The 288,358-nt window shown below is 42.0% G+C and overlaps 1 protein-coding gene and 1 pseudogene across 1 annotated transcript; both read left to right on the top strand.

The window, feature by feature from the left end:
• The first annotated feature begins 29,729 nt into the window (after positions 1-29,729).
• LOC139367231 (cadherin-12-like) lies at positions 29,730-139,089 on the top strand. Its single transcript, XM_071105453.1, has 11 exons — positions 29,730-30,157; positions 69,567-69,861; positions 72,540-72,659; positions 80,006-80,173; positions 84,778-84,965; positions 104,948-105,201; positions 111,811-111,947; positions 115,916-116,037; positions 121,568-121,685; positions 123,087-123,338; positions 137,786-139,089. The coding sequence occupies exons 1-11, from the start codon at positions 29,912-29,914 to the stop codon at positions 138,322-138,324; spliced, it is 2,439 nt and encodes an 812-aa protein (XP_070961554.1). The 5' UTR covers positions 29,730-29,911; the 3' UTR covers positions 138,325-139,089.
• Positions 139,090-211,298: 72,209 nt separating this feature from the next.
• On the top strand, positions 211,299-213,130 carry LOC139366843 (piggyBac transposable element-derived protein 4-like; annotated as a pseudogene).
• The last annotated feature ends 75,228 nt before the right edge of the window (positions 213,131-288,358 follow it).

The raw sequence follows: 288,358 nt of genomic DNA on the forward strand, positions 1-288,358 counted from the left end.
AAGTGGAAATCACAAACTTCAGAAGCCTTTTTAATCCTCAAATACTGTAAAAGTTCAAAATGTCCTGCATTGCAGGAAAGTTCTCATTTGACAGGGTGATCAAATAGAAATTCTACATCTGTTTGAGTCAGACAGACAGACAGGGGGGACGCAATCAGCAGAGCAGATGATGCATGATTTAATTACTTGATCAGGGTAAGCAATGGAGCAAGTAGCGTTTTTACATTCAGTTGCTACTTATCAAAAGTGCAATTAGGCTACGGTCCCCAGAAAACAAGATAGATAAGACCCAGTGGCAGTGTAGATACCACATAAACCTCAGAGCACCTCATTTTAATTGCCCTTTTCTCTCTACATTTCTCTGACTCAGGGAAAAAAGTACAGAACAATTGAATTAGTGATGTGGTAGCAGGTATTTTGCAGCCCTCCGGGTCTCAAATGAATGGGAGGTGACAGGGCGACCATAATGAGTGCCCCTGGTTTTATGAACATGTAATAATTCATTGCTCCGATACAGACTGAAATAGAGTGGCAAAGCTGAAGCGACAACGTGCAGGGGGGAGATTATTGGTATCAGACCACCAGCACGTGTTAAAGCTTCACCTAATGGACAGGCAGGTTCAACTGGTGCATTATGGATGCATTTACGGAGGAACAGGAAGGGGAGATAGGGGAGAGCAACTCAGCTCTGTGTCACTCAGGACTCCACCTATGCAGGGCAAGATTGATGGCAGGAGCAGAAGGGAAGGCAGGAAAGATTAAGAATTTCACTGCCTCCAAACCATATCAGTGCATCCAGGTAGGCTGGAGCCATAACTGTATGGGAACACAGTGGTTTTTCTACTCCGCAGAGCAAAGCTAAGCGAACTGACAACTCAAAGAGGAAAGGAAATGAAAGGGAAGGGCTAAAGACTCTTTTTTTATGTATGTCCAGGTGGCAACTGCAGTATATCCACGACAGCTTACTTACACAAACTTTATATCACAACAAAAATAGATCTTGGCTGGATTTCGATAAGGCTACTTTTTTTTGCTAACCATAAAGTGCTAGCACCACCCAAAGCACAGTGCTACGCTAGCCATGAATCCTCAATTGATTTTCTCTGGAATTAGTTGTAACTGCTTTTAGTTCCCTCTATGTAATCTTAAAACGCCATCCAACACAACCCCACCACCGACCAGTATCCCAGTGGATCATATACAGTAATTGATACTCTGCCTTAAATACACCAAGTGTTTTTGAAACTGGGTCCATTTAGCTCAATTACTCCAGCCTAAGTGTTTCTAAAACTAGGGGACCTGCAGGGTGGTGCATGGGACCTGACTAGAAACCCTGGCATTTCTGATCATCATCTTACATCATGTTAGCCAACTCAATCGGCCTTATCGTTCTCATTCTAAATGTAATTCTTCAAAAAACACAGAGAATGGCGAGGGAGGAAAGCACATCTCAATTCTAGTGCACCATATCCTGTGCCATAGCATCATCCTGGTGGAAAAAAAGGAGAGTTTTGCATTTGCATTTAGATTACTGTGGTAATAGAACACAGTGGCAATGATTCTCGTTGTGAAGAATAATCTAATGTGCTTGTATTCCGAATAAAAATGTACAACTTAAACACTCAAGGAAAATTGGTATGAATTGCTGTGAAAACTGAATCATCATCATCAATCTATTAAACGCAGTTGATAATACATGCAGTTTCTGAGAAACCTGGCATTATAGCAAATAATTCCACAAACAAAACACATTAATAAGAGTTTATGATAATGGATTTGTGGTATGATACAGATAGCGAAGGAGGACAATTATGTCAACATGAGGGGAAAGGTACATGTGTATTACATATACAGTGCATTCGGAAAGAATGCCCCTTGACTTTTTCCCACATTGTGTTACGTTACAGCCTTTTTCTAAAATGTTTTAAATAAGAACAATTCCTCAACAATCTACACACAATACCCATGACGACAAAATGAAAATAGGTCTATAGAAATGTTTGCAATTATAAACATAGATCTTATTAACTTAAGTAGTCAGACTTTTTGCGATGAGACTCGAAATAGAGCTCAGTTGCATCCTGTTCCCATTGATCATCCTTGAGATGTTTCAATAACTTGGAGTCCACCAGTGGTATATTCAATCGATAGGACATGATTTGGAAAGGCACACACCTGTCTATATAAGGTCCCACATTGACAGTGAATGTCAGAGCAAAAACCAAGCCATGAGCAGAAAGTAATTGTCCATAGGGCTCCGAGACAGGATTGTGTCAAGGCACAGATCTGGGGAAGGGTACCAAAAAATGTTCTGCAGCGTTGAAGGTCTCCATCATTCTTAAATGGAAGTTTGGAACTAGCAAGACTCTTCCTAGAACTGGCTGCCTGGCCAAATTGAGCAATTGGTGGAGAAGGGCCTTGGTCAGGGAGGTGACCAAGAATCCAATGGTCACTCTGACAGAGCTCCAGAGTTCCTCTGTGGAGATGGGAGAACCTTCCAGAAGGACATCCATCTCTGCAACACTCCACCAATTAGGCCTTTATTGTGGAGTGGCCACACAGACTGAAGCTACTCAGTAAAAGGCACATGACAGCCAGCTTGGAGTTGGCCAAAAGGCACCTAAAGACTCTCAGACCATTAGAAACAAGATTCTCTGGTCTGATGAAACAAAGATTGAACTCTTTGGCCGGAATCCCAAGCGTGACGTATGGAGGACACCTGGCACCATCCCTACGGTGAAGCATGGTGGTGGCATCATCATGCTGTGGGAGAGAGACTAGTCAGGATCTAGGGAAAGATGAAAAGAGCAAAGTACAAAAAGATCCTTGGTGAAAACCTGCTCACGACTTCAGACTGTGGTGAAGGTTCACCTTCCAACAGGACAACGACCCTAAGTACACAGCCAAGACAACGCAGGATTTGCTTCGGGACAAGTCTCTGAATGTCCTTGAGTGGCCTAGCCAGAGCCCAGACTTGAACCCGATCGAACATCTCTGGAGAGACCTGAAAATAGCTGTGCAACAACACTCCCCATCTAACCTGACAGAGCTTAAGAGAAGAATGTGAGAAACTCCCCAAAGACATGTGTGCCAAGTTTGTATCACACTACCCAAGAATGCTTAATGCAGTAATCACTGCCAAAGGTGCTTATACAAATATTTTTTTACATTTTTTAGGCTAATCAGTTAAGATGTAATTCTTATTTACAGTGCCGGCCTACCGGGGAACATTGGGTTAACTGCCTTCTTCGGGGGAAGAACGACAGATCTTTACCTTTTCAGCTCAGGGATTTGATCCAACAACCTTTTGGTTACTGGCCCAATGCTCTTAACCGCTAGGCTACCTGCAGCTCCAAAAGACTAGAGGACCTGAGTAAAGGGTCTGAATTCTTACAGTTGAAGTTGGAAGTTTACATAAATCTTAGAGAAATACAATTCCTGATACTTCATCCTATAAACAATTACCTGCTTAGGTCAGTTAGGATCACCACTTTATTTTAAGAATGTAAAATGTCAGAATAATAGTAGAGATAATTATTTCTTTCAGCTTTTATTTCTTTAATCACATCCCCAGTGGGTCAAAAGTTTACATACACTCAATTAGTATTTGGTAGAATTGCCTTTAAATTATTTAACTTGGGTCAAACGCTTTGGGTAGCCTTCCACATGCTTCCCACAATAAGTTGGGTGAATTTTGGCCCATTCCTCCTAACAGAGCTGAGTCAGGTATGTTGGCCTCCTTGCTCGCACATTATTTTTCAGTTCTGCCCACAAATGTTCTATAGGATTGAGGTCAGGGCTTTGTGATGGCCACTCCAATACCTTGACTTTGTTGTCCTTAAGCCATTTTGACACAACTTTGGAAGTATGCTTGGGGTCGTTGTCCAATTGGAAGACCCATTTGCGACAATGCTTTAACTTCCTGACTGATGTCTTGAGATGTTGCTTCAATACATCCATATAATGTTCCCTCCTCATGATGCCATCTATTTGTGAAGTGCACCAGTCCCTCCTGCAGCAAAGCACCACCACAACATGATGCCGCCACCCCCGTGCTTCACGGTTGGGATGTTGTTCTTCGGCTTGCAAGCATCCCCTTTTTTCCTCCAAACGTTGTGATGGTCATTATGGCCAAACAGTTATATTTTTGTTTCATTAGACCAGAGGACATTTCTCTGAAAATTACAATATTTTTCCCCATGTGCAGTTGCAAACCGTAGTCTGGCTTTTTTATGGCTCTTCTGGAGCAGTTGCTTCTTCCTTGCTGAGCGGCCTTTCAGGTTATGTTGAATAAGGACTTGTTTTACTGTGGATATAGATACTTTTGAACCTGTTTCCTCCAGCACCTTCACAGGGGCTTTTGTTCTGTTATTGATTCGCACTTTTTGCACCAAAGTACGTTCACCTCTAGAAGACAACGCGTCTCCTTCCTGAGCGGTATGACAGCTGTGTGGTCCCATGGTGTTTAAACTTGTGTACTATTGTTTCTACAGATGAACATGGTACCTTCAGGCGTTTGGAAAATGCTCCCAAGGATGAACCAGACTTTTTTTATGAGGTCTTGACTGATTTATTTTAATTTTTCCATGATGTCAAGCAAAGAGGCACTGAATTTGAAGCTAGGCCTTGAAATACATCCACAGGTACACCTCCAATTGACTCAAATTATGTCAATTAGTCTGTCAGAAGCTTCTAAAGCCATGACATAATTTTCTGGAATTTTTCAAGCACAGTCAACTTAGTGTATGTACACTTCTGACCCACTGGAAATGTGATGCAGTGAATTAATCTGTCTGTAAACAATTGTTGGAAAAATTACTGCACAAAGTAGATGTCCTAACCGACTTGCCAAAACTATAGTTTGTTAACAAGACATTTGTGGAGTGGTTGAAAAACGGGTTTTAATGACTCCACCTGTATGCAAATGTGATTTAAAAATATATAAATTGGAAAACAATTCTAAGAATCTGATTTTGCTTTGTCATTATGGGGTATTTGTGTAAATTGAAGAGGGGAAAAAACGATTTAATAAATGTTTGAATAAGGCTGTAACCTAACCAAAACTTTGGAATAGTCAAGGGGTCTGAATACTTTCTGAAGGCACTGTATGTGATGAATCAAGCCAAAATTAACCTATGGCCTATGGTATATGGCCAATACAATACATTGCAGTCATTGTACCTACATGTATTCACTCGGAGAAGAAAACCTACCTCAAGCCTAAGTAATGATTTTCATATTATTTTTCTAAATTCTTGCGAATACCGATATAGTCTAATTTCTTCCCAGCCTTCCCTCTTCTCTAATCAGTGATAGCTAGTTCCTCAGCATGTGAGGTACTTCATTAACAACTGTACCATCCTCTACAAAGGCACACAATTTAAAAGAAAACAAATACATTTGGGATCTGTCCACCCCTTTCAGTGTTAAATTTTTTCATGCAGATAACAAACGAAAGGCATAATGATGGGCATAAAGAATTGGGGAGGAGAGGACTCTTCAGTGTTTACCTTTTTTCATGCTGTAAATCAAGTCAGAATAAACTCCCTGCCTGCTGGCATGGCCTTGAGTAACCACTAGGCACTAAGCGATTGAGTGAAAACTCTGTATGTGTCCCAAATGGCACCTTATTAATTTTATAAATAGGGTGCCATAGGGCTCTGGTCAAAAGTAGAGAGCGAGATAGAGCATAGGGTGTAATTTGGGATGTAGCCTCCGTCTGTGTTTGTGAGGTGGAGTGAATCTGGGCGATGGCGAATAATTTCTCAGCAGGAAGTGGAGGCAGACCTGTTGCGCAACAGAAAGTATGTAAATGGCAATGAATTAACTGTCAGATGCCATCAGCATTCAGTCAACTGTAGAGATGACGACATTGCCCCTACTTAAGCTTCAGAGGATAACAACACAGAGACGACAAAGACGTTAGCTCACTATTCATATTTTAGAATCTCTTAACTGATAAGGAATTAAGGCCTGGGTGACTATTCACCGGGAGTCATGTTAGGTAGAATTCAATCTACTTCATATACTGTACATAGACAGAGTCAGGCATCGTTGTGGGGAGACATTTTATTTATCTGATTACGGCATAAAGCAAGTGCAACAGAGAAGTTTCTATTGAATGATTTGAGGTTGCGATTGTGACACCACTTCCAACTCAGAAGGTTCATGCTAACAATGGAAAAACAGGTCTACATATTTAAATATTTATCAATAGACCCGTGTGAGTGCTTTTTACCCATTTAGCTGGTGAATAAGTCGAAAGGTAGTGGATCCTTGCTTATGTACATGTGAATATTTTTTTTCTTCATCCTGATTCTACCTTTGTTGATTTGAATAGCGAAACACCAAAAGCAATCATAGCAGGGGTCCTTTGTGGCCGCCATAATGGCAGGAATTGTGTATGGACCAGTGACTCCGCTCCTATTGTTGTGTCTCTTTCTCTTTCCCTCCCTGTTATATAATTAATTGCCATCTGCTACAGCGGGGTGTAAATCTGAACACAGACTGAATTGCTCACCCAAGCTTTATATGTTAACATTTGGCAATGTCTAATTAAGTGAAAAACTGGGATGTATTGGCTGGAAAATGGTTGCCGCCTGACAATGACAGTCATAATAGTTTGTGATTTGTCTGTCACACAGTGAAAATTAACTTATTAGATCAGGGTAATTAGTGCAAGACAACAGCTGTAATGGACAGAGCTGCTTAGACATGATTGAAGAGGGCCCATCTGATCTCAAGGCAATATATATTTAGGTAAAAAAGTAAGCTTGTTAAGAATTGGGAAAGCAGTCTTACTGTAGACTATGTAACTAAGACAACACCAAGCATCAACAGGAAGATACTCATTGAAAAGCATTATAACTTCTTCATCAATATGTATGAGAAGTATCCAGCCTACTTACCTGTCCTGTTCAGAAATAGCTCTAGCAATGGACTTATTATTTCCATACTAGATTAATCACAACATTCTAGTTAATTATCACGACTCAATTTAAGAACCAGATGATGCAGAAGGCGGATAGTACGAGTCTCAGAGTATATTATAGTACAAGGGGCAGGCAAAAGGTAAGTCAAGTCAGGCAAAGAGTTGTAATCCAAATCAGAGTCAGAAAGGTACAGGACGGCAGGTAGGATCAGGGTCAGGCAGAAAGATCAGAACTGGGAAGACTAAGAAAAACAAAAACTAGAGAAAAGGAAACACGGGAACATGCTGGGAGGACTTGATGGGACAAGACAAACAGGCAACAGGTGGTGCTGGCGTCCCTCCTGGGCTCATACCTGGTTGACCGGGGTGCTAGCGGCGGAACTCAGCGCTGAGGGCTGGGTCCAGGATGTTCCTAGCGGGGAACCAGCACCTTTCCTCCGGGCCATAACCCTCCCAGTCAACCAGGTACTGGAATCTCCTACCCCGAGGTCGAACACTCAGGAGGCGTCTCACAGTGTATGCCAGATGGCCGCTGATGAGGAGGGGGAGAGGGGTAGGCCTGGAAACAGGGCACAAAGGGCTGTGGGACAAGGGTTTAATTCAAGATACATGGATACCACAATACCATGGGTACATGAGGAGACTCCAGGAGCAGAAACAGCATAGACTCACTGTAGTTGCCTGACACTCACAGGGTACAGGGTAGCATAGAGGGGGTTACGAGAAGTGAGAGATTGAAAACTCCTCGTACAGCTCACCAGTGTACTAATGAGCCTGGTCTTTTAATGGGCAGGCAGATAATAAATATACCGTACCTCCACAATACAGACAGCTCTTGGTGTTTAGTCTGCTCAAGCGCTCAGCAAGAGTAAATCTAACCCTGCCCAGTTGCATGGGCTCTGGAGGAGATGAGTCTACAGCCCTCAGTGGTTTCGAAGAGAACTCGGGTGACATCGGAAATGTAGACTTCAGGGATTTCCGGGATTCCTCGGAGGCGAGGTGCAAATCAAGGACAACAGGGAACAGACTACCTCCCAGTAGTCGCCCATGGATCGGGATGGTCAAGGCTATGGGCAGCTCTCCCGGGCTTTAATCACCTCCGATAATCTGTGAAGGTTCCAGACACTCAGCCGCCAACGTGCAAAACTCCACTGTGTAGTCTGCCACACTGCGGGAGTCTTGATGTAGTTGGAGCAGCCTCTCTCCCGGACAACCAAACACTTTACTTACCTCCACCACAAACACCTCCAGACTGAGGCAAACGCTGTTGCTCTCACACCACTTTAGCCCAGGGGAGTGCCCTCCCGGACATCATCGTTATCAAATAAGCTATCTTTGAGCGGTCCGAGGGGAACAAAGGAGACTGCAGCTCGAAGATGAGGGAGCACTGGGAGAGAGAACCCAAATCAGGTTCCAGAATCTCCAGTCTAGCGCTCCGGAGTTTGTAAGCAAAGTTCTCGGGACACCGGGGTAGGGTTGCTGAGAGTCTGGGGGATTACTGTTGTGGCTTGCTGCCTATTTGGGAATCTGCGGAATTGTTCCAGCAATATATCGAACACATAGTGATGGCGTTCAGCCAGGGTATGGAGTCCCTCCAAAAGGCATTGCAGTAACTTCTCGTGCATTCCAATGGTTGCTCCTTGGAAGGAGACAGTATTGCAAAGCTGGGCAGAGTCTGCTGGGTCAGTCATGGCCAGTTCATACTATCACGGCTCAGGCTAATACCAAGATGCAGACACAGGAGGCGGATTGCACAAGTCTCAGAGTTTATTATAGTACAAGGGGCAGGCAAAATGTAAATCGGGGCAGGCAAAAGGTAAGTCAAGGCAGGAAAAAAGTCGTAATCCAAATCAGAGTCAGGCAGGTACAGGCAGCAGGCAATGAGTCGTAATCCAAATCAGAGGCAGGCAGGCTAGGACTAGGAAAAACAAACACTAGCACACAGGGAACATGCTGGTAGGAATTGACAAGACAAACTGGCAACAGACAAACAGAAAACGCAGGTATGAATACACAGGAGATAATGAGGACAAATGGGAGACAACTGGTGGAGACAAGCACAAGACAGGTGAAACAGATCAGGGTGTGACATGAATAAGATGCTTGTGTACTGTTATGAGCATGTGCCCTTCCTCTTCAACAGGTTCAAGGTACCCTTTACAAATTATACTTACCTCCACATAATACACCATAATAGCTTTGTTTAAAGCTCCTAAATAAAATGTCCTCATTATTTCCTTACCTAAGATATATATTCAAAATCATTCATTTTCATTCAGTGTTCATAACAACCTATGTGGATAAGTGTAGTTTTATTAATAAATATGTGCTCACAGAGTTAAGAAATATCAGTTGTGTTCTGGAGTGTGCCCTGAATTAACAAAGCATTACAGTTAAAACAATTATCATTAACTATGTGGAAGTTCTTCTAGGAAAGCTGAGGCCTTTACACAGCTTAATTAAGCATTTAAAATCACAGGGAAAAAATGATGCCATTGGACAGAATTAGATATGCCGCTGATGTATTAAAATGGTAAAGTTAATTTCATTCACATTGATAAACTGTTTCGATCAGGGACATTTATGTTAGGGTTTCCATCTGAATTCTCCCTGAAACACATTCATGCATGTAGCCTGAATTCCAAAACCTGTTTTGTGCAAACGTTACACTCCTTGTACTTGTCATTGCAAGACTAGATTTCTCAAGGCTAGCATGCATGCACACATATATAAACCTACTGTTGTATGTGTCATATTAATGAGTTGTAGTAACAGTGTGGAAGAACTTGACTGACGCAGGTAGGTGAAAAAGTAAGTACACCCAATGGAAAGTGGTCTTTTTGGTATATATTTGGAAAAATGGATACTTCAGGTAAATTTAAACCACATCCATTGATAAAAGGAACAACATTTAACAAATCACATACAAAAATGTAACTTCAAAAATCTTATGCAATCAAAATAAACAAAAATGCACTTTACTCATTCTGAAAAAGTTAGTACACCCCTACCTTTACCATCACATAAAATGGCTTAGAATCAGGTGCACCAAAACAGGTGCAAAATATTTGAAAATCATTAGTGAGTAACTTGGGAGGGTCCAACCTTTCATAAAGATAAAATACTTGGTTTGGTTTTTAACCATAACACACCATGCCAAGATCAAAAGACCAATCCAAGGCACTCAGAAGAAATATTATTGATGCCCATGAGTCTGGGAGGGGTTACAAATCCATTTCCAAGAATTCAAAGTACATCATTCCACTGTCCGAAGGATTATCCACAGTGGCTTGCAAAGGTATTCACCCCCCTTGGCATTTATTCCTATTTTGTCGTCTTACACCCTGAAAATGAAATAGATTTTTGGGGGGTTTGTATCATTTTATTTAAACAACATGACTACCACTTTGAAGATGCAAAAATATTTTTTATTGTGAAACAAACAGAGAAATTGAGGGTGCATAACTATTTACACCATCCAATGTCAATACTTTGTAGAGCAACCTTTTGCAGCAATTACACCTGCAAGTCTCTTGGGGTATGTCTCTATAAGCTTGGCACATCAGGCCACTGGGATTTTTGCCCATTCTCAAAGGCAAAACTTTTCCAGCTCCTTCAAGTTGGATGGGTTCCATCACTGGCTGTCATATCATCCAGTTAACGGGATTTCAGCCCTAAGAAGTCATCCCACAGATTCTCAATTGGATTGAGGTCTGGGCTTTGACTAGGCCATTTCAAGATATTTAAAAGTTTCCCCTGAAACCACTCGAGTGTTGCTTTAGTAGTATTCTTAGTGTCATTGTCCTGCTGAAGGTGAACCTCCTTCCCAGTCTCAAATCTCTGGAAGACTGAAACAGGTTTCCCTCAAGAATTACCCTGTATTTAGCATCAACCATCATTCCTTCAATTCTGAACAGTTTCCCAGTCCCTGCCAATGAAAAACATCATGGTGTTCTCGGGGTGATGAGAGGTTTGCGCCAGACATAGCGTTTTCCTTGATGGCCAAAAAACTACATTTTAGGCTCATCTGACCATAGTACCTTCTTCCAGATGTTTGGGTAGTCTCCCACTTGCCTTTTGGCGAACACCAAACGTTCTTTAAGCAATTTTTTTTTCTGGTCACTCTTCCGTAAAGCCCAGCTCTGTGGAGTACTTCAATCTCCTCTGATATTTTTCTATAACCCAACCCTGATCTGTACTTCTCCCCAACTTTGTCCCTGACCTGTTTGGAGAGCTCCTTGGACTTCATAGTGCCGATTAGAGGTGTTGTGGACTCTGGGGCCTTTCAGAACAGGTGTGTATGCATACAGTTGATGTCGGAAGTTTACATACACTTAGGTTGGAATCATTAAAAGTCGTTTTTAAACCACTCCACAAATTTCTTGTTCACAAACTATAGTTTTGGCAAGTCGGTTAGGGCATCTACTTCGTGCATGACACAAGTACTTTTCCAAAAATTGCTTACAGACAGATTATTCAACTTATAATTCAATGTATCACAATTCCAGTGTGCCAAAGGTTAACATACACTAAGTTGACTGCCTTTAAACAGCTTGGAAAATTCAGAAAAATTATGTCATGGCTTTAGAAACTTCTGATAGGCTAATTGACATCATTTGAGTCAATTGGAGGTGTACCTGTGGATGTATTTCAAGGCCTACCTTTAAGTCCTACCTTCAAATGCAGTACCTCGTTGCTTGACATCATGAGAAAATCTAAAGAAATCAGCCAAGACCTCAGAAAAAACATTGTAGACATCCACAAGTCTGGTTCTTCATTGGGAGCAATTTCCAAACACCTGAATGTACCACGTTCATCTGTACAAACAATAGTATGCAAGTATAAACACAATAGGACCATGCAGCCGTCATACCGCTCAGGAAGAAATCGCGTTCTGTCTCCTAGAGATGAACGTACTTTGGTGCGAAAAGTGCAAATCAATCCCAGAACAACAGCAAAGGAAGATGCTGGAGGAAACAGGTACAAAAGTATCTATATCCACAGTAAATCGCGTCCTATGTTGACATAACCTGAAAGGCTGCTCAGCAAGGAAGAATCCACTTCTCCAAAACCTCCAGAAAAAAGACAGACTACGGTTTGCAACTGCACATGGGGACAAAGATCGTACTTTTTGGAGAAATGTCCTCTGGTCTGATGAAACAAAAATATAACTGTTTGAACATAATGACCATTGTTATGTTTGAAGGAAAAGGGGGAGTCTTGCAAGCCGAAGAACACCATCCCAACCGTGAAGCAGGGGGGTGGCAGCATCATGTTGTGGGGGTGCTTTGCTGCAGGTGGGTCTGGTGCACTTCACAAAATAGATGACTTTATGAGGAAGGAAAATTATGTGGATATATTGAAGCAACACCTCAAGAGATCAGTTAAAGTTAAAGCTTGGTCGCAAATGGGTCTTCCAAATGGACAATGACCTCAAGCATACTTCCAAAGTTTTGGCAAAATGGCTTAAGGACAACAAAGTCAAGGTATTGGAGTAGCCATCAGAAAGTGCTGACCTCAATCCTATAGAAACTGTGTTGGCAGAACTGAAAAAGAATGTGCGAGCAAGGAGGCCTACAAACCTGACTCAGTTACACCAGCTCTGTCAGGAGTAATGGGCCAAAATTCATGTGGAAGGCTACTCTGAAACGTTTGACCAAAGTTAAACAATTTAAAGGCAATGCTACCAAATACTAATTGAGTGTATGTAAACTTCTGACCCACTGGGAATGTGATGAAAGACATGAAAGCTGAAATAACTCATTCTCCCAGGGAATGTTTACTAGGATTAAATGTCAGGAATTGTGAAAAACAGAGTTTAAATGTATTTGGCTAAGGTGTATGTAAACTTACGACTTCAACTGTATACTGAGATTGTGACAGATCATGTGACACTTAGATTGCACACAGGTCAACTTTATTTAACTAATTATGTGACTTCTGAAGGTAATTGGTTGCACAAGATCTTATTTAGGGGCTTCATTGCGAAGAGGATGAAAATATATGCACACACCACTTTTCCGTTTTTTTATATTTTTAAACAAGTTATTTTTTTCATTTCACATACTCTTTTTGTGTATGCCCATTTCATGAAATCCATATAAAATACAGGTTGTAATGAAACAAAATAGGAAAAACGCTAAAGGGGCTTTTGCAAGTCTCTGTACAAATGAAGACAATTCAAGACCGTTGGCAATCTACTTAGGACATGTCATCCGACCAAATTCAGGCCAAAAGCTGACCGATAGATGCTAATAGAAGTCTCTAAGTACCCCAGGTTGACATCAAGGGATCTACAGGGCAATCTTGCCACAATCTATGTCGAAGTGCATGCATGAGTCAGCTGTCAGAAAGAGACTTCACAAACTTGGCCTACATTGGAGGTCAGGAAGGAAGAAGCCTCTGCTCTCAAAAAATAATATCAAGACATGACTGACGTTTGCCAGACAACACCTGGGTAATGACCTAAACTATTGGAACAATGTGTTCTGGACAGATGAGTCAAAGGTGGAGTAATTTGACTGCAATGCAAGACGCCATGTTTGGCAAAAACGAAACACTGCCTTTGAGCAGTAGAACCTCATACCAAACGTAGAGCATGGAGGCTGTGGCATTAGGGTTTGGGGCTGCTTTGCTGCCTCAGTGTCTGGCCAACATGCCATCACTGAGTCAACATGAATTCCACGTAGTACCAGAGATTTCTTTAGTTGATTGTGAGGCCATCTGTCAAAAAGTTGAAGCTGAACCAAACATGGATCTTGCAACAGGACAATTATCCAAAATACAAAAGCAAAGTTACAACAAAATAACTCAAAAAGAAGAAATAGAGGGTTGTGGAATGGCAGAGTCAAAGCCCAGATCTCAATCCTGTCGAAATGCTCAATCCAGTCGATGTAAGAGACTAATAGGCAGTTACAAGAAACGGCTACATTAAGTTATTTCAGCCAAAGGGGCCAACACCAGCTATTGAAGCTATGGGTGTACTTATTTTTTCTTCACTATAGAATTGCATTTCCGTAGATAATTTGAGTGTCATTTGTTCAATTAGGTTACTTTTATCTGTCCAAAGATTTTTTTTAAAGACAACTTTCCAGGAGGTGTACTTGCTTTTTTACATGACTGCATGCCTCTTTGCAGCTTGCACTATTCCAAAGATTTGAAAATATGCTCACAAAGGAGAAAATGCAATGTTCCCAACAGGGTGTTTGAATTGAGTTGGCAAGAAATCAGGGAACTGATTCAGGCGATGTAACACTCTTTCATGTTATGAATGTTTTTTTGGTTAACCCTGTTTTTTCGACACAGCATTTTATTATTCTCTTGTTCCGTCTACCACAGGTGCATAAATATCTACTCTCAATGGTAGCTGTCTTATTAGAACACATTTCTTCTACCTTATCTCCCTCTACTCGCTGTGCATCCCCAACAGCTCAATTTAATGATGCATAACATCATATACCTCAACAAAAAACCAGAGACAACGAAAATTCAAGGGTGTAACCTTATAACTTCCCCTTTGTTAGCTAACTCAAAAAGCACTGAAACTAAGCAAGGAATTGTCTGTCAGTGCCTCTAGTGTAATAACTCAAACTATAAAGAGGTGGATAGTCATGTTTCTTTTCCTGTCAATCTGTCCTGTGCTTCACAGTAACTCATGTTCTGACAGCTTTCTCCATCCAAGGCCTTTTGTGTCCTGATAGATCTAGTTTGTGAAGTATCTAACAGGGGCTCTGACCCAAACATGGACCACATGTCACTTTTGAAGGATACAGGAAGCCCCATGATGTGATCAAGTACACTGCTTCATTTTCTATACACTGTATGTCATGGTAGCTTTTGGCATTAGAGAGGCTGGGAGAAGATAAATAATTCAGACCCTGTGAGCGTTTTGGTCTGTCATATTATTTTAATTGTAGAGGAGCTTTCATTTGGAGCTACAGCATATCTGTTGCATCATAGAAAGACCTCACAAAAGGGGAACCATGACTCAGTGTGTTGCTTCTTTTCGCCTCTGGCCATTTCTGTCTGTACAGTAAAGCTTTCCATACTGTCAGGGGGAAGAGTTCAGTTTCTCAGAGAGGCAACCTTCGTTCAGTAGGACATGCATCTCATACATTTTTGCTGATAATAATATTTTAGGTCATATGCCAGCACTGGGAGTTTGCATACTCAAATCCATGAGGGGTGAATTTGCATTAAAGCCTAAGCTAATTCTTCAAATGCAACCACGTTTTTTTCTTGTAGTGTTTGAGAGGCTGAAAAACACATCACTTGTCAATTGATCGAGATAGAGTCCACAGGAAAGCACAGAGATTTAGCAGGCCCAAGCAATAACTGACATGATTGGTATTTAATCCGGTCAAACCCTACAGCCCTAGCAGTTTAAGACCCATCCATAGACTCAGGCCCAAGCCTCCAGCATGCATTTCACCCGCTCCTCTCTTTATCCCTTTCCAAAGGTCTGGTAGTTCTTCAGCTCTGAACGCTTTCAGTAGTGGACTGTTACTCTTTCTCGTAGAAAAGTGGCCACCAGTGGAGTGTTTCAGGCAGCGTTACCATATGCACGGGGGTTGGGGTGAAAATACAGTCGCAGCTCCATGTGGTCCTGCATCTGCCTGTCTGCTACCTAGGACACCAATCGCATGCTCAGTTTCTCACTAACTGACGGCTTTCAGCTGCCTGAAGGGGCTTCAAGCTGAGTCATAGAAATGTATCTGTCTGCTGTTGGTTTCTGACTGAAATACAATGACATCACCCGTTTCAAACGCGCTCACAGATTAATGTCTGCATCTGTCACTAGACAGATATCAGAATAAAAGGTAGGTGAACAAGCTAACATGGCAGAAAACGTATACCCCAGGTCAAGGTTATTCTGTGATTCTCCATGTCTTCTGATAGCTGTTTTGTTACCCAGAAACAACACAACAGTTTGATAACCATTTGCTCTGGTAGCGTACTGTGTGAATCAATACCCAACAGACTCAGAAGAGGCATTTTTTCCATTTATATCCCCGTTCTGTAGACGGTGCATTTCTCTGAACATCAAAGAGCAATTATTACTTCAGTAGTTAAGCAATAAGAATAACTGGCCTCATGCACTATTAACAGCTTGTCTTTTAAGCTAGCGTCTCTCACTCACTGACTCTAAGTGCTTATTTAATATACTCTACGGTATTTTGAACTGCTTTTGTGAAAAAAGAATAGAAAAGGCTTTGATTTATCTTAATCAAATTAGAGGGACTGTAGAGCAACACACTGTCTTTGAACATTCGGACTTAGGGAGTGAATGTGCCTCTGAAATGCCAAAGCGCAGCAAATAACTCACTCAGCCTTCCTTATCTACTGGACCCCTGCAATGTGCAGACATGAGAGTCTGTAAAGAGTTGTTTTGTATTCATGAAGAGAAAGTTACCATGGGGTGGTACCCTACCATGATAGTCAAGCTGCTGCAGTGGGTGCTGCCCAGCTCTGGCTGTTTTGAGCAAATGTGATGGCTATGTTACAAATAGTACACTTTCCCCTATATAGTGCACTATTTTGGAGCAGAACCCTTTGAATTATGGTGAAAAAAAAGTGCACTATATTGAGAATAGGGAACCATTTAGAGGTTTACCCTGCTGGGACCCTGCCTTGCTACAGTCGATATCAGCAACTTTAGAGTCACCATCACTTATTCATAAGCTTTACTCCCTGATTATTTATTTAGCCTGGCACAGCGTTTGTTAGTCCCTTTATAACCTGTCTTTGACTACCTGTCCTTTACAGTCTTCTTTCCCTTTCCTCCGACACTGTTCTCCTCCTCCTCCTACTCTAGTCCCTTAGACTCCCAGGCATATTAAGGCCTGCTATGGTCTGGCCGACGTAAACACGTCTGCAAGTTTGGAGTTTACTATGAATCATCTCTGTGACTGCACTGGCTGCACGCTCTACTGATGTTAAAGGTGTTTTATCCTTCTGTGGGTCGTCTCTCTCAGTGCCTGTACATACATATTCAGTATGGATCGTGCCAGCCAGCCACAGTTTCACTCCAGTTCTTTTCCCTGTGCCTTGAGCATTATGCTGAGTTTGCCGAACCCTGAAACATCTGTTGTCATTACCAGATGAGTTTTCAGTGCAGACAAAGCCCCTAAATCAGCTGTAAAGCGGCATTGTGTTTCTTCAGCAAGATGATTATGTGGCGCTCAGACTGACACAAAATCTGTATAAACTGTCATACAGAGAGAGAGGGGAAGAGACTCAAGTAAGTGAACAGTAGAAGCATTGTTAAGTATTGTTGTCCATTATTTTACTCTAATTAGGGGAGGGGTGGTATGATTAGGGTAAAAAAATAAATATATATATAGATATTGGAAATGATGCAGACAATTACATTGACAGAACCCACAATATAACTGCAATATTAAAGCTAAGCCCCCCCCCCCCAAAAAAAAAATGAAAAGAAGCTTAACATGATATGATGGCTTATTAATTCTTCAGCTAGCCAAACATGCAGATGTTTGAATCAAAGCATCAATAAAATAATTTACTTTGGATTGACAACTGTTGGATTTTTAAATGTTGGTTTATCTTTCTCTACCCAATTATAACTGAATTAATATTCTTAATTACATAGCACAGACTAATCCACTACCACATTTGTTATACAAATATGACAGTGTGGATTGAGCTATGGTAGGTAGACCACCATATGGTGAGTCTAGACTCCGCAAAGCCTTTGACACCTGTCCCCGCCAAACTCTGTAATATAAATTTAGTGAAATATCAAGAAATCTGAATCATATATATTTTTTTTACTGTTGAATCTGGTCCAGATTTGTTCTTAACCTTATTAAAACAACTTGACTTATCTGCACCTCAGGATGATACTCCTGTCACCCAGCAACACACGTGGTGGTGACACAATTAAAATATCACCCTTCACATACAATGCTTTCGGAAAGTATTCAGAACCGTTGACTTTTTCTACATTTTGTTACATTTCAGCCTTATTCTAAAATGGATCAAATATATTTTTTCCTTATCAATCTACACTCCATAATGACAAAGCGAAAACAGGTTTTTAGAAAATGTGGCAAAAGTATTAAAAAACAAACAAATGCCCTATATACAGTGGGGAGAACAAGAATTTGATACACTGCCGATTTTACAGGGTTTCCTACCTACAGAGCAGGTCTGTCATTTTTATCATAGGTACACTTCAACTGTGAGAGACGGAATCTAAAACAACAATCCAGAAAATCACATTGTATGATTTTTAAGTAATTAATTTGCATTTCATTGCATGACATAAGTATTTGATAACCTACCAACCAGTAATAATTCCAGCTCTCACAGACCTATAAGTTTTTCTTTAAGAAGCCTCGTGTTCTCCACTCATTACCTGTATTAACTGCACCTGTTTGAACTCGTTACCTGTATAAAAGACACCTGTCCACACACTCAATCAAACAGACTCCAACCTCTCTGTCACGGTCGTCCTCCTCTTCGTCTGAAGAGGAGAGGCGAGAAGGATCAGAGGACCAATATGCGGCGTGGTAAGTGTCCACGGTAAAATCTTTAATAAAGAAAGACTGAACACTATACAAAAGAGTAACAAAAACAATAAACCAAATTCGACCGTGAAGCTACAAAATGAGACCTGTGCTGACACAAGCCACTAACATAGACAATCACCCACAAACAAACAGTGCAACCCAGGCTACCTAAGTATGATTCTCAATCAGAGACAACTAATGACACCTGCCTCTGATTGAGAACCATACTAGGCCGAAAACATAGAAATGCCCCAAAACATAGAAAAACAAACAGACTGCCCACCCAACTCACGCCCTGACCATACTAAATAAATACAATACAACGGAAATAAAGGTCAGAACGTGACAGTACCCCCCCCCAAAGGTGCGGACTCCGACCGCAAAACCTTGACCTATAGGGGAGGGTCTGGGTGGGCGTCTGTCCGCGGTGGCGGCTCTGGCGCGGGACGCGGACTCCACTTCATCATTGTCTTAGTCCGCCTTATTGTCCGCCTCCGTGGCTTTCTCACCATGACCACCCCTCTCAATGACCCCACTGGACAGAGGGGCTGCTCGGGACAGAGGGGCAGCTCGGGACATAGGGACAGCTGCTCGGGACAGAGGGACAGCTGCTCGGGACAGAGGGACAGCTGCTCGGGACAGAGGGGCAGATGCTCGGGACAGAGGGGCAGCTGCTCGGGACAGAGGGACAGCTGCTCGGGACAGAGGGGCAGCTGCTCGGGACAGAGGGGCGGCAGCAGCTCTGGGCAGAGGGGCTCCGGCAGCGGCGCCGGACAGGCGGGGGGCTCCGGCAGCGGCGCCGGAAAGGTGGGGGGGCTCCGGCAGCGGCGCCGTGCAGGCGGGGGGCTCCGGCAGCGGCGCCGGGCAGGCGGGGTGTTCCGGCAGCGGCGCCGGGCAGGCGGGGGGCTCCGGCAGAGGCGCCGGACAGGCGGGAGGCTCCGGCAGAGGCGCCGGACAGGCGGGAGGCTCCGGCAGAGGCGCCGGACAGGCGGGAGACTCCGGCAGAGGCGCCGGACAGGCGGGAGACTCCGGCAGATGCGCCGGACAGGCGGGAGACTCCGGCAGAGGCGCCGGACAGGCGGGAGACTCCGGCAGAGGCGCCGGACAGGCGGGAGACTCCGGCAGAGGCGCCGGACAGGCGGGAGACTCCGGCAGCGGCGCCGGACAGGCGAAAGACTCCGACAGCAGCGCCGGACAGACAGGACCACCTGCAGGGAGGAGACAGAGAGACAGCCTGGTGCGTGGAGCTGCCACAGGAACCACCAGGCTGGGAAGACCTTCAGGAGGCATGGGGTTAAGACCGGGCTGTGGGGGAGCACTGGAGCACTGGAGCTCTGGTGCGCAACCTTGGCACCACTTCCCCAGGCTGGATAACCACTCTAGCCCGGATCGTCCAGAGTGCAGGCACAGGTTGAACCGGGCTGTGGGTAAGCACGGGAGATCTAGTGCTTACTACACGCACCTCTCCCTTCGGCTCCATTCCCACATTCGCCCGGCACGAGCGGAGCGCGGGCAGAGGACGCACTGCACCCTCCCAGCGCCCCGGAGACACAGCACGCAGAGCCGGCGCAGGATACCCTGGGCCAAAACTGCGTACCGGCGACCAGACCCGCTGAGCAGGCACCATACGCCCTGGCTCGATGCCCGCACTTGCATGACACTCTCGGGGGGCTGTCCTATAGCGCACCGGGCTATGGACACGTACTGGCGACACCGTGCGCTTAACCGCATAACACGGTGCCTGCCCAGTATCTCGCTGCTTATAATAAGCACGAGGAGTGAGCGCAGGTCTGCTACCTGGCTTAGCTCCACCCCTCGTGTGCCTCCCCAAAAAAAACTTTTGGGGCTGTCTCTCGTACCTGCCGCACTGCCGTGGTGCCTCCTCATTTCGCCGCCGCTCAGCTTTCACTGCCTCCAGCTCTGCTTTGGGGCGGCGATATTCCCCAGCCTGTGCCCAGGGTCCCTCTCCGTTCAGTATCTCCTCCCATGTCTAGGAGTCCTGTGATACCGGCCGCTGTTGTTGCTGCTGCTGCTGCTGCTGTCGTCGCTGTTTTCTACCACGCCGCTTGGTCCTTGGTTGGTGGGTGATTCTGTCACGGTCGTCCTCCTCTTCGTCTGAAGAGGAGAGGCGAGAAGGATCAGAGGACCAATATGCGGCGTGGTAAGTGTCCATGGTAAAATCTTTAATAAAGAAAGACTGAACACTATACAAAAGAGTAACAAAAACAATAAACCAAATTCGACCGTGAAGCTACAAAATGAGACCTGTGCTGACACAAGCCACTAACATAGACAATCACCCACAAACAAACAGTGCAACCCAGGCTACCTAAGTATGATTCTCAATCAGAGACAACTAATGACACCTGCCTCTGATTGAGAACCATACTAGGCCGAAAACATAGAAATGCCCCAAAACATAAAAAAACAAACATAGACTGCCCACCCAACTCACGCCCTGACCATACTAAATGAATACAATACAACGGAAATAAAGGTCAGAACGTGACACTCTCCACAATGGCCAAGACCAGAGAGCTGTGTAAGGACATCAGGGATAAAATTGTAGACCTGCACAAGGCTGGGATGGGCTACAGGACAATAGGCAAGCAGCTTGGTGAGAAGGCAACAACTGTTGGCGCAATTATTAGAAAAAGGAAGAAGTTCAAGATGACAGTCCATCACCCTCGATCTGGGGTTCCATGCAAGATCTCACCCCGTGGGGCATCAATGATCATGAGGAAGGTGAGTGATCAGCCCAGAACTACACGGCAGGACCTGTTCAATGACCTGAAGAGAGCTGGGACCACAGTCTCAAAGAAAACCATTAGTAACACACTACGCCTTCATGGATTAAAATCCTGCAGCGCACCCAAGTTCCCCCTGCTCAAGCCAGCGCATGTCTAGGCTCATCTGAAGTTTGCCAATGACCACCTGGATGATCCAGAGGAGGAATGGGAGAAGGTCATGTGGACTGATGAGACAAAAATATAGCTTTTTGGTTTAAACTCCACTCGCTGTGTTTGGAGGAAGAAGAAGGATGAGTACAACCCCAAGAACACCATCCCAACCGTGAAGCATGGAGGTGGAAACATCATTCTTTGGGGATGCTTTTCTGCAAAGGGGACAGGACACCTGCACCGTATTGAGGGGAGGATGGATGGGGCCATGTATCGCGAGATCTTGGCCAACAACCTCCTTCCCTGGGAAAGAGCATTGAAGATGGGTCGTGGCTGGGTCTTCCAGCATGACAATGACCCGAAACACACAGCCAGGGCAACTAAGGAGTGGCTCCGTAAGAAGCATCTCAAGGTCCTGGAGTGGCCTAGCCAGTCTCCAGACCTGAACCCAATAGAAAATATTTGAAGGGAGCTGAAAGTCCGTATTGCCCAGCGACATCCGCGAAACCTGAAGGATCTGGAGAAGGTCTGTATGGAGGAGTGGGCCAAAATCCCTGCTGCAGTGTGTTGAAACCTGGTCAAGAACTACAGGAAATGTATGATCTCTGTAATTGCAAACAAAGGTTTCTGTACCAAATATTAAGTTCTGCTTTTCTGATGTATCACATACTTATGTTATGCAATAAAATGCAAATGAATTACTTAAAAATCATACAATGTAATTTTCTGGATTTTTGTTTTAGATTCCGTCGCTCACAGTTGAAGTTTACCTATGTTAAAAATTACAGACCTCTACATGCTTTGTAAGTAGGAAAACCTGCAAAATCGGCAGTGCATAAAATGTTATTCTCCCCACTGTACATAAATCAAATCAAATCAAATGTATTTATATAGCCCTTTGTACATCCGCTGATGTCTCAAAGTGCTGTACAGAAACCCAGCCTAAAACCCCAAACAGCAGCAATGCAGGTGTTGAAGCACGTTGGCTAGGAAAAACTCCCTAGAAAGGCCCAAATCTAGGAAGAAACCTAGAGAGGAACCAGGCTATGAGGGGTGGACAGTCCTCTTCTGGCTGTGCCAGGTGGTGATTATAACAGAACATGGCTAAGATGTTAAAATGTTCATAAATGACCAGCATGGTCAAATAATAGTCTGGGACAGGTAGCACGTCCGGTGGATACCATAGACGCAGGCAGAACAGTTGAAACTGGAGTAGCAGCACGGCCAGGTGGACTGGGGACAGCAAGGAGTCATCATGCCAGGTAGTCCTGAGGCATGTTCCTAGGGCTCAGGTCCTCCGAGAGAGAAAGAGAGAATTAGAGAGAGCATACTTAAATTCACACAGGACACCGGATAAGACAAGAGAAGTACTCCAGATATAACAAACTGAACCTAGCCCCCGACACATAAACTACTGCAGCATAAATACTGGGGCTGAGACAGGAGGGGTCAGGAGACACATAAGTATTCAGACCCTTTGCTATGAGCCTCGAAATTGAGCTCATGTGCATCCTGTTTCCATTGATCATCCTTGAGATGTTTCTACAATTTGATTGGAGTCCACCTGTGGTAAATTCAATTGATTGGACATGATTTGGAAAGACACACTCCTGTCTATATAAGGTCCCACAGTTGACAGCGCATATCAGAACAAAAACCAAGCCATGAGGTTGAAGGAATTGTCCGTGGAGCTCCGAGACAGGATTGTGTCAGGGCACAGATCTGGGGAAGGGTATCAAAACATTTCTGCAGCATTGAATACAGTGGCCTCCATCATTTTTAAATTGAATAAGTTTGGAACCATCAAGATTCTTCCTAAAGCTGGCCCGCCCGGTCAAACTGAGCAATCGGAAGAGAAAGGCCTTGGTCAGGGAGGTGACGAAGAACCCAATGGTCACTCTGATAGAGCTCCAGAGTTCCTCTGTGGAGAAGGGATATCCTTCCAGAAGGACAAGCATCTCTGTAGCACTCCACCAATCAGGCCTTTATGGTAGAGTGGCAAGACATAAGCCACTCCTCAGTAAAAGGCACATGACAGCCCGCTTGCAGTTTTCCAAAAGGCACCTAAAGGCTGAGAAACAAGATTCTCTGGTCTGATGAAACCAAGATTGAACCCTTTGGCCTGAATGTCAAGCATCACGTCTGGAGGAAACCTGGCACCAGACCTACGGTGAAGCATGTTGTTGGCAGCATCATGCTGTGGGGAAGTTTTTCAGAGGCATGGACTGGGAGACTAGTCAGGATCAAGGGAAAGATGAACTGAGCCAAGTACAGAGAGATCCTTGATGAAAACATACTCCAGAGCAGGACCTCCGATTGGGGCGAAGGTTCACCTTCCAACATGGACAATGACGCTAAGCACACAGCCAAGACAACACAGGCGTGGCTTCGGAACATGTCCTTGAGTGGCCCAGCCAGAGCCTAGACTTGAACCCGATCAAACATCTCTGTAATGACCTGAAAATAGCTGTGCAACAACACTCCCCATCTAACCTGCAGAGCTTGAGAGGATCTGCAGAGAAAAATGGAAGAATCTCCCCAAATGCAGGTGTGCCAAGTTTTTAGCGTCATACCCAAGAAGACTTGAGTCTGTCATCACTGCCAAAGGTGCTTTAACAAGGTACTGAGTAAAGGTTGTAAATACTTAAGTAAATGTTATATTTTAATAAATGTGCAAAACATTCTAAAAACCTGTTTTTGCTTTGTTATTATGGGTTATTGTGTGTATATTGAGGAAGATATTTTTTAAATCCATTTTAGTGGTCTGAATACTTTGCGAATGCACTGTATCTATCATAAAAATAAAATCTATGCTGTTTATCTGATTGTTATGTTCACGACGGCCTTCACAACTAGTAACTTTCCGAGGGAGTGTCTTATGGTTCCTAATCTGTGCCAGCAGCTCGGTGAGCCATATGTTCCTTGATTATGGGAGGCGATGTGTAAGAATGCTGTCAGCCGGCTGTGTGGTGTTATCTGAGGCAGACACAGTAGGTCAAGGCTCAGCACAGAGGGCCGACACATGGTAATGAACTTATCTTATTAAATTTGCATCAAATCAAATACCTTCCAGGAACTAACTGTGGAGCATAGACACAATTTTCAGGAATTATGGGAACAGTCATTTCCTATTAGGTCTTCGTGAAATGAGGAGTGACCTGTCTGATCAACGGACTGACCTCATGTCGAGATTGTTACTCCTGATTCTGCAAGGGGAACTTTTCAGATTACTTTAGTGACAGTAACAACTTAAATGAATCTGTGTGTATGGGGTTGTAACCTTGGTAGAATATCCTCCCTCTGACACCAGTGTTCCAAGTCTATTAAATTAATCAAAGACAATGGTGTCAATGAGGGCTGTGGTTATGAAATTAGAGCCTCAGTGCCTACGTTATTATGTCATTCATAACTACATTAGGAAGGGACAAAAGAGTGAGTGTGTGCCAGGTGTTGAATCATCCTAAACTAAGTTGTCTCCACTGTTGATGGACAATTCGTAGTATATTTCCTAGAGTTCTTACTCCTCTTACTTCTGGCGTATTAATTCTTAAAGAGACATTTTATTAAAATGTTTTTAAACAGGGAATCCCATTTAGACCAAGGCCTCTTTCAAGCAAGCCCTGCACACAATCGTATAAATTCACAATATTTACAATTCCAACTCAATAAAACAAACACTATTTACAATCAATTTAAGAAAAGTAAATTACAAAACAGGATCATGAAAATCTAACACATTCCTCAGTAAAAAAAAGTAATCAACCAGTCTGAACTGCCCTATCCGTACCAAAACCTCCATCCTCCAACCATTCCACAAGTAAGGTGCAAAAAAACTAAATGCAGATCTACCTAAATCAGTGGAGACCGAGGGGATCACCAGAGTTAACCATCCCTGTGATCGGGTCTGGTGACTCATATGACTGTAATTTAATTAACAATGAAGTAAGGTAATGGCAGAAGTTTGCACAAGAGGGCTTTATAAATTGAAAGAGAGCGGTGCATTTAACTACAAGCTTTAAGAGAGGGCCAGCCTACGGTCTGATACAGAATTCATTGATGTGTACTGAACCTATCACCCGTAATAATGCATAGTGTGCTATGATAAACTGCGCCCAATGGCTTCAATACAGTGGCGGCTGCATTAATACAGATGATATCACCATAGTCTAAAGCCGAACGAATGTCAACTGAATGATATGTTTTCTGCTAGTTAATTAAAAGCATGCCCTATTCCTATAAAGAAAGTCCATTTTGATTCTCAACTTCTTAACTACCACCTCACTAGGCTTTTGGAAGAATTGCTTTTCGTCAATCCAGATACCCAGATATGTACAAGTAGGGACACGATCAATGTGGGCACTGTCCAATGTATATAAGCATAAATCATCAGATACATTTTCAGCTTTTTTGGAAATAACATTTACTTATTTTTACCTGAATAAAGTACCATTTTCAGTTCAACAAAATCTTTCTGTAAATCAAAAAAGCCAGATTGTAGTTCGGAAAGAGCCTTCACATCAGTATCGTCTGCATACAAGTGGAGGTTACAAATTCTTACAGACAAACTAATATTGTTTACAAAGATATAAAAAAGTACAGGGCACAAATCGACCCTTGTGGGACACCTTTAGTAATATCAATGAAACCTTACTCAACACGATCAGAATATACACATTGTATCCTGTCTGTCAGGTAGTTTTCAAACCAAAAGCAGGCTGCCAGACCCAGGCCAATTTCAGACAGTCTATGAATTAATAATGAGTGGTCAACAGTGTTGAAAGCCTTCGACAGGTCTATGAAAAGGGCAGCACATTGCTTCCTTCTGTCCATGCATTTTACAATGTAATTTAACACAAAAGAAGCAGCAGAGAATATGCTGTGCCCAGACCTGAAATCATAATGACGAACACTTAGAAAACATTATGAAGCTAGAAAATATCTAAGCTAAATGTTTTTTAACAATGTCAAAATTGTCGCTGGGTAACACAGTTTAGAGATCGGGCAATAATTATTTATGTCCAAGGGGTCACCACCTTTGGAGAGGGAGCACATGGGCAATTCAGGTATATATTATATAAATGATTGCTCAATTTATGAACATTGAACATATTCAGGTGATTCCTTTGTACGGCTCTGTGATAGAATCCATTGTACATTCTAAATTTGTTCATTATTGGCAAAAGTTTGGTTAAAATGATTTGCCGATCTCTAATATATTTGGAAAGGAGCCTAAAAGGACAATAGTATTTTACTGGGTTTTGTTGAATCCAATATTTTAATTGCTTAACTGGATCAATGATTGGGCCTAATTAGCCCAAATGGTCTTCTATTCTTAACTGCCTGAGGCATTCAGGTGCTGTTGGAGTGGACTCAATTGGATAATGTAGAGCACTTATGCTGAAGTGTGTCAAGTTCAACGGGAATGTACTGTTTGTCTGTGAAGGGTTCTGAGCTAAAACAGGAATATATACAGTACTCTAGATTTTGACTTTGGCAGTTGTGAGTGGTTGAAGTGGTGTCATTGATACATTCTATCTGAATTCAAAAGAAAACATGGGTTGGCTATTCACCGTTATTTCAATAGACTATTGTACAAAAATGTTGAGATAACACAATGAAATTATACTATGCTACTACTAGCCCATGAATGGATCAACACTGTAAAGCATCTCTTAGTGTGGATGATATAAAAGCAGGGTTAGACTCTATTTCATGCATTAGTTGATGTGAATACCGGACTGTGATAATTGGAGAAAAAGGAGACAAACAGAAAAAAACTAACACACTGGCTTTCTCTGTTGACACTGGTTTGATATGTTTTTTGTTGTTGTGGTTGACACTGGTCTGAAATGCCACGGTTTACTAAGCTGTAGGATTTGCGTAACTGGCTGCAGGGAAGTCAGGCACAGGAGAGCAGAATTAGGTAGCAAACAGAGCCCTTTCTTACGGCGAACAGACACACGGCACTACGAACAATAAACTAAATACGGGTTGACATAACCCGGCGCAAACCAGTCTGACGTGCACATACACGTAACAACAAACAATTCCACACACAGACATGGGGGGGAACAGAGGGTTAAATACACGTCGAATAATGAGGGAATGTAAACCAGGTGTGCGTGACAACAAGACAAAACAAATGGAAAATGAAAAGTGGATCGGCGATGGCTAGAAGACCGGTGACGTCGACTGCCGAACGCAGCCCGAACAAGTAGAGGAACCGACTTTGGCGGAAGTCGTGACATAAGCCCGAATTCAATTGTACAAATCCTGTTAAGATCACAGAACAGCAAATAGCTAATCTGACGGACCTGTTTGGGACTAAGAGATCATTTTCGCTCCTAACCCTGTCCCTAACCTGCTATGTTAATTATCCTAACCTGCTGCGTAAGTTCTCCTAACCTGCTACGAAAAAGTTTAGCTGTATAGAAGTTGCGTTTTTTTACAGAATCTCATTTTGTTTGGTGTTTTTTAGGAATAAGGTTACAACTGCACCCTATTTCCAAGATGGTGCCCACAGGGCGCTGGTCAAATCACTGCACTATGTAGGGAATAGGGTGTCATTTGGATGCACAATACAAGATTGTATTCCATTGTGTAATTGGAACGATTGGGAATGCAGTGGGACAGGTAATGGCATCTATTCATCAAGCTGTTTTCATGTGGCACTCTGCTAAACCAAAAAGAGGCCTCCTCAACTAAATTGTGATCTCCCTTTTATAAAAAAAGAGGTGAAATCTACTTCTCGTTGTCACACTCTGACCATAGATTGCGTTGTTTGTTTCTATGTTTTGCTTGGTCAGGGTGTGATATGAGTGGGCATTCTATGTTGTATGTCTAGTTTGTCTGTTTCGATGTGTTTGGCCTGATATGGTTCTCAATCAGAGGCAGGTGTTAGTCGTTGTCTCTGATTGGGAACCATATTTAGGTAGCCTGTTTTGTATTGTGGGGTGTGGGTGATTGTTCCTGTGTTTGTGTTCACGTTACGGGACTATTTCGTCTTCGTTCATTTTGTTCGTTGTTAAAGTATTCTATTAAAATGAATAATCATCACGCTGCATTTTGGTCCTCCTCTCTTTCGCACGACGAAGAACGTTACACTCGTTTTATAAATTATGTCAATCTTTATTCCTTATGGTTGGTTTCAATTGAAGTTTAGAGCTTTGATGGATAGAGCATGAATATATTTGATTAAAAAAGGCATATATTCTCTATTCCATCAGAGGTACTAGCCACCTGCTACATAGCCTACAGTGTAGTGTGTTCAAACCAGAAAACATGATACAGTTGTACCTTGGCATGTTTCTTAACAGGCAATTATCAAGAGCTTTTGAGGCTTATCAGGAGGCAGCATGTATACAGTGATGCTTGCTGAAAAGCAAACTCCTGCTAGGCACTTTGTTATATAAAAAAATATCCTGGATAAAGTAGAAATGAGAGTAAAATAGAGACACATTCAGGCATGCAAGATCAAATTGAATCTCCTACAACCAGATAAGCACTTCACCACACTTGGAATTCTTAACCTTCACCAATAGCTCAAACGACATTTAAATGAAAATACACTGGAAACAGTAAAATACAGACATACAGTATCTAGCTCATATCAGGACAAACTCAATATTAAATATTCAATTGCACAGGAGCTGGATTATTTGTTCTTAATCTCCGGAGGTTTTCATTCTAAGGGGTGAAAACTGTCAAATTACAGTCTGCATCAAGAGGAGCAATCTTCTGTGGCAGCTGGTTGTCAAAGCTGAAGAGAACTCTGTTCTCTGGAGATATACCGTAGCTATGTGGCATGTGTTCCAAAAGGCACCCTGTTCCCTAAATTATGCACTACCTTTCATCAGACCCCTGTTCAAAAGTAGTGGACTATATATGCAGCATGAGAGTGGTTGAAGGGAAGAAAGAGATCTGGGCTTAAAGGGATCGTTTGGGACCATAGTGTTTTGTATGGGCAGTCCAGACACTGATTTGATAACTATCTCTATCCATCTCTATCCATCATGCATGTCATTGGAGATGCAATACAAGGTTGCCTCTGTAGATTAGTTGTTTTGATGTATTCTGGGGAATATGAATGTGAATTGTTATGACATGATTATAAGATCATCCATAGTCATTTATTTCCATACTCTGTGATACTCAAGGTGACATTTTGACAGTGCCAAAAATACAGAAATTACTATTTCAAAATGAGTTTCTCTCTTTTATACTCAAGCATTGTTTTCTGTGTTTTGTGTAAATGGAGTCCAGTGTTGTGTAAATGGGATCCACTGCCATTATCCAACAGGTGACTCATTGAAATATAGGATACAGAAAGGATGTTAACGTTTCTTTCTGATTTCTCTCTTCCAGGTGATGAGCTCCATTAATCGTTGAGCGTGACAGGCAAACTAACCAGTCCAGAGGCTCCTCATCTTGGCTGCATCCAGTCCAGTCTCCCCAACACGGATTCAACTCTCTGGTTCTTACAGTTGTTGATCTGGCTTTCCGTCTGTGGGACTTTACCTTGGAGACCTCAACCTCACAGACCGCCAATGCTTACAAGGAACTGCCTGCTGCTGTTCCTTTGGTTTGTCTTCGACAAAGGTTCCCTGTCTTTAGTGCGCCCGCCAGGTCCACCACTGAGCAGGAGCAGACTGGGAAAGGAGAATCCAAGGAGCCTGGCGGGCTCGATGAGGAATGGGGCATCTGGGTTTCAGAGAGTCAAGAGGGGATGGGTGTGGAACCAGTTCTTTGTGCTGGAGGAGTACATGGGGTCAGACCCACAGTATGTGGGCAAGGTAAGGATGTTATACATTGTGTTATTTATAACATGCGAGTGTTTCATAAATCATGTAGCTAGCAGCTCAGGAGGAATTGAACCAATGTTAAATGGAGGGAAAAGTAGAAATAGGATGAGAGGGAGGAAGAAGAGAAAGCAAAGAGAGGGAGGACTGGGAAACTGGTCAGAATTGAAGGAATGATGGATGCCGCTAAATACTGGGAAATTCTTGAGGGAAACCTGTTTCAGTCTTCCAGAGATTTGAGACTGGGATGGAGGTTCACCTTCCAACAGGACAATGAAAATAAGCATATTGCTAAAGCAACTCTCGATTGGTTTAAGGGGAAACATTTAAATGCCTTGGAATGGCCAAGTCAAAGCCCAGACCTCAATCCAATCCAATCTGTGGTATGACTTCTTAGGGCTGAAATCCCGTTAACGGGATGATATGACAACAGCCAGTGAAAGTGCAGGGCGCCAAATTCAAAACAACACAAATCTCATAATTAAAATTCCTCAAACATACATGTATCTTATACCAATTTAAAGGTTATCTTGTTGTCAATCTCACCACAGTGACAGATTTCAAATATGCTTTACAGCAAAAGCACCACAAACGATTATGTTAGGTCACCACCAAGCCACAGAAAAACACAGCGATTTTTCCAGCCAAAGATTTTCCAGCCAGAGTCACAAAAAGCACAAATAGAGAAAAAATGAATCACTAACCTTTGATGATCTTCATCAGATGACACTCATAGGACTTCATGTTACACAATACATGTATGTTTTGTTTGATAAAGTTAATATTTATATCAAAATCTGAGTTTACATTGGCGCATTACATTCACTAGTTCCAAAAACATTGATTCAACAGAAATACTAATCATAAATGCAGATGATAATACAAGTTATACACATGGAATTATAGATACACCTCTCCTTAATTCAACCGCTGTGTCATTAAAAAATGTTTTACGAAAAAGCAAGCCATGCAATAATCTGAGACGCCGCTCAGAAAAATAATAGAATTAGCCGCCATGTTGAAGTCAACAGAAACCAGAAATTACATGATAAATATTCCCTTACCTTTGATGATCTTCATCAGAATGCACTCCTAGGAATCCCAGGTCCACAACAAATGTTTGTTTTGTTCGATAATGTCTGTTATTTATGTCCAAATAACTCCCTTTGTTAGCGCGTTTCGTATACATATCCAAACGCTCGTTCTGGTCGAGCATTAAGTCAGACAAAAACTTCAAAACTTATATTACAGGTCGAAGAAACATTTCAAACTAAGTACAGAATCAATCATTAGGATGTTTTTATCATAAATCTTCAATACAGTTCCAACCGGAGAATTCCTTTGTGTCTTGAGGAGCAACGGAACTCAAGTGGATATCATGTGGAATGCGCGTGACCAGGAAATGGCTGACTGCCAGACACATGGCTCATTCTGCTCTTATTCGGTCCCACAACACAGTAGAAGCCTCGTTCAAATTTCTATAGACGGTTGACATCTAGTGCAAGCCCTAGGAAGTGCAACTTCATTCATATCTCAATGGGATTCCATTTGGAACTGTATTGAAAATCTACAAACCTCAGATTTCTCACTTCCTGTTTGGATTTCTTCTCAGGTTTTGGCCGGCTAAATGAGTTCTGTTATACTCACAGACATCATTCAAACAGTTTTAGAAACTTCAGAGTGTTTTCTATCTAATACTAATGATAATATGCATATATTAGCAACTGAGAATTAGGAGCAGGCCGTTTACTCTGGGCACCTTATTCATCCAAACTACTCAATACTGCCCCCCAGCCATAAGAAGTTAAAGATTGCTGTACAGCAGCGGAACCCATCCAACTTGAAGGGGCTGGAGCAGTTTAGAACGGGCAGAAATCCCAGTGGCTAGATGTGCCAAGCTTATAAAGACATAACCCAAGAGACTTGCAGCTGTAATTGCTGCATAAGGTGGCTCAACAAAGTATTGACTTTGGTGGGGTGAATAGTTATGCACGCTCAAGTGTTCAGTTTGTCTTATTTCTTGTTTGTTTCACAATACAAAATATTTAGCATCTTCTTCGTGGTAGACATGTTGTTTAAATCAAATGATACAAACCCCCAAAAAAGCTATTTTAACTCCAGATTGCTAGGCAGCAAAATAGGAAACATGCCAAAGGGGGTGAATACCTTCGCAAGCCACTGTATATACAAAGAGAACCAATACCGAATCAATGTGCAGTACTATGCGGTAATTGAGGTAGATACAGTGCCTTTGGAAAGTATTCAGACCCCTTGACATGTTCCACATTTTGTTAGGTTACAGCTGGGCCACTCAAGGACATTCAGGACTTGTCCCGAAGCCACTACTGCGTTGTCTTGGCTGTGTGCTTAGGTTCATTGTCCTGTTGGAAGGTGAACCTTTGTACAAGTCTGACGTCCTGAGTGCTCTGGAGCAGGTTTTCATTAAGGATCTCTCTGTACTGTGTTCCCTTCATCTTTCCCTCGATCCTGACTAGTGTCCCAGTTCCTGCCGCTGAAAAACATCCCCTTAGCATGATGCTGCCACCACCATGCTTCACTATAGGGATGTTGCCAGGTTTCCTTCAGACGTGACGCTAGACATTCAGGCCATAGAGTTCAATATTGGTTTCATCAGACCAGAGAATCTTGTTTCACATGGTCTGAGAGTCTTTAGGAGCCTTTTTGGCTAAGTCCAAGTGGGCTGTCATATACCTTTAATGAGAAGTGGCCTGATTGGTGGAGTGCTGCAGAGATGCTTGTCCTTCTGGAAGATTCTCACATCTCCACAGAGGAACTCTAGAGCTCTGTCAGAGTGACCATTGGGTTCTTGGTTACCTCCCTGACCAAGACCCATCTCCCCCGATTGCTCAGTTTGGCCGGGCAGCCAGCTCAAGGAAGAGTTCTTCAATTTAAGAATGATGGAGGCCACTGTGTTCTTGAGGACTTTCTATGCTGCAGACATATTTTGGTACCATTCCCCAAATCTATGTCTCAACACAATCCTGTCTCGGAGCTCTACGTACAATTATTTTGACGTCATGGCATAGTTTTTGCTCTGACAGGTGTATATTGAAAGGTGTTTGCCTTTCCAAGTCATGTCCAATCAATTGAATTTATCACAGGCAGTCTCAAATGAAGTTGTAGAATGGAACCAGGAAGCACCTGCTCTCAATTTTGAGTCTCATACCAAAGGGTCTGAATACTTATGAATATAAGTATTAAGTATAAGTATAATAAGTATAAATATGAACTTTATCAAACAAAACATGCATGTATTGTGTAACATGAAGTCCTATGAGTGTCATCTGATGAAGATAATTGAAGGTTAGTGATTATTTTAATCTTTATTTCTGGTTTTTCTGAATGTTATATTTTGCTGGAAAATGGCTGTGCTTATTGTGGTTTGGTGGAGACCTAACATAATCGTTTGTAGGGCTTTCGCTGAAAAGCCTATTTGAAATCAGACGCTTTGGTGGGATTAACAACGAAAATAGATTTAAAATTATATAAGACACGTATGTTTTAGGAATTGTAATTATGAAATTTCTGTGGTTTGAATTTTGGCGCCCTCTATTTTCACTGGTAGGTGTCATATCGATCCCGGTATCGGGATTGCAGCCATAACAGGTTAAACACACAGACATCATTCAACACTACTAATACTATTAATAATATGCATATGAGACAGAGTAAGAGGCAGTCCGTCTAGGCACGCTATTCATCCAAAAGTGAAAATGCTGCCCCTATCCCAAAAAGGTTTTAAACTCTGTTTCCCATGCTTGTTCAATGAACCATAAACAATTAATGAACACGCACCTGTGGATTGTTGTTAAGACACTAACAGGTCACAGTTATGAAAATCTAGGACACTAAAGAGGCCTTTCTACTGCCTCTGAAAAACACAAAAGGAAAGATGCCCAGGGTCCCTGCTCATCTGCGTGAACTTGCTGCAAGGAGGCATGAAGACTGCAGATGTGGCCAGGGCAATAATTGCAATGCCATACTGTGAGATACCTAAGACAGCGCTACAGGGAGACAGGACGGAGAGCTGATTGTCCTTGTAGAGGCAGACCACATGTAACAGCACTTACACAGGATTGGTACATCTGAACATCACACCTGTGGGACAGGTACAGAATGGCAACAACAACTGCTCGAGTTACACCAGGAATGCACAATCCCTCCATCAGTGCTCAGACTGTCCGCAATAGGCTGGACTGAGGGCTTGTAGGCCTGATGTAAGGCAGGTTTTCACCAGAAATCACCGGTAACGTCGCCTATGGGCACAAACCCACCATCGCTGGACCAGACAGGACAGGCAAATAGTGTTCTTCACTGACGCGTTACGGTTTTGGCTCACCAGGGGTGATGGTCGGATTCACGTTTATCGTCGAAGAAATGAGCGTTACACCGAGGCCTGTACTCTGGAGCGGGATTGATTTGGAGGTGGTGGGTCCATCATGGTCTGGGGCTGTGTGTCACAGCATCATCGGACTGAGCTTGTAGTCATTGCAGGCAATCTCAACGCTGTGCATTACAGGGAAGATATCCTCCTCCCTCATGTGGTACACTTCCTTCAGTCTCATCCTGACATGACCCTTCAGCATGACAATGCCACCACCCATACTGCTCATTCTGTGAGTGATTTCCTGCAAGACAGGAATGTCAGTGTTCAGCCATGGCCAGCGAAAAGGCCGGATCTCAATCACATTGAGCACTTCTGGGACTTGCTGGATTGGAGGGTGAGGGCTAGAGCCATTCCCCCGAGAATTTTTTATGAACTTGCAGGTGCCTTAGTGGAAGAGTGGGGTAACATCTCACAGCAAGAACGGACAAATCTGGTGCAGTCCATGAGGAGTCCATGAGGAGGTGCAGCCTATGCAGCTGGTGGCCACACCAAATGCTAACTGTTACTTTTGATTTTGACCCCAACCCACTTTGTTCAGGGACACATTATTACATTTCTGTTAGTCCCATGTTTGTGGAATTTGTTAAGTTTATGTTTCAGTTGTTGAATCTTGTTATGTTCATACAAATATTTACACATGTTAAGTTTGCGGAAAATACATGCTGTTGACAGTGAGATGATGTTTCATGGGGAGTTTATTTATGCGTTGATGTCTTTGTTTGTCCTCTCTCTGTTGAACAAATCAACCATTCTATGGGGACAGGGTTGTTGTAGTTCATGCTTCGGTGTAAGGCTTGGCTTGTCCACAAGAGGTCACAATGTCCTTCTTAGTTTTAGAGCTTCTCTGGTTGTGGAGTGTTCAAAGAAAACAGGCTAAGATGCACCATTGATTGTCTGAGATGGGATTTCTTCCTTCCCACCTTGTGTCTTTAGTCAAAGTTCTAGGACCACTTTTACATGCAAAGCTGCAGACTGAATGTTTCTGGTCTCGTAGAGGACGTTATCTTCTCACCTCATGTTGGTTTTCAGAGTTTCCAACCATTTTGTAAAGTTCAGCTTATGCTGTCTGCTGGTATCACCATTTCAAACATGTGGACTACTGTCTCACGTTTTCTGGTCTGATTGTAAATTTCGTTAGCAAGGCTTTTTATCCTCTGGTTAAAAGGGGCGTGCTATCATGCTGACACAATGTCTGTGCTCCCTTGGTGCATAGTTACTTACTAGCAAAACGTTTATATGAAGACTAAAATCACATTCCTATCTTCACCAAAATACTCTCATACTTAATCATATATTTTATTCAACATTTAGATGTAAACTTGTGTACACATTCCGAGTTGGTTATTTCGTTATACCATACTTAATGACATAACAAAATAATAAACAATATGACATGACCATTCATTAGATCCCCACTAACCATTCTTAACATTCGGATGTCAGAAATAATTCTACAATGTTTACTTTTTGGAGAAAAAGGTTTTGGCGGCACTCTCTATTCTGAAATACTGGAAGGTGATATCCCTTTGCATACAACAATATGTGGGACATGACCAAGCTGATCCAAGGCCTTAGATCCTCAGCAAAGAGAGAGTCATGACAGTGCATTTGGTATAATGGATAAAGTGACAATTATCATTTACAACATTAACAATGGCAATTTGATGTTATTTTAGTGGACAAAAAATGTGTTTTTCTTTCGAAAAAATGACATTTCTAAGTGACCTCAAACTTTTGAACGGTAGTGTAAGTGTTGACGGACAGCATGTAAACGGTCAGCGTGGTGGATGTGTTGTTACCTACCCTCACTACCTGTGTCGGCCCGAAACATTAATGTATTGAAAATCCCAATTTGTTTGCATCGTCAACTTACACACAGCTCTGACACACACACTTACCCCACCAGACATGCCACCAGGGGTCTTTTCTCAATAGAGGAGGATAGATTTATGGTCAAATTTGTCAAATGGAGGGCAAGGGAGAGCTTTATGTGTTTCTGTGTGTTGAGTAAAGGTGACAAGAGTTTTTTGCCACCATTTGCACAGGTGACATGCTGGTAAAAATGAAGTAGGAAAGATTTCAGTTTCCCTGCATTAAAATCACTGGCTACCAGGAGCACCGCCTCTGGATGTGCATTTTATTGTTAGCTTATGGCCCTATACAACGCGTTGAGTGTGGTCTTAGTGCCAGCATCGGTTTGTGGTGTTAAATAGACAGCTACAAAAAATATAGATGAAAACTCTCTTAGTCTTCTGTTAATCATGAGGTTTTTCAACTCAGGCGAGCAAAACTTTGAGACTACCTTAAAACTTGGGCAGGTGGGACGGTAGTGTCCCATCCTGTGAAATTGCAAAGTGCCAAATTCAAAATACAGAAATAGTCCAATTAAACATTCATAAAAATACATTGGTTTAAAGATGTAGTTCTTGTTAATCCAGCCGCTGTGTCAGATTTAAAAAAGGCTTTACAGCGTAAACTGTGATTATCTGAGGACAGCACCTCACTTACAAAAGCACACAAACATTTTACAACCAAGTAAAGGAATTACAAAAGTCAGAAATAGCGCTAAAATGAATCACTTACCTTTGATGATCTTCATATGGTTGCAGTCACAAGAGTCCCCGTTACAAGAGTCCCCGTTGTTTTGTTCGATAAAGTCCCTCTTTATGTCCCCAAAACTCTGTTTTGTTGGCACGTTTTGTTCAGTAATCCACTGGCTCAAAGGCGGTCATGACATGCAGACGAATACATCCTAATAGTACTGGTAAAGTTCGCTGAAACATGTCAAACGATGTTTATAATTAATCCTCAGGTTGTCTATTGTCTAAATAATCGATAATATTTCAACCGGACAATATCGTCTTCAAAAGAAAGGAAAAACAACGAACGGCGCACAATCGGTCACACGCTTAAACTAGCTCTGGTTCATTCTAGGGTCCACTGAAAGAATGATCTCATTCTTCCTCATTTTACAGAATCCCCACTAACCATTCTTAACATTCGGATGTCAGAAATAATTCTACAATGTTTACTTTTTGGAGAAAAAGGTTTTGGCGGCAAAAGTCTCTCTACACAAAGCACATTCTGATCTCAATACTAGAAGGTGAAAATATCCCTTTGCAGCTGACAATTTATGACCTGGTGTTAAGGTGTCCAAACCAGTGGGCTATCCTTCTCCGTGGCCAACTTCCCTCGCAAAGCTCTCCTCTCCTGGCTGGGTGTTTAGAGAGGGTGGGCCACAACTGGGAGGGGTAACTGAACTAAATGACTATCGCCCCATTGTACTCATTTCTGTCATCATGAAGTGCTTTGAGTGACTAGTCAGGATCACATATTTGCCTAAATCCACTCCAATTTGCTGATCCAAGGCCTTAGATCCTCAGCAAAGAGAGAGTCATGACAGTGCATTTGGTAAGGATAAAGTGACAAGGCAATGCACGCCTCCAACTCAATCATCAAGTTTGCAGATGACACTGCAGTGGTGGGCCTGATTACCAACAACAACGAGACGGTCTACAGGGAGGAGGTGAGGGTCAGGAAAATAACCCCTCACTCAACATCAACAAAACAAAGGAGATGATCGTGGACTACAGGAAACAGCAGAGGAAGCACCCCCCATCCACATCAGCAATTGCACCGCCCTCAACCGCAAGGATCTCCAGAGGGTAATCCGGTCTGCACAACGCTTCACCGGGGGCAAACTACCTGCCCTCCAGGACACCTACAGCACCCGATGTCACAAGAAGGCCAAAAAGATCATCAAGGACAACAACCACCTGAGCCACTGCCTGTTCACCCCACTATCATCCAGAAGGCGAGGTCAGTACAGGTGCATCATAGCCGGGACCGAGAGACTGTCAAACAGCTTCTATCTCAAGACCATGTTCAACAGCCATCACTAACATAAAGAGACTGCTGCCAACATACAGACTCAAATTGCTTGTTATATATTACTTCATAGTCATACTTCATATTACTTCATAGTCTGAATTAGAAGCACAAGCATTTCGCTACACTCGCATTAACATCTGCTAACCATGTGACCAATAAATTTGAATTGATTTGACCAGCTGTTGTTAACAAAGACACACAAACCTCCCCCTTAACCCCCTTAACCCAAAGCTGCTGTTTCAGTCTTAACAATGCATAGAAAAAAACTGCTAGATTCATACTATCCAGGTCCTTGTTCAGTCACAACTCCGAGAAACATAGGATATTACAGTTCTTCAGTTTGTTCTCTACTGATTGTACGTTCGTTAATAGAACTGAGTGTAGAGGTGATTTATTTAATTGTCAATGTAGTCTCATCAGGGAGTCTCGTTTGCCTCTCTTGTGCTGTCTCTTCCTCTTTCGAGTCCCGGGGATTAGGGCCTGGTCTGGGATGAGCAGTAGTGTTCTGATGTCCATAATCTGCTTTTGGTCATAGAAAATGATGGCAGAAATATTATGTGCATTTTTTTTTTAGATCAGCTTGAAAAAAAGTAATAGTGGAATTGGTCAAGAGCCCATAAGACAGCAGCTATCCATCTCTTCAGCTCTGTCAAAGTTCTCCATCCCTTGAAATCAGCCTGCTATTGCCAAATGACACTCTTTTAGTTAATGTCACTCGTATGGACTATGTCTCACCAGTTTGATATCATAATGGGTTGTGTTTGTGAAACATATCCATTCATGAGTGTCTTAGGATATGTCAGATGTACATTTCCATAGCAGCCACAAGCAGCATTCGTGTGGCGAATAGATCAATGTCCCAGCAGGAATTAATTTAAATGGTGGCATTTCTAAAGCTGTCAGAACATCATTGCTACGAGGGATCATGCTTACGCAAAAAAAGACAGAGGACAAGCACCTTATAGCCTTATAATACTGAATTGAAATAAGTCTGAACTGCACTGCAAGCCACTAACACATCACCTCCGCCAGGCTGTCTTTTCCCCTAACACAATATGTTTTTTTTTTTCCTTGCTTTGGGTTAAGACATCCTTAACTAAACTCAAAGGGATCCTACGGCTGAAGCTGTAATTTGGCACCCCTAGCTTAGGCAGGATAATAGTTATACTAGCTTATCTGCCCAGGTGCCACTTCAATCAGCCCTGGTGTGCAGCATTCTTTGTGGAAGTCTCCCAGACTAAAAATATCCAGGGTGCTGTCTGTCTGCTGCACTCCTAAATCACTTAATCCCAGGCCGCTGCACAGCTTCAAAAAATAATTGACTGATTATCTGCCATATGAAAGGCATTTGGAGATCAAGTCCCTGGACTTCGCTTAAGACAATCTTAAAGAGAGAAAAGCTGTTGCGACCAAAATACAGTGTCACAGGATGAGACCTAATGGATCATAGGGTACCTGGACAATGGACAATGGATGGGGCTGGGTGTCAGACAGCATTTAACGCAGGGATTTAGATCAAGCACAGTCTTGGTATACATATTGTAGCCGTATGGTTTTATTGTTTTACAGTTGTGTTTTCAATGCAGTAATTGACTAGAGTGGGCTGTAATGTTGTGTGGAATGAATGTCTATAATACATCAAGACTTTAATTACAGCAATACAATACAGAATGCAAACACACTTTACGTACTATGCATTACATAAAGTACAGTACATAGAGTTTACCAACAACCAACATGATATAGCTAACATCTTATGTCTGTTGGTTAGAGGACATAAATGTGGGGCATATTTTCAGTGATAGGCCTAGATCAGGGATGAGCTACTGGCGGCCCTCCTTTTGAAGGCCCTCAGATCAATGTACTGTTGCGAGTTTGAATAGTACAATGCACAAGGTGCAATTTTGACATTTGGTTGTGCATAAGCCATTTTTCTTGTTATGCCACTGAAAGTCAATTTGCCCATGTAAGCAAAACATTTTTTTTGTCTAGTGGCCAGTTTCCTAAACGGGCCCCCATTGATTTTGTTCTTTAGTCTCACTCAGATATCATATTAAAAATGGCTAACTTTGGCAAAATGTGTAGAATTAGCTTTAAAACTGCACCATTTTCTCTACGCCCCATGACAAAATGTGTAGAATTGCAGGAAATAGATGTGCGAACGCAGACTCGTGAACAACTGTGGCCCCTCATGATGAGTTGTGGCCCCACCCCTATCAAAGTGGTCCATCCCTGGCCTAGATGATTTCCAGGCCATAGAGACCATGGCATCTACAGAAAACATACACTATTATTAGGCTGGGAATCATAAGGGCTATCATTAGATTTTCCTCATTAGTAGAAGAGATTAAAGTAGCAGAGTTATTAGACAGTGAATAATTCAGTAGAGTGAGATCTGTTGACCAGGCCTGCTTCCCAAACGGCACCCTATTCCTTATGTAGTGTGCTACTTTTGACCAGGGCCAATGGTCCTTTGGTCAAATGTAGTGCACTAAATATGGAATAGGGTGGCATTTTGGACACAACCCAGGTCTCCTGTCTGCCTCTCACCCCTGTGTCTGTTAGTACAAGTAGCTAGACGAAGGGCATAAACAAGCTGTGGAGAAAAAAGCAGATCCTTGGGCAATGATTAGGAGTTTGTTGTGCTAAATCATCTCTTTAAAGGGACTTGTGGTTAGTCTCCTGCTGAGATAGAGATGATTGCATTTTGTGAGTATGCTCCATGGGTTAGATTGAGGAAGGACTCTTGTACATGTTCACTCCAAATTAAGTATGATGAATAGGTTTTGTGTTATCTTTCCCTGCTGAGAATCTCATATGACTTCAAACCATTTTTTGTCATGAATTCACAACTTGGGGAGGCCTCATGAGCAAAATTCAGAGGTGCAGTGATTCATTCCAAAGATCAAAATAAATTCACAGAAAGGGTTCTGCTTTCAAACTTACACTAGACGTTAATATTTAGTGGGAATATTCTGCGTGTAAACAGAGCATCTGTCAGAGCTGTAATATAATGGCTGGGATTTTGTCACTGGTTATTTGGACGAATCAGGATTTGGCGAAGGTGGTGCTTAAATTTAAAAACTGTGCTGAAGTAATTAGTTAGTGGAAGAAGGCAGGGAAGATGGAGGAAGAAGGTTAGCGATTTTCATCATGAATCTTGTTCTGGAGGCAGCTCTCCAGAGTAGTCGCTAGCTGGCACAGCCATAAAGTCATAAAATCTGATTTTAAACCTAACGTTAACCCTAACCTTGACCACACAGCTAACTGTAATGCCTAATGCTAACCCTATATTAAGACCAAATAACTAATTTAAGTTATGAATTTTTTTTTACATTGCAGCTGGTCTATCTAAGGGGAAATTGCTCAGTTCTGCCAGAGAACAAGACTAATGACATTAAACGTCAACCTGCATGGAGTTGAGGGGATGCTAAAAAGATTTTCAAGACTTCTTCAAGAACTGCCTAATCGTCTATTTTGTATTAATGAATGCAAACAAAGCAATGTTTGCTTTCTTTTGTGACACACAAAAGGAGGGAAAAGCTACTTTTACACTTTCAGTGTGTCAAAGGAATGAACACAATACAAGAACAATGACTTGCATGCATTCAACTTTACTAAGGCAAAAGTAAATATAATTTGTGGGCATTGCATAGTTTTACTTTGAGTACTAGTAAAACCCCAAATCCTAATTTCGGCCATGTTCCATTTCTCTCAAGATATTCAAAACAGTAAAACAACAATGGTTATGTATGCTGGTACACAATGCCCATGATGCCCTTCACACAGCACTTTATAGAGACAATCTGTTTTGCATGCACTACATTAAATGTGTCCAAATCATAAACCTTCCTTTAATGATTGCAGTATATTTTAAAGTGGCTTGCGTAAGTATTCACCCCCTTTGGCATTTTTCCTATTCAGGGGTTTGTATCATTTGATTTACACAACATGCCTACCACCTTGAAGGAGAAAAAGATTGTTTATTGTGAAACAAACAATAAATAAAACGATAAAACAGAAAGCTTAAGCATGCATAACTATTCACCGCCCCCAAGTCAATACATTGTAGAGAGGCCTGTGTCAGCATTTACAGCTGCAAGTCTCTTGGGGTATGTCTCTATAAGCTTGGCATATCTAGCCACTGGGATTTTAGCCTATTCTTCAAGACAAAACTGCCCAGCTCCTTCAAGTTGGATGGGTTCCGCTGCTGCTCAGCAATATTTAAGTCATACCACAGATTCTCAATTGGATTGAGGTCTTTGCTTTGACTCGGCCATTTCAAGACATTTAAATGTTTCCCCTTAAACCACTCAAGTGTTGCTTTAGCAGTATGCTGGAAGTGAACCTCCATCCCAGTCTCAAATCTCTGGAAGACTGAAACAGGTTTCAGTTTCCCTGTATTTAGTGCCATCTATCGTTACTTCAATTCTGACCAGTTTCCCAGTCCCTGCCAATGAAAAACATCCCAACAGCATGATGATGCAACCACCATTCTTCATTGTGGGGATGTTGTTCTCGGGGTGATGAGAGGTGTTGGGTTTGCACCAGACATAGCGTTTTCCTTGATGGCCAAAAAGCAACATTTTAATCTCATCTGACCAGAGTACCTTCTTCCATATGTTTTGGCAGTCTCCCACATGACTTTTGGAGAACACCAAGCATGTTTGCTCTTTTTTTTCTTGAAGCAATGGCTTTTTATATGGCCACTCTTCAGTAAAGCCCAGCTCTGTGGAGTGTCCGGCTTAAAGTGGTCCTATGGACAGATATTCCAATCTCCGCTGTGGAGCTTTGTAGCTCCTTCAGGGTTATCTTTGGTCTCTTTGTTGCCTCTCTGATTAATGCCCTCCTTGCCTGGTCTGTAAGTTTGGTGGGCCACCCTCTCTTGGCAGGTTTGTTGTGTTGCCATATTCTTTCCATTTTGTAATAATGTATTTAATGGTGCTCCGTGGGATGTTCAACATTTCTGATAGTTTTTTATAACTCAACCCTGATCTGTACTTCTCCACAACTTTGTCCATGATCTGTTTGGAGAGCTTCTTGGTCTTCATTGTGCTGCTTGCTTGGTGGTGTCCCTTCCTTAGTGGTGTTGCAGACACTGGGGCCTTTCAGAACAGGTATATATACTGAGATCAAGTGACAGATCATGTGACAATTATTTTGCACACAAGTGGACTTTATTCAACTAATTATGTAACTTCTGAAGGTAATTGGTTGTTCCAGATCTTATTTAGGGGCTTCATAGCAAAGGGTAGTGAATACATATGCACGCACCACTTTCACGATTTATTTATTGTTTAACAAGTTTTGTTATAGCCAGATCAACAGCAATAGCATACATAATAGTTTAATCTTTTTTTTTTTTCTGAGTATTTTTGTTTTTAATGTTTAATACACTTGTAAAAAACTCTAAAAACTTGTTTTCACTTCATCATTATGGGGTATTGTATGTATATTGATACATTTTTTTGATATAGTCCATTTTAGAAAAAGGCTGTAACGTAACAAAATGTGGAAAAAGTTCTGAATACTTTCCGAATGCACTGTAAATCACATTTAGATTATGGTAATTCATCTTAACAGAACATGCAGCAAAGTGCATCCTTCTTACCGAACTCTTATGCACACTTTGAAGATGTTAGAATAAATGTCCACATGTACTTTTCCTCAGCCAACAAGACGAGTAACGAACAACAAAATCATTAGTCTGTGTCAATCTACGATCCCCCATAGTAGAAAAGTGTACCTATTCTATTGGACAGCTTGTCAAGAAATAAATTGCCTATTTCAAACATACTATGGGACAGATGTGGTATGATAGATCGCATATTCATACAACAAGTAGGCCTAGGCTTCATAAAAAAAAGTTAAAAAGCAATGAGTCTGATGCCACAGATCAGAAGGTTTAGCTTCAAATGTTGATAAACTATTTCTTCACATTATAAACTCAGCAATGTGGCCATAGGTTATGAGCAAATGTTTGTTTCACAATACAATTAGCGTAAAACACTGTAGTCAAAGTGACAGAGATTAAAATATTCAAAATTTTAAAAGTCTAAAGATGCAACAACTATGGGTTGCTAATATGACTAGGATTGTGCCTTTGGCAACCGGACAATGAAAGAAAATGTAAAACCAATAGAACATGATATAAATAGGCTACTGGTTTCAATTAAATATGGAAGTCTATATAAAATATTTGGTCGGACTTTACCTAGGCTTCTTTGAAGCAAGGTTAAACATGCCTCATAATAGAAGGTAAAACGTTCTGGTTTCAAACAATGAATATATGTTTTAAAAATACAGTGGGGAGAACAAGTATTAAAATCCTGCAACGCACGCAAGGTCCCCCTGCTCAAGCCAGCGCATGTCCAGGCCCGTCTGAAGTTTGCCAATGACCATCTGGATGATCCAGAGGAGGAATGGGAAAAGGTCATGTTGTCTGATGAGACAAAAATAGAGCTTTTTGGTCTAAACTCCACTCGTCGTGTTTGGAGGAAGAAGGATGAGTACAACCCCAAGAACACCATCCCAACCGTGAAGCATGGAAGTGTAAACATCATATTTGGGGATGCTTTTCTGCAAAGTGGACAGGACGACTGCACCGTATTGAGGGGAGGATGGATGGGGCCATGTATCGCGAGATCTTGGCCAACAACCTCCTTCCCTCAGTAAGAGCATTGAAGATGGGTCGTGGCTGGATCTTCCAGCATGACAACGACCCGAAAAACACATTCAGGGCAACTAAGGAGTGGCTCCGTCAGAAGCATCTCAAGGTCCTGGAGTGGCCTAGCCAGTCTCCAGACATGAACCCAATATAAAATCTTTGGAGGGAGCTGAAAGTCCGTATTGCCCAGCGACAGTCCCAAAACCTGCAGGATCTGGAGGTCTGTATGGAGGAGTGGGCCAAAATCCCTGCTGCAGTGTGTGCAAACCTGGTCAAGAACTACAGGAAATGTATGATCTCTGTAATTGCAAACAAAGGTTTCTGTACCAAATATTACCTTCTGCTTTTCTGATGTATCAAATACTTATGTCATGCAATAAAATGCAAATGAATTACTTAAAAATCATACAATGTGATTTTCTGGATTTTTGTTTTATATTCCGTCTCTCACAGTTGAAGTGTACCTATGATACAAAATTACAGACCTCTACATGCTTTGTAAGTAGGAAAACCTGAAAAATCGGCAGTGTATCAAATACTTGTTCTCCCCACTGTACATACCACCTCAAGCTCAATGCAAAGTGATGTATGATGCGCTGATGAAGCCTGCCTTCCTTCCTGTGCATTTGAATAGCTTCAATTTGGCTACCATGAGAAATAGGCCTAAAAAAAGTATATATTTTTAATCTTGGACATCAAAACTATTTTTAACACACAATTGTATTTTGAATTGTTGCACAATGATTGGGTTTATAAAAGAGCTGTCTTACAGGTTTTCCGCTCAAAAGCCCTATAGCTGTATGCTGTGTTCTTGTGATCAGTAAGATACATAACGAATATATGCATGTCAATTTAATTCAACTCCATTCTGAAAATTAACCAATAGACTGATAAGCTTGACCTGTCAAATGTATTTCCATTGACTGCTATTTTCATCAATGAATAGGCTAAAAATAATTATTTCGCAAAATATACATTTTTTATTTTCCAGGACAATTGGCTGGTGCTAATATTATTTACCGTCTTCAAATGTGTTTATTTTTGCCAAATGCCGGCTATTAGGCTACCGGCATACATAAACCCTGTGCCAGACAAAAAAAACGGGAGGATTTCAATTCATCGGATATTTGAGAAATGTGTCTTATCCATTGACTGTAAAACCTGTGTTCTAGAGTAGCTCAGTTAGTAGAGCAGGTCACTTGTAACACCAGGGTTGTGGGTTTGATTCCCCTTTGTGGAACAGTACAAATGTAAATGTATGCACTTGCTACTCTAAGTTGTGAGTGCAACTGCAGGAATCAGTTGGAGTGCCAGTGTGTGTTACCTTCATATCATAGGCCTGCAGTATAATAGGCTAATAGCCACACCACAGTTAACCTTCACAAATGATTCTAAACTTCATGTAGGTAATATAAAAAGTAAGTTGAGCCATTGTTTATGGGGAAAATACTCGCAGGATATTGTATCACGGCAAACACAACATCACATTTGGCCAAAGAAAATTACTGAAAAATAATGCAACAAAACACTTGTGAACTGGTTTAAACCTTCACAAAAGTTTTGAACAGGCTCTATATACAATAACAGGCACTTATGTACAATAATGATCAAATAAATTATTATTATAAAAAATGGATCCTACCGGAATAGCGAGTTACACTGTAGCCTGCATTTTGTGTGGTATTAAAAAATATTCTGCTATTGTCTTCTATAATTTAATTGATGTATGAAATCTCTTTATAAAAGGCCCATTACTTTCCACACCCAACAAAATGTTTGCCATTTGTGGAAATCCTAAAACATGTCTGCTCAACTGTATGCTATGCAAATACCGATTTATAGGTGCATGCAATGCGTTACCAACTTAAAGCATCTTCCATCGGCTACACAGCAATGTACCCATTTATTACACGGAAATAAAAGCCCAGAAAGCCTTTGGGGATAATGAAGGACTTGCCCGCTCAACACTTAGATAATGTCCTACAATCCCAATGCTGAGCGATTGCTATCTGCAAGAAAAACTTCTACCAGTTGATGAGCCATAAATCAAGAACCCCTCCTTCCTCTCAATCACTAATAAACCCTCCTTGCTGAGCTCAGCAGCAGCATCCTGTCTCTCATCATGGCAGACCTCACATTAATAGCTATGAATGACTAACACAAAAGTTGTGGTTTTGGAGAGTTTCTGTGATGAACATAAAAAGTGTGTCACAGTATTTCCTTGACAACAGTTGACTAGGAAGTGTACACGACAGCTTGACCTTGGTAGAAGTACATAAATAACAACTGAAAACACTACAGTACACTACAGAACCAAAGCAGATATACAGTGTATTTGGATTATGATGTTGAGCGATTTATGCTATTTTCAATATTTGAAAAATGCAGCAATGTTTCTGTAACATCATAATGGAATATAGGATATAATTTATTACATTTTAAATGGAAGCAAAGAAAACATTTCTATCTCTCCCTTTCTCTCTTTCTCGATCTCGGTGTGCCCGTGTGTATGTGTCTGATGTGTGTGTGTGTTGCCACTTCTGTCACAGGAAATCACACACAGCCTTTGTTCAAGATCACATCCACCCCCTATACACCCAACCCACTTTGATATGGGTTTCATTGGACCCACATAAAGCTGAAATGGTTTACGGGCTTATGGTGTATTTACAAAGGCTGTGGCTCAGTGGGTCACCACTGTGCTGGTTGTCCTGAAAGAACCACACTGCAGACCCATGTCCTTTTCGTAGGAATGTCACGAGAGGGGGGCCAGTTGCTAAGGCTTTCTAAAGAACCATACACTGCCGTATACTAAACTAAATCATGAAAAACTCCCCATGGTAACACTTTTCACCTTTTTGTCAGTTTCTCAGAGATTTTTTATGGTAGTGTATTCAAAACTTGATACAAACGACCTACATCTGTCCTTTACAAATGTGTGTTTTTCTTATATATGTAAATCAAACTGCAAACGCATGGTGTTGTCTTAAATACGAGGAGTGAAGTGTTACAATGTACCCCATGGTCTGGGTTAGTTGTAACAATGCTTGGGGTGAATTGTAACAGAATTTTTAAAAAATGCATAATTATTGAATGCTTTCATTGAGATCATGAGAGCAACATTGCCATGTTTAACATTTTGTTTGGCAGAAATAACAAATAGTAAAATGTTTACTATTTTACCCTCCACTAAATGATATTTCTCAACCAAACAACAATTTGGCTAAACAAAACACCTACATTTTTGTGTTGTGTGTCTGTGAGTGTGCATGCGTGTGTGTCTGAATGTTGGACATGCTCAATTAATCAGTCACAGTTGTGACAGTGGTATGGCTGTCCTGTGGTGCAGGCTTGTGGACCCATAATTTGCATTCCCAGCACCACCCAGAACTTCTTGGACTTGGAATTGTTAAGTGCTCTATACACACAATGCAGAAGTGTTCCTCGTTGGAGGAATCTGAATCGTCTGTTTCAATGTGCTTTGTTTTGTCTTTTTTCTTAGGCAGAACACTTTTTGTTGATGTTTAGTGTGGTTTGTCTTGACTTGCTTCATTCCAGCAGTTTAAGGCAGGGCCATTTTTATTTTTGCGTTCTGAGAGCTTGACTGTTTATGCTCTTCTTCCAATGCCTGCTTGGTGGGTGTATCCGTCAAAATCACAGTCTTTCTCCTCTTCCTACTCTTTGTTGTAATTTCTTGGGCCCTGATTTTTAGGAAGGGGCGTGCATCAACTGGGTTGAAATCTGAAGAGTAATCAGGTGTTTCCATGTGGAGAGGTGGCCTGGAAGGCAGTTGGAGTTGGCCTGGGAGGCAGTCGGAGAGGCGGCCTGGGAGACAGCTGGGGAGGTGGGCTGGATAGCAGTGGGCACAGTGGTCATAACTCAGCTGCCCTCAAGAGATACTCTTACAACTTTGGCTCCTGCTCATACATGAAGTCCCTGTTTCCACTACGGTAGCCTACAGCTCTCTTGACCCCTTCTCCAGTAGCTTCTTTATCTCTTTGCAGAATCTGAACAGGGTCACATAGTACAGTGCCTTGCGAAAGTATTCGGCCCCCTTGAACTTTGCGACCTTTTGCCACATTTCAGGCTTCAAACATAAAGATATAAAACTGTATTTTTTTGTGAAGAATCAACAACAAGTGGGACACAATCTTGAAGTGGAACGACATTTATTGGATATTTCAATCTTTTTTAATAAATCAAAAACTGAAAAATTGGGTGTGCAAAATTATTCAGCCCCCTTAAGTTAATACTTTGTAGCGCGATGCTGCGATTACAGCTGTAAGTCGCTTGGGGTATGTCTCTATCAGTTTTGCACATCGAGAGACTGAAATTTTTTCCCATTCCTCCTTGCAAAACAGCTCGAGCTCAGTGAGGTTGGATGGAGAGCATTTGTGAACAGCAGTTTTCAGTTCTTTCCACAGATTCTCGATTGGATTCAGGTCTGGACTTTGACTTGGCCATTCTAACACCTGGATATGTTTATTTTTTAACCATTCCATTGTAGATTTTGCTTTATGTTTTGGATCATTGTCTTGTTGGAAGACAAATCTCCGTCCCAGTCTCAGGTCTTTTGCAGACTCCATCAGGTTTTCTTCCAGAATGGTCCTGTATTTGGCTCCATCCATCTTCCCATCAATTTAAACCATCTTCCCTGTCCCTGCTGAAGAAAAGCAGGCCCAAACCATGATGCTGCCACCACCATGTTTGACAGTGGGGATGGTGTGTTCAGCTGTGTTGCTTTTACGCCAAACATAACGTTTTGCATTGTTGCCAAAAAGTTCAATTTTGGTTTCATCTGACCAGAGCACCTTCTTCCACATGTTTGGTGTGTCTCGCAGGTGGCTTGTGGCAAACTTTAAACAATTTTTTATGGATATCTTTAAGAAATGGCTTTCTTCTTGCCACTCTTCCATAAAGGCCAGATTTGTGCAATATACGACTGATTGTTGTCCTATGGACAGTCTCCCACCTCAGCTGTAGATCTCTGCAGTTCATCCAAAGTGATCATGGGCCTCTTGGCTGCATCTCTGATCAGTCTTCTCCTTGTATGAGCTGAAAGTTTAGAGGGACGGCCAGGTCTTGGTAGATTTGCAGTGGTCTGATACTCCTTCCATTTCAATATTATCGCATGCACAGTGCTCCTTGGGATGTTTAAAGCTTGGGAAATCTTTTTGTATCCAAATCCGGCTTTAAACTTCTTCACAACAGTATCTCGGACCTGCCTGGTGTGTTCCTTGTTATTCATGATGCTCTCTGCGCTTTTAACGGACCTCTGAGACTATCACAGGGCAGGTGCATTTATACGGAGACTTGATTACACACAGGTGGATTGTATTTATCATCATTAGTCATTTAGGTCATCATTGGATCATTCAGAGATCCTCACTGAACTTCTGGAGAGAGTTTGCTGCACTGAAAGTAAAGGGGCTGAATAATTTTGCACGCCCAATTTCTCAGTTTTTGATTTGTTAAAAAAGTTTGAAATATCCAATAAATGTCGTTCCACTTCATGATTGTGTCCCACTTGTTGTTGATTCTTCACAAAAAAATACAGTTTTATATCTTTATGTTTGAAGCCTGAAATGTGGCAAAAGGTCGCAAAGTTCATTGGGGCCGAATACTTTCGCAAGGCACTGTATATGCCATGCAACTTTGCAATCGATCTGATTGACTTCCCCTGCTCTGCTACATCATTTGACGCTAAGTTCAAAGTGTGGAGAGGTACTCACCTGTCTGTCTTTCTTTTCCATGACCTATTCATACTGAAAAGAAAAGAAAACATGTACCAAAAACATTCAGCTTTACTCTGGGTGAGTTGTAACATTTTCTCACAGGTTGTTCCAACAAACCCTAACCCATGCAGCCATTAGCTATTTCAGCTAATGTCAATGTTACAAATTTAGCATTGCTAATTTGCATCAAATATCTCTGCACAGACTGGTTATAAACCTGATATAAGTTTGGTGAATGGAACTACACATCAGTTGATGCCATCACAAAAATACATTTGCGACTTGCTTTTTCACACAAGGGTTTAGGACTAAACTGAGCTTGTGCACAGTGAATCACATGATTCTACCTCACTCCTGATTGGAGTAATTGCAAGTGTTACAACCATCCCCAGTATCCCCTACTTTTAAAGTGGCCACAATGTACTGTGTAGAGAATTGATTACAGTGGAATAACACCTCTAATCTGGGGACAAACATTGTACAAATATGCAATACATTTTTGAAAAAGGGACCATACTGTCATGTACCACATTTGATTCTTTACCACTTATATTGTAAAGGTCTCTCATTTGAATATGAGTGAATAAAATATTTTTGGCGAAAGGGCAGTCATTTTCGCTTTTCCCTGACCAGTTCCTTTTAACTTTTTGGCCATTTCAGTAAGAACCTATCATTATGTTGTAAAAAATATTTTCCGTAAGTCTTATCTGTTGATTGATCACCGCATCCACCAACAACAAAGTGAGATTTTCAATGCCGGACTGTTTGAGATTCAGGCACTTCGTTGTGATCCCACTGTGTTAGGCATAGCAAACAATGGTCATAGGTAGCCTAGAACAGTAGCACGGGAGTCACCTACTTTGCATAAGTGTGTAAAGACACCACGTAGGTGAACAGCCTATCTCCCTAACCACTATTATGGTGGCCACTATAGTAAAATAGCTCAATTGGATCAGGTAATGGTTGGCAGCCAACGTTTAATTAACTCCTAATCTAGAACCACAGACTACATAGCTTGCATGTCCTGCACCATGCAGTATCATGGAGAAGTATGTTCCGTGACCTACAAAATAATCAAGGTTGCCATGCATAGAGACACAGCAAAGTAGTTGACAATTATCATGTTGATCTAACCATGAAGCATGCCTAAAGCACAAACTTGATGTCTGGCATAATACAGACACTCCGCATGTCAGATTGTGTGTGTGTGTGCGCACGCGAACACGCCTGCGTTCGTGCATGCTTGTGTGCCTGTATGTAGCAATTAGATAATTCAATTTCATGACTTGGACTTGGAAACATATTTGAAAGTAGGGTTGAAGTGTCACAATGAATGTGGATTAGACTCCTAACTGTGATGGTGTCCTCATAAACAAAACAAAAAAAAACTTTTATCTCATTCCAGTGTTTGGCTCAAAACTCAATGCCAACAAAATTCATGGATGTAGACGTGAAGTAATTTGAACAGATTACGGTACCTAGAATTACGCATCAGGTCTGCCAGTAATTCCGCTGCTCATTACAATGTGTTAAGGAGCTGATGGCATTTACAGTTGTAATGTATGTTGATGATGAATATAGCAAGGGTCGGTGAAAGGAGAGGAGCTAAAATGAAAGATAATGATGTCATTCATCTAGCCCTGCCAATATAATACCTTTTTATATATTTTTGTCCACTTTAATAATGGGATTTCTGCTTGAATCGGCTTTGGAACATATTTCTAAATGGTTAGTGTTACGATCAGTATCACTTACCGGGCCTGCTCAACATATTGTACTGGTACCTGAACTAAGATTAATAACACCACAATGACTGTGTGGTGGGGTAACATTTATCATATGTAATAGACATACCTCACATGCGATCCATAATAAGACTATGCAATTAATATGAACAAAGCCTATTAAACTGAATATCTGACTCCATAACGATGATTTTGCAATATGCAAGAGACTATTGTTGAGTTACAGTAATAGGCCCTCAAAGGTCTGGGAATGGAATTCTAAAGGCAAATATATTGAATTACATTGTAAAATGCACTATACAAGGCATAAACTTAAATTACAACGGATTAACAAGCATTAACTAAGGTTAACTTACAATACAAAGGATTCACTTTTCAGACCAACTCAGGCCATGGGTCTGGGAAGTATACAATACATACAACCTTATTCCAGGTGCAAAATACATGAGCAGAGGCAGAACAAAGGCCTTTCATTCCATTTATAAAATGTGAAGGTGTAACTCTTTCAAACCTAAACTAACCACAATTGACCAAGAAAACAATACCAAGTTACAGTAAGCTGATCACCCAGGCCCAATCTCCACAGTATCACACAGCATCTAAAGGCGTGTGTGGGGATGTCCAGTGAAGATAAGGAAGAATGTCTAAAGAAAGAAAGAAAATCTCTTTGCAAAGAGTGGTTTAGAGTTATGCCTGTACAGATACAAGTTACCACAGATATCATAAAGATAGATAGCATCACTAAAACACATTTCAATAGTCAGTCCTCTGGATACACAGAGACAGAGAGACCGAGACAGATCCTCTGATAGCTCTCTTGACAATCCCCACATCCACTGAGGACACACAAAAGCCAGAGATTCTGCTCCTCATTGACTCGAACAGCAAATACATTCAGGAGGATAACTTTTTCCCAAACACAAAGTGTCTAAACTCTGGTGCCCAAACACTAGGCATGCCCTGGAGCAGTTGTCCGAGGACAGACTAGGGTCCCCCAGCCACATCATAATTCACATGGGCACAAATGACTTGAGGACCCAGCAGGAAAGGGTGGCCACAGCACTCAAGGGAGTAATTGAAAAAGGTTATTCCACTTTCCCCAACACACAAGTGGTTATTTCCACCCTTCTGCCACAAAAATACTTTCACCATGCCACCATACCATGAATGCAAGCATTTTGCGAGACTGTGCATCAAAACCTAATGTCTACCTGGCCCACCGCTCCACCCTGGACGACCAGGTCCACCTCTACAAAGCAGCAATCCCAACATTTTCTCAGACCCTGAAGGACATCACCCTCAATCATTGCCCCAGCACCTCACACAGGAGCAGCAGAACATCGGACACCCCGCCCAGACCATTGAGACACCCACCTAGACCTGCAAGACCCCCCTCCTGAAGGACCTACACAGAGAGAACTCACGCCAAGAGGACAAACACCCAGACCACAGCATCACCAGCCACACCCCTACCAGCTAAGACCATCTCAAGCAAACCCTGGCCACACTATATACAACTCCTCATATCAGACCTATGCCCCTTCTGCCCACCCCATGTGGCAAGGACCTCAACGTGAAAGCAGGACAAATGCCCAGGCCGTTAGCAGAGCAACAGGCCCAACCCCCACAATTACACCCACCTAAGCCCCATCCTGTGACCTAAGAGGTATGCATCAGATGCTCAAAATGCTCTGCTCACACCTACTGTGATGGTCTGGGCCTAAACCACAAAAAAACAATACTAGACATTATGGAACACAAGCTTCTATCTCATCCTGGAATATACAAAGTCTGAGGTCATCTGCCTTTGGCCTAAAGAGCAGGAACCCAGACTTCAAATACATTGGAAATACAGACATTGTCATCCAACAAGAAACATGGTATAAAGAAGATGGACCCACTGGTTTCCCTCTAGGTTACAGAGAGCTGGTAGACCCATCCACCAAACTACCAGGTGTGAAACAGGGGGTATAGAGCAGACATAACCCACTAATAAATTAGTCAAAACAGAAACATTTTACAAGTGGCCAGAAATGAATGAGGAAATTGTCTTTAACTTCTTAAGGCTAGGTGGCACTATTTTCACATTCGGATGAAAAGTGTGCCCAAAGTAAACTGCCTGCTACTCAGGCCCAGAAGCTAGGATATGCATATTATTAATAGATTTGGATAGAAAACACTCTGCAGTTTCTAAAACTGTTAAAATTATGTCTGCGAGTATAACATAACTTATTTGGTAGGCGAAACCCCAAGGACAAACCATCCAGGATAATTGTTTTTTGAGGTCACTCTCTTTTCAATGGGTTTCTATATGGATCTAGATTTCTAAGGCACTCGCTTCTACTGGATGTCAGTCTTTAGAAATTGGTTGATCATTTTCCTTAGAGAAATGAAGTAGGGTTGTTCAGAACGAGGGTCAAGTCTAGTTTACTGTTGTGGTTGAGGCGCGCGACCTGAAAGCTCGCTCCACATTGTTTTCGTCCAGTATTGAACATAGTTTATCCCGTCTTAACTTTTATCGATTATTTACATTTAGAAATACCTGAAGTTGGATTAGGAAAGTTGTTTGAAATGTTTGGATCAAGTTTACAGGTAACTACAGTGGGGCAAAAAAGTATTTAGTCAGCCACCAATTGTGCAAGTTCTCCCACTTAAAAAGATGAGAGGCCTGTAATTTTCATCATAGGTACACTTCAACTATGACAGACAAAATTAGAAAAAAATTCCAGAAAATCACATTATAGGATTTTTAATGAATTTATTTGCAAATTCTTGTGGAAAATAAGTATTTGGTCAATAACAAAAGTTTATCTCAATACTTTGTTATATACCCTTTGTTGGCAATGACAAAGGTCAAACGTTTTCTGTAAGTCTTCACAAGGTTTTCACACACTGTTGCTGGTATTTTGGCCCATTCCTCCATGCAGATCACCTCTAGAGCAGTGATGTGTTGGGGCTGTTTCTGGGCAACACAGACTTTCAGCTCCCTCCAAAGATTTTCTATGGGGTTGAGACCTGGAGACTGGCTAGGCCACTCCAGGACCTTAAAATGCTTCTTACGAAGCCACTCCTTCGTTGCCTGGGCGGTGTGTTTGGGATCATTGTCATGCTGAAAGACCTAGCCACGTTTTATCTTCAATGCCCTTGCTGATGGAAGGAGGTTTTCCCTCAAAATCTCACGATACATGGCCCCATTCATTCTTTCCTTTACACGGATCAGTCGTCCTCGTCTCTTTGCAGAAAAACAGCCTCAAAGCACGATGTTTCCACCCCCATGCTTCACAGTAGGTATGGTGTTCTTTGGATGCAACTCAGCATTCTTTGTCCTCCAAACACGATGAGTTGAGTTTTTACCAAAAAGTCATATTTTGGTTTCATCTGACCATATGACATTCTCCCAATCTTCTTCTGGATCATCCAAATGCTCTCTAGCAAACTTCAGACGGGCCTGGACATGTACTGGCTTAAGCAGGGGGAAACGCCTGGCACTGCAGGATTTGAGTCCCTGGCTGTGTAGTGTGTTACTGATGGTAGGCTTTGTTACTTTGATCCCAGCTCTCTGCAGGTCATTCACTAGGCCCCCCCGTGTGGTTCTGGAATTTTTGCTCACCATTCTTGTGATCATTTTGACCCCACAGGGTGAGATCTTGCGTAGAGCCCCAGATCGAGGGAGATTATCAGTGGTCTTGTATGTCTTCCATTTCCTAATAATTTCTCCCACAGTTGATTTCTTCAAACCAAGCTGCTTACCTATTGAAGATTCAGTCTTCCCTGCCTGGTGCAGGTCTACAATTGTGTTTCTGGTGTCCTTTGACAGTTCTTTGGTCTTGGCCATAGTGGAGTTTGGAGTGTGACTGTTTGAGGTTGTGGACAGGTGTCTTTTATACTGATAACAAGTTCAAACAGGTGCCATTAATACAGGTAACGAGTGAAGGACAGAGGAGCCTCTTAAAGGAGAAGTTATAGGCCTGTGAGAGCCAGAAATCTTGCTTGTTTGTAGGTGACCAAATACTTATTTTCCACCATAATTTGCAAATAAATTCATTAAAAATCCTAAAATGTGATTTTCTGGATTTTTTTTCTCATTTTGTCTGTCATAGTTGAAGTGTACCTATGAAGAAAATTACAGGCCTCTCTCATCTTTTTAAGTGGGAGAACTTGCACAATTGGTGGCTGACTAAATACTTTTTTGCCCCACTGTATATTAGATATATTTTTAGTCATGTTGCGCGAGTTGGAACCAGTGTTTTTCTGGATCAAACGCGCCAAATAAATTGACATTTTGGAGATATAACGTCAGAATTTATCGAACAAATGGACCATTTGTGACGTTTAAAACTTCTTAGTGATCCCTTCGTGCGCCAATCCCGTCAACGGGATTGTTTTGAAAACACCCAGTTAAATAGCAGCGCGCCAATTTCAAAAACAGAAATACTCAAAATTCATTAATCATACAAGTGTTTTACGGTTTAAAGAAACTTCTTGTTAATCCAGCCACAGTGTCAGATTTCAAAAAGTCTTTACGGCAAAAGCAAACCATGCTATTATCTGAGGACAGCACCCCATCAAACAAACACATGAAAATCACATTTCAACCCACCAGGCACGACACGAAAAGTCAGAAATAATGATATAATTCATGGCTTACCTTTGAAGATCTTCTTCTGTTGGCACTTCAATATATCCATTAAGAGAAAAATGTCCTCATGTGTGCTACCAATATCCCCCAGTAGAATCCCCATATTATAACAGTGACAGCTTCTCCATCCTAGAGGGAGGAGATCAACCATTTCCAGGCCCAGGGTCATGTGGTGACCTAAATGCCAGAACTGGACACAAACCTGAAACCCCCAGTACACAGGGGGACAAACACCTATCTGGAGGTGACAGCATTCCCTCCCCCATATGCCCCCCTAGACACAACTACAACAGAAATCTAATAAAATCACATAACATTTTATTGGTCACAGGCAGATGTTTTTCCGAGTGTAGTGAAATGTGGGTCACAACTCCTGCAGCTCTGTCGGACGCTGGGTATGCACATAGTCAATGGTAGGCTTTGAGGGACTCCTATAGTAGCTACACCTATAGCTCATCTCTTGGCAGTAGTACTGTAGACTACTTTATCACTGACCTGAACCCAGAGTCTCTTAGGGCTGGCAGTGAACTGACTGAATGCTCTATCAGATCACAGCAAAATTACACTCTACATGAACAGAGCTTTGCTGAATCATTAGGCACATCAAGCCAAAGGAACTGAATAACATAAGATATGCTATAGATAGAAAGTAGTGTGGGAATTCACCAAGAAAAACAATTAGGCAACAAATTCAATCCCTTCTAGACAATTCACTGGACAAAATCTTTCACTGTATTAGTGAAGGTGTAAACTTGGCAGTAGAAAACCAAATAGTATATTTGACCTCTCAGCTTCCCTATTCAAATAAAAAAATTGCAAGCAGACATCTGAAGAAAGTTATCAATGACAAATGGTTTGATGAAGAATGTAAAAACCTAAGACATTGAGTAAACTATCCAACCAAAAACATAGAGACCCAGAAAACCTGAGCCTTCACTATGGTGAATCACTAAAACAATACAGAAATACACAGCTCAATGTAATTAAAGAATCCATAGAATCTAACCAATTTTGGAAACTCTATCCAGAATAGAGCTGTTAAATTCTGCATCCAACTAAAAGGAAGCAAATTCCTAAACCTTCCATAACAAAGCCATCACCTACAGAGAAATTAACCTGGAGAAGATCCCCCTAAGCAAGCTGATCCTGCAGCTCTGTTCACAAACAGACCGCACAGGGCCCCAGGACAGCAACACAATTAGACCAAACCAAATCATGAGAAAACAAAAAGATAATTATAAAAATGTAAGCAAACTGGAATGCTATTAGGCCTTAAACAGACAGTACACAGTGGCAGAATACCTGACCACCATGACTGACCCAAAATGTAGGAAATCTTTGACGATGTTCAGACTCAGTGAGCATAGCCTTGCTATTAAGAATGGACACGGAAGGCAGACCTGTCTCTCAAGAGAAGACGGGCTATGTGCACACTGCCCACAAAAGGAGGTGGAAACTGAGCTGCACTTCCTCCTGCCAAATGTATGACCTTAACAGACACATATTTCCCTACATATTTTCCTCAGATTACACAGACTCACAAAGAATTCGAAAACAAATCCAATTTTGATAAACTCCCATATCTATTGGGAGAAATACCACAGTAAGATTTGTGACTTGTTGCCAAAAGAAAAGTGCAACAAGTGAAGAACAATCACCATTGAAAATACAACTTATATTTATGGTTATTTATTAAACTATTTGCACGTCATTATAACAATGTGTATATATACAGAATATGACATTTGAAATGTCTTTATTCTTTTGGAATATTTTTCAATTGTAATGTTTACGGTACAATTTTTATTGTTTATTCCACTTTTGTTTATTTTCTCTTTCACTTGATTTGGCATTGTAAACATATTTCCCCCATGCCAACAATAACCCTTAAATTTAAATTGAATTTGAGAGTGAGAGAGAGAGAGACATTTTGGCCCCTCAAAGGGGGAAAAGGCATACTGGCTCCTGTCCTTCGTGTTTTGTTGGACCATTTGCCATGCTGCCAGAGAGCACAAATTAAGGCAGAGCCTACATCTACGTCCTAAATTGTCATGCCTTAGCCATTGGCTTCCTACACCAGCAATATAGTAGCTTGCGAAAGTATTCACCCCTTTGGCATTTTTCCTATTTTGGTGCCTTACAACCTGGAATTAATAGATTTTTGGGGGTTTGTATCATTTGATTTACACAACATGCCTACCACTTTGAAGATGCAAAATATTTTTTATTGTGCAACAAACAAGAAATAAGATCAAAAAATGAAAACTTGAGCGTTAATGACTGTTCACCCACCAAGAGTCAATACTTTGTAGCGCCACCTTTTGCAGCAATTACAGCTGCAAGTCTCTTGGGGTATGTCTCTGAGCTTGACACATCTAGCCGCTGAGACTTTTGCCCATTCTTCAAGGCAAAACTGCCTTACTCCGCTGGTGTACAGCAAGATTTAAGTCGTACCACAGATTCTCAATTAGATTGAGGTCTGGGCTTTGACTAGGCCATTCCTAGACATTTAAATTTCCCTTTAAACAACTTGAGTATTGCTTTAGCAGTGTGTCCTGCTGGACGGTGAACATCTGTCCCAGTCTCAAATCTCTGGAAGACTGAAACAGGTTTCCCTCAAGGATTTCCATGTATTTAGCACCATTCATCATTCCTTCAATTCTGACCAGTTTCCCAGTCCTCCCTGCCAACGAAAAACATCACTGTGGAGATGGTATTCTTGGGGTGATGAGAGATGTTGGGTTTGCGCCAGACATAGCATTTTCCTTGATGGCCAAAAAGCTATATTTGTCACATTGTACCAGAGTACCTTCTTCCATATTTTTGGGGAGACTCCACATGCCTTTTGGCGAACACAAAACGTGTTTGCTTATTTTTTTCTTTTCTGGCCACTCTTCTGGGTTTGTTGTGGTGCCGTATTCTTTCAATTTTGTAATAATGGATTTATCGGTGCTCCATTGAATGTTCAAAGTTTCTGATATTTTTTTATAACCCAACCCTGATCTGTACTCCTCCAAAACTTTGTCCATGACCTGTTTAGAGAACTCCTTGGTATTCATGGTGTCGCTTGCTTGGTGGTGCCCCTTTCTTAGTGGTGTTGCAGACTCTGGGGCCTTTCAGAACAGGTGTATATATACTGAGATCATGTGACAGATCATGTGACACTTAGATTGCACACAGGTGGACTTGATTTAACTAATTATGTGACTTCTGAAGGCTTTATAGCAAAGGGGATGATTACATATGCACGCACCACTTTACCAGTTGTAAAAGTTTTGGGACAAAGTTTTTTTCTTCATTTCACTTCACCAATTTGGACTATTTTGTGTATGTCCATTACATGAAATCCAAATAAAAATCAATTTAAATTGCAGGTTGTAATGCAACAAAATAGGAAAAATGCCAAGGGGGATGAATACTTTTGCAAGGCACTGTACATGAATTGAACTATCATTTTAATATTGTGAAAATATTAATCTGATAATCTAAACATAGTGTAAAACTGAGGGGTTTGAGAAAACACATCAAACCTGTGACTCGTAGATAGAAAATGTGAAATGCAGCATCATACAGGAATGATTTCTGTATTTTGAAAGTTATATATCTTGAAAATTGATTGGTGACAAGCAAAACGTTTTAGGGCTATGTCAACTATGGACTCATGAAACAAATACCAAAACATATATTTTGGGTGGACATTTCCTTTTAAATGAAGTTGTCAACCCTGTTACTTTATTTAGTCCTTACTATATTTTTTGGAGTTGGGGGGGATAAAGAAGTTCAAGATGTGCTTTTTATGACAGAATGTTAATATTATGTGAAATCAGACAAAGTTACACTTCTCAAAAGGCACCGAATTGGTGGAGCGACCCAGCTACTCTCTGAGTCCTACAGTGTACTAGCTTGCTACCTTCTGAGCTCCTCCATTGCAGTATTTAAGCCTTGTTCATATTGCTCTCAGCTGAAGCTATGTCACATGAGATGTTGCCTCCGTATAATCCCGGTTTCGGCAATCCAATTATTGCGTTTTCTACAGAGGTTGGTTAAATTTACCACTTTAATCACTGGAATCAATCAATATGCGGCTCTACTGCATGACCAGTAAATGAGGGAGCAGAGCAGCAGCCTCTGTTGAAAATCCTGCAGGAGAGACCCAGGCAGGCTGCTCACAACCATGAATAGAACAAGCCCCACAGCAGAGGTGAATATCTGCTTCCCAAATGGCACCTTGCTCCCTCGTGTTCTACTTTTGATCAGAGCCGAAAGGGGTCTATAGGGTGAGATTTGTGATTAACTGTAGTATTACAGCATCGTCAGTAAAACAATATGCATGTACTGTAACACACTATTCACACAGGGCATTATTAAAATGGCCCTTCAGAATCTCTTAACTGTATAAGCCAGCCCCACATGGTAATACTGTATTTTCATGTCTAAAACAGACTAGAAGGGTCAATTATATGTTTACTGTGCATTTTGTCATGTTATACTGCTGGCATATTTGAATACATACTTCTACTTTGCCCTCAGTGACTGCACTTGTCCATGGTGAGCAATCAAACATTGTCACAATAACAAGCTAAAATTGTACTATTCTCTTAAAAGAAACATTTGACGATATGATTATAATTATTATTCTGACTACATGTTTGTTATTATAGCTGCATGGTGTTAACAAGAGCGGAGCATCTCGCTAATTGTACCTATTGTGAGGAAGAAAGTGTGTTGCATCAAGGGGCTAATACCTGTCTGATACCCTGCAATGCACCAACTCAATATGGATTCATTCTGATCAAATTCAAAAACAGTATTATTCTCATAGCTACTCATGTTGTATATTCCAAACATGTATCTCAGGTATCTAGAATATGTTTTATGTATGACATTAAATCTTGGCATAGTTCCATAGGCTGCTTACCAAACGGCACTCCGTTGCCTTTACAGTGCACTACTTTGGACCAGGGCCTCTAGTCAAAAGTAGTGCACTATATAGGGAATATGGTGCCATTTGAGACTTAGTCTCATTGTCTGTCTAAACTACCCCTCAGAAAACCATAAAACCCCTTCCGATAGGGCTGCTTCATCGCTCATGTATATTATCACCTCTCTCTCTGTTAATGTTATAATTTTGTTAACCCGATTTCTGTTTGCCTTTTTGGGAGGAAGGCACAGTGATGCCGAAATGTTGGTAAATACCCATTAAATTGCTGGGAGTTTATATATGGAGTGTACGAGTTTCTTTATTTTAATAGTTTAATGCCTTTTTGGGATTTACAAAATGATAACATTGTGTAAATCCCAAAAAGGCAATGTGATTTACTAATGTGATAATTTGATTGCAGCGTGCATAGGTCTGCATTTTATTGATTAGTGTGTTAAAACTTGGGAAAAAATGCACTGAGGCAGAACCGGTAGAGCATTGGTGTCAAACTCATTTTTCCCCAAGGCCCGCATTCACTCTTCCATAAGGCACAGATTCTTTTAAATATTTCTTCATTGTCAAAATGAGCAACACAGTGCATTCTGATTCACAAGATGGTGCCGACAGAGATGGCAGCTTCGCTTCTAGTCTTTAGAAAACTTTGCAGTATTTAGTTTTTTTAGGTATTATTTCATACATTTTTAGCCCAGAAAATATTAAGTGTTATTACATACAGCCAGGAAGAACTATTGGATATCAGAGCGACGTAAACTTACCAGCACTACGACCAGGAATTCGACTTTCCCAAAGCGGGTCTTTTGTCTGAACAACTCAGACCATTTGAGCTCATTCCAGAGGCTGACCCAAAACAACAACATCAGAGAATAGGTAGAGAGAGCGGTCTTCTGGTCAGACTTCAGAGGCGTGCACAACAACCACCGCTTATGAGTAAATTTCTCACTAATGTCCAGTCGCTAGATAACAAGGTAGACAAAATGAGGATAACGGTTGCTTTCCAGAGAGACATCAGGGATTGTAACATACTCTGTTTCACGGAAACATGGCTCTCTCGGCATATGCAGTCGGAGTTGGTACAGCCACCTGGATTCTTTGTGCGTCGCGCCGACAGGAATAAACAAGGCTACCTAAATTTGATCAGCATATTGACTGTAGCACTCACACTGGTAAAACACTGGATCACTGCTACTCTAACTTCTGCGATGCATACAAGGCCTTCCCCCGCCCTCCTTTCGGCAAATCTGACCATGACTCCACTTTGTTCCTCCCTTCCTATAGGCAGAAACTCAAACAGGATATACCCATGCTAAGGACTATTCAACACTGGTCTGACCAATCGAAATCCACCCGTCAAGATTGTTTTAATCACACGGACTGGGACATGTTCCCGGTAGCCTCAGAGAATAATATTGACGTATACACTGATTCGGTGAGTGAGTTTATAAGGAAGTGTATAGCAGATGGTGTACCTACTGTGACTAATAAACCCTACCCTAACCAGAAACCGTGGATCGATGGCAGTATTCGCGCAAAACTGAAAGCAAGAACCACCGCGTTTAACCAATGAAAGGTGACTGGGAATATGGTCAAATTCAAACAGTGTGGTTATTCCCCTCCACAAGGCAATCAAACAAGCGAAATGCCAGTTTAGAGAAAATGTGGAGTAGTAATTCATCGACTCAGACACAAAACATATGTTGCAGGGTCTACAGACAGTCACGGACTACAAAAGGAAAACCAGCCAAGTCACGGACACCGATGTCTTGCTTCTTCAGGACAAACTAAACACCTTCTTTGCCCACTGAGGATAATACAGTGTCACTGACTCGGCCCGGTACCAAAGCCTGTGGGCTCTCCTTCTCCATGGCCGATGTGAGTAAGACATTTAAACGTGTTAACACTCGCAAGGCTGCCGGCCCAGACGGCTTCTCGAGCTGTGTCTACAGAGCATGCGCAGACCAGCTGGCTGGTGTGTTTACGGACATTTTCAATCTATCCCTATCCCAGTCTGCTGTCCCCACGTACTTCAAGATGGCCACCATTATTCCTGCACCCAAAAAGGCAAAGGTAACTGAACTAAATGACTAGCACCCACTTCTGTCATCAAATCAAATGTATTTATATAGCCCTCCGTACATCAGCTGATATCTCAAAGTGCTGTACAGAAACCCAGCCTAAAACCCCAAACAGCAAGCAATGCAGGTATAGAAGCACGGTGGCTAGGAAAAACTGCCTAGAAAGGCCAAAACCTAGGAAGAAACCTAGAGAGGAACCAGGCTAGGTGGGGTGGCCAGTCCTCTTCTGGCTGTGCCGGGTGGAGATTTTAACAGAACATGGCCAAGATGTTCAAATGTTCATAAATGACCAGCATGGTCAAATAATAATAATTACAGTTGAAACTGGAGCAGCAGCACGGTCAGGTGGACTGGGGACACCAAGGAGTCATCATGCCAGGTAGTCCTGAGGCATGGTCCTAGGCCTCAGGTCCTCCAAGAGAGAGAAAGAAAGAGAGAAAGAGAGAATTAGAGAGAGCATACTTAAATTCACACAGGACACCGGATAGGACAGGAGAAGTACTCCAGATAAAAAAAAACTGACCCTAGCCCCCCGACACATAAACAGAAAGAGAGAATTAGAGAGAGCATACTTAAATTCACACAGGATACCGGATAGGACAGGAGAAGTACTCCAGATAAAAACAAACTGACCCTAGCCCCCCGACACATAAACTACTGCAGCATAAATACTGGAGGCTGAGTCATCATGAAGTGCTTTGAGAGGCTAGTCAAGGATCATATCACCTCCACCTGTTCATTGACTAGAGCTTAGCATTCAACACCATAGTACACTCCAAACTCATCATTAAGCTTGAGGCCCTGGGTCTCAACCCCGCCCTGTTCAATTGGGTCATGGACTTCCTGATGGGCCGCCCTCAGGTGGTGAAGGTAGGACACAACAGCTCCACTTCGCTGATCCTCAACACTTGGTTGCCACAAGGGTGCGTGCTCAGCCCCCTCCTGTACTCACTGTTCACCCATGACTGCGTGACCATGCATGCCTCCAACTCAATAATCAAGTTTGCAGACGTCACAACAGTAGTAGGCTTGATTACCAACAACGACGAGACAGCCTACAGAGAGGAGTTGAGGGCACTCGGAGTGTGGTGTCAGGAAAACAACCTCTCACTCAACGTCAACGGGCTGTATCACCGGCTGATACGACAAATGCACCGCTCACAATCGCAAGACTCTCCATAGGGTGGTGGGCAAACTACTTGCCCTCCAGGACACCGACACCACCCGATGTCACAGAAAGGCTAAAATGATCATCAAGGACAACAACCTCCCGAGCCACTGCCTGTTCACCCCACTACCATCCAGAAGGAGAGGTCAGTACAAGTGCATCAAAGCTCGGACCAAGAGACCTGAAAACAGCTTCTATCTCAAGGCCATCCTACTGTTAAACAGCCATCACTAACACAGAAAGGATGTTGCCTACATGCAGACTTGAAATCATTGGCCACTTTAATAAATGGATCACTAGTCACTTTAATAATGCCTATCTAACAATATTTACATATCTTGCATAACTCATCTCATATGTATATATTGTATTTTATACCATCTATTGCATCAGCCTATGCCGCTCTGTCATTGCACATCCATATATTTACATGTATACATTCTTGATTAATTCCTTTACTTAGATTTGTGTGTATTGGGAAGTTGTTGTGGAATTGTTAGATTACATGTTAGATATTGCTGCACTGTCAGAACTAGAAGCACAAGCATTTCGCTACACTTGGAATAACATCTGCTAACCATGTGTATGTGACCAATACAATTTGATTTGGAAAGTATTTACATATTTTGTTAAATTGATTACATACTTTTTTCCACTCAACAATCTACACGCTTTAATGACACAGTGAAAACCGTTTTTTAAGAAATGTTTGCAAATGTATTAAAAATAAAAACAGAAATACCTTATTTACATATTTACAAGTATTTACAAGTATTCAGACCCTTTGCTATGAGACTCAAAATTGAGCTCTGGTGCGTCCTGTTTCAATTGATCATCCTTGAGAGGTTTCTACAACTTGACTGGAGTACACCTGTGGTAAATTCAATTTATTGGACATGACTTGGAAAGGCATACTCCTGTCTATATAAGGTTCCACAGTTGACAGTGCATGTCAGAGCAAACACTGGCCATTAGGTCGAAGGAATTTTCCGTAGAACTACAAGACAGGATTGTGTCGAGGCACAGATCTGGAGAAGGGTACCAAAAAATGTCTGCAGCATTGAAGTTCCCCAAGAACACAGTGGCCTCCATCGTTCTTAAATTGAAGAAGTTTGGAACCAACAAAACCTTTCCTAGAGCTAGCTACCCGGCCAAACTAAGAAATCGAGACAAAAAAGGCCTTGGTCAGGGAGGGGACCAAGAACCTGATGGTCACTCTGAAAGAGCTACACGGTTCCTTCCAGAAGCACAACTATCTCTGCAGCACTCCACCAATCAGGCCTTTATGGTAGAGTGGTCAGACAGAAGCCACTCCTCAGTAAAAAGCACATAACAGCCCACTTGGAGTTTGGCAAAAGGCACCTAAAGAAACAAGATTCTCTGGTCTCTGATGAAACAAGATTGAACTCTTTGGCCTGAATGCCAAGCATCACATTTGAAGGAAACCTAGTACCATCACTACAGTAAAGCATGGTGGTGGTGGCAGCATCATGCTGTTGGAAGGTTTTTCAGTGGCAGGGACTGGGAGACTAGTCAGGATTGAGGAAAGATGAACGGAGCAAATGAAAACCTGCTTCAGAACGCTCAGGACCTCAGACTGGGGTGAAGGTTCTCCTGCCAACAGGACAACGACCCTAAGTAGACAGCCAAGACAATGCAGGAGTGGCTTTGGGACGAGTCTTTGAATGTCCTTGAGTGGCCCAGCCAAAGCCCGGACTTACTTGAACCCGATTGGAAATCTCTGGAGAGACCTGAAAATAGCTCCCCATCCAACCTGACAGAGCTTGAGAGGATCTGTAGAGAAGAATGGGAGAAACCCCCCAAATTAAGATGTGCCAAGCTTGTACCGTCATATCCAAGAAGACTGAAGGCTGTAATCACTGCCAAATGTGCTTCAACAAAGTATTGAGTAAACAGTCTGAATACTTAAATAAAATCATTATTTCAGTAAAAAAAAATTATACATGTGCACAATATATACATTTTTAATCCATTTTAGAATAAGGCTGTAACGTAACAAAATGTGGAAAAAGTCAAGGCGTCTGATTTACTTTCCAAATGCACTGTATATAGGGGTGGCTGGTAGCCTAGTGGTTAGCACGTTGGGCCAGTAACCAAAAGGTTGCTAGATTGAATCCCCGAGCTGACAAGGTAAAAAATCTGTCATTCAACCCCTGAACAAGGCAGTTAACCCACTGTCCCTAGGCAGTCATTTTAAATAATAATTTGTTCTTAACTGACTTGCCTCGTTAAATAATGGTAAAATAAATATAGGAATTTCAAATGCTCCCTGACCGTCTGGCTTTAATTTAGGTGATTATTAGCGAGATGGACAAGGTTAAGTAATGGTATAAATGTAGGTCCATTATCATTTCTACAGTTTCGAATTTGGTTTCAATCCTTTTAAAGTGTATTGAGCTTGTTTTTTTTATTATTATTTTTTTACTCAAACGACGCATGGTATGGGTTGGATAGTTCTTCCTTACAAAATACATTTCACTTATTTTTCAACTTTAACTGTGCAGTTATGAATCAATTTGCAGGGTCTGAAAAAAGGTCACTGGGGTTTCTGTATTGGATAAGCTGGAATGTGCATTAACTAAACTATAATACGCTATACTTACTTATTCTAAATGAATCACAATCCAGTCAGTCTCCACTTTGGGACATCAATTGATTTACTTATGAGCATTAAAAACTTCACTGTACAGCAGACTAGTACAAAAACAGGTACAATGAGAGGGAGGGGCAGGTAGATAGCTTACGTAGTAGAACATATTTAGCCATTGAAGGGCACAACTCTTAGATTATATGAGGAACAGATATGTGTATTGGGCAACACGCAAGCCTCGGCTTGCATGGATTTGGACTCCGTGCAAGTACCTGTGTGGTACCTGTGTGGTAAAAACAAATCCCTCTTGTGGGACTTATTGTTGGCTCCTGAGAACTACAGTACATCTTGCTTGAGGGAAACATGTGGTCCATGTCGGGTCACATTGGCCATCATTTCTGCGTTAACATTGTTGGTTTGATGTCCTGTGCAGGGAAAAAACACTTCCATGCCAACAGGTGTATTGCACGTGGCCAAAGAAAAGCCTTCTGACATGGTGCTACTCTGTGTCCCAAATGGAACCATATTCCGTTCATGTAGGGAATAGGGTGCCATTTGGGATGGAACCATAGCAATCGTACAAAGAGAAGCTGCACTGTGAAGTTGTGAAAGAACTGGGTCAAGCCAGTTCATATGCCCCCAGGCCTACCTGTCAGACTAAATCAGATTTTGCAGATATGGATATTTTTGTTTTTACTTAAAGGGATACTTCAGTTGTTTTGTTGTTGCAATGAGGTCCTTTATCTACTTCACCAGGCTCAGACATGCCTCTGTGTCCAGTATGAACAAAGTAAGAGGTATTGTAGTTTCGCGAACCAATGCTGATGTAACCGATGTGAAATTTCTAGCTAGTTAGCGGTGGTGCGCGCTAATAGCGTTTCAATTGGTGACGTCACTCGCTTGGAGTACTTGAAGTAGTTGTTCCCCTTGCTCTGCAAGGGCCTTGACTTTTGTGGCGCAATGGGTAACGATCCTTCGAGGGTGGCTGTTGTCGATGTGTGCAGAGGGTCCCCGGTCCGAGCCCAGGTAGGGGCGAGGTGAGGGACGGAAGCTATACTGTTACACTAACTAGCATTAGCGCAATGACTGGAAGTCTATGAGTATCTGCCAGCAAGCTATCCCTTTAAGGAAAACATGCACATGCTAAAGCAGAGCATTGAGAGCATTATTACACTTGTAATGTGAGCATAAAACCATCTTAGAGCAGACACATTTAGAAGAAAAGGTACCTGTGTGCTGGATATACCTATTGTTGGGAGTGCAGTCATGTAGATTATATGCACATCCCAAATCCCTAGAGCAGGGGCAATAAAATATGCTGCTTTGTGTATATACTGTTTGTGGTTTTAGCAGCACATATCCTACTATGTAAGGTTTTTTCATTGTATTCTGTAGGTGCGGTCAGTCCCATCGACTCACTTCATGAACTGCCTTTACTTAAAACTGTTCTCCCCCAGTGGTCTCTTTGAATCATTAGCAGTATCATTGTTTGGACTGAACCTGTCCTTTTCCTCTTGTCTTGCAGCTGCACACTGATCTGGATAAGGGCGAGAGCGAGGTGAAGTACACTCTCATGGGAGAAGGGGCCGGCTCCATTTTCACCATTGACTCAACGACCGGGGACATCCATGCCTTAAGAAGCCTTGACAGGGAGGTGAAGCCTTATTACACCCTCCGCGCGCAGGCTGTCGATATCGACACCAACAGGCCCCTGGAGCCCGAATCAGAGTTTGTAATCAAGGTCCAGGACATCAACGACAATGAGCCAAAGTTTCTAGAAGGGCCATACACAGCCAGTGTCCCTGAGATGTCACCTGTAGGTAAGAATAAATATCACCAAAGACTTTGTTGGTCCCCTGCTTCTACATCTGCATTGCTTGCTGTTTGGGGTTTTAGGCTGGGTTTCTGTATAGCACTTTCTGACATCAGCTGATGTAAAAAAGGGCTTTATAAATACATTTGATGGATTGATAGTGCACTACTTTTGACCAGAGAAAAGTAGAGCACTACGTAAGGAATAGGGTGCAATTTGGAATGCAGACATAATTTCACAAAATGCTTCAATTACCTGCAAACTTGACATAACAAAATAGATGCATTTCTCAGAATTTAAAAACTATCACATAGAGTTTTAGATTGAGACAGAGTACAAAAATATATTATAAGAAAGGGAGTGTTATAGCCACAGATCGAACAAGAGGGAAGAAAACAGATCAACAGATTTGGACTTTTCTGCAAGTGAGCCAGTTATGCCCAAAGTGCATGAGTACATTGCGGATCGAGGCTCGTCTTTATGCTCTCTACCTCAGGGAAGGGAGCTCAAGGTAATTCACTCAGATTGGCTCCTCTTCTTCTGAATAGCAATGGAGCCCTGGTGAAGAGAACAGCATATTAGATATCTCCAAACGCTGAATGGAGCAAGGTACAGTCAATGTACAAAGTAATGTTTCAAATCACCATGGTCCCTTTCAAGCTGATCTAAAACATGGCCCAGTCTTCTACTCCATGTAGGTAAACAGAGCTGGAAGGCTGTGTGTGTGTGTGTGTGTGTGTGTGTGTGTGTGTGTGTGTGTGTGTGTGTGTGTGTGTGTGTGTGTGTGTGTGTGTGTGTGTGTGTGTGTGTGTGTGTGTGTGTGTGTGTGTGTGTGTGTGGGCCTGCGGGTGGATGTGTGTGGGCCTGCGGGTGGATGTGTGTGGGCCTGCGGGTGGATGTGTGTTCCGAAACAGGGGCAGGAATGTAGGACCTGCCGGTGAAAAGACTGTTTCCTTTATATGAGGGATTGAGCAGGAGGGCTGTATGCTTTGGGAATGATGATTATTTTCAGATGATTCTGCAGAGTGTGTGTGTGTGTGTGATAAATGGTTCAATACGGCATTGATGCAGTGTGTACCTGAGAAAAATATGAATCACTTCTAATTACATTAATGAAATGTATGGAACTGATAATGCTTCCTTTGGCAAATGGGTGTGGATTCAAAAGACCAATTTGATGAGTACTGTATTTTTATTTCAAAGAACTTCAAGGACCTGGAATGAGAAAAAGTTAAAAGTGGTGTTTTAAGGGCACAAGGCGAGACCCAAATGCAGACACAGGAGGCAGATGGTTGAGCTCCGATATTTATTATGACAGAAGGGATAGGAAAAAGGCAGGTCGGGTACAGGAGAGAGTTCATAAACCAGGTCAGAGTCCAAACAGTACCAGGCGATAGGCAGGCTTGTGTCAGGACAGGCAGGGGTTCAGACAGGTGGGCTCAGAGTCAGGACAGGCAAGGGTCAAAACCAGGAGGGCAAGAAAAGAGAGACTGGGAAAGCAGGAGCTGAGAAACAAAAACGCTGGTTGACTTGACAAACAAGACGAACCGGCACAGAGAGACTGCAAACACAGGGGTAAATACTGAGGGGAAAACAAGTGACACCTGGAGGGGGTGGAGACAAGCACAAGGACAGGTGAAACAGATCAGGACGTGACAGGTGTATAGTTTGTTTAGCTATTATTGACCCATTTTAAACAATGCACTTGTATTTAAAAGCTTTATGGAACTGGAGCTGTTTATAAAAGGATTGTATCACTAAAAAGCACAAGCAAAAGCATTAATACAGTACGAGCTGATAAACCAGTACAAAGTAACTACTTATAGTAGTTAAAGTGTAAATGACCAGCATCTCAGCTCCATTATACCCGGATGCGTGGTGCAGGGCTTTGTTAGGAAGGATTAACACTCTAATCTCTCTCACCTCACCTAATGTTTTCATACAATTGTTATCATCTGCTCATAGCGCAAATCCTGTTTAATGGAGCCTTGCTAAAACCAACTAAGAGATTAACATGTGTCAATGGCCATTTGTGGATGTAGCTTCCCTTGGATGTCCTCCTAGCATACCGTACAGTACCAGCCTGTGCACATGGACTAAAAAAGACATATCTCATTTAGCCACAGTAGTGATTTCATTGAGCTTGTAGATATAATCATTTCCAATTGGATTGAATTGTAGATATACATGCTTCTGTAGAGTCAGTGGATTAATGCAATGCTGTTTTAGATTCAAGCTACAGTTATTAACTCTGTTCCTGGTACTGCAGGAAGTTTGGATGGCTTCCATCTTGTTTCCTATTCCTGCTGTGGATGGCTCTTTGTTTCCTTAATGCTTGCGATGTCTAATGAATGAGTATCTTTTGGCTAAACATCCACTTGCATAGTTCTGCAAATGTATATTTCACATAGTTAATAATTCAACGTTTCAAAATTGCACATTTATCTTCTATCGTATCCTCTTACTCTCACTTTAGCCTCTGTGGCTCTGTCCCAAATAGCTCCCTATTCCCTACATAGGGCATTACTTTTGACCTGAGGCCTGGTCAAAATTAGTGCACATTTTAGGGAATAGAATGCCATTTGTGATGCATTCATGGTGGCACAAGCCGCTAAGACGTATGGGAAAAAAACCTTACAAAATGACTCCATCTGTATGATGCAAATGTATGTGTTTGTTTCACAGGGACTTATGTGATGCAGGTGACAGCCACAGATGCAGATGACCCTACCTATGGAAACAGTGCCAGAGTGGTCTACAGCATCCTCCATGGCCAGCCATACTTCTCTGTGGATCCCAAGACTGGTAAATAAGATGGGCAACATCTGTCAAAAATTTATCTTATTTGGTACTTTTTGTCAATGTTGAATGCTGTTATGTTTATAGATCGTTTTAAATAACAAAAAGGCGGGATACCTGTCTGTCTAAACAATGACAATAGCTTACTTATGTAATGACGTGGCCCTTTCTGGGTGTAGATCGTGGCTTCCCCCTCTCTCCTACACCCAGGTTCTGTTATCTCAGGTTGTGAATTCCTGGCGGAGACTCTCTCCCCCTGGCCATGCAGAAAGAGAGAATAATGAGAGAGATCAAGTGATTTCACTTGGCCGAACTCCTAAATCCCCAAAATGGGAGAATTAAACTATATGTCCAGTTGTGAGAATGTGGGAAGGGTCCGTGGATACTTAAGGTATGGTATGATGAGTGGGTCTCATTTGGTGACCTCATGGAGGACAGAAAACACGTATAACTATATCTCTGAATGTGTACATTTCTCAATTGTGGGGTTTGCATCTAATTATTATATAAAATGAATGAGTAATGTAAAACTATTTGTACAATTATGTAATGGGACGTTAACCTTCAGAATGAGACTATTGTATTCCCTGTAAAGTTTAACTAAGTCATTGGCCCCCGTGAGTCCAGACATGACCATGCATCATGGAACCGCCCTTTTCTAGTGTTACGAATAAAACACCTTCCTGAGGAAATCCTCTTAAGACTAAGCAAACCCCCCAGCGTGAGCTGTGGTTGCAATGGTTGAGTACCAAGACTAGAAAACCATACCACGTGGCGCATTGGCTACACGGGTGGAAATGGTTAAACTCTGAGACTATCGATCCCTACAGAATAAGAGCAAATCTTAGATACTAATTACTAGTCTGCAGTTTGAAATTATGTAAACCTGGAATGCGAATACCGACAACCGCCGAAACATCTACTCTAAGAACATTGGACGCCTGACGGATCCATTACAACAGACACTGTCAGGAGCCGCCGATAGAGCTACCACCATGAGTAACCAAAGTCTCTCTGATGAACTGACTCTCCAGCAGACGGACCGACGATTCCATCAGAGAAGACACCAACGACATATGGGCATAAATATATTGATTGCAAATACTCCCGAATGAGCGAGGGTTCGTGTGCAAAGGATTAGCATTTCAATTAATATAACTTTCCACTGTGTGTAGTGATCCATTTTGTCTTTCCCGCTCCTTTATCGGTCCACACCCCCTTTTCTTGGTATACCAAGCCGTCATATCGGTTCAGCCCACTAAGGGATCTTCCCTATCATTGTTAGTAACCAATACCTGCTGTTTGTTTGCTATGCATTTCTGTGATCAGTTAGTTAGTTAGTAAATCAATTATTAAGCCAATTGGTGTATGGATGACTCATAGTTTAGCCTGGGTTCGTGCAAATAACCAACCATTTACAACGTTTGGAATGAGACTGACGTAACGTAAAGAATAATTCATTAATAAAAGACGAATTGATCAGATATTAAAATATCTGAGGAGTTGTATTCTGAAAAATATAACTTTGCAATCTGTAGATTTTCCGTGGTTCCCCGACTTCCTAGTTAATTAAAGGTGCATGATTAGTTTAATCATGTAATAATAATTACAGAGAATTTATTAGATAAAATAACAGTCTTCACCTTTAATGATACTAAAGGCACAACACTTCATAAAAGAAGAATGCCAAGTTCTGTAGCTGTGAAAGTGTAATAGGCGGGCAGATATTCTAACTTTTTAACATTAGTATGGACAAGGTGTTGTCTTCAACTTAATTACACATTATCGATCCGAATAAACAAATGAGCGAAATATCTTGATTTGATTACAGGGCAATGGATTAGAAACAGTGACACTCTATAACTTCCATTTCTTTACTGTGGACTGATAAGGTTCTCTATCATTGTTTTTCCTGCTTTTGCAAAGAAGTATAGCAATCAATAATAGCGCCTACAAATTACTTTTCACATACCTCAATACTAGGAAATTGGGATTAGGCCAGTTAGTGTATGGCAGCAGTTAAATTCTGTAGCTAGTATAGTCATATAATTAAATGTGTGCAGTGCTCACAGCTTTGTCCTCTGTAAAAGTGTAAATTTAAACTAGAAAAGGGCATTTCCTGAAGAAAATGTGTGTGCTTGCTTGTCTTGAAGGAATTATGGTGTGCAATAGTAGTGGTAGTGACTGCAAACATAATGGTAGTGGGTCTAGATCTATGCCAGTGTCAAGGGATCAGCACCTCTTTGACCCTGCCCATCTTGCGTGTCCAGGAGCCAACTGGGGCCAGCGAGCATCAGTCTTATAATAGACAGCTAACTGTCAAGAACCCTACAACACTCTAACCCATATGTATTTGCTGTGGTCTACTGTTCGATACAGTATCTACTTCTATTAATGTGTCAAAGTCAAATTGTCTGTGTTATAATTTAGATGTGTATTATGTATTTTAATCTGAAAGCAATTGAAATAAAACATGTGTGTATGTCACTGGAGAAAAACAGTATCCTCAAGATTCTTGGTTGAACTATCTGTTAGTTTTTGAATCTCCCGCTTTTAACGCCCCTTCTCCAAAATAGCAGATTTAATCAGCACACTGATGTGGTCCACATTCATATTGGTTTCATAAACTGAAACGACCGGGAGCCGGGTCAAGTCTTTTAAAGAATGGCACTTGTGCTTCTTCCAATACTTTTCTCTGGAGTGCTCTCTTTCTCAAAAGCTCTCAACAACAAGGAACGTATGTATGTAATAAAATACTTGTAAAAAATTCTCAAGAAAAATACATCGCTATTACTGGTCTTAGACTTTTCGCTTTAAAATAGCTGCATCCCAGTCAGAGAGTTTTGGTGAGGGGCATTATAAACAGTGAGAGTTTCATAGCAGCAAGGTTTGGAGTGATGGGATGCAGCCGGGTTCATTAAAAGTTTGTTTTTTTTGTGAAAATGTTTACTTTACTTTAGCAGTCAAAGGTTAAACACAGCTGAGCTGCAGCTGTTTTCCGTCCTCCCTCCTCCGTCCTTTCGATTCCTCTCAGCCCTCAGTTGGAACAGGATGGAAACCGATTATTATTAGTCATTTTTTGTCTTCTGAGTGAACATAGACATATTTCTGCTCTCGGTTTCACATGGCCATATTCTTATCCCCTGATATTGTTAGTCATTGTTTGTCTTCTGAGTGAACATAGACATATTTCTGCTCTCGGTTTCACATGGCCATATTCTTATCCCCTGATATTGTTAGTCATTGTTTGTCTTCTGAGTGAACCTAGACATATTTCTGCTCTCGGTTTCACATGGTCATATTCTCATCCCGATATTGGAAATCCTTAGGGCCTGCAGCGAAACTCAATCAGATAAGTGGTTATGTGGTGTGAAAGTCTGTTTTTGTGTGTGTGTCTATCGCCGTGGTTGCCGAGGAAGTTAGCTGGAGTGTGAAGAGAGACGGTGTCCCTGCAATCCCATGAGCCACTTCAGAATGTTAATGCAGGCATTATGGTGGGGAACTGGCGGGCTGAAGGGTTCATGGTTTACTACCAGCTCTCTCAAACTCCTGATCAACAGCAAATACTGACACTCTCCTCTTTTTTCTCCTCATATGCCACTTGGCTTTTTATATCTGAGCTCTGAGCAAATGATGCAATGGGTTATAAAAAAAATGTCCAGGTCAAGCTGTTGACCCTGTTAGATTGAAGGAGATCCTTTGTATGACACCCATGTCATGAAGACTGCTCTTCCCTCCAGAGTCCATTGCTCCAAAGGACCATGGGACGTCTCATTGGCCTTCATACCATGATGCATTTGGCTGATCCAGAGCGGTAGACCCTTAAATGCTTTCAGCAAGTACATCAAATAATAACAAGTATGTTGGATTTCAGTAGTTGGTGCTTTCAGCAAGCACACCTAAAAATCATTCCAGTAACTGTATTCTGCACGTAGAACGAAAAAGATACTATACCATGGATAAAATGCAATAGATGGTATTTTTTACACTGATACAACATAGAGCAGATTATATTTTATGCTCAAATAGAGATTACCATTGAAAAAGTTAGAACCTTTAGCACAATGTCCACAATGGTAACACAGTTCAAAATGGGCAAAAGAAAGAAGAGCGGGGGGGGAGGGATGGATGGATCACGTTAACCATTTCCAATGTGATATCACAGGGAGAAAGGGAATAAGGAGAATCACAGATCATGCCTTTCCGCCCTGGAGAGTATACAAAACACACACTGCGACTGTATTTCCAACCTGATGGCGAAAAAACTGTTAAAACAAATGTTTGCCATGCTGAACCTGCCTCTACAGCCAAACAAACAAGAAGGAGAGAGGGAAAAGAAAAGAGGGGGAAGGAATCACATGCCTAAATCCCCATATACTTCACAGCATCCTCCCTCCCTGGTAGAGCGTGAATCCCCTAAACATGATAAGATTGTCAAAAAACATCATCCTTTGACTGTTGCACACGCAGAACACAGGAGCTTATGTTCAAATGTGACGTCTGTCCTTTTCATGTGACTGATGGGGGAATACGAGAAAAGTAAACATACATCTTGCCCCCTTTACATATCTTCTATCACTCCGACATCTTCCAACCTGACCTGGCCATTACTCTGCTGTATATTTGCTCTGATCTCATGGTCCCTCAAAGCCTCACTAAGTTCAGTATTGAATGTCAAGTGTCTCCAGTATTTCTATCTCATCAGAGTGCGAATTACACCATGACATTTGGGGGGGGGGGTTCTATTGAGTGCATGAACTTACGTAATTTGAAAGATAAAAATTAATTACCTTTTAATGTGTCATGATCACGACCAGTCATATATTTTAATCTGATAGCCAAACAAATCACTTCACAAATTAGGCTACCTGTGCATGTTCGTCCACTCCAAAATGATTCCATCAAATAAACTGCATGTACACTCGCTCCATTTGATGAATGGAAATAGACATCTGTTTATAAAACACCATAAAATGTGCATAATGACATTCAGTGATTGCCATTGATAAGGCCTACATTCATTGATGTTGTTGATTGTTGACGAATTTACCTTTTTTGTAGACTGAAAAGTCGGCACACCTGAAATGGGTCTGAATCTGTCCTGGAAAAAACAGGATGGTCACTCTAACACACATGGTGAACTTACTAGACCAGGCTACAATGTGTATTACCATGAACTTCAAATAGGCCTACCAATAGCCAGTGATGTAGTGGTAAAAAAATAGGTGGGTAAACACCTATTGCATGTTAAAGTGAAAAAAGTCATACTCCCTGTACTTGTAATGTATTTTTCTAAAAAGGGTGGGTTAACAGCGTTTACTTACATTTACCCTCCACTAGGCCTACACCACTGCCGGTAGCCTACCCTCTCAACCGAGACAATTTTTCACACATGAACACACGGAGAACAGGTAGCCTACATTCAATATAATACAGAACATGAGTTGAATCAAAACATGTTTCACACCCTAGTTCATGAGTTGTCCATATTCACAAGTTAATGCTTGGTGTCTTCACAGATCATGTGACATAAAACACTACCTTTCTTTCCTTACAGTAATGACGTTTACGACAGTGTTATTTGTAATTATTAAGCATTTAACAATTTAATTTGAATATTTAACTTAAATCCGGTATGAACCATGCATCTTTGAGATCTTGGAAAATGCACTGTAAGTGTAACTATGCCTATGTAAAAAATGTCGCTGTGAAAACAGTTCTCATGGGCACACAAATAATGTAGGCCTATGCCATTGCAAAATTGAATGCTTCTAACCGAAAGTTACCCACTTTTAACAGAAAGAGTCACCTTATAGTCAGTCTATCACAGTGCCATCTCTTATGTCACCAAAGCCCCATACACCACCTACCACTGCGACCTGTATGCTCTCGTTGTCTAGCCCTTGCTACATATTTGTCGCCAGACCCACTGGCTCCAGGTCATTCACAAGTCTTTGCTAGGTAAAGCCCCACCTTATCTCAGCTTACTGGTTACCATAGCAGCACCCACACGCAGCACACGCTCCAGCATATATATTTCACTGGTCACCCCCAAAGCCAATTCCTAATTCGTCTGCCTTTCCTTCCAGTTCTCTGCTGCCAATAACTGGAACGAATTGCAAAAATCACTGAAGTTGGAGACTTATATCTCCCTCAATAACTTTAAACATCAGCTATCCGAGCAGCTAACCGATCGCTGCAGCTGTACACAGCCCATCTCTAAATTGCCCATCCAATCTATCTACCTCATCCCCATATTGTTTTTATTTACTTTTTTGCTCTTTTGCACACCAGTATCTCTACTTGCACATCATCATCTGCAAATCTATCACTCCAGTGTTAATTTGCTAAATTGTAATTACTTCGCCACAATGGCCTATTTATTGCCTTACCTCTTGGCCAGGTCGCAGTTGTAAATGAGAACTTGTTCTCAACTGGCCTACCTGGTTAAATACAGGTGAAATAAAAAATATTAATAAATAAAAAAAACTGTTATTAACATATAGCCTACTTGTTGGATGGATTGGATGTGCATTGGTGTCTAGCTGTAGGTTATCCAGGAAAGAAAACAAATATTGATAGAAAATAATAGAGCAGATTAAACTACTTCTGGCCACGGGTGGCATGGAGAACACCTGAAAAACAAAGCAATTAGTGCTCTAAACAGCTGACTGACAAAAGCAAACAATAATTAATCAACAGATAAATCGAATGCATTGGAATAAAGGCATAAGCTATTTTTTATCAAGGATGCATGGCAAACAAATTACGGAAATTAGGAAGTACAAAGGAAAATCTATGCATAAAGGAGCTCAACTGAGGCCAAAATTCAGCACCTCTGTGTGGATAGCGCCGCCACATAGAAATAAATAGTTGAACCATGACAGAGAGGTGGGGGTGTTTGCTATATTTTAATATTTACCACTGTAAAACATATTTCCCACTATATTTTAAGAAAACAGAGAATGGTTAAAATAGCAATATTTAGAATCACCCCCTCTCCCCCAAAGATTGACTTTTGATTAATTTAGGGAGCTAACCTCTCATCCAAGGGAACTGAGCACCACCTGGCTCCCCCTTAATTCACAACTTGACTTCAGGTACAATAATGCACCTTTAAGTGAAGCCTCTTTCTAAGGGGGGTGCTACTACCCAGGTCATTTGTACATTTCAACCCTATGGCAGAAAAAGGGGGCATCGAGCAGCAGCGACTTAACACTCAACTTGTCCCATCTCTATTATCATGTCTCCACCTATCCCCTACTTGGACTGCACAGCTTATGTGACATACAAGTAAAATGCCTAGATATTAGCCGTTTTGACATGTTCTAATGATACCATGTTGTCGTTAGGTATAATAAGGACGGCCTTGCCGAACATGGACCGCGAGGTGAAGGAGCAGTACCAGGTGCTTATCCAGGCCAAGGATATGGGAGGTCAGCTGGGAGGTCTGGCCGGGACCACCACCATCAACATCACCCTCAGCGATGTCAACGACAACCCACCAAGGTTCTCCAAAAGTAAGAGAGAAAGAGGAAGAGATTCAAATAGGGGCCTGTTTGCACACACCACTCGAGGGAAGGAGGGAGTTGTTATTCTGTTGGTGTTGGTGTGTACGAAGTTTGCTTTACATTTTTACATTTCGGTTTCATATTCATAATATCGGTTTTAATATTGCCATTTCATATCATGATTGAATAATTGATTATAATACTGATGCCCAAAGGACGTCTATGTTCTTTATATTGTTTCACTATATATTATTTATTTTATAGCTTAGTACCTTGCCACATACATATAAACATACTTAGAAATGTACCTTCCATTAATTAGTTATTCATTATTTAAAGGGAAATTATCTATTTTCAGTTGCAGTGTTATTTAACTCAAGACAGAGTCAGCATGGGAGCTGATGCCTGTAATAACATTTCTGGAATTAAGTATTTACTTTAAGATTCCAAACAAGTCATTTAAATTAAATAGTTAATCAGTGCACAAGTAAGAAACTGGAGGCAGGCCAAACATGCGGATTGTGTTATTGTGGAAGATTTTGTATTTTATTCATTTATTGATCCATGAAAATCTAAAGTCTGCATGTTTGAACAACATGGATCAATTCAACAAGTTTAAAAATGCATATTTATGAATAAAGCCTACATACATACATACATACATACAGTTGAAGTCAGAAGTTTGCATACACCTAAGCCAAATACATTTAAACTCAGTTTTTCACAATTCCTGACATTTAATCCTAGTAACAATTCCCTATCTAAGGTCAGTTAGGATCAACACTTTCTTTTAACATGAAATGTCAGAATAATAGTGCAGGGAATGATTTATTTTAGCTTTTATTTCTTTCATCCCATTCCCAGTGGGTCAGAAGTTTACATACACTCAATTAGTATTTGGTAGCATTGCCTTTAAATCGTTTAACATGGGTCAAAGGTTTCAGGTAGCCTTCCACACGCTTCCCACAATAAGTTGGGTGAATGTTGGCCCATTCCTCCTGACAGAGCTGGTGTAACTGAGTCAGGAATGTAAGGCCTCCTTGCTCGCACAAGCTTTTTCAGTTCTGCCCACACATTTTCTATGGAATTGAGGTCAGGACTTTGTGATGGCTTCTCCAATACCTTGACTTTGTTGTCCTTAAGCAATTTTTCCAGAACTTTGGAAGAATGCTTGGAGTCATTGTCCATTTGGAAGACCCATTTGCGACCAAGCTTTAACTTCCTGACTGATGTCTTGAGATGTTGCTTCAATATATCCACATAATGTTCCTGCCTCATGATGCCATTTATTTTGTGTGTGCACCAGTCCCTTCTGCAGCAAAGCACCACCACAACATGATGCTGCCACTCCCGTGCTTCACGGTTGGGATGGTGTTATTTGGCTTGCAAGCCTTCCCCCTTTTTCCTCTAAACATAATGATGGTCATTATGGCCAAACAGTTCTATTTTTGTTTCATCAGACAAGAGGACATTTCTCCAAAAAGTACGATCTTTGTCCCCATGTGGCCATAATGACCATCACAAAGCCCTGACCTCAATCCTATAGAAAATTTGTGGGCGAGCAAGTAGGCCTACAAACCTGAGTCCGTTACACTAGCTCTGTCAGGAGTAATGTGCCAAAATTCACCAAACTTATTGTGGGAAGCTTGTGGAAGGCTACCTGAAATGTTTGACCCATGTTAAACAATTTAAAGGCAATACTACCATATACTAATTGAGTGTATGTAAACTTCTGACCCACTGGGATGTGATGAAAGAAATTAAAGCTGAAATAAATCATTCTCTCTACGATTATTCTGACATTTAAATTCTTAAAATAAAGTGGTGATCCTAACTGACCTAAGACAGGGAATTGTTACTAGGATTAAATGTCAGGAATTGTGAAAAACTGAGTTTAAATGTATTTGGCTAAGGTGTATGTAAACTTCCGACTTCAACTGCATCTGTCTATAAGGCCATGAGGTCGAAGGAATTATCCGTAGAGTTCCGGGACAGGATTTTGTCGATACACATATCTGTGGAACGATACCAAAACAATTCTGCAGCATTGAAGGTTCCCAACAACACGGTGGTCTCCATCATTCTTAAATGGAAGAAGTTTGGAACCACCACGACTCTTCCTAGTGCTGGCCGCAGAGCTAAACTGAGCAATCGGGGGAGAAGGACCTTCATCAGGGAGGTGACCAAGAACTCAATGGTCACTCTGACAGAGCTCCCGATTTCCTCTGTGGAGATGGGAGAACCTTTCAGATTACAACCATCTCTACAGCACTCCACTGATCAGGCATACATGGTAATGTGGCCAGACGGAAGTCTGTTTGGATTTTAAAAGGCATATGACAGCCCACTCGGGGGAATTTCATCTAAAGGACGGGAGGAAACCTGGCACAATCACTTTGGTGAAGCATGGTGGGTGCTGCATCATGCTGTGGGGATGTTTTTCAGCAGCAGGGACTGGGAGACTAGTCAGGATCGAGGGAAAGATGAACAGGGCAAAGTACAGAGAGATCCTTGATGACCTGCTCCAGAGCGCTCAGACTGGGGTGAAGGCTCACCTTGCAAAAGGACAACAACCCTAAGAACATGACCAAGACAATGCAGGAGTGGCTTCGGGACAAGTCTCTGAATGTTCTTGAGCGTCCCAGCCAGAGCCCAGACTTCAACCTGATCGAACATCTCTGGAGAGACCTGAAATTAGCTACAGCGCTCCCCATCCAACCTGACAGAGCATGAGAGGATCTGCAGATAAGAATGGGAGAAATCCCCCAAATACAGGTGTGCCAAGCTTTTAGCGTCTTACCCAAGAATACTCAAGGCTGTAATCCCTTCCAAAAGTTCTTCAAGAAAGTACTAAGTAAAGGGTCTGAATACTTTCTAAATAAACAGATTTTGCTTTGTCATTATGGGGTATTGTGTGTAAATTGATAATCAAAAACAATACAATGCCCAAAAAATGTAATTAAACGGAAAGTGGTGTGTGCTTATGCATTCACCCCCTTTGCTTTGACGCTCCTAAATAAGATCTGGTGCAACAAATTACCTTCAGAAGTCACATAATTAGTTACATAAAGTCCACCTGTGCAATCTAAGTGTCACATGATCTGTCAATGGTCTCAGTATATATACCCCTGTTCTGAAAGGCCCCAGAGTCTGTAACACCACTAAGCAAGGGGCACCATCATGCAAGCGGCACCATGAAGACCAAGGAGCTCTCCAAACAGGTCAGGTACAAAGTTGTGAAGTACAGATTAGGCTTGGGTTATAAATAAATATCAGAAACTTTGAACATTCCACGGAGCACAAATCCATTTTTTTTATGTAAGAATATGGAACCACAACAAACCTGCCAAGAGAGGGCCGCCCATTACAAACTCACAGACCAGAAAAGGAGGGCATTAATCAGAGAGGCAACAAAGAGACCAAAGATAACCCTGAAAGAGCTACAAAGCTCCATAGCAGAGACTGAGTTTCTGTCCATAGGTCCACTTTATAAAGCCATTTACTCCACCGAGCTGGGCTTTACGGAAGAGTGGCCAGAAAAATAAGCAAACATGTTTGGTGTTTGCCAAAAGGCATATGGAAGAATGTACTCTGGTCAGGTGAGACTAAAATTGAGCTTTTTGGCCATCAAGGAAAACGCTATGTCTGGAGCAAACCCAACACCCCTCATCACCCCGAGAACAGCATCCCCCACAGTGAAGCATGGTGATGGCAGCATCATGCTGTGGGGATGCTTTTCATCGACAGGGACTGGGAAACTTGTCAGAATTGAAGGAATGATGAATGACATTCTTGAGGGAAACCTGTTTCAGTCTTCAAGAGATTAAAGACTTGGACGGAGGTTCAACTTCCAGCAGGACAATGACCCTAAGCATTCTGCTGAAGCAAAGCTCGAGTGGTTTAACCTCTCTGGTGCAGGTGTTCCGCTAGCGAACCACCTCGACAACATCCGGTGAAATTGCAGAACGCCAAATTCAAAACAGAGAAATAGTAAAAATTAACATTCATAAAAATACAAGTGTTATACATTGGCTTAAAGATTAACTTCTTGTTAATCCAACCGCTCTGTCAGATTTCAAGAAGGCTTTACGGTGAAAGCCATACCATGCGATTATCTGAAAAATGTCAAGGGGGTGAATACTTTCGCAAGCCACTGTATATTTTTAAGTCAAGGGATCTGAATATTTTCCGAATGCACTGTATCTTTCACTCTAGTATCCCTGCACATTCTGAATATGATGTTGGAACTTACCCTGTATATAGCTTCTTACTTTCTCGTGTTCTTATTTCTACTTGTGTGTTTTTATATTTGACACTGCTGCTGTCTGTCGTTCTACTCTCTTTATCTTTCTCACTCTCTCTCTCTAGCGCTCTCTCTCTAAGGTACCTCTCTCTCTCTATCTACGGTACCTCTCTTTCTAAATTTCTCTATCTTTGTCTCTCTCTCCCTTGCTGCTTTACACAAATAATGACAATGCCAATTAGCATATGCAGTTGCCCTGTTGCTCACTTCCAAACCATTTCGGGACACACTGAAAAAAAGCCCAATACAATGCCAGAAGTTGAAAATGAACTAGACTAGATTAATCTATTTATTTGTTTTTGTCTGTAAGGTTTCTTTCACCTGAGAGTCCCCGAGTCCTCTGCAGTGGGTTTTGCTGTGGGAAGGATAAAAGCTCATGACTTGGACATCGGGAAGAACGCAGAAGTAGAGTACAACGTCGTACCGGGGGACGGCGACAACATGTTTGGCATCCTCACCAGTGAACACAATCAGGAAGGAATCATTATTCTCAAAAGGGTAAGCGTCTTCATCGGTCACGTGGTATCTGGATGCACTTTATATTGGAGTACGGGCTCTCACAGTAGTTAAGGCTGGAACGGAATGATTGGAACAATGTCATACACACAATTGTTGTCACGTTCGTCGTAGTGAGAAGACCAAGGCGCAGCGTGATGTGAATACATTATACTTTTAATAAAGATAGACACTAAACAAACTATACTAAATAACAAAACGAACGTGAAGCTATCATACAAAGTGCAGACACAGGCAACTAAATATAGACAATAACCCACGAAATACCCAAAGAAGATGGCTGCCTAAATATGGTTCCCAATCAGAGACAACGATAAACACCTGCATCTAATTGTGAACCCGTCTAGGCAACCATAGACATATATAAACACCTAGATGGTAACAACCCCATAAACCTACAAAAACCCCTAGACAGTACAAAAACACATACATCACCCATGTCACACCCTGACCTAACCAAAACAATAAAGAAAACAAAGAATACTCAGGTCAGTACCCCCCCAGAAAAGTGCGGACTCCGACTGTGAAACCTAATCTAAAGGGGAGGGCGTGACAGTGGGCCTTTTTCACGGCGGCGGCTGGGGTGCAGGACGTGGACCCCGCTCTACCTCAGTCTTGGCACACTTAGGTGGCGCCTCTGGAGCGGGGACCCTCTCAGTGGGCCCTGGACTGAAGATCATCGTAGAGGGCGTCACCGGACTGAGGAGCGGCTCTGGCAGCTCCTGACAGGAGGGAGATTCCAGCATCGCCGGCGTGACAGGTGGCATCGGCAGCTCCTGGCTGGCTGACGGCTCTGGTGGCTCCTGGCTGGCTGACGGCTCTGGCTGGCTGACTGCTCTGGTGGCTCCTGGCTGGCTGACAGCTCTGGCGGCTCCAGACATGAGGGAGACTCTGGCGGATCCGGACTGCGACCCGTCGTGGTAGACTCCGGACTGCGACCCGTCGTGGTAGGTTCCGGACTGCGACCCGTCGTGGTAGGTTCCGGACTGCGGCCCGTCGTGGGAGGTTCCGGTCTGCGGCCCGTCGTGGGAGGTTCCGGTCTGCGGCCCGTCGTGGGAGGTTCCGGTCTGCGGCCCGTCGTGGGAGGTTCCGGTCTGCGGCCCGTCGTGGGAGGTTCCGGTCTGCGGCCCGTCGTGGGAGGTTCCGGTCTGCGGCCCGTCGTGGGAGGTTCCGGTCTGCGGCCCGTCCTGGGAGGTTCAGGTCTGCGGCCCGTCGTGGGAGGATCCGGTCTGCGGCCCGTCATAGGAGGTTCCGGTTTGCGGCCCGTCGTAGGAGGTTCCGCTCTGCGGCCCGTCGTAGGATGCTCTGGACAGGGTACTGTTGCCGGGCGCTCTGGACTGGGTACTGTTGCCGGACGCTCTGGACTGCCGAGGCGCACTATAGGCCTGGTGCGTGGTGCCGGCACTGGTGGTACTGGGCCGAGGACACGCACCTCAGGGCAAGTGCGGGGAGGAGGAACAGGGCGTACTGGACCCTGGAGGCGCACTGATGGCCTGGTGCGTGGTGTTGGCACTGGTGGTACTGGGCTGGGGACACGCACCTCAGGGCGAGTGCGGGGAGCAGACACAGGATGTACTGGGCTGTGGAGGCGTACTGGAGGTCTGGAGTGTAAAGCTGACATAACCCGTCCTGGCAGGATGCTCATTCTAGCCTGACCAATGCGAGGAGCTGGAATATAGCGCACCGGGCTAGAAATGCGCACAGGAGACACAGTGCGCATCTCTGCATAACACTGTGCCTGACCAGTTACACGCTCCCCACGGTAAGCACGAGGAGTTGGCTCAGGTCTCCTACCTGACTTAGCCAATGTCCTCCTGTTCCACCCCCAAAACATTTCTTGGGGCTGCCTCTCGGGCTTCCGTGCTAGCCGTGTACCCTTATATCTTCGCCGTTCCTCCATTCTCCTGCATCCCTCCTCGCACTGTTCCAAAGAATCCCATGCAGGCTCTGGCACTCTCCCTGGATCGACCGACCAACTCTCAATCTCCTCCCAGGTTGTTACCCATTCGTCCTTCTCCCGGGTCCATTTCTCCATTTAGCGCTGTTCCTCTCAATCACGTTGCTTGGTCCTTTTATGGTGGGTTACTCTGTCACGTTCGTCGTAGTGAGAAGACCAAGGCGCAGCGTGATGTGAATACATTATACTTTTAATAAAGATAGACACTAAACAAACTATACTAAATAACAAAATTAACGTGAAGCTATCATACAAAAGTGCAGACACAAGCAATTAGACATAGACAATAACCCACGAAATACCCAAAGAAGATGGCTGCCTAAATATGGTTCCCAATCAGAGACAACGATAAACACCTGCCTCTAATTGAGAAACAATCTAGGCAACCATAGACATATATAAACACCTAGATGGTAAACAACCCCATAAACCTACAAAAACCCATAGACAGTACAAAAACACATACATCACCCATGTCACACCCTGACCTAACCAAAACAATCAAGAAAACAAAGAATACTCAGGTCAAGGCGTGACAATTGTCCATATTGATATCGTACCATTCATTCCATTTCAGCTATTATTATGAGTTGTCCTCCCCTCACCAGCCTCCACTGCTTCAGTTGCATAAGCTTTTTAGTATCAGGCCTCTATGGCATGGGTCTCCAACCCTGTTCGTGGAGAGCTATCCTATAGGTTTTCGCTCCAACCCCAGTTGTAACTAACCTGGTTAAGTATATCAATCTGCTAATTATTAGAATCAAATGGGCTAGATAAGGGTCAGAGTGAAAACCTACAGGACGATAGATCTCCAGGAAGAGGGTTGGAGAGCCCTGCTCTAGGGGATTGGCTATACAGTCTACCCACATAATGCCTTTATTAGGACATTGTTAAGGACAATATCATGGATTAATGGTCCCATATGTTTTCATGAGGTCAGCAATACTGCTGACTAGTCATTTCAAGCTTTGTAGAAATGGTACCAGGTGTTTGGCTAAGATGTTCATATAGTACTATTATTGTAAAGTTGTTTTGTCGTTGCTGTGAATTAAATCTAAAACGTGTATATATATATATATACTGCTGACTAGTAATTTCAAGCTTTGTAGAAATGGTACCAGGTGTTTGGCTAAGATGTTCATATAGTACTATTATTGTAAAGTTGTTTTGTCGTTGCTGTGAATTAAATCTAAAACGTATATATATATGCCCATTAGTCTGTATTGGTAAATGGAACCTATATGACTAGCTTAAAAAAAAAAGAAATTACAGACTAATGTGTAGCATGTTCTGTCTGAAATGGCACCCTAATCCTTATATATTACACACATTTTAACCAGAGCCCTATGGGCCCTGATTAAAAATAGTGTATTCTGTTGGGGATATGGTGCCATTAGGGAAACAGACTCACAGATTCATTTCTATAGTATTTGCTGGTAGTTTATTGCTGTGGTGTTGTTCATTACTGTACGGACAGTTGCTCTGAGATTAAATCTTAAGTGCCACTGCTATAAATATTCTCAACCTGCCATGGAAAGATTCATGTAAAATGTCATATGGTCACTTTGCAAAATGAATAAATATGCTCAAGGCATGTTGACCTGCCAGAATAGGCAAATGCCTTTTGGATACTGAACCTACTTTTGTACACATTTTGTACACATTGACTAGGCTTATATTAGCCCCCGTCAAAACAAACAAGAACTTGCTTAGAGCCATCCATTTCTGCACATGTTCCCACTTCCAACTTACACTGACTCACATGCATTCCCTACGCACAGTACTCTTGAGTTCCCCTCTGGCAAGTTTTAGGTGGTGGTGTTTGAGGCAGTTAAAACCCCAGTAGTGATTTTAAATGCTATTTGTTGGCAGCGCGGTGAGTGGTATAACACGGGAAACAGAGTAAAACTGCCAGAGAAAAGATAACTTTGCATAATACAACGCCGACATGTTTGAGGATATCTTCAAAATGCAAAGGAGAAAAAGATGAATGTCAGAAGTAGACATTGGCTGAGTTCCAAATGTCACTCTATTCCGTACACATCGCACTACTTTTAAGCAGAGCCCTATGGGGAGTAGGGTGTCACATCGGGATGCATCCATTACTTTTCAAGATAGTCTCGGCTGTTGGATATTAATGGCTCAGATAGATTATTTAGGTTTTTCCTGGAAAGATGGTTTCCCTCCCTTGATTAAAAAAGATGTATGATGCATGAATGAGCGAAAGAGAGAATAATTACATAAATCTTCTACCTTTGTGTCAGAGTTAAATATAACAAGATTCGTCAACGCCACCCAACCAGGTGCTTTCAAGAACTAAAATGTGCAGTTGCTCCATTATCAGGCAAAGCTCTTATGTGAGCACTGTGCATTTTCACAGAAGCTCTCCTGTTGTAGTATTTCAGAGGCATTTCCCTTGTAGCACAATAGTGGTTGTTTATGTATAAATGTGAAAATGCACCTTTTGAGGCCAATAGTTTGAAGGACAATATATCCAAAAAGTTCTGTTCAAAACTTATTAGTGGGGAAAATACAGATTTTTGAATCAAGTTCAAAAGCATAAAAGTAGCTAAACCGGTGCAGACATGACAAAATGGTATCATTAATTGGTTCTTCTGTTCTGTTTCTGTGCCTTTCAGGGGATGTATGAAAAAGTGACTGAATATGATACTTTGGGGAATCACACACTCTTCAATTGTTTCTCTGGTTGGAGAAAAAAAAATGTCCATCCTCCCACATATACAAATGCATATGAATATACTCCGTTTATCCTTAGAACTATGCAGGAAAATATGGTTGTAGAGAATACATATGTGGATTCTGTGCCATGTGTGCTTGGCTGCGCTTATGCTTGTGTGCTTGTATAAGCACACACAAACGTACATACATACATATGATCTGCTTCCGAGTGGATCATAGCTATAGATCATCAAATCTGACCTTCTCCAGTTGTGAACAATGGATTAGAAAAGAAGACAGGCCCAGATTATGATTATGATGTAAATGAGGACATTTATTTGTTTACATCGTAAATACTGCAGATGGATGGGCCAGGGATGCCTTTCAATCCTTTCGCTCCTTTATTGTTTTTTCCCTCCTGTGTTTGATATGGTGCCATCACAACAATGGAACAGTGTGATGTATTCCCCTCGCTGGGAGGTGACTGCACAAAGCCTTTGTCCATGGGGAAGATCGTTGAGCCACTCACACTGGATCCCCCCACAGCGTAGTTTTCTAAACAACATGTTCTTCGACCCATGTCTAGGACGCAGTGGGGTATGAGTAGATGGGTGTGAAAAGGGGAAAGATAGGAGGTTGGAGATGGAGTCATTATGAGTTCTTGACCGTGTTCTCAGAATGCTGAGCCGCCTACAGACAGCCTTAGAATGGATCGCTGCCCGTCTCTAGAGTGGTGTGTGCAAACAGGCCCCTATTTGAATCTCTTGCTCTCTCTCTGTCTTTCTCTCTATCTACTCCCTCTCTCTATCTTGATCTCTGTGCTCTCTCCTCGCCCCTGCATTGAGCATCAGTGGTGAGAGGAGGAGAGGGCAGGGGGAAGCAGCAGCAGCTCTGCACAGTTTGGCAGACCCCTACTCAGGCATGGTAATGGCTTCAGGGGATAATCATCTGGTGCCTAGTCTGCCCATACAGAAACATGCAGAGCGAGGCTTGGAGGGTGGGGACGTACACATTGGGGGTTAGTCATCCCCTTTGCAGAAGAAAAGATTACCAGAGACAATAGACAGAGGTCACTGTAGAGGAATCCTCAGTCCTACCAAGGGAGGCATGCACATTCACATGCTGAGAGAAACACACACGCGCCTGAATATGCATGAGCACAATCACACACATCCTGTGACACACGCACGCACAAGCACACACACATACAAACAAAGTTACACACTTGCCCAAACTGAGAATGAACAACAGAGGGAGATAACTAATTGCCCATGCAGTAGATCCGGGCTTGTGCTTGTAAGAGGATTTTAGTCAGAAAAAACGTGTTTGTGGTGGATTTGTCTGCTTATTCACTTCCTCTAAAAGATTCCTTTAAAAAAATGACTGGGCTGCTGATATGTAGTAAGCCTAAAGTAATGATATTGTTTAGTGGCAAAATGTTTGTCATAACCCTTGTTGGCTCCTGTCCAGGGGATCATTTAAATACTGTACAGGATTAATTTTGTCTCTCATTTAGAAAGACTTTATCCCGCATGCCAACCAGACGTAGAGCATGATGAGACGAATACCAAGCTAGTAAAATTCAATGAAAATAAATGTGTGATATACTGTACAGTGGCTTTCGACAGTATTCACCCCCTTGGCATTTTTCCTATTTTGTTGCCTTACAACCTGGAATTAAAATAGATGTTTGGGTGGTTTGTATTATTTGATTTACACAACGTTCCTACTACTTTGAATATTCAAAATATTTTTTATTGTGAAACAAATAAGAAATAAGAAAGAAAAACTGAACTTGAGTGTGAATAACTATTCACCCCCCAAAGTCAATACTTTGTAGAGCCACCTTTTGCATGAATTACAGCTGCAAGTCTCTTGGGGTATGTCACTATAAGCTTGGCACATCTAGCCACTGGGATTTTTTCCCATTCTACAAGGCAAAACTTCTCCAGCTCCTTCAAGTTGGATGGGTTCCGCTGTTGTACAACAATCTTTAGGTCATACCACAGATTCTCAATTGGATTGAGGTCTGGGCTTTGACTAGGCCATTCCAAGACATTTAAATGTTTCTCCTTAAACCACTCGAGTGTTGCTTTAACAGTATGCTTAGGGTCAATGTCCTGCTGGAATGTGAACCTCCGTACCAGTCTCAAATCTCTGGAAGACTGAAACAGGTTTCCCTCAAGAATTTCCCTGTATTTAGCGCCGTCCATCGTTCCTTCAATTCTGACCAATTTCCCAGTCCCTGCTGATGAAAAACATCTCAACAGCATGATGCTGCCACCACCATGCTTCACTGTGGAGATGCTGGTCTCGGGGTAAAGAGAGGTGTTGGGTTTGCGCCAGACGTAGCGGTTTCCTTGATGGCCAAAAAGCTCAATTTTAGTCTCATCTGACCAGAGTACCTTCTTCCATATGTTTGGGGAGTCTGCCACATACCTTTTGGCGAACACCAAATGTGTTTTTTCTTGAAGCAATGGCTTTTTTCTGGCCACTCTTTCGTAAGCCAAGCTCTATGGATTGTATGGCTTAAAGTGGTCCCATGGACAGAGCTTTGCAGCTCCTTCAGAGATCAGAGATATTTGTTATCTTTGTTGCCTCTCTGATTAATGCCCTCCTTGCCCGGTCTGTAAGTTTTGGTGGGCGGCCCTCTCTTGGCAGGTTTGTTGTGGTGCCATTTTCTTTCCATTTTTTTAATCGTGGATTTATTTGTGCTCCTTTGGATGTTTAAAGTTTCTGATATTTTTTTATAACCCAACCTTAATCTGTACTTCTCCACAACTTTGTCCATTACCTGTTTGGAGAGCTCCTTGGTCTTCATGGTGCCGCTTGCTTGGTGGTGCCCTTTGCTTAGTGGTGTTGCAGACTCTGGGTGCTTTCAAAACAGGTCTAATTATGCTGAGATCACGTGACAGATCATGTGAGACTTAGATTGCACACAGGTGGACTTTATTTAACAAATTATGTAACTTCTGAAGGTAATTGGTTGCACCAGATCTTATTTCGGGGTTTGATAGCAAAGGGGGTGAGGTGAATACATATGCACGCACCACTTTCAATTTTTTTAAAAACATGTTATTCTTTTCATTTCACTTCTCCAATTTGAACTATTTTGTGTATGTCCATTACGTGAAATCCAAATAAAATTCCATTTAAATTACAGGTTGTAATGCAACAAAATAGGAAAAAAGCCAAGGGGGATGAATACTTTTAAAAGGCACTGTATATGATTTATATTTGGAGCAGATAAATACGGTACAGCGTCCATGGTCACAAATAAATGTGAGGTGCTAGTTTATCTCCTTTAATATTATCACATATTCCAAATGTACACTATAACAATACGTCACCAAAGAGATGCAATAAAAAAAGGAACACAATTTCCAATCGCAAAACACAAAGCAAAATGAACAGTCGTACAGCAGTATTGAAGGACAAACTGTAATTATTCCTCCCCAACTTGGCCTCTCTAACAATTTTACTTTTCAAAGTCAGAACCATTGTCAGTGTTCAGCTAGTCTAGTGGACCTTTTCAACCCGGTCTGTAGTCATCAATTTAACACTTAATTTTGCCAAAGCCAGACACTGTCAGCAGTCTCATTTCTCTATCACAAATGCCATTAGTGGGCTGTATGAACATTAAATCATCGGAGAGCCTCTAAACCATTACCGCTCCTTTGGTCCTGATGAGTTATTACTGGACTCTGAAAAAGGTAATGGTCAGATGATGTTTGAGGAGAGCTAAGTGCAAAGACAGCTGCAACGTCTTCAGTGGAGTAGGGAAACGTTTGAGCCTGGATTTCTGCTTGTCAAACAAAAGCTGAAGTAAGTGGAAGTATTAGATACAAGTGGACACAGTGCCACCCATTGGGCACTTAAGAATCAATGGTTTCCAGTGAGCGTTTCAATATTTATTCAATGAAGATTAAAGTCCTTTGAAAGTACAAAGCGAACTAAACCCCAAAGTTATGAAAATCTAATTTGCATTTATTCTGTTCATTTGAATGCAGACTTCCTGTCTGGATACAGTGTAACACTATCAGATAGAGCACATACCGTGCTGAAATGGAGAGAACAGTCTTACAACAAACATCTGTGGTTTGAGCTGGATATTATACCAGGAGGTTAGTGGAGTTATTTTGGGCCCTGGTGTGCAAGGCACCCATGGAGGAAGGCAAAGAAGATGCCACAGATCAGCAGGATTAACAGGTGGCCCAACGCAGAACAATACCTTCATCACGCTTTGAAAGTGTGTGTGTGTGTGTGTGTGGTGTTTTAGTTTTTTGTATCAAAGAGAGGGAAAAGAAAGTCAATCAGAGAGAGAGAGGAGTATATAGAAATAATACTATGAAAAAAGAGAGAGGAAGAGAAAGAGATTGAAAAAAGGTAAATAAAGAGGGCTAAGAGCCACTCAGTATGGAGTTGTGGTTTCTCTCTGGTGGCCTGGAGGCGTGTGGATGTGGGGGTGTAATAGATTAGAGCTGTGTGCCAGGGCTCATCTCGGGGCTAAACCCTGTCCTATTAGAGTGCCAGGTATGTAGTGTGAGAAGTCACTCCACTACTATAGCCTCAGCTCGCTGCAGTGTGGACAGATAGGCAGAACTTCTGTTAGGCTACTAGCTGGCTTGCAGGTCTCCCAGACCGGCACCATATGGCTACGTCCCAAATGGCACACTATTCCTGATACAACGCACTACTTTCGACCAGAGACCTATGGGTCGTGGTCAATAGTAGTGTACTATGAAGGGAGTCAGACTCAGACCGACACTAAATCACTGTGAGAGAGAGGTGTGGGGGGCAGAGCAGTGAGAGAGCCAAGGACACTGAACAGTGTGACTGATGGAGGACAATAAAGTGAGCATCCTCTTCTATATCTCCGCAGTGAGGCCACCAAATTCAATGCGGCACTCTCCCGGGACGTAGATGATGCTGATGGTCCCCTCATTGTGTTCCATGCTCAATTGACCAGTGATGGCATGGGGGGAGATGGAGGCCTAATGCTAGTTGGACATCCCCATGATGGGTAGAACTTAGTCGAGCTGTCAGTCAATCAATGGCTGAGATGACCCTGTGAAAATCACCCCCATACTGTAGCTCCAAACAGAGCTATTGGACCGGCCCTCAACCACTGAGCCATTTACTATACACAATGCCTTCACTGATCTGCAGTCAGAAAATACCCTACTTCCTTTGCATTCCTCTGTTGTTGTTTATGAAAATATATGCAATGCACGTGAATGGAATTGTGTTGTGATGTGTTGACAGCCCTGCATGTGAAGACAAGGGAAGTTAATGATTCATGAGTGACATTGCACATACATAATACTAAATGGGATTTATGACTCAGCCTCTAATGAAATAATTATCAGGAAGGATTGATCTATTTTATACCTGCTTTCATCTTCCTGCTTGTTTTGTTGTTTGTTTGTCTGGTTGTTATACTTGCATTTAGCTAGCATAAACAGGTGTGTTGATAATGATCTGTGTTGTGATAAAGTGTCATAATGCAATAATTATTCTGTGAAAACGGGTTTATACTGTATTTACCTCAAGGTGTTAGCATACTGTAAGATGGTTAGAGGGGTGGGGGGAGCAGAAGGGAGGGAGGGAAGGAGGAAAATGGAGGGAGGGAAGGAGGAAAATGGAGGGAGGAAGAAAAAAACGGGGGTTGTTGAAAGATCAGTTATTTTAATATTGAACTCAAAACAAACAAATGGAGAACCTATTAAAAATGTATCATTCTGCTTCCAAAATAAAGCACCAGGGAGTAGCTAGGCTGAGAAATGGCTCCATAAAACACGTTCACCCGCTCAGGGAGGTAGATCAGAATGAGAAGCCAAAAGCAGCCCCCAAGTCAAAGCCATAAATACAGATTAAAAAAGTTCATTTGACAGTTTACAATATACTGTATGTACTGGTGTTTTCTTAAGTGCTGGTATAACAAATGTCACTTGTACTGTGTTATAAATTCATATTTTTATCATAGACTAAAAACTAATTTTCAAAGCTTGTTTACCTAAATGATTACGACAATGGTGCCTTGATTAATTCAAAATTAACAAAGTCCCCTTGGATCATAAATAGTGTTCAATAGAAAAACCTTGGGTTTCCTTCATTCGGTATCACCGCCAGTGCAACGAAGGTGCACATTTACATATCAAAGGGCTAGGCCAGCGAGTCTAGAATTCAAAGCGTGCTCTGTTGTGATGTTGAAGAGCAGTAACACTGACATGAGAGGAAGTCTGTCTGTCTGTCTGGCCTCTTTACACATTCCCCTGTTGAGAAGAGAGATCGTTCTCTGTGGGCTGTGTCTCAAATGGCACCCTCCTATACAAGGGTCCATGGAGCTCTGATCCAAACAGTGCATGCACCATACAGGGAATAGTGTGCCATTTGGGATGCAAGCCTAGAATACCGTACAATAACTTGCATACCAATTCCTATCATAATGAAACACTTCAGGAATGTGGAAAGCTGAAAATGGACCATGGACATGGATCTAGAGAGGGAGGTGAGAGCAGTGTGTGAATTATGGGGGAGACCCATTCCCCCAAAATGAGACATGAGCTTCCTTAAAAATGCAGGAGCTCTAGTTTAACCAATTTTTATGAAATGCATTGTTGTAGTGGTACAGCGTTAAATAAGAAAATAAAAGATTATTCCAAATAAAATGAACTCCCCACAACTCTGTGTCATGGATTAAACCAATGACAGTTGGTTCAGGTTCTTTTAATCACATTGTATTAATTTCTCCACTCCGCCTGCCTGCCTCTCTCTATCTACAGTGCCTTGCGAAAGTATTCGGCAACCTTGAACTTTGCGACCTTTTGCCACATTTCAGGCTTCAAACATAAAGATATAAAACTGTATTTTTTTGTGAAGAATCAACAACAAGTGGGACACAATCATGAAGTGGAACGACATTTATTGGATATTTCAAACTTTTTTAACAAATCAAAAACTGAAAAATTGGGCGTGCAAAATTATTCAGCCCCCTTAAGTTAATACTTTGTAGCGCCACCTTTTGCTGCGATTACAGTTGTAAGTCGCTTGGGGTATGTCTCTATCAGTTTTGCACATCGAGAGACTGAAATGTTTTCCCATTCCTCCTTGCAAAACAGCTCGAGCTCAGTGAGGTTGGATGGAGAGCATTTGTGAACAGCAGTTTTCAGTTCTTTCCACAGATTCTCGAATGGATTCAGGTCTGGACTTTGACTTGGCCATTCTAACACCTGGATATGTTTATTTTTGAACCATTCCATTGTAGATTTTGCTTTATGTCTTGGATCATTGTCTTGTTGGAAGACAAATCTCCGTCCCAGTCTCAGGTCTTTTGCAGACTCCATCAGGTTTTCTTCCAGAATGGTCCTGTATTTGGCTCCATCCATCTTCCCATCAATTTTAACCATCTTCCCTGTCCCTGCTGAAGAAAAGCAGGCCCAAACCATGATGCTGCCACCACCATGTTTGACAGTGGGGATGGTGTGTTCAGCTGTGTTGCTTTTACGCCAAACATAACGTTTTGCATTGTTGCCAAAAAGTTCAATTTTGGTTTCATCTGACCAGAGCACCTTCTTCCACATGTTTGGTGTGTCTACCAGGTGGCTTGTGGCAAACTTTAAACGACACTTTTTATGGATATCTTTAAGAAATGCCTTTCTTCTTGCCACTCTTCCATAAAGGCCAGATTTGTGCAATATACGACTGATTGTTGTCCTATGGACAGAGTCTCCCACCTCAGCTGTAGATCTCTGCAGTTCATACTAGAGTGATCATGGGCCTCTTGGCTGCATCTCTGATCAGTCTTCTCCTTGTATGAGCTGAAAGTTTAGAGGGACGGCCAGGTCTTGGTAGATTTGCAGTGGTCTGATACTCCTTCAATTTCAATATTATCGCTTGCACAGTGCTCCTTGGGATGTTTAAAGCTTGGGAAATATTTTTGTATCCAAATCCGGCTTTAAACTTCTTCACAACAGTATCTCGGACCTGCCTGGTTTGTTCCTTGTTCTTCATGATGCTCTCTGCGCTTTTAACGGACATCTGAGACTATCACAGTGCAGGTGCATTTATACGGAGACTTGATTACACACAGGTGGATTGTATTTATCATCATTAGTCATTTAGGTCAACATTGGATCATTCAGAGATCCTCACTGAACTTCTGGAGAGACTTTGCTGCACTGAAAGTAAACAGGCTGAATAATTTTGCACGCCCAATTTTTCAGTTTTTGATTTGTTAAAAAAGTTTGAAATATCCAATAAATGTCGTTCCACTGCATGATTGTGTCCCACTTGTTGTTGATTCTTCACAAAAAAATACAGTTTTATATCTTTATGTTTGAAGCCTGAAATGTGGCAAAAGGTCGCAAAGTTCAAGGGGGCCGAATACTTTCGCAAGGCACTGTATCTTTAGCTTTTGCTAGTAAACTTTCTGTATCGACTGGGTTCAGCCTGCTAGCGAAATTGCAACACTGTTTTAACTGGGTCCCCACAGTTTCCTGCGCCGATCAGCTCAGGACAGACACAGCTGTATTTGCTTGCGTCTCGTATTTCAGCCCCTTTTCAGGTGTCCCAACTTTTAACATTACAAAAAATATACATTTGTGAGCAAGATGCATTATTGCAGGCTATAGTGTAGGGCTAATGACAATCGGCAAAAGTCATTACACGTTTTGGTGTTTCGTAACAGATGTCTTTTTTTAAATTATATGAACAAAAATATTTAATTTTATTTGAAATGGCAAGCCAGATAAAATTAAAAGGGCCTATTTATATAATGAATATGAATTCATAGTGCAGAGATATTTAAATATTAAAGCATTAGACCTCTCACGAAAGGCATCAGTCATACAAAAGTTAGTAAGAATGTCTCACCCCATGTTCGCGATGGACTTTTTCCCTTTATTCAGATTACAACTGCTCACTTTCGGTTATTTGAAAATGAAAGAATCTCAAATATATTGTTACTTTTTAAACAAGCCTGAGAAAGTTGGTTACAATTTCAGTTTAATCCACCTGAAAAGACAGAACTCATAATACAACAAATATTATGGTAAAACTCATATATACTAATTGATAAAAAATTACTTATTTTGTTATATAAAAAAGGGTAAAAATCTTTGTAAATGATATCATAAATAGGACTGGTGGAGTTATGTCACACATGCAGCTAACACAGACATTGGGAAATGCTCTACCCAAAATTACAACTAACTAATTGCAGCACTACTACAAAACTGGAAGAGGCAAGTGGAAGGGGGAAAAAGTAAGGAACTTGTCTGTCGGCCCTGCCTTAGAATAAAAATAAAAACATATACCAGTTTCATTTAAGGACCAAAGAATTGACAGCTGTGCCACATAAATTGCTAAATAGTTGGGAAGTGATTTTCAATGTACCGATTCCATGGCACATGGTGTATGAATTGACACTCAAAACAACACCGGATTCAAAACTTCACATTCGTTAATATAAATAATTATACAAAATTCTTTCAACCAATAGAATGTTATATATATATTGGGCATACAATATTTCCAGGAGGCAGAGTCATTAGATCATTTATTTTTGGGAAGGTATATAAAGTTGAAGTCCGAAATGTACATACACCTTAGACAAATACATTTAATCTCAGTTTTTCACAATTCCTGACCTGATTTAATCCAAAAAACCCTGTCTTAGGTCAGTTAGGGTCACCACTTTATTTTAAGAATGTTAAATGTCAGAATAATAGTAGAGTGATTTATTTCAGCTTTTATTTCTTTCATCACATTCCAGTGGGTCAGAAGTTTACATACACTCAATTAGTATATGGTAGCATTGCCTTTAAATTGTTTAACTTGGGTCAAACGTTTCAGGTTGCTTTCCACAAGCTTCCCACAATAAGTTGGGTGAATTTTGGCCCATGCCTCCTGACAGAGCTGGTGTAACTGACTCAGGTTTGTAGGGCTCCTTGCTCGCACACGCTTTATCTGTTCTGCCCACAAATTTTCTATAGGATTGAGGTCAGGGCTTTGTAATGGCCACTCCAATACCTTGACTTTGTTGTCCTTAAGCCATTTTGCCACAACTTTGGAAGTAGACTTGGGGTCATTGTCCATTTGGTAGACCCATTTGCTACCAAGCTTTAACTTCCTGACTGATGTCCTAATATGTTACTTCAATATGTCCACTTAAATTTTCCTTCCTGAGATGCCATATATTTTGTGAAGTTCACCAGTCCCTACTTTAGATTTTCGGGGGGGCCTATTTGTTGTTCCATGGAGTGAATCTGTTATTCAACGTGCTTTTACAGGCTAATAACAGTAAGTCCAAATAAACATTTTCATCATATACTTTTTGTTATATTTTCAGTACTAGTCAATAATTTTGATTTTAGATTCTTCAAAGTAGCCACCCTTCACCTTGATAATAGCTTTGCACACTCTTGGCATTCTCTCAACCAGCTTCACCTGGAATGCTTTTCCAACAGGAGTTGGAGTTCCCACATATGCTGAGCACTTGTTGGCTGCTTTTACTTCACGCTGTGGTCCAACTCATCCCAAACCATCTCAACTGGGTTGAGGCTGGGTGATTGTGGAGGTCAGGTCATCTAATGCAGCACTCAATCACTCTCCTTCTTGGTCAAATAGCCCTTACACAGCCTGGAGGTGTGTTGGGCCATTGTCCTGTTGAAAAACAAATTATAGCCCCACTAAGTACAAACCAGATGGGATGGTGTATTGCTGTAGAATACTGTGGTAGCCATACTGCTTAGGAGTGCTTTGGATTCTAAATAAATCACAGACGGTGTCACTAGTAAATCACCCCCACACCATCAAACCTCCTCCATGCTTCACGGTGGAAAAACACATGCGGATATCATCTGTTCACCTACTCTGCCTACTCCTAAAATTTTGACTCATCAGATCAAAGGACAGATTTCCACCGGTCTAATGTCCATTGCTCGTATTTATAAGCCCAAGCAAGTCTCTTATTCTTATTGGTGTCCTGTTGTAGTCCCATAGGGCGATGAACAATTGGTCCAGCATCGTCGAGATAAGGGGAGGGTTTGGCCGAGGTAGGCTGTCATTTTAAAATAAGAATTTGTCTTTAACTGACTTGCCTAGTTAAATTAAGTTTAAAAAAAGTAAATAGTGGTTTCTTATGGTCTCTTCTGAACAGTTGAATTTGAGATGTGTCTGTTACTTGAAATACGTGAAGCATTTATTTGGGCTACAATATAAAATGCAGTTAACTCTAACGAACTTATCCTCTGCAGCAGAGGTAACTCTTGGTCTTCCTTTCCCATGGCAGTCCTCATGAGAGCCAGTTTCATCATGGTGCTTGATGTTTTTTTCGATTTCACTTGACTGACCTTCAAGTCTTAAAGTAATGATGGACCGTTGTTTCTCTTTGCTTATTTTAGCTATTCTTGCCAGAATATGGACTTGGTATTTTTTATCAAATATGGCTGTCTTCAGTATAACACCCCTACCTTGTCACAACACAACTGATTTGTTCATGCGTATTTAAGAAGGAAATAAATTCCACAAATTAACTTTTAACAAGGCACACTTTTAACAAGGTACAGGTGACTAACTCATGAAGCTGGTTGAGAAAATGCCAAGAGTGTGCAAAGCTGTCATCAAGGGAATGTGTGGCTACTTTGAAGAATCTCAAATATAACACATTTTAATTTGTTGAACACTTTTTTTGTTACTACTATGTTATTTTATAGTTTTCATGTCTTCACAATTTTTCAACAGTGTAGAAAATAGTAAAAATAAATAAAACCCTTGAATGAGTAGGTGTGTCCAAACTTTTGCCTGGTACTGCATATATATACCATATATATATATATTTTATGATTAAAAATCAAATAGCAAAATTACCTTCTTAATTAAAACTATTCCATATAGCAGTAGAAAACTGTGGCTGGCCGAGAGTGCGTTTACCTCCTCTAACCTCATTCTCATTTTGACTCTACTGTTACAATATCTTAATTGAATTCACTGCTTGGCACACTATACTTTACAATGACGTCTACAAGCCAAAGCTCCTGACCTTGAAAAATAACACTGTGGACAGGACTTGATAAAAATGTTACAGGACAAAGGAAAAGTTCAAGCAATAAAACTATTTTACAGGCTTGGGGATAGCTACCATAATTCAATTTTAGCAAGAGTCGATAATGTCCTCCTTCTAAAGATTTGGAAAGATTTGAGTATAACTACAGAACCCAATTTACCTTGAATTTGTGTGCGCACGTACATTTGTGCATGCGTATAAGTGTACATGCATGCGTGTGTGTCCATGCATGCTCGCGTTCATTGGTGTTTGTCTATTTGTGCTGCGTATGTGGAGATGGAGTGCCATATCGCTCAAGGTCTCCAGTGAGAGTGTGTCTAATGAGGCCTACTGTAGACCTTCTGCTTCCCACCTCTCCTCTCAACCTCCCTCCACCTGTGCCTGTATTTCAGCTGAGTTATGCATTGCAGTGTAGTGCAGGCTGTGTAGTGTGTGTGTGTGTTGTGTGTGTATGAGGTATAAGGTAAGGGAACAGCCTTTATTTGAATGCAATTGATCCCCAACCTGAAGAACATACAAATACCTATGCGTGATAAAAGCATGTAAATAGACATATACTGTACTTTGTTTCTAAGGTGACCTTTTAAAAGCTAGCAACTCATTTACCTTAACATATTTGCAATGATCAGGTGTCTGATTGTGAGGCCATTTGAATGTATTACGTGCCGTTCACTTTTACAAGTGTTGTGTAAACTGTAGCTATAGGCACCCTGCTCCTCTGTATTCATTTATTGCTGAGAGCGATTGAAAGTAATAGAGTGCATTTCCTGTCTAGAGAGAGTTGCTGTTGTTGAGCTGAGCCCAGTCAGTTGCATCTGGCTCACTGTAATCAAACCAGTCACAGTGGATGATGGTCAATGATTGCTCTCAAATTGGCTCCCGTTCACACATACAGCAGCATTTTATTTTTATCAGACACCTGTAATAGTTCTGAAGCTACTGTAGGCTATCATGGAGATATTCTTGTGTGTCCCAAATGGCTCCCTATTCCCTACGTAGTGCACTACTTTCGACCAGAGCCCTATGGGCACTATGTGGAAAAAAGGGGGGCATTTGGGATGAAACCGTGGCGAGGCAGTTATAGTACCATGAAGATGGATGGTAGTCATTTACCGGGGTTGTGTCTTGCTACATTCACGATGTTTGATTGCTCATAGAAAATGTATCATGTTAAATTCACAGCTTCTTCCCCTCGCTTGCGGCCTCTTCAAACACAAACATTTTCTTACAGCTATTACCAGATGTTTTTACTTGTTGGCACAATAAGGGGATTTTGTTGCCAGTGTTGGTGCAATAGTGGCTGTGTGTTAGTAATTTTGAAGTACACAGAAACAAATGTCTCTCATGTGACACAAGACTAGTGGAGTCTGACCACCAGGCTCTGTCTGTGAGTGAGTGCTGTTGTGGTAACACATGAGTGGATAGTGTGTGTGTGTATGTGTGTGCGTGGGTGGGTGTGTGCATGCTTGCATGTGTGTGTGTGTACATATCTGTGTGTGTGTGTGTTGGTACGTATCTCTGTGTGCTTATATGTATGCGTGTGTTTGTTTAAATACGTACGTGAGTGACTGGCCGTCACACCTGAGATTCCAGGAGATAGGTAGTGGTGCGTACATGGTTGTCACCGCTAGTGGATGTTTACATCGCAGCTGCAGACACAGCGTGGTTACTGATGGTTACGGATGCAACCCTGCGCTCCAGCTAATTGGCCCAATCAGAGATGTCACAGACATAGGAGGGAGAACACTTTAAATCAACACTTTAAGAGAGCTTTCATGCATCAGTGAATGCTCTTGAACCCACCAACTACAGCAGCTCTACTTTATTGCATGGAGTGAAATCCATTGAGGATGTGCAAAACATTGAGTGGGTGTAACTAAACATGCATTATTGCAATTTCACCTTTGGTAGCCCTTTCTACTCACAGCCCTTGTCATTACATATACGGGCTGAAAATGTCAGATTCAGTCATTGATAATCACCTAAATTGGAACGCAGTGGCTGTACAGTAACATGCTATACATACATGATGTCAGAGATCAGATTCTTCGCTTCACAGCGCTGTATGGGTTTTGACTGATAGGCCATTAAAAACTTCAGCACCTCGTGCAACAAGCAGATGTGCCCATCCCTCATGAAAATTGGGCTACTTTTGCACATTTGTTGTTGTCTGAGTGAGGGAAATGCTGTAAATTGAGAGGAGTCGTTGTGTTCTGAAAGATGAGACGTAGAGGATTATAATAAATACCACTTTGATGTCATACAAGCAAACCACACACCCATGAGTACAAATGTGAATTGAACATTTCTATGTTTGAAAAGTCATGTCATATACAGTATCAACATTTATGATCATTATATTTGATCCACCGTTACAAGGATGACATGCATTATACCCTGGGTTGTCCTGAACAGAATGAGCCTATGTTTGTCGTATTGTGAAGACAGTTAGCTGGGGAACGCGCTCTTGAATGCACTCATGACTCCATTCTATGCACACCAAAATGTATCTGAAGTGCCGTTTGAAAGCCTAACACTGTAAGATCATATTTTATAACATAGCTAGCCATGTTGGCAGTAGAATAAACTTTCAAATGATGCCCACCTGACCCAGATTGTGATTTATAAAGGAATGTTTTGGGATTTCGTAAACAAAAACAGTCATTGTGTGATGGTGGGGATGCAAGGCTGTGCTCTAAACAAAAACTACTAAAGTGTGCTTGCTTTAGTTCCTCAATGGTAAAGCTAGGAGAGCTAAAAGAAAGCACCTTATACTTGAAGGCTCTTTCCTTGAGTCATAAAAGTGCATTGAAAATACTTAGGAACTGTGCACAGTTCGGAGAGGTGTGTGGCCACTTGGAGACACCAGTTAGGACCCCTCACTCCAACACTTGTAATCATTTTTTCTTACCTACTCCAAAATGTCTATTAATATTATTATTATGTTACAGAATGCATCCAGAGTATATTCTTATTTTGTTATTCGCAGATGCTGTGAATAGTAGGTCTACAGCAAATGTAAAATGCACATCAAATAGTCAGTGCAATGTTTGGATTAAGTCTTGTGTCAGGTGAAGTGTTGTGTCCTCACCTTTGGTCTGATCATTACCCATGATCTCCAAAGTTTTCTCTTTAAATTGCTACAATGGTCATGCATATGCTTTGTAGGGTTATTCTGTTCGAAACATCTACACTTGGTCCTATCCATGCGTGTAAGGTGTTGAAGTCAACACACCTAATCATTTATTTTCTTTCTATCAGCCGCTGGACTACGAAACGAAGAAGGCCTACACCTTCAAGGTAGATGCATCCAACGCCCACCTGGACCCACGGTTCCACAGCTTAGGGGCCTTTAAAGACACGGCCACAGTGAAGATTAACGTCCTGGATGTAGATGAGCCTCCAGTGTTCACTAAGCCCTCCTATGAGATGGATGTGTACGAGGACTCACCTGTAGGTGACATCATCGGAGCAGTCACCGCCCAGGATCTGGATGCTAGCAACAGCCCTGTCAGGTAAAAACTGTTGTTATGGTTTAGGGAATATCATGAGGAGCTAGAAGACCTTGGGAGGCACTGTAAGATCTTTGTTCCTGGTCTACACTAACCTGATTCAACAACAATAAAGCCCAAACTCTCTTTATCTCTAGCAGTCTACCTCTAACTAGCAGCAGTCCTGTCAAGTAAAGTTACACCTTTTGTTATGGTTTAAGAAATAGGATGAGTAACTATAGGACCTTGGGTGGTGCTGTAACACTATGTTAATTACTCCTCAGCCTGGGGGACTCCCATTTTGCAACTTACAGACTTTTGTTCGAGCTGAACAATACTAACCTGATTTAACTACTCAACTAACAATAAAGCCCAAACAGGGCTGGGTAGGTTACTTTCTAATTGCAATCTGTTACAGTTACTAGTGACCTATCAATTAAGTAACTTTGGGATTACCAGAACTCAGTAATATGATTACTTTCAGTTACTTTTAGATTACTCTCCCCTTAAGAGCCATTAGAAGAACACAAAACAAATATTACCAGTTGATCAACATCTTTTACAGGATAAATCAATGTTAGAAGTTAACACAGCTGGCAATAAATGGAGGTTTTACTTCATGGGTTGGTTATGTAGGCTTTTTCTAACCCATTGCTTTCTACTACAGATAATACAATTGGGTTTCGTTGGTGACACTTTGATATCTCAATCATTTGCAGCTGTTTAAGTCTATAAAAAGTGTGTGAGTTTGAGCATGTGTTTGTTAGGCTTATGTTTATTTTTTTCAGCTGCACTCGTGGTCTTCTTGAAATAAACATTTTTTTTTACAGTATAATACCACAGAAGAGTTTAGACGGGAGGAACTCTATAGCTGTGATCCACACCATGCAGCAGTTGCAAGAGCGCATTTTACACTGGCTGTCCACTGGTCACAAAAACAAGATACCTATCGCAGCTATGCAATTGGGTTAAAATATATATATACACTACCATTCAAAAGTTTGGGGTCACGTAGAAATGTCCTTGTTTTTTTAAAGAATAGCAATTTTTTTTGTCCATTGAAATAACATCAAATTGATCATAAATACAGTGTAGACATTGTTAATGTTGTAAATGACTATTGTAGCTGGAAACGGCAGATTTTTTTTATTTTTTAATTATTATTATTATTTTTTTTACCCCTTTTTCTCCTCAATTTCGTGGTATCCAATTGTTGTAGTAGCTACTATCTTGTCTCATCGCTACAACTCCCGTACGGGCTCGGGAGAGACGAAGGTTGAAAGTCATGCGTCCTCCAATACACAACCCAACCAAGCCGCACTGCTTCTTAACACAGCGGGCATCCAACCCGGAAGCCAGCCGCACCAATGCGCCGGAGGAAACACCGTGCACCTAGCCACCTTGGTTAGCGCACACTTCGCCCAGCCCGCCACAGGAGTCGCTGGTGCGCGATGAGACAAGGACACCCCTACCGACCAAGCCCTCCCTAACCCGGGCGACGCTAGGCCAATTGTGCGTCACCCCACGGACCTCCCGGTCGTGGCCGGTTATGACAGAGCCTGGGCGTGAACCCAGGGACTCTGATGGCCCTTAACCACTGTGCCACCCGGGAGGCCAGGAAACGGCAGATTTTTAATGGAATATCTGCATAGGCATTGTTAGAGTTCCGTCAATTCGAATCTGGCATCAGGATAAATATGACAATGAGTCACTGATTGTATGCTATGTATTTTTTATTAGCTAAGCAATAAGTGGTAAATGCAATTTTCGTATATACGGGCTCTCTGTCCCACCTCGCAGGGCAAACAGAGAACTAACTTGTTCTTGACAAAGATATTATAAATATACTCTGACAGAAATAGTTCCTGCTTCCGAGCCGGCCAGTAGAGACTGGGCGTGGTTTAGACTCACCCAGCCTATCGTTGATTGTTGTCGTACAAGCTGGTACCAGCCCCCGGGCGCTCCAGTTGATATATGTAACTGTTGCTGTGTCGAGTATCTATGCGCTCATTCCCTAGATACCGTTTTCACATATCTGGTTTTTGTTATTGTTAAGCTGGAGTTCTAACAAAAAACAGTCTGTGGTTTGTTACATTACGTTCTGTATGTGTCCATTTTTATGTTATTCTGTATTTTTCATCATGAGAAAGGCCCATGGCCCTGAAACTGTTAACAATGTTTTAAGTCAGCTATGTTGCATAACACATACATACATCCACACAAGCCAACAGCAGATAATGTTAAATCACATATATGGTAACGGGCTATAGTGCATAACACAGAATCCTCATAGCGTACAGAGGCCTATTATCAGAGGCCAACCATCACGCCTGTGTTCCAATGGCACGTTGAAGAGGCGACTCCGGGATGCTGGTCTTCTTGACAGAGTTTCTCTATCCTGTGTCTGTGTTCTTTTGCCTATATTAATCTTTTATTTTTATTGGCCAGTCTGAGATATGGCTTTTTCTTTGCAACTCTGCCATGAAGGCCAGCATCCCTTAGTTGCCTCTTCACTGTTGATGTTGAGACTAGTGTTTTGTGTGTGCTATTTAATGAAGCTGCCAGTTGAGGACTGACGTCTGTTTCTCAAACTAGACACTCTAATGTACTTGCCCTCTTGCTCAGCTGTGTACCGGGGCCTCCCACTCCTCTTTCTATTCTGGTTAGAACCAGTTTATGCTGTTCTGTGAAGGGAGTAGTACACAGCATTGTACGAGATCTTCAGTTTCTTTGCAATTTCTCGCATGGAATAGCATTCATTTCTCAGACCAAGAATAGACTGACGAGTTTCATATAAATTGCTTTGTTTCTAGCCATTTTGAGCCTGTAATCGAACCCACAAATGCTGATGCTCCAGATACTCAACTAGTCTAAAGAAGGCCAGTTTTATTGCTTTAATAATCAGTTCAACAGTTTTCAGCTGGGCTAAGATAATTGCAAAAGGGTTTTCTAAAGATCAATTAGGCTTTTAAAATGATAAAATTGGATTAGCTAACACAACATGAAATTGGAACACAGGAGTGATGGTTGCTGATAATGGGCCTATGTACGCCTGTGTAGATATTCCATTAAAAATCAGCCGTTTCCAGCTACAATGTCTACACTGTATTTCTGATCAATTTGATGTTATTTTAATGGACAAAAAAAATGGCTTTTCTTTACAAACAATTACATTTCGAAGTGACCCCAAACTTTTGAACAGTAGTGTACATTTGTGAATAGCCATCCACAACAATCCCAATCCGTAAGGCTCAACAAGCTAACTGAGAGAGCAGCAGTGTGATTCAATGAGCTATGTAAATAATAAGTGATATCCGTATCGCCCGTATAGGCTACACCACTGCTATCGCCCTAACCTCAAAGTGTTTATTGAAATTGGATCATTCATGGATGTCATCAGCAGTCAAACCATTGAAAGACATGGCTTGGACTGTAGCTTACAAAAGACTATTCCTGTTATTTTCCTCTGATCCATCAAATGCATTTGGTGTGTCTCTGACTTGTGGTCATATTCCTTCAGGCGGAATAAAAAAGTTGTGCCTTTTTTCAATGCTGCTTTGAACTTCATTGAAAAGGATTAGGATTACAGTGATTTCAAGAATTTTTATTTTATCAGGTACATATAACAGGTTGCATGTAATGTGGTACTCCCCAACCCTGAGCCCAAACACTCTCTAGCTCTCTCTCTATCTCGCTCTGTTTCCTGCAAATAGCATTTCAAATAAAAATCTTAGCACAGAGAGTACAGTAGAAGACAATTGAGTGTCTCGTGCACAGATGGAAACAGAGTGCATTGTTAAAAAATGTATGAGGGGTATTTTGCTTTGGAGTCTTATTTCTGTTCAGACAGATTGCTTTTAGTTCTACAGTGATGATTTTCAAGGATGTACTCTTCAGTGGTTGCACAAGACACAAATGGCAAAAAATAGCCTGTTGCATCCAAGAAAGTATTTGTTTTAATATGAATATTTAATCTCGTAAAATACAATAGAATAGGCGAGGTAAAGATTTGTAGAACAAAAAGCCTTTGCTCTCAGTTGTTTTGATTTTTCACTTTGTCTTGAGTGTGTTTAATTATTCAGAAACTCCAAAGTTGACATTGTTCGTTTTCATGCCGTCAGAAAAGAACTCCAAAACAATAGTACCAATGACTTATCATGCATAGTGAATCACAATTTTAGAGTTTCGCCTCCACAAACTCCCACTATTCTGTGGTGCATCACCAAGTTATATTTAACTGAAGGGAAGAGCAAGCATGAAAACTGCATTTTATCATTACTCCAACCATCAACTGAAAGTTCAGATGACTCTGAGGGATTTGTGCAACCTTTTCTGACATTACCAGAGATCACGGACATCTGAAAGCATTGTGAAAGGAAGTGGTGCAGCATCCAGTGCCCCACCTTGGCTGTAAACTCTCAGCCTCCTCCATCATACTCTATCACAAGAAATGCCTTCATGGCTTTCTCAATAGTGGCTTGATAGAGGCGAACATTCGCTCTAACCACTAGGCTACCCTGCCGCCCCAACTGCTCTTGTTTGAGGCTCAGGACGTACATCAATGCCAATGGGTTGAATGGGTTGAACAGAGAAAGTTTTGCAGTTCACAGTGAACACTGCATAGATGTACTGAATTCAGTGCTATATCACTCTCAATCACCAGTGTGATGCTGAACTATAAAATGTGCTATCCATGGTCCTGAACAGTGTCTAGAGCTGTTCATGTTGCTCAATAGCGAGTTGAGCTGTCCAGGTGCTGAAAAGTAGACTGACACACTGGAGTCTATCAGTGGCTTTTCATTGCAGTGAAATTGTCAGCTTTGCTTATTTTTGTTTACTCAGTCATTCCATTGACAGACTACAAACGTATGTTAGATACTCACAATTAAGTATTTATGAAAGCTGTTGGCGTGTTTTTTATTGATAAGGTTTTCTTTATTAAAATGGGACTGGAGCATAATGGCTCCCGAGTGGCGCAGCAGTCTAAGGCTCTCAATCTCAGTGCTAGATGTGTCACTACAGACCCTGGTTTGATCCCGGGCTGTATCACAACCGGCCGTCCCATAAGGCGCACAATTGGCCCAGTGTCGTATGTGTTAGGAGAGGGTTTGGCCGAGGTAGGCTGTAATGGTAAAATAAGATTTTGTTCTTAACTGACTTGCGTAGTTCAAATCAAATCAAACTTTATTTGTCACATGCGCCGAATACAACACCTTACCGTGAAATGCTTACTTACAAGCCCTTTAACCAACAGTGCAGTTCAAGAAGAGTTAAGAAAATATTTACCAAATAAACTAAAGTAAAAAACGAATAAAGAATAATGATAAATAGTTGAATAAAAGTTAAATAAAAAATAAAAACAAATTATTATTTGCATTTTTCCATAGCATATTTTTCTTGTCAAATGCAATATTAAATTCATATCAAATTCAAGACTGGTGGTGTCTTTTGGAAACATGATATGTATTCCTTTTGAAGTAATGCCATATTTGCACACTAACAATTACAAAGGATATCTCAAAAGTAGCATTTCAGAAGGGAGATTGTTTAAAAAAAAATAGACAGGTTGAGATTCAACTAAAAAAATATGGTCATGCCCTAAGGATGAATTTACAAGCATTCTTCCCTTTGAACCAGTGATCAGAGTTCTAGTGTAATATTCATCAAAGAAAGTAGGCCTAACACTGAACGGTTCTGGCTAGATCAAGTCTACTTCAAGGCTTTCAACTAAACAGGGTTAAAGAGAGTGCTAGGATAATTGGATGTTTGACTATAAAACATGTTATCTGGTTAGAACAGGTTCTGCACGTATCAGACATGATGAGAAACAGATATGATTCAGGCCAAACTGCCTTTTTTGAAGCTGTTGGAGAACTGTGCTACCAATATATAACATTACTAAGCACAGTATAGGGCCATACAAAGAGTACCAAGTTTACAGAAATAATATTTGAGAAAGACATTGTTTAGGTCCAAGTCGACCACGTTGCAATAACCGGAAGACAAACCATTGGCTGAACATATCAATTTTGCCATGCAGCAACATCAATAACAAATGCCTCTTTAGGAATGAAAAAATGCCTCTTCAATAACTAACAAAAGCCTCTTTAGTAATCAACAAATGCCTCTTTGGTTTGAAAACGATACGTTGATCAGCTTGCATCTTTGTGGTAACGTTGTGTAGCCTACATCTTAATGATGATGCTGCTTTCAGTGGTCCTTAACCCTTATTGAAAGTACATGTCTAGAGCAATGTTTCTTTAAAAGACTGTGCATTTTGTGGACTCTATTTGTGTCACTCTAAAAAAATATTTAGTCAGCATAACCAAGACACATGCACCACCGTAACTCAATTGTGATGTATGTTGCTTACCACAGCCCATTTTGTGGAAATGCCCTCAGTGTATGAGTAATAAACATTACCTCTCTGCGTCTCAAATGGAACCCTATTCCTTATATAGTGTATTACATTTGACCAGGGCCCATAGGGAGACATAGGGAATATGGTGCAGTTTGGGATGCAACCCCTGGCTGAATATATTACACCTAATTCTATACATTTGCCCATGGGGGAAATGAATTCCTTGCTACCCTCGTGTGGGAAATTGCCTAATTTAACAAATGTTTTATTAGGTATTCCATCGACTGGAAGAGTGACCTGGACAGCTACTTTGACATTGATCCAGTGGAGGGAACGATTTCCACAAACGAACTACTGGATAGAGAACATATCGCCCAGCACAATATCACCATTGTGGCCACCAAACTTAGTAAGTATGTGACAACAGATAGATCACGATTCATGCAGGTATCACTGCCGCCTTTTTCTTTTGAAATCTGTGTGACAGATTTAAGGTGGTTTTAATCAAGTCAATAGTCAATCTCATTTTGTTTGAGTCGTTTATTGGCAACCGTAAAGCATGATGGCTCCCCCGGAGCTTGTTTGATCAAGACATGGTTTCCTCTGGCCGTACCCACCTTAACTGTCTCTGAAACTCTCTCTCTGTCCGTCTCTTCATTCTTTACCCTCTCTACCTTTTAATGCTCTACCTGAAAAATGTTTTTAACTGCCTTCCAATTCAAGGTTTCTTATTCATGATATTTTAAAGAGATTCTCTGGTACTTTTGTATATTTTTTTGCCAGTAGATGTGAAAGTAGAGTTCACGAGCCAAAAATGATCGCCAACAAATTGCGTACTACGTCACATACTGTATGTGGAGATATGTGCATCGCGTCATTGCTCTCTCGCTCTGCTGTGTATGCATCTTGCTAGATGTCACTCAAATGGCGAGGGGCTGAAGATCATTGGCTGAAACTCGAATTGCTTGGGTAATTGCTAGGGGGCTGGCCCATGTGGGGGAAAATGGAGGGAAAACGGTGCCAGCGGTACAGCTTCCAGAAAATATTATCTTTTAAACTAAGGATGTCGTGGCTTATTGAGGTAAAACATTAATTCTGAAAATAGATTTGGCATAAATGAACTACACACTGACACATCCAGCCCAAAGCGGGAGGTTTAAAATAAGACTTTCTAGTCGGCAAAGTTCCAGAGCATGTCTTTAAGATCAAAATGTTCTTGCTTGAATGATCTTATGTTGACAATGATGAAGAAAGTCTATGTTTTCAGTCACGTCACAAAAAAAGAGGTATATATATATATTAATGATGGAGAGCCCTGCAGTGTTGATTTAAGAGTTCATTTACACTCACTGTGAATTTAAGACCTGCCATCAGACTAATTATATATTTTTATGAAGAAAAGTGGAGTAAATTTCCAGAAAAATAAGCAAATCCATCGTCATCAAGTCATAAAATCTGCTAAGAGCCATCAAAGTCATTATCTGGGAGGCAGGCTGGTGCTCAATCAAAATTATCCACGCTGTATATTCATTAGAACGGACTGTAAAATAAGGGCCCTTAAAAGTTGAGCTGCTTTTATCGCCTTGGAAACTGGCATTAGTCACTTCGCGGTGGGTGGCAATGAAATTCTAATTTATGTTTCTGGAGTCATTGGAGTAATGGAGAGATGGAGTGGTGGGGGGGTGGAGTGATGGAGAGGTGGATGGATGGATGGAGAGATATGGGTGGGGGAATGTGGGGGTGATGGAGGCTCAGCCATCATACTCAACATGTGAATCAGCGATTGGGGCTCATGGGATATCCTTTTTGCACACATACCTCTCACATCCCTCCATCCTCCTTTCCCCGTTCACCTGTCAGACTCAAAATACAACAACATACCTGGTGAAGACGGCATGTTGTTTTCAGTCTTCCAATGCTTCACATGCCGAATAAGCCATTGAAGCTGTATCAACATTTCTGGAGTAGCCTTTCCACCGGCACCTCCACTGCAGCCCTTGTTTGTTTTTGTTGCCTTGACGAACTTGCCGTAAACCCTTCCCCACATTAGTGAAAAGGTATTTGGGTCGGACCCCAGCGTCTCCACAATCTCTCTCCATGAATTGGCATGATGGTCTTCGAATAATGCATGGCTAGAATTGTAGAGGTGCAGGTACTTCTGCACCTCCTCGTCAATCAATGCTTGAAGTTGTCGTTCATAATCTTAAATGCACACTGAGTTTCAGGCTGAATCATGAGGAAGAAACTTGCATACCCCTACAGTTGACCAATCATGGACAAAGGGGCGTAGACTTCGGCTCATGACCATCGGCTGTCCTTGATTTAAAAAAATGGTCTGCCCGAACAAAGTCCAAAACGAACAAAAGCATCACTCTTCCGAACTGTTTCAGCTGAGAAGATTCAGGCACCTTTATTCCCCTCACTAACACACCTACATCCACCTAGCATTCCCCTCTGAGGACCTAACTTCCTAGAGAGGCCGTTTACTTGTGAGCGGAATACACTTGTGTCCAGTGTTTATAGGAAACATAACGGTGTTGGATGCTATAGAATGCCTGGACACTTGGCGTCCATTATAGATAAACCTGGGCTCTCTCTGGGACTACAGTTTTGAGACCTTAGAGCCTGACAGAGCGTTTTACAGTGGCTCCTGTAATGGCCGGTATGGGCCCTGTGTGATTCTTCTTAGATGTGTGTCTGTGTGCTATGTTTTGTTATGTTCCCACTATGTGGATTAAAATCGGATTGGAGGCCAAACATGCATGAGGGGCTCGCAGTGATAACAAATTATTACAGTACCAGTAAAAAGTTTGGACACACCTACTCATTCAAGGGTTTTTCTTTATTTTACTATTTTCTACATTGTAGAATAATAGTGAAAACATCAAAACTATGAAATAACACATATGGAATCATGTAGTAACCAAAAAAGTGTTAAACAAATCCTAATATATTTTATATTTGAGATCCTTCAAAGTAGCCACCCTTTGCCTTGATGACAGCTTTGCACGCTCTTCGCATCCCAGGACACCGATCCCATAGAGGTTAAAGGAAATTATTTGTATATATTTGACATATTTTATGGAATGTGCTAAAAACTAATGTACACATAAATAACTGCATTTCTATATGTTTTACACTGGTGGGGGAGAACCAAGATGGAGGCGCAGTGGATTCAACACAGTGCCCCCTATATACCATCTAGTGTATATAAATCATTGGATAGGTTGAGGTTTCCCTTGCAGTTTCATGAATGATAGAAATACCATTTAGTGACCTCTATTTGATTATAAACACAGTCTATAATACAATAGGTCTACAACTCTTGATTTCTGGAAGGATACAATGCACCTTTCATAGAAAATAGTTCCTCATTGTTCTGTGTCAGAGGGCCAAGAGAAAACCAGAGGACCTTCAGATACAATATGAGAGAGAGAGAGAGAGAGAGAGAGAGAGAGAGAGAGAGAGAGAGAGAGAGAGAGAGAGAGAGAGAGAGAGAGAGAGAGAGAGAGAGAGAGAGAGAGAGAGAGAGAGAGAGAGAGAGAGAGAGAGAGATGCTCAATGTCCAACATTTCTGCCAGAGGAGTATCAGTGTTAGGGGGGGGGGGCGATCAGTGCGGAAAGCAGCAAATCCCGTACTCAGTGTCATTTTTTTTCCGTGAGGAAGATTGCTTTTTCCATCAAGGTCGCACACAGGTCTCTGGCTGAGCCCTAGCTGCATCTTCAATTCCCCTGTGGAGGGGAGGAGGGCCATCCACCGCTCCCTTCCATATAAGCCTGCACTGCAAAGCATAGCCTATCCCCCCCACTTCAAATCCATAAAGTTTACCTTCACTTCTGCCTCTGAATACAAAGAAGACATTTCCCCCTTGTGCCATAGCTGTATAGAAATATTGTTTCAAAAGCAGAGATTCCGGTAACTGCTCCTCTAGGGAGTTTCGGCAATGTCATTAATATGTGACTTGCATTTCAACAGCAGTTTAAGCTGGAGCCCATAGCAGAAGTCTGAGGGAGAATGGTTTGCGCAATCTGTACACAACTAATCGGTAGAACCAAGTATAGCTATAAATGTTCAATCATACTGTGTTTATTGTTCATGGAATATAGTCTTCTGTTTTTAGAATACTGAAAGAACAGATTTATTTTAAGGTATTGACTTTGTATTTATTCTCCAACACATGGATACTTTTGAGGCATCTGAGAATCCTAAGACTGCAGTGCATTATACAACCACATGATGTCAGGGTTGTATAATCTAACACTCTGTTTTCCCTCTTCTTACACTAACTAACCCATAGGCAAGCACAATGAAACTCATTAACTAGAAGCATTTGTAATTGTTATGCTCATTGTTGTTTGTGTGATTTTACTCCTCAGATAGCCCAGTGCTGACCAGTAGAGTGGCTGTCACCATTCATGTACTGGATGTCAATGAATTTTCCCCTGAACTAGCCATCCCTTACGAGAGCTTTGTGTGTGAAAATGCCAAAGTAGGCCAGGTAAGTGAGTGTGTGTGTGTGTATATGAGTCCCAAAGGCTATGTCCCAAATGGCACCATATTTCCTATGTACTGCACTACTTTTGACCAGGGCCTACAGCGGTACAAAGAACCATTAAAAATTAATATTCAGCTGTGTGCAATATGCTTTAAAATGTTTATTTAAAACAAAATAAATCATATAAAACAAAAGCTCATTGCCATGCATATCACTGGTATCATTGTATCAGAGTTTTGCATAATGCTAAAACCATCTGCTTTATTTCAGCTAATGGAGGGGTTGGGCGTGCTTTGTTCATCAGCAAGCAAGTGTACATTCAGATGATTTATTTGGATGCAGGGGAGTCTCTGCATGTGCACATTGTAAACCACTCGTGCCTACAAATTAGCATATTAGCAAACATCTACATGCAGTCAGTGTGCCGACAGAGATCTCCTTTGGGGATTTACCAAATAGCTAGAAAGACCTTTCCGTCACACACCAAAGATGCATTATCCTTACTTCCCACTGAGTACAAACTGGTTGAATCAATGTTTTTTCAAAGTAATTTGTCAACAAATTGTGATGTGGACTCTACTTAGATATTACATATGGATTTCAAAAAAGACAACGTGAACTGTGTTTTGAGGGTAAAATTTCAACCACGGTATCATGTCAACATGGTAACTAAATTTCAATCTAGAAAAACCTTGTATGAAATATATTTAATTTGTACCTTTAGAACAACATCAGATCTTTAACATTATATCCACTATCAGAAAAATAACAGTAGGCTCGGCAACACCTTCTACTGGAGAATTGATATATCTACAGCTACCCTTTGGTCTCCCTTCCAGGGATTTAACCAAGCCCGGCTTAGCTGTGATATCACTGACTATGACCGATGTGCTATAGTGAGAAGGATTGTTGAGAGATCACTTAAAAAACGAAAGAGATTCACTATTGCTATTGAAGTCATTCCAAAGGGTAGGTTTAACAGAGCAAATTCCATGTGACCATACTTTATCACTCATGTGTCATCAATGATAGTATTTAGACCAATATAGCACTAAGAAAGTCATCAACAGCTATTGCTTCAATTCAACCTAAACCTAAAAATAGATAATCCAATAGGCCTAGGGTTTCAAGCTCTGGTTGATTTCAAATGTAATGATATTTAGTGATTTTGAATTGTGTTTGTTTGTCAACGCAACCAAATATCAACATTTGCAGGAGATGTATCTTCTGCTTGGATAGTTCCATCTGTGCCACTGGCTATAATTCCAGTTTTTCTACAAATGAATAATTGAAATGTTGGATTCAAGTCTCCATTTCAACCAAAAATCGAAGTTAAAGAATAGGACTAAATCATATTATTTTTTAATACATTTAAAGTTTGATTTGATTTAGTCTTACTCTTTAACTTATATTTCTGGTTGATGGAGACATGAATCCAACATAACAATTATTCATTTGTAGACAGATTGGAATTAAAGCAGGCTAAGTCAGTGGCACAGATGGAACTATCAACACCGAAGACACATTTCCTTGAAATGTTGATATTTTGCTGATTTGACAACCAAACACAATTCTATATCATTTTTGAATTACACTAAATAGCCTATTAACTTGTCGACAAGTTAACAAATTATATGTTGTATTCATATCTCCAACTCAACCAAAAATACAAGTTTAAAGAATGGGATTAAGCCAGTGGCTCAGCTGAAACTATCCAAGCACTAGATACATCTCCTTTAAATGTTTCTACTTCGTTGAGTTGTTAATTAACCAAACACAATTCAATAATATAGCTGCAAGCAGCATTGCCGGGGTTCAAGCTGTGGACCCACTTTGACATCATCAGGACAAATTATAAACATTGCCCTAGGATAAGCTACTTACGCATTCCTGACCATGATCACCAATTAGCAGAACTCAAAATCATACAGATCACGCAATACTAATTTATTGTAGTTTGGACAATTTTTTATGACGTTGGCTACTTTAAAACAGAACCGCTGGACAGATCGTCACCAAATGTAGTATATAGCATCTATAGATGCACATCTTGAAACAATATGACAACTATGAGCCAAATAAGCTTGCATTAATGTGTTTTCCTGTCAAGCAGTGCCATGTGACCATACTTTACAGGTTAGCTAGATATATATCCCTGAGCATATGTGCCAAATTTCATTATTCTGAGTCTAACAGATCAGGAGATATAAACATGTGCCTGTTATAGCACCACAGTATGGTTGATCTGAATGTGCTTATATATGTTGAGTCTTGTTTGGTACATGTGTATAAAGTTTTGTTACAATACAAATATCCGTGTCAGAGTTATGTGTATTTATGACCAAGACCACGCCCACGTCAATGTTTATTGGTCAGTAGCGGCCATGTTGCTTGAGATGCTATCCTGGAACCCTTAAAAAGCAATGTCAACAAGTAGAATCGGGTTTCACACAGCGAACCCCTAATTGCTTTTGTAAAACAGTAAGCAGCTTAAAGTTAAGGCTATTTTACTAACGAATGTAACATTCAACCTTGAAATGAGTAACACATCCATGGCCACATTTTGAGGTTACTGATAATTATACATTTCGTCTTATGTAGCTAATCATATAAAGTCTGCATATTAAAGATAGCATGCATAGGTCGTCGCAGGTCTGTGTAGATCTTCACATTTGCAGTAATAATCTGTGTAGAATCTCAAACTGCATAGATCACTTGCACCACGTACTTTCAATGTATTCTGAACTGCAATCAAGGTAATTTGGTTCCACTTCTAGATGAAGCACAGTGATAACACAATCTGTTGTATAAATAAACAAAATATCTGAAATTCTATTCCTATTTGAACTTTGCTGTGCTTTTAATAACCTCTTGATACTAGCCATCCCGGATCCGGGATCGTGAATACAGCCTCAAACTCATTACCATAAAGCAACGTTAACTATTCATGAAAATCGCAAATGAAATGAAATAAATATGCTAGCTCTCAAGCTTAGCCTTTTGTTAACAACACTGTCATCTCAGATTTTCAAAATATGCTTTTCAACCATAGCAAAACAAGCATTTGTGTAACAGTGTTGATAGCTAGCGTAGCATTTAGCGTAGCATTGAGCGGGCAACATTTTCACAAAAACAAGAAAAGCATAAATAAAATCATTTACCTTTGAAGAACTTCGGATGTTTTCAATGAGGAGACACTCAGTTAGATAGCAAATGTTCAGTTTTTCCAAAAAGATTCTTTGTGTATGAGAAATCGCTCCGTTTTGTTCAAAACCGGAAAAGAAAAAAAATTATAAAAAAAAAACGAAAATTCAGTCATCAAAATGCCGAACTTTTTTCCAAATTAACTCCATAATATCGACTGATTGAAAGTACAGTGATAGACATTTGGGTGACAACCAGAAATCTGACATTTTTTCCATTGGATTTTGGTTGTGCTTTTAGATGGCTGAAAGCATTGTGATTATACATTGAAAATTAAACACACTTTTTGAGTGGATAGGTTAGAATTTCATTGATCAACGTCTCAACCAAGTATTACCCAATTATCCACATTGAAATGATGTGGTGTGCAGAGTGGGTTATGCCTTGCTCAATGAACCTTTATTTTAATGATATATTATTTACACATTTTTTTCAGATCTGGTGATTACCACTTCTAATCTTGACCTCAACCCTACAACATTAGATCTAACTATTTTCAGGAACTCTAGTATTAACCATCGCCAAGATGTACACTTAACTTAACGTTCTTCTCCCTCAGAGAATAATATCCATTTGGCTCCATGCTTTCCATACTAGTACTTTTAACAGGAAGATTCCGCCAGCTGTTACTCACAGCTTGTTGGTGATAAAGAATTGCAGGTCTTCTCTTGTAAGAGCCATCATACCCTTCGATGATTAGCCCCCCTCAAATTGCCTGCCAAAGAACAGACAAAGCACTTACAGTGCAGTACAGGTATTCTGAAGCAAATCACACTGTGCAGCAGCAATGTATGTAGTTCTGTCTTTGAGCTGTTCTTGTCTATTGATGTTCTGTATTATGTTTCATGTTTTTTTGTGGACCCCAGGAAGAGTAGCTGCTGCTTTTGCAACAGCTAATGGGGATCCTAATAAAATACCAAATACCAAAATACCAACCTCCCCTGAACAGTAAACCAGGGATGTATTCAGGTGAGAAAAACAAGAGATACATATTTCCATTTGAAAGCAGCAAGGAAGGCTATGCAGAAGGCATACAATATGACTTCTTTAAACAGAGATGTTTGCCTTAGGACATACAACAATTTCAGGTGTAGACAATGCAGGATAAAAGTTATGTTCCTTCACAGTTAATGGACTGTGACAAACACACTGTTTGTGTATTCTCAGTGAAATTGATTAAAAAGAGAAAATAAGAAATCTCTCTATTATCAAAAACACAATTACATGTATCTAAATGCATTCTAAAATTAAGAGGGTAGAGTTTAGTGAAGCAAGGGGCTATCATCCCAAACTGAAGCCACACAGAGGAGAGCAGAGTAGATTAGGGAAGAGGAGTGTTTCGAGGCGAGGCAAGTAGAAGCGAAGAGAGGATGAGAGACGAGGCTAAACAACCTCCCATTGAGATCATAGCCCTGTGCATTGATCGACTGTGACAGGAATCCATTACCCCCTGTTGCCCTTAGACAAGTAAAACACAACATAATTAGAATATGTGCATCTAGAAACAATGTTTAATTAATTTTCTCTTACAGATATGTCCCTGTTCAGGTCGCACGAATGTATAGATCGCTTTGTGTCCAGGTTTTGGCCATTACACAGTGATAATAAAACAAGGCTTTATTGTTGCAAAGATTTAGATAAATAAAAACTGCATTCTTAATTTGATTTCAATTGTTTCTGTTGAATGGGGCATAGTGGGTCTATGATTCATTGTGTGTTCATGGCAGTGGTCAGGGGAATACAGTATGTTCACTCTGAGAAAAGGCTGCAGGGGCATGTTTTTAATATTGTTGCCAGTCAAAGAAATATGTAGAAAAAAACTCCTTAATGTAACTTTATGAGTCACATAACTTAAAGTATAATCTAATGTCCCAACAGTGTGAGTGTATTGTATATAAAATAACTAGAAAAATATAAAACTACCTCTGTATATTAAAATTCCAAATGCATTTTGCAGCCAATAACAAATCATTACTATTTCTCCCTCAGGAACATTTAAGGTAAATTAAAACCTGTTTCTTATACACAGAAACTAGGACAATCGCAAAACAGATTATTTGATGTGTTGGTAACTATCTACCTAAATATTTGTCGGAATGTTTCAATGAATCATCATCATCATTAGTAAAAAATATTCTTAACGCGCACCTGTGATCCAACCTTTAATTAGTGGCTTTGTTTTCAGTCATATTTGGCCTAGCCAACCAGGAAAAAAATACTCACATTATCCACATGTAGATTGTAACGGAGTGAGGAAAAAAAAAGGGGGGGGGGGGGGGGGGGGGGGGGGCAGTGTGCCAGTTTAATGTAAAAAATGTTTCTCTCTCAGGTAATTCAAACCTTCAGTGCAAAGGACCAGGATCTGCCTCAAAATGGTCATAAGTTCTCCTTCAAACCGTCAGAGAAGGACATCAACAACAAGAACTTCACTATCCGAGACTTTGGAAGTGAGTTATCTTGACCAGGTTTCTGACACTATGCCAGTGAGGAAGAAAAAGTAGTCCTGATAGTGAAGAAGTATGATGACAGCATCTAACATATCTCTAGGTGATACAGTGCATCCATCATAACACCTGCAACAAGGTCACAGGCTTTAACCTTTAGACTTGTGTTGTGAGTAGCTTGTGTTTTTGTGAGGATAACATACAGTGTTATCTTACATATCCAAGCAAAATAATATATATTTCTAGACATTTTGTGCAGGAGCCATGGCCATAACCATCATTGGGAGTCAACTGTGTAATATAATTGATTTGTGATTATTATAAATGTAGAAAAATGTGTACTGTTGTGTCAATTCTATAGAATTGATGTTGTCATATAGTATATTCTCAGAAAGGTATGGTGTCTCTTTCCAATGGGGATATTGTGAAACACAGCCTTGGAAGTCTAACATGCAAAGGAGGGTAAAAACGAGTGTGACTGTGACCTATCGCAGTATGAAGCTGTGGAAACGAATGCATTTCTCAACCTTGAAGAGAGACCTGGCTTGAACCTCTGATCCAGTTTTACTTTTTGGACACAGCGTCTCACAGCTTTTTGCCCTGCCATCACATTGCCAACAGACACAATCGCCAGATACAGGGGTGAGATCTGATATGCAGGGACAAGGCATTTAAATCACCCCTGGCGAAGTCTAGCAAAGCAGGAGAAATGAGAAGAAATACAGATGGCATCCCAAATGGCACCCTTTTCCCTTTATGGTGCACTACTTTTGACCAGAGCCCATAGTCTGTGCATAAAATTGAAAGTATTTTTTGACACCTTGAACCCCTGTCAGGAAAAAGTCCCAGGCCTTGTCAGACGAACAAACCAATCCTGACAGGGGTCAGACAGTCTAGACACAGTGGACAGGTTTGGGGCTGGTCCAAGCTGACACACCGCCTCGTTCCTGAGAAACACTGTCCAGGTCTATTCCTCTGACCAACTTCACACCTGCTGCAGCACCAGCACCAGCCCCAACACCACCTTACTTTCTGAGTACATACTTACCTTACTCTTCTTTGCAGGCAATGTTAGCTGAATGAACAAAAGTAAGTAAGGCTGCCATGTTGTCCCGTAGGCAGTTTAAATGTTTTTCTGAGGCAACATGCTGGCTGATGTAATGTCAGGTCGGCCTTGTTTATGACATGGGACAGTAAAACAACCAACTTACAACATTTCTGATGTAATTTCCAACAGGCACACATGCACAAGAAAACACAGGTTCATTGTCTCATTGTAATAGGTTAGTGTATCCCAAATAAGACTATTAACAGTGGCTGCTTCTTTGTTCCATATCCTTAATAAGACTATATTACTATTCAACCATAGTTAAACAACGGGTGTTTTGTTTATTTCTGTCCCAGATAACACAGCCGGGATAGTGACTCTGCAGAGCGGTTTTCGACGGCGTTCCCAGAAGATCTACTTCCTGCCCGTTGTAATCCAGGACAGCGGCTACCCCGTCCAAAGCAGCACAGGCATCCTGACCATCCGTGTGTGTGGCTGCGAGTCAGACGGATCACTCCTCACCTGCAGCGCAGAGGCCATCTTCCTCCCTGTGGGGCTGAGTACAGGGGCTCTGATAGCCATCCTCCTGTGCATTGTCATTCTACTAGGTGAGTCATTTATGCCTCATTCACTCCTCCTAGTCAGAATTTACTGTGTTATGCTGTTTATCCTTGTAAGGCCCACCCAGAGCATGAACCAACGTTCACAAAAACACTAACATACCCACAAAGCAGTGTCGTAACAACCAGACTAACCACCACAATAGTCAGTGTATTGTCATTCTACTGGGTGAGTATTGAGTAATTTACTCTTGTGGTAGGTTCTACTAAATTATGACTGTGTAATTCTCCTGGTGGGGCATAGTACAGGGACTCTGATAAACCTTTTTATGGGCATCGTTATCCCTAAAACAAAAAAACACATGCTTTAACATGAACTTTCACATGTGAAAACATATGTTTTTGGAGAACTTAAAAATTGCTAATATGTCACGTGTAGTTTCATGTTATTACATGTTGTCATGTTATCACATTAACTTCACACAAGTTCACATGTGAAATTCATGTGTTTTGCCTTAAGGGATTCTACTAGATGAGTCATTTACAGTAATGACTGTGTAACAGATCGGTGTATGTCACTGTACAGACAACCCAGGAGAAAAACCCACATTAACATCACTTATGAAGGCTAGCCCTAACCCTAGCTGTAATGCAAACCTTACCCCAACAAGCTGACGAATCATAACCACTTGCCTTACTAAAACTATGTATTGGTTGGTTTGGCCGGTGGCAAAAAAAATAATTTAGCTCTCAGAGAAACTGATGCCACTGCCCGATAGATTAGCTCACACTGGCTATTTAGTTCACAGATGGGGCCGACAGATGTGACAGCTCAACTTCTAGCTCCTAATCAACTTTGCAGTATTTCCTTTTTTTCTGTGTTATTTCTTACATGATTAGCCTAGATTTTCTTTTGTGTTATTACATACAGACTGAATTTTGGGAGGGATATCAGAGCAAGGGTAACTCGCCAGCATTACGACCAGGAATACGAATTGGAATCTTTGTTCGCACCCCCCAGAGCAAGTGAATTAATCCAGCGGCTACTCCAAAGCACTGCCAGCGGAGAAGAGGGATTCAGAGTAGACGTTTTGTCAGGAGGCGTGCACACCATCCATCACTTCCAAGCATATTACTCAATAACGTTCAGTCTCTGGATAATAAAGTAGACAAGCTCAGGGCAAGGATCTCCGTCCAGAGAGACATCAAATATTGTAACATACACTGTTTCACAGAAACACGGCTCTCTCGGGATATACTGTCCCCATCCATACAGCCAGCTGGGTTCTCAGTATACTGCGCAGACAGGAATAAAGAACACTCAGCGAAGAAGAAAGGCAGGGGGGTATGTTTCATGATTACCTGTTCATGGTGTAATTGTGATAACATGCAGAAACTCAAGTTATTTTGTTCACCTGACCTAGAATACTTCACAATCAAATGCCGACCGTATTACCTCCGAAGAGAATTCTTATAGTCACAGCCGGTTATTTTCCCCCTCAAGCTGATACCACAACTGCCCTCAAATAACTACACTAGAACTAAATCTGATAATGGCGCCGGAAGAAATGTCAGCAGTTTTACAGGCGCCCAACCAATTTTGCTATTATGTGGGTTTTTTTGCGTTATTTGTACCTTATTTTCTACATAATGTTTCTGCAACCGTATCTTACGGCAGAAAAGAGCTTCTGGATATCAAGACAGCAATCACTCACCTCGGATTAGACAAAGTTTTTCTCAACAACAAGCAAGACTCACATGACATTCTCCAAATACCCGGCAGGTCCGACATTCCAGTTATTCGCAAGAGGAAGCGACGCAGGTACAAAGGATGAAGAGCCGGATGCCTCATCAGGACCCGCAGAATGCGAGTAGTAGAGCTGCCGTTACCGTCAACAAATTTGCAATCATTGGACAATAAATTAGATGAGGTACGATCACGAACGGGACATCAAAAACTTACCGGAATCGTGGCTGAATGACGACATGGATATTTAGCTAGCGGGATATACGCTGCACCGGCAGGATAGAACAGCACACTCCGGTAAGACGAGGGGGGGGCGGTCTATACATATTTTTAAACAACAGCTGGAGCACTAAATCTAAGGGAGTCTCTAGATTTTGCTCGCCTGAAGTAGAGTATATTGTGATAAATTGCAGGCCACACTACTTGCCTAGAGAGTTCTCAGCTATACTTTTCGTGGCTGTTTATTTACCACCACAAACAGATGCTGGCACTAAGACCGCACTCAGTCAGCTGTATAAGGAAATAAGCAAACAGGAAACCACTCACCCAGAGGCAGCGCTCCTAGTGGCCGGAGACTTTAATGCAGGGAAACTAAAATAAATTCTACAAAATCTCTATCAACATTTTAAACAAACAGAGGTAAAAAAAATTATAGATCACCTGTACTCCACACACAGAGATGCGTACAAAGCTCTCCCTCACCCACCATTTGGTAAATCCGACCACAATTCTATCCTCCTGATTCCTGCTTACAAGCAAAAACGAAAGCAGGACGCACCAGTGAGTCGGTCTATACAAAATTGGTCAGATGAAGCAGATGCTAAACTACAGGACTGTTTCACTATCACAGACTGGAACATGTTCCGGGATTCTTCCGATGACATTGAGGAATACACCACATCAGTCACTGGCTTTATCAATAAGTGCATCGAGGACGTCATCCCCACAGTGACTGTACGTACATACCTTAACCAGAAGTCATGGATTACAGGCAACAATAGCACTGAGCTAAAGGGTAGAGCTGCATCTTTTAAGGTGCAGAACTATAACCAGGAAGCTTTCAAGAAATCCCGCAATACCGTGCTACGAACCATCAAACAGGCAAAGAGTCAATACAGGGCTTAGATTGAATCATGCTACACCGGCTCCGACACTCGTTGGATGTGGCAGGGCTTGCAAACTATTACAGAATACAATGGGCAGCACAGCCGCGAGCTGCCCAGTGACACGAGCCTACCAGAAGAGCTAAGTCACTTGTATGCACGCTTCGAGGCAAGCAACACTGAGGCATGCATGAGAGCATCAGCTGTTCCGGACGACTGTGTGATCACGCTCTCCGTAGCCGAAGTGAGTAAGACCTTTAAACAGGTCAACATACGGGGCCAGACAGATTAACAGAACGTGTGCTCCAGGCATGTGCTGACCAACTGGCAGGTGTCTTCACTGACATTTTAAACAGGTCCCTAAAATGAGTCTGTAATACCAACATGTTTCAAGCACACCACCATAGTCCCTGTGCCCAAGAACACAAAGGCAACCTGTTAAATGACTACAGACCCATAGCACTCATGTCTGTAGCCATGAAGTGCTTTGAAAGGCTGGTAATGGCTCACATCAACACTATTATCCCAGAAACCCTAGACCCACTCCAATTTGCATACCGCCCAAATGGACCACAGATGATGCAATCTCTATTGCACTCCACACTGCCCTATCCCACCTGGACAAAAGGAACACCTATGTGAGAATGCTATTCATTGACTACAGCTCAGCGTTCAACACCATAGTACCCTCAAAGCTCATCACTAATCTAAGGAACCTGGGACTAAACACCTCCCTCTGCAACTGGATCCTGGACTTGCTGACGTGCCGCACCCAGGTGGTGAGGGTAGGTAGCAAAACACATCTGCCACGCTGATCCTCAACACTGGAGCTCCCCAGTGGTGTGTGCTCAGTCCCCTCCTGTACTCCTTGTACACCAACGCCTGCATTGCAAGGCATGACTCAAACACCATCATTAAGTTTGCAGACAACACAACAGTGGTAGGCCTGATCACCTACAACGACGAGACAGCCTATAGGGAGGAGGTCAGAGTCCTGGCCGGGTGGTGCCAGAATAACAACCTATCCCTCAACATAACCAAGACTAAGGAGATGATTGTGGACTACAGGAAAAGGAGCACCGAGCACACCCCCATTCTTATTGACGGGACTGTAGAGGAACAGGTTGAGAGCTTCAAGTTCCTTGGTGTCCACATCAACAACAAACTAGAATGGTCCAAACACACCAAGACAGTCGTGAAGAGGGCACTACAAAGCCTGTTCCCCCTCAGGTTCTTCTGCTGCAACATTGAGAGTATACAGACTGTGAAATACCTTCACCAGACAGCTTCCACCCGGTTACGCAACCTTGCACCTTAGATGCTGCTGCCCTATATACATAAACTTGGAATCACTGGCCACTTAAGTACTGGAACACTGGTACCTTTAATAATATTTAAATCATGTTTACATAATTCTTTACTCATCTCATATGTATATACTGTATTCTAATCTACTGCATTTTAGTCAATGCAACTCCGACATTGCTAAATCAAATATTTATATATTTCTTACTTCCATTCTTTTACTTTTAGATGTATGTGTACAGTTGTGAATTGTTAGACACTACTGCACTGTTGGAGCTAGGAAATCAAGCATTTCGCTACACCCAAAATAACATCTGCTAAATATGTGTACAGTAAGTGACCAAAAAATTTGATTTGATCTGCTCTCCAAATCATTGTGATCCATTTAACAATGTATTGTGAGAATATCCTCACAGACCTCGCAGACTTGTCGACGTGACAATTGGGAGCAGAATGAAGTGCCACTTCCTGTGTCTTGTTCAATGGGCTAGGATTTAATTACAGAACAAGTATTAATGGAGTGCTGAGATATGAGCCTTGATGGATAGGAATGAGGGAGCTGAGCCTGAGCCCCCCCCCCCGAATTGGATTGACCTCGTAAAATATCAACCAATCCCATTGTCTCAGTACTCCTTGGTCACGGACTGATTTAAGCTTTAACTTGACCCTAAAGGTCAGGGCTGTAAAACTTGTCTTCAGAGTATTGTCTTAATTAAACTCATCCCACTTAAAGATAAGCTCATCTGCATTCATAGCAGCTTGTTTCCAGGGTGTGTGTGTGATGAACGGCAGTAAAAATGTGTAATTGTTTTCTAGTGTTGGTCAAGTATGGCTGTGCCCGTGACCAATACAGAGTGGTCAAAAGGTTTTAAAATTACACTCACCCCCTCCATCACTGATGATTGTGGCTGAGGATTTGTTCATCAGCGGAATGCGAAGAGTCATGAGCCGCTCATGCATGCCATTAGGCAGTTCAGTCAAGCGGGTGGTCAGTGAAAAGAAGCCTGCACAAGCATAGTGTAGTGTATGGGAGCTTTGAGCTATCCTTGCCCACACATACTTGACGACTGGGATTCCTAATCCAGTGCAACCTTCCTCTGCCTTTCCAGCTGTTTGGGAGATGGGACTCCTGTATCCGCCTGGTCAGCCAAATCAAATTGTATTTGTCACATACACATGGTTAGTGGATGTTAATGCGAGTGTATCAAAATGCTTGTGCTTCTAGTTCCGACCATGCAGTATTATCTAACAAGTAATCTAACCTAACAATTTCACAACAACTACCTTATACATACAAGTGTAAAGGAATGAATAAAAATATGTACATAAAAATATATGAATGAGTGTTGGCCGAACAGCATAGGCAAGATGCAATAGATGGTATAGAGTACAGTATATACATATGAGATGGGTAACGTAGGGTATGTAAACATGATATAAAGTGGCATTGTTTAATGTGGCTAGTGATACATTTATTACATCAAGATGCAGTAGATGCTATAGAGTACAGTATATACATATAAGATGAGTAAAGTAGGGTATGTAAACATTATATAAAGTGGCATTGTAAAGTGGCTAGTGATACATTTATTACATACATTTTTCCATGTTTAAAGTGGCTAGAGTTGAGTCAGTATGTTGGCAGCAGCCACTCAATGTTAGTGATGGCTGTTTAACAGTCTGATGGCCTTGACATAGAAGTTGTTTTTCAGTCTCTCGGTCCTCGCTTTGATGCTGTGGGTACAACATCACCAATGCACTTGCTAATAAACTCGCTCACCGAATCAGCGCTTTCATCAATGTTGTTGTTCGACGCTATGCGGAACATATCTCAGTCCGCGTGATTGAAGCAATCTTGAAGCGTGGAATCCGATTGGTTGGACCAGCATTGAACAGACCTGAGCATGGGTGCTTCCTGTTTTAGTTTCTGTCACAACAAAATGGAGTCGTGGTCAGCTTTTCCGAAAGGAGGGCAGGGGAGGGTCTTATATGCATTGCGAAAGTTATGATCCAGGGTTTTGTGTTGTTTTCAGATTAGCCTTGTTAAAATCCCCAGCTACAATAAATGCAGCCTCAGGATATGTGGTTTCTGGTTTACATAGAGTCGAATTAAGTTCTTTCAGGGCCGTCGATTTGTCTGCTTGGGGAGGAATATACACGGCTGTGATTATGATTGAAGAGAATTTTCTTGGTAGATTATGCGGTCGGCATTTGATTGTTAAGAATTCTAAGTCAGGTGAACAAAAGGACTTAACCTGTTGAGTGTAGGGGGCAGTATTTGGATGTTTGGATGAAAAACATACCAAAAAGAAACTGCCTATTTCTCAGGCCCAGAATCTTGAATATGCATACAATTTGCTGTTTTTCCTGAAAGCTCTCTGTTCCATAGCCTGCCTTCGCTCCATTTAAAGGGATATCAACCAGATTCCTTTTCCTATGGCTTCCCCAGGGTGTGAACAGTCTTTAGACATAGTTTCAGGCTTTTATTTTGAAAAATGAGTGAGAAAGATCACAATGCATCATTGTATGGCTGGGTGCCAGGAGCGTTTTGCATGCGCAACAGCTAGGAGCAGACATTTTCTCTCTCCTATTGAAGAAGCTACAGTCCCGGTTGAAATATTATTGATTCTATATTGTAAAAACAACCTGAGGATTGATTATAAAAAACGTTTGACATGTTTCTACGAACTTTACGGATACTATTTGGAATGTCTGCCCGGTCTTGACCGCTCGAGCCTGTGGATTTCTGAACAAAACGCGTTAACAAAAAGAGGAATTTTGGATATAAAAATAGTCTTTATGGAACAAAAGGAACATTTGTTTAACTGGGAGTCTCGTGAGTGCAACATCCGAAGATCATCAAAGGTAAGCGATTAATTTATTGCTTTTCTGACTTTCGTGACCAATCTACTTGGCTGCTAGCTGTTTGTAATGTTTTGTCTACTGAGAGAGATGTCCAAACTTAATTGGTCCACCCACACAGACAGCATCGTGAAGAAGGCGCAGCAGCGCCTCTTCAACCTCAGGAGGCTGAAGAAATTTGGCTTGTCACCAAAAGCACTCACAAACTTCTACAGATGCACAATCGAGAACATCCTGTCGGGCTGTATCACCGCCTGGTACAGCAACTGCTCCGCCCACAACCGTAAGGCTCTCCAGAAGGTAGTGAGGTCTGCACAACGCATCACCGGGGGCAAACTACCTGCCCTCCAGGACACCTACACCACCCGATGTCATAGGAAGGCCATAAAGATCATCAAGGACAACAACCACCCGAGCCACTGCCTGTTCACCCCGCTATCATCCAGAAGGCGAGGTCAGTACAGGTGCATCAAAGCTGGGACCGAGAGACTGAAAAACAGCTTCTATCTCAAGGCCATCAGACTGTTAAACAGCCACCACTAACATTGAGTGGCTGCCGCCAACACACTTACTCAACTCCAGCCACTTTAATAATGGGAATTGATGGGAAATGATGTAAAATATATCACTAGCCACTTTAAACAATGCTACCTAATATAATGTTTACATACCCTACATTATTCATCTCATATGTATACGTATATACTGTACTCTATATCATCTACTGCATCTTTATGTAATACATGTATCACTAACCACTTTAACTATGCCACTTTGTTTACATACTCATCTCATATGTATGTACTGTACTCAATACCATCTACTGTATCTTGCCTATGCCGCTCTGTACCATCACTCATTCATATATCTTTATGTACATATTCTTTATCCCCTTACACTTGTGTCTGTCTATAAGGTAGTAGTTTTGGAATTGTTAGCTAGATTACTTTTTGGTTATTACTGCGTTGTCGGAACTAGAAGCACAAGCATTTCGCTACACTCGCATTAACATCTGCTAACCATGTGTATGTGACAAATAACATTTGATTTGATTTGATTTACATAAACGCTTGGTATGCTTTCGCCGAAAAGCTTTTTTGAAATCTGGCACGACAGGTGGATTAGCAACAAGCTAAGCTGTATTTTGCTATATTGCAGTTGTGATTTCATTTTTAGTAATTTCATTTGAATTTGGCGCTCTGCAATTCAGAGGATGTTGACGAAAATGACCACGGTAACGAGATGGGTGCAACAAGATGTTAAGTTCCTATATGTTGTTATGATCACACCATTAATCACAGGCATACACCCCCGCCCTTCTTCTTACCAGAGAGATGCTTGTTTCTGTTGGCGCGATGCGTGAAGAAACCAGGTGGCTGTACCGACTCTGATAGCGTTTCTCGAGTGATCCATGTTTCCGTGAAACAAAGAATGATACAGTCTCTGATGTCTCTCTGGAAGGCAACTCTTGCTCGGATTTCGTCTACCTTGTTGTCAATCGACTGGACATTGGCGAGTAGTATGCTCGGGAGCGGTGTGCGATGTGCTCGTCTACGGAGTCCGACCAGAAGACCACTCCATCTGCCCCTTCTGCGGCCCCGTTGTTTTGGGTCGCCGGCTGGGATCCGATCCATTGTCCTGGGTGGTGGGCCAAATAGAGGATCCGCTTCAGGAAAGTCGTATTCCTGGTTGTAATGTTGGTGAATTGATGTTGCTCTTATATCCAATAGTTCCTCCCGACTGTATGTAATAAAACCTAAGATTTTCTGGGGTAACAATGTAAGAAATAACACATAAAAAAACAAAATACTGCATAGTTTCCTAGGAACGTGAAATGAGGCGGCCATCTCTGTCGGCGCCGGAAAGTCTTATGGTTTGTAAATGGAGTTGTCTATCTCCTAGGCTAGTTACTCGCCAGTGTTTGAGAGCCCAGCCTTCCAAATATGTTCCCGTAGTTTTGCTTTCCTTATGCATTGCTTGCTTGCTTTGCTCTGCTTTGCGTTGCTAGTAAATTCATTATTCGATCTACAGACTAAGGTGTAGGAGGAGACACAGGACCACTTGGGACCCGGATGCCAAGACGACAACTCAAATGTCATATCCTCGCATATAGTTGATTACAATTAAAATATGAGTAACCTGCTTTGTAAGATCAACTCAATGGCCTTGTAATTAGTTGGGAGTTCGAACACAGGCGAAATCATTAAAAAAACTGCAAAAATGGGACCCAATTCGTCTTTACTTGGCACTCTGCATTAAGGAGATAGATTGGGGTAAGGCCCTGCAATAGACTAGTGTCCTGTCCTGGTCGTTTACTTGTACATCAAGCTGCCTCACGCTACAGAAACAGGAAATAGGCTCTCCCTCCTATGAGCCAAGACAAGGCTCATCAAATAAAAAATGTATTCATCACATGCTGTAAACTAACAGTGAAATGCTTACATTGGGGGCATTCCCAACAATGCAGAGATAAAGAAAATAGAAAAGTATTAACGTAATAATAAATACACAATGAATAAACAATAATACAATGACTCGATGTGCAGGGGAACAAAGTAATTGAAGTAGATATGTTCATATAACTAGGAATAAAGTCATTAGGCAACATGATGGATAATAAATGTTGCAGCAACATATGTGATGAGTCAAATAAGATGAGGATCCAGTTGCAGAGGGAGGTGTTCAGTACCAGGGTCTTTAGCTTAGTGGTGAGCTTGGAGGGCACTAGGGTGTTGAACACTGAGCTGTTATCAATGAATAGCATTCTCACATACAGTGCCTTTGGAAAGTACTCAGACCCTGTGACTTTTTCCACATGTTTATACATTACAGCCTTAATCTAAAATGTATTAAATAAATCTACACACAATACCCCATAATGATAAAGTGAAAACAGATTTTTAGAAATTACCCTTTTCTATGAGATCCGAAATTGAGCTCAGGTATGTCATGTTTCCATTAATCATCCTTCAGATGCTCCTACAACATGATTGGCATCCACCTGTGTAAATTCAATTGATTGGACATGATTTGAAAAGGCACACACCTATCTATATAAGGTCCCACCATTGACAGGAATTGTCCATAAAGCTCAGAGACAAGATTGTGTCTAGGCACAGATCTGGGGAAGGGTGCCAAAAAACTTCTGCAGTATTGAAGGTCTCCAAGAAGACAGTGTCCTCAATCATTCTTAAATGGAAGAAGTTTGGAACCACCAAGACTCTTCCTTGAGCTGGCCGCCCAGCCAAACTGAGCAATCGGGAGAAAAAGGAATTGGTCAGGGAGGTGACCAAGAACCCAATGGTAACCCTGACAGACCTCTAGAGTTTCTCTGTGGAGATAGGAGAAACTTTCAGAAGGATAACCATCTCTGCAGCATTCTATCACTTAGGCATTTGTGCTATAGTGACCAGACAGAAGCCACTCTTCAGAAAAAGGCACATGACAGCCCTCTTGGAATTTGCCAAAAGGCACTTAAAGACTCTCAGACCATGAGAAACAAGATTCCAAGATTGTCTTGCCCATTCATGCTCTGAATGGCACACCATGTCTCAATTAAAAATCCGTCTTTAACCTGTCACCTCCTCTTCATCTACACTGATTGAAGTGGATTTAACAAGTGACATCAATAAGGGATCATAGCTTTCACCTGGATTCACCTGGTCAGTCTGTCATGGAAAGAGCAGGTGATGTTTATGTGTTATACACAGTGTATATTATCCATGTCTTTGTCAGGGTGCCCGCACATCAGCCTCTCTTGCGCCGTCTAATTCTATTCGTTTCAGGACCTGGTCTCGGGTGACAAGTATGTCTTGCACTGCCAATTCGTTGAAGTAGAAATCTTCGTCCAAATCGAGGTAATTGATCACTGTTCTGATGTCCAGAATCTCTTTTCGGTCATAGAAAACATTGGCGGAAACATTATGTACCAAAAAAAGTTCAGATCAGCGCAAAAAACAGCAGATTTGTTCAGGAGCCCGTAAAACGGCAGATATCCATTCCAGTGCCATTATTTCTAGTATACTTAATCTGCTTAACCCTTAGCCAATTTCTGCAGGCCAGCGGAAATCTCATTAACATAATAAAAATCCCCATCAAAATCCATCAATTTAAACTAGAGATATCTAGTGGGCTCAGCATGGGCTCAAGCCACCGCATCTGCCGATATTGCCCTTCCGTATCTGCGGTGAAAGGTTGCAGAGCTAGCGTGGTGTTTGTCAGACCATGAGACATCCCGAATATCAGTCTTCTCACAGTAACTTCTGTAGCCTCCGAATGGTTTGGCCTACAAAGCTATGACCACAAACTATGGTGCAACTCTCACAAACAGGTTGCTGTTCCCCGTTTTGCTCTAGGATGCCCACAAGACCCACAAGACTCGTCTGAAGGTCCGCAGTACAAGTTTATAAAAAATGAATGGAACTATACATGGTAATAGTTTAGTGCCTAAAATGAAGGGATAAATACAGTACAAGTAAAAAAAATAAAAAAAAAATCCTGAGATCTCTCAGATATAGGACAGACAGTTCAGAACAAACTACCTTTAGATTTTTTGGGCACTATCTGTTGTTGCATGTAGTAAATCTGTCATTCAGCGGGATGATATTGGCTAATAGCAGTAATGGCAAATTCAATGTTTCATCCAATCATTATTTATTTGACACCTTAGAGGCCTTAAAATACTAAATCAAGTAGCAAAATAATCCTTGGTATGACCATCTTAAAACAATTCCATATGTTAGCTTAGAAATATGCAATCAGACATTGAACTGGCTCAAACTGCTAAACATACCAGACACGTACCAGACAACATGACACAATATTAGATGTCTCACTGTTCAACTGAAAGTGTATCTATCAGTTTCATATAAACCACTATTTGTTATGATGCATGCATACATAATTAAACATGTCTATAGAATCTTGCGATTCAGAAAACATAATTTGCCATTAACTGCTATTGCTACTAGCTACATCAGTTAGTACTATGTCCTTGCATCCAATATGTAATTTACTCTCACATATTGCATATGGAATGTGAATGCATGTACACAGGAGGATTCTGTATTAAAACCTCTTACCCTTTTTTTTACATTTTCACCTAAAATGACATACCCAAATCAAACTGCCTGTAGCAAGGATATGCATATTCTTGATAACATTTGAAAGGAACCACTTTCAAGTTCTTGAAAATGTGAAATGAATGTAGGAGAATATAACACATTAGATCTGGTAAAGGATAATACAAACAAAAAAACATGTGTTTTAATTATTTCTTTATCATATTTTAAATAAAAGAGAAAGGCTATAATATAATATTACAGTTTAGACGCTATTTAGATTTTGACCACTAGATGGGAGCGGTGTATATGCAAAGTTTCAGACTGATCCAGTGAAGCATTACAATACTGCACAATTTTTTTTATCAAGTGTCCCCAAATGTGCCGAATTGGTCAACTGGTCAACTGTACTTGAAAATGTACGTTTACACACTACCAGGAAGGTCATACATGATGGAAAATTAGCTTCCCGACAGAAAATACACTAACCTTTACACATCTAGATGGCCGGGAGGGATGGGTGTGGGGCCAGAAACAGCAGGGGTTCAAACTTTAAAACCCAGATCCTACATTTGAATATATCAAACAGAACTATGCTACATTTTATCTTTGGGACCCTCAGGATGACACATCAGAGCAATATTACTGAATGTAAGGACATTATTTACCTTCAGAGGTGAATGTATCAAATCAAGTGCTGTGATAAAAGTTTTTTGTTGTTGTGCACTCTTAAACTTTAGCATGGCATTTATTCACTGTAACAGCTATTGTAAATTGGCCAGTGCTGTTAGATTAACAAGAATTTAAGCTTTCTCCATTTAAGACATGTCAATGTCCTGGAAAGTTGGATGTTACTTACAACTTAATTCCATTCACATTAGCAACAGCTGTCCCGGTATAGGGATACCGATCCCGTAGAGGATAAATGTGTTACTTAGACCACACCATGGCCTAAAGTCTCCTTTTTCTCCGGCCAAGTCAATTTATCGTAAATTACGGGTCAACAAAGATCAAATTAGTTGAGCAAACTGCAGGGAGATATTTTTCATGTCCTTGTTAGTAAGAAGAAGGCCCTCTTCACCCACTGTCCTCTCTGTGAAGGTAGAGTTAGTGTTGAAAGGGTTGACCACATGGTGAGAACTGTTATCAGAGCTCAGAGTCAACATGCCCTTAGGCTCTGGCTGGCACAACTGTTATTCGAACAAGTCATGCTGTCTCTGAGAAATTGTGTGTAGCACAACTTAAAGAAATACACTTTTTTTGAGGGGAGAGACAGTTATTTTCTATGGTGGATTTGTCAAGCTAACCCAGGTGTTCCTTCCTGTGTGGAAATAATGGGAAAATCAAACTGTCTGTTGAACTGGCTGTATGAGCCCTGCCTCGCATCAGCACAGCTCCCCATCACAAATAGATCTCACACAGCTACCACCCTAGAAAGATATGTCCAAATAATAATGACCGTGCTTGAAATACAGACCTTGACCACAGGGGGATGCTGACGCACTATTTGAGTTATATTGAAGAAGGAGAAGGACAGTCTATTCCAGCACCCATGCTTTTTATTACATTTTTCCCTTATCCTTTCTTAATTTCATTTGAATAAATTCTATATGTGTGTGTGTGTTGAACCATGCATTGCTTTCCCCTGTGAATACTCCAATTGAAGACCCATATGGGAAATGTTTATTGTGAATTACCACAGGGAGGAGGAACAAATTGTGGAATAACATTTTGTTCCCCTTGCTTTAAAAAATTAGTGTGAGCGATGTAAATTCGATATGGGCAGTCCCAGGCAGAGATACCATTGGGTTTGACGCTTAAAAGGATTTCTGTAAGTTAAGGGAAATACCTTACAGATGAATACCCATACACCCCCATGGAAAGATCAGTGTATTTTGCTGCATGATGCATTGTCAGTAGGCTATGTAATGTTTGTTGTCAGGTCAGTACTCAGTACATAACATACAGTATGTTGCTAAGGAACAACATGTGTGGGAGATTTGGTCACTTCATCAAGTTAATGTGCGGGGGCACCGGTTAGTTGATGTAACTGAGGTAATATGTACAAGTAGGTAGAGTTAAAGTTACTATGCATAGAATATAAACAGAGAGAAGCAGCAGGGTAAAAGAGGGGTCTGGGAAGCCCTTTGATTAGCTGTTCAGGAGTCTCATCGCTTGGGGGACCTCAACATGGCGCTCCGGTACCACTGCCGTGCGGTAATTGATCAAATGCATTCTATTACATTTCCCCATGCAAGTGGCACTGCATATTATATCTTAGCCTATATTTTCACAAACTATGCTGTATTAGCAATATTATAACCAACACCATATACCACCATATAGGCTACCAATACCATTCCGATTGATTCATAGTTCATAAACAACTGTTTAATTCTCTCCATGATCTCTCTCCAGTGATTGTGGTCCTCTACGTGGGTCTGAGACGACAGAACAAGAAGGAGACCCTGATGACGTCCAAGGAGGACATCCGTGACAATGTGATCCACTATGACGACGAGGGCGGGGGCGAAGAGGACACCCACGCTTTCGACATGGGAACCCTCTGCAACCCCAAAGTCATCAAGGAGAAACTCCTGAAAGAGAACCGGGACCTTTTCCGACGTGATGTCAAACCCGAGACAAAAACCGGCAAAAACCAACTGCCTGTTTCCCAAGACAGTGCAGATATCTGCAACTTCATCAATCAGCGACTGAAAGAAAACGATGTGGACAACTCAGCCCCACCCTATGACTCTTTAGCTACCTATGCCTATGAAGGGGAGGGCTCTGTAGCGGAGTCGCTCAGCTCCATCGAGTCTCTGGTTGTAGATACCAATGAGGACTATGATTACCTCAACGAATGGGGTCCTCGATTTAAGACTCTGGCAGGAATATTTGGAGAGCAGTCGGACACTCAGTCAGACACAACGACAACAACAGAAAACAGACTTTGATTATGTTATTCATCGAATCCAAAAGTGGACATAATATGCCATTATTTTAGTTTTTTTTCCCTTAATTTCAGGGTTTTCTATTTTAGCAAATGAATTTGTTTGTCAATCTTTTTCTTGTGGGTTTTTCCTATCCTCATTCACAAAGATGTATAAAAGGAGGATAGATAGCTAGATGAAAAAGACAGCCTTTCAACTACTTTTATAGTGAATGTTGTTTTATGTCTTATTTATTCTACTTTGTTTTCTCACTGCTAGGGGGAAGAAAGACAGAAACACAGAAAATGCAAGCATTTTCTTCTTTGATATCCTTATAAGTGCCTCAATAATTGTTTTCTTATTTTTTTATTCTCTCTATCTCTCTCTCTCTCAATCTGGTCACGCAAGCATAGGCTGACTGGCAGACAGAGGCATGTGGGTTTGAGACTACTCTCAGTTGGACAAGTTATGGGACAATTATGTGGCCCAAGTTTGGCCAAAGATATTTAGAATGTTATTTATTATTATTTATTTATTGTGCTGGAGTTTTTTGGGGGAGGGGTTTCTTCGTTAACGTATTTATCTATTTATCTCTTAATCATACACATATTTGGGGGGGGGGGGGGGGCACACACTTGAGGATTTTGTAATTATTCCATGGCTCAAACGAAAATGGAAGTTTCAGTTAGGTGAGTCAGGTGTATTGACTTGTACTTGTAAAAATGTATTTAGGGCTAACCAAGGTAATGCAGTTCAGTCAATGTAATAAACACTGTTTTCTTAAATAAACACCACTGGTAAAAACAAATGTTTCATTGATTTATGTTTTGTTCTATTTTGTTTTGGTTTTGGGAAAGAACATTCTCAATCTGGTTTGGCTTTGTGTGAAAATGTAATATTATTCTCATCCAGAAACAGAATACCATGTTTGATTCAATAAGGTACCGATAGCCTCCGTCTACTGCAATACTGTCCGGGGCCTGCGAGCTGATCTAATGTCTAGGAATTTTGGTGACAATATTGACAATGGGGAGCATTCCATTGATAATGGAACAGAAATGGGAACAGACAGCATTGTAAGCTTGGAGCCATCCATATTAATAACAGGCTGATCCCCAGAGGCCAGAGTATGGCGTAGTAACAGTCACCCCCTTCGCTCTGTATCAATTTTGAATAGTTGGCTTCTGCCATTATGAATGTATTGTTTGATCTCTGTGGCTGTTGTAATGGACCAGTATGCCCCTGTGCTCTAGTGTGGCCTTTCTGAAAATCACAACACTGCCATTTCAGCAATGAGTCACCCTGTTACTGACATTGACCAGATGCAGACAGACCAAATACAGACATCAGCAGTAGGGGAGGCTCACCAACCTGCATAAACGTGAGAGAGAGAGCTAGCTAGCAGACAGATACTGAATTGATAAAGAGAAACCAAAGCAAATACTGGTGATGCGAGGACACGCTATATATACAAAAGTATGTGGAGACCCATTCAAATTGATGGATTTGGCTATTTCAGCTACACCCGTTGCTGACAGGTGTATAAATACGAGCACACAGCCATGCAGTCTCCCTAGACAAACATTGCCAGTAGAATGGCCTTACTGAAGAGCTCAGTGACTTTCAACGTGGCACCGTCATAGGATGCCACCTTTCCAACAAATCATTGTCAAATTCATGCGCTGCTAGAGGTGCCCCGGTCAACTGTAAGTGCTGTTACTGTGAAGTGGAAACGTATAGGAGCAACAACGGCTCAGCCGAGAAATGGTAGGCCACACAAGCTCACAGAACGAGACCGCCGAGTGCTGAAGCGTATACAAATTGTCTATCCTCAGTTACAGGACTCACTACCGAGTTCCAAACTGCCTCTGGAAGCAACATCAGCACAATAAGTGTTCGTCGAGAGCTTCATGAATGGTTTCAATTCCAGAGCAGCCGCACACTAGCCTAAGATCATCATGTGCAATGCCAAGCGACGGCTGGAGTGGTGTAAAGCTTGCTGCCATTGGACTCTGGAGCAGTAGAAATGCATTCTCTTGAGTGATATAATAAATGCTTCACCATCTGGCAGTGGTATTACCCTCCTACCATTTGTAAGACAGTGAAAGAACTAGCATTCCTGTTCAGTGCATAATTAACAACGATTAAACATTTTTGGTCAAGGATTTTCTCAATTTTGGAGTCATACAATAAGAGAGACCAATAGTGATGTGTTGTCACTGTGTATCAATCCTCCAAATGTTTAAAACACAATACAAATTTGCATTTTGGACAATAATGTGGGCAAAGACTACTCACTCGTAACCGTCTTCCATTTTCTAGAATCTATGCATTATTTCCCTCTTATGAGTCATACTGTATAACCATTCACACTGCTGTTCGAAGCTATTTACCAATATCAAACAGGTGTTTTTAATCAACTTGGGTTATTTTACAATATAGTTTTATTCCTCATCTAGGGGCATGATTCAAGAGTATTTTATGAATATGGAAATGAAGCTGTCACAGCTACTGTTCCTAAGTGCTCTCTTGAACGACGCTTCTAACTTTAGTAATCTGCAGAACTCAATATGGAAGAGAAAATCTCTCCTCAATAAATTACCACATTGAAATCATTGGGCTTGGTTAATACACAGTGAGGAGCACCGTGGGAAACTGTGCAAGGAGGAAAACACGTAGCTAGCTATCACACAGATCAAATATAATGATATTTGTCACATGCCATGAAAACAACAGTGAAATGCATGCTTACAAGCCCTTAACCAACAATGCAGTTAAGAAAAATACCCCTCCCCAAAAATAAATGAAAGTAACAACATAATTAAAGAGCAGCAGTAAAATAACAATTGTGAAGCTATATACAGGGGGCACCGGTACAGAGTGAGTCAATGTCCGGGGGCACCGGTTAGTAATTTTGGTAATATGTACATGTAGGTAGAGTTATTAAAGTGACGATGCATAGATAATAAACAGAAAGCAGCAGCAGTGTAAAAGAGGGGTTGGGGGGGGGGGCAATGCAAATAGTCTGGGTAGTCATTTGATTAGGTGTTCGGGAGTCTTATGGCTTGGGGGTAGAAGTTTTTTAGAAGCATCTTGAACCTAGAATTGGCGCTCCTGTACCGCTTTCCGTGTGGTAGCAGGGAGAACAGTCTGTGACTTAGATGGCTGGAGTCTTTGACCATTTTTAGGGCCTTCCTCTGACACCGCCTGGTATAGAGGTCCTCAATGGCAGGAATCTTGGCCCCAGTTATGTACTGGGCCGTTCGCACTATCCTTTGTAGTACCTTACGGTCGGAGGCCGAGCTGTTGCCATACAAGGCAGTGATACAACCAGTCAGGATGGTTTTGATGGTGCAGCTGTAGAACTTTTTGAGGATCTGAGGACCCATGCCAAAACTTTTCAGTCTCCTGACGGGGATTAGGTTTTGTAGTGCCCTCTTCCACACAGTCTTGGTGTGTTTGTTGGTGATGTGGACACCAAGGAACTTGAAGCTCTCAACCTGCTCCACTACAGCCCCGTTGATGAGAATGTGGGCGTGCTCTGTCCTCCTTTTCCTGTAGTCCACAATCATCTCCTTTGTCTTGATCACAGTGAGGCATAGTTTGTTGTCCTGGCACATAGCCTACAGGGAGGAAGTCAGAGACTTGGCCGTCTCGTCAACTCACACTTTACATGTTTACCTAAAACTTGCCAACGATAAAGGGCATTGAAAAGTAATTACATTTCACAATGAGGACAATGTTGCTTACGTATAATCTGTATTTACTTGTAGCGGTTTCCTTATTGCATAGTGGGTAATTGCTTTTGTAGAGCGGATGTCCTGCATGTCCCAGGTGGGAACAGATGGGATCAAACAGGAGGGAGTTTATAGTCCACATAATTTCCTGTTATGATCAAAATGATTCCTCATCACTGGTTTCTGCATAAGACATATGGGATTGTATTAAGTCTAGTTCCTATATGGGTCGTTCCTCCTATCTACTCCCACATCATCCACAGAGCTAGTGGTCCCTCAATGTGATCCCTCAGCAGAGCAGATGACAAGACCAGGATCAAACGCCCACAGACATGAGTTGGATCGGAGTACCTCCCCAACCCAACAACTTTAATGATGGCAGTCTCAGACTAAAGTATGTAGTTAACAATAGGGCAGCAAAATAATTGTGTGAGTCATCAGGCTAAATGGGATGTCCCTTCCCACTTCTTCTTACATTCAAAAATACACCTTTACAAAACTAATTAGCTTTACATTGCCCTACATCTTGAATAAAAACACAATCATTACTGTAGTACTATCATGTTGGATGACCTTCTGGAATCCTCTCATAACTGTGGAATACTACTATAATGAAATAAACAATGATATTTCAATTATTCTGTATTCCTTTACACTCGCGCTACAGGAAGTTACGCATTTTTGGTTTCTGAATGAGGGAAATTCTGTAAATTAAGGGAGCTTGAATCGGTCATATGCATATAGATATAACCTGCTTTTATTGAGAAATACTATATGGGTACAAATATGCAGGTCCATTAAATGATAAAAAGCCTAATGTGAATTCAAATTGAATCAAGTAAAATGTACAGGTATGACATTCCAAACAAGCCCTCTCTCACCTTGAAAAGTTGTTTGACTAGATGCCATTCAACTTGATTGCAATGTAAGGCCACAGAGTGAGTATTTTAAAATACATAAAAAATGCATGACACAAACTGCTGCTGTCAGAGTATTTAACTCACAGCTCACATGTTAAATTGAAGTGACAAAAACGATTATTAATAGAATAAAAGATACATCAAATTGAATGGCGTTAAAAATACAGATAATGTGAAGAGCAAAATCATGTTATCATTTCAGAGACAGTACCCAAGAAGGCATAACAATAAATGATGGTTAAGTTTACTGTTTGTCTACTGCACTGTATATTACTCTAAAATATATTCTACAGTTTATTTTATGTATTCATCTACATTCTTGTGTTATGAACTTAAATCAGTACTTTTTAGCAACATAAAATTTAGGGTTACTGTCATAGCCCCAGTTCTCTGATAATATGTGTCAGATGTATCCCTCATTTTGGTAGCCCCACAGTCGCATTGTCTGTCCTAACCAGGATGTGACCATTCGGATAGAAGAGCAGAAAGTGCCTCCGTGAGAGTGAGAGAAACACTGTCAGCAGTTTGAGGTAGTTTATATGAGCGAAGTGGAGTTGTTGGGACCACACGCTGTTTACTTCTCTTCCCTCAGACTGCGCTCCACCTTTTGAGTGACGCCTCTGCCATCACCAGCTTACACGTTGACAATGCCCCTAAGGGAGTGCCAGAAATTAAGATTGAGGGGCTCTTCCAGTGAAAGAGAGCCAATCGACATTCTGAGGTTATACCATAATCTTTTGATTGAGGTGACGTCATGTACACAGACATTGGGCAGATAGATAGCCAACACTGGAAGTCTCTCATTCTCAGTAGTTCAAGTGGTATTACTGAGATGGTGGAAGTCATCAGCTCCAGCACTCAAATACACGTTCTGAGCATGACTAAGCAACCCCTGTGAAACAGGGAGAGGTACATTCGGAACATGTGATTAAGGGTGTAACTGTTCACCAAACCCATGGTTCGGTATTTTTTGAGGTTTCTGGGTCCCGGTTTGGTTTCGCGACACCGGGAAAATAAAATGCCATTCACAATGTTCCTTGCATTGTCTGTTGTGGCCGTAAAATTATGTTGTGCCTCTCCAGTTTCCACTCTGATACTGTGCTTGTAACACTGTGGGAAGTGTTGTGAAGTCGTAAATACCAGTTGGAATGAATTCATGCCAATTGGTACAGCTAAACAAATTATAGAGTTCAATTTATAGGGGTCAATGTTGTCAAGGTACAATGAGTTAGCTAGCCACCTAGCATACTTGTGGAATGAGTGGGCTGCTCGGACGAGACGTGAACCTGGGAACCTGGCTACCAAGTTAGCTAGCTAGCTAACAACTGACGATACAACGTCAACTAACAAAACAGATACAATTGAAATAATGTAGGCTATCTGGCTTTAATTAAATGTTTAATATGGCTGAGAACAAAAACCGATTGACCGTCAATTTTGTTGGGATATAACGTTAGCTAGCTAGCTAAAAACTTGTGTAGGAGAGGAGAGAGTGGCTATGTTTCAGTTTCACAGCTCGGTACATAGAACGTATAGATTTCCAATGAAGGCATGCTGCGTTTCTCACTTTAAATTAGATTTTATGATTTGTCATCCTAATTTTCTGTTTCTCCTTCAACAACAATTGTATGTTGGCCCCCATGTAATTTAGTTAATTTAGTTAGCTTACCTTCAGCTTTTGCTGTAAAAGATAGCAGTGAAAATATGTAACCCAATTCAGGAAACTAGGAATATGTCGCAAGTCAGGACTTCACAGGAGAGCCAATTGAAAGTAAAAAATGTTTTTTTTTATCAAAAAAATGTTTTGGGCAGAAATGCCTTCTCGAACATGGGAACTTTCATGTGCCTTAATAACAAACTTTTATGCCACCTGTAAATATGAATAAGGTTGTTAAATTAAAAGCCTATTTGGTTTAGCCAAAGAAATCAGGAACCTTCCCACTAGCCATGTTTGGCTGAGATAATGAGTGGACTGGACATGCCGAGAGATGAGTTTCAGATTGTTGACTACTTTCTGGAGGACGATCGTGCCATGCTGACTCTGACTCCGAAAATGATTCAGACGATGAGGAAATCGCTGATATAGGTCAAAACATTTTAATTGAAGAAGACATTGTGGAGTCTTTTGATGACGGTGATGGGGAAGAAACGACAATCGACAGTCTTGCTGTCTTGGAAGTAGTTGACCGAGTGTTGGAATCAGTGGAACACAATGGGCCAAACAAGCTGTTGGAACTAAATGGAAATGAAACAGGTCTTATTTAATGAAAGGGCTTGCAGTCTGCGGTGAAGCTTTCATCCATGTATATGGGTAAGAATCTACCTACAGTTCAGATATTATACGTTTCAAATTTTGTCAAAAAGTTGTTTTCATTGCAAGTTAAAACTTGTTGAGGACAGGGGGCAGTATTTTCACTTTGGATGAATTGCGTGCCCATAGTGAACTGCATCAAACTCTGTCCTAGATTGCTAATATATGTATATTATTGTTACTATTGGATAGAAAATACTCTAAAGTTTCTAAAACTGTTTGAATTATGTCTGTGAGTATAACAGAACTCATAGGGCAGGCAATCTTCCAAACAAGAAGTGAAATTCTGAAAGTTGGGGGAACTTTGATGTCATCGCCCCCTCCTTTCCCAACAAGATATGGATCTGGAAGCACTTCCTACGCCTTCCACTAGATGTCCTCATTCAGTAAAAAGTGTATTGGAGCATTTGCTGTGAACTTTGACCTAATGGGAGGGAAAATAGTCATTTTGCTGTGACGCATTTCTCTGTGGGTGCTACGGCTGTTCCATTCGGCCCCAGATGAAAACGTATGATCCGGTTGGAACGTTATTGGATATATATGATAATAACATCCTGAAGACTGATTCTCTACTTAGTTTGACCAGTTTATTCGACCTGGAATATATCTTTTGGAAGTTTTCGTGCGAGTTATCTTGGACCAGCAGTCAGTTTTTGGGCACGTGAGCTGAAAGTGATAGCAAATGCAGCTACTTGGACACTAGTATTGGACATTATGGAACAAAACAACGATTTATTGTGGAACTAGGACTCCTTGCACTACATTCTGATGAAAGATCATCAAAGGTAAGGGAATATTTATGTTGTAATTTCGTATTTCTGTTGACTCCAACATGGCGGTTACGTCTGAGTGATGTCTCAGATTATTGCAATGTTAGGCTTTTTCCGTAACGTTTTTAAAAAATCTGACACAGCGGTTGCATTAAGAACCAGTGTATCTTTAATTATATGTAGAACATGTATCTTTAGTCAAAGTTTATGATGAGTATTTCTGTTATCTGGCGTAGCTTTCTATAATTTCTCCGGATATTTCGGAGGAATTTCTGAACATGGCGTCAATGTAAACCGAGATTTGTGGATATAAAAATGCATATTATCGAACAAAACATAAATGTACTGTGTAACATGTCATATGACTGTCATCTGATGAAGATTTTCAAGAGGTTAGTGATTAATTTTATTTCTAATCCTGCTTTTGTGATTTTATCTTTGGCTGGAAAAAAATGGCTGCATTTTTTCTTTGGTTTGGTGGTGGTCTAACATAAATATATGTTGTGTTTTCGCTGTAAAACATTTGAAAAATCTGACATGATGGGTAGATGAACAAGATGTTTATCTTTCATTTGAGGTATTGGACTTGTTAATGTGTGAAAGTTAAATATTTCTAAATAATATTTTTGAATTCCCTGCGCCACCTTTTCAGCTGAACGGGGGGGGGGTGGAGTTCCCTGAGGGGAACTCCTTGCCCCATTATGGCTTGCTGTTAGCTAGCCAGCTGGAGTTCCAGCTGGCTAGCTAACATGCATACCAATTTGTAGATGCAAAATATTTTTTTATTGTGAAACAAACAAGAAATAAGACAAAAAAACAGGAATCTTGAGCGTGCATAACTATTCACCCACCCAAAGTCAATACATTGTAGAGCCACCTTTTACAGCAACTACAGCTGCAAGTCTCTTGGTGTATGTTTCAGTAAGATTGGCAAATCTAGCCACTGGGATTTTTGCCCATTCTTCAAGGCAAACTGCTCCAACTCCTTCAAATTTTATGGGTTCTACTGGTGTAAGTCATACCACACATTCTCAATTGGATTGAGGTCTGGGCTTTGACGAGGCCATTTCAAGACATTTATATGTTTCTCCTTAAACCACTTGAGTGTTGCTTTAGCAGTATGCTTAGGGTCATTGTCCTGCTGGAAGGTGAACCTCCGTTCCAGTCTCACATCTTTGGAAGACTGAAACAGGTTTACCTCAAGAATTTCCCTGTATTTAGCACCATCCATCATTCCTTCAAATCGTACCAGTTTCCCAGTCTCTGCCGATGAAAACATCCCACAGCATGATGGGGATGGTATTCTCGGGGTGATGAGAGGTGTTGGGTTTTCTCCAGATAGAGTTTTCCTTGATGGCTCAAAAAGCCACATTTTAGTCTCATCTGACTAGAGTACCTTCTTTCAAATGTTTTGGCAGTCTCCCACATGCCTTTTAACGAACAACAAACGTGTTTGATAATTTTTTTCTTTAACCTCTTGAAGCTAGGGGGCACTATTTTTATTTTTGGAAAAATAACGTTCCCAAATTAAACTGCCTATTTCTCAGGTCCAGATGCTAGAATATGCATATAATTGACACTTGGAGTGGGTCTAGGGTTTCTGGGATAATGGTGTTGATGTGAGCCATTACCAGCCTTTCAAAGCACTTCATGGCTACGGACGTGAGTGCTACGGGTCTGTGGTCATTTAGGCAGGTTGCTTTTGTGTTCTTGGGCATAGGGACTATGGTGGTCTGCTAGAAACATTTTGGTATTAAAGATTCAATCAGGGACATTTTGAAAATGTCAGTGAAGACACCTGCCAGTTGGTCAGCACATGCCCGGAGCACACATCCTGGTAATCTGTTTGGCTCCACAGCCTTGTGTATGTTGACCTGTTTAAAGGTCTTACTCACGTCGGCTACGGAGCGTGATCACACAGTCATCCGGAACAGCTGATGCTCTCATGCATGCCTCAGTGTTGCTTGCCTCAAAGCGAGCATAGAAGTGAATTAGCTTGTCTGGTAAGCATGTGTCACTGGGCAGGTCGCAACTGTGCTTCCCTTTGTCGTCTGTAATAGTTTGCAAGCCCTGCCACATCCGATGATCGTAGGAGCCGGTGTAGTATGATTCAATCTTAGCCCTGTATTGACACTTTGCCTGTTTGATGGTTCGTCGCAGGGCATAGCGGGATTTCTTGTAAGCTTCCGGGTTACAGTTCCGCACCTTGAAAGCTGCAGCTCTACCCTTTAGCTCAGTGCGAGTGTTGCCTGTAATCCATGGCTTCTGGTTGGGGTATGTATGTACAGTCACTGTGGGGACGGCGTCCTCTATGCACTTACTGATAATGGCAGTGACGGATGTGGTGTATTCCTCAATGTCATCGGAAAAATCCCGGAACATGTTCCAGTCTGTGATAACAAAACATTCCTGTAGTTTAGCATCTGCTTCATCTGACCACTTTTTTGTAGACTGAGTCACTGGTGCTTCCTGCTTTAATTTTTGCTTGTTAGCAGGAATCAGGAGGAAAGAGTTGTGGTCTGATTTACCAAATGGAGGGCGAGGGAGAGCTTTGTACGCATCTCTGTGCTTGGAGTACAGGTGATCTAAAACAAATTCCCTCTGGTTGCACATTTAACATGGTTATAGAGATTTGGTAGAACTGATTTTAGTTTCCCTGCATTAATGTCTCTGTCCACTAGGAGCACAGCCTTTGGGTGAGTGGTTTCCTGTTTGCTTATTTCCTTATACAGCTGACTGAGTGCGGTCTTAGTGCCAGCATCTGTTTGTGGTGGTAAATAAATAGTCACGAAAAGTATAGCTGAGAACTCTCTAGGCAGGTTGTGTGGCCTGCAATTTATCACAATATACTTCAGGCGAGCAAAATCTAGATACTCCCTTAGATGAGTCTTGCTTGTTGTTGAAAAAATCTTTGTCTAATCCAAGGTGAGTGACTCAGCGTTGTACGAGATCTTCAGTTTCTTGGCAATTTCTCTTATGGAATAGCCTTAATTTCTGAGAACAAGAATAGACTTACACATTTCATTAGAACGTTCTTTGTTTCTTGCCATTTTGAGCCTGCAATCGAACCCACAAATGCTGATGCTCCAGATACTCAACTAGTCTTATGAAGGCCAGTATGTTATTTTAACGGACAAATATGCTTTTCTTTCAAAAACAAGGACATTTCTAAGTGACCCCAAACTTTTGAACGGTTGTGTATGTGAGAGTGGACACTCGGCCCTCACTAGCATGAAAAATAAATGCAGGCACAGACTGTGTGTGGAAAATCATTTAAACCTGAGACTCTCTACAATATAACCCAACATTGCCGAGTTATGTGCATCCTTTCAAGCACACCCTTCTCATTAACCAGTGGTGAGTTATTCACAATTTTCGATGAACAAATATAGTTTTATAAGTAAGATTGTTCAATAAATAGCAAAATGATTGATTATTATTATGCTATTATGTTACTGGTCCTATAAGAGCTCTTTGTCACTTCTCACAAGTCTGGTTGTGACAAAAACTCACACTCATTCTTATGTTTATTAAATGTATCGTATAGTGTGTGTGTGTGGCAGGCTTACAATGATGGCAAAAAAACAACATTTGCGAGTGTGCTGATCCTGGTGTTAGATGGGGTACGCAGCTGGAGGTTGAATGTTTGAATGGATACGGGACTATAAAACGTTTGAGAACCATTGGTCTAGAATGTAATTTTATGCTGTAGCATTAAGATTTCTCTTTACTGGAACTTTGGAGCCTGAACCATGAAAAACAGCTCCAGACCAGTATTCCTCCTCCACCAAACTTTACAGTTGGCACTATGCATTGGGGCAAGTAGCATTCTCCTGGCATCCGCCAAACCCAGATTTGTCCGTCAGACTGCCAGATGGTGAAACGTGATTCATGTTTCCAGACTCCAAGCTTTACCAAACTCTAACCATGAAGCTCCCGATAAACAGTTATTGTGCTGACATTTTTTTCAGAGGCAGTTTAGAACTCGGTAGTGAGTGATGCAACCAAGGACAGAGAATTATTATATGCTTCAGCACTCGGCGGCCCCATTCTGTGAGCTTGTTTGGCCTACCAGTTCAGTTATATTAAACCTTTCTTGATTCACTATTAGCATGTTTTAACCACTCCTGTAAATATTGTAAACTAGCAGGTATTCAGCAAGAAGGTCTGATTTCACTATTACTGAAATAGGACCATGGTGTTAAAACTTCTTGGTGACAAGGGGCAGTATTTTCACCTCCGGATGAAATGCATGCCCAAATTCAACTTCCTGCTACTCATCCACATCCCCAGAAGATATGCATAGTATTAGTAGATTGGGATAGAAAAATCTCTGAAGTTTCTAAAACTGCTTGAATCATGTCTGTGAGTATAACAGAACTTATGCAGCAGGCGAAACCCCGAGGACCAACCATTCAGAGGTTGTTGTTTTTTTGAGGTCACTCTCTTTTCAATGGGGTTTCATTGGGAATCCAGATTTCTAAGGGACCTTCTTGCAGTTCCTACCGCTTCCACTGGATGTCACCAGTCTTTAGAAATTGGTTGAGGTTTTTCCTTTGTATATTGAAAAAGTAGACCTGTTCAAAACGAGGGTCACTTCAAGTGTACTGTTAGATAGAGGCGCGTGACCAGAAAGGTAGCGTCCATTTGTTTTTTTCCTGTATTGAACACAGATCATCCCGTCTTCAATTTTATCGATTATTTACCTTAAAAAATACCTAACGTTGTATTACAAAAGTAGTTTGAAATGTTTTGGCCAAGTTTACAGATAACTTTTAAGATATTTTGTAGTCACGTTGCGCAAGTTGGAACCGTTGTTTTTCAAACGCGCCAAATAAATGGACATTTTGGATATATATGGACGGAATTAATCGAACGAAAGGACCATTTGTGATGTTTATGGGACATATTGGAGTGCCAACAAAATAAGCTCATCAAAGGCATGATTTATATTTTTATTTCTGAGTTTTGTGTCGCGCCTGCAGGGTTGAAATATGTTTTCTCTCTTTGTTTATGGAGGTGCTACCCTCAGATAATAGCATCGTTTGCTTTCACCGAAAAGCCTTTTTGAAATCAGACATGTTGGCTGGATTCACAACACATGTAGCTTTAATTTCGTAGCTTTAATTTGGTATCTTACATGTGTGATTTCATGAAAGTTCGATTTTTATAGTAATTTATTTTAATTTGGTGCTCTGCATTTTCACTGGCTTTTGGCCAAGTGGGATGCTAGCGTCCCACATATCCCAGAGGGGTTAACCTCTTTGGGCTAGGGGCAGTATTCGGAAGTTGACTGATGTGCCTAAAGTAAACTGCCTGTTACTCAGGCCCAGAAGCTAGGGTGTGCATATAATTGGTAGCATTTGATAGAAAACTGAAGTTTCTAAAACGGTTAAAATAATTTCTGTGAGTATAACAGAACTGATATGGCTGGCAAAAACCCGGGGTGAATCCATCCGGAAAATATTTTTTTCTTTAGGTCACAGGTCCTTTCAATGGGATATTCAAAATAATTCCTCCCAGAATGCAGTTCCTATGGCTTCCACTAGATCAACAGTCTTTAGAAAGGGTTTCAGGCATGTTTTTTGAAATATGAGCATGTAGTTTTGAAGGCGTCTCTCATTAGGACTAAAGTCTTGTAGCTCACTTGAATGAGGGCGCGCACTTCGTTATTTATCTCCGGTATTGAACATACTACATTCCGTCTTTAAAGTTATAGTTCATTTACGTATTAGGGTACCTGAGGATTGATTAGAAACAATGTTTGACTTGTCTGGACGAAATTCACCTGTAACTTTTGGGATTCCTTTGTCTTCATGTTGAATGAGTGGGAAGGTGGATTACTAAATCAAACGTGCCAACTAGACTGAGTTTTGGGGGATATAAATGACTTTAACGAACAAAACGACCATTTGTTGTGTAGCTGGGACCCTTGGAATTGCAAACAGAGGAAGATGTTCAAAGGTAAGCAATTTATTTTATCGTTATTTCTGATTTTTGTGAATCCTCTGCTTGTTTGAAAAATGTTTTTAATGCTGCTGTATGCAGGGTGCTGTCCTCAGATAATCGCATGGTATGCTTTCGCCATAAAGCCTTTTTGAAATCTGACAACGCAGTTGGATTAACAAGAAGTTAAGCTTTTAAACGATGTAAGACACTTGTATTTTCATGAATGTTTAATTTTACAAATTTTGTATTTTGAATTACAAGCTCCGAAATGTCACCAGATGTTATCGAATTGGGACGCTAGCCCAAAGAACACCTAGCCCAAAGAAGTCCCTGTAATGCACAGCATTTAGATTGCATACATTGACAACAAGCTCAGTCCGATGATGCTGTGTACACCACCCCAGACAAAGAAAGACCCTCCACCTCCAAATCGATCCCGCTACAGAGTACAGGCCTCGGTGTAACACTCATTCCTTCGACGATAAACGCGAATCTGACCATCAGCCCGGGTGAGACAAAACCGTGACTTGTCAGTGAAGAGCACTTTTTGCCAGTCCTGTCTGGTCCAATGACGGTGGGCTTGTGCCTGCTCCCAGAGCCAGGTCTCCTGTGTGTCTCCCCAGCCCGGTGAGTCATGTGCCTCCCTCCAGAGTCTCCCGCCTGTTCGGAGCTGCCAGAGTCGCCCGCCTGTCCGGAGCTTGCAGTGCAGCCCTTCGTTCCAGAGGCGCCCTTTGTTCCAGAGGCGCCATTCGTTTCGGGACTCTCTACGAGGGCCTTCAGTCCGGGATCGGCGGTTGCCTAAGTGGGACGAGCCAAAGATGGAGTGGGGTCCACCTGTTCCACCTGTCCACCTGTTTTGTATTTCTTTGTTGTTTGTTTGGTGTGGTTCTCAATCAGAGGCAGCTGTTTATCGCTGTCTCTGATTGAGAACCATACTTAGCTTTTTACGTAGCTTTTTCCCACATGGGTTTTGTGGGTAGTGTATTTCTGTTTAGTGTTTGTTTCACCTTGCAGGACTATTTCGGGTTTTCCTTTTGTTATTTTTGTATTCAGTGTTCAGTTCCTTATAATAAAGATGAACACTTATCCCGCTGCATTTTGGTTTGACGATTCCTCTTCTTCCAATGAAAGCCATTACAATGTCGGATAAATTAGTTACAATTAATTGTCAATATGCGTATTTAAAATTTTAACATTTCTCTGCTTGTTTTTTTTCTTTCTGTGTCCATCATAACTTTAAGACATGAAGGTCAGTCAATACAGAAAATGTCAAGAATTTTGAACATCAAGCGCTATGATTAAACTGGCTCTCATGAGGACCGCCACAGGAATTTGAAGACCCAGACTTACCTCTGCTGCAGAGGATACATTAATTAGCGTTTCCAGCCTGAGAAATTGCAGCCCAAATAAATTCTTCACAGAGTTCAAGTAACAGACACAGCTCAACATCTGTTCAGTGGAGACTGTGAATCAGGCCTTCGTGGTCGAATTGCTACAAAGCAACCACTACTAAAGGACATCAATAAGAAGAAGATATTTGCCTGGGCCAAGACACACAAGCAATGGGCACTAGACCAGTGGAAATCTGTCCTTTGGTCTGATGAGTCCAAAATAACGATTTTTGGTTCCAACCACCGTGTCTTTGTGAGACGCAGAGTTTGTGAACGGATGATATCCGCATGTGTGGTTCCCATCATAAACCATGAAGGAAGTGTGATGGTGTGGGGGTGCTTTGCTGGTGACACTGTCTGTAATTTATTTAGAATTCAAGGCACACTTAACTAGCATGGCTTCCAAAGCATTCTGCAGCGATACACCATCCCATCTATTTTGCAATTTGTGGGACTATCATTTGTTTTTCAACAGAACAATGACTCAACATACCTCCAGGTTGTGTAAGGGCTATTTGACCAAGAAGGAGAGGGATGGAGTGCTGCATCAGTTGACCTGGCCTCCACAATCACCAGACCTCAGCCAACAAGTGCTCAGCATATGTTGGAACTCCTTCAATACTGTTGGAAATGCATTCCATGTGAAGCTGGTTGAGAGAATGCTACGAGTGTGCAAAGCAGTCATCAAGGCTAAGAATGGCTACTTTGAAGAATCTCAAATATATTTGGATTTGTTTAAACCTTTTTTGGTTACTACATCATTCCATAGTTTTGCGTCTTCACTGTTATCTAGAATGTAGAAATAAATAAATAAAACCCTTAAAAGTAGTTGTGTCCAAACTTTTTGCTGGTACTGTACACAACTCACTTATCATACAAAATGCATTTGGTAATACTAGCCACCTCCTCATAATATCTGGCTCCATCTGCACCGTTGTTTAAAAAATTCAATATCTTGTCTATTTACAACATTAATGTATGCCAATTATGCACTTTCAACTACAAATACTCATACCTACCGGACAGTTTACCTAAACCCTTCAACGGATTATTTCTGAAATCTATCTATTTAACACAAGACGCTGCAATAACGTTCACCCTCCCCACTGCACCTAACATAGTCAATTCTCTATCAGATACAGAGGTACCATACTCTGGAATTCTTATCTTCACATTGCCAAAATATCATTATCCCTCAATTATTTAAAGTGACGTCTGGGGGTCAGCCTAATGAACCAAACTACTCAGTAATCTCCTCCATATAGCCTAACTCTTACAAACTCACATGAACACACACATTATATTTTTTATGTCATTACTGATCAATCCATTTATAATTAGTAGGTTTTTATGTGTTTTAACAAACTTTGTTTTATATTTGTACTTATGTATTGGATATTGTCTTTTTTGTGCTGTGGTTTTCATGTAAGCCGTTGGGCTTCCATGTCACGCCCTGGCCATAGAGAGGCTTTTATTCTCTATTTTGGTTAGGCCAGGGTGTGACTAGGGTGGGCATTCTAGTTTCTTTATTTTTATGTTTTCTATTTCTTTGTTTTTGGCCGAGTGTGCTTCCCAATCAGGGGCAGCTGTCTGTCGTTGTCTCTGATTGGGAATCATACTTAGGCAGCCTTTTGCCCACCTGTGTTTCTTGGGTAGTTGTTTTCTGTATAGTTTATTTACCTTACAGAACTGTTCGTCTTTCACTTTGTTATTTTGTTTGAGTGTTTTGATAAATAAAAGTCATGAACACTTACCATGCTGCACCTTGGTTCGATCATTTCAACGAACGTAACATTCCAACCACACCTGCACAGTTTTAAATAATGTTTTACTTATTTTTTGTCTGATTTGATGTCTATCACTTGTTTTCTTTGGTGCAAATAAATAAATATTATGGGTCCTTGTTAAATGATTCACTAGTGGCAAAGACTTTGGGGCTGATTGAGTGCTGCTCTACTCTATAAAGACTCAAAGTGCAGCACAAACTCAAAGGAGATCATAGGCCAAAACAAGATATCTCAACCGATTCTGAAAAAAGGATTGAGGAGGCGCGATGGCGGAATGTCCATGAGAAATAAGAGATACTGGAGTGGGTACATAAAAGGTGAAAACCATTTGGAATAAAATAAGGCTGTGGCAGTCTCTTCGCTGTCTCATACCTCCTCCCACTGAAACAGACTTCCCACAGGATAAGTGAGCTTCACATGACTTTCTTCGGCCAGCGACAGTGCATTACAGAGGAAGCAGAATCACAATGTTCTGTGAGAGAACTGTGCCTATTGGGTAACGCTGCCTGCTGCACTTATGCACCCCCCATAGCTATTCTACATCTCTTTCCATCTCTGTCCCCCAATAAAATTAAAAATACCTATGATATACAGTGCAATCAGGAAAAAATTCAGACATCTCGACATTTTCCACATTTTGTTACGTTACATTCTTACTCTAAAATGGATTAAATAAATATAAAATCCTCAATCTACACATAATACCCCATAATGACAAAATCAAACAGGTTTTTAAATGTTTTGCAAATTAATTACAAATAAAAAACTGAAATACCTTATTTACATAAGATTTCAGACCCTTTACTATGAGACTAAATTAAGCTCAGGAGCATCCTGTTTCCATTGATCATCCTTGAGATGATAAAAAGTAAAAGTAAAAGGCACATGACAGCCAGCTTGCACTTTGCCAAAAGGCACCTAAAAGCTCTCACCCCATGAGAAACAAGATTGTCTGGTCTGATGAAACCAAGGTTGGACTCTTTGGCCTGAATGCCAAGCATCACGTCTGGAGGAAACAGAGCGCTCAGGAACTTGGATTGGACCTAAGGTTCACCTTCCAAAGACAACGACCCTAAGCACACAGTCCAGACAACGCAGGAGTGGCTTCGGGACAAGTCACTGAATATCCTTGAGTGGCCCAGCCAGAGCCCGGACTTGAACCTGATCGAACATCTCTGGAGAGACCTGAAAATAGCTCTACCGCTACACTCCCCATCCAACCTGACAGCGCATGAGAGGATCTTCAGAGAAAAATGGGAGAAACTCCCCAAATACCAAGCTTCTAGTGTCATACCCAAGAATTCTTAATGCTGTAATCGCTGTCAAAGGTGCTTCAGCAAAGTACTGAGTAAAGGGTCTGTATACTTATTTAAATAGTTAATTCATTTTTATTTTTTATAGATTTGCAAAAGAACTTCAAAGCTCCAAGAGCAAGATAGAGAGGACAAATAGAACATTACCATAACTTTTACCAAATGATTTTGGACCTTTCTTTGCACCTCAAATTCTCATTTGGTAATCTTATTCAAACACACCAAGACTGGACATGACAAACTATGAAATATTCTAGCAACATATAACATCTGGTTTGCTAGATACAACTGAATGCATTCAAATCAAAGTTTATTTTTCACGTGCGCTGAATACAACAGGTGTAGTAGACCTTACAGTGAAATGCTTACTTACAGGCTCTAACCAATAGTGCAAAAAAGGTATTATGTGAACAATAGGTTAGTAAAGAAATAAAACAACAGTAAAAAGACAGGCTAAATACAGTAGCGAGGCTATAAAAGTAGCGAGGCTACATACAGATACCGGTTAGTCAGGCTGAATGAGGTAGTATGTACATGTAGATATGGTTAAAGTGACTATGCATGTATGATGAACAGAGATGAGCAGTAGCGTAAAAGAGAGGTTGGCGGGTGGCGGGATACAATGCAGATAGCCTATGTCAGGGAGCACTGGTTGGTCGGCCCAATTGAGGTAGTATGTACATCAATGTATAGTTAAAGTGAATATGCATATAAGATAAACAGAGAGGAGCAGCAGCGTAAAAAGAGGGGTAGGGGACACACACAATGCAAATAGTCCAGGTATCCATTTGATTACCTGTTCAGGAGTCTTATGGCTTGGAGTAAAAACTGTTGAGAAGCCTTTTTGTCCTAGACATGGCACTCCGGTACCGCTTGCCATGCGGTAGTAAAGAGAACAGTCTATGACTGCGGTGGCTGGGGTCTTTGACAATTCAACTGAAATGTCATCTGCATTTTATCCACCCCTCTGAATCAGTTACATAGTTGTAGTCAGTTACTATTTCCAATATACTATTATAGTCTTTACACTGTTGTCCGATTGCTTCTCAGATTTGTACATTTCACTCCTGAAAAACACCATACACAGTTATGACCAATTATTGTCACCTTTGATGAAGATGTGCAAAAAATGCTGCATAAAATAAATATGTATATTGTATACAAAATAATATTATTTTATACAAATACAATTTTGTTTAACAAGTTACAATTTAGTTTCTAAAAAAAGGTAGGGGTCAAAATTACTGCCACCCTTGTTTTCCATACTGCAGCACCCCTTGCAAGGATAACTATCAGGAATCAAGGTAAGACCCAGATGCAGACGGTTGAAGTAACAATGTTTATTGTGGCTACAGGGGCAGACAAAGACATGTCAAGGCAGGCAGGGGTTGAAAATCCAGGGTAAGGCAAAGGTACAGGATGGCAGGCAGGCTCAGGGTCAGGCAGAGAGTTGAGGCGGGCGAGTCAGGACAGGCAAAGGTCAAAAACCAGGAGAATGAGGAAAGAGATAATGGGAACCAATAGGAGCTGACAGGAAAAACGCTGGTTAGCTTGAACGAACAAGATGAACTGGCAACAGACAGAACACAGGTATAAATACACAGGGGATAATAGGGAAGATGGGCGACACCTGGAGGGGGGTGGGGACAAGGACAGGTGAAACAGATCAGGGCGTGACAATAACGACACTGAGCCTTTTCAACCCCAAAAAATATGAGATTGGAGAACACATTGGGAGGGATTGTAGACCATCCCTTCATACAAAATCTTTCCAGATCCTTGATATCCTTCGTCTGCTCTTATGGACTGCCCTCTTCAATTCAAACCACAAGTTTTCAATGGGGTTTACGACCGGAGACTGAGATTTTGATGTATGCTTGGGATTATTGTCTTGCTAAAAGATTCAGTTGAGGCAACCAGATTTTTGGCTAAAATGTCCTAGTACTGGATAAAGTTCATGATGTTGTTGATCAAAGTTGGCAAAACATCGGTACGCTTGTGGTGGAATATTCTAATCAAGTGTAATTTCTTAAAACAAACATCTTTATTCTTTATTGATTAATTATTGCAATAATGAAATGAAAATAGTCAGCCCAACAGTCTTGACAGTCTTGACTGTTGGGCCGAGTAGCCTAACTGATAATGAAAAAAACAGATCTTATATAGGACCTAAAAAATGCTTAGTCAGCCTGGTTCCACTCCCATAAGCCACCTTGGTCCAACTCCTGGTTATCTGCACTGGATGTTGTTTTACCCCCAACCCATTTCCACCTCTTTTCAGAAACACAGAATTAAACAGAAATGTCCTACTATTTGTTTAGTATATAATCATTAACTATTAATAACAAACAAATCAGGAAAATCTGCAATTTTTCTATCACACGCTACAGCCATTTTTGTGAGAAGAATGATTTTCAGGATGTCTCTTGGTCTGACAGACTATGCTGTAATTCTGCCACCTTCCACAGCAGATGTGGAAAGCCTACAAGCGATTGCAGTGCATTGAGGCGCAGCCCATACAAATGCAATTAACTCTCGTGGGTTAAAAACCCTCAGCCTCTTAAGGATTAGCCCTTTTTTTTCCAATTTTCGCCTAAAATGACAATGATATGGCTGGGACAATGCTGGGAGAAAAGGCCAAAAAAACTATACAGACAATGACCATCAAACAACACTGTTTCATGATGCGTCAGTGACATGGCCAGGTCATCTGATGCAGCAATCCATAACTCTCCAGGCCGTGAAGCAAGAATATGTACATTCTTGGTACCATTTGAAAGGAAACCCTTTGAAGTTTATGGAAATGTGAAAGGAATGTAGTAGAATATAACACAATAGATCTGCTAAAAGATAATACAGAGAATAACTATTATTTTGTACCATCATCTTTGAAATGCAAGAGAAAGGCCATAATGTATTATTCCAGCCCAGGTGCAATTTAGATTTAGATCAGTATGAGCAAAGTTTTAGACTGATCCAATGAACCACTGTATTTTCTGTTCAAAATTTTGTGTCAAGACTGCCCAAATGTGCCAAATGTCTTTATTAATAACTTTTCATGTTCAAAATGGTGCACTCTCCTCAAACAATAGCATGGTATATTGGACAGTGTAGTTAGATTAACAATAATTTAAGCTTTCTGCCAATATCAGATATGTCTATGTCCTGGGAAATTTTCTTGTTACTTACAACCTCATGCTAATCGCAATAGCCTATGTTAGCTCAACCGTTAAAGAAAAACCACATGATTTCAAGTGGAAAATCACATGCTTTCACGTTAAATTTCATGTGAAGTGTTTTTGGACAGCTTCACATGTGATAACACGTTTTCACATGTTGCTGTATAGGTAGTCGAGTTATCACATTAACTTCACATTAGATCACATATGTGATCACATGAAAACATGTGTTTTAAGGGAAGGACGGTAAGACCAGTGGACGCAAAACAAGATCCACCACCACATTTTACAGTAGGTATGGGGTTCTTTACATCCTTCTTTCAACGCCAAACCACCACTGGTGTAGATGGACAAAAATCTATATTTTTAATCTCCCACATTCAAGTTCCTCCCTCACTTCTTACGCATTGCCTTGTACGCTTTTTCCTTCAGAATCTATTGCATCACTCATAGCAAGAAGTTATGTTGTCCTTGAAAGTGAAAATAAATCTATATGAATTCGATTTAAGGGCATGCTCTCTCAGAGATTGACTACAATCTACCTCTTGAAGCTCTGATTTTACTGGCTTAATCTCTTTACACACATGCACACACACACACACACACACACACAAATACACAATTCAATATCTGGTCCAACTTTTCAATACAAGTCTCCTCTCCTTTTCCTGACTGGTGACTGTACAGAAAGAGTTGTGAGGAGCAGCTTTTCATCAGTGAAAAAAAGCGGTATGGGAATTGTTATGAATGCCACCTCTGAGTTGGCGAGTTTCAATTTCAGCGGTATGTACAGTGCCTTCAGAAAGTATTCAGACCATGACTATTTACAAATTGTTTTACATTACAGCCTTATTCTAAAATGTATAAAATTGTTTTTTTCCCTCATCAATCTACACACAATGCCCCATAATGGCAAAAGGAAAAAAGGTTTCTAGGAATGTTTGCAATTTAAAAAAAAAACTGAAATAACACATTTAAACAAGTCCTCAGACCCTTTTACTCAGTACTTTGTTGAAGCACCTTCGAAAGCGATTACGGCCTCGAGTTCTCTGCAGATCCTCTTAAGTTCTGTCAGTTTGTATGGGGAGCGTCGCTGCACAGCTATTTATGGGTATCTCCAGAGCTGTTCGATCAGGTTTAAGCCCGGGCTCTGGCTGGGCCACTCAATGACATTCTGAGACTTGCAGCCACAGCCATGCTTCACCGTTAGGGATGGTGCCAGTTTTCCTCCAGACGTGATGCTTGGCATTTAGACCAAAGAGTTCAATCTTGGTTTCATCAGACAAGAGAATCTTGTTTCTAATGGTCTGAGAGTCATTAAGTGCCTTTTGGCAAACTCCAAGCATGCAGTCATGTGATTTTTACAGAGGAGTGGCTGATTGGTGGAGTGCTGCAGAGATGGTTGTCCTTCTGGAAGGTTATCCCATCTCCACTGAGGAACTCTGTCAGAGTGACCATCAGGTTCTTTGTCACCTCTCTGACCAAGGCCCTTCTCCGCCAATTGCTCAGTTTGGCTGGGCGGCCAGCTCTAGAAAGAGTCTTGGTCATTCCAAACTTCTTCCATTTAAGAATGATGGAGGCTACTGTGTTCTTGGGGACCCTTCCCCAGATCTGTGCCTCGACACTACCCCGTCTTGGCGCTCTACAGACAATTCCTTCGACCTCATGACTTGGTATTTGCTCTGACATGCAGTGTCAACTGTGGGACCTTCTATATAGACAGTTGTGTTCCTTTCCAAATCATGTCCAATCAATTGAATTTCCCACAGATGGACTCCAATCACGTTGTAGGAACATATCAAGGAAGATTAATGGGAACAGGATGTACCTGAGCTCAATTCCGGGAAAAAAATATTTAAGCCATTTTCGAATAAGGCTGTAATTTAACAAAATTAGGAAATATTGTAGGGGTCTGAATACCAAAGGCTCTGTATTTTTTGTGTTTAGTCACACGAGTTGAGACTGTGCCATTGTGCTGGAATATCTACAACTCTTCTAGCAAGCTACAGCATGTATGTGGACAAATCACCACCTCATCTCTTTCCACCTATGAGTGTGTTCGAAATCCCAACTATATTCTCTATTTAGCGCACCATATAGGGCATACAGTGCCATTTGAGATGCAACCTACGACTTAATCTATGACCCAACATTTTAATGAGTGAAAGGTAGCCAACTAATCACAAAATATTATGTTCGATAATGACATGGTCAAATTATTATATTTGAAGACTGAATCAGGGGATGGTCTATGCATATGATAAAGGTTTCAGTTCAATCACTCAACATCTGAGGAAAGCTTGATTGAGATCCTAACAGTTTAGCTATGAACTATTAACTACTGTAGCTATTAGTGTTACTAAATGATATGTGGTTGAATACACATGTAGACATTTAGGAAGCAGGTTGACATTTGTCTTGAGTCTGAGCGGTTTCCACTAGATGGGCCAGCCGCAAAGTCAATTGTCTATATTATAAAAATGTATCAAAGCAAAAATTTGCTTTTTTATTTCATTTAAGGTTAAGTTTATCAGTGTGGTTAAGGTTAGAGTTATTATTATTATTATTTTTTTCACCTTTATTTAACCAGGTAGGCAAGTTGAGAACAAGTTCTCATTTACAATTGCGACCTGGCCAAGATAAAGCAAAGCAGTTTGACACATACAACGACACAGAGTCACACATGGAGTAAAACAAACATACAGTCAATAATACAGTATAAACAAGTCTATATACGATGTGAGCAAATGAGGTGAGATAAGGGAGGTAAAGGCAAAAAGGCCATGGTGGCAAAGTAGATACAATATAGCAAGTAAAACACTGGAATGGTAGATTTGCAATGGGAGAATGTGCAAAGTAGAAATAAAAATAATGGGGGTGCAAAGGAGCAAAATAAATAAATAAATTAAATACAGTAGGGAAAGAGGTAGTTGTTTGGGCTAAATTATAGGTGGGCTATGTACAGGTGCATTAATCTGTGAGCTGCTCTGACAGTTGGTGCTTAAAGCTAGTGAGGGAGATAAGTGTTTCCAGTTTCAAAGATTTTTGTAGTTCGTTCCAGTCATTGGCAGCAGAGAACTGGAAGGAGAGGCGGCCAAAGAAAGAATTGGTTTTGGGGGTGACTAGAGAGATATACCTGCTGGAGCGTGTGCTACAGGTGGGAGATGCAATGGTGACCAGCGAGCTGAGATAAGGGGGGACTTTACCTAGCAGGGTCTTGTAGATGACATGGAGCCAGTGGGTTTGGCGACGAGTATGAAGCGAGGGCCAGCCAACGAGAGCGTACAGGTCGCAATGGTGGGTGGTATATGGGGCTTTGGTGACAAAACGGATTGCACTGTGATAGACTGCATCCAATTTGTTGAGTAGGGTATTGGAGGCTATTTTGTAAATGACATCGCCAAAGTCAAGGATTGGTAGGATGGTCAGTTTTACAAGGGTATGTTCTATCTCAAGGCCATCAGACTGTTAAACAGCCACCACTAACACTGAGTGGCTGCTGCCAACACACTGACACTGACTCAACTCCAGCCACTTTAATAATGGGGATTGATGGGAAATGATGTAAATATATCACTAGCCACTTTAAACAATGCTACCTTATATAAATGTTACTTACCCTACATTATTCATCTCATACGCATACGTATATACTGTACTCTATATCATCGACGGTATCCTTATGTAATACATGTATCACTAGCCACTTTATACTATACTATGCCACTTTGTTTACATACTCATCTCATTTGTACATACTGTACCCGATACCATCTACTGTATCTTGCCTATGCTGCTCTGTACCATCACTCATTCATATATCCTTATGTACATATTCTTTATCCCCTTACACTGTGTACAAGACAGTAGTTTTGGAATTGTTAGTTAGATTACTTGTTATTACTGCATTGTCGGAACTAGAAGCACAAGCATTTCGCTACACTCGCATTAACATCTGCTAACCATGTGTATGTGACAAATAAAATTTGATTTGATTTGATTTGATTTGATGTTTGGCAGCATGAGTGAAGGATGCTTTGTTGCGAAATAGGAAGCCAATTCTAGATTTAACTTTGGATTGGAGATGTTTGATATGGGTCTGGAAGGAGAGTTTACAGTCTAACCAGACACCTAAGTATTTGTAGTTGTCCACGTATTCTAAGTCGGAGCCGTCCAGAGTAGTAATGTTGGACAGGCGGGTAGGTACAGGTAGCGATCGGTTGAAGAGCATGCATTTAGTTTTACTTGTATTTAAGAGCAATTGGAGGCCACTGAAGGAGAGTTGTGTGGCATTGAAGCTTGCCTGGAGGGTTGTTAACACAGTGTCCAAAGAAGGGCCAGAAGTATACAGAATGGTGTCGTCTAAGTAGAGGTGGATCAGAGACTCACCAGCAGCAAGAGCGACCTCATTGATGTATACAGAGAAGAGAGTCGCTCCAAGAATTGAACCCTGTGGCACCCCCATAGAGACTGCCAGAGGTCCGGACAGCAGACCCTCCGATTTGACACACTGAACTCTATCAGAGAAGTAGTTGGTGAACCAGGCGAGGCAATCATTTGAGAAACCAAGGCTGTCGAGTCTGCCGATGAGGATGTGGTGATTGACAGAGTCGAAAGCCTTGGCCAGATCAATGAATACGGCTGCACAGTAATGTTTCTTATCGATGGCGGTTAAGATATCATTTAGGACCTTGAGCGTGGCTGAGGTGCACCCATGACCAGCTCTGAAACCAGATTGCATAGCAGAGAAGGTATGGTGAGATTCGAAATGGTCGGTAATCTGTTTGTTGACTTGGCTTTCAAAGACCTTAGAAAGTCATGGTAGGATAGATATAGGTCTGTAGCAGTTTGGGTCAAGAGTGTCACCCCCTTTGAAGAGGGTGATGACCGCAGCTGCTTTCCAATCTTTGGGAATCTCAGACGACACGAAAGAGAGGTTGAACAGGCTAGTAATAGGGGTGGCAACAATTTTGGCAGATAATTTTAGAAAGAAAGGGTCCAGATTGTCTAGCCCGGCTGATTTGTAGGGGTCCAGATTTTGCAGCTCATTCAGAACATCAGCTGAGCAGATTTGGGAGAAGGAGAAATGGGGAAGGCTTGGGCGAGTTGTTGTGGGGGGTGCAGTGCTGTTGACCGGGGTAAGAGTAGCCAGGTGGAAAGCATGGCCAGCCGTAGAAAAATGCTTATTGAAATTCTCAATTATGGTGGATTTATCAGTGGTGACCGTGTTTCCTATCTTCAGTGCAGTGGGCAGCTGGGAGGAGGGGTTCTTATTCTCCATGGACTTTACAGTGTCCCAGAACTTTTTTGAGTTAGTGTTGCAGGAAGCAAATTTCTGCTTGAAAAAGCTAGCCTTGGCTTTTCTAACTGCCTGTGTATAATGGTTTCTAGCTTCCCTGAACAGCTGCATATCACGGGGGCTGTTCGATGCTAATGCAGAACGCCATAGGATGTTTTTTTGTTGGTTAAGGGCAGTCAGGTCTGGGGAGAACCAAGGGCTATATCTATTCCTGGTTCTAAATTTCTTGAATGGGGCATGTTTATTTAAGATGGTTAGGAAGGCATTTTTAAAAAATATCCAGGCATCCTCTACTGACGGGATGAGATCAATATCCTTCCAGGATACCCCGGCCAGATCGATTAGAAAGGCCTGCTCGCTGAAGTGTTTCAGGGAGCGTTTTACAGTGATGAGTGGAGGTCGTTTGACCGCTGACCCATTACGGATGCAGGCAATGAGGCAGTGATCGCTGAGATCTTGGTTGAAAACAGCAGAGGTGTATTTAGAGGGCAAGTTGGTTAGGATGATATCTATGAGGGTGCCCGTGTTTAAGGCTTTGGGGAGGTACCTGGTAGGTTCATTGATAATTTGTGTGAGGTTGAGGGCATCAAGTTTAGATTGTAGGATGGCTGGGGTGTTAAGCATGTTCCAATTTAGGTCGCCTAGCGGCACAAGCTCTGAAGATAGATGGGGGGCAATCAGTTCACATATGGTGTCCAGAGCACAGCTGGGGGCAGAGGGTGGTATATAGCAGGCGGCAACGGTGAGAGACTTGTTTTTAGAGAGGTGGATTTTTAAAAGTAGAAGTTCAAATTGTTTGGGTACAGACTTGGATAGTAGGACAGAACTCTGCAGGCTATCTTTGCAGTAGATTGCAACACCGCCCCCTTTGGCAGTTCTATCTTGTCTGAAAATGTTGTAGTTTGGAATTAAAATGTCTGACTTTTTGGTGGTCTTCCTAAGCCAGGATTCAGACACAGCTAGAACATCCGGGTTGGCAGAGTGTGCTAAAGCAGTGAATAGAACAAACTTAGGGAGGAGGCTTCTAATGTTAACATGCATGAAACCAAGGCTATTACGGTTACAGAAGTCGTCAAAAGAGAGCGCCTGGGGAATAGGAGTGGAGCTAGGCACTGCAGGGCCTGGATTCACCTCTACATCGCCAGATGAACAGAGTAGGAGTAGAATAAGGGTGCGGCTAAAAGCAATAAGAATTGGTCGTTTAGAACGTCTGGAACAGAGAGTAAAAGGAGGTTTCTGGGGGCGATAAAATAGCATCAAGGTATAATCTACAGACAAAGGTAAGGTAGGATGTGAATACAGTGGAGGTAAACCTAGGTATTGAGTGATGAAGAGAGAGATATTGTCTCTAGAAACATCATTGAAACCAGGAGATGTCATTGCATGTGTGGGTGGTGGAACTAATAGGTTGGATAAGGTATAATGAGCAGGACTAGAGGCTCTACAGTGAAATAAGCCTATAAACACTAACCAGAACAGCAATGGACAAGGCATATTGACATGAAGGAGAGGCATGCTCAGTCGAGTGATCAAAAGGGTCCAGTGAGTGGAGAGGTTGGTTGGGGGTCACGGAGATTTAGACAGCTAAATCGGTAGCAAGCTAGCATAGGAGCAAGCTAGCATAAGATGGAGGTCTGTTATTAGCCAACTCTTGCGTTCCGTCAGTAGATTAGTGGGTTTCCGTGTGGTAGAGGGGATGAATCCAAATCACACAACAACAACAAAAATAAAAACAATAGATATAGTTATAGAGGCCCAAGAAGAAAAATAAATAAATAAAAATAAAATAAAAATTGTCCGATTGTCTATTCAGATAGCAGCCGATAAGATAGCCAACGGCTAGCAGGCCGCAGATGGGCGCCCAGGCAACGTTGCGCCGGAGGAGCCAGCCGGACAGTTCCCTCGGGTAGACAACGTCGGCAGTCTAGCCGTGAAGGGCCGGTGGGGCTCTGCGTAGCCAGCAAAACGGGTCCGGATAGGTGACTGCAGCCCAGGAGTGATTGATGGAACTCTTCAACTGACTAGCTCCGGAACAATTGATGTTAGCTCCGGAATTGACGAAAGCCGATAGTCACACGGATAGCAGCTAGCTAGCTGCGAGATCCAGGCATGGATGTCCAGAAATCCAGGGACATGGAGAGAAAAATTGGTCCGATATGTTCCGCTCCGAGCCGCGCTGCGCTGCACCGCGCCGTACAAAACTGGCGATAGATTCTCGAGCCAAAGGACAGCCGATGACCACAAACCGTGGTCAGCTGAGTACCAATGATTAGCCAGTAAATAAGCTAACTAGCTTCTGAACTGGCCCCTGAACCAGCTTCAGAGTAGCTTCTGGACCAGCTTCTGGCTAGCTCCCGGCTAGCTTCTGGCTAATTTCTGGCTAGCCTCTCGGAGGATCACAGATCTGAGGTAAATAATACTTTTTTATATAAATATAAATTGGTGAAACGGATTGCAGGAGAGTGTTCTGAAGATGAGTTTTTGGAAAATTAAAAATGTATGTGAAAAAAAAAGTTGTAAATATATATATATATACTAGAATATAATAATAATTATATATATGTATATATATATATATGTATATATATATATATATATATATATATATATATATATATATATACGGGACACGACAGGACGAGGACAAAAATACGTCTGAACTGCTATGCCATCTTGGGAGATAAAGTGATAAAGTTAGGTTAGATAAAGTTAGGTTTGTGGCTGTGCGTAGCTGTCTCCAGAACAAGATTCATGACGAAAAATGACAATCTGCGTATTTTCAGAGTACTGTTTAGCAAATGTAAGTGGAATATGTTCTGCCAGTTAGATCATAGTAATTATTGCCTCAATGTTTAATGCAGCTTGTCTATGTTAAACACATTTCAATATTTTGGGTTGTGTCCCAAATGCAGGTGCAGGTTGGCATTTATTGTAATGAATCTGTAATGATGACGCCATGAGTAGAGAATCAGGTGCAGGTAAACCATTTAATGAAAACAACAAACATGAAACAAGACAGCGTAACAGCCGCGAGGTAACATGAACACAGGAGCAATACCAACTGAGGAATGAACAAAAGGAACGGACTTGATTTACACAACATGCCTACCACTTTGAAGATGCAAAATATATTTTATTGTCAAACAAACAAGGCATAAGACAGAAAAACAGAACTTGAGCGTGGATAACTATTCAACCCCCCAAAGTCAGTACTTTGTAGAGCCACCTTTTGCAGCAATTACAGCTGGAAGTCTCTTGGGGTATGTCTCTATAAGCTTGGAACAACATGGGATTTTTGGCCATTCTTCAAGGCAAAACTGCCCCAGCTCCTTCAAGTTGGATGGGTTCCACTGGTGTACCGCAATCTTTAAGTCATACCACAGATTCTCAATTGGATTGAGGTCTGGGCTTTGACAAGGCCATTCCTAGATATTTAAATGTTTCCCCTTAAATCACACGAGTGTTGCTTTAGCAGTATGCTTATTAGGGTCATGGTCCTGCAGGAAGGTGAACCTCCGTCCCGGTCTCAAATCTCTAGGAGACTGAAACAGGTTTCCCTCAAAAATTTCTGTATTTAGCACCATCCATCATTCCTTCAATTCTTACTAGTTTCCCAGTCCCTGCAGATTAAAACATCCCCACAGCATGATGCTGCCACCACCCAGATGGTTTTCTCTGGGTGATGAGAGGTGTTGGATTTGCGCCATATATAGCGTTTTCCTTGATAGCCAAAAAGCTCAATTTTAGTCTCATCTGACCAGAGTACCTTCACCCATATGTTTGTAGAGTCTCCCACGTGCTCTTTGGTGAACACCAAATGTGTTTGATATTTTTTTTGTTTAAGCAAAGGCTTTTTTCTGGCCACTCTTCTGTAAAGCCCAGCTCTGTGGAGTGCACGGCTTAATGTGGTCCGACAGACAGATACTCCAATCTCCGCTGTTGAGCTTTGCAGCTCCTTCAGGGTTATCTTTGGTCTCTTTGTTGCCTCTCTGATTAATGCCCTCCTTCCCTGGTCTGTGAGTTTTGGTGTGCTCTCTTGGCAGGTTTGTTGTGGTGAAATATTCTTTACATTTTTTAAATCATGGATTTAATGGTGCTCCGTGGGATGTTCATAGTTTCAGATATTTTTTATAACCCATCCCTAATCTGTACTTCTCCACAATTTTGTTCCTGACCTGTTTAGAGAGCTCCTCTGTCCTCAATGTTTCACTTGCTTGTTAGTGCTCCTTGCTTAGTGGTGTTGCAGACTCTGGGGCCTTTCAGAACAGGTGTATATACTGAGATCATGTGATACTTAAATAAAGTCCACCTATGTGCAATCTAACTAAATATTTCACTTCTGAATGTAATTGGTTGCACCAGATCTTATTTAGGGGCTTCATAGCACAGGGTTGTATAACACTCTATTACTTATACAACTAATATAAGGACAGGACATGAGAGTGGTGCCAAAAGGTACCTTTTCCGGCGAACGTTCCTCTCCGTCTGCCTTAAGTTCCATCAGCTCCTGTGCCTCTAGTTCCACATAGGCTTTCAACAGGTTGATGTGGTATATCTGCGGAGGGCGCTGTCGTCCGGGATGACTCACCCTGTAGTTAACCTGGGAGACTGCCATGAGCCTATGTTCCGGCGTGGGGATGAGGAGGACCTTCTTCAGGGCGGAACTGTCGCGGTTTGGCCGTTCTATTGTACACTCGGGCTTGGGTTTCCTGCGCTTTGGCCATGTGTTCCCTCATCACAGGCCATATCGCTGCCATTCGGACCTTTAATGAATGTGACGTGTTCGATGAGGGAATGGTACTGGTAGGGTTGTTCTCCCAGGCCTCCTTGGCCAAGTCAAGGATGCCGCGACAGGGCCGCCCATAGAATAGCTCCAAAGACGAGAAGCCAGTGGATGCCTGGGGCACACCCCAGAGCGTGAACATGAGGTGTGGAAACAACATATCACAAATCTTCCCGTCCCACCACCCAGCGTATTATGCTCTTGATGGTTTTATTCAGCCATTCACACAGCTGTCCATCTGGGGGTGGTACACACTCGTCCTTATTTGTTCGACCCGGTATAACTGACACCGGTCCTTCATCAGTCTGGACATGAACAGTGTGCCCTGGTAAGTCAGGATGGTGGCCGGGAGGTCCACTTGGGAGAACATGAGACACAGTTCCTTTGCCATCAACCTCAGGGAAATAATAGCCTTTGGGAACTTTGTTGCATAATCCACCACCACCAAGATGTACTCATGTCCGCATGCTAAATATGGAAGGGGTCCCACCAGGTCAATGGCTATGCGCTCAAACAGGGTCTCTGTAATTGGGAGAGGGATAAGAGGGTTTGGGTATGATTGTTTGGGAGCAGTGCGTTTGCAGGTTCAAGACTTGCAATACTTAGCGGCATCTTGGGTAATCCTCGGCCAATAGAAACGCACCGGCAACCGTTCGGTTGTCCCTTAGTATATGTGTATGGGCCATGTGTAACACCACATCTCTGTATGAACAGGAACTATTAGCAGTTCCTGTTCTACCCCTTTACGTTTGGAAACCCAGTACAAGAGACACCGCTTGATGCATAATAAGGAGTGGTTAACTCACCTTCCGAGCCGATACTCCTCTCATCTATCCTCTTCACCTTCCGCATCGCCTGGCGAAGGTCGGGGGCCCGTTGTTGGGCTGTTCCCAATTGGCCCATTAGCTCTTCCAACACGCTGAAGTTGTGCGTGTTGGGGCGAGGGAGGGGGCGCTCCTGGTCGGGGTCAGATGACTCCATGCCAAACCCCCTCCAGGTGCTCTCCCTCAATGAGTCCTGAAACATCTGGAGTAACTGCTCTATCTGGAGCGTTTTGATTTGACTCAGGACAGGGGTCTGGTTAGAGCCAGCTTCCGCTGGTTGCTCTTGAACCCCCTCCAGGTCTCGAACCTCTTCCTCCTTGGTCTCCTGGAACAAGTGCCTCAGACGGTCACAGGGGGATTTCCCTGAGGATCAGAGCAGTCTTCCCGGCAGGGGTATGGAAGCTGACTCTGGCTGTGGGGTAGCGTTTTGTGTCCCTGTGGGTTCTCCGTCTCAAGACAGTTGGTCAGGACCTCCTCTGTACTGGAGACACCCTGCTTCCCGAATCTAGGAAGGCCTCCCAGTCTGTCCCTTTTACGTGCCTCGGCACACTTCGAGCCGGGGCCAGCTCCACATGCCAACATACCTGTGGCGTGGGACATTTAATCTGGTCATGGGGGATGGATAATGATTCAGTGGGCATAGGCATGTCTGCACTGGGGCAGTGTCAAGCCACATGACCATATGTGTAGCACTTGAAACACTGTAGGGCCCTGATGCGTGGCCTTACTAAGTCTTGACTATGGGGCTAGGTGCTGGCCTTGTTGACCCTGCTAGCCATGGGGTGTATCACTTGAGTGGTCTTCTCACATCTGCTAATGCACTGGACTAGGTGGTCAACTGTAACTTGTAATTCCCTCAAACACTTGTCTATGACAAGGGTTTCTAACATTTTGGATGTGGTTTTTGTGAGGCATAGCCACCTCCTTACCAGATGGATAAGGTGGTAGAGCTGGCCCCTAGGTGACTCCACTTCGGTGTACTTCCAGTCCTGAAACCATTGGGCCCGGTCTCTGGGGTCCAGCTGATAGTGGGACAGAATCTCGGCCTTCAGGCATACGTAATCCATGGCAGCCTCTTCCTCCATGTCATAGTACACCGCCTGGGCTTTGCCTGTGAGCAGGGGAGCCGCCCAGTTGTCTTGAGGCCATTTCTCTCTCTGCACCATTCGTTCGAATGCCAGAAGATCCACATTGTTGCCCTCCGTCAGACTTGGAATCAGCGAGTTGACTTGGGCATCCTACAGTCCCTGGGAGATGGGCGGTCTGCTATTTCAGACCTGAGGAGGTCTAAGGTCTCCTGTTGATGATGCAGGTTGTTAGCTGACGAAGCAATTCCTCACACATGCCTATCAGTGTGTGTAGTGGGCTTCCGAAATAAAAAAATGTATAAATCACACTTACCGGAAAGGGGAAAGGTTGTGGTCTTGCCTCAAGATGCCCGCACTCTCCACCTGTTGTGAACGGATCAGCTCATCCGAAACACCCTAACACAGGAGGGAGGCAAACAAATGAACAGACCAGAGGCAGTTGTGATTCCTTTCCTTGTGAATGTAAACATATTTTCTTTCACCCAACAAAATAACTCCAGTACAGGGTAGTGCCCAATGCTGAAACACCAGCGTAACAAAACAAATAAACATAAACTAAGCCTTTAACCAAAAGGCTGTGTCCAAAACAAATGGCTACTCCTGTCTTTAGATTATCGTCTACACATAACAGTAATAGGATGAGTGTTTCTCTCTATCTAATCCATGCCTTGTTTAACAAAGAGCCAAGGTGCCCCATAAACAAAGCTTTATTATATTATTATATTTTAATTACAACTGCTCTTGCCAGTATCACTCGGAAATATGAAATATGAATGTCATCCTAACACATGATGAGTACTGCTGTGAAAAAATGCTCCTGAAAATGAAGTGCTTAGTTCACAGTAGTAGCATCACTTTCTTCATCTAGTGTGGCTAGGTAATTTTTCCTTCCATTTACAGAATATTCTATTGCCACTCTTTGATGAAAGAATTTTGTAATTTTGAGGGTAGCTTAAAAGCAGCATCTTAGCCACTGACTCATCAAATACTGTGTGTGTTTGAAGGTCTTATCTCCCATGCATTAAATGAGCCATTGTTCCTCTAGTCCTGACCTAATTCCTCTTTCCTTCCTCTCTTTTGTGAGATATGGCAGGCCTACATTTGCAGTGACAGAGCCAGGAGTGTGCGTGAGAATATGCATTAATATGCATCTTCACTGAAGGAAAAAACGATTTGATTTTATTGGAACTGACAGAGTTGATTTGCGGCTCTGACAGTATGACATTGTGGATAGGATCCGTGCTGAAATGCTATCAAATGAGTCACTGTTTGTAAACCTGAAGAAGTAAACTTGAGAGAGAAACTCAGGCTTCTTCCTAAATGGCACCCTTTTTCCTATACAGTGCAGTACTTTTGACCAGAGCCCTGCTCAAAAGTAGTGCACTATATTGCAAATTGGGTGACATTTGAGATGCAAAGAGTGTGCCACAATCTTTTGATTATGAGCAAGACACTTTTCTTTTGAAACATGCATTTAATCTAACTTAAATGTTGTCACAGCTTTGTCAACACTTTCGTTCATATTTTTTTCCCACCATTTTCCCACCTGGCTTATATGATGGGAAATGTGAAGAAGAAAAACTAAAGGCTTCATTTAAGAACATCTGTAAGAAAGGTAATGTATAGGTTTGGTGACGCATGTTATTATGATGCTGTCATTGTTTAATGAAACATGCTAATCTATCCAAGGCAAAACATTAACTCAAAATACAGTACTGCAAGTTGGTGGATGGCTAAACAAGAGAGGATAATTTAATTAAAGTACAAACTGTTTGCCTCACCTTACTCAGAGCACATCACTGTGGTTAAAAACCACAACTTTCTGGTTAAGTTATTTAAGTGATAATGCAATATCACTATTGCAATGTGACTATGGTTTCACAACATGATCCCAAAATACCTTTGTTCTGTCTGGTGGGACTAGTTGATGCTACTGCCAACGCACTTAGTTTCAGCTACGATACAAGGAATCATAATTGTAAACGGCCAAATTGTAATTTATGCAAATGTATGGATTTATTATGGCCCCTCTGTGTAACACCACTTCACTGTAAGACTGAGTGGACGTCCACCTTTGTTTGTTAGCATTTGTAATAAATTCTGGACTGCCACATGCAAATTCCAGGTGGGCATAAGCATAAAAACACAAGGTTTTACAAACTTAACTGGAGCATTGTGTCTTCGTTCGGCTAGTGCTTCTCCGCCATCGGAATAAATAGGGGATTATGCATGGAGAACCTTACAGCTTCACTGAGTGTGAAAAGGTGACCTTGGAGACCGAGTCTGGGTTGTGAAGATATGGAGATCAGAGCACTCAGCCACGACCAACAGCCCTCGCTATACCTCTACCCCACCACTGTACCGACAACCCATCCACTTCCCTATCCCTATTCTAAAACTGAAACTTCACTCTCCTCTCCAACACCTGGTATCGCATAGTTGATTTACAGCATCTCTCACAATCCCACTGTCCCTGCAGGAGCATTACCAATGCTAAATGCCATTATTTAAGTGCAAGAAACATACCCTACTGACCATTATGAGATTGGATCCACAGAGGATAGACATGTTTCGCGCCCTAAAAATAGAAACTGTGTTTTATATTGTGGTGAAATTATAATTAAAAGCATCACTTAGTAAAAACAGGAAAGTATTTAGAATATAAATACCAAGCCCACAGATTTATTTTTGACCTTTATTTAACTAGGCAAGTCAGTTAAGAACAAATTCTTATTTAGAATGACAGCCTACCAGGGAAGAGTGGGTTAATTGCCTAGTTCATGGGCAGAATGACATATTTGTACCTTGTTAGCATAGGGATTTATCCAGCAACCTTTCAGTTACTGACCCAACACTCTAACCACAAGGCTACACTGCTACTTTGCCACTGGCCAAACACTTCTATTACGTGTGCCAACTAACCCAGAAGTCAAAGCATTCAGCAGCATTTGAGTAAGATTGTCAACCCCAGGCAGAGAAGATAGCAGGGTTCTTATCCATGGCAAAGCTATAACCCTCAGGTGAAAAACATAGACAGTGGGAAATGAGAACCCTCATGACCAAGACTACCCCTAAAGCTACTGCATTATAGAATAGATTGTGTTAATGATCACAAAGACCACAGGTGTGAATTCACTATACACTACCGGTCAAAAGTTTAAGAATATCTACTCATTCAAAGGTTTTTCTTTATTTGTACTATTTTCTACATTGCAGAATAATAGTGAAGACAAACTATGAAATAACACATACGGAATCATGTAGTAATCAAAATATATTTTATATTTGAGATTATTCAAATAGCCACCCTTTGCCTTGACAGCTTTTTACACTCTTAGCATTCTCTCAACCAGCTTCACCTAGAATGGTTTTCCAACAGTCTTGGAATTCCAACATATGCTGAGCACTTGTTGGCTGCTTTTCCGTCACTCTGCGGTCAGACTCATCCAAAACCATCTCAATTTGGTTGAAGTTGGGGGATTTTGGAGGCCAGGTCATCTGATGCAGCACTCCATCACTCTCCTTCTTGGTAAAATAGCCCTTACACAGCCTGGAGGTGTGTTGGGTTATTGTCCTGTTGAAAAATAAGTGATAGTCCCACGAAGCCCAAACCAGATGGGATGGCGTATTGGTGCAGAATGTAGAACCCCAGACAGTGTCACCAAGCACCCCATACCATAACACCATCTCCTCATGCATTACAGTGGGAATTACACATGCAGAGATCTGTTCACCCACACTGCATCTCACAAAGACAAGGCGGTTGGAACCAAAAATGTCAAATTTCCACCGGTCTATAGTCCATTGCTCGTGTTTCTTGGCCCAAGCAAGTCTTCTTATTGGTGTCCTTTAGTAGTTGTTTCTTTGCAGCAATTTGGCCATGAAGGCCAGATTCACGAAGTCTCCTCTGAACAGTTGATGTTGAGATATGTCTGTTACTTGAACTCTGTGAAGCATTTATTTGGGCTGCAATTTCTGAGGCTGGTAATGCACTTATCCTCTGCAGCAGAGGTAACTCTGGGTCTTCCATTCCTGTGGTGGTCCTCATGAGAGCCAGTTTCATCATAGCGCTTTATGGTTTTTGATGGGGGGTTTTTTGAAGTTCAAAGTTCCTGAAATTTTTCAGATTGACTGACCTTTTCTTAAACTAGTGATGGACTGTCATTTCTCTCTGCTTATTTGAGCTGTTCTTGCCATAATATGGACTTGGTCTTTTACCAAATAGGACTATCTTCTGTATACCCCCCTACCTTGTCACAACACAACTGATTGGGCTCAGACACATTAATAAGAAGGACAGATATTCCATTAATTAACTTTTAAGAAGGCACACCTGTTTAATTGAAATGCATTCCAGGTGACTACCTCATGAAACTGGTTGAGAGGATGCCAAGAGTGTGTAAAAGCTGTCATCAAGGCAAAGGGTGGCTATATGAAAGTAAAATCTATTTTGATTTGTTTAATTATTCAACTGATCAGAAACTCCTTCGTTGCTATGTTCTTTGCATTATTGGTTGCTTTAGTCTATGTCGAAAGTATACCTGAACTAGCAACATTTGTTCAGAAAGAAACAAAAAATATTTTGGGTCTGGAGACAGGCATCTCATTGTCAGATCATTGTTTCTGAGAAGAAAAAAGAGGTACTCCCTTGCCCGTCTTGTCACTGAAATAGGCCAGCATTAGCCTGAGCTCCTTTGAACAGTCTGACACAGTTTCAGGAAGGAGTATTGTGGGAGCAGAAATGTAAGATATGATCTCTCAAAGGTGTCTGAACAAAGACAAAAAAGTTGAGTACTGTTTAAAGTTTTTCTTTATGGAGACACGTACGGCATGCATATTTTCAGCTGGTATGTAGTTTGTCATTGGTGGTGAGAAGTAGCTTCAGACACACGTAGACACAGCCTTATGACAGTATCAAACAACAAACTGAGATGTCAACCATTTAGAACTAAACTGGATCAAATCCCTCAGTTATGATCGTAAGGAGACACTGCAACATGACACATAATACTGTTTCTGTTTCTTTCGGTTCTGCAACAACTACTCAGAAAACACAACAACCATCTTTCGCTGGAATAATGTGTCTAACTCTCCTGAATAAATACCATGCACAACATAAACACTGTACATAAGTTATAATATCCTAAAGTAATGGAAATTTTAGATTTGAACAACGGGTCAACATTTTTTGACACCTAATCATTCAAGGGTTTTTCTTTATTTTAAATGGATTTTCTACATTGTAAACACAGGAAAAAAAGAAACGTTCCTTTTTCAGGACCCTGTCTTTCAAATATAATTTGTAAAAATCCAAATAACCTCACAGATCATCATTTTAAAGGGTTTAAACACTGTTTCCCATGCTTGTTCAATGAACCATATGCAATTAATGAACATGCACCTGTGGAGCGGTCTTTAAGACGCTTACAGACGGTAGGCAATTAAGGTCACACTTATGAACACTTAGGACAATAAATAGGCCTTTCTATTGACTGAATAACACCAAAAGAAAGATGCTCAGGGTCCCTGCTCATCTGCGTGAATGTGCCTTAGGCATGCTGCAAGGAGGCATGAGGACTGCAGATGTGGCTAGGGCAAAAAATTGCAATGTCCGTACTGAGAGACGCCTAAGACAGTGCTACAGGGAGAAAGGATGGACAGCTGATGGTCCTCGCCGTGGCAGTCTGGTCAGGCGATGGTAGGTTTGTGCCGATAGGTGATGTTGTTGCCGGTGATGTCAGGTGAGGCCCTGCCTTACAACAGGCCTACAAGCCCTCAATCGAGCCTCTCTTAGGCAACAACAACTGCCTGAGTCATATCAGGAATGCACAATCCCTCCATTAGTGCTCAGACTGTCCGCAGTAGCCTGAGAGGCTGGACTGAGGGCTTGTAGGCCTATTGTAAAGGCAGGTCCTCACCTGACATCAACATCGCCTATGGGCACAAACCCACCATCGCTGGACCAGACAGAACTGGCAAAACGTGCTCTTCACTGACGAGTCACAGTTTTGTCTCACCGGGGGTTATGGTCGGATTCGCATTTATTGTCGAAGGAATAAGAGTTACACGAGGCCTGTACTCTGGAGCAGGATCAATCTGGAGGTGGAGGGTCCGTCATGGTCTGGGGCGGTGTGTCACAGCATCATCGGACTGAGCTTGTTGTCATTGCAGGCAATCTCAACGCTCTGCGTTACAGGGAACACATCCTCCTCCCTCATGTGGTACCCTTCCTGAAGGATCATCCTGACATGAACCTTCAGCATGACAATGCAACCAGCCATACTGCTTGTTCTGTGCGTGATTTCCTGCAAGACAGGAATGTCAGTGTTCTGCCATGGCCAGCGAAGAGCCCAGATCTCAATCCCACTGAGCACTTCTGGGACCTGTTGGATCGGAGGGTGAGGGCTAGGGCCATCCTCCCCAGAAATGTCTGGGAACTTGCAGGTGCCTTGGTGTTAGAGTGGGGTAATCTCACAGCAAGAACTGACAAATCTGGTGCAGTCCATGAGCAGGAGATGCACTGCAGTACTTAATGCAGCTGGTGGCAACCCCAGATACTGACTTATTTGATTTTGACCTCCTCTTTGTTCAGGGACACATTATTCAATTTCTATTAGTCATATGTTTGTGGAACTTGTTCTGTTTTATGTCTCAGTTATTGAAACTTCTTATGTTCATACAAATGTTTACACATGTCAAAGTTTGCTGAAAATAAACTCAGTTGACAGTGAGAAGACATTTCTTTTTTTTGCTGAGTTTATTTTGAATACATCAAAGCTATGAAATAACACATATGGAATCATGTTGTAACCAAAAAAAGTGATAATCGGTGTCCATTTACCGGGACGGTTGTTGATAACGTGCGCTAATGTGACTAGAATGATGTAAGTAGCGTCCAACTTTCCAGGACATTGACAGAAAGCTAAAATTCCTGTTAATTTAACTGCACTGGCAAATGTACAGTAGTTATTGCTTGAGGAGAGTGCGCAACAACAAACAACTTTCATCACATCACTTGGTTTAATACATTCACCTCTGAAAGTAAATACTTGCATTCAGTAATCCTGCTCTGATTTGTCATCCTGAAGGTCCCAGAGTTTAAATGTAACATGGTTTTGTTTGACAAAATAAATGTTAATATTCAAATGTAGGTACTGGGTTCTAAAGCTTGAACCCTAGCTATTTCTAGCTATTTCGGCCAAACCCTGACGATGCTCTCAATCACGGCCGGATGTGATACAGCCTGGATCCAACCAAGTTAGTGGCCCAATCCTTAACAAAAGGAGCAGCCTGCTGAAATTGCTTTTCTACCCTCAAACTAAACTGCAGAAATCTTCTTCCCCCAATGCAAGTATCTGTTTGTTTTCCAAACACATATCGGATTGGTCTGGTCTCTCTCAAACAATGTTTGTGTATGTAGGTGCAGCCCTTCCATTGCATAGCAGTGCTACCCCTGACATGTATGTTTTTTGTAGATGTAGCCAATTCAAAAGTTGTGTAGCAAAACAAAGTTCTGTATTCCTGACGGAATTAGTAAAAACAAGAGACATTTCAAGAATGTTGTAAATACTACATAGCGAATAGGGTGTAATTTGAGACACAAGTAACATCAGACTCTAGCCAAACAGTCTGCTACACAGAGGACCCCATTGTGTGTAGGCTAGAGACAAAAAAAAAATATATTTAATCCATTTTAAATCCAGGCTGGAACACAACAATAATTATGTGGAAAAAACAAGGGGTGGGAATACTTTCTGAAGGCACTGTATACAATACCTGTGGGACAACACGCTCCATTACCACACTCTAATTAGCTACAACATGACATGCATGTTAGCTATAACAATACAATAACATTTATATTAGCTTGCTGAGTATATTCATATTATGTACTCTTTACGATTACAAGCTCTCATGTGAAGAGTAGGCTCCTGAACGGGTTGCTCCTTCCCTGGGTGTAAAGAAACATGGTATAGGGGTAATATCTGGTGTCCATTGTGGAGCTCATTGTGTAAATGCATTGATATATGGTTACCCTGTGAGGTCTCATACATACATATAATCCATGAGATTCAATGGGTTTCCCACACAGCAAAACACATGTATAAATAGTACCTTGTAAACAGAAATTAGCAAGTGATAAACCCATGGGTTCAAATACATTTGCTCATGTGTGCGAGTTCTGTAAAGTTAATATACCACGTTTACCACCCGCAGTTACTACTGGTATATCATGGTTACATGTTCTGTCAAAGTTCTATTTTCAGAAAAGTAGGTTGTGAGTTCAAATCCCAAGTGAGGTTGAATCCCGAATAATCCAGGGGCCCATGACATAATGTTCTGAAGATATTCTTGGGGACCTCCTTGGAACAAACCGGGAACTAGATAAAACATGCACGGGACCAAGGCTGTTTCAATTGAATTAATGTCAAATATGCATTTTAAAGAAAAATCTTCTCAATGACATTTGTTTTTTTACATGTGCTCTAATGTTGTCACATTTACTTTCATGGTATCACATTGACATTTTGCATCCCCATGTTGTCACATTTATTTCACATGAGATCATGTTTTCATGTTGTCACCTGTAGTTTCATTTTATCACATTTTGAAATTCTTTGCATCCCCATGTTGTCGCATTTATTTCATGAGATCACGTGATTACATGTGAAATACATCTGTTTTTCTATAAGGGCTGTTCATGAGTCTTTTTCTTTTATCATTGTGGTAATGTTTTATCAATGTTTATCAAAATGCTAGTGCCAATCCATTGTATGTACTGTAATAGAGCTGTGACATCAACCTTTTTCTGGAGTTATTTATTTAATTACAATCCCTGCAGTACCAAAATATGGAGAGGGAAAAATGCATGCTATTTTTGGTTTATATTAACATTGTTGGCTTCTCACCTGAGGAGATCAAACAATATATAATTATATCATGACAACACCAGCAATCACAACCCCAAACTTCTGCTGCTTACCATATTTAGGTAATAGGTTCTGTCATTTCTGACCTCATTGTCACGAAACACACTTCATAAATTACCCACAGATGGATGTCAATTTACGGCGACATGACAATATTTTATTCTAGTCAATCTGATCATAATGGTTATGTGTTGTGTCCCAATTTCCTTATTCCTACAGGGCTCTGGCCAAAAATAATGCACTGTGTAGGGAATAGAGTGCCATTTGTGATGCCCAATAATAATTATGTAATTATCTGCTACTGGACACTGAGTGAGACACGTCTAAAATCTCTAAAATTCACATTGAGATGATTGACTTGCTAGGAAAAAATAGACAACATTGACATTTGATGATGCTTCCAATCCAGTGGATTCATTACAGTTTAAGCATGTTGCAAAGGCTTGTTTCATTTTGGCACAATAATTTAATTTGTTATAAATCTGTTTTCGCATATGTAAGGTCAGCTCAAGATATATAATCATTGATTTATGGCCCGAAATCCAACAAGTTTTGAACAGTACGTAGACCTACATCCATCACCAAAAGTATTCTGCATATAATGGTTTGGCAGAATGGAAGTCAAGCCAAGCGAGGATGACACTTCTAATACTGTACATGTTCATATTTAGTTGTACAATATACTGTATCAAATCGAGTAGGTAAGGATAAAGTGACTACGTAACAGAATAGATAATAAACAGTAACAGCAGCGTCTTGTTTGAAGGCTTTCCACATTTGAGGCAAAGGATTGATTGTTTTTTTTTTTAAAGGTGTGAAATATCTAAATGAGCAATGCAAATCCCTACAATGCTGTTTTCCCAAGCAAACCAAATTAATAATATGCAGATTTATCAACTATGATTATTCACTCAGGGGTTTACAATGAAGCCAGCACTGCATGTAAACTGCTTTTGTTAAAGTCAAATCAGCTAGCACCTCCAACTGAATCAAATATCTGAATATGAATGTGACAGGTTATCATATCACAGACTAAATTAATTGCGGAACCCCTCGCCAACAGCCAATAAAATTGCAGGGCGCCAAATACAAATCAAAAGAAATCTCATAAATCAAATTTCTCAAACATACAAGTATTAGGCACCATTTTAAAGATACATTGCTCGTTATTCCAGCCATAGTGTCTGATTTAAAAAATGCTTTACAGCGAAAGCTCCACAAACATTTGTTAGGTCACAACCAACTCACAGAAAAACCCAGCTATTTTTCCAGCCAAAGAGAGGAGTCACAAAAAGCACAAATAGAGATCAAATGAATCACTAACCTTTGATGATCTTCATCAGATGACACTCATAGGACTTCATGTTACACTATACATGTATGTTTTGTTCGGTAAAGTTCATATTTATATCCAAAATGTTATTTTACATTGGCGTGTTACGTTCAGTAGTTCCAAAACATGCAGTGATATTGCAGAGAGCCACATGAATTCACAGAAATAATCATTATAAATGTTGATGAAAATAAAATTTTTAGATATAGAAATATAGATACACTTCTCCTTAATGCAACCGCTGTGTCAGATTTCAAAAAAAAATTACGGAAAAAGCATAATCTGAGAACGGCGCTCAGATCCCGAACCAGCCAGAGAAATATCCACCATGTTGGGTAGTCAACATTATTCATAAATAGCATTAGAAATATTAATTTACCTTTGATGATCTTCATCAGAATGCACTCCCAGGAATCGCAGTTCTGCAATAAATGCTTGTTTTGTTCGATAATGTCCATCATTTATGTCCAATAGCTTATTTTGTTAGGGCGTTTGGTAAACAAATCCAAATGCGCGATCTGGTCCATTCGGACGAAACGTTCAAAGAGTTATATTACTTGTCAAACTAAATATAGAATCAATCTTTAGGATGTTTGTATCATAAAAGTTCAATAATGTTCCAACCGGAGAATTCCATTGTCTGTTGAAAAACAATGGAATGACAGCTGGAGAATTAAAGTGAAACCACGTGACTAAGAACGAGGCTGTAGACAGACCACTGACTCAAAGAGCTCCCATCCGGGCCCACATCACATGTGAAGACTGAAACAACATTCTAAAGACGGTTGACATCTAGTGGAAGCCTTAGGAAGTGCAACATAACCAATATCCCACTGTGTATTCAATAGGGGTGAGTTCAAAAACTACAAACCTCAGATTTTCCACTTCCTGTTTGGATTTTTTCTCAGGTTTTTGCCTGCCACATGAGTTCAGTTATACTCACAGACATCATTCAAACAGTTTTAGAAACGTCAGAGTGTTTTCTATCCAATACTAATAATAATATGCATATATTAGCATCTGGGACTGAGTAGGAGGCAGTTCAGTCTGGGAACGCTTTTCATCCAAAAGTGAAAATGCTGCGCCCTATCCCAAAGAAGTTAAGTGGAGAATCAGACATGGAGGCTCATAGGGCTCTGGCCAAAAGTAGTGCACTATGTAGGGAATAGGTTGCCATTTAGGACACAGCCCTTATTCACAGTAATCAATTTAAAGTGAAGCACAGCACAGAGCAGACCACAGATCATTTGTAAATAATTGAGTGTCGTTCACATCCCTTTCCTCTGACCTACTCTCAAAAGCACATTGAAAGCAGGTCTACAGTAACCACATTTTGAAACAGTTCTCAAGAAGATGAGTAAACTATTATATAAACTCAAATCAATTTGCATGTACCCTGGTCCTAGGCAGGGGGTGGGGAAGCTAGAGGCAGCGGTGGGGTCAAACTGTAGACCCCAGTTCCTACATTTGTACATAAAAAATGTATTTTATCAAACAAAACTATGCTACATTTTATCTCTGGGACCCTCAGGATGACATATCAGAGCAAGATTACTGAATGTGAGTACATGATTTAACTTCAGAGGGGAATGTATCAAACCAGTTGCCCTAATAGAAGCTTTTTATTGTATGCTCTCCTCAAGCTAGGTATTTTTTCACTGTAATAGCTACTGTTAATTGGACACCGCAGTTAGATTAACAAGAATTTAATCTTTCTGCGCATATAAGACATGCCGAAGTCCCGGAAAATTGATGTTGTATACAATGTAATTCCAGTCACATTAGCGCACGTAAGCAACAACTGTCCCGGTTTATGGACACCCATCCAGTAAAGGTTTTACACACAATACCCCATGATGACAACGCAAAAATAGGTTTTTAGAATCCTAGCAAATGTATAAAAGAAAATTATGAAATTTCACATTTACATAAGTATTCAGACCCTTTACTCAGTTGAAGAACCTGTATTTGTGGAGTCTCTCCCATTCTTCACTGCAGATCCTCTCAAACTATGTAAGATTGGATGGGGATTCAGGTCTCTCCAGAGATGTTGGATCGCGTTCAAGTCCAGGCCCTGGCTGGACCACAGAAGGACACCCAAAGCCACCCAAAGCCACTTATGCATTGTCTTGGCTGTGTAATTAGGGTCGCTGTCCTGCTGGAAGGTGAACCGTCAACCCAGTCTGAGTTCCTGAGAGCTCTGGAGCAGGTTTTCATCAAGGATATTTTTGTACTTTGCCCCGTTCATCTTTCCATCGATCCTTACTAGTCTTCCAGTACCTGCCGCTGAAAAACATCCCTAGAGCATGATGCTGCCATCATCATGCTTCATCTTAGGGATGGTGCCAGGTTTCTTCCAGATGTCACGCTTGGCATTCAGGCCAAATACATGTAGTTCAATCTGGGTTTCATCAGACCAGAGAACCTTGTTTCTCATGGTCTGAGAGTTTTAGGTGCATTTTGGCAAATTCCAAGTGGGCTGTCATATGCCTTTTACTGAAGAGTGGCTTCCGTCTGGCCACTACCATAAAGCCCTGATTGTTGGAGTGCTGCAGAGATGGTTGTCCTTCTGGAAGGTTCTGCCATCTCCACAGAGGATTGTGAGAGCTTGTCAGTGATCATTGTGTTTTTGCTCATTTTTGCCAGGCAGCCAGCCAGCTCTAGGAAGAGTATTGGTGATTCTAAACTTCTGGCATTCAAGAACGATGTAGGCCACTATGTTCTTGGGGACATTCAATGCTGCAAACATTTTTGTTACCCTTCCCCAGATCTGTGTCTCGACAAAATCCTGTCTCGTGGGCTCTACAGACAATTCCTTCGACATCGTGGCTTGGTTTTTGCACTGACATGCACTTTCAACTGTGGGGCCTTATATACTGTACTGTACTGAGCTCAATATCAAGTCTCAAAGCAAAGGGTCTGAATACTTATTTAAATTAGAAGGCTAGCCTCCCGGAATCACCTTTTACTGTTGACGTTGAGACTGGTGTTCTGCTGATAGTTTTAATGAAACTGCCAGTCGAGGACAAACTAGACACTCTAATGTACTTGTTCTCTTGCTCAGTTGTGCACCGGGCTCTCCCACTACTCTTTCTATTCTGGTTAGGGCCAGTTTGCACTGTTCTGTGAAGGGAGTAGTACACAGTGTTGTATGAGATCTTCAGTTTCTTGGCAATTACTCAGCAATCACTGCCTTAATGCCTGCATTTGTAATGAGTCTGTGGTCAAACAACCCCTCATCACTGTCAAACGCTCCCTAAAACACTTCAGCGAGCAGGCGTTTCTAATCGACCTGGCCATGGAATCCTGGAAGGATATTGACCTCATCCTGTCAGTAGAGGATGCCTGGTTATTCTTTAAAAGTGCCTTCCACACCATCTTATATAAGCATGACCCATTCAAAAAATGAAGAAACAGGAACAGATATAGCCCTTGGTTCTCTCCAGACCTGACTGCCCTTTACCAGCACATGCTATGGCGGTCTGCATTAGCATCGAATAGCCCCCGTGATATGCAACTTTTCAGGGAAGTTAGGAACAAATATACACAGGCAGTTAAAAAAGCTGAAGGTAGCTTTTTCAAGCAAAAATGTGCATCCTGTAGCACAAACTCAAAAACATTTTGGGACATTAAAGTCCATGGAGAATAAGAGCACCTCGTCCCAGCTGCCCACTGCACTGAGGCTAGGAAACACTGTCACCACCGATAAATCCACTATAATTGAGGATTTCAATAAGCATTTTACTATGGCTGGCCATGCTTTCCACCTGGCTACACCTACCCCGATCAACAGAATATGTGGATGACTACAAATACCTAGGTGTCTGGTTAGACTGTAAACTCTCCTTCCAGACTCACATTAAGCATCTCCAATCCAAAATTAAATCTAGAATCGGCTTCCTATTTCGCAACAAAGCACCCTTCAATCATGCTGCCAAACATACCTTCGTAAAACTGACCATCCTACCGATCCTCGACTTTGGCGATGTCATTTACAAAATAGCCTCCAACACTCTACTCAACAAATTGGATGCAGTCTATCACAGTGCCATCAATTTTGGCACCAAAGCCCTATATACTACCCACCAATGCGACCTGTACGCACTCATTGGCTGGCCCTCGCGTCATACACGCCGCCAAACCCACTGGCTACAGGTTATCTACAAGTCTCTGTTAGGTAAAGCCCCGCCTTCTCAGCTTACTGATCCCCGTAGCACACGCTCCAGCAGGTATATCTCTCTGGTCACCCCCAATGACTGGAACGAACTGCAAAAATCACTGAAGCTGGAGACTCATATCTCCCTCACTAGCTTTAAGCACCAGCTGTCAGAGCAGCTCACAGATCACTGCGCTTGTATATAGCCCATACAAGTACCTCATCCCCATACTGCATTTATTTATTTATCTTGATCCTTTGCACACCAGTATCTCTACTTGCACATTCATCTTCTGCACATCTACCATTCCCGTGTTTAATTGCTATATTGTAATTACTTCACAACCATGGCCTATTTATTGCCTTACCTCCCTTATCCTACATCATTTGCACACACTGTATATACGTTTAGTCCATGTGTAACTCTGTTGTTGTATGTCGAACTGCTTTTCTTTATCTTGGCCAGGTCGCAGTTGTAATTGAGAACTTGTTCTCAACTAGCCTACTTGGTTAAATAAAGGTGAAATAAAATAAAAATAATTTCTCACATGGAATAGCCTTCATTTAGCAGAAGAAAGTATTTGTTTCTAGATATTATTAGCCTGTAATCGAACCCATAAATGCTGATGCTCCACATACTCAACTAGTCTAAGGCCAGTTTTATTGCCTCTTTAATGATCACAACATTTTTCAGCAGTGCTAACATAATTGAAAAAAGGGTTTTCTAATGATCAATTAGTCTTTTAAAATTATAAACTTGGATTAGCTAACACAACATGCCATTGGAACACAGGAGTGATGGTTGCTGATAATGGGCCTACGACTACACAGATATTTCATTAAAAACAAGCCATTTCCAGCTACAATAGTCATTTACAACATTAACAATGTCTACACTGTATTTAAGATCAATTTGATGCTATTTTAATAGTCAATTTGTTTTAATTTTCTTTCAAAAACAAGGAAATTTCTAAGTGATGCCAAACTTTTGAACGTTTGTGTAAGTTTTGCAATCAGTGGAATTAGATATGATAGCTAAAGAGATGGAGAAAACATCAGTCTCCAGATTACATTTTCAAATGAAGGGCAACCATAGTATGGCATTCCTGACAGGGAGATGCGTCCATCATGCATGATGATGTACACAGCTAAAATAGTCTAGCTTTAGCTAGCTACATTTTCAGATACTACACATTTCTAATTTTAACAGTAAGTGGTTTCATTTCCAGCTAGTGTACTTTTAGCTAGCTAACTTTAGCTGGCTGGCTCCCTAGCTGACGTTATTATTTGTTTCCCAGAGCCTTTGCTTTTCTGGTTAGAGCATAATGTTAACTAGCTAACATTGCACCTGGTTGTTTAGTTCCCAGCACTGTGGCATTGTTGTCACTTTGTTCATTGTTGTTTAACTAGCTAATGTTAGCTGGTTGGCTCGTTAGCTAACGTTATGTGACGTGTGTGATCTTAAACGTTGTTTACCTAGCTAGGTTTATTGTTTACCTAGCTAGCTAGCTATATGTCTTATTAAGCTAAAGCGTACTGTTAGCTAGCTAGCTAATTATGTGGCGTGTGTACAACACCTATTGAATATGGCCGGTGTCAGTAAACATCTGTGAAAAAGTGTAATGAAATAGTGGCCAGCAGAGCTGGTTAGGCTGTTTTCATGTTATCCAGAGGTAAACAAATCATCAGCTAGAGCGTCAAGTGTGCGCTCCGAGATCGAAACGAGATGGGTGGGGCTAAAGTGTAAGAGGGGGTGATAGATGCTGAATGGTTGTAGACAAAGCTCTTCACTAGATACCAAAACATTCAAAGGTGAATTTCTCAAAAGTGAGTTTAAAAGTTGATCAACTTTCAAAGCAGAATTACTTTTCCATTGTTGCTCAAATGCAGTGCATGATATAGAATTTTGTAGTACTGAGTCTCTAATTTTATCCAATGTGAAAAACAGCATTTCACATTTTGCTACATAAGACCGAATCCAGGGGTTGAGTAACAAATGTGGAAAAAGTCAAGGGGTCTGAAAACTTTCTGAATGCACCGTAAATCTCATACAGACACATGAAATGTGAGAACCACTAAAAGCGACAGATGCCACACTAGTTTACTGATAGAGGCTACAGAGACAGGAGGGGCTGGTGTGTATCAGGAGCAGGGTGCAGTTGGTTCTTAAAGCAGGTTTCTGTAATGTATCCTGTTGCTCTGGCCATTCACCTTTTTTATACAGAAGACATTTTTTTATTTTAAATTAACCTCAAAATCATGTGCTTATATCAAATAGATGATAAATAATACTATTAGAAATGGAAGTGCATGCTATTCATCAAAAGCAGAAAGCAAATTAGTAAAATGATCGAAGTAGGTACAGCGTGAATACAACATGCAGGAGAGAGAGTGAGGAGAGATTGGTTTGAGTGAATCATTTGCATACTGGGCAACTAGCCATTTGAAAAGCAATCAATATTTGTTTCGATTTCTCAAATGGCACCCAACATCTTTATGCATGAACTGGTGAGAAGGGCACTTGCAATTTGCTGAGGTAAAGCCTCAGCGTGCGTGCGAGTCAGTGAGTGAGTGAGAGAGTTAGTTCTGTCTCTTTGGGCAATATGCTTGTTTTGATCACTTATGTTGCAACAGACAGTGCAGTTGTTGAAATGAGATTCTCTCTCAGACACAGTCACATTGAAAAACCTCTACTCCAGTAAGGTCTTCCTAGTCTCAATCAAAGTGGTCAATCTTAGATTATATTATTTACTTTGTGCTTCCATAATGGTGACAATAAAGTGTTTATTAATCAAGTGGTGCCTTTCACAGCACTCCTATGAAAAATATTAAAGTATTTTTGGAGATTGACATAAAAGTGCTTGGTTAACAGCAAAATGCATGAAATGCTGCGCAAACTATGGAAAAAAAAACAAATACACTTGCATGTCTAGTTATGGCCCAAAAGCAGTGTGTATAGTTGTCTTCTGCAGCACCAGCTGTACTCTCAGCAGCAAGGCATGTAGTTTCATAATGTGTAATTATTGAAACAGAGACCTTATTATAAAGTTTAAGTTGAAAGTTTACGTACAATTAGGTTGGAGTCATTAAAACTTGTTTTTCAACCACTCCACAAATGTATTGTTAAGAACCTATAGTTTTGGCAAGTCGGTTAGGCCATCTACTTTATGCATGACACAAGTAATTATTCCAACAATTGTTTACAGACAAAGTGTACACACACTAAGTTGACTGTGCCTTTAAACAGCTTGGAAAACTACAGAAAAGGATTTAATGGATTTAAAAGGTTCTGATAGGCTAATTGACAATTTGAGTCAATTGGAGGTGTATCTGTGGATTTATTTCAAGGCCTACCTTCAAACTCAGTGCCTCTTTGCTTGACATCATGGGAAAATCAGAAGATCAGCCAAGACCTCAGAAAAACAATTGTAGACCTCCATAGGTCTGGTACATCCTTGGGAGCAATTTCCAAACTCCTGTAGGTATCTTGTTCATCTGTACAAACAATGGAACGCAAGTATAAACACCATGTGACCACACAGCCGTCATACCGCTCAGGAAGGAGACGCGTTCTGTCTCCTAGAGATGAATGAACTGGTGTGAAAAGTGCAAATCAATCCTAAAACAACAGCAAAGGACCTTTTAAAGATGCTGGAAGAAACCACAGTAAAACGAGTCCTATATCGACAAAACCTGAAAGGCTGCTCAGCAAGTAAGATGCCACTGTTCCAAAATCGCCATCAAAAAGCCAGACTACGGTTTGCAACTGCACATGGGGACAAAGATCGTACTGTTTGGAGAAATTTCCTCTGGTCTAATGAAACAAAAATATAACTGTTTGGAGGATGAAGGGGGATGCTTGCAAGCCGAAGAACACCATCCCAACCGTGAAGCACGGGGTGGCAGCATCATGTTGTCACGTGCTTTGCTGCAATAGGGACTGGTGCACTTCACAAAACAGATGGCTTCATGAGTAAGGACAATGATGTGCATATATTGAAGCAACATCTCAAGACATCAGTCAGGAAGTAAAGCTTGGTCTTAAATGGATCTTCCAAATGGACAATGACCCCAAGCATACTTCCAAAGTTGTGGCAAAATGGCTTAAGGACAACAAAGTTAAGGTGTTGGAGTGGCAATCACCAAGCCCTAACTTCAATCGTATAGAACATTTGTGGGCAGAACTGATAAAGTGTGTCGAGCAAGGAGGCCTACAAACCTGACTCAGTTGCACCAGCTCTGTCAGGAGGAATGGGCCAAAATTCACACAATTTATTGTGGGAAGCTTGTGGAAGGCTACCCCGAAACGTTTGACCCAAGTTAAACAATGTAAAGTCAATGCTACCAAATACTATTTGAGTGTATGTAAAATTCTGACCCACTGGGGATGTGATGAAACTATTATTCTAACATTTCACATTCATAAAATAAAGCGGTGAGCGTAACTGACCTAAAACAGGGAATGTTTACAAGGATTAAATGTCAGGAATTGTGAAAAACTGAGTTTAAATGCATTTGGCTAAGGTGTATGTAAACTTCGGACTTCAACTGTATATCTCATCTCCTGCTGAGTATTAATGGCCAGGACTGAGCCTGGTGTGGGGCATCTGTGACTTTATCCATGGAATTATTCAAAGAGTCCAGATATTTTCCTGATTGAATTGAGAAACAATATCTTACTTTGGAAATTCTCAGAAACTCCTTTTCGCATGTGAAATTGTTACTGTGCAGACAACTGGGAAACCAACTGAGACATCACTCGATCGGGATCATGCCTCTCAATTAGATTTACTAATTCTTGATTTCAAAGAGCAAACCCCTGAGATTTTGAATTATGGAGAACTTCTCCCCCATTTTAGAACTCTTTCGCAACCAATTTTCTTGAGATGTGTCTGTAAGAGACTGATGTATGAGAATTACATTTTTCATGAACCTTCATTAACTTGATTGAATTATTCAGAGATCCTCTTTGAAGAAAGCGTCATAATTTTCACTCTCACATGGTTTCTTAATTTTTTTTTTTACAATTTGTCTAAACAAAATCACCCGGGTGTATTATGTAACCAACCACTATTTGGAGATGGCGACATAAGGCTGGACTTTTTTAATGCATTACCTTTCATTCCTTGGTTTTATAATCTTCAATGTCATATGTATAAGGTGCTTTTAGATGCTGCATGAACATACCGTTAAGGATGTCAATTGTTACCATTATTTTTTAGAACATTTGATACAACAACCTTAAATTAGTGGAACGTCAGTGCCATTATGTATTGGTTGCATCCCACCGTGGCTGCTAATACAGTCAGCCCATTGTTATGCATAGTGGATAGTGAATTACCAGTTCTGTTCCCACTGCTATCATCCATGACAATACTCAGTCAAGTCAATGCCTCTTGCACCAGCGGTGCCTTGAGCTGTGCATTACTTATGCACATTTGCCTCATGGAATGAAAACATGTTTTCAAAGGCAAAACACAGGAGGCAACTTTCTGGGTGTGTGGCGCCTTGTTGCTATGTGATTTTTCCAATGAGGGGGATAAATATTTTTTTATACATCAATCAAAAATAAGTTGCAAATGTGCCTTTTTTGAGAAATGACATGTCTACAAAGACCCATGAAATCAGCAAAGCTAACAGCCTGAAAAATATGAAAAAAACATGTTTTGAGCATGCTGTTGATTCTAGTGATATATCCCAAAAAACACCCATAAGGTACTGTATACAGTGCATTCATAAAAGTTGAAAGAAAAAACAGCCATTGCAAATCATTTGAAATGTTCAATGTAATCAACAGCATTTGTTGAAATGTTCATGTTCTTAATTACAGCTACCAGATTACCTCAGGACAATGGGGTGATGAGAGTGGACATTTTTCTGTTTGTTTTGACGTCTAATGCTGTGCTATCAAAGTATTATGATGGCAATTCCCCATTATGATAACTGATCAGTTGAATATTATGAATACAGGGGATCAATGTAATGACAAAATAGTCTTAAGCCTTTACAAACCAAAGTGATGTGATGAGCAGTATTTTATTCTGTCACTACAGCATTGCTGCTGTAACGCATCTTTAATTACACACGTTGATGAGCGCTGAGGCCTGTTTGGGTTAGACTACTGTGTGTCCAAAATGGCACCTTATTCCCTATATAGTGCACTACTGTTGTGGCCAAAAGCAGTGCATGTCATGTACTGTCATGTTGTCTTGTCTCTGTCCTTTCCCTTCACCCTGTCTCCCTCTGCTGGTCGTGTTAGGTTACCTTTTCTCCCCCGCTTTCCCCCAGCTGTCCCTTGTCTCCTCTAACTACCCATTCACCCCGTTCCCCACCTGTTCCCTTTTTCCCTCTGATTAGGTCCCTATATCTCTCTCTGTTTCTGCTCCTGTCCTTGTCGGATTCTTGTTTGTTTGTGTCATTCATGCCTGAACCAGACTGTCGTCATGTTTGCTGTAACCTTGTCCTGTCCTGTCGGAATCTGCCGGTCCATCTGAGCCTACCTATGTTTGGTAATTAAAGAAGCTCTGTTTAAGTTGATTCGCTTTTGGGTCCTCATTCACGCACCGTAACAGAAGAATCCGACCAAGAATGGACCCAGCGACTTCGGATCCTCTCCACTCAGCCGTCGAGATCCAGGGAGCGATGCTAGGCAGACACAAGCAGGAATTGTCTGCTGCTCGACATGCCGTTGAGACCCTGGCCACCCAAGTCTCCAACCTCACAGAACAGGTTCACCATCTCCGCCTCGATCCACCGGCCACTTCCAGGGCTTTCGAATCTCCGGAGCCCAGAATCAATAACCCGCCGTGTTACTCTGGGGAGCCCACTGAATGCCGCTCGTTCCTCACCCAGTGTGATATTGTGTTTTCTCTCCAGCCCAACACTTACTCCAGGAGCACTGCTCGTGTCGCCTACGTCATATCTCTCCTTATTGGACGGGCTCGTGAGTGGGGCACGGCAATCTGGGAGGCAAGGGCTGAGTGTACTAACCAGTATCAAGACTTTAAGGAGGAGATGATACGGGTTTTTGATCGATCTGTTTTTGGGGAGGAGGCTTCCAGGGCCCTGTCTTCCCTATGTCAAGGCAATCGATCCATAACAGACTACTCTATTGAGTTTCGCACTCTTGCTGTCTCCAGTGGCTGGAACGAGCCGGCCTTGCTCGCTCGTCTTCTGGAGGGTTTCCGCGCAGAGGTAAAGGATGAGATTCTCTCCCGGGAGGTTCCTTCCAGCGTGGATTCCTTGATTGAACTCGCTATTCGCATTGAGCGACGGGTTGATCTTCGTCACCGAGCTCGTGGAAAGGAGCTCGCGCTCTCCGTCGCCTCCCTCTCCGCATCACTACCATCTTCCTCTGCCGGCTCGGGTGCTGAGTCCATGCAGCTGGGAGGTATCCGCATCTCGACTGAGGAGAGGGAACGGAGAATCACCAACCGCCTCTGTCTCTATTGCGGTTCCGCTGGTCATTTTGTCACTTCATGTCCAGTAAAAGGCCAGAGCTCGTCAGTAAGCGGAGGGCTACTGGTGAGCGCTACTACTCCTGTCTCTCCTTCAAGATCCTGCACTACCTTGTCGGTCCATCTACGCTGGACCGGTTCGTCAGCTTCCTGCAGTGCCTTAATAGACTCTGGGGCGGAGGGCTGTTTTATGGACGAGACCTGGGCTCGGGAACATGACATTCCTCTCAGACAGTTAAAGGAGCCCACGGCCTTGTTCGCCCTGGATGGTAGTCCTCTCCCCAGGATTCAGCGTGAGACGCTACCTTTAACCCTCACTGTTTCTGGTAATCATAGTGAAACCATTTCTTTTTTAATTTTTCGTTCACCTTTTACACCTGTTGTTTTGGGCCATCCCTGGCTAGTTTGTCATAATCCTTCCATTAATTGGTCTAGTAATTCTATCCTCTCCTGGAACGTCTCTTGTCATGTGAAATGTTTAATGTCTGCTATCCCTCCTGTTTCCTCTGTCTCTTCTTCACAGGAGGAGCCTGGTGATTTGACAGGGGTGCCGGAGGAATATCACGATCTGCGCACGGTGTTCAGTCGGTCCAGGGCCACCTCTCTTCCTCCACACCGGTCGGTCGTATGATTGTAGTATTGATCTCCTTCCGGGAACCACCCCCCCCGGGGTAGACTATACTCTCTGTCGGCTCCCGAACGTAAGGCTCTCGAAGATTATTTGTCTGTAGCTCTTGACGCCGGTACCATAGTCCCCTCCTCCTCTCCCGCCGGAGCGGGGTTTTTTTTTGTCAAGAAGAAGGACGGGTCTCTGCGCCCCTGCATAGATTATCGAGGGCTGAATGACATAACAGTGAAGAATCGTTATCCGCTTCCTCTTATGTCTTCAGCCTTCGAGATCCTGCAGGGAGCCAGGTTTTTCACTAAGTTGGACCTTCGTAACGCTTACCATCTCGTGCGCATCAGGGAGGGGGACGAGTGGAAGACGGCGTTTAACACTCCGTTAGGGCACTTTGAATACCGGGTTCTTCCTTTCGGCCTCGCTAACGCTCCAGCTGTCTTTCAGGCATTAGTCAATGATGTCCTGAGAGACATGCTGAACATCTTTGTTTTCGTTTACCTTGACGATATCCTGATTTTTTTCACCGTCACTCCAGATTCATGTTCAGCACGTTCGACGTGTCCTCCAGCGCCTTTTAGAGAATTGTCTTTTTGTGAAGGCTGAGAAGTGCACTTTTCATGCCTCCTCCGTCACATTTCTCGGTTCTGTTATTTCCGCTGAAGGCATTAAGATGGATCCCGCTAAGGTCCAAGCTGTCATTGATTGGCCCGTCCCTAAGTCACGCGTCGAGCTGCAGCGCTTTCTCGGCTTCGCGAACTTCTATCGTCGTTTCATCCGTAATTTCGGTCAGGTGGCAGCTCCTCTCACAGCCCTTACTTCTGTCAAGACGTGCTTTAAGTGGTCCGTTTCCGCCCAGGGAGCTTTTGATCTCCTCAAGAATCGTTTTACATCCGCTCCTATCCTTGTTACACCTGACGTCTCTAGACAGTTCGTTGTCGAGGTTGACGCGTCAGAGGTGGGAGTGGGAGCCATCCTTTCTCAGCGCTCCCTCTCTGACGACAAGGTCCACCCATGCGCGTATTTTTCTCATCGCCTGTCGCCGTCGGAACGTAACTATGATGTGGGTAACCGCGAACTGCTCGCCATCCGGTTAGCCCTAGGCGAATGGCGACAGTGGTTGGAGGGGGCGACCGTTCCTTTTGTCGTTTGGACTGACCATAGGAACCTTGAGTACATCCGTTCTGCCAAACGACTTAATGCGCGTCAGGCGCGTTGGGCGCTGTTTTTCGCTCGTTTCGAGTTCGTGATTTCTTATCGTCCGGGCTCTAAGAACACCAAGCCTGATGCTTTGTCTCGTCTCTTCAGTTCTTCAGTAGCCTCCACTGACCCCGAGGGGATTCTCCCTGAGGGGCGTGTTGTCGGGTTGACTGTCTGGGGAATTGAGAGGCAGGTAAAGCAAGCACTCACTCAAACTCCGTCGCCGCGCGCTTGTCCTAGGAACCTTCTTTTCGTTCCCGTTCCTACTCGTCTGGCCGTTCTTCAGTGGGCTCACTCTGCCAAGTTAGCCGGCCACCCTGGCGTTCGGGGTACGCTTGCTTCCATTCGCCAGCGTTTCTGGTGGCCCACCCGGGAGCATGACACGCGTCGTTTCGTGGCTGCTTGTTCGGTCTGCGCGCAGACTAAGTCCGGTAACTCTCCTCCTGCCGGCCGTCTCAGGCCGCTTCCTATTCCCTCTCGACCGTGGTCTCACATCGCCTTAGATTTTGTCACCGGACTGCCTTCGTCAGCGGGGAAGACTGTTATTCTTACGGTTGTCGATAGGTTCTCTAAGGCGGCTCATTTCATTCCCCTTGCTAAGCTTCCTTCTGCTAAAGAGACGGCACAAATCATCATCGAGAATGTTTTCAGAATTCATGGCCTTCCGTCAGACGTCGTTTCGGACAGAGGTCCGCAATTCACGTCTCAATTTTGGAGGGAGTTTTGCCGTTTGATTGGGGCTTCCGTCAGTCTCTCTTCCGGCTTTCACCCCCAGTCTAACGGTCAAGCAGAACGGGCCAATCAGACTATTGGTCGCATCTTACGCAGTCTTTCTTTTCGCAACCCTGCGTCTTGGTCAGAACAGCTCCCCTGGGCAGAATACGCCCACAACTCGCTTCCTTCGTCTGCGACCGGGCTATCTCCTTTTCAGAGTAGCCTCGGGTACCAGCCTCCGTTGTTCTCATCTCAGTTCGCCGAGTCCAGCGTCCCCTCCGCTCAGGCTTTTGTCCAACGTTGCGAGCGCACCTGGAAGAGGGTCAGGTCTGCACTTTGCCGTTATAGGGCGCAGACTGTGAGAGCTGCTAATAAGCGTAGAACTAAGAGCCCTAGATATTGTCGCGGTCAGAGAGTTTGGCTCTCCACTCAGAACCTTCCCCTTAAGACGGCTTCTCGCAAGTTGACCCCGCGGTTCATTGGTCCATTCCGTATCTCTCAGGTCATTAATCCTGTCGCAGTGCGACTTCTTCTTCCGCGATATCTTCGTCGCGTCCACCCGGTCTTCCATGTCTCCTGTGTTAAGCCCGTTCTTCGCGCCCCCGCTCGTCTTCCCCCCCCCCCCCCCATCCTTGTCGAGGGCGCACCTATCTACAGGGTCCGTAAAATCTTGGACATGCGTCCTCGGGGCCGTGGTCATCAGTACCTAGTTGACTGGGAGGGGTACGGTCCTGAGGAGAGGAGTTGGGTTCCCTCTCGGGACGTGCTGGACCGTGCGCTGATTGATGATTTCCTCCGTTGCCGCCAGGTTTCCTCCTCGAGTGCGCCAGGAGGCGCTCGGTGAGTGGGGGGGTACTGTCATGTACTGTCATGTTGTCTTGTCTCTGTCCTTTCCCTTCACCCTGTCTCCCTCTGCTGGTCGTGTTAGGTTACCTTTTCTCCCCCGCTTTCCCCCAGCTGTCCCTTGTCTCCTCTAACTACCCATTCACCCCGTTCCCCACCTGTTCCCTTTTTCCCTCTGATTAGGTCCCTATATCTCTCTCTGTTTCTGCTCCTGTCCTTGTCGGATTCTTGTTTGTTTGTGTCATTCATGCCTGAACCAGACTGTCGTCATGTTTGCTGTAACCTTGTCCTGTCCTGTCGGAATCTGCCGGTCCATCTGAGCCTACCTATGTTTGGTAATTAAAGAAGCTCTGTTTAAGTTGATTCGCTTTTGGGTCCTCATTCACGCACCGTAACAGTGCACATAATAGCCCACATAGGGTGCCATTTGTGACTCAGGCTTAGAGAATGGTTCTAATGCGTCACACTATAATTAGTCGGTACTTGACATTCTCTGATTGTGTCCCAAATGGCACCTTATTACCTATACTACACTGGTGACCTCAGGGTTCTGGTCAAAAGTACAGCCTTATATAGGGAATATGGTGCCATTTGGGATTCACACCTTATCTGCCATGCAGAAATAATGACTTGTTCTTAGGCCTTGGGTCTATTTCAACAATTGACCATGACTTGGCATAAAATAACCCCCTCTTAGTCTTCTGCAGGAAATAACTGTCATGTTAAAAAGCTAGCAACACCTTTTGTTCAGAGAATTGAAATATGGCACAGGAGATGTGTGGGGAGATGTGCGGGGACATGACTATTGAAATATGAAATATGACAATCAATCTTGTACAAAATATTTAATTGGCTATATGTTTACATGAGGTGCACTTTCACATCTACAATCAACCATTGTTTGGTGTTTTTCAGAGTGAAGTAGTTTGTTTGCTCCAGGAATGGATATTTAAATCATTGAGTTTGCCGATGACACAAGTGGTAGGCCTGATAACCAACACTGCGAAACAGCCTATAAGAGAGATCAGAGAACTGTCCGTGTGGTACAAGGACAACAACCTCTTCCTCAATGTGATCAAGACAAAGGAGATTATTGTGGACTACAGGAAAAGGAGGACCGAGCATGCCCCAACTCACGTCGACGGGGTTGTAGTGGAGCAGGTTGAGAGCTTCACGTTCCTTGGCGTCCACATCACCATCATGGTTCAGGGCACACCAAGACAGTTGTGAAGAGAGCATGACAAAACCTTTTCCCCCACAGGAGACTGAAACGATTTGGCATCGGTCCTCAGATCCTCAAAAGGTTCTACAGCTACACCGAGAGCATCCTGAAGGGTTGCATCATTGCCTGGTATGGCAACTGCTCAGCCTCCGACCGCAAGGTACTCCAGAGGGTCGTGTGTACAGCCCAGTACTTCACCAGGGCCAAGCTTCCTGCCATTCAGGACCTCTAAACCAGGCGGTGTCAGAGGAAGGACCTAAAAATTGTCAAATACTCCAGCCGCCCTAGTCATAGACTGTTCTCTCTGCTATTTTTCCTATTTTGTTGCCTTACAACCTGGAAATAAAATAGATTTTGGGTGGTTTGTATCATTTGATTTACACAACATGCCTACCACTTTGAAGATGCAAAATAATTCTTGTTTGTTTCACAATTATAAATAAGACAAAAAAACTGAATTTGAGCGTGCATAACTATTCACCCCACCAAAGTCATTACTTTGTAGAGCCACCTTTTGCAGCAATTACAGCTGCAAGTCTCTTGCGGTATGTCTCTGTAAGCTTGGCACATCTAGCCACTGGGGTTTTTGCCCATTCTTCAAGGCAAAACTGCTCCAGCTCCTTCAAGTTGGATGGGTTCCGCTGCTGTACAGCAATCTTTAAGTCATACCACAGATTCTCAATTGGATTGGGGTCTGAGCTTTGACTAGGCCATTCCAATACAATTAAATGTTTGCCCCTTAAACCACTCAAGTGTTGCTTTAGCAGTATGCTTAAGTTCATTGTCCTGCTGGAAGGTGAACCTCAAATCTTTGGAAGACTGAAACAGGTTTCCCTTAGGAATTTCCCTGTATTTAGTCCCCTGCCGATTAAAAACATCCACACAGCATGATGCTGCCACCACCATGCTTCACTGTGGGGATTGTATTCTCAGGGTGATGAGAGGTGTTGGGTTTGCTCCATACATAGCGTTTTCCTTGATGGCCAAAAAGCTAAATCTTTAGTCTCATCTGACCAGAGTACCTTTATCCATATGTTTGGGGAGTCTCCCACATGCCTTTTGGCGAACACCAACGTGTTTGCTTATTTTTTTCTTTAAGCAATGGCTTTTTTCTGGACACTCTTCCGTAAAGCCCCGCTCTGTGGAGTGTATGGCTTAAAGTGGTCTTATTGACAGATACTTTAATCTCCGCTGTGGAGCTTTACAGCTCCTTCAGGGTTATCTTTGGTGCCTCTCTGATTAATGCCCTCCTTGCCTGGTCTGTGAGTTTTGGTGGGCGGCCCTCTCTTGGCAGGTTTGTTGTGTTGCCATTTTCTTTCTCCTTTTTTTTATAATGGATTTATTGGTGCTCCATGTGATGTTTCAAATTTCAGATATTTATAACCCAACCCGATCTTTACTACTCCACAACTTTGTCCCTGACCTGTTTTGGAGAGTTCCTTGGGTTTAATGGTGCCCCTTGTTTAGTGGTGTTGCAGACTCTGTGGCCTTTCAGAACAGGTGTATATTTACTGAGATCATGTGACTCTTCAATAAATTCCACCTGTGTGCAATCTAACTAATTATGTGACTCCCGAAAGGTAATTGGTTGCACCAGATCTTATTTAGCGGCTTCATAGCAAAGCGGGTGAATACATATGCACACCACTTTTCACAGTTTTTTTGTATAATTTTTTGCAACAAGTCATATTTTTCATTTCACTTCACTATTTTGTGTATGTCCATTACATGAAATCAAAATAAAAATCTATTTAAATTACAGGTTGTAATGCACCAAATTAGGAAAAATGCAAGGCGAGATATATACTTTTGTAAGGCAGTGTACTCTTTGTTATTATCTATGCATAGTCACTTTAATAACTCTACTTACATGTACATTTTATCTCGACTAACCGCTGCCCCCACACATTGACCCTGTATATAGCCTCGCTATTGTTATTTTACTGCTGCTTTTTAATTATTTGTTACTTTTATTTCTGTATTTATCTTACAACTGCATTGTTGGTTAAGGGCTTGTAGGTAAGCATTTCACTGTAAAGGTCGACACCTGTTTTATTCGGCGCATGTAACATCAAATTTGATTTGAAATGTTACTACAGTATAACTCAATGACTCCTACCGACAATACCACATATTTCATAGATATTGAAAGAGTTTTTATAGGTTTATAAGTAAAGCCTATTTATGTTTGCAATAATTTTGAAGTACATCAGATATGGTAGTCTGCTGTATTGTCTATTTAGCTGGTATTCTAAGACCCCTGCATATTTAAGTTGTTTGCGGTTCTTAATGAATATGTAAAAGAGGGATTGAGATAGAGAACACAATTTTAAATCATTTAGCGATCTGCTGAAAGAGGCTAAAACACTGCTCTTGTCATCAAACACTGCCTGATGCAGCAGCGCCTAGCGCAGTTCTGTGGTTTACCGCAGTCACTCATCAATAGCCCCCAACGTAGGCCTTTTGTGCGTTCCAAATGGCACACTACTTCCAATATAATGCAATACGTTTAACCAGAGCCCTATAGGACCTGGTCAAAAGTAGTGAAACGTGTTGCATTAAGTAGGGAATATGCTGTCATTTGGGATGTGCATATAGCTGGGTACCACTGTCTTATATCTGCCCTGCTCCCAAAGCTGTCTGCTTGAAGAACTGCTGCCTGCACAGTTCCAGGAAAGGCGCTGGGAAAATGATTCCTATTTTAATAGATCCTTAACTCACAGCACCATGCAGCCCCTGACAACACCAATCCCTGGTCACAATTTACTCTGTGAAGCTGCAAAGCCTCTGAACATCACAACTTGGGCAGCAGCAGAGTCAGTGACAGTATCAGTATCTGAATGTCTTCAGAACAACGTTTTCTGAATGACTTGATAGGTCAATAATGGTGTACCACCACGCCTGGCTGCTTTTGAAAAGCCTCAGTTTGACCTGAGACATTGTTACATGTAACAACCAGTAAGGATTCTATGGGATTATGGGTAGCATTACTACAGATGTATTAGCCAGACATCAGAGAATAATAATGTAGACCTATGATCATACACACAGTGAGAGATTAGGGAGTATTTACCAATGGTCCAGGGCAGGGGAGAGACTAGTGATGTGCAGTTTGCAAATAACTATTTTTACTGACTCGAAAGTCATGAGTTGTTTTTCTGAGTGACTCATTCATTTTAGTCGTTGGTTTGACCTGCTGGCCGCAATGAGTCCTACAGCAGGATCGATACAAGCTCCTCCATCTCAGCGGCTCCCGAGATGACCAACAACTGTATCATATGTGCGCACAGGAAACTAGATCAGGCAGCATAGAGAAGAAAAATACCTGTTTGGAACTGTTAATTGATCGCATGGTGCAAGAATTGTTGCATTTAATTGAAAATGGAATGTTATGATGGACACAGCTTTGTAGAAACAAATCATACACAAAATTGAATTTGAGAACTAATTGTTGGGGTGGCTGCAATATTGTGCTTATCACCTTCACGGCAGTCAAACCATTGCATTCTGGCAATAGTCGTTGACAATCTAGTCTAGTTGCGGCCGCAACTAGACCTCGTTTCAAAGGAATAAAATAATACTTATTTGTAGGCCTAGAAAATAATCAATTGTATATTGTTTAAGGCACATTTTTACAAGTCTCATTCAGAAATAACAGCTCCAATAAACCCATATGGTGAATGAGATGTGAACGATAGGCTTCAGAATCATGAATCTTTTGAGATTTCAGTTCCTTGTTCATGGGTAGGTTGTCCTGCATGTTCTGGGCATTACTGAAATTTGTTATTTTGACTAATTTGAGTCCCAAAAAAATTTGAGGTCAATAAAAATAATCAAAACTTCACATCACTAGGAGAGACCGAAAAGACAAAAACCCTACAAACCACTGGGGTTTCGACAGTCTAAAGCATGCTTACCATTGTGACTGCATCTGAACATTGTTTTAGTGTACCTGAAATATGGTTAAGGATTGGATTAGAAACATAAGATATTAACAGTATTTCCCGCTAAACTCAAAGCAACCTTTGCTTTCTTTGGGCAGTTTGGCATCAAAGCAGACAGGCTTTTTAGTAATTCATTTCAATGGATGACGCTCAAACCTCAGGTGAATGAGAGAGCGCAATGCTAGTTTTTATATTAAGAGGGAATGTAAGTATTTCATGTCAGGTACTGTTTGTTTAGAGAAATAACATGTATGTTAGCCGACAAGTCCTACCCTCTATATTAATGTTATCTGAAACCCCCCAAGCAGGAGCAATTTAGTCATAAGATACATAGTTTATTCATTATCAAGGCTCAGTCATCACTCATTAATATTACATATACCGATAGGGGAAAGAAAGGAGTTATTATTGTGCCCCAAGGCTGAACTTTTCCCTCCGAGTGACATCATCTCTCAATCACTATAGCGCTCACAATGTATTGGCAAGGTCCCAAATGGGACTCTATACACTACTTCAGGGCTAAATTCAGGCACAGGCAAATGTTTGTTGAGTGGATGGACGGGGGGCTGGAACATAATACAATTATTTGTAGACTACAAATTGACAATAATCATTGCAAACCTTGCTTACATTTGTATAAAATCATGAGTTGGAATACTTTGGAACATATTTCCATAATTAAAATAACTTGGAAGTGATTTCCTGATGTTTTCAGTCTTATGTCCACCAATAAATATGCCTCCCCCCCACCAAAAAAGTGTGAGGGATCAGCAGGATCAAGTGGCCTGACTGTGCCCTCTCCTGGAGGTGGGCAACAGTACATCCACTACTGATGAGCTAACCTGAGATAATTGTTTGTACCATCTTAAAACCCTTTCATGCGTGAGTTCCTAATATCTCGAATGGTCTCCCCAGCGTGAGTTTATTTATGCACGTGATGTTAGAACGTTCCCTCCATTCCAGAATGTGATTGTTACACAACAGTAAATTTAATCCGCGCTGCCCTCAAAAGAAATCACGTAGCCTGTTTTTATAGGCTTATAGGCTGTTTTCAACTTGTCAATTTTAAAATATTTTCAAACAAGTTTTTTATTTTTCTAATAACAGTTTGAATTGAGGTGTGTTCCGCCTCATTCATTCACATAAAAGTAGTCATTTTTTACTTTTGCCGACCAATTCACTTTTTGTTACATTTCTGAACCTGACAAAATTCCCCAAACACTTCCCAATTGTGTGGGCAGTTTAAGTCTGCAGACATTTGCTCATCTACCGTCCTGCATACCCTTGTTCACATTTTCAATCTGTTGCCTGCATCGCAATCAAAGTTGTTTTTGTTACCAATAACAACGTTGGAAATGTGTGCGTTTCTATCAAATTGCCTTATTACCTTATAATAGTTTCTGCATGTCGTGTTATGTCGTTTCAACTTTAGCATAATGTTTTTGTGTATATTCCTTTTAACCGCGACACGCAAGGTACCGTTACTAATTTCATAACATTTATGGTGTTATACCCAATGCTTAGGTAGCCAGCTTCATTGTTCTATTAGCTCTGGAAAACAATGCTAATTGCATCAGAGAAGTAATAAATAGCATGCATTAAATTTTGAAGCTACCCTGGCCTTATGACTCCCAACTGGCACAGCGTCTCAGTGATAGAGGCATCACTACAGACACCCATGTTCAAATACAGACTGCATTTCTATCAAAGTAAGTGCCTTATTACGTTATAATAGTTTATGTGTGTTGTGTTATACCATTTCCACTGTAGCTCACTGTTTGTGTGGAGCATAATACAGTGGGGCAAAAAAGTATTTAGTCAGCCAGACTGCAAGTTCTCCCACTTAAAATGATGAGAGAGGCCTCTAATTTTCATCATAGGTACACTTCAACTATGACAGACAAAATGAGAAAAAAAATCCAGAAAATCACATTGTAGGATTTTTTATGAATTTATTTGCAAATTATGGTAGAAAATAAGTATTTGGTCAATAACAAAAGTTTATTTCAATACTTTGCTATATACACTTTGTTGGCAATGACAGAGGTCAAACGTTTTCTGTAAGTCTTCACAAGGTTTTCACACACTGTTGCTGGTATTTTGGCCCATTCCTCCATGCAGATCTCCTCTAGAGCAGTGATGTTTTGGGGCTGTTGCTGGGCAACACAGACTTTCAACTCCCTCCAAAGATTTTTTTATGGGGTTGAGATCTGGAGACTGGCTAGGCCCTCCAGGACCTTGAAATGCGTCTTACGAAGCCACTCCTTCGTTGCCCGGGCAGTGTGTTTGGGATCATTGTCATGCTGAATGACCCAGCGGTGTTTCATCTTCAATGCCCTTGCTGATGGAAGGAGGTTTTCACTCAAAATCTCACAATACATGGCCCCATTCATTCTTTCCTTTACACGGATCAGTCATCCTAGTCCCTTTGCAGAAAAACATCCCCAAAGCATGATGTTTCCACCCCAAAGCTTCACAGTTGGTATGGTGTTCTTTAGATGCAACTCAGCATTCTTTGTCCTCCAAACACGACAAAAAAGTTATATTTTGGTTTCATGTATTGGCTTAAGCAGGGGGACACGTCTGGCACTGCAGGATTTGAGTCCCTGGCGGCGTAGTGTGTTACTGATGGTAGGCTTTGTTACTTTGGTCACAGCGCTCTGCAGGTCATTCACTAGGTCCCCCCGTGTGGTTCTGGGATTTTTGCTCACCGTTCTTGTGATCATTTTGACCCCACGGGGTGAAATCTTTCGTGGAACCCCAGATCGAGGGAGATTATCAGTGGTCTTGTGTGTCTTCCATTTCATTTCATTTTTTTCTCATTTTGTCTGTCATATAGTTGAAGTATACCTATGATGAAAATTACAGGCCTCTCTCATCTTTTTAAGTGGGAGAACTTGCACAATTGGTGGCTGACTAAATACTTTTTTGCCCCACTGTATATTTGTGTATGTTCCTTATAACCGCAGACACACGAGGCAACGTTACTCATTTCATAACCTTTATGGTGTTATTTTCAATCGTGCTGATGTACCTAGCTACATTCTTATATTAGCTCTGTAAAACAATGCTAGTTGCGTCAGAAGTACTGGCATGTTGTATTTTGAATCTACCCTGGAAAAATTGAAAAATATATTTTTATACCACTTGGTCATTTTCTGAGTGCATTCCACAAAGCTGTTTATCATGTCCCGCTTATATACTGCCCACATTGAGGTTATAGTCAAGCACACGCTCTGGATTGATGTTTCTCTCTCCCACCAGGTGGTCCACCTTCCCTGTGGCCGACATGGTTGCTGTATGGACAGTGGAGAGGACATGGACGTTTGTCATGGCACTTTACTGTCAGCTGTTGACATTTCTTATTTTGTATAACGGGTCATTTAGGATGGCAGTAGCGTTGTTGATGAAATGCAGTCATTTCAGCAGAATTAGGAAGCAGTCTTGGGAAAAGACTGTTGCAACGAAGGGAGTTGCAAACATAGGATGTCATCTCCAGTATTATCTTGGGGAGTTCTTCTTTACTATCCCCATGAGAAGGACTGTCACCAGGAAGGTATACAGGTATACATAGCTCCAAGGCATAGCGATTGGTCTCTGCTATGTCTCCCACCAGCTCATTTGTCAGAAACAACTTGAAGCACTGCTTCAGATGGAAATGGCAAGGGCCGTTGCACTGCAGACTGGGACTCATCAACACAAACAGCAGGGCCATGAGGGGTGAAATGGCTGGCAGCCTTCCAGCTACCACAGAACTCCTGTACTTCATCCACTATCGGTCTGCCTCCATCACCACAAGCATCTTCAAATGGAACTAGAACTTTGTCAGTGGACAAGAGGTCCTCAGATTCAGGGTTCTCAATGGCTGGGTGGCAGCTCTTCACTGTCAGAATCTGATTCCTGACGTTCAGACTCATTGTCAGAATTGTTTTCAAACTCCAGAATTTCCACATTTGTGTGTTGTCTCCTTTTGAAAGATATTGCTAATGCTACAGCTTAGCTCATTAGCTACACACATAAACAACACTGAATGGCACAGAATGGGAGTGAGAGGTTATGTGATTGACTGCCTGCACATGCCATTTGTATCAATAAATCACTATCAGAAAATGTTGTGGTATTATTGATATATTTACTATTTTATTCAGGTTTTTCAATTACCGGTGATAAGTCATGCATTCCGATTTTTGCATAGATTGTAATGGGCACATAGTGTGTGTGTGTAAAATATTTTTTTGAAGGTTGTATTGATTATGACGAGTTAAGCTAATTCCAGCTATGTGTGTGGAGCCATGTTTGCAAACATACAATGCATTCTGGGTTTCACACGATTGTCTGTCTAACCAAAGATGATATAACAAAATGAGGTGAGTAAGGGTTCACTCATTCTTTGAGAACTTCAGGAAGTAAATGTGGGATGTGAATGATGGTAGACGACACACCCCTTCAACATGCGTACTACAAACAGACAACTCATCTTGTCTTCTCTTATTATCTTTGGTTTCTGTGAGGGGAAAAAAGCATGACTGAGCGCTGAAACTACTCGTCGGATCGCTTTCGATTTCTAGAAAGTGTTTTACTCAATTATTTTATCAACAGTGAGCTCACCTGTGATGTGATTAATTATACATAGTAATTGCTATTAGCTAATTCATATTGTAGTTTATGTCAGCCGAGAGTTAGAAAATATGACTGCTTGTGTTGCGTCAATCTTTCCTCAAATGTAGCCTACATTTTTCCGGTTAGGATGATTGTGTTATGCTATAGATACTTCTGTGAATATCTGAACAATGCATCCAAAAATAAACCGCTCACATTCTGGACATAACTTTCTAAGGACTGTGTTTGTGTAAACAGTTTCTGGAGAAAAATGTGACCTGCGCAAATGCTGATTGCGTCAGTCTAAACTGGCCGTTCTAAATAAGCGTTCTAATCACATTACTGTAGAACGATCACACCTGTGTGATGGTACGTGTGGAAGGTTTAAGGACCTGACTGAAGGGGAAGAGGGATTATGAGCCGGAGACTATGGCGAATTCCAGGACAATTGGAATCCCTGTTATATGTTCAGTTTAAGCTGTTGGATTGGCGGGCGGTAACAACTGTTATTTTTTTTGTTGGTTTTGTTTGGATAGCCATTATCCTGGCCTTTGTTTGTACGGTCCCTGGGAGAGTTGAAAGAAGAACTCCCAATACAGTTTCCTTCTATTTGTTGAAGTCATGTCTGTGTCTCATTTTGTGCTGTCCCGCACAGGATTTCGTCAGTGAATAGGTACGGCCTAGAATAGTAGTGAAGACATCAAACTATCAAATAACACATATGGAATCATGTACAGTAGTAACCAAAAAGTGTTAAATTCTTAGATTCTTCAAAGTAGCCACCCTTCGCCTGACAGCTTTGCACACAATTGGCACTCTCTCAACCAGTTTCATGAGGAATGCTTTTCCAACAGTCTTGAAGAAGTTGCCACATATGCTGAGCACTTGCTGTTTGCTTTTCTTTCACTCTGCAGTTCAACTCATCCCAAACCATCTAATTTGGGTTGAAGTCAGGTGATTGTGGAGGCCAGGTCATCTGATGCAGCACTCCATCAATCTCCTTGGTCAAATAGCCCTTACACAGCCTGGAGGTGTTTTGGATCATTGTCTTGTTGAAAAACAAATGATAGTCCCAATAAGAGCAAATCAGATGGGATGGCGTATCACCACAGAATGATGTCGTAGCCATGTTGGTTAAATGTGCCTTGACTTCTAAATAAATCCCTGACCATGTCACCAGCAAAGCACCCCCACACCATCACACCTCCTCCTCCATGCTTCATGGTGGGAACTACACATGCAGAGATCCGTTCACCTACTCTGCATCTCATAAAGACATGGCTGTTGGAACCAATCATCTCAAATTTGGACTCATCAGACCAAAGGAGAGATTTACACCAGTCTAATGTCCATTGCTCGTGTTTCGTGATCCAAGCAAGTCCTTCTTATTGCTGTCCTTTAGTAGTGGCTTCTTTACAGCAACACGACCATGAAGGTCTAATTTCATGCAGTCTCCTCTGAGCAGCTGAGTCCTGACTGTTACTTGAACTATGTGAAGCATTTATTTGGGCTGCAATCTGAGGTGCATTAAATTAACTAGAGTTATCTTCTGCAGAAGAGGTAACTCTGGGTCTTCTTTTCCTGTGGCGGTCCTCATGAGAGCCAGTTTCATCATAGTGCTTGATGGTTTTTGCGACTGCACTTGAAGTAACTCAAAGTTCTTGAAATTCTCCAGATTGACGGACTGTCATTTCTCTTTGCTTATTTGAGCTGTACTTGCCATAATATGTTACTCACCACCTGGATTCGGTCTTACGTAGCAACATTTGAATTTCTGTTTTTTACATTATATAAAAGTAGAGACTCAGAGCCACAACATGGAATATCATACACTGTATTTGAGGAAACAATGGGAAAGAAATTGTGCTTTTAAAGTTGATCAACTTGTAAACCCACTTTTAAGAAAACCGTCTTTCAATGTTTTGGTACTACTATGGGGAGAGCCCTTTGTCTACACCCATTCAGCATTGTTCTTAGGGCTAGGGGTCCCGCTAGCGGGACAACATCCGGTGGAACTGGATGGCGCGCAATTCAATTAAATATTCATAAATATTATTAATTTTAAAAATGTATGTACATATATCTGCTGAAAGCTTAAATTATTGTTAATCTAACTGCACTGTCCAATTTACAGTAGCTATTACAGCGAAAACATGCCATGCAATTATTTGAGGATGGCGCCCCACATCAAAATATTTTTCCACCAGCACAGCACAGCACTTTTTGATAATCTAACTCTGATTTGTCATCCAAACGGTCGCACTGTTAAGGTTTTCTTCCGTCGAAGGAGAGGAGGACCAAAATGCAGCGTGGTTATTTAGATTAATGTTTAATGAATAAGAACACGAACAGTACAAAAACAATAAACGTAACGCGAAAACCGAAACAGCCTATACTGGTGCAAATTAACACAGAGACAGGAACAATCACCCACGAAAGACTCAAATAATATGGCTGCCTAAATATGGTTCCCAATCAGAGACAACGATAAACACCTGCCTCTGATTGAGAACCACTTCAGGCAACCACAGACTTTTCTAGATAACCCTACTAATTCACAATCCCAATACCTACAAAAAACCCAAGACAAAACACACCACATAATAAACCCATGTCACACCCTGGCCTGACCAAAATAATAAAGAAAACACAAAATACTAAGACCAGGGCGTGACACCCACCTATAACATGTTTTGTTTTTTTGTTAGATAAGATCCTTCTTTATTTCCCAAAACGTCCGTTTAATTGGCGCCATCGATTTGAGTAATCCACTAATTCAACAGGCAGACAAAGGAATCTGAAAATCTACCCCTAAACTTTGTTTCAACAAGTCAAAATACATTTCTATTTACTCCTCAGATACCCTAAAATGTAATCAAACTATATTATTTCTTACGCAAAGAAGTATGTTCAATAGGAAACTATTTAGCAGGAGCGTAATGTCTTCATGTGCTCACAAACACGAATTTCCAAGACTGTGTCCTTCTAAAAGTAATATTTCTGATTTGTTTTTGAGTTTACAAGCCTGTAAACTTGAACATAGACTGCTGACACCCTGTAGAAGCCATGGGAATTGCATCCTTGTAGCTAATGTTCAATATGACCTTTCTCTTGCCTTTCTAAGAGGACGGTCTCTCTCAAAAAAATATTCCGGTTAGTTTTTCTTTACATTTTCATTTTCAAAGTGTTTTCTTTCCAATGGTACCAATTACATGCATATCCTGGCTTCAGGGCCTGAGCTACAGGCAGTTTACCCTGGGCATGTCATTCAGACAGGAAGTGGAGAAAAAAGCGGCCTAACCCTAAGTTAAACATTAGCCACACCCATCTCTTTAAGGGCTGATCTGTGCGTTCTGTACTAACTTGCCAGCTACTTCCAGACATCTAAGAGAGAGAGCTTACTGAACTTTACACACCCTAGCAGAGCTGGTTTGTCTGTTTAGTTATCCAGATCGTTGGTGACTGCAACTGTGCTGTCAGATTGTCCATTCTTAAATTCAGAGTGTTCTGACCTCACAATGGCACCCAAGCTAACTGGCTAACATTGGCTAGCTACTTCCAGACACATAATGAGAGAACACCAAACTCTGACCATTTTACTCCCCCTAAAAGAGCTGATTAGGCAGTTGCATGTTATCCAGAGCGTTGGTAACTAACAGTGCTGCTGGGAACAATTGAATAATGCTATGTTGTCGACATTTACTGACACTGGACAAATTCAACCGATTTTGAGCGTTCAAAAATTAATCCATTATTCTGCGCTCTGGCACACTAAGAAGAGAGTCTTTTGTTAAGAAATGGTAAACTAGGTAAACAATGAATCCCAACGCATGACGAGCCAGCCAGCTAATGTTAGCTAGCTAACAGTACACTAACTTGAAATTAGAATGGAGCCTTTTGATAATCCTCCCGTGGTCCTGGGGTCAGAGTGACCCAGGCCCTGTGTGTGGAGGGCTGGCTCTCTTGCGCTGGCAGGTCAGAGTGAACGTGCCAGCCACTGGCGAGGCGTCTGCCTTTGAGCGTAGTAGAGAGTCTGCGAGTGTGGCGAGGCTGTGCCCGGCTCCCCGCTCTGCGCTCTGTGCTCTGGCCTCACCGCTGCAAGCCGCTACACAGGTCCGGACGTGCCTCGCTGTGTGCTAGAGAGCAGCCGAGTGTTAGAGTTGCGCTCTGCGCTCCTGAGTCAGAGCGACCCTGTCAGCCACTGGCGAGGCGTATGCCGTGGAGCGTAGTAGAGTGTCTGCGAGTGTGGCGCGGCTGTGCCCGGCTTCCCTCTCTGCGCTCTGCGCTCTGGGCTCTGTGCTCTGCGCTCTTGGGTCAGAGCGACTCAGCCAGCCGCTACACAGGCCCGGACGTGCCTCGCTGTGTGCTAGAGAGCAGCCGAGTGTTATTGTTGCTCGGCTGGGGTGGGTCGACTGCACACGGCTACACACGAGCGCGCAAGCGAGCCTCGAGCATTTTCGGGTCTCGGTCTCCCGCGTAAGCCGGCCCGGCCGGCCCTACGTAGAGAGGATACTAATATTGTCAGCGGCACCCACACACACACACACACACAAAGTGACCGGCGCCCCACCCGTGCCAAGTGCGCTCTTGCCCGCAGCTCAGCGGACCCGATCAGTGGAGCCGAGCGGCCATGAACGCGCGTTTTACGGCCGCGCAGGTTCTAGAACAGATCTTGTCCAGCGTGGAACAAGAAGACTACTCGGATTGCCAGGAGGAGGAGGAGGTGGTTTCGGAAGACGAAGGCGGGGAGGAATACAACCCCGGGCGCCGCGAGGTCAACGATGCCTCTTCTCCCTCTTCTGAGGAAGAGCAGCCCGAGGAAGAGCCGCCCGAGGACGAGCACGAGGACGAGCGCGAGGACCGCGGCGAGGAAGAGATCTCCTCGGCCCCGGACCAATGGAAAAACGGCAAAATCAAGTGGTCCCCCGTGGCCTACAGCCGCCGCCGCGCCCCTCGCGATCTGCCACGCCGGGCCGGACCAGACCGGCCCGGCGTCCGCCTTCCACCTGTTTGTCACACCGGCGATAGAAAGGATAATTGTGGAAATGACGAACCTGCACGGGTCCAGAAAATACGACGACGGCTGGCGACCCATGGACGCCACGGACCTGCGCGCCTACGTAGGGCTGCTGATCCTAGCGGGCGTCTACAGGTCCCGGGGCGAGGCCGCGGCAAGCCTGTGGGACGCCGAGAGCAGCAGGAATGTGTTCCGAGCCACCATGCCGCTCAAGGTCTTTCACAGGTACTCGAGGCTGCTGCGATTCGACGACCGCCAGTCGAGACCCGCCAGACTCGCCACGGACAAACTCGCAGCCATACGGGAGGTCTGGGACCTACAACCCGGGGCCCGACGTGACGGTGGACGAGTAATTGGTCCAGTTCAGAGGTACTGTGCGTGCGCGTGTGTGCGTGCGCGTGTGTGCGCGCATGTGCTTATATGTCTATACAGAGAGGCAGTGCTGCCGTAGCAGCGGTACAAGCAGCGGCTGTAGCAGCGCTGGCAGCGTGTGTAACACAAAATTTGGCCCTTGGCCCCCGTGACACAGTAACCACACGAATGTCTTGTCCCCTTTCCAAAAGGCCGCTGTCCTTTCCGTCAGTACATCCCCAGCAAGCCGGCCAAATATGGCATCAAGTCGTGGGTGGCCTGCGACGCCAAGTCCAGCTACGCTTGGAAGATGCAAGTGTACACCGGCAAGGCGGCCGGCGGAGGCCCCGAGAAGAACCAGGGGATGCGCGTCGTCCTCGATCTGACAACGGGCCTCAGCGGTTGCAACGTCACCTGCGACAACTTCTTCACCTCCTACGACCTGGGCCAGCGGCTCCTCGAGAGGAACCTCACCATGGTCGGCACGGTGAGAAAGAACAAGGCCGAGCTCCCGCCCGCGCTGCTCGAGTCCAGGGGCAGACAGGTCCTGTCCTCCAGGTTCGCCTTCACGCCCACCGCCACTCTGGTGTCCTACCTGGCAAATAGAAACAAGAACGTGCTACTTTTGAGCACGCTGCACACAGAGGGCCACATTAGCGATCGCCGCGACAGGAAGCCGGCCCTCATCCTAGACTACAACTGCAACAAGGGCGGCGTGGACAACCTAGACAAGGTGGTGGGCCCCTACAGCTGCAGACGGATGACTGCCCACTGGCCCCTGGTCGTCTTCCACAACATCCTCAACGTGTCCTTCTACAACGCCTTTGTCATATGGCGAGAGATCAAGCCTGACTGGATGCCTGGCAAGCGGAACAAGCGCAGGGTGTTCCTCGAGCAGCTGGGAAAGGCACTTGTGAAGCCGCTGATCCACCGGGGCAAGTAAGACGAAGAGTTGTCAGCTCTGCCCAGCCAAGAAGGACTCCAAGACACACACGGTGTGCTGCAGGTGTAAGAAATACATCTGCAAAGGCTGTTCACATGCCTACTGTCACACTTGCGCACATTGGGCCTTTAGCCAGGACGGGACCGGGTGACCCGGAGGACGCGGGGACTAGACACAATACCAGGACAACGGGTTAAGATATGTAGCTAGCTAAACAACGGACCATAATCACAACTCATGACGTTACTACCCTGCATGAATCTGTAGGCAGCTAACCAAACAGGTTCTATGGCTATAACTAGTCAAGCAAATGTGTCTGAGATACGAAGAATAAGATCATGCACATAACATTAGCTAGCGACCAAGCCAGCTAACACTACACTTGAAATAAAACCCCTTTCTGTCAAAATTAGAAATGTGTAATATCTGAAAATGTAGCTAGCGAGACTTTCTTACCAGTATACATCATGGTTGTACATGTCTCATGTCTGATGTCGTGCATGGTTGCCCTTAGTTTGACAATGTAATCCAAACCGGTGTTTTCTCCATCTCCTTAGCTATCAGCATCAAATTCCACTGATTTCAAAACTTGGTCCTCCAGAAGGTAGCGTTAGTTAGCTAACAGTACACTTTCACTTGACATTAGGTTTATGTAGTTTTACTACGCGATACATTTAAAAAAGACACGATTACCTAGACATATTGACCAGCTCTGATTGGCAGACCAATCAAAACTCATCTCTCGGCATGTCCAGAACACTCAATATCTCAGCAAATCATGGCTAGTGGGAAGCTTTTTCTGTGGCTAAACCATTTTCGCTCATAATTTAACAATTGTATTCATATTTACAGATGGCATACAGTTTGATATTAAGGCACAGGAAAGTTCATGTTCGAGAAGGCATTTCTGCCAAAAAAAGCATTTTGCTAAAAAAACAATTGTATGTTTAAACAGCTCTCCTGTGAAATCGTAACTAGTGACATACCCCTAGTTTCCCGATTCAGGTTGCATTTGGACGTGGTATTTTACTAAATATGTATATCTTCTGTATTCCACCCCTACCTTGCTACAACAACTGATCGGCTAAATGCATTAAGGAAAGAAATTCCACAAATTAACTTTTAAGAAGGCACACCTGTTAATTGAAATGTATTCCAGGTGACTAACTCATGAAGCTGGATGAGAGAATGCCAAGTGTGCAAAGCTGTCATCAAGGCAAAGGGTGGATATTTTGAAGAATCTATAATATACAAATTATTGTTTGTGTAACACTTTTTTTGGTTACTACATGATTCCATATGTGTTATTTCATAGTTGCCACGTCTACACTATTATTCTACAATGTAGAAAATAGAAATAATACAGAAAAACCCTTGAATGAGTGAGGGTGAACGGATGATCTCCTCATGTGTATTTCCAACTGTAAAGCATGGAGGAGGAGAAGGAGGAGGTGTTATGGTGGGAGGGTGCTTTGCTGATGACACTGTCTGTTATTTATTTAGAATTCAAGGCACACTTAACCAGCATGGCTACCACAGCATTCTGCAGCGATACTCCATTACCAGGAATCAAGGAAAGCCCCAGATGCAGACATGTCAAATAGACAAGGGTTTAATATTGCAACAGGGGCCGTCAATAGACAGGTCAAGGCAGGCAGAGGTCAATAAACCAGAGGTGGGGCAACAATACCGGAAGGCAGGCAGGCTCAGGGTCAGGGTGGGCAGAGGTCAACAATCCAGAAGTGGTGCAAAGGTACAGGTTGGCAAGCAGGCGGGCTCAGAGTCAGGACAGGCAAGGGTCAAAACCAGAAGGACAAGAAAAAGATGGAGACTAGGAAAAGCAGGAGCTAGGAACAAAAATGCTGGTTGACTTGACATACAAGACGAACGGGCAAACAGAGAACACAGTTATAAATACACAGGAAATAATGAGGAAGATGGGCGACACCTGGAGGGGGGTGGAGACAATCACAAGGACCGGACCGGTGAAACAGATCAGGGTGTGACTGCCATCCCATCTGGTTTGGGCTTAGTGGGACTATCATTTGTTTTACAACAGGACAGTGACGCAACATACCATCTGGCTGTGTGAGGGCTATTTTACAAAGGCGAGTGATGGAGTGCTGCATCAGAAGACCTGGCCTACACAATCCCCCGACCTCAATCAAATTGAGATGGTTTGGGATGAGTCGGACCACAGAGTGAAAGAAATGCAGCCAACAAGTGCTCAGCATATGTGGGAACTCCTTCAAGACTATTGGAAAAGCATTCCAGGTGAAGCTGGTTGAGAGAATGCCAAGTGTGCAAAGTTGTCATCAAGGCAAAGGGTGGCTATTTGAAGAAATTGTTTAACCCTTTTTTGGTTACTACATGATTCCATATGTGTTATTTCCTTCACTATTTTTCTACAATGTAGAAAATAGAAAAATAAAATAAAATTGGAATGATTGTGTCTAAACTTTTGACTGGTACTGTAGGTCTTGGATGGCAGGAAGCTTGGTCCCAGTGATGTACTGGGCCGTATGCACTACCCTCCATTCCAGGAGGTGATGCAACCGGTCAGGATGCTCTCGATGGTGCAGCTGAAGAACTTTGAGGATCTGGGAACCCATCCTCAAATCATTTTAGTCTCCCGAGATGGAAAAAGTGTTGTTGTGCCCTCTTCAAGACTCTTGGTGTGTCTGGACCATGATAGTTTGTTGGTGATATTGACATCAAGGAACTTGAAACTCTCAACCCGCTTCACTACATCCCCATCGATGTGAATGGTGTTGTTTTCGGCCCAACTTATCCTGTAGTCCACGATAAGCTACTTTGTCACCTTTTGGTTTAGTTGGTTAAAAATCACTGAATAGCAAAAACTATAGTAGTTCATGTGGTACATCCGTTTTTTTGTTCAGTAAGAAAACATGGTAAACTAATACCAAGCACTCCATAAATGAGGGATGTGTGTTTGAGTACCAGCTACTTGAAACGTGGACATCAAATTTGGATTTTCACTCCTCACCACTTCCAGACGTCCAGACAACCTCTTGGGGCTACATAAAGGCCATAGAAAATGTTAATGTAAATACATTGAAAAGTCTAATACCATGAAGAGAAAGTGGCAAATGGGATAATACAGCATACTTGCTTTGCAATTGTACGAGAGTTACTTGGTAATTGTGTTTTGATCTGTACAGCCGGTGTGTGTTTGTTATTATTATTATTGTTTTTAGCCCCTTTATGCAGGAGCACTGGCTAATGAAAAGTTCCTCAGGTTTCCCTGCAACTAAAGATGCCCACCCAAGCCATGACTTTCCTCGAAAGACTATTAGTGCATTGAACACACTATGAACTGTGTGCATGTGAATGTGAATCGTGTTTTAAATATAGGCTTTAAATTGTTAGAATATAATAACATTTTTCTGTCTTTATATTCAGAAAAAGGTTGCATGAACTTCAGTATAATTTGTCTGCTATTTTCACACAATTTCTAAAGGATTTGATCGGCTCAGCAAATATCCCTTTTTTCAGTATTTGCCTTAAATGACATACCCAAAATAAAGTGCCTGTAGCTCAGGCACTGAAGCAATGATATGCATATTCCTGGTATCATTTGAAAGGAAACACTGACGTTTGTGGAAATGTGAGAGGAATGTAGGAGAGTATAAAACAACAGATCTTTTGTATTTTTTGTACCATCATCTTTGAAATGCAAAAGAGAGGCCATAATGTTTTATTTCAGCCCAGTTGCAATTTAGATGTTGGCCACTAGATGGCATCAGAGTATGTGAAAAGTGTTAGACTGATCCAATAAATCATTGCATGTCACGAACCTCGCCGAGGATGGTGCCTCTTCCTGTTCGGGCGGTGCTCGGCGGTCGTCGTCGCCGGCCTATTAGCTGCCATCGATTCCCTTTCCGTTTGTTTTGGGTTATTGGTTAATTGGGTACACCTGTTTTGTATTAGGATTTGTTTGTAGGGTATTTAGGGGCACTAGGCCCGCTGGGTATTTGTGCGGGCTTGTTTTTGTTACTCTGTGTTTTGTTGGTGTGATTTATTATTGTATTTATTCTCCGGACTGTTTAGTCCTGTTGTTGTTTTGGACTAGCAACGTATTTACGCCCTGTGTGTTGGCGTGACTGTTTTTGTTGCGCTGGGGAATAAATCTGAGGAAAACGACTGAACCCTGCTCTCTGCGCCTGATTCCACCCACCACACCTAGTAGATCGTAACAGAAGCCCGCACCATTGAAATGGAGTCAGCAGGAGCAGCGACCACTCCTCTCCCCACTATGGAGGAGCGCGTTCATCACCATACAGCTGTCCTCCATCGGATTGGTACCGCGATGGACCAGATGATGGAGAGGATGGAACGATGGGAGAGGAGTGGTCTCCCGACATCTACCCCAGCTCCCCCACTCCCGACACCACCTACTCCACCTACATCGTCCTCTGGGTCCGGCGCACTACGTCTCTCCCCCCCCGAGGGAGTACGATGGAGCGGCTGCTGGGTGCCAGGGATTTTTGCTCCAGCTGGAGCTCTACCTGGCTACCGTGCGTCCGGCTCCCTCGGGTGAGGAGAGTGTGAGCCTCCTCGTCTCCTGTTTAACGGGCAGGGCCCTGGACTGGGCTAACGCAGTCTGGAACAGTCCAGACTCAGCTCGGGACAACTACCTGGAGTTCACCCGCCGTTTCCGAGCAGTGTTCGATCATCCACCAGAGGGTAAAGCGGCGGGTGAGCGACTGTTCCACCTCAGACAGGAGACGAGGAGCGCGCAGGACTTCGCTTTGGAGTTTAGGACCCTAGCTGCTGGTGCTGGGTGGAATGACAGGGCCCTGATGGACCATTACCGGTGTAGTCTCCGGGAGGACGTCCGCCGGGAGCTGGCTTGCAGGGACACAACTCTCTCCCTAGATGAACTAATAGACATGTCTAATCGATTGGACAACCTGCTAGCTGCCCGCAGGCGTTCAGAAGGGGTCCTGTTAATTCCACCGTCCAGCTCTCCCACTCCGATGGAGTTGGGAGGAGCTGCATCTAGGGGGATCAGAGGGGGCTCCTCCTGCTCCTATTGTGGACGGAGAGGACACACTTCGGACCGTTGTTGGAGGAGTCCCTCTGGGAGTCGAGATGGTCGGCAGAGCGCTCCTCGGCCACCCCAGGTGAGTAAGCACCAAACTCACCCAGAGCTCCCTGTTGGTCACGTTTTTGTTAATTTTTTTCCCTGCATTTTTCCCCTCTCTTCAGCATAAGGCGCTAGTCGATTCAGGCGCAGCTGTGAGTTTTATGGATCGTGGACTCGCCCGTAAATTGGGTATTCCGTTAGTGCAGATAGACCCACCTGTCCCCGTGCACTCCTTAGATAGCCGACCGCTAGGGTCAGGGCTGGTCAGGGAGGCCACGATTCCGCTGGACATGGTAACGCAGGGGAATCATAGGGAGAGGATCAGTTTCTACCTTATTGATTCACCTGGGTTTCCGGTGGTGTTGGGGGTTCCCTGGCTGGCTATTCACAATCCCCTTATTTCCTGGAAACAGGGGGCTCTTAAGGGGTGGTCAGACGAGTGTTCAGAGAGGTGTTTAGGAGTTTCCATCGGTGCCACGACGGTGGAGAGTCCAGACCAGGTTTCCACCGTGCGCATTCCCCCCGAATATGCCGATTTGGCTATCGCTTTTAGTAAGAGGAAAGCGACCAAATTGCCACCCCATCGACGGTGGGATTGCGTGATAAACCTCCTGGAGAACGCTGCACTTCCCCGGAGTCATGTGTACCCACTGTCACAGGAGGAGACGCTGGCTATGGAAACATATGTCACGGAAGCTCTGAGACAGGGGTACATTCGGCCCTCCATGTCACCCGTCTCCTCGAGTTTCTTTTTTGTGAGGAAAAAGGAGGGAGGTCTGCGTCCGTGCATTGATTATCGAGGTCTCAATTCGATCACAGTGGGTTTTAGTTATCCGCTACCTCTCATCGCTACGGCGGTGGAATCATTCCACGGAGCGCGTTTCTTCACAAAACTGGACCTCAGGAGCGCGTATAATCTGGTGCGTATTCGGGGAGGAGACGAGTGGAAAACAGCGTTTAGTACCACATCAGGCCACTATGAGTACCTCGTCATGCCGTATGGGTTGAAAAATGCTCCAGCCGTCTTTCAATCCTTTGTAGATGAGATTCTCAGGGACTTGCACGGGCAGGGTGTGGTAGTCTATATTGATGACATCTTGATTTATTCTGCCACACGCGCTGCGCATGTTTCCCTGGTGAGCAAGGTTCTTGGGCGACTGCTGGAGCATGACCTATACGTCAAGGCTGAGAAATGTGTGTTCTCCAAACCAGCCGTTTCCTTCTTGGGTTATCGCATTTCCAGCTCGGGGATGATGATGGAGTGTGACCGCGTTAACGCCGTGCGTAATTGGCCGACTCCGTCCACGGTAAAGGAGGTGCAGCGGTTTTTAGGGTTTGCCAATTACTACCGGAGGTTTATCCAGGGTTTTGGCCAAGTAGCGGCGCCCATTACCTCACTGCTGAAGGGAGGGCCGGTGCGTTTGCGGTGGTCAGCAGAGGCTGATGGAGCCTTCAACCAGTTGAAGGCACTGTTCACTGGGGCTCCCGTGTTGGCGCATCCGGACCCTTCGTTAGCATTCATAGTGGAGGTGGATGCGTCCGAGGCTGGGGTTGGAGCCGTGCTGTCTCAGCGCTCGGGTACGCCACCGAAGCTCCGTCCCTGCGCTTTCTTTTCTAAGAAGCTGGGTCCGGCAGAGCGGAACTATGATGTGGGGGACCGGGAGTTACTAGCTATGGTAAAGGCCCTGAAGGTGTGGAGACACTGGCTAGAGGGGGCTAAACACCCTTTTCTCATCTGGACTGATCACCGTAATCTGGAGTATATTCGTGCAGCGAGGAGACTGAATCCGCGCCAGGCTAGGTGGGCCATGTTCTTTACACGTTTTAGATTTACGATCTCTTACAGACCAGGTTCCCTCAACACTAAGGCCGACGCGCTGTCCCGTCTCTATGACACCGAGGACCGGTCTATCGAACCCACTCCCATCCTTCCTGCTTCTCGGCTGGTGGCCCCAGTGGTATGGGAGGTGGACGCGGACATCGAGCGGGCGTTGAGGGTTGAACCTGCGCCTGCACAGTGTCCGACTGGCAGAAGTTACGTACCGCTTGGTGTCCGTGATAAGTTGATTCGGTGGGCTCACACACTACCGTCTGCGGGTCATCCGGGGATCGATAGGACAGTGCGGGGTCTTAGAGGGAAATACTGGTGGCCCACCTTAGCTAGGGATGTGAGGCTCTATGTCTCTTCCTGTTCGGTATGCGCCCAGAGTAAGGCTCCTATGCACCTTCCTAGAGGGAAGTTACAGCCCCTCCCGATTCCACAACGGCCATGGTCCCATCTCTCGGTAGATTTCCTTACTGATCTTCCCCCTTCTCAGGGGAACACTACCGTTCTGGTCGTTGTGGATCGGTTCTCTAAGTCCTGCCGTCTCCTTCCATTGCCTGGTCTCCCTACGGCCCTACAGACTGCAGAGGCTCTTTTTACCCACGTCTTCCGGCACTATGGGGTCCCAGAGGATATCGTCTCCGATCGGGGTCCCCAGTTCACATCTCGGGTTTGGAAGGCGTTTATGGAGCGTCTGGGGATCTCGGTCAGCCTTACCTCTGGTTATCACCCCGAAAGTAATGGGCAGGTGGAGAGAGTAAACCAGGAAGTGGGCAGGTTTCTGAGGTCGTATTGCCAGGACCGGCCAGGAGAATGGGCAAGGTACGTCCCATGGGCAGAGTTAGCCCAGAATTCTCTTCGGCATTCGTCCACGAATATGTCGCCATTCGAATGTGTACTGGGTTACCAGCCGGTCCTGGCTCCGTGGCATCAGAGTCAGACCGAGGCTCCTGCGGTGGAGGAGTGGGTACAGCGCTCTAGAGAGACCTGGCGGGCAGTCCAGGATTCTCTCAGGCAGGCCAGTGAACGGCAGAAGAGAGACGCTGACCGCCACCGCAGTGAGGCCCCGGTGTTCGCACCAGGGGACAGGGTCTGGCTCTCGACCCGAAACCTGTCCCTCCGCCTGCCCTGCCGGAAGCTGGGGCCGCAGTGTGTGTGGCCATTTAAAGTCCTGAGGAGGATAAACGAGGTGTGTTATAGATTGCAACTTCCCTCTTATTATCGTATTAACCCCTCGTTTCATGTGTCTCTCCTCAGGCCGGTGGTAGCTGGTCCCCTACAAGACGGTGAGGTGCCGGAGGTCCCTCCACCCCCTCTGGACATCGAGGGGTCCCCGGCGTACACAGTACGAGCTATTCTGGACTCGAGACGCCGGGTGAGGGGCCTGCAGTACCTCGTGGACTGGGAGGGGTACGGTCCGGAGGAGAGGTGCTGGGTACCGGGGAGGGACATTTTAGATCCTTCCCTCTTGAGGGATTTCCATCGCCTCCACCCGGATCGCCCTGCGCCTCGTCCTCCGGGTCGTCCTCGAGGCCGGGGTCGGCGCGCTGCGGGAGCCGCGCGTCAGGGGGGGGGTACTGTCACGAACCTCGCCGAGGATGGTGCCTCTTCCTGTTCGGGCGGTGCTCGGCGGTCGTCGTCGCCGGCCTATTAGCTGCCATCGATTCCCTTTCCGTTTGTTTTGGGTTATTGGTTAATTGGGTACACCTGTTTTGTATTAGGATTTGTTTGTAGGGTATTTAGGGGCACTAGGCCCGCTGGGTATTTGTGCGGGCTTGTTTTTGTTACTCTGTGTTTTGTTGGTGTGATTTATTATTGTATTTATTCTCCGGACTGTTTAGTCCTGTTGTTGTTTTGGACTAGCAACGTATTTACGCCCTGTGTGTTGGCGTGACTGTTTTTGTTGCGCTGGGGAATAAATCTGAGGAAAACGACTGAACCCTGCTCTCTGCGCCTGATTCCACCCACCACACCTAGTAGATCGTAACATTGCATTGCTGTTCAAAATTGTGTATCAAGACTGTCCAGAACTGTGCACTCTCCTCAAATAATAGCATGGCATTATTTCACTGTAATGGCTACTCTAAATTGGACAGTGCAGTTAGAATGTAGAATGTAAGCTTTCTGCCAATATCAGATATGTCTATGTCCTCGGAAATGTTCTTGTTACTTACAACCTCATGCTAATCACATTAGCCTACATTAGCTCAACCATCCCGTGGAAGGGACACCGATCCCGAAGAAGTTCTAAAATGCATATTGACTTCCACAAATGTTGAATGATTTCTTGTTTAGAATTATTTTTTTCTGGATCGTGGTAGGTGGCAAAATATGTTGCTATCCTGTTATTAAATCTAAAAGACTTTAGTTAGCGCCCGAGTGGCGTAGTGGTCTAAAACACTGCATCTCATTTCTAGAGGTGTCACTACAGACACCCTGGTTTGAATCCAGGCTGTGATTGGTAGTCCCATAGGGCGGCGCGTAATTGGCACAGCATTGTCTGGATTTGGCTGGTGTAGGCGTCATTGTAAATAAGATTTTTTTCTTAACTGACTTGCCTAGTTAAAACTTCATCGGGAGACTGGTTATTGTTCGCGATTTTGGATGACTGATGTGCCCAAAGTAAACTGCCTGTTACTCAGGCCCAGAAGCTAGGATATGCATATACTTGGTAGCATTGGATAGAAAGCACACTGAAGTTTCTAAACTGTTAAAATAATGTCTGTGAGTATAACAGAACTGATATGACAGGCGGAAATCCATCCTGAATTGTATTTGAGGTCACAGGCAATTTCAGTGCTAACCTATGGGAAATACAAATAGATAGGACCCAGATTGCAGTTCCTAGATGTCAACATTCTTTAGAAAGGGTTTCAGGCTTGTTTTATGAAAAATGAGCAAGTAGTTGGAAAAACTACAAGGTGTCTCTCATTAGAAAAGTGGTCTTGTTGGCGCATGAATGAGGTGCGCGCTCTTCGTTATATATCTTCCCTATTGATCATAATATTTAAGACAGAGAATAGTATTGTTAATTTAGATAGTTCCTGAGATTAATTAGAAACATAATTTGACATGTTTGGGTGAACTTTACCGGTAACTTTTTGGATTCGTTTGTCTACATGTTGAACGAGTGGATTACTGAGATCATTGGCGCCAACTAAAATGACTTTTTGGGAAATAAAGAAGGACTTTATCGAACAACACAACCATTCATTGTGTAGCTGGGACCCTTGGGATTGTAAACATTGTAGATCTTTCTTAGGTAAGTGATCTATTTAATCGCTATTTGTGATTTAGTGACGCCTGTGCTAGTTGAAAAACTATTTTGATGTGGGGCATGGTATGCTTTTGCCATAAGCCTTTTTGAAATCTGATGAGGGTGGAATAACAAGTTAAGCTTTTAAATTATGTATGACACTTGTATTTTCATGAAGGTTTAATATTACGATTTTTGTATTTGAGAATTTCGTGCTCTGCAATTTTACTGGATGTTGTCGTAGGTGTCCCGCTAGTGGTTCATGTGCACAAATAGGTTTTGAATAAAAAATAATATAGATGAATTTTAAGTACACTTAGCTTGGACTCAATAAAACTAGTTTTTCAACCACTCCAAAAATTTCTTGTTAAACTATAGTTTTGGCAAGTCGGTTAGGATCTCTACTTTGTGCATGACACAAGTAATTTTTCCAACAATTGTTTACAGTCAGATTTCACTTATAATTCACTTTATCACAATTCCAGTGGGTCTACATACACTAAGTTTACATACACTAAGTTGACAGTGCCTTTAGTAAACAGCTTGGAAAATTCCAGAAATTATTATGGCTTTAAAAGCTTCTGATAGGCTAATTGACAGTTTGAGTCAATTGGAGGTGTACCTGTGGATGTATTTCAGGCCTACCTTCAAACTCAGTGCCTCTAAGCTTGACATCATGGGAAAATCAAAAGAAATCAGCCAAGACCTCAGAAAAATAGTAGACCTCCACAAGTCTGGTTCATCCTTGGGAGAAATTTGCAAATGCCTGAAGGTACCACGTCCATCTGTACAAACAATGGTACGCAAATATAAACACCATGGGACCACGCAGCCATCATACCGCTCCGCTCAGGAAGGAGATGCGTTCTGTCTCCTAGAGATGAACGTACTGGTGTGAAAAGTGCCTTGTAAAGATGCTGGAGGAAACAGGTACAAAAGTATCTATATCTACAGTAAAACAAGTCCTACATCGACATAACCTGAATGGCCGCTCAGCAAGGAAGAAGCTACTGCTCCGAAACTGCCATAAAAAAGCCAGACTACGGTTTGCAACTGCACATGGGGACAAAGATCTTTTTGGAGAAATGTCCTCTGGTCTGATGAAATAAATAGACCTGTTTGACCATAATGACCATCGTTATGTTTGGAGGAAAAAGTGGGAGGCTTGCAGGCCGGATAACAACATCCCAATCGTGAAGCATGTGGTTGCAGTATCATGTGGGGGGTGCTTTGCTGCAGGAGGGACTGGTGCACTTCACAAAATAGATGGCATCGTGTGGGAGGAACATTATGTGGATATATTGAAGCAACATCAAGACATCAGTCAGAAAGATAAAGCTTGGTCGCAAATGGGACTTCCAAATGCACAATGACCCCAAGCATACATCCAAAGTTGTGGCAAAATGGCTTAAGGACAACAAAGTCAAGGTATTAGAGTGGCCATCACAAAGCCCTGACCTAAAATCTATAGAACATTTGTGGGCAGAACTGAAAAAGCATATGTGAGCAAGGAGACCTACAAACCTGACTCAGTTACACCAGCTCTGTCAGGAGGAATGGGCCAAAATTCACCCAACTTATTGTGGGAAGGCTGTGGAAGGCTACCCAAAGCGTTTGTCCCAAGTTAAACAATTTAAAGGCAATACTAATTGAGTGTATGTAAACTTCTGACCCACTGGGAATATGATGAAAGAAATTCAAGCTGAAATAAATTATTCTCTCTACTATGATTCTGACATTTCACATTCTTAAAATAAAGTGGTGATCCCAACTGACCTAAGGTATGGAATTTTTATTAGGATTAAATGTCAGGAATGGTGAAAAACGGAGTTTAAATGTATTTGGCTAAGGTGTATGTAAACTTCCGACTTGAACTGTATATAAAACCACTGGGGAGAGAGTGACATCTTAGCAAGTATTATCTGATTTTATTTAGTTTAAAAAAAATATGAAAACAAATTAAATTGTATTTATAAGGTTGGTTGTCCCATACCTTTCTCACCATGTTATTATATACAGTAAGATGCACCAGAGCAGAGCATCATGTCTGTGTGTAATGTTCTCCTAAGCTTGGAGGAAACCATCCATCCACTGCCCTATTCCCGTTGATCTACATGGGAAATGGAGCTAACAGGAATCTGTCCCAAATGGCACCCTATTCCCTACACATAGAATAGGGGTCCATTTGTGACATAAACCCAGGTCTGCAGATGACTGCAAAGGAGGCAGTATAGTTCAGCCATAGACAAGGTGCTGCAAAGAGATATAAAAATATTCTGCTTCCCTTATATGCTCTAGTTGTGGCAAATAAGAGAAGTCTCAGTGAACAGCACAATCAGATCATTCTCATGCTGCATAACTCCAAAAATCATCTTAAATAAAGGAAGTCAAAGCTGGCAGTTTGACATCAAAGTCTGACTCTACCCTTTATCTATGAAAGCGCATCGTGCTATTCCACTACCACCTTTAGGGCAACCAAATTATGTTTTCCAGCTCTTGGCATAAATAGACAGAATATCACAAAGCATGGGTCGGTGTACTACTAGGCATAGACAAAAGAAAAACCAAAACACACGTTATGAAATTAAAGTTGATCACTCGATGAGATTAGATATTGATTTGTATTCCACATCACCATAAGGAGATAGCACTAATCAGTGGCTGAGATATCTACTCTCAGTCTTTTTTTGTCGTCATGCCCATCATCAAATTGATTTCCTTCACACCTCGCGAAGATACCAGGACCAAGCAGCTCTTACATGTGGAAATCTACACAAATATAATCAATGATAAGATGCATTTTTCCCTCAATACTTGGAAGGAACATATCCAAGTATCGTTTTGTGAAACTCGACAGATTTTCACTTAATATCACTAGGGTCCACGCCTTTTTCACATTGGTTATAACTTTATTTGACAGAGCCTGATGAAGGGGTTTAGAACGACACCCTGACCCTCTAGCTCTGCTGTTTAAATATAATTTCTTCTCGGGAATGGGCTTTACTGTGGAGAGAAGTAATAACCTGACCATGGGGTGAGTCATGCTGTATGAGCATTACTCTGACAGTCAGGCTGCGTCTCAAATGGCACCCTATTATCAATAAAGTGCATTATTTTTTTTTACCAAAGCGTCTAGGGCTCTGGTCAAAAGTAGTAAACTATATAGGGAATAGGGTACCTTTTGGGATGTACCCTCAGTCTTTCCCTTCCCTCGTATGAAGTCCTCCGAGTCAGAGGCAGGATGAACAATGCCATCACAGCATCATAATGAATAACGAGGACATAAGAACAATCTAAATCAGAATGTCTGTCAAGAGTGCATTTTTGTTGTTGGCCAATTTTGAAAGGGGACTAACATTCTAGAATGAAAAGGGGTCATAAGGTGTTTGATTTATAATTGCATGTTGGTGTAATTTTGGTGTGCATTAATGAGCTCTGTTTATGCAACTGGTGGGTCTAATCCTGAATGCTGATTGGTTAAAAGTGCATTCCAGCCGGTGTCTATTCCACAAGTTACCACCGGCTAAATCTATGACGTTAAAATGCTTATTTACTGTTTCCATCTGACTGCACAACCCACTATCTCATCAGCCCAGGCAGGGAAGTTATGAACTTGATCTTCACTATGAAATGCATCTAAAAATTCCCACATTTCTTTTAGACCAAAATTTAGTTTTCAACAGCGGAGTTATGTATAAACCTTGCTGTCTCTCTCCGACATTTGCAACATTGCTTCAAATTCAATCTCCAAATGTCCCATAGTAATGAACGTGTAGGGGTTGGGAGTCGGGACGAGAAAGAGGCAGGCAGCGTTTCTCAGCCAGTCTAAATAATGAATCAGCTGGCATCCTTTCGATGGATATATACAAAGAAATGTCAATTGAAAAAAGTCAAACGAAAAAATTGCAGGTGGTTTTCAGTCTTTCCAGCTTCAGATGGAAGTTTTGTTGTTGGCTAGCTCCTCTACACAACAGTGTCCTAACGAGAGAGCACATTTTCTATGCCAGACAAAATCGTGCCTCATTAGCTCATTGTTATGGATGTATCCAAATAAATGTCACTAGAAAACAGCTTAAACAAATGGAGCTTCTGTTGTTATTCTGTCTGCACTGTTTGACATGACTAAGTTAGCCGTAGTTGGCTAGCTAGCAAGCAAGAGATAAGAACGTTGCCAGCCAGTGTGGCAATGGAACATGTAGAACAAAAAGACTGAACGACCGGGCCGCATCTCTGGCAACCGAACCAATAAAACGAATGACCAGCCGGCTTGGGTAGTAACCCAATATTTGTTTCGGGACTATAGCTTTGGAAGGATTAAATAGTATGAATAAATTCACCAAAATAATGTTCAATATCTCGGGCATTATCACTTAATTAAACCTGAGCAGAATTATAGTTGGATGCAATTGCATAAAATACCCTCATTCCTTCTTCAGTAGCTGGCATATTACAAGTCATGAAACATTTTGGCAGGTAATTTACAGAGACCTACAGTCCATACATTTTTCATATGGTTTATCCTTCCCTGCAGCAGCATGGTGTCTTTAAAAAAAAATCCTCCGTCAGTAACCATTTGTATGCTTCTCTGTTCCTGGAATCATCAGGCCTAGCTTTGCATTCAGTTTAATTGGCCCACTGAACTTATTGTACAGAAACATATGAAAAGAAAGGAGAGCGAGATAGAGAGAGGAGTGTTGGGGGAGTAGAGATGGAAAGAGGAAGAGGAAGCGAAATGGTGGTGGTGGTGAAGATGAGTTGGTCACGTTTTTTTTATGTCATGTCTGAGACAAAAGCAGAGTTCTAGGATCCCATGGACAACATATCCACAGAGACAGGCAACGTACAATCAAAGGTTCTTTATTAGAAGTTCAAGGCTCAATCCCCTTAGCCCTCCCACTTATTTTTGAGTGTCCCTCGGTGGGGGGAGTGTCCCCTCAAACAGAGCAACTAGTGGTAGGAAGAGATAAATAACCCTATGTGGAATGGGACATCACTAGCAAACAGCAGAAGCGGCCAAAAGATAGTATACCATGTAATTCACTGACGATAAGCCTTGTGTTTTTCACAATGCCTGTACTGGCGGCAATAATAGGTTGCCTTATTTTTCTCATGCAACAAATATTTACTTGCCATATGAGAACTGCAAAACAATGTGCCCGTAATGACTCTACCCATCCTCTGGTTGTAGATCAATGTGGAGTAGTACTGTAGCAGGAATATCCATACTAGCAGTTTGACATGAAACAGTCACATTTCCTTCACTTGAGGATTAATGATTAACCAGTGGAAGCAATTCAAAATTAAAAGCACTGTTCTGAACTCATATTTATACCAAATGTTTTAGGGTCCATACACAGATCGGCTCCATAGCTATGCATCCATCGGCATACAGGTATTTTTATGCTCCACGCAATAAGCAAGAGTTAGTTGGCTACGTTACTTCAGCTACATTGGATGGCAAATATCTTCAATCTCTAAGGTTAACGTTTCTACAATAAAGAACAATGACTAGTCACACTTCTTTTTTTATGAACAGCAAGGCAAGCTTACAAAATTGTTTATAAAATGTGCATTTACATTATCTTGCTAAAGCATTTTCTTGACATCCACTGGGATTCACAAGATGACAGCCTGGTTTGCTGGTTTGATCAAGAGTCCCTAAAACATTAAACACGAATGTCAAATGCCCATATAGCAAGCTAAATGTATAGTTAGCTGTCTAATGTTAGCTTGTTAAGACTTTTAAGAATTACTGACAAGCTAAAACGAGATTATCCCCTTTCCATAGAGTGGTCATAATAGTATAGTTGAAGTGTACCAATGATGAAAATTACAGGCCTCTCTCATCTTTAAGTGGGAGAACTTGCACAATTGGTGGCTGACTAAATACTTTTTTGCCCCACTGTATATATACTAAGTTCATGTGACAGATCATGTGACATTTAGATTGCACACAGGTAAACTTTTTTTAACACATTATGTGACTTCTGAATGTAATTGGTTGCACCAGATCTTATTCAGGGGCTTCATAGCAAAGGGGGTGAATACATATGCAAGCACCACTTTTCCGTTTTGTATTTTGCCATATTTTTTAACCATGTTATTTTTTTCATACTCATTTCACTGGAGTATCTGTCCAAAGAACCGCTAAGCTTTTTTTTTCTTAATTTCACTTCACCAATGTGGACTATTTTGTCTATGTCCATTACATGAAATCCAAATAAAAATCTGTTTAAATTACAGGAGAGATGGCCTGGTGCGTGGAGTGGGCACCGGATGGACCGGACAGTGGAGGCGCACTGGAGGTCTGGAGCACCGAGACTGCAAAACCTGTCCTGGCTGGATACTCCCTGTTGCCCGGCAAGTGCAGTGGGGTGAAACAGACCGCACTGGGCTGTGCTGGCGAACCGGGGACACCATGCGTAGGGCTGGTGCCATATAACCCAGGCCGAGGAGACGAGGAGACGCACTGGAGACCAGATGCGCTGAGTCGGCTTCATTACTCCTGGCTCGATGCCCACTCTAGCCAGGCTGATACGAGGAGCTGCGATGTAGTGCACCAGGCTATGCCTGCGCATGGTAGACACAATGCCTGCCCGGTCAACCTCGCGCCACGGTAAGCACGGGGAGTTGGCTCAGGTCTCCTAACTGACTTAGCCACACTCCCCGTGTGCACCCCCCAATACATTTTTGGGTCTGCCTCTCGTCCCTGTTGCGCTGCTGTGCTAACTCCTTATATCGCCGCTCCTCGGCTTTAGCTGCCTCCAGCTCTTCCCTGGGGCGGCGCTATACCCCAGCCTGTGCCCAGGGTCCCTTACCATCCAAAATCTCCTCCCATGTCCAGGAGTCCAGAACACTCTGCTCTTGGTTACCACGCTGCTTGGTCCGGTTGTGGTGGGTAGTTCTGTAACTGTCGTCGCTTGTGGAAGAAGGCGAGGACCAAGGTGCGGCGTTTTAAGTGTTCATGTTGTAAATTTAATCAAAACTGAACACTAAACAAAATAACAACGAGGAATAACGAGAACGAAACAGTTCTGTCAGGTGATACACACAAAACAGAAAACAACTACCCACAACTCAAGGGTGAAACCAGGCTGCCTAAGTATGGTTCTCAATCAGAGACAACGATTGACAGCTGCCTCTGATTGGGAACCATACCAGGCCAAACACATAGAAATACAAACATAGAATACCCTCCCACATCACACCCTGACCAAACTAAACATAGAAACATACAAAGCAATCTACGGTCAGGGCATGACACAAGGTGGATGAATGCTTTTGCAAGGCACATTGGAATGATTTAGTTAGCTAACAGTTACATGCCGTATGTTCACCGGGTGGGCAGCTTTTCACCCATCTTCCCTCAACTTTTTAATTAAGCCGACATACACATTGTTGCTCGTTGCGAATTCGCTGTTCTTCTAGATACTCCATGCCAAACTGAGAACGGAATTGTTGATATGTCAGTTCAAACCAGCTCGGAGTCCAGCGTAGCTGCTAATCAATCCTAGATTCTTCAGCATTCATGTTTCTGAAACTGAAACCAATAGAACAAATGGCAAGCTGGCTTGGGTGGCAACCCTTGAATTGTGTCTGGACTATATCTTGTGGATGGATGAAATACTATTAAATATATTCATCAAAATAACGTTAAAGAAAATGTGTCAATCATAAGATCCAACAGTTGACAGTGCATGTCAGAGTAAAAACAAAGCCATGAGGTTGAAGGAATTGACCGCAGAACTCCGAGACAGGATTGTGTCAAGGCACAGATCTGGGGAAGGGTACCAAAACAATTCTGCAGCATTGAAGGTCCCCAAGAACACAGTGGCCTCCATCATTCTAAAATACAAGAAGTTTGGAACCACCAATACTCTTTCTAGAGCTGGCCACCTGGCTAAACTGAGCAATCAGGGGAGAAGGGCCTTGGTCAGGGAGGTGACCATGTACCCAATGCCTTTTTGTTATAGTGACCAGACGGAAGCCACTCATCAGTAATTGGCACATGACAGCCCGCTTGGAGTTTGCCAAAGGTCTGATGAAACCAAGAATGAACTATTTGGCCTGAATGCCAAGCGACACATATGGAGAAAACCTGGGAACATCCCTACGATGAAGCCTGGTGGTGGCATCATCATGCTGTGAGGATGTTTTCCAGCAGCTGGGACTAGGAGACTAGTCAGGATTGAGGGAAAGATGAACAGAGTAAAGTACAGAGAGATCCTTGATGAAAACATATTCCAGAGCGCTCAGGACCTCAGACTGGGGCGAAGGTTCACCTTCCAACAGAACAGCGACCCTTAGCACATAGCCAAGACAATGCAGGAGTGAATTGGGGAAAAGTCTCTGAATGTCCTTGAGTTGCCCAGCCAGAGCTCGGATTTGAACCCAATCGAACATCTCTGGAGAGACCTGAAAATAGCTTTGCAGCGACGCTCCCCATCGAACTGGACAGAGATTGAATGGATCTGCAGAGAAGAATAGGATAAACTCCCCAAATAAAGGTGTGCCGTGCTGGTAGGGTCATACTCAAGAAAAGTCAAGGCTGTGATCGCTGCCAAACTTGCTTCAACAAGGTACTGAGTAAACGGTCTGAATACTTATGTTTTTTTTTAAAAATTTTATCAATGTGCTAACATTTACGTTTTTATTTATGGCCTATAAGGCTCATTGGCCTGAGCTCATACGACTAGTTTTTGAGTAAGAAAAGCATATTGTGTGGATTATTTTGACTATAACAAATACTCAGATGAAACATATTGTACTATTTATCACAGACTACTTTGTGTCAAAGTTAACAAGGACTCTCTCCTCCTCACCAAAGATATGATCAAGAGCCTCACATACAGTATATTGTTCGGTCATTGTGCCACCCCAGAAGTAACTCCCTTGATAGGTGCTTTGAAAATCCATATCGGAAACATTCCACTCCGATATCATTTTTAGGCTTAACACGCATCTGCTTCTCCGCAGACACAAAACTAAACATTTAAATAAAATAGCATTTCTTGTGACTCTCACCAACTCAAACCTTTCCTCCGATTTTCTTCAACACGTTAATCAGTTGAGTCTATGGGGGCGCTATTTCATTATTGGATAAAAAAACGTCACGAAAAGATGCTCGACTATGCATATAATTGACAGCTTTGGAAAGAAAACAGTCTGACGTTTCCAAAACTGCAAAGATATTATCTGTGAGTCCCACAGAACTCATGCTACAGGCAAAACCAAGATGAAACTTCAAACAGGAAATGAGCAGAATTTCTGAAGCTCTGTTTTCCATTGTCTCCTTATATGGCTGTGAATGCACCACGAACGAGCCTGCCCTTTCTGTCGTTTCTTCAAGATGTCTGCAGCATTGTGACGTATTTGTAGGCATATCATTGGAAGATTGGCCATAAGAGACTACATTTTCCAGGGGTCTGCCCGGTGTCCTTTGTCTAAATTGGTGCGTAATCTTCAGGTGCAGACATTTTCTCCTGGGATTCAGGAGAGAAAGCACACTTCCACGAACGATATATCATCGAAGAGATATGTGAAAAACACCTTGAGGATTGGTTCTAAACAACGTTTGCCATGTTTCAGTCGATATTATGGAGTTAATTTGGAAAAAAGTTCGGCATTTTGATGACTGGATTTTCGTTTTTTTTTGGTAGCCAAACGTGACGCACCAAACGGAGCGATTTCTCCTAAACAAATAATCTTTCAGGAAAAACTGAACATTTGCTATCTAACAGAGTCTCCTAATTGAAAACATCTGAAGTTCTTTAAAGGTAAATTATTTTATTTGAATGCTTTTCTGTTTTTTGTGAAAATGTTGCCTGCTGAATGCTAATGCTAACGCTAACGCTAAATGCTATGCTAGCTAGCTACTGTTACACAAATGATTGTTTTCCTATGGTTGAGAAGCATATTTTGAAAATCTGAGATGACAGTGTTGTTAACAAAATGCTAAGCTTGAGAGCTAGCATATTTATTTCATTTCATTTGCGATTTTCATGAATAGTTAACGTTGCGTTATGGTAATGAGCTTGAAGCTGTATTCACGATCCCGGATCGGGATGGCTAAGTGCTAGAGGTTAAATGGATTTCCCAGGTAGCAATGTTCCAAAACCCTCACTCCGACTAAAATTAGTCTAGGGATTTACTTCTTGTTTTCCTTTTTCTTCACCACTTTAACCCATTCACTATCACTCTGTGCTATTATCTTCATCCACCTCACTAACAGTTTCAAACAAAACCTAAATTTCCGACATCTTCTTTCAAAACCAGCCTCTGGTTTGGGCGCAATTGCACAACACAGCTCTTGAAGGGGAACTTCACAAAATTTGACATTAAACCATATTTTTGTTGTTGTTGTAAACAGGGGCGATGTATTCATAGCCAATATACTGCATCAGATGTTTGCTTTAACCCATCAGAGGCATTCCATCTTGTTCGTACAGATACTTTTGGTCATGTAGTGTATGTGGACACCTGCTCATCGAACATCTCATTCCAAAATCATGGGCATTAATATGTAGTTGATCCCCCCCTTTGTTGCTATAACCGCCTCCAGTCTTCTGGGAAGGCTTTACAGTAGATGTTATAACATTGCTGCGGGGACTTGACTCCATTCAGCCACAGAGCATTAGTGAGGCCGGGCACTGATTTTGGGCGATTAAGCCTGGCTCGCAGTCGGCATTCCAATTCATCCCAAAGGTGTTTCGATGGGGTTGATGTCAGGGTTCTGTACAAGCCAGTCAAATTCTTCCACATCAATCTTGACAAACCATTTCTGTATGGACTTAGCTTTGTACATGGGGCCATTGTCATGCTGAAACAGGAAAGGGCCTTCCCCAAACTGTTGCCACAAAGATGGAAGCACAGAATCGTCTATAATGTCATTGTATGCTATAGCATTAAGATTTCCCTTCACTGTAACTAAGGGGACTGGACCAAACCATGAAAAATAGCCCCATACCATTATTCCTTATTGCTTCTTTAATCAGCACAATAGTTTTCAGCTGTGCTAACATAATTGCAAAAGGGTTTTCTAATGATCAATTAGCCTTTTAAAATGATACAATTGGATTAGCTAACACAACGTGCCATTGACACACAGGAGTGATGGTTGCTGATAATGGGCCTCTGTACGCCTATGTAGATAATCCATAAAAAATCTACTGTTTCAAATCAAGTTCAATCAAATGTTATTTCTCACGTGCATTACTTACAGGCTCTAAACAATAGTGCAAAAAAAGGTATTAGGTGAAGAATAGGTAAGTAAAGAAACAAAAACAACAATAAAAAAACAGTGAAAAATAACAGTAGCGAGACTATATGCAGTAGCGAGGCTATATACATGCACTGGTTAGTCGGGCTGATTGAGGAAGTATGTACATGTAGCTATGGTTAAAGTGACTATGCATATATGATAAACAGAGAGTAGCAGTAGCGTAAAAGAGGGGATGGCAGGTGGTGGGTGGCGGGACACAATGCAGATAGCCCGGGAGCACATTTCTGTACCCCACACATACAATTAAGTAGTAATCCACATAGCCCCTGGCTATCCGTAATATAATAAATGTTTAATTTATACTTTTACTTTTGATACTTAAGTATATTTAAAAATCAAAGACTTTTAGACTTCTACTCAAGTAGTGTTTTACTGGTTGACTTTCACTTTTGCTTGAGTCATTTTTTATTAAGGTATATTTACTTTTACTCAACAATGACAATTGGGTACTTTTTCCACCAATATCTAACCCCCCCTATCCCTCCCTCCCTCGCTTTGCCTCCATCTGTCTCTGTTTAGGGTAAGTGTTGAGGCTAGGTTCAGGGTTGAGCCAGGATGTGGACATGAAGCTTGGATTAGGGCCTTAACCCTATTCCAATGAACTATTAATGAATTCACCCCACCCCACCCCTCCACTACATGTCAGAAAGGTAGGCCTCACTTGAAGCCTGACCTAGAGGTAAAGTGCTTTCAAGTGACATTGGTATAACGGTTGAGGCTAGAAACACAGTTCACGCATGGGATCGTTCAGCAGAAGCTCCCGATGAATGCAAGCCTACACCTGACCATGTGAAATTAACTCATCCCAGTGATAACACTGGTCCCACAGAGAACAAGGCCTTTCTTACATACTCTCTTAGAAAAAAATATGCTATCTAGAAACTTAAAAGGTTCTACTGCAATCCACATAGGATAACCCTTTTAAGAACCCATTTTGTTTGCAGGTAGAACCCTTTCTACAAATGGTTTTACATGTAACCCAAAAGGTTCTACCTGGAACCAAAAAGGGCTCTTCTATGGGGACAGATGAAGAACATTTTTGGGACACTTTTTTCTAAGTATAAAAAAGCATTACCTACAGCCCTTACATAACCATGATGCCCCCGTGGACTGTTATTGAGCTAGCTAACCATTCGTGCACACAAACGATCGTAACCTTATAGGGATGCCCTGTGTTGAAGTTCAGCTTCCTGCAATTAGAGGAAGTTACTTAATTAGGGTGTCAATTTGGCAGTTTCGAAGGGTAAAAAAAGTTTAAACGTCCCAAATGACTGGGGAACCACCTTTTGCGACTAGCAATCCCGGATCCGGGAGCGTAATCATAGCCTCAAACGAATTAGCATAACGCAGTGGACATAAATACCCGTAGAACATTTTCCTATTCATGAAAATCGCAAATGAAATATATTGAAACACAGCTTAGCCTTTTGTTAATCACACTGTCATCTCAGGTTTTCAAAATATGCATTACAGGCAACGCTAGACAAGCATTTTTGTAAGTTTATCATGGCATAATGCTATGCTAGGCTCTGCTGGCAGCAGGCAACATTTTCACGAAAATAAGAAAAGCAATCAAATTAAGTAATTTACCTTTGAAGAACTTTGGATGTTTTCACTCAGGAGACTCCCAGTTAGATAGCAAATGTTCCTTTTTTCCAAAAAGATTATTTTTGTAGGCGAAATAGCTCCCGTTTGTTCATCATGCTTGGCTGAGAAATCGACCGGAAAATGCTATCACTACAACGCCGAACTGTTTTCCAAATTAGCTCCATAATATCGACATAAACACGGCAAACGTTGTTTAGGATCAATCCTCAAGGTGTTTTTAACATATATTTCGATAATATATCCGTCGAGGCAATTGGTTTCTCATAAGAAGCGATTGGAAAAATGGCTACCTCAGTATTTTACGCAAGATTTTCTGCGGGAGACACCATGTGACCACTTGCTAAATATGGTCCCTTACGGCTATTCTTCAACAGAAATGCGTAAAAAGACGTCACAATGCTGTAGACACCTTGGGGAATACCTAGAAAATGTAAGCCTATTCGTAGCTCATTCACAGCCATATAAGGATTCATTGGCATGAGGCGGTTTCAAAAAATGCGGCACTTCCTGATTGGATTTTTATCTGGGTTTCGCCTGTAACATCAGTTCTGTTGCACTCACAGACAATATATTTGCAGTTTTGGAAACGTCGGAGTGTTTTCTATCCAAAGCTGTCAATTATATGCATAGTCGAGCATCTTTTCCTGACAAAATATCTTGTTTAAAACGGGAACGTTTTTCATCCAAAAATTCAACTATCGCCCCCTAGTCGCAAGAAGTTTTAATGATCCAGCACATGAAGTTTGAAGTCAATTGCCCAAAATAATTTTTGATCTCCATTGGACACAATGGTCTTGGATTACTAGAGGGGCCCTGTCTGACTGTCTGTGAGTGTATATGTCTGTCTGTGAGTGTAAATGTCTGTCTGAGTCTTTAACCAATTTACCCATCACAGCATTATCATCAATTTGTTTTCCGTGAATGCAATGTAGTGATTTGTGCGTCAAATCTATTGACACATCTTTTTGAATCGGATGCAATGCACTGACTTCTATGCCTCATCATCCAGTCTGTGGAGGTGGGAGAGAGAGAGAAGGGGGAGATTGTGGGAGGGGAGAGAGAAGGTATTGTTGAAGGAGGGAGGGAGGGAGGAAGAGAGACAGGAGATAGGGAAAGATAAATAATTAATAGAAGAGAGGGAGGGAGACAGAAGGAGGGATAGAGAGGGGGAGAGGGTGGAAGGGGCAAAAGAAAGTAGAGAGAGAAGAGAGAAGCGGGATAAAGAAGGGGTGAATTCAAAGGGAAAGAAAGGAGGAATTGAGAGACAGAGAGATGGAGAAGGGATTAGAGAGAGAAGACAAGAGAAAGAGAGAGAAGAGAGAGAGGAAGGGAGAGGGTGGGTGGAGTGAAAGGGGAGAAAAAGAGGAGAAGGAGGGGAAAAATAGGTGGAAGAGAGACAGAGGGAGGCAAAGAGAGGGAGTGAGGAGGGAGGGAGAGAAGAGAGAGGAGTGGATTAGAGAATAGAGAAAGAGGAGGGCGGAGTGGTGAAAGAAGAGGGAGAGAGAATGGAAGAAGGGGGATAATGGAGGTAGAGAGAGACAGAGGGAGACAAAGAGAGGGAGGGAGAGGGGTTGATTAGAGAGAGAGAAAACCTACAGACATGAATGCAATTGATTTATGTGTCAACTACTTGAAGCATATCTTTGATTCAATCTCATTGAATGCAATGCATTCACTTAGACTGCATTTCCTTGATGACAAACTCTAAGCATCAACAACGTTACACTAATCTTCCCTCCATTGAATACAATGTATTCACTAAGACATCATGTCTCTAATGCCAATCTCGAGGCATCAATATGTTGACATTAAACTTCTCTCTGTTGAATGCAATGCATTTACACTGAACAAGAAAATAAACACAACATGTAAAGGTCACACAAATGTTCTATATGCACAAAAACCTTATTTCTCTCAAATGTTGTACACACATTTGTTTACATCCCTGTTATTGAGGATGTCTCCATTACCGAGATAATACATCTGCCTGACAGGTGTGCCTTTCAAGAAGCTGATTAACCCATCTAAACTCAGTCTAATCCATGGGGGGGGGGGGGGTCTACTAAACTATATGGAATTGTTTTAAGGTCATACCAAGGGTGATTTAGCTATTTGATTTTGAATGTCCCTTGAAGTACAAAATACAGTGGGGCAAAAAAGTATTTAGTCAGCCATCAATTGTGCAAGTTTTCCCACTTAAAAAGATGAGACAGGCCTGTAATTTTCATCATAGGTACACTTCAACTTTGACAGACAAAATGAGGAAAAAAGAATGCAGAAAATCACATTGTAGGATTTATAATGAATTTATTTGCAAATTATGGTGGAAAATAAGTATTTGGTCAATAACAAAAGTTTATCTCAATACTTTGTCTTCACAAGGTTTTCACACACTGTTGCTAGTATTTTGGCCCATTCCTCCATGCAGATCTCCTCTAGAGCAATGATGTTTTGGGGCTGTTACTGGGTAACACGGACTTTCAACTCCCTCCAAAGATGTTCTATGGGGTTGAGATCTGGAGACTGGCTAGGCCACTCCAGGACCTTGAAATGCTTTTGTTATTGACCAAATATTTATTTTCCACCATAATTTGCAAATTAATTTTGTCTGTCATAGTTGAAGTGTACCTATGATGAAAATTACAGGCCTCTCTCATCTTTTTAAGTGGGAGAACTTGCACAATTGGTGGCTGACTAAATACTTTTTTGCCCCACTGTATATATACATAACAAATTATTCAATTAAAACATTTTTATCTTACTACTATTAGCACATACAAATGCATTAAATAACAGATCGTCCCCCAAAGATATATACAATTATTTGTTCTGAAATGTCTCTCCTATATCTGAGTGATATAAGAAAGCCCATGAAACATTATTTTTGTATTTAACTGCATTTTTTTTTTTACAATTAACTGCCTCCATATAGACTTCCATAAATGTTTTCAACTGGTACCGGGGGACCTTCAGAAGAGTCTAGAGTTGATGTACAGTTGAGGTCGGAAGTTTACATACACCTTAGCCAAATATATCTAAACTCAGTTACAGTCACAGTTTCTGATATTTAATTTCAGCTTTTATTTCTTTCATCACATTCCCAGTCGATCCGAAGTTTGCATTGCCTTTACATTGTTAACTTGGGTCAAACATTTTGGGTACCCTTCCACAAGCATCCCACAATAAGTTGGGTGAATTTTGGCCCATTCCTCCTGAAAGAGCTGGTGTAACTGAGTCAGGTTTGTAGGCCTCCTTGCACACACAGGATTTTTTTCAGTTCTGCCCACAAATTTTCTATAGGATTAAGGCCAGGGCTTTGTGATGGCCATGCCAATACCTTGACTTTGTTGTCCTTGTTGCCTTGTTGCCATTTTGCCAAAACTTTGGAAGTATGCTTGGGGTCTTTGTCCATTTGGAAGACCCATTTGCGACCAAGCAAGACTGATGTCTTGAGATGTTGCTTCAATATATCCACATAATTTTCCTCCTCATCATGCCATCTATTTTGTGAAGTGCATCAGTCCCTCCTGCAGCAAAGCACCCGCACAACATGAGGCAGCCACCCCTGTGCATCACGGTTGTGATGGTGTACTTCGCCTTGCAAGCGTCCCCCTTTATCCTCCAAAGATAACAATAGTCATTATGGCCAAACGGTTCTATTTTTGTTTCATCAGACCAGAGGACATTTCTCTAAAAAGTACAATCTTTGTCCCCATGTGCAGTTGCAAACCTTAGCTCAGCTTTTTTTATGGTGATTTTGGAGCAGTGGCTTCTTCCTTGCTGAGCAGCCTTTCAGGTTATGTCGATGTAAGACTCGTTTCACTGTGGATATAGATACTTTCGTACCTGTTTCCCCCAGCATCTTCACAAGGTCCTTTGCTGTTGTTCCGGGATTGATTTGCACTTTTCACATAAAAGTAAGTTAATCTCTAGGAGACAGAACGCGTCTCCTTCCTGAGCGGTATGACGGCTGTCTGGCCCCATGGTGTTTTTACAGATGAACGTGGTACCATCAGGTGTTTGGACATTGCTCCCAAGGATGAACCAGACTTGTGGAGGTCTACAATTGTTTTTCTGAGGTCTTGGCTGATTTCTTTAGATTTTTCCATGTCAAGCAAAGAGGCATTGATTTTGAAGGTAGGTCTTGAAATACATCCACAGGTACACCTCCAATTGACTCAAATGATGCCAATTAGCCTATCAGAAGCTTCTAAAGCTATGACATCATTGGAATCTCTAATTTTCCAAGCTGTTTAAAGGCACAGTCAACTTAGTGTCTGTAAACTTCTGACCCACTGGTATTGTGATACAGTGAATTATAAGTGAAATAATCTGTAAACAATTGTTGGAAAACTGATTTGTGTTATGCACAAAATAGATGTCCTAACCGACTTGCCAAAGCTATAGTTTGTTAACAATACATTTTTGGAGTGGTTGAAAAACTAGTTTTAATGTCTCCAACCTAAGTGTATGTAAACTTCCGACTTCAACTGTATATCAAGCTAAATGTATAGCTATCTGGCTAATGTTAGCTTGTCAGATAGCTTGTTATTTCTTAAAAGTCTAAGCTGAGAGTCTCCCCATTTCATCGAGTGGTCATAATAGTTTATAGGCCAAATTATTTGAACTCTACAGACGATTTCGTAAAGGAAAAACAATTTTCGGGATGAATCAATGGTCGAATAAACACTGCTCTAGCTCTGTCACCTTTCACCGCAGAGGCGGAAGTGCGACATAGGCGGATGCGGAGGATTGAGGCTCATCTAATGCTAAAAAACTGATCTTTAGCTTAAACTGGTAGATTTGTATGGGTATTTTTTTATTATGCTTATTAGATTTCCCTCGGGCTTGCACATTGACCTTAGAGTGTTTAAACAGAATGATCATTACACAGGTGAACCTTGTGCTGGGGATAATTAAAGGCCACTCTTAAAGGTGCAGTTTTGTCACACAACACAATGCCACAGATGTCTCAAGTTTTGAGGAAGTATGCAGTAGACCCTTTGCACAACGTAGCAGTGCTCACTTCCTCTTAACTTCCTACCCGATACATAGCTTCCTGTTCGGATCACATTCTGTCAGCCTGATTGTAGCCATACTAGCCTCGAAGTCGCTCGTTTTGTCATTACCTCAGTACATTAATATAGTCGTGTTTTTATCATTCTTGTTGAAAATGGATTTTATCCATTCAGTTAGTGACTTTTGTAATTTGGTTATTGTGTTCTGTGTCTTTTTGTCTCTTAACTAGCTAGCTATTAACATGCTAACTAGTAAGGTGGCTACAATTAGCCCTCCCTTACCAACCACGGCACTGTTTTACACAAGGTGTTTGTAAGAGCTGCTAAAGATAACTGTGACGGATGTACATTGCCTGGCCAGGAATGATTGCTCATTCTTTTTATTCAAAACCGTTTCGAACAGGGACAAAGTAACCGGAGAGGTCAGGAAAAGGGCTTGCTGCTACAGGTCCATGAGGAAAAATTAGAAACCACACAGTTTGAGTGTAGGGTGAAAAGTCAGCTGTTTGTGACACACAGTCAGAGATGAAGCCTAGACTTAGACTAAGAAGTTCCTGTCAATGAAGATCTGCGTTAAGAGGCATTGCTTAGTCTAGGACTAGGCTTAACCCATGTCTATGAAACCGTTCTTAGTGTAGTAATTGTTCAGTCGTCTTCCTTGTTGTTTCTGCTAGCTCTGTTGTGTTGGACGCATTAGATTACATTTAAACAAAGACATATACCCTTAATAGAAAAGTTTAAATCCGTATTGCTGTAATGAATTTAGTGGCTGTCGTATGTTGCACCAGTAACTTCTGTTTGCAGATCGTGACACGTTGACTGATTTTAGTCTAATAATTGTATTTTTATATCCCCACGTAGGGTTTACTGAAGCCCTCTGAGCCAGTAACAATGACACAACATCACTGTTCATGTGTTGCTGGCACTGCATTTTGCACACACACATTATGCACACACACATTTGCATTACTATTCCAGTCTGCACACTATTCCCAGATGGGAACACCAGTCATCCCACCTGTGCACAGCTGCACAGAGGCTGAGCAGCAGTGGCATAAGCCAAGGACTTTGGTATGTTTTAATAGCTATACCTTATAATCACATCATAATGCTAAGAAATGATTTAATGAAATCTTAAATAGTCTCGTGATTAGATTTAGAATCGTGCCCTCTGAAACCTGGGCACATAGGCAAAATTTCCATCACCAAGCCCACAAAAAGCGCATGGCAGAAGGAGGGATTAGGTGAGTTTTCCAAAATAGCTAGAATAGTAGGTAGTAGCATGTCATGTCCATCAGATGGGGCTGGAGATGGAAGCAGCCAGCAACTACTGCAAGATACAGTATGTCAACTTCTCATCCTGTGGCCTCATCATACATCCTGTTCTCTTGTCACTGTAAATAAAAACTATTTAAAACATTTTGTGTTTGGATTATAAGCAGTGGTGTTTATTATCAACAAATGGACTACAGGGTGTTAGGCAATATGGATGGTCACAGCTAAAAAAGGAAAGATGCATTGAAGTAGTAGCTCATTGCTTCTTGGCCCATGCCTTCAACAAGAGGCCCACACTAGTAGTTTGTGAGAAAGCAATCCACAGCCCAGATGCAGTTGATGCTTCCCATCAGTGACATGGGGATCTCTGACTGAAACACCTTGTTCAGATTCATTCTGCCAATTAATGTCTCAATGTGGAATCTAAGATGGGCAATCTCTTGCGTTTGATGGACATGTGCTGCTGGCATTTGGCTCTGTTTAGACAAAGGGTGGATGGTAGACCTTGCCTGGCTCACCGTTATCAATCAAGAACCCCATGTGTGCTATCACTGCCATGTCTTCAGTGAGAAAGCCAAACAGTCCTGATTGTTTGAATAGCTCTGTGACTAATGGAGCCAGCATACAATTCTGACACAAAAGGAACTGCTCTGTGTGGGGCCATCCCAAGCAGGCCTTTCAAGGTCAGTGGGACTTGTAATGAGAGTACATCTCACTGTGTAGAGGGAGACTGGCTGCTGTCATCTCAACTCGGTCAATGATGACTTGGGTGTCTGGATACTTACTGAACTCCTTGGCAACTCAGCCGTGACATCTTCCAAAAACATCCATATAGAGACATACCCCAGCAGAATGTAAAGGTAGTTGGCCCATGTGACAACGATCCTGCTGACTGTCGAGTGATGAATGTCAAATCGGTCAGCGAGGTCCATCTCAGTTGACCCCAAGGACAAGTACATGAGGAAGAGGAACAGCTCATCCAGCATGGGTAGGGCAGGTCTCTGTAGGACAAATGCACAGATCACAAACATATTTACAGTAGGCTATAGCTTTAAGCTAAAGTGAAAAGTAATGTTGGTAAGACAATACAGTTAATCTGAAACGGGAGAATGTACTGAGTAGGGATATGGAAGTGTCATCTCATTCCTCAGCTTGGTTTTCCTTGCTCGTGTGACACGGGCAATTTTTGCAGTTGATGGTTTGACGAGAGACAAAAAGGCCATCAGATGGTCATACGAGGCAAATCTACATGGAAAGAAAAATGTATAGGAGGTATTTACTCTCAAGTCTAACATTGAATGTAGTATCATAAATCTAAGCTATAAATCCTGGTAGCTAGGGAAAACGGTGCCAGAAAGTGCAAAAAAGTCTATTGGCATGCTGACTGCAGCAATGTGCACCAGAGCAGTTGTCAGAGAAGTTCATGTTCATTTCTCTACCATAAGCCATAACAACTGTCGTTTTAGAGATTTTGGCAGTACATCCAACTTGCCTCACAACCTCAGACCACGTGTATGGTGTTGTGTTGGTGAGTGGTTTGCTGCCCCATGGTGGCGGTGGGGTTACGGCGTGCGCAGGCACAAACTACGGACAATAAACACAATTGCATTTTATTGATGACAATTTGAAAGCACAGATATACCATGACGAGATCCTGAGGCCCATTGTTGTGTCACTCATCCGCCGCCATCACTTCATGTTTCAGCATGATCATCCATATTGCAAGGATCTGTTCACAATTACTAGATGATGAAAATGTCCCAGTTCCTCCATGGCCTGCATACTCAACAGACATGTCACCCATTAGGTTTGTGATGCACTGGATCGATGTGTGCGACAGCGTGTTCCAGTCCCTGCAAATATCCATTAACTTTGCACAGCCATTTTAAAGGAATGGGACAACATTCCACAGGCCACAATCAACAGCCTGATCAACTCTATGCAGAGGACTGGTTTTCTGATCCACGGCCCTACTTTCTTTTTAAGGGTAACATCAACCGTAACATCACTACAGATCGGCAGTTACAAACTCTGCCAGAGACCAGAAGTTACACATGCGTTGTGCGCACAGGGGTGGAAGCCTACAGAGAGAGGAGCGGATTGGGATAGGAAACACATGTATACTGTAGTTGCCAAAGACACAAAAGATAAAAATTTGATCTGAAAATAACTAGGTAAGATGCTTAAGTGAAAGAGTGATGTGGATCCTTCTCTCTGTCCTTCCTCAAATAACTTGGCAGAACCGTCTTTGTTTCGGCGAGGAGGCCACCGCTGACGCGGCCACCGTCGCTGAGAAAATAGGATGAAATACTACTAATACAAATAGCTAATTTACTTGCAAAGGCGAAACGCACACCTCCGGGTACTAATTGCGAATTGCCTAGGAGAGGAGAAACCACTCGCTCTCCAATAGAGACACTTATTATGAAAACAACAACAGTCACAAATTGCCCTACCCCACATCAAGTAGGCTACTGGGAAGACAGGCAGAACTTAAAGTAGATGGCCCTAGCTAGCAAAAAGACAGTACTAGAAAACAACAGATGAAGACCATACGCTCAAGCATTATTGAGCACAGCTGCAGCAATTACCGAGTGCCTGATTTGACAGGTGACTTACCTTTAGGGGTGGTGGCTGGGAATGCAGTTTTTCGTGCGGTTTTCCTCAAGTAAAATTTGTTTCTGTTTCTGTTGTTCAACCGCTACTACTATTTCAATATAATAGACAACCATTACATTTAGGCCTTTGTGTAGGCCTTTACAATATCAGGATATAGCAATATTACAAGAAGTAACATAATAACTGCTATTAAAATAATAATTTGCAATGTTTATTAATTTGTTTACCTATATTTAACTAGGCAAGCCAGTTTAGAACAAATTCTTATTTAGAATGATGGCCTATCCTGGCCAAACCCGGACTAAGCTGGGCCAATTGTGCGCCACCCTATTGGACTTCCAATCATGGCCGATGTGATGCAGCCCGGATTGAATGATATAGAGCAGCCTTTCTTAAAGTATGGGTTGCGACCAAAAGTGGGTTGCGGACCTGTTAATGGTGGGCCGCGAAGTGTCACAGTAAATGTTTAATTATTTAATTAATTACTGGAATTGCTTTGGCAAGTGCATCTGCGCTCTCTGCTTAGCAGCCTGCTTTGCAGCTCTCTCTGCTTCATTTCTGCTCAGTTTGGCAGGTTCGCGAGTGTGAAAGGGAGATTCCCGTGTGCTTCAACAGATCTTTTTTTCTGCAATTTTCTTGAAGATCACTCCACGACACACACAATGCAGCGCTGTTGTTCAAGCCACTGTCTTGTTATTCCCACTCGCCATCACTCACCGCTGACATGAAATGATAATGAGGAGCTCCCACAATGCGTTTTGTGCGGGGAAGTGCTTAGTAATGAGTCTCTCATAATGAACAAATTAATAAAACGACACGTCCTGACCAAACATCCACATCATGACTGTAAACCCAGGGAGTTCTTTCAGAACAGAGCAGAATGTTTCAGGAAACAGTGCTTCGACAGTGGAAAAGTAAATCAACTAGCAAGGCATTGTTGTCATTTTATAACAGTTGATGATAAGCAGAAGTAAGGGAGTACTAACTAACTCTTATAGTACTAGATGTGAGTTTATCTTTCAAACAATCCCCTGCCCCTTTTACACAGCTAATGGCTAACATTCGCCAAAGCAAGCTAGCTACTGATAGTGCAACCCTAGTAACAGTACAGATGAAGATGAAAAATGATCAGGCCTACTGTACATCTTACTGTAGAAATGATTGTTGAAAACTAGTCTAGGCTGGAACTGTTGCTGTTAAAACACAATAATAATTTGTATTAACTGGAATAAACTGATTGACGCAAGATGCTTTCTGAGACTCACACAGTTCTGGGTTGCTCATCTACAGCAGGAAGCGTTCTCCTTCCTGACTGAGAAGCAATAGATGTTCTGGTCCAGTTTGGCACCACATACCTATGCGAGTCAGGGTTCTCAACTCTGACATACTTAAAAACAAGTACTGAAACACTTTCAAGGCTGAGCATGACCTCAGTGTTGCACTGTCAAAAACAGAGCCCAGAATATGCAGTCATTAGGACTGTGTGTGTGTGTGTGTGTGTTTTCTAGTCTACATCTGTGTGATGTGATTAATCAGTTTATTCCAGTTCAGAATAAAAAAAATATGTATTGTATTTTAGCAGCAACAGTTCCAACCTAGACTTTCTTTCAACATTAATTTCTACAGTAAGATGTACAGTAGCCTGATCATTCTTCATCTGTACTTTTACTTAGAGTTTGTCGTTAAAGGGTAGACCAAGGCGCAGCGTGATTTGGGTTCATCATATTTTATTAAAATGTGAACCAACAAAAAAACAATACAACGAACGAAAAGCTTAGGAGTGCAACCTATGCAACAAACAAAGACAAGATCCCACAACAGAAGTTGGGGAAAGGGCTGCCTAAGGTTAATCCCCAATCAGAGACAACGATAGACTTGCCTCTGATTGGGAACCATACTCGGCCAACAAAGAAATATAAACATAGATTTCCCACCATAGTCACACCCTGACCTACCAAATAGAGAATTTAACGGATCTCTAAGGTCAGGCCGTGACAGGGTTTCACTATCAAAAAGCCTGTATGTGTGTTTTCTGTTATTCATCTGTGTGATGTGATCAATCAGTTTATTCCAATTCTGAATGAAAATTATTGATTGTATTTTAACAGCAACAGTTACAATCTAGACAGATATGTAAGACTGTTTTTAATGGGGGAGGGTAACATTAAATGTTTATTTTAGTTTTATTTTAATATCATTATTAGTTTTTGTCTATATTGCATATGTCTTTATGTATAGTTTGATATTGTTCTAAGCTTGGGTCCCATGTTGAAAAAGTTTAAGAACCCCTGATATAGAGTAAGAAACAGCAAACGAAAAGCTCCAAAAAGAAGCAGGACATGGCAGAGCAGAGCTATGCTAAACAGGCCAGATTAATATACAGGCCATCGTCATGATAAGGCCAGGGCAGCTTCAAAGGATACAACACAAGCTAATAGTTCTCTGATGCTATTAGCATTGTTTTACAGAGCTAAAAAATGATGTATCTCGCTACATAAGCACAAATGAGTACAAGACCATAAAGTTTATCACATTAGTACCTTACGTGTCCGCGGTTATAAAGGAAAACACACAGAATACATTATGCTCCTTACTTTTTTTTATATAACCTTTATTTAACTATGCAATTACAATTGTTATTTACAATGACGGCCTTCCAAGAGGCAAAATGCCTCCTGCGGGTACAAGGGATAAAAAAAAAAAATTGTAGGACAAAACACACATGATGTCAAGATCGTCTAAGGTGGAAACAGCGGACCAAAGCGCAGCGTTGTGAGCGTACATACTTCTTTATTATAAGATGTCGCCAACAAAAGAATAAACATCAAACCGAAACGCCAATGTGGTGCTCACAGACAACTATAGATGGACAACTACCCACAAATACAGGTGGGGAAAAAAGGCTACCTAAGAATGGTTCTCAATCCGAGACAACGATAGACAGCTGCCTCTGATTGAGAACCACACCCGGCCAAACACAAATCATAGAAAAAGGGACATAGAATGCCCACCCAAATCACACCCTGACCAAACCAAAATAGAGACATATTAAGCTCTCTACGGTCAGGGCATGACAGATGACAAGAGAGACACCACAACACTACATGAAGAGAGACCTAAGACAACAACACAACATGGCAGCAGAACAACATGGTAGCTGCACAAACTAGGCATAGACAACAGCGCAAAGAGGAAAAAGGTAGACAACAATACGCGAAGCAGCCACCCAAATCACACCCTGACCAAACCAAAATAGAGACATATAAAGCTCTCTACGGTCAGGGCGTGACAGATGACAAGAGAGACACCACAACACTACATGAGGAGAGACCTAAGACAACAAAACATGGCAGCAGACCAACATGGTAGCAGCACAAACTAGGCATAGACAACAGCGCGAAGAGGAAAAGGGTAGAGACAACAATACATCACGCGAAGCAGCCACAAGTGTCAGTAGGAGTGTCCATGATTAATCTCCATCTCTACATTCAAAGACTCAAACTGTCCACTTGGAGTGTGTTTTGCAGCTTATTCCAGTCTCTACCTGCAGTGAACTGAAAAGAGGAGTGACCAAGTGATGTGTGTGCTTTGGGAATATTTAACAGATTCTGACATGCAGAACGTGTGTTGTATGTGGAGGATGAGGGTTGCAGTAGGCATCTCAGATAGGGGGATTGAGGCCTAAGAGGGTTTTATAAATAAACATCAACCAGTGGGTCTTGCGGTGGGTATATAGAGATGGCCAGTTTACACAGGAGTATAGAGTGATTTGTCCTATGAGGAGCATTGGTGGCAAATCTGATGACTGAATGTAAATAACATCTATCCGCCCGAGAGCACCTTTACCTGCCAATCTATAAATTATTTCTGCGTAATCTGGCATGGGGAGGATACATACATAAGGTGGCATGTGTTCATGGATGCCAAGGGAAGCCAAGCTTCCCCAAATATTTCACATATAAAAACATTTAAATGATAAAATAATGTCTCTTTCGTCTCTCTGTGTTTTCAGAATTTTCTGTCTATTTGCATGTGGCTGAATCTCAAGGTAGAAATAATCAGAGCGAGGAAAACAGCGCCCCTCTATCTCTGTATGTGTAACACATGTCTGGAACAAAAGAGTATGAGATGTTGCCGCCCATAGCATTTGATTTGAATGATGCCAGCAAGCATTTGGCCTCCCAATCAGTGTTGAGCTGAGCTCAACTGTGGGTTGTCGAGGCGCAGCAAAGGGAGGCAAGTTCAGATTTGTTTTCACACAAATCAAATCTCATCCTAAGCTAAATGTCATCATTGTCAGAAAAATGTGTCTTTCTCTGGTCTGCTTGTGTTGATAAATCGGACCTTTCTCATGTCATGAATGGAGATGGGGATTTGGGTTTGACTTAATTCTCTGTACAGTCCAATTATTGAGATCTAACCATACATGAATATATTGTCCCACTGGCCAGAGACGATTGAAGCCTATATGTAGCCAATATGTAACTAGCTAACTTAGCTGGTTGTTGCCCATGCAAGAAAGTTAGGCTAGCAAGCACGTAAGCTAAGTAGGTTACGACAACAAAAATTAAAAGTAGTGCGAGTCAACATTTTTGTTTTGCGCACACACACACAAACGCACGCACGCACGCACGCACGCACACACGCACACACGCACACACGCACACACACACACACACACACAAATCAGTACCATGAATAGCCACATGATATTTAGAAACATTGATTGGACTAAATTGTTTTTGGTATCTTTAAGTTTTTTCAGTGTATTAAACTAAGCATATATAGCCTTGTTGATTTTATGATGTTAAATGTTTATTGAAGTGGTGCTGTAATAGCGGAGGCAGTGCTCCTGTTGCCTTTGTGCTGATTTAAGGTAACTCTGTGGTTCTAAATCACTAGTTTACTAAACTGTTAAAAACATTAACTGGCTGGACCATGCTGCAGGTCTGTTTGTTACTTACAATATTTGCTTTGTGGACTTCACAGGACAGATGTTGGTCTCCGGCTTTTTTGATGAAACAAACGTATGTGTAGTTGAATTTATCCCTCCACTGTGTGACTAATGTACACTGCTCAAAAAAATGAAAGGGAACACTTAAACAACACAATGTAACTCCAAGTCAATCACACTTCTGTGAAATCAAACTGTCCACTTAAGAAGCAACACTGATTGACAATAAATTTCACATGCTGTTGTGTAAGTGGAATAGACAACAGGTGGAAATAATAGGCAATTAGCAAGACACGCCCAATAAAGGAGTGGTTCTGCAGGTGGTGACCACAGACCACTTCTCAGTTCCTATTCTTCCTGGCTGATGTTTTGGTCACTTTTGAATGCTGGCAGTGCTTTCACTCTAGTGGTAGCATGAGACGGAGTCTACAACCCACACAAGTGGCTCGGGTAGTGGAGCTCATCCAGGATGGAACATCAATGCGAGCTGTGGCAAGAAGGTTTGCTGTGTCTGTCAGCGTAGTGTCCAGAGCATGAAGGTGCTACCAGGAGACAGGCCAGTACATCAGGAGACGTGGAGGAGGCCGAAGGAGGGCAACAACCCAGCAGCAGGACCGCTACCTCCGCCTTTGTGCAAGGAGGAGCAGGAGGAGCACTGCCAGAGCCCTGCAAAATGACCTCCAGCAGGCCACAAATGTGCATGTGTCTGCTCAAACGGTCAGAAACAGACTCCATGAGGGAGGTATGAGGGCCCGACGTCCACAGGTGGGGGTTGTGCTTACAGCACAACACCGTGCAGGACGTTTGGCATTTGCCAGAGAACACTAAGATTGGCAAATTCGCCACTGGCGCCCTGTGCTCTTCACAGATGAAAGGAGGTTCACACTGAGCACTCTGTCACGTCTCAGCACACTGAGACGTGACAGAGTCTGGAGACGCCGTGGAGAACGTTCTGCTGCCTGCAACATCCTCCAGCATGACCGGTTTGGTGGTGGGTCAGTCATGGTGTGGGGTGGCATTTCCTGACTGCCATTAGGTACCGCGATGAGATCCTCAGACCCCTTGTGAGATCAAATGCTGGTGCGGTTGGCCCTGGGTTCCTCCTAATGCAAGACAATGCTAGACCTCATGTGGCTGGAATGTGTCAGCATTGATGCTATGGACTGGTCCACCCATTCCCCAGACCTGAATCCAATTGAGCACATCTGGGACATCATGTCTCGCTCCATCCACCAACGCCACGTTGCACCACAGACTGTCCAGGAGTTGGCGGATGCTTTAGTCCAGGTCTGGGAGGAGATCCCTCAGGACACCATCCGCCACCTCATCAGGAGCATGCCCAGGCGTTGTAGGGAGGTCATACAGGCACGTGGAGGCCACACACACTACTGAGCCTCATTTTGACTGTTATTTTAGTGTTCCCTAAATTTTTGGGAGCAGTGTATTTTTGTTGTCACAGACTTATTGTACATCACAGTGGCGAATGAACGAAGGGATTAAAGAGCAACCAATGCAAATATCACAACATAGTTTGTAATTTGGCTTTTTTACTGGCCTGGCTTCCTCAGTGATATCACACACACACACACTGCTACTGCATAGATATGGTGTGCTACAGTAGAAACAACATACCACAATATACAGAAACTATTATGATAACATAGCATAATAAACATATTATTTGGAAGGAAAACAACAAAGAAGGTAAAGGACGCCAACAAAGGACGCCCGCCGGAAAATGTGCCAGGGGGAAAATGTTCAGGCAGGTTCAGTTCTGACTGGAGATGGGCAAATGTCTGCATACTTGACCTGGGGAAACACTGGAGGAGTGCTTGGGCTCTCATCAAAGAGAGACGTTTGTCTGGCTCATCTAGCTTATCCTCGCCTTACATTAGCATGGCATGCCGCTAACGTATATTGTCTGCCACAGTGAAGTGGGATACTTCTATGTGAATTAATGAGGACACCATATGGGCCTTGGTCAAAAGTAGTGCACTATAGGCAATATACAGTGTCATTTATGACACAGCCTTTGTTATTGCTGTCTTGGAACCGAACAACAACATCATACAGTTGTTTCCTCTGCCTATGGCACAGTGTCTTCCAGCTCTCACACACCAACAAGTTGATGAATCTCCTGCAGCTACAGTATATCCATAATTATATTTACTATTTTCCTCAAAGGCAAATGTGGCAAGATGGGTGGAGAGAAAGGGGGAGAAGAAAAAAGAGAGAGAGAGAGAGAATTGAGACAGGTTGTATTTGGAATGAAGCCAAGACCTAGCAAGCAATATATTTCTCAGACTGTTCAACACCTGTTGATTATTGTTTGAGTAAACCAACAGCTTAAAATAGCTAACACCTACACCTGACTGAAATGCAAGTCTGTGTCCCAAATGACACACTGGGGAGTGCTTGTGCTCTCATCGAAGAGAGAAGTTTGGTTGGCTCATCTAGCTTTTCCTCACCTTACATTAGCAGAGCATGTAAGCAAGTTAGCTTCACAAGTTTTTGGCTCCCGAGTGGCGCAGCAGTCTAAAGCACCGCATTGCACTGCTAGAGGCATCACTACAGACCCTGGTTCAATTCCAGGCTGATTCACAACCGTCCCGTGATTGTGAGTCCTATAGGGAGGCGCACAATTGTCCCAGCGTTGTCCGGGTTAGGGTTTGGCTGGGGTAGGCCGTCATTGTAAATAAGAATTTGCCTAGTTAAATAAAAAAAATAAAGTATTCCCTATGTTCCCCGGTCAAAAGAAGAGGAATAAATATTAGGAGATATTATTATACGGGGGGCAAAAAAGTATTTAGTCAGCCACCAATTGTGCAAGTTCAACCACTTAAAAAGATGAGAGAGGCCTGTAATTTTCATCATAGGTACACTTCAACTATGACAGACAAAATGGTGAGAATAAAATTCCAGAAAAGCACATTGTAGGATTTTTTATGAATTTATTTGCAAATTATTGTGGAAAATTAGTATTTGGTCAATAACAAAAGTTTATCTCAATACTTTGCCATATATCCTTAGAGGTCAAACGTTTTCTGTAAGTCTTCACAAGGTTTTCACACACTGTTGCTGGTATTTTGGCCCATTCCTCCATGCAGATCTCCTCTAGAGCAGTGATGTTTTGGGGCTGTTGCTGAGCAACACGGACTTTCAACTCCCTCCAAAGATTTTCTATGGGGTTGAGATCTGGAGACTGGCTAGGCCACTCCAGGACCTTGAAATGCTTCTTACGAAGCCACTCCTTCGTTGCCCGGGCGGTGTGTTTGGGATCATTGTCATGCTGAAAGACCCAGCCATGTTTCATCTTCAATGCCCTTGCTGATGGAAGGAGGTTTTCACTCAAAATCTCACGATACATGGCCCCATTTATTCTTTCCTTTACCTTTATCAATCGTCCTGGTCCCTTTGCAGAAAAACAGCCCAAAAGCATGATGTTTCCACCCCCATGCTTCACAGTAGGTATGGTGTTCTTTGGATGCAACTCAGCATTATTTGTCCTCCAAACACGACGAGTTGAGTTTTTACCAAAAATATATATTTTGGTTTCATCTGACCATATGACATTCTCCCAATCTTCTTCTGGATCATCCAAATGTTCTCTAGCAAACTTCAGACGGGTCTGGACATGTACTGGCTTAAGCAGGGGGACACGTCTGGCACTGCAGGATGTGAGTCCCTGGCGGCGTAGTGTGTTACTGATGGTAGGTTTGTTACTTTGGTCCCAGCTCTCTGCAGGTCATTCACTAGGTCCACCCGTGTGGTTCTGGGAAATTTGGATGACAAACCGTTCTTGACACACATGGGAATCTGTTCACTGTAAAAATTGCATCAACGTTGCAGTTCTTGACACACTGAAACCAGCGCGCCTGGCATCTACTACCATACCCCGTTCAAAGGTACTTAAATAGTTTGTGTTGCCCATTTTCTCTCCGAATGGCACACACACACACAATCCATGTCTCAATTGTTTTAAGGCTTAAAGATCCTTCTTTAACCTGTCTCCTCTCCTTCATCTACACAGATTGAAGAGGATTTAACAGGTGACATCAATAAGGGATCGTAGCGTTCACCTGGTCAGTCTATGTCATGGAAAGAGCAGGTGTTCCTAATTTTTTTAACACTATGTGATGCCAGGAGCGTGCAAAGCTGTCATCATACAAAGGGTGGCTAACACTTTTTTGGTTACTACATGATTCTATATGTGTTATTTCACAGTGTTGATGTCTTCAATATTATTCTACAATGTTGAAAATAGTAAAAATAAAGAAAAACCCTTGAATGAGTGAGTGTGTCCAACGTTTTGACAGGTATTGTACTTAAGTAATGTACAGCTACCCAAAAAAACGACTTCAGTAGCACTTTAACCTGAACTGTGATACACCAGTCTATGGCCCTTGACTTGAACGGACAAAAGCTCTTCTCAAATCAAACTTGAAAATTTGCGACACTCGGTCATGCTGCTACTCTCTTTTTATCATAAATGCATAGTCAATTTTAACTATACGTTCATCTACATACTACCTCAATTAAGATACAATCGGTCGTTCTGCCCCTGAACAAGGCCCTGTTCCTAGGCCGTCATTGTAAATAAGAATTTACAGTTAAAGTTGCACATTTCTGGTACATTTCCAAGGTTTCCCAGAAATCACGGTTGGAAGATGACTGGACATTTTTTTTAAGTTTGGAATTTTGCTACTCTACTTGCAAGCCTGATGTGGCCTGTGTACTATTTTCAGGCCACTGTATAAGGCTTTTAGAAATGTTTATAAATGTAAAAACAAACAAACAATGGAAATATTCCATTTACATAAGTAAATGGCTGTGTGCTTAGGGTTGTTGTCCTGTTGGAAGGTGAACCTTCACCCATGTTTGAGGTCCTGATTGCTCTGGATCAGGTTTGCATCGAGGACCTCAGTACTTAGCTCTATTCATCTTTCCCTCGATTCTGATGAAACTCCCAGTCCCTGCCGCTGAAACATATCCCCACACCATGATGCTGCCACCACCATTCTTCACCGTCGGGATTGTGCCAGGTCTCCTCCAGATGTGACGCTTGGCATTCAGGCCAAAGAGTTCAATCTTGGTTTCATCTGACCAGACAATCTTGTTTCTCATGGTCTAAGAGTCCTTTAGTTGCCTTTTACTGAGGAGTGTTTTCCATCTTGCCACTCTACCATAAACGCTTGATTGGTGGAGTGCTTCAGAGATGGCTGAACTTCTGGAAGGTTCTCCCATCTCCACAGAGGAACTCTGTCCGAGTGACCATCGGCTTCTTGGTCACCTCCCTGACCAAGACACTTCTCCCCCAATTGCTCACTTTGGCCGGGCGGCCAGCTCTAAGAAGAGTCTTGGTGGTTTCAGACTTCTCCCATTTAAGAATTATGGAGGCCAATGTGTTCTTGGGGACCCTCAATGCTGCAGAAATGTTTTGGTGCCCTTCCCCAGATCTGTGCCTCGACACAGTCCTTTCCAAGAGCGCAAAGGACAATTTCTTTGACCTCAGAGCTTGGTTTTTGTTCTGACATGCGCTGTCAACTGTGGTACAGAGAAATTTATGAAAATCTGCTCCAGAGTGCTCAGGACCTAAGACAGGGGCAAACGTTTACCTTCCAACAGGACAACTAGCCAAAGCACACAGCCAAGACAACGCAGGAGTGGTTTCGCAACAAGTCTCTGAATGTCCTTGAGTGGCCCAGCCAGATCCCGGACTTGAACCATGAAAATAGCTGTGCAGCGACACTCCCCATCCAACCTGACAGAGCTTGAGAGGATCTGCAGAGAAGATTGGGAGAAACTCCCCATATACAGGTGTGCCAAGCTTTATAGCACCATACTGAAGGCAGTAATCAGTGCCAAATGTGCTTCAACAAAGTACTGAGTAAAGTGTCTGAATACTTATGTAAATGTCACATTTCAGTTTTTATTTGTAATAAATGTGCAAAAACACCTGTTTTTGCTTTGTCATTATGAGGTATTGTGTGTAGATTGATGCAAAACATATGTATTTAATGAATTTTTAAATAAGGCTGTAAAATAACAAAACTTGGAAAAAGTCAAGAGGTCTGAATACTTTCCAAATACACTGTATTGACTGCCAAAGCTTTGAACTGGAACCACCATTTCAGTAACGGATGCAAAAAATCTTACTAAATTTGTTATTCATTTGTTATTTACATTTTTTTTTAAAATGTTGATGTGACATCTCATTTAGTTTTGAGTCAGAAATAATGACTTTCCATTTACTTTGAGTTCCACTTACTATAAATATTTGAGTTAAAAATTCCTTGGAGTTTACAGTGCATGTCCCGGCCGTGTCATGACATTTTTTGGCAAGTAGTTTATCATCAGACACGTCTTTGTTTACCTAGCAGTGGATGTGATCACATGCAACTTCAAATGCTGCTCATGCAAGTTAACAAATGCTAACATAATCAGATGGTTATTGTCTACTTTACAACATTGCAGATGTGATCAGAGGATGGCTTACCTAGCAAGCCAGCGAGGCAAGAAAAAATATTTCAAATATGGCTAGATAAAGGCCAGAAGAATAATATACATGTAGAACATAGCTATAGCCATCAGTTTTGCATTATTTCATGGTCATCACTCACTCACTGTTAAGTTTGTCAAGGTCCCGATATTAGTACTAGCTCTCCTGCTACAGAGCTTTTTGAAACCTTGAGACAATTGAGACATGGATTGTGTATGTGTATCATTCAGAGGGTGAATGGACATGCATTTGAACGGGGTATGGTAGTAGGTGCCAGGCGCACCAGTTTGTGTCAAGACTGCAACGCTGTTTGTTGTTTCAAGCTCAACAGTTTCCGATGTGTATCAAGAATGGTCCACCACCCAAAGGACATCCAGCCAACTTGACACAACTGTTGGAAGGATCAGAGTCAACATGGGTCAGCATCCCTATGGAACGCTTTCGACACCTTGTAGAGTCCATGCCCCGACAAATTGAGGCTGCTCTGGGGGCGAAAGGGAGTGGGAGGGGGGGGGGGGGGGGGGGTTTGTACATTCAGTGTATATTCTAATTACAGTATGTTGACAGTATGTTGACATATAATCCTTTTTTTAACGATAAGTAGTCTTTTTTAGATAACTTACCAGCTTTGCAATTTTCAGTGTTCCTGATAGGTAAAAATGTCACTGGTGGCGGGAGTAGAGAACCTAAACGTTGTCTGGCATCATAATCACCTGACACTGTAACAACAACAGATCAACCCATCTGCTGGTTCATTCTTGTGGGTTTGTTAGTAGCATTTTAAGAAATACATCGCTAATCTGCAGCACAGCGCTAAATTCTGCCTGTTGGTTGCATTTGACCCATCATTTCTTGCATGCGTAGACTATCTACACTTGAGGGTCATTCCTTCTTAGCACACCTAGTGAGGTTGGATTCTGGTTCCTGGATAGATTACCATCTCCATCATCATGGCAATGATGCATGTCTGTATAAATCCTGAAAGGTCAGTTATTGAAAGAATTTGCCTGATAGTAAGACGAGTTAAACCTTAAAGCAGCTTCATGAAATACCCTCTCAGGTGGCTACTCCCGGTTGTTGCTAATGAGCAAAATATGTTTTCAGGCCTGTTTATTTCTCAACCCACTCAGGAAATAAATAGTGAAGGAAGCTTAGCCCTTGGGCTGTCTGAATAATGGATTCACCTTAAACTCCCCTTCAGAGGTGTTTGTAAATGCAAACATCAAACTAACCCCAGGCTGCAGACTATCTTGGATTATGATTAGTTTGATACCAGGACCAACACAAGGCATGTGTGTGGGTGTGAGGTATCTGGGCATGCGTGTGCATGTGTTAGATGGAGTGACGCTTTTACATGCATTATTAGCCATACTGTAGAGCTACAATAATAGTATAACATTGATTTGTGGTGTTTTTCAAAGCTTTAAAATCCCTGAGCAACAGTAACTAAAAGGTTTCCAGCAGCCTCCCTTTGTGTAAGCACGAGTAAGACTCTCTTAAATTGAGCAATGAGGGGTGACAATAACCCAATTTTTTTAACTGCAATACATCAAATCTGTAAGTGAAAGGCAGTGTGTAATTATTGTGTGTGCTGGTATCTTTGGTAACCACATTCAAAGGACGGATTAATTATCTTTTGAATGGATGTCATTGTGGTAAATTAAGACAAATGCTGTCATAATTTGATGTACAGTTTTTGGGAAGCTGTATATTACTTAAGTTACAGTAAATGCCCATTCCAGTAACTTTCTGTATTTTTACTATTTTCTACATTGTAGAATAGTAGTGAAGACATCAAAACTATGAAACTACACATATGGAATCATGTCGTAATCAAAATATATTTTATAATTGGGATTCTTCAAAATAGCCACCATTTGCCTTGATGACAGCTTTGCACACTCTTAGCATTCTCTCAACCAGCTTCATGAGGTAGTCACCTGGAATGCATTTCAGTTAACAGGTGCCTTGTTAAACGTTAATGTGTGGCATTTCTTTCCTTCTTAATGTGTTTGAGCCAATCAGTTGTGTTGTGACAAGGTGGGGTGGTATACAGAAGATAGCCCTATTTGGTAAAAGACCAAGTCCATATTATGGCAAGAACAGCTCAAAACAGCAAAGATAAATGACAGTCCATCAATACTTTAAGACATGTGTCACGCCCTGACCTTAGTTATCTTTGTTTTCTTTATTATTTGGTTAGGTCAGGGTGTGACAAGGCTGGTTTGTTTAGTTTTTGTATTGTCTAGGGTTGTCTTGTCTAGGTGTTTATATGTCTATGGTTGCTTAGATTGGTTCTCAATCAGAGGCAGCTGTTTATCATTGTCTCTGATTGGGAACCATATTTAGGTAGCCATATTCCTATATTGCCTGTTCTGCACTAGCCATATTGCGTCACGTTTCGTTTTGTTGTTCTGTTCAGTGTTCTCTCTTTAATTAAAGAGTTATGTTCACTTACCACGCTGCACCTTGGTCTCATCATTACGATGAACGTGACAACATGAAGTTCAGACAATCCAGAAAAATTTAAAGAACTTTGAAAGTTTCTTCAAGTGCAGTCGCAAAAACCATCAAGCGCTATGATAAAACTGGTTCTCATGAGGACTGCCACAGGAAAGGAAGACCCAAAGTTACCTTTGCTGCAGAGGATAGAGTTACCATCCTCAGTAATTGCATACCAAATAAATGCTTCACAGAGTTCAAGAAACAGACATATCTCAACATCAACTGCTTAGAGAAGACTGCATGAATCAGGCCATCATGATCAAATTGCTGCAAAGAAACTAATATGCAGAGACGTGCTTGGGCCAAGAAACATGAGCAGTGGACATTAGACAGGGGGAAATCTGTCCTTTGGTCTGATGAGTCAAAATGTGAGAATTTTTGGATCCAACCGCTGTGTCTTTGTGAGACAGCAAAGTAGGTGAATGAATGATATTTGCATGTGTGAGGAGGTTTGCTGCTGACACGGTTTGTGATTTACTTAGAATTCAAGGCACACTTATTTTGATTTGTTTAACACTTCTTTTGCTTACAACATGATTCCATATGTGACTCACGAGCTGGATTTGGTTTTATGTAGCAACATTAGAATTTCTGTTTTTTTTACATTGGATAAAAGTAGACTCAGAGCTTCAAAATTATATATCATACACTGCATTTGAGAAAACAATGGGGAAGTAAATCTGCTTTGAAAGTTGATCAACTTGTAAACTCACTTTTGTGAAAACTGTCCTTCAATGATTTGGTACTACTATAGGAGAGACCTTCTTTGTCTACACTCATTCAGCATTGTTCACACCCTCTTATGCCTTAGCGCCACCCATCTCTTTAAGGGTTGATCCAACCATTCTATGCTAACTTGCCAGCTACTTCCAGACATCGAAGAGAGAGAGAACAGCTCACTAAAAATTCTTAAGGCGCATGACCTGCTAGCGGTCCACCTACGACAGCATCCAGTGAAATTGCAGAGCACAAAATACAAAAATCGTAATATTAAACCTTCATGAAAATACATCATTTTAAATCTTAACTTCTTGTTAATCCAATCGAGTTGTCAGATTTCAAAAAGGACTGCGCCCCACATCAAAATACTTTTTCAACCAGCACAGGCATCACAAAATCACAAATAGCATTTAAATAAATAACTTACCTTTTGAAGATCTTCCTCTGCTTGCAATCCCAGCTACACAATGAATGGTTGTTTTGTTTGATAAAGTCATTCTTTATACCCAAAAAGTCAGTTTAGATGGCACCATTGATTTCACTAATCCACTCGTTCAACATGCATATAAACGACTCCAAAAAGTTACCGGTAAAGTTCGTCCCAAAAAAGTCAAACGATGTTTCTAATTAATCCTCAGGTCTAAATAAACTACATTTAAGACGGAGAATAGTATTTTCAATATGGAAGATAACGAAGAGTGCGCACCTCATTCACGCGCGCAACAAGACTACTTTTCTAACGAGGTACACCTTGGAAAAACTACAACTACTAGTTCATTTTTCAAATAACAAAACTGAAACCTTTAATAAAGACTGTTGACATTCAGTGGAAGCCATAGGTACTGCAATCTGGGTATTTTTTGGTTGGAAATTCAATAGGCCAACATAGGAATGGCCTGGGAACTCCCCAAAAAATTCCTGATTGATTTTCCTCTAGTTTTTGCCTGCCATATCAGTTATGTTGTACTCTCAGACACTATTTGAACAGTTTTTGAAACTGAGTGTTTTCTATCCAATGCTACCAATTACAGTATATGCATATCCTAGCTTCTGGGCCTGAGTAACAGGCAGTTTAGTTTAGGCATGTCAGTCATCCGAATTTCCGAACACTGACCCTGGTCCTCATTACTCGCCTAGCATAGCTGGTTAGGCTGTTATGTTATCCAGAGCATTGGTAACTGCTGTCAGATTGTCCATTCGTAAATTCAGAGTATTCCGCGTTCAGAGCACACACTGGATGCTCTACCCAAAAAGTAGGGTTGTTCCGAAAGTGCTGACCTCACAATGACAGTCAAGGACCCAAGCTAACTGGCTAGGTCCTTCCAGACACATAATGAGAGGACACCCCACTCAGTCTGACCATTTTACTCCCCCTAGCAGAGCTGGTTAGGCAGTTATGTTATCCAGAGCATTGCTGACTAACTGTGCTGTTGGCAATAATTGAATTATGCTTTGTTGCCGAAGTTTACTGACACCGGACTTATTCAACGGGTGTTGAGCTTTCAAAAATGCAACAGTTATTCTGCACACTAAGACAACAGTCTTTTGTTAAGAAACGAAGCTGGATAGCTAGATACGTAAACAATTTAATCCCAACGCATGACATAACGTTAGTTAGCGAGCCAGCCAGCTAACTTTGGCTAGCTAGCTAACAGGACACTTTAACTTGAAATTAAAATACTTTGTCAACATTCTGCTGAATGCTAGGCTTAATGCTATGCTGGGCTATCAATACTCTTACACAAATGCTTGTGTAGCTTTGGTTGAAAAGCATATTTTGAAAATCTGAGATGACAGTGTTGTTAACAAAAGGCTAAGCTTGTGTTTGCATATATTTATTTCATTTCATTTGCGATTTTCATGAATAGGAAACGGTTATGGTAATGAGCTTGAGGCTATGATTACGCTCCCGGATACGGGATTGCTCGACGCTAGAGGTTAATGACCTCCTTCCCTGGTCTGTGAGATTTGGTGGGCAGCCCTTTCTTGGCAGGTTTGTTGTGATGTCATATTCTTTCCATTTTTTAATGATGGATTTAACGGTGCTCTGTGGGATGTTCAAAGATTCTGATATTTTTTTATAACCCAACCCTGATCTTCTCCTCAACTTTGTCCCTGACCTGTTTGGAGAGCTCCTTGGTCTTCACGGTGCCGCTTGCTTGGTGGTGCCCCTTGCATAGTGGTGTTGCAGACTCTTTGGCCTTTCAGAACAGGTATATATGTACTGAGGTCATGTGACAGATCACATGACACTTAGATTGCACACAGGTGGACTTTATTTAATAAATTATATGCATTCTAAATGTAATTGTTTGCAGCATATCTTATTTAGGGGTTTTAAAGCAATGGGGGTGAATACATATGCATGCACCACTTTTCCATTTAATTTTCGGAAATATGTTTTTTTTTTCCAGTTCATTTCACCAATTTGGACTATTTTGTGTATGTCCATTACATGAAATCCAAATACAAATCTATTTAAATTACAGGTTGTAATGCAACAAAATAAGAAAAACACCAAGGGGGATGAATACTTTTGCAAGGCACTGTAGCTAGCTAAACAATGGACCATAATCACAACTCGTGACGTTACTACCCTGCATAAATCTGCAGGTAGCTAACCAACCAGGGTCTATGGCTATAACTAGTCAAGCAAATGTGTCTGAGATATGAAGAATAAGATCATGCACATAACGTTAGCTCGCGACCCAGCCAGCTAACGTTAGCTACCTAACAGTACACTAGAAATTAAATCGCTTTCTGTCAAAAATGTGAAATTTGTAACATCTGAAAATATAGCTAGACTCTCTTACCAGTATACATCATGGTTGGACGTGTCTCCAGTCTGATGCCTTGCATAGGTGCCCTTAGTTTGATGATGTAATCCAGACTGATGTTTTCTCCATCTCTGTCGGTCCTCCAGAAAGTGAAGAGCATACACATAACATTAGTTAGCGAGCCAGCCAGCTAATGTTAGCTATCTAACAATGCATTTTAACTTGACATTAGGTTTATACAGTTTTACTACATGATACATAAAAAAAGCCACGTTTGACACAATTACCTAGACATACGTGTGCTATATGGCAGACCAATCCAAACTCATCTCTAGACATTTACGGCCCTCTCATTATTACTCATCCTAATATTTATATATTCCGTAATTCCATTATTTTACTTTTAGGTTGTGGGTATTGTGTGTATTGTTGTGAATTGTTAGCTATTACTGCACTGTTGGGGCTAGAAACACAAGCATTTTGCTACACCTGCAATAGCATCTGCAAAACATGTGTATGTGACGAATAAAATTAGATTTGATGAGTAGGTGTGTCCAAACTTTTGGTTACAAACAATCACGGACTACAACGGGAATACGAGCCATGTCGCAGACACCAACCTTTTGCTTCTGGACTAGCTACACTCCTTCACCCGCTTTGAGGATAACACAGTGCCACAGAAGCAGCCCGCTACCAAGGCCCTCCTTCGCCTTTGCCGACGTGAATACGACATTTAAGTGTGTTAACCCTTGCAGGGCTACCGGTCCATACGGCCTCCCGAGCCGCATCCTCAGAGCATGCGCAAACCAGCTGGCTGGAGTGTTTACGGTCACATTCAATCTCTCCCTATCCCAGTCTTCTGTCCCCACTTGCTTCAAGATGTCCACCATTGTTCCTGTAACCAAGAAAGCAAAGGTAACTGTACTAAATTACTATTGTCCCGTAGCACTCTATTCTTTCATCATGAAATGCTTTGAGTGGCTAGTTAAGGATCATATCTCTTCTACCTTACCTGACACCCTACACCCACTTCAATTAGCTTACTGCCCCAATAGAACCACAGACGATGCCATCGCCATCGCACTGCACACTGCCCTATCCCATCTAGACAAGATGAATACCTACGTAAGAATTCTGTTCATTGACTATAGCTCAGCCTTCTACACTATAGTACCCTCCAAGCTCATCATTAAGCTCAGGGCCCTGGGCCCTGGGACACCCACAGCATGGCCAACAATATCATCAAGGACATCAACCACCCAAGCCACAACCTGTTCGCCCATCTATCATCCAGAAGGCGAGGCCAATGCAGGTGCATCAAAGCTGGGACGGAGAGTCTGAAAAAAAGCTTCTATCTCAATGCCATTAGCCATGACTAGCCGGCTTCCACCCGGTTACGCAACCCTGCACCATAGAGGCTGCTGCCCTATTATTCATAGACTTGGAAACACTGGCCACTTTAATAATGTTTGCATACTACTTTACTCATCTCATATGTATATAATGTATAATATTCTACTGTATTTTTATAATACCACTCCAACATTTGCTCAATCTAATATATATATATATTTCTTAGTTCCATTATATTACTTTTAGATTTGTTTGCATTGTTATGAATTGTTAGATACTACTGCACTGTTGGAGCTAGGAACACAAGTATTTCGCTACACCTTCAATAACATCTGCTAAATATGTGTATGTTACCAATAACATTAATTACATTTTCAGGGGACATTCTGTTCTAAATTTTCCTGTGGTTAAAGCTTATTGTATTGCTAGGTTCACATAGTCACTGAATTTCTGACTGCAGTTATGTGAAACAAAGCTCATTAAAGTCCTAGTGTGATGTTGTGTTTGAGATGAAATGATGGTACAAAATAAGAAAAAATAAGACATGTTTTCAACCGCATGTGCGGTTAAAAGAAATGTGTTTAAAAAAAATCCAAGCGGATCCTCCTTTCGATCTCTTAGCATCCCATGACAGGTGGTAATGGAGAAAGCTACTTTGAGTATACAATGTCTGTTGATACATTAGACTAGGCTAATACAACCATAGTACATACCAACACACTCTAGCAACCTTGTGAGGGGAAGGGAGGTGAAGTTACATAAAGTCATCAGGTCATCATCCAGTCACACTATGATTTCCCCCAGTGGTTTATCCTCACAGGACTAGCCCATGACATTTGACTGTCACGTATGATGTACTCCTGTGGCATCTCAAATGGCACCCTATTCCTGTTATAGTCAGCTACTTTTGACCAGGACCCATACATAGGGTGCCATTTGGGATGCAGACAAAGTCCACAGATCTATCATCGGTGGCATCTCAAATGGCACCCTATTCCTGTTATAGTCAGCTACTTTTGACCAGGACCCATACATAGGGTGCCATTTGGGATGCAGACAAAGTCCACAGATCTATCATCGGTAGAGTCACTGGGCATTGGAAGCTCAGGCTGTGGCCTGCACAGTAAAGATAAAGAAGATGAAGATATGGACCAGGGCCAAGAACTTACATTTCTGGGTTTATGTAATATACAATTATTATGGGAGCCATGCCATTCTGCAAATGTGACCCAAAACTCTGTTACCCTTGAACATCTCCTGTTAGGGTCTTGTCTGTGTTGGAATGGGATGATGATGCAGGCATTATAGTTACTTTATTTCTGGTTTGAAAGACCTTAGCTGCTAGCTTTACAACAAACACATCAAACTGTCAAATCAAACACACTCCTAATAAGCAAAACTGGATGAAAAGGCGTCTTTTCAACACATTTTGCTCACTTGACTGGAACATTTGCATAAATAGCCCTGTAACCTGGAAGACACATTACTGAGGAGCATTACATCCTTAGAACTACAACAACGTATCCAATTAGACAAACAGTCAGGTCCATAATTATTGACACCCTTTGTTACAAATAACCTGCCAGTGAATTATCAGCACCTCACAACCCTGAGCGGCACACTCCACTCCTCATCTCCCACAACTGGAGCCTGGGAGTCCTAGGGCAGTGGTCACCAACTGGTCAATCTTCAAGACATTCCTAGTCATCTCTTAACATTTCTGTAGAAAACCAACGATAAAGGCAAAAAGTCTTGAGCTCGTTTGTTTCGGGTTGCGCTGTTGGCGGTAGGTGCACTTGATTCAGAAGCCCTGCACACTGGGCAGACAAAGTGTTCTATTTTGAACCATTTAATTTCTCTGAAAAGACAAACTCCATATACCTGGTGGATGGGGATATCTGTGACTAAATCAAATGTGCCTACTGCGCTGGCCAATTAAGTAGCTCAAGTCACCCTGACTACCTACAGCTTCCACAAGTTTTATTCAACACTATTACAAAATATAAAATTCTCTTTTCTCCACTTCTACTTGTGCTGGAGCTGCAAAGAATGAGTAGCTAGGTGTATTGATAGCCCTGCATTTGTATTATTATTAGCAGCTCATAGTGTTCATTTTAATGTCAAGGAGAATTTCACTTTCTCTGGTCATAGGAACAACATGAATTTGTGCCTGAGGCAGATGGGGTGCTACTCGAGTTTCGCCATCAGGTGGAAGACTGTGTCTCCTCTCTCTGGTTGCTCACCGGAGAAAAAGAAGGAGAGAGCAGACACCTTGAGAGGCAGACCATCTGCTCCTCTCCCCCTCCCTCTGCCGAGACTAATGCTGTGTTCAAAATAACTGGGAAGTTGGAAATCTCAGATTTCCAACTTCAGTGTGTTCAACACAACTGGGAACTTGGGAAAAAAATCGATCCGACTGGGGAAAATAGTTTTGAACGGTCATCCAACTTGTAAACTCGGGTATCTTTCTAGAGCTCCAACTTTCCGAACTGAAGTTCACTGAAGTCATGATTTGACGTCGTTTTTCCCGAGTTCCCAGTTGTCTTGAAAGCACCATGACCTTCAGATGCAGGTACCATCAGTCTAGTAAAATAAAAAAAAAGTGAATAATTTGCAAATTATTTAAATTTATGCTCAGCTGTGCCTCACAAGTGCCACACCAACTGATTTATTTTGTTATCAAAGATAAAGTTCTGAAATATATAGTCTGAGAAGAACAATATTGGCAGACCAGGCATATAGCGGATATGCTGTGATGATAATGTATTAGGCCTACTGCACAAACCTCATTCCTACGGGACTGTTTTTATTAGGTTAATGTTACATTTTTAAAGTTATTTTCAACAAAAAAATCTGAGCGGTAGATCTCTGCTTGCTTTTTTACTTCGAATGTGATCTTGACTCAGAAAGGGTTGGTGACCACAGGTCTAGGGGGCACCATAAGCCTGCCTCTCAAACTCTCTCTGACCTGTGAGAACAGTGTCTTGATAGGTTGCTAGGGAGTTTACTAGGGGTCCTGACATCTGCCCATCCTCTTGACTCTGCAGGTCACACAATACTTGCTGTCTCCCTCAAGAGGTGACAGAGATCAACATCTCTATCTCGGCCCATCAACAACTAGATTCAAAAACATCTTTCTGGACATGTGGGATGGTGTGCAAGCACAAAGTGAGTTGCGTGACATGTGTATATTGTTCTTCATAGGTAGTTGTTACTAATGTTGTATGCTGCCTCTGTGTAGCTGTGTTGTAGTATGTGCAGGTAGCATATACATTTCTACACGGTCCTTCCCTTGTTAATAGCCTTATTGATCTACTTGTCCTATCAGTTGAAGCTTTGTGTACTATTCATCACCTTTGTTTCTACAGTTTCAGAACCATTACCTTTCTTACTTTTCATCCCCATGTTCATCCTTTGTTCCTGTGGGTGTTAGCTATTGGGCTGCTTTATTCCCCTGTAACCGGGAGCGGTGTCAGTGAGTCACATAACAGTAAAATACATAGAGCCGGGTTTCTCTCTGTCACCATTGATCAAAAATTTGCAAAAAATCAATGTTGATCAATGAGATTTCAACCTTTATTCACACTCAAAAAGACAACCGGAAGTTGGTTGAATTAATGTGTTATCACTATGATTTCAACCATTTAAAAACACAAATAAAACTTAAAATGGGAATACAATGTCTGATATTTTGTATTTAATACAACAAAATGTGTTATCACCGTGCTTCCAAAAATACCACAACCAAATTACATGAATTGCAGTTGAGATTGTTAAAAGTGCAAGTGATCAATGCTGTTCAAGATTCTGCACAGATTATTATAGCAATTGTGAAGACTTGTGACCTTTACATGCTCTCTTGAACATGCACGCTTTCTATGATTGCATAAGAAGGAATTTATAGTTACAGGAGGCTAACCTCAGAATGTGGCAATTGATGTGTTACCTTTGATGTGTAAATACTGTTACATTAGCTTGTGAGATATCCTGTAACGCTCGTCGTTGGGAGATAGAGGAGGACCAAGGTGCAGCGTGGTAAGTATTCATGTTCTCTTTTAATGAAAACGAATACTCTAACAAAAATGCGTACGGTTGGTGCCATGTACCCCGGCCCGAGGAGACGCACTGGAGACCAGATGTGCCGAGCCGGCTTCATGGCACCTGGCTCGATGCCCAACCTTGCCCAGCCGATACGAGGCGCTGCTATGTACCGCACCGGGCTATGCCTGCGCACCGGGGACACCGTGCGCCTTATGGCATAACACGGTGCCTGCCCTGTCCCTCTCTCTCTCTCTCCACGGAAGCACGGGGAGTTGGCTCCGGTCTCCTACCTGACCTAGCCACACTCCCCGTGTGCCCCCCCCAATACCTTTTTGGGGCTGCCTCTCGGGCTTCCAACCGCGCTGCCGTGCTGCCTCCTCATACCACCGCTGCTCAGCTCTCGCTGCCTCCAGCTCTGCTTTGGGGCGGCGATATTCTCCAGCCTGAGCCCAGGGTCCTTCTCCGTTCAAAATCTCCTCCCATGTCCAGGAGTCCTGAGATTTCGGCCGCTGCTGCTGCTGCCCGTTACCACGCTGCTTGTTCCTTTGGTGGAGGGTGTTTCTGTAATGCTCTTCATTGGGAGATAGAGAGGAGGACCAAGGTGCAGCGTGGTATGTATTCATATTCTCTTTTAATGAAAGCTAATACTCGAACAAAAACAACAAAACACGAGAACGAAACGAAAGCACTCCTGAACGGTGAAATACAAACACAGAACAGAAAATAAATCACCCACCAAACACAATAGAAAACAGGCTACCTAAATATGGTTCTCAATCAGGGACAACGATTGACAGCTACCTCTGATTGAGAACCATACCAGGCCAAACACATAAATAGCAAATCATAGAAAAACTAACATAGACAACCCACCCAACTCACGCCCTGACCATACTAAAACAAAGACATAGCAAAAGAACTAAGGTCAGAACGTGACATATCCTTAATTTTAGGCTATTAGCTGTGTTTGAACACCCATATTATAATACTGTATGCTACATACTTAAGAAGTATACATGCTATACACTATTAGTTCATTTTAGTAGACTGTAAAGAAACGGTATCAAATTCGTTGGGTGTACAAGCGCTTCTCCTGTCTACCGGAAGTTGCTAGCATAACACATTACTCGCTAGACATCTTACAACGACATTGGACTTCAATGTCCATTGAGAACGCACTTAGCGAACCCACTGAGCTAAGCTAAGAATGACGTAAATAATCAAGTCAATAAATGTTTTCCTCCATCTCCATCTGTATTTGATGTTTCATTATTTGTGTCCACTCCTATGTTAAACCCTATATGGCTCAACTCGGCACGCGATGCACTGTATGCTACTCAGGACAGATATAGAAAATAGAACTGTGTAACATGTCGATGTATTAGTAGCCAACTAATATTAGGTAGCAAACTAATGTCATAAGGCTAGTAGCGTAGCTAACAAATTGTCATCCAACATAACGTGTAACGTAACTTATTTGAAATTACTTTTTCATTACATTGCTCAACATTTTCTTAACATTTGTCATAATTAGTTAAAGCAATTCATAGTTATTTTTTGTACTTATATTAGTGTCCTCCTCTCTCGTCGGACTGCATATTTTTCCGCCATTGTCTTCACATCTGAAAATGTTGTGATGCCAAAATAATTTTCTGAAAAATACATTATAGTGTAGAAATAGGGTCCACTGCTTGTTTACTCTGAATGTTGGCGAATGTCGTGGTACTTTTGGTATACTAACTACATCCAAACTATGCCCAATAAGTACACTACATACTCAATTTACATCACAAATAGTACAGTCAGTGCGGTTAGTATGAATATTTGAACATTAGACATCCCGAAAACCGTCTGTAGCGTCCTTAGCAATTGGCATTTGAAGGTGTGTTTTAGGAGGCAAAAGGCACGTTACGGGTATGGGGTGGTATGGTAGTATCAGGGACAACACCCCCTTCTGAGATGGGGAGTGGCTAACATGGAATGGATATTGGAAGACAATTGGAGGTTTACTTAGAGTTAGATGCAACTGCAGTATGTTTAGCAGAGCATATATTGTGGTTCAGCAACATGGATAGATGTTAGACATTGATTCTGGAAGTATTGGTAAGTATGGATAAATTCAGGCAGTCTAGCAGCTTGATCATGGTACTTTTTGGTAGTAAGTTTAGTATAATTGTATTATTGAAACTTTTCTCATTATGGTAAGTGGTGAATAACGAATATATAATTGTAATGGTTCAGCAGAATATAATAAAAGATGATCAGTCTTTACCTTACGCCATGGAATTGGCTGAGTGTATGTTCCAGCAGGTCTTCTGTCTGTATGAGATTCCGGAGGACATCTTCTCTGACCGCGGGCCCCTGTTTGTCTCCCTGGTGTGGCCAGCCTTCTGTTACCAAGCTTATCGTGACATACCCCAAGAGACTTGCACCTGTAATTGCTGCAAAAAGTGGCTCTACAAAGTATTGACTTTTGAGGGGTGAGTAGTCATGCACCCTCAGTTTGTTTTTCACAAGAAAACATATTTTGCATCTTTAAAGTGGTAAGCATGTTTAAATCAAATTATACAATCCCCCAAAATATCAATTGTAATTCTAGGTTGTAAGGCAACAAAATAAGAAAAATGCAGAGGAGGGTGAATACTTTTGCAAGCCACTGCACATTTACAGTACCAGTCAAACGTTTGGACACGCCTAGTCATTGCAGGATTTCTTTTTGTACTATTTTCTAAGACATCAAAACTATGGAATAGCACATGGAATGTCGTAAAAAAAAATTGTTAAACAAATAAATATATTTTTTATTTGAGATTCTTCAGAGTAGCTACCCTTTGCCTTGACAGCTTTGCACACTCTTGGTATTCTCTCAAACAGATTCATGGGGTAGTCACCTGGAGCGACACAGAGGAAACAAAGAGCAGACTCAGATGAGGAAACGGGGATGAATGACACAATATGTATTGTTACACTTGAAGATAGTGTGGAGATCCCGGGAAGCTTGGATGAGTTGCAGAAAAACCAGATGTGGAGACTGAGGTTGGAGTTTGCTGAGTAGAACAGGGTAAACAGGTCCAGAGGGGAATCCAAGGTAGTGGTGGTGAGTAAAATCCAGAGCAAGGTAGTTGGGTGGTGAGATGTGGAACGGAAGACAGGAGCCAGAGCGGTAAACTGCAATGAGAGGTTAAACGGTGTCAGGCAGGGAAACCGGCACAGCAGCGTAACAGGATATTGAATAATAATAATAAATGGCCAGAATCATTAACTGACTGAGCAGAGATTACGATCAGGCAGAGTCGGAGTGGCAGGACTGAGTATTTGTAGAGGTCTTGATTATGGAACTAGTTGCAGCTGGTAGGGATCTGCTCGTGACTCCAGCACACCTGTCTTCAACCACACAATCACACAGAGGGAGAGGGAGAGAGTGTACAGGGGGAGTAACCGCAGGTCAAGAAGACACCGGATGAACACCAGAGGGCGTAGCAGGAGCAAATGTGACAGTGTCCCTTGTTAAAAGTTAATTTAATCAGTTGTGTTGTGACAAGGTAGGGGTTGTAACCAGAAGATAGCCCTATTTGGTAAAAAAAAACAAGTCCATATTATGACGATCAGCTCAAATAAGCAAAGAGAAATGACAGTCCATCATTCCTTTAAGAAATAAAGGTCAGTCAATATGAAAAGGTTAATGCTCTTTGAACGTTTATTCAAGTGCAGTCGCAAAAACAATCAAGAGCTATGATGAAACTGTCTCTCATGTGTACCACCACAGGAGAGGAAGTCCCAGAGTTACCTGTGCTGCAGAGGATAAGTTTATTACATTAAATGCACCTCGGATTGCAGCCCAAATAAATGCTTCACAGAGTTCAAGTAACAGACACATCTCAACATCAACTCTTCAGAAGAGACTGTGTGAATCAGGACTTCACGTTTGAATTGCTGCAAAGAAACCATTACCAAAGGATACCAATAATAAGAAGAGACTTGCTTGGGACAAGAAACACAAGGAACGGACATTATAGATTTTTGGTTCCAACAGATGTTTCTTAGGTGAACGGATGATATCTGCATGTGCGATTCCCACCGTGAAGCACGGAGGAGGAGGTGTGATGGTTTGGGGTGCTTTGCTTGTGACACTGTCAGTGATTTATTTAGAATTTCCATCTGGTTTTCTCTTAGTGGGACTATTGTTTGTTTTTCAACAGGACAATGACCCAACACCCCTCCAGGCAGTGTAAGGGCTATTTGACCAAGAAAGAGAGTGCTGCATCAGATGGCCTGGCCTCCACTATCACCCAACCTCAACCTAATTGAGATGGTTTGGGATGAGTTGGACCGCAGAGTGAAGGAATAGCAGCCAACAAGTGTTCAGCATATGTGGGAACTCCTTGTTGAGATAATGCCAAGAGTGCTGTCATCAAGGCAAATGGTGGCTACTTTGAAGAATCTAAAATATAATTTGATTTGTTTAAAACTTCTTCAGGATCGATGGGTCCTCTTTGCAGGATGGTTGAGTTAATGTAGGCTAATGAAATTAGCATGAGGTTGTAAGTAACAAGAACATTTCTCAGGACATAGACATATCTGATATTGGCAGAAAGCTTCAATTCTTGTTAATTTAACTGCACTGTCCAATTTACAGTAGCTATTACAGTGAAATAACGCCATGCTACTGTTTGAGGAGAGTGCACAGTTTTGAACATGAAACATTATTGATAAACAAATGAGGCAGACACATTTGGGCAGTCTTGATACAAAATGTTAAACATAAATGCAAGGCTTCATTAAGATTAGTCTAAAACTTTGCAGATACACTGCTGCCATCTAGTGGCCAAAATCTAGAATATTACATTACGGCCTTTCATTTCAAAGATGGTACAAAAATAATATAAACAAACGGTTGGTTTTATCTTTGTATTATCTTTTACCAGATCTAATGTGTTTTATTCTCCTACATTCCTTTCACATTTCCACACAATTTAAATTGTTTCCCTTCCCTTGCTTCAGGGCCTGAGCTAAAGGCACTTAGATTTGGGTATGTCATTTTAGGCGAAAATAGGGGTTTACACAATCACATTATTCCATATGTGTTATCTATGTCAAGAATCCAGTATTGTCACGTTCGTCGAATGAAGGTGACCAAGGTGCAGTGTGGTATGCGTACATTCTCTTTATAAAAATAATGAACACCGAACAAACTAACAAACGAAACGTGAAGCTATACAATATAGTGCTGACAGGCAACTACACATAGACAAGATCCCACAACACAAATGAGGAAAATGGCTACCTAAGTATGATCCCCAACCAGAGACAACGATAAACAGCTCTCTCTGATTGGGAACAAAAGCAGGCCAACATAGACATACAAAAACCCTAGATGACCCACCCTAGTCACTATCACGCTCCAACCAACACAGAGAAAAAACAGCTAACTAGGGTCAGGGCGTGACAGTAGCGTCGTTGGAGGTTACGGACCGTGGAGCGTCGCCGGAGGCTCCGGACTGGGAACCGTCGCCGGAAGCTCCGGACTGGGAACCGTCGCCGGAAGCTCCGGACTGGGAACCGTCGCCGGAAGCTCCGGACTGGGAACCGTCGCCGGAAGCTCCGGACTGGGAACTGTTGCCGGAAGCTCTGGACTGTGGAGGTGCACGGGAGGCCTGATGCGTGGTGCCGGCACTGGTGGTACCAGGCTGGTGACAAGCACCTCAGGGCGAGTGCGGGGAGGAGGCACAGAACTTACTGGACTGTGGATGCGCACTGGAGACCTGATGCGTGGGACCGGTACAGATGGCACCGGGCTGATGACACGCACCTCAGGGCGTGTGAGGAGAGGAGGCACAGGACGGACCTGACTGGGATCATGCACTTGAGGGAGAGTGCGAGGAGCAGGAACAGGACGTACTGGGTTGTGAATGTACACTGGAGACCTGGTGTGTATAGCCAGCATTAATTGTTCCGGAACTTTAACAGACGTTTCAGGACGAGTACGAGGAACTGGCACAGGTGGCATCAGACAGCTAACACTCCTCTGGGCGAATGACGTGCATACTACGCCAAACCAACAGCTCTCTCTCTTCACTCTCCTTCAATTTGATCAACAACTCCTTGAAGGTCTCCAACTCTCCCCTCCGTTCACTCTCCTCCAACTTGTCCAATAACTCCTCGACAGTCTCTGACTCACCCCTCAACTTCGCCGACTGCTCTATGAGCCCCCCCAAAAAATGATTGGGGTTTCTGTGTCCTACCTCCCTGACGTTGTTGCTGTCCTCTCATGCTCCTAGGCGACTCCCGCCAAGGAAGGTGATCCTGTCCTGCCAGGATTTCCTCCCAAGTCCAGGATCCCTTCCCATCCAGGATATCTTCCCAAGTCCAGGATACTTCCTCCTCCTGGGCACACTGCTTGGTACTTTGTTGGTGGGATCTTCTGTCACGTTCGTCGTATGAAGGAGACCAAGGCGCAGCGTGATATGCGTACACCGAACAAACTAACAAAATAACAAACGAAACGTGAAGCTATACACTATAGTGCTGACAGGCAACTACACATAGACAAGATCCCACAACACAAACGAGGAAAATGGCTACCTAAATAAATTGAACAATGTCTACACTGTATTTCTGATCAATTTGATGTTATTTTAATGGTCAAAAATTTGCTTTTCTTTCAAAAACAAGGACATTTCTAAGTGACCACAAACCTTTGAACGGTAGTGTATATGAATGTGATTGGTGTGTATAGACAGTATGGACAGTATGTGAATAGAATAGAGGTGTATAGCAGTAGTTATATAGGATGTGTCATAACTAGAATACAGTATATACATATAAAGGAGGTCAGAGACCTGGCCGAGTTGTTCCAGGACAACAACCTCCTGACTGAGATGTTCAGTGTACTGTCATAGGAGACACCTCAACTTCTGCCCTTTTAGGTCCTCAGTCTATAGCCCCAGTAGGTTCAGAGTGTCTTAGCCCTCAGATCACCTAGTGGCTTCACAATTTCCTGCTTAGCTGGGTCCCCAGTTTCCTATCCCAGTAGGCCCAGAGCTTTCTGTCCTGATATATATATAACATCCTCAAACTCACAGTCTATAGCTCAGTCAGGCCCCCAGTCACTAGCTCTGTCAGGCCCCAACTCAATAGCTCTGGGCACTCAGTTAGTTTCTCCTGGACCAAGGGTCCAGCTCTCTTTGGGTCTTTTTCTCCCACTCTTTTCAGGTGTGCAGCTGTCTCCTGTCCTACTACTTCAGCCTCCTGAGTTTGAAGAGGCGATGTTCTATTCAGACATGTGTTTTGATTCGCCCATACATAATTAGTTATATAGTTCTCTATTTTAAACTTAATGGTGAATAGTAGTGCAAAGCTACAAGGTTGTATCAAAAACATTGCATGACCTGCTGTGTCGCCTTTTTGAAGTACCTAAAGCTATGTTTCAATTGTATCTTGCTTGGTTGAAGGAAAGGTAGGTTTACAGTGCAGTCCATAACAATTGGATCCCTTGATAAAGATGGGCAAAAAATAACTGAAGAGGGCAGTCCATTAGCGCAGACAAAGGATATCAAGGATCTGGAAAGATCTGTATGGAATAATGGTCTGAGATCCATTCCAATGTGTTATCTAATCTCATAAAAAAATGTCGCTATCCTCGCAAAGGGAGGGTGCTGGAGTGTTGGAAACAGGGGATCCAATCATTTTGACCCGTATCTTTATGAAAATGTTTGTCCTACTTGCTAAACAAAATCTCTTCCTCTGAGCAATTGTATTAATTAGTATAAAATAATCTAATAAAAAACTCAGTTTTTGGATTATTTATTTTATACAATCTTTATCAAGGGATCCAATAATTCCAGACCCAACTGTCTATTTCATGTCACCTGTTAAATCAGGGGTGAGCAAACTTTTTGGCTCAAGGGCCACATTCAGCTTTTGAAACCAAGTGAGGAGCCACATACCATATGCATGACAAAACATGTAAAGCCTATGTTCACGATGACACACAATTACTTGTGTACTGTAGGTGTACGTATGTTGCTAAGATTGCAGAACTATTCTGTCACCGTACCATCTCTACCCTTCTAAAGTACAATGAGACATAGCTACAAAAAGTAAGAGCAAACCTTTGAAACATGAGCAAAGCGTGTTTATTTAACTGGAAACTGCAGATGGCTAATACAGCACTGTAAAGCCCATCTCTTCTCCTAAAGTACAATCTGAGTGACACAAATAAGAGTAAAAAGTACATCATTTGAGTTCATATTGAACAGGTTGCTTATGACAGCATATTATGGAACAGTTCTCAATTCACCTCCACCCTAAAAAATAACATTTTGAGCCACATACAGAGCATACGTAAAACATTTGGCTTCATATTCAAATTAATGTAGATGATCTATCACAGCAGATTACTGAACAGTTCTCAGATCTTCATCTCAGCCCAAATAATGTACAATTTGAGCTACTGTAGTAAGTGTTCAATGTCAAATGAATGGGGACAAGGCCAGAATTCATGTGCATTACTGGATAGTTCTGACTGCAATAGCAAATCACCATAATGAAAAAAATGCATAGCCTTAAACTGATGAACACACCAATCTTGGTGATTTAGGTCTTAATGTGAGGAATGGGTCTGGTCACCTCTCTTGGAAAGTGCGTCAATGTCTGGTGTCATTTTTGACGTTGAGATCTTCTGAACAGCTTACAAGTGGGAATTTGTCAAATTTGACAAATGACATGATGTCTTGTAATTCATGACTGAGAAAGTTTGTTCACGCACATATGTGGACCCGAATAAAAGCAGCATCCTCTGAACGTGCTTTTCTTGTTTGGAAACTGTGTTTCATTCAATGAGACACATAACTTGGCTGTTGTAGATGTGTTATACTTCTCCTTAAAAGCACTGTCGCACTGGATGTCGATGCGCTCCAGTTGCGTGTCGAATGACAGGAGGCATGATTCGTAGCAACCCATCAATCAGGGTAGGTGGAGCCTGTTTTGAGCCCCACATTTTTAGCATTTTTTTTTTGTTGTTGCCAATAATACATGTCACACATCCGTTTGCAAACAATAAAAAAAATATTTATACAATTGAAGTCGGAAGTTTACATACACCTTAGCCAAATACATTTAAAATCAGTTTTTCACAATTCCTGACATTTAATCCAAGTACCTTATTAATCCAAGTGCCTTATTTAAAGAATGTGAAATGTCAGAACAATAGTAGAGAAAATTATTTATTACAGCTTTTATTTCTTTCATCACATTCCCAGTGGTTCAGAAGTTTACATACACTTAATTAGTATTCGTCAGCATTGCCTTTAAATTGTTTAACTTGGGTCAAACGTTTCTGGTAGACTTCCACAAGTTTCCCACAATAAATTGGTTGAATTTTGGCCCATTCCTCCTGGCAGATCTGGTGATATTGAGTCATGTTTGTAGGCCTACTTGATCGCTGTCGTGTCTTTGCTATGCCGGATTAAGTGATATGACATGCTATTTTATAAAAAAATGTATCTGTAATTAAAATTACCTGATTAAACTAATCATGTAAATGTAATTAACTAGAATGTCGGGGCACCACGGAAGAATGTTTATAGAGCTGTTGTCTTTCCGAATAAACTCTTAAAACCTCTTGTGGCTGCGATCCCTGTACAGGGATCAATATCAGGGGAAATTTCAGTGACAACTAAAAATACAATGTCGTAACATTAAACATTCTTGAAAATGCAAGTGTCTTACATCCTTCCAAAGATTTGAATCTTGGTAATCAAACTACGCTTTCCGATTTAAAATAGCTATTTCAGAGAACAAATACAATGCTTTTGTTTGAGAAGGGCAATCAACAACAGAAACATTTTCCGCCATGACAGTTTTTACACATTCACATCTGAAGATAAAATTATGACTTACATTCTGATATCTTGCTCTTACTTCTCTTCCTGAGGGTCCCAGTGATCAAATGAAGTGCCGTTTTCTTTGATAAAATCCATTTTTATAGCCTAAATCGATTTTTTTTTAAAACCGTTTGTGCCGTGAATTCCATCTCTATCATTTTTTTACGGAGCATTCGACGTAATTACACACCGTAAACAATCGTTTATCGGCCGGAGTTGAATGGAACAGCACTTCACCTTAGCGACTGTTCACTCTGCTCTATACAATACATATCTGTTTATTTTATGTGATGATAAAAGGCTCATACAATACAAATATTTTTTAAATATTTTCTTTCACAGTGATAGCGACTCCGACTGGGAGCCCCCGGTGCCAAGCTGCCCGCTCTAACTCTGCCCCCAGTGGTGTCCATATGCCACAGTTCATTACTGCAGGCATGACTGTGCCTCAGGGCCAAAAGGGCACAGCATGGAGGCGTCGTTGTGTTCTGTGTCGCATGAACTGCACCACTTGTTCAGTTTGCCTCTGCTTTACATCAGAAAGAGACTGCTATGGGACATGGCACAGGCAGCAAAATATTGTGTACTGTTTCTTTAAATATTTATTTTTTAAAACTTCTTTTTGTGTGTGTGTGTGTTAGAATTGCTTTTTGATATGTTGTATAAAGTTATTTGCACTGTTGTATATAGTTATAGGTCATTTCACCAATTCGGCCACTTGGATACATTTGGGCAACTTGTGTGGGACACCTGGGTGACTTCATGCTAAATGTCATGTAGTTCACCCATTCCTGAAGTTATCAGTCTGAAACATTGCACACCTACAGTTATCCATCAAAATTATCTCCAGCATCCTATCTGACTGTTTGGCTATTCTAGTAAATGTGAAAGATGATGCTACAACAATAAAAAACAGAAAACGTATGCTCTTTCTTTCTCTTTTCTTCCACCAGATCTACTGTGTTATATTCTCCTACATTCAATTGACATTTCCACAAACTTCAGAATGTTTCAATTCAAATTATAGCAAGAATATGCATATCCTTGCCTCTGGGGCTGAGCTACAGGCAGTTAGATTAGGGTATGTCTTCAGGCGGAAATTGAGAACAAGGGATGCAGCCATAAGAGGTGGGACACACAACTGCTATTGATCACACACAAAGTAGGTGTCCTAGCCGACTTGCCAAAACTATAGTTGGTTAAAGTCTGGGTAACCTTTTGATTAGCTGTTCAGGAGTCTTATGGCTTGGGGAAGAAGCTATTTAGGAGTCTCTTGGACCTATTTTTTGCATTCTGGTACCTCATGCCGTGTGGTAGCAGAGAGAACAGTCTATGGGTAGGGTGGCTGGAGTTTTTTACCATTTTTAGGGCCTTCCTCTGACATCGCCTGGTATAGAGGTCCTGGATGGCAAAAAGCTTGGCCCCGGTGATTTACTGCGCTGTAAACACTACCCTCTGTAGTGCCTTGCTGTTTGAGGACGAGCAGTTGGCATACCAGGCAGTGATGCAACCCGTCAGGATGCTCTCGATGGTGAAGCTGTAAAACTTTTTGAAGATCTGAGGACCCATGCCAAATCTTTTCAGTCTCCTGAGGGAAAATAGGTTTGGTCCTGTCATCGTCACGACCGTCTTGGTGTGTTTGGACCATGTTAGTTTGTTTGTGATGTGGATGCCAAGGAACTTGAAGCTCTCAACCTGCTCCACTACAGGCCTATCGATGAGAATGGGGCCGTGCTCAGTCCTCCTTTTCAAGTACTCCACAATCATCTCCTTTGTCTTGATCACATTGAGGGCGAGGTTGTTGTCCTTGCACCACATGGTCAGGTATCAGGCCTCATCCCTACTGAACTGGCTGTTCAGTCATTCGTGAACAGGGAGTACAGGAGCAGGCTGAGCATGCACCCCTGAGGGGCCCCTGTGTTGAGGATCAGCGTGGCGGATGTGTTGTTACCTACCCTTACCACCTGGGGGTGACCTGTCAGGAAGACCAGGATCCAGTTGCAGAGGGAGGTGTTTAGTCCCCGGGTCCTTAGCTGAGTGATGAGCTTTGTGAGCACTATGGTGTTGAACGCTGAGCTGCAGTCAATGAATAGCATTCTCACATAGATGTTCCTTTTGTCCAGGTGGGAAAGGGCAGTGTGGAGTAAATAGAGATTGCATCACCTGTGGATCTGTTGGTATGCAAATTGGAGTGGGTCTAGAGTTTCTGGGATAATGGTGTTGATGTGAGCCATGACCAGCCTTTTAAAGCATTTCAAGGCAACCGATGTGAGTGCTACGGGTTGGTAGTAATTTAGGCAGGTAAACTTAGTGTTCTTGGGCACAGGGACTATGGTGGTCTGCTTGAAACATGTTGGTACAACATTTTGAACATAAATGCAAGGGTTCATTGGATCAGTATAAAACTTTGCACATACACTGCTGCCAAAATCTAAATTGCAGCTGGGCTGGATTAATACATGATGGACTTTCTCTTGCATTCCATAGATGATGGTACAAAAAAAATACAAAAGAACAGTTGGTTGTTTTCTTTGAATTATCTTTTACCAGATCTATTGTGTCATATTCTCCTACATTCACATTTCCACAAACTTCAAAGTGTTTCCTTTCTATATGCATATCCTTGCTTCACGGCCTGAGTTACAGTCAGTTAGATTTGGGTATGTCATTTTAGGTGAAAATTTAAAAAACGGGTCCAATCCTGAAGAGGTTTTAACCTGTTGCGACGACCAAACCCGGATCCGGGATTCTATTTATAGACCTAAGCTCATTACCATAACGCAACGTTAACTATTCATGAAAATCGCAAATGAAATGAAATAAATATGCTATCTCTCAAGCTTAGCCTTTTGTTAACAACACTGTCATCTCAGATTTTCAAAATATGCTTTTCAACCATAGGAAAACAATCATTTGTGTAACAGTAGCTAGCTAGCGTAGCATTTAGCGTTAGCATTAGCGTTAGCATTTAGCAGGCAACTATCACAAAAACAAGTAAAGCCTTCAAATAAAATAACTTACCTTTGAAGAACTTCTGATGTTTTCAATGAGGAGACTCTCAGTTAGATAGCAGATGCTCAGTTTTTCCAAAAGATTCTTTGTGTATTAGAAATAGCTCCGTTTTGTACATCACATTTGGCTACCAAAAAAAAAAAAAAAAAAAAAAAAACGAAAATTCAGCCCTATATATATATATATATATCGACTGAAACATGGCAAACGTGGTTTAGAATCAATCCTCAAGGTGTTTTTCCACATATCTCTTCGATGATATATCCTTCGTGGAAGCCTGGTTTCTCCTTGCTCTCAAATGGAAAAATAATTGCACCTGGCTTTACGCTCCAATTTCGACGCAGGGACACCAGGCGGACACTTGGAAAATGTAGTCTCTTATGGTCAATCTTCCAATGATATGCCTACAAATACGTCACAATGCTGCAAACGCCTTGGGGAAACGACAGAAAGTGTAGGCTCATTCCTTGCGCATTCACAGCCATATAAGGAGACAATGGAAAACAGAGCTTCAGAGATTCTGCTCATTTCCTGGTTGACGTATCATCTAGGTTTCGCCTGTAGAATGAGTTCTGGGGCACTTACAGACAATATCTTTGCAGATTCTGAAACTTCAGAGTGTTTTCTTTCCAAAACGGTCAATAATATGCATAGTCAAGCATCTTTTCGTGACAAAATATTGCGCTTAAAACGGGAACGTTTTTTATCCAAAAATGAAATAGCGCCCCTAGAGATCCAAGAGGTTAAGAGCCGATAAGATGGCAGCCCTCCCTTCCGGCGCCATCGTAATCACATCACATGTTAGTGACGATAGTATACAACAATGAGTAAATAATATGAAATGTAAGTATGTTGTACACGAATATGGATATTTGGACATGAACAATGTCTGCATCTGAGCATCCTGGCTTCTCTAAATTCAGTGTTGTGTTTTATTTCTTTTTTTTTATACCTTTGAGCATATTTGTTTGCCCATAAATTCTACCGAGAACCCTTATATCTTTGAAGTGTTCTTCCTAGAACCATGTATGAACGGTTCTACAAGCCTTACTTGCATATTTGTTATGACACATTACATATTTCATAAGGCCTTTCTTTCAGGGCCTAGTTATACCCTAGCATATACCCTCCTGCACACTTCTCACGTAATCTCCCTCCTACACACGGCTGCAACATGACCATAAGCTTGGCATCTAAAACACCTTAGTGGGTTCGGCACAAAAGCGCTCATGGGATAACTGACTTAACCTAACATGACTTTGTCAGGTAAAGACTACATTAAAACTCAAAAAGGACATATAGTCTTCTGTCTTCTTCTGTTTCACCACACTCGCCACTGGGTCTGGGTCTCAACAAACGGCAAGTGTCACAGACACAGGGAATCTTCCATTTCAGCTAATCCACCTCACTCCCTCTGGGCCAGAATCAACTTTTGCATGACCATCGTGATGAGGCTCAGACTCAGAGATATTCACCAAACCTGCCACCTCAAGTAATTAACCCCCTAGAGTCAATGTCCACGCCCCACGCATAATTAAAAAATTCCCATAAAGATCCAGCAGTTAAAGCTCGAGATATCTTGTTTTTTTGCATTGAATTCGTCTCAATTTGTCTAAATCCACCGGATCCGCCGTAAGTCCACATCTACAGTGAAAGAGTGGTGTTTGTCATACCCTTATTATGACCCTTCCATTGAAAGATGACTCTCACGAACAAGATGGTGCTCTACGACCCACACAAGTCCCCCACATTTTGGGACTAGTATGAAGTCGATACAGCCGATCTGCCAACTTCTGTCTGTAGTGTCCAAACAGTTTGGGCTACACACTAACTCTGTTGAAGGCTCTCTGAGACTCTCCCGAACACGTACATGCCGGTTGTTTTGCTCTAGGACATCCACAGGCCTCACAAGACGTCTGAAGTTCCCTCGTTACCAGTTGAAAAAATGAATGGTGTCTGTTTTGTGCCAAAAATAAGGGGTTGTCAGCGTCGTGTGTATAGGTGGCAGGGAAGTCAGGCGCAGGAGAGTGTAAATGGAGTATTTTAATAAATGTCCATGGAACATGCTCCATAACACTAAAAGTACAGCCATGACCAAACATGGGTACGAGGACCCGTCGCGCACCAATACAACAATAAACAACACTGACAAGACATGAGGGGAAACAGAGGGTTAAATACACAACAGGTAATGAATGGGATTGAAAACAGGTGTGTGGGAAGACAAGACAAAACCAATGGAAAATGAAAAATGGATCAATGATGGCAAGAAGACCGGTGACGTCGAACGCCGAGCACCGCCCGAACAAGGAGAGGCAATGACTTCGGTAGAAGTCGTGACAGGGGTTAAATACATGTAAAAGAAAATAACAAATATTTCCTGGTCTTTCTTATATCTCTCAGAACAAAATTCCTTTTGATTTTTTTTTTGTGGACTATCTGTTGTTCTATGTAGTGAATATGTGTAAGGAATTCTGTGTGTAGCTGGTCTATAGGAGTCAGGCGCAGGAAAGGAGAGATGAGTAAATAGACGTATTTTACTCAACATATAATAAATTCTATACAAAAACAGAGCCCACAATAATGGACCTTCCTACATAGAAACATCACTCACAAGCAAACATGGGGGGGACAGAGGGTTAAATAATGAACAGGTAATTGGGGGATTGAAACCAGGTGTGTAAGACAAAGACAAAACAAATGGAAAATGAAAAGTGAATCGGCGATGGCATCGACCGCCGAACGCTGCCCGAACAAGGAGAGGGACCGACTTCGGCGGAAGTCGTGACAATATGCTATTCAATGCGTTAGTATGGGCTAGTAGCAGTTAGGCCAAATAAATGTTTTCATCAAATATTATATGTATTTTTTGTTAACACTTTAAGCGGTATTAAAATTCAAAATCAAATAGCAAAATTATCCTTGGTATGAGCTTCTTAAAACAATTCCATATAGCTTAGTAGATCCCCCTTTCCCTCGGCTTAGAAAGGGCTTAGACTTTAATGGGTTCATCCTCATTCATGTTCAATTTCTGAGCGATCAGAGACAGCAGAGTATGGTTCGTAGTACTTGGTGCCATTCTACCTCAACACACATATTCCCTCTACAGTTGGCTCTTCTCTTTCTTCCTTGCTGTCCATAACCACGTCTATCTGTTCACCACGCTCATGCCACGCCTTCATCAGCTGAATTGTTTGCAGAACATGCACTGATGGCTTTTCTCCAATAGCCAACTTCTGCTCCTTAGCCCAATTTACTGGTCTGGCTATCTCTGACCACTTAATGCTCAAAAAACGTTCCAGATTCGATATCTCGAGAGAGAAATTCTGTCTCTGAAATGTTTGGTGAGATTCATTATTGAAACCACCTAAATCATCTAAACTAGAATAACCATTTCAGTAACGGGTGCAATAAAAATATTGCATTAGTTTTAAAAAATGTATGCTATGTATCTTTGTGCAGAATAAGATTAATCAACCAATCAATTCAGAAAATGAATCTGCAATAGATCATGCTTGGAAATATGATAATGATGGGCATGGTTTTGTGTTTTCTACAAAGATACGAACATACTCAACTCTAGTTAGCAATGCCAACAGTCTAGTTATCAATGCCAATGGGGTTATTTTACACCCCTGAGTGTTAATTTATCTCTTTACAGATTTTATTCTACTCATGAATCAACACTAGGTAACCCTGGCAAATTTTCTGTGTACCATACAATACATTGCTGGTTCACTCAGACTCCCTTCTATTATCCTGCTCTTCTCAATAAATAACAGAAAATACTCATTTGAAAGAAAGAAATCATGGCAAAGATAACAACTACTGTATGCCAGTAATGTATATAAAATGATTAATGGAATACCAGAAACATGTACAGATGTTCCCATATCGGTACAATTTAAAACCTTCTCACACATTTCACACCCTATAAAAAAAAATTGTGAAATGCCTGGGGGTCTCCGAGAAGAGGTTTGAGACCCATTGCTGTAGAAGACTTCTATTTCCAGACACTGTGAACTGAGGGGCAACATATGTTAACATCACATGAAGTATGTATTATAAGTGAGATAGGTGGTAGAGGAGTACAGGGGCATACAGTAGTCAGCCACCTTGGAACACTGAATGTGCAACGGAATGCGGATATTTTGTCTTGACACTCCATATTTCTGAGTAATCTTGTGGTTATGAAATGCAGAGTAAACCTGAAAAAATTTAAATGCAGTGTTAACCTGAACATGTGCTGATCAAACAGTTTGAAGATGAGGGCATTATGATATACGTATACCCACAAACCAACCGTATGGTAATTTTATCCTAAAGGCTCTATGTCACATTGAATGTGTCCCGATTGGCACCTTATTTCGTTTATAGTGCACTACTTTTGACCAGAGCCCATAGGGAGCGAAGTGAAGGAGCTGATTACTGAAGATAGTACTAAATGCTTTATCATTTCTGACACACATTTCCAAGGAGCATTTTCAGGGGATGCAATGCAAATACTCTATGAATATCCTTTTTTGGTAACACTTTACTTAAAACCAGTTATGCATTAGGGGGCGCTATTAAAAATGTTGGATGAAAAACGTTCCCGTTTTAAACAAGATATTTTGTCACGAAAAGATGCTCGACTATGCATATAATTGACAGCTTTGGAAAGAAAACACTCAGACGTTTCCAAAACTGCAAAGATATTGTCTGTGAGTTCCACAGAACTGATGTTACAGGCGAAACCCAGATAAAAATCCAACCAGGAAGTGCCGCATTTTTTGAAACCGCCTCATGCCAATGACTCCTTATATGGCTGTGAATGAGCTACGAATGAGCTTACATTTTCCACGTATTCCCCAAGGTGTCTACAGCATTGTGACGTCTTTTTAGGCATTTCCATTGAAGAATGGCAGTAAGGGACCATATATAGCATGTGGTCACATGGTGTCTCCCGCAGAAAATCTTGCGTAAAATACTGAGGTAGCCATTTTTCCAATCGCTTCTTATGAGAAACCAATTGCCTCGACGGATATATTATCAAATATATATGTTAAAAACACATTGAGGTTGGATCCTAAACAACGTTTGTCGTGTTTCTGTCGATATTATGGAACAAATTTTGAAAAAAGTTTGGCATTATAGTTGCAGCATTTTCCGGTCGATTTCTCAGCCAAGCATGATGAAGAATCGAGAACTATTTCGCCTACAAAAATAATATTTTGGGAAAAAAGGAACATTTGCTATCTAACTGGGAGTCTACTGAGTGAAAGCATCCGAAGTACTTCAAAGGTAAATTATTTAATTTGGTTGCTATTCTTATTTTCGTGAAAATGTTGCCTGCTGCCAGCAGAGCTAGCATAGCATTATGCCATGATAAACTTACACAAATGCTTGTCTAGCGTTGGCTGTAACGCATATTTTGAAAATCTGAGATGCCAGTGTTGTTAACAAAAGGCTAAGCTTGTGTTTGAATATATTTATTTCATTTGCGATTTTCATGAATAGGAAAAGTTTCTAGGGGTATTTATGTCAGCTGCGTTATGCTAATGCGTTTGAGGCTATGATTACGCTCCCTGCTCGTCACAAGAGGTTGTTAACACCTATTGTCATAACATGTTATGACACAGCCATAACCTTGTCAAAACATGTCATAACAGCCTGCATAACTTGTTATAACAATATTTATGCTCATAACACTGTCATGACACATATTTAAGGAGCACATAATTTTACATGACACACTACTCCTTTTCACAATAACAGCAATTACAATTTCCACGGGTACATCATGAGGTTGGTGTCACACTCTGACCTTAGTTATCTTTGTTTTGTTTTTTATTTTAGTTAGGTCAGGGTGTGACTAGGGTGGGTATGCTAGTTTTTGTATTGTCTAGCGGTTTTTGCATATCTAGGGATTTTTGTAAGTCTAGGTATTTGTATGTCTATGGTGGCCTGAAATGGTTCCCAATCAGAGGCAGCTGTTTATCGTTGTCTCTGATTGGGGACCATATTTAGGTAGCCAATTTGTCTAGGGTATTTGTGGGTTCTTATTCTATGTTTAGTTGCATGTCTGCACTTCTCATTTTTAACTTCACGGTTTGTTTAGTTATTTTGTTAATTTGTTCAGTGTTCTTTCTTTAATAAAGAAGAATGTATGCATATCACGCTGCGCCTTGGTCTCCTCCATACAACGACCGAGACAGAAGAACCCCCTTAAAAGGACCAAGCAGCATGTTCAGGAGGTGCAGTCAGTATGGACATGGGAAGAAATACTGGATGGAGCAGGACCCTGGATGCAGCCGGGGGAGTATCGCCTTTCTAAGGAGGCGATAGAGGCAGTGAAAGCGGAACGGTAATACTACGAGGAGAAGTACCGAGGGGACAGGACTCTGCCATGGAAGCAAGCAGAAACAGTCCAGGAGGAACGGCGACGATATGAGGGGACACGACTAGCACGGAAGCCCGAGAAGCAGCCCCAATAAAAGAAAATGGGGGTACACGAGGAGTCAGGTTGGGGACCTGAGCCAACTCCTCATGCTTACTGTGGGGAGCGTGTGACTGGTCAGGCACCGTGTTATGCAGATACGCACGGTGTCTCCAGTTCGCATTGTTCTGTTTATTATTTTGGTTAGGTCATGGTGTGACTAGGGTGGGTATGTTAGTTTTTATATTGTCTAGGGTTTTTGTATACATCTAGGGTTTTTTGTAAGTCTAGGTATTTGTATGTCTATGGTAGCCTGAATTGGTTCCCAATCAGAGGCAGCTGTTTATCGTTGTCTCTGATTGGGGACCATATTTAGATTTTGTCTAGGGTATTTGTGGGTTCTTATTCTATGTTTAGTTGCCTGTCTGCACTTCTCATATTGAGCTTCATGGTTTGTTTTGTTATTTTGTTCAGTGTACTGTCTTTAATAAAGAAGAATGTATGCATATCACGCTGCACCTTCGTCTCCTCCGTACAACGACCGTGACAGTTGGAGAAAGATCTTTCAGATACGAAGGCCCAACAGACGAGAATAATTTACCTAAAGAAATTAGGGCATTAATATCAAACAGTGAATTAAAGAAAGCCCTGTTTCAAATGTTAATGTCAAACTATTTGTGTACGTATTTAACTAATAGGAACATCACCATGTAAAGATATTTCTATGTACAGTATGTATGTAGAGTATATTTTATAAACTCAGAAAAAAAGGAAACAACCCTTTTTCAGTACCCTGTCTTTCAAAGATAATTCGTAAAAATCCCCAAAAGTTCACAGATCTTAATTTAAAAGGTTTTATTAAACACTGTTTCCCATGCTTGTTCAATGAACATGCACATGTGGAATGGTCGCTAAGACACTAACAGCTTACAGACGGTAGGCAATTAAGGTCACAGTTATGAAAACTTAGGACACTAAAGAGGCCTTTCTATTGACTGACCAGGAGGACGAGAAAAAGAGAGACTGGGAAAAGACAGGAGCTGACAGGACAAACGCTAGTAAGCTTGACAAAGAAGACGAACTGGCACAGAGAGACAGAAAACACAGGTATAAATACAGGGAGGATAAGTAGGGAAGATGGGTGACACCTGGAGGGGGTGGAGACAAGCACAATAACAGGTGAAACAGATCAGGCCGTGACAGTATTAGTAGCTGTGGAAATAT

This window comes from Oncorhynchus clarkii, chromosome 15 (genome assembly GCF_045791955.1).
Source record: "Oncorhynchus clarkii lewisi isolate Uvic-CL-2024 chromosome 15, UVic_Ocla_1.0, whole genome shotgun sequence".
Taxonomy (NCBI): Eukaryota; Metazoa; Chordata; class Actinopteri; order Salmoniformes; family Salmonidae; genus Oncorhynchus; species Oncorhynchus clarkii.

Excerpts from the sequence above, each read along its gene's own strand:
- LOC139367231 (XM_071105453.1), top strand. The coding sequence starts at position 29,912 with ATGCTTACAAGGAACTGCCTGCTGCTGTTCCTTTGGTTTGTCTTCGAC. Across the intron at positions 69,862-72,539 it reads CCCTGAGATGTCACCTGTAG|GGACTTATGTGATGCAGGTG; the intron begins GTAAGAATAAAT and ends TTTGTTTCACAG. Across the intron at positions 111,948-115,915 it reads CATTGTGGCCACCAAACTTA|ATAGCCCAGTGCTGACCAGT; the intron begins GTAAGTATGTGA and ends TTTACTCCTCAG.